The sequence below is a fragment of the Dendrobates tinctorius genome, unplaced genomic scaffold (genome assembly GCF_039654945.1).
Source record: "Dendrobates tinctorius isolate UK_male_01 unplaced genomic scaffold, ASM3965494v1 ptg000107l, whole genome shotgun sequence".
Lineage (NCBI taxonomy): Eukaryota > Metazoa > Chordata > Amphibia > Anura > Dendrobatidae > Dendrobates > Dendrobates tinctorius.
In genome coordinates this window covers 27,840,659-28,129,016 of record NW_027361775.1, presented here as the reverse complement: position 1 = coordinate 28,129,016, position 288,358 = coordinate 27,840,659, and the positions used below count along the sequence as shown (strand labels likewise).

The 288,358-nt window shown below is 45.6% G+C and overlaps 1 pseudogene; it reads right to left on the bottom strand.

Moving 5' to 3' along the window:
- Positions 1–55,309: 55,309 nt before the first annotated feature.
- Positions 55,310–253,378, bottom strand: LOC141100754 (uncharacterized; annotated as a pseudogene).
- Between the last annotated feature and the right edge of the window lie 34,980 nt (positions 253,379–288,358).

Genomic DNA, 288,358 nt, shown 5'->3' with positions numbered 1-288,358 from the left:
TGTGAAATGTTTTTTTAATTTCCTGTGGTTCTGAGTAAAATAGTTTTGTCCCATATTTGCCACAGTTCTGTTGCTTGGAAGATCAAAGGTCATAGGTGTTTCATCCATATTTCCAATATTTCCCAGGTCATAGTTATGGATCCTTCTTTGTTTTTTGATGAATGAATGGAATGACATCACTTTTTCATTAAGGTCTTTTGGCAACTTCTGTGAAATCTTTGCTCTTTGCCGCAAACATAGGCTAAACCTATCCATGAAGTGGGTACAACATCCTGCTGACGCAACAAAATTTTCAATGCCTGGTGCTTTCAATTTGTCATCTTTAGCCATTTGAAGGGCATGTAAGCGAATTCCAATCCGTATTACGCAGTAACCATTTTGACGATACTCCATAACCTATTTATGCAATTCAGTCTCTAGAGCCACATGTGAAATCTTTAAACCACGTTGAGCTTTCTTTTTCTTTTGGAATCTTTTCCAAGTCAGCTTTCATTTTCTGCCACTCCCTGACTTGTTTTTCCTTAACACAAAATTCCCTACTTGCAATACTGTTATTGCTTTCTTCTGCTCTTGACACAACCTGAACTTTGAAACCAGCTTCGTATGACCTGCATTTTTGTTTTGGTCCAGGATTAGAAGTATTTGGGCACATTTCGAACAGGATAAAAACACCTTTGTTAGATATTTTAGGAAAGTCATCAATTCTTTTGAAAAAGGCTCTCTCTATTACCTCTGCAGAGCCGTATCACTCATCTAGCCTCTTCCAGATCTCTTTAAGTCCTATTTGAGGGTGGTTTACATTAATGTCTCTGATCCTTACTGCGTGTTTTAGGCTACTTTCACACATCAGGTTTTCGGCGTCAGGCGCGATCCGGCGTCGTGCCGGAACGCCGGATCCGGCAAATGTTTCGTAAAACCGGATGTGACGGATCCGGTTTTCTGGCGGATCCGTCTTTTTCTGGACAGACAAAACCGGATCCGTCTCATCCGGTTCATCCGTTTTTCTATCCGTTTTTCGACGGATTACGCCGGATCCGGTTTTTAAAATTGACCCTTGTGGCCTTCCGAACGGGATTGGCTACTGGAAAACTATATATAGCATGTTCCTACAGCCCTTCTTTGACAGGTTGTAGAGGAGAAAGTGCAGGTTGGAGAGAACAGCAAGTTACTGGCGAAGATGGATGTTGTCATTGGAAATATTTTGAAGAATTTGGCGGATTTTACAGCGGAGGCAAATCGTTTGAGGTTGATTGTTCTGGAGAAGGAGAGAGCGAGACAGCAGCGCATCAGGCATCGTAGACGACGTTTGTGGATCCACCCCATCACAGCCAAGAGAATGACGCGTGGGGTCTATTCTACACTCTGCATGGACCTTCGACGAAACCCGGATAAATTTTTTGGATATGTTAGGATGAAAATGGAGAATTTTGATTACTTGGTGGAGCGCATTGCACACCTCATAAGAAAAGCGGACACCTATTGCCGCTTCTCTGTTTCACCCGCAGAGCGTCTAATGGTGACTTTAAGGTAAGCCACATTTATTGGATATGCCTCGCATCAGAGCACACTTTCACTGCAATCTTGTTGGTGGTAATTTGTATCTCCAAGTGTTATAGGTCAGTTTTGGTATGTAATGCTGTGATTTAAAACTAATTTATTGTTTTTTAATTCCCCACAGATTTCTTGCAACTGGAGAATCCCTTTCGTCACTGCATTTCCAGTACAGACTCGGGATTTCCACCATATCTGGAATTGTGAAGTACACATGCCGTGCACTGTGGGACTCCTTAGCTGAAGAGTTTTTACCAGAGCCCACAACAGAGAGGTGGATTGAAATTGCTGACAAGTTTCAACAGATATGTCAGTTTCCAAACTGCTTGGGCGCTGTGGACGGGAAACATATCCGCATTGTAAAGCCAGCTGGATCGGGATCGGAATATTTCAATTACAAGAAATATTTTTCAATTGTCCTCATGGCCATCGCTGACGCGGAATACAAATTTATTGCGGTTGATATTGGGGCCTATGGCCGCTCCAATGACTCTCAAGTTTTCAAACTGTCTGCCATGGGGCGTAAACTGTATGGAAACACCTTCCAGTTCCCACCACCTAGACCGCTGCCGCAACCATCTGGTCCACCTATGCCATTTGTCTGTGTAGGGGATGAAGCCTTCCAGCTGTCAGAACACCTTTTGAAACCGTACTCTAGCAGAGGATTGACAAGACCAAAACGCATTTTTAATTACCGCCTCACAAGAGCAAGAAGAATGGTTGAATGTACCTTTGGTATTCTGACAGCCAAATGGCGGGTCCTATTGACTGCGATCAACCTCAAGACAGAAACTGTGGACGAGGTGATCAAAGCGTGCGTGGTACTCCACAATTTTGTTATCTGCAAGGAACCCATTTCCATTGAGGACACCTCTGAAGAAACCACCTTGCAAGATTACCATGACATTACCACTAGAAGTTCTGTGACGGTTTCAGTAATGAGGGACAATTTTGCACTATACTTTATGTCACCTCAAGGCAGAGTACACTGGCAGGATGACAGAGTGTGAAAGATTTGTGCCCAACCAAACTTGTGTACCTTCTGTACCAACAGTATATACCTTTGCCAACCAAAGTTGGCTATCTTGTCATGGTCTCTATTTTTAGCTTTAGGCCACAGGTGTGTACCTGGTTGTGTTTTATGCAAAGTATTTCACCTTTTAACAAAAGTTGTGTACATTGTTAGGAAATCACCAACAATAAACACAACTTTTTAGGTGAAATACTTTGCTTCAAACACAACCAGGAACACAACTGTGGCAAAAAGCTAAAATTTACCCACAGTTATATACCTAGTTTTGAATACCATTTCACCTTTTAAATACCCTGTATTTAACCTTTTTCGCCGCAGAAAGAAATGACAGACAACCAGTGTAAAATAATTTAACTTTTATTGAAAAATGTTTTTTTTAGTAAACTTTTTTAAAATTTTAATAAACTTGTTTAATAAAACTTTGAAACTATAAAACTGAAACCATAAAACTGGTCATTTTTATTTAAATACACACATTATAATTCTGTGTAGTGTGTGGTGGAAATACTGCTGTAGGGGCTGCGGGACACTTCGACACTGGGAGTGTGGAGAGAGGACTGGGATCGTGGTGGGGAAGGAACAGTTAGAGGTGAAGGTGTGGAAAAAACTACAGAATGGGTGGACATGTGGGAAGCAGAAGAGGTGGTGGGCGGTGGAGTGGAGGGTTGGGCAGGGACTGTAGGAGCAGATGATGTTGATGGCAAGTTGTATGGGGAAGGAGTTTGGTACGGGGCAGGTTGCTGGAAGTGGGGAGATGTCTGGTACGGGGCAGGTTGCTGGAAGTGGGGAGATGTCTGGTACGGGGCAGGTTGCTGGAAGTGGGGAGATGTCTGGTACGGGGCAGGTTGCTGGAAGTGGGGAGATGTCTGGTACTGGGGAGGTTGCTGGTACTGGGGAGTTTGCAGGTACTGTGGAGGTTGCTGGTACTGGTGAGGTTGCTGGTGCTGGGGAGGTGGATGGTGCTGGGGAGGTGGATGGTGCTGGGGAGGTGGATGGTGCTGGGGAGGTGGATGGTGCTGGGGAGGTGGATGGTGCTGGGGAGGTGGATGGTGCTGGGGAGGTGGATGGTATGTAATAGGAGGGGGAGGATAGAAAGTGGCTGGAGGTGGATGGTATGTAATAGGAGGGGGAGGATGGAAAGTGGCTGGAGGGGGTGTAGATGTAATAGGAGGGGGAGGATGGAAAGTGGCTGGAGGGGGTGTAGATGTAATAGGAGGGGAGGATGGAAAGTGGCTGGAGGGGGTGCAGGTGGAGGAACTACTGTGGTGGGAGGAGGAGGTTGGGAGGTAACTTGCTGGAGAGCAGCGTGGCATGAATGCATTACATGCATCTGCTGGGTAGGAGAGAGCGTTTCCATGCGCTCCACAACAGACCTGAAAAAGGTGTGGTTTGGCGAAGATCTTGCTTCTGAATGCATGGTTTGCAGAAGTGTCTTCACCTCCAGAATGCTGGAGTTGATCTGCTGATAGCCTGCGGAGATTTGCTCTGACAAGACTTTTAGACAGTTCTGGAAAGATGCATTCAGATGCAAGAACTCTGGCGCATAAGTCTTTTCCTGACCCCTCTGCCAGTACCCGCAGGTGTACTAGAGGTGGCAGGGGCAGAAGGGTGGGGTAAAGGGAAAGCGATCTCCTCACCAGCAGCTTCATGTAATGTAGGCGGCCACGATGCTCCTGTGCTGGTGGATGGGACAGATGGGTCGAATGTGTGGGAAGGCTGGGAAGGTGCAGATGTACCGGGGCGGTCGAAGTGTCCCTCGGTGCCGGTCTCCTCAGGGATCGCCTCAGAAGGGTCCAATCGTGCCGGCTCCCGAGTGCTGCTCACCGTGCTGTGGAATAAAGAGAAAAAAAAACAATTAAAATACTGACATGGTATGGCCCTGGCTGAAAAAAAAATTTACATATAACATTTTTTTTCACATGTGGTGTGTAATATTTACCTTCTGGTGACCATTGTTTCCCGGAGGAACGACAGGGATTCTGCGTACTTGTACTTGCTCCTGCGTCCTCCAGATCCACTCGGGGCCCGCATCTCTTTATTGAACTCCTTCTTGAAACGATCTCTCACAGACCGCCACCGATTCACAATTCTGTTCCCTGAAACGAGAAAGGAGTGGTTAGTATACAACATCAGTGTTTCCCAAACTCCAGTCCTCATGGTCCCCAGGGGTCATGTTTTCAGGATTTCTATAGTAAATAGAAATCCTGAACACATGATCCGTGGGGACCACGAGGACTGGAGTTCGGGAAACACTGGTTTACATCAAGCAACCGGTACTGTATATACTTACGCTCTTTAATCTGGGCCCGAGCTTCGAGGTCCTCCCAGCGGCCAACAAGGAGCGAACATATTTCCTCCCAGAGTCGTCGGGTAACGATCAGGTCAGCGTGGCGGCGGTCAGCCATATTCCAGAGCGGCTCCCTTTCTCTGACGAGATCGATGAGGCGGTCCACATCAATCCCTCCATCCTCACCGTCAGAGTCGGGTGCACGCTGTGAAGGCTGTTAAAGAAAAAGACAAAAATAACATAATTAGCCTCCACAAAAGAAATGAAATAAAAAGTGCAAAAAAACAAAGCAAAAATATTTATACTTACACGCTGGTGACCGCCGCGTTGCTGTCGCCGACGACCCTGGGAGGCACTGCGAGGACCTCTTGGCCAAGCACCAGATTGGGAAGACTAGAGAAGAAAACAAAAAATGTTATGTCTTTGGATGTAGGCATTTGTTTGCTGTGTGTGGTCTGCAGAACATTGTTTTCTATGTGTTGTGTGTAGTGTGATGTTGTGTTTCTGCGTTTGATGCAAAAAACTTACCAATTGTGAGCCCACTCCAGGTGTCTGTCCACCCCTTCCTTCTTCTGGGAGCTCCTCTTCATCTTGTGATTCCTGTTTTGAAATAAAAGGCAATGAATAGACATATATTACAGAGAAGATGGATTTTGGAAATAAAAACTTACCGTCAAACGCTGACGATGCGAGGGAGGGCTCCCAGAAGATGATGTGCTGTCTTCCTGGTGGCCACACTCCATGCCTGTGGGTGGTGTTCCAGCTGCTGCCATTGCTGCTGCTGCTGCTGCATCTATTGGGCGGCTGTTGAATAAAGAGAAACAAAGGGCCAATGAATATCTTGATATTCAATAGCCCTAGTTTGGAGGAATGGGTTATTTGATAATTACCGTCTCTCATCTGCTGCTGGCCTCCCCTCCTCAGCATGTTCTATTTGCTGCTCCATTTGGGGTGGTGGTGGTGCGGATGGTGCTGCAGTGGTCTCCTGCCTTCTCCTGCGCCTGGTTGCTGTCTTGGGTGGCATGTTGGGTGTGGCTGTGGGTCCCACTGTCTTGCTTTTATATATGTCTTGTGGGCAGAGCTACGGAGCATGCTCAGACCAAAAAACCGGATCCGGCGCATTGCGGCGCTCATAGGCTTTCATTGTGTGAAAAAGCCGGACGCGCCGGATCCGGCGTGTCCGGCTTTTTCGCCGGAGACAAAAAACGTTACAGTCACCGTTTTTTCCAGACGCCGGATCGCGACACATTGCCGGATCCGGCGAAAACCGGATGAAACGCATGGCCATCCGGCGCGATCCGGCGCAAATGCAAGTCAATGGGGGGGAAACCGGATCCGGCATTGCATTTCGCCGGATCCGGTTTCTGTCAAAAGCGCCGGATCGCGCCTGACGGCGAAAACCTGATGTGTGAAAGAGGCCTAACTGACTCTTCTCCCAGGTATTTGACTAAAAGGTCTATCTCTATCAGAGTGTACTCAAAGGGCCATAGAGACAAAGCTGTGAGACTGTATGCTATCTTGGATGATCAAAGTAATTGATCCCTGGCTAGATCAACCTTCTTTGACCTATTCAACATTAAAGGACCAAGCACTCCTTACTCATTAAAGACGTGCAGGTACTGTGACAACAGCGGGCAAGAAAGCCACTGACTACCAAATTGAGTTCTTAGACGGACAATTCTGCCTGCCACTACCTACAATCATCGAGTGTAATCAGATTCCAGACAACAGGTCTGAAATCCCTACACCAGATGTGGCAATCCATCATACTCGCTTAAAACGCATAGCACAGCTCATACCAGAACTCGACCCTCAGGCACAGATAATACTGCTGTTGGGAAGAGATCCTGCAGGTTCATGAAGTGAGAAGTCATATCAATGGACTCAACAATGCTCCCTATGCCCAAAAGCTAGACCTAGGATGGGTCATAATAGGAAACGTATGCTTGGGACACATGCACGCCCCATCTTCTGTGACAAGCATGCTAACAAACACACTGGAGAAAGGACGCCCATCTCTGTTTCAACGAGTTCCATGTCAAGGAGCTGCCACACAGCTTCCAACTACCCAATCACTTAATAGACTTTACTCACGACAGCAATATGGTGTCAGGAAGCTATGAGGATCGGTTGCTGTGCACAGTCTTCCAGAAAACTAAGCAAGACAACCAGGTAGCAATGTTGGTAGAGGATAAGCTGTTGTTAGAGGTAATGGACAAAGGACTTGTAAAAGATGAGACCAACAGCTGGGTCGCACGTCTTCCCTTCAGAACCCACAGACCATGTCTACCAAACAACAGAGATCAGGCATTCAAACATTTCTTCTCTCTCAAACATAATCTGCAAAAGAAGCCAGAGATGAGAGATCACTTCTTCTCCTTCATGTCAAAGATATTTGAGAACTGCCATGCAGAACTAGCTCCCACTCTCAAAGACTCTGAAGAATGCTGGTTCTTACCCATGTTTGGAGTATACCACCCTAAGAAACCGGGCCAGATTAGAGTCACAGAGTCACAGAGTACCGCATGAGAGTGCACATCTTTGGCAATAGCCCTTCTCCTGCAGTCGCCATCTATGGACTCAAAAGGTCAGCTCAAGAAAGAGAATCAGAATGAGGATCAGATGTCAGACAATTTATAGAAAAAGACTTTTATGTTGATGACTGTCTGAAAGCCATGCCTTCAAATGAGACTGCCATCAGTCTTCTCAAGAGAGCCCAAGAGATGCTTGCTTGCTCTAACCTCAGGCTTCACAAAATAGCCTCAAACAGCCAAGAACTCATGAAAGCATTCCCTTCACAAGACTTGTGTAATGGTCTCAGAGACCTGGACCTGGGGTCAGACCCCACACCAATGCAACGCAGGCTCAGGCTTCTCTGGAATCTACAGTCAGACACTTTAACCTTTCTGGTCAGCCAGGAAGAAAAGCCTTTTCACACACAGAGGTGTCCTGTCTACCATCAACAGTCTGTATGATCCCTTGGGTTTTGCAGCTCCTGTTACTATACAAAGCAAAGCCATACTAAGAGACTTAACCAATAAGGTAAAAGTGGCTGGGACCCTAGGAGAAAGTGACCATGCTATTTTAGAATTTTGGATAACAAGAGGAGGAAGACCTGTGAAGACTCAGACGTTAAGGTTAGATTTCAGAAAGGCAGATTTTAAGGGATTCAGAAAGAGAATTGGAGGGATCCAATGGCTGGATATCCTTAAGGACAAAAATGTCCAGGAAGGATGGGAAATCTTGAAAAATGAAATTCTCAAAGCGCAATCGTTAACAATTCCGAAAAGAGGGAAGAATAGGAAGCGTTTAAGGAAACCAGGATGGATGAACACAGAACTTAAGCACATGCTAAAAAGGAAGAAAGAAATGTTTATAAAATGGAAAGAGGGAGGCATATCTAAAGAAGGATATAATGCTGTCTGCAGAAATTGCAGGGCACAAATCAGATTACTAAGCTGACAAAGAATTGAGGCTGGCAAGAGATGTCAAAAGCAATAATAAAGGATTTTGGGGATATGTCAAAAGTAAAAGAAAAGTCAAAGATGCTATAGGATTTTTACAGGATGAAAATGATGAAATGGTAAGACAGGATGTTGAGAAGGCCAAACTTTTAAATTCCTATTTTGCATCTGTTTTCTCTCAGAAAGGAAATGTAACATCAACGGTTCTTCACTGTCCTATTAAGGGAATAGAAGAATCCAGGATATCTATAAACAGAATTTAGTGAGGAAACACTTAGCTAACCTAAATTAATTCAAGTCTCCAGGTCCAGATGAATTACACCCCAGAGTTCTGAAGGAGATAGCAGAAGAAATTTTTGAACCCCTCTCCATAATCTTTGAAAATTCTTGGAGAACAGGAGAAGTCCCAGAAGACTGCAGAAGAGCAAATGTTGTTCCTATCATCAAAAAGGGGAAGAAGGTGGACCCAGATAACTATAGGCCGGTGAGTTTGACTTCTATACCAGCAAAAGATCTTTGAACAAATTATTAAACAACATGTATGTAAGTACCTGGACAAGAATTGATTAAACCAGGATGGATGAACACAGAACTTAAGCACATGCTAAAAAGGAAGAAATAAATGTTTATCAAATGGAAAGAGGGAGGCATATCTAAAGAAGAATATAATGCTGTCTGCAGAACCTGCAGGGCAAGAATCAAATTATCTAAAGCTGACAATGTATTGAGGCTTGCAAGAGACGTCAAAAGCAATAATAAAGGATTTTGGGGATATGTCAAAAGTAAAAGAAAAGTCAAAGATGCTATAGGATTTTTACAGGATGAAAATTATGATATGGTAAGACAGGATGTTGAGAAGGCTGAACTTTTAAATTCCTATTTTGCATCTGTTTTCTCTCAGAAAGGAAATGTAACATCAACTATTCTTCACTGTCCTATTAAGGGAATAGAAGAATCCAGGATATCTATAAACAGAAATATAGTGAGGAAACACTTAGCTACCCTAAATGAATTCAAGTCTCCATGTCCAGATGAATTACACCTCAGAGTATTGAAGGAGATAGCAGAAGAAATTTTTGAACTGCTCTCCATAATCTTAGAAAATTTGTGGAGAACAGGAGTCCCGGAAGACTGGAGAAGAGCAAATATTGTTCCTATCTTCAAAAAGGGGAAGAAGGTGGACCCAGGCAACTATAGGCCGGTGAGTCTGACTTCTATACCAGGAAAGATCTTTGAACAAATTATTAAACAACATGTATGTCAGTACCTGGATAAGAATGAAGTGATTAAACAGAGTCAGCATGGGTTTGTAACTAATAAGTCATGTCAGACTAACTTAATTTCCTTCTATGACAGAATCACTGATTGGGTGGATCAGGGAACTGCTGTAGATATAATAATAATAATAATAATAATAATAATAATAATAATAATTTTTATTTATATAGCGCCAACATATTCCGCAGCACTTTACAATTAAGCGGGGACATGTACAGACAATAAATTCAATACAAGTTAAGACAATTCAAACAGTGACATTAGGAGTGAGGTCCCTGCTCGCAAGCTTACAATCTACAAGGAAATGGGGGGACACAGTAGGTGAGAAATGCTTGTTAATTCAGGTCTGGCAATTATAATAGGGATTTTCATATAAAGCTGCATGATCCGGTCATCAGCCCGTGTGTTTAAGTGCAATAGACAAGTATCAAGTGCAGTTATCATGTGCATGAAGGGTGTGGAGACAGATGAATAGTAGGGTGCAGATTCAGAATAATATTTGGAAGGAGGGAACAGGGCAAAGTTAGCTTGCTGAGTAGTTGATGTGGTAGGCTTTTTTGAAGAGATGGGTTTTCAAAGCGCGCTTGAATAGGTCAGGGCTAGGTATCAGTCTGATCGTCTGGGGAAGTGCATTCCAGAGAGCTGGAGCAGCACGAGAGAAGTCTTGGAGACGGAGGTGCGAGGTTCGGATTACGGGGGATATTAGTCTTAGGTCATTTGTAGAACGGAGGGCACGTGTAGGGCGATAGACAGAGACGAGAGAGGAGATATAAGGCGGTGCAGAACAGTGGAGAGCTTTGTAGGTGAGAGAGATGAGTTTATACTGGACCCTGTAGCGAATAGGTAGCCAGTGTAATGACTGGCACAAGATGGAGGCATCGGTGAAGCGGCTGGACAGAAATATGACCCTGGCTGCCGCATTCAAGATGGATTGGAGAGGAGAAAGTTTGGTAAGAGGGAGACCGATCAGAAGAGAGTTGCAGTAGTCCAGACGAGAATGAATAAGAGCGACAGTAAGAGTCTTAGCAGTTTCAAAGGTGAGAAAAGGTCGGATTCTGGAGATGTTTTTAAGATGCAAGTGACAAGAGCGACTGAGTGATCGGATGTACGGAGTAAAGGAAAGTTCAGAGTCGAATATGACCCCAAGACAGCGGGCATGCTGCTTGGGAGTTATGGTTGAACCCTCCAGGGTTATTTCGATGTTAGGTAGAGTGAGGTTAGTAGAGGGGAGAAACACAAGAAGTTCAGTTTTAGAGAGATTTAGTTTCAGATAGAGGGAGGACATGATGCTAGAGACAGCAGACAGACAATCCTTGGTATTTTGAATTAGGGTAGGGGTGATGTCAGGGGAAGAAGTGTATAATTGGGTGTAATCAGAATAGAGATGATACTGGAACCCAAATCTGCTGATTGTTTGTCCAATAGGGGCAGTGTATAAAGAGAAGAGGAGGGGGCCTAGGACTGAGCCCTGCGGGACCCCGATAGTAAAGGGACGAGAAGAGGAAGAGGAGCCGGAAAAAGATACAGTGAAGGAGCGGTCAGAGAGGTAGGAGGAGAACCAGGAGAGGGCTGTGTCCTTGAGGCCTATAGAGCGGAGCATAGTGAGGAGGAGCTGGTGATCCACAGTGTCAAATGCGGCAGAGAGATCCAGGAGAATCAGCAGGGAGCAATGACCTTTCGATTTAGCTGTTATTAAATCATTAGAGACTTTAGTGAGGGCAGTTTCAGTAGAGTGTAAAGAGCGGAAACCAGATTGTAAGGGGTAGAGAAGAGAGTTATCCGAGAGATAGCGGATTAGACGGGAGTGGACCAGGCGTTCCAGGAGTTTAGAGATGAAGGGAAGGTTAGAGACAGGTCTGTAGTTAGCAGTGCAGTTCTGGTCCAGGGATGGCTTTTTAAGTAAAGGGGTTATGATGGCATGTTTAAATGAGGAGGGAAATATACCTGAAGAAAGAGAGAGGTTAAATATTTTAGTCAGGTGAGTGGTGACCACTGGTGAGAGAGACCGCAGGAGCTGTGAAGGAATAGGGTCACTGTTGCAGGTTGTAGGCCGAGCAGAAGCGAGGAGCTTGGAAACTTCTTCTTCTGAAACAGTTAGAACAATGAGGGTAATGTACTAATTAAAAATAATAAAAAAAAATGAAAATCCACAACCCCTCTAGAAATATGGATGGCAGACCATCCGGTAAAAGAACCCAATGCCAATGAGTATGGTGGAAGATGATACTGACAGAGTGCCAAGAAGAAATAATATACTGTATACAGCAACACGTGAGGATAGATAAAAACACCTTTATTAATATATAAATGGGTGTACACTTAAATAAAATAAAAAATAATAAAAAGGCATCCCAAATAAATGCGTAATATTGGATTATGATATCCTACAACATAGGGTAAAATGTATACCAGGGGACGAAGGAAGTTTTATTCCGAAACGCACGTCGGGGCGCGTTCACAGGCATCCCCAGGCATCATTCTCCGGCTCATTAGGTATTATTTTATTTTCCGCTCCCATTACTTCTTTCCCCTCTCACATTGTGTGACACTCTCGTAGTGTCTTTTTTTGTTCACTGCACTATTTTTTTTTATTGCACGGTTCATTTTACACATTATTTGCACAGCTGTTGTTGTTATTATTATTCTTTATTTATTATTTTTTGTATACTGTGTTTACACAATTTTTGGATATTCATTATTATATGGTGCACTGTATACACAATTCCTTTTGGGGGATTTATTAAGGTTCCATTAATATTTATTTTAATTTTCTTTTTTCATATTCCTTTCGAGCCTTGCCTTATGGGTATACATTTTACCCTATGTTGTAGGATATCATAATCCAATATTACGCATTTATTTGGGATGCCTTTTTATTATTTTTTATTTTATTTAAGTGTACACCCATTTATATATTAATAAAGGTGTTTTTATCTATCCTCACGTGTTGCTGTATACAGTATATTATGTCTTCTTGGCACTCTGTCAGTATCATCTTCCACCATACTCATTGGCATTGGGTTCTTCTGAAACAGGCTATATACTATATCTTGACTTCAGCAAAGCATTTGACAAAGTATTTCACACAATCCTTATTGAAAAAATGGCTAAGTATGGAATGGACAAGTCAACTGCTAGGTGGATTCATAACTAGCTTAGTGATCGGATCCAAAGAGTGGTCATAAATGGCTGCACATCCAGTTGTAAGAATGTCTCAAGTGGGGTACCACAGGACTCTGTCCTGGGCCCTGTATTGTTCAACATCTTTATCAATGATTTAGATGAAGGAATTGAGGGTAAACTGATTAAATTTGCTGATGACACAAAGCTAGGAGGGATAGCTAATACTAGAGAAGAGAGAGAGAGGATTCAAAAAGATATAACTAAACTGGAGCAGTGGGCAGGAACTAATAGAATGGTTTTTAACAGGGAAAAATGCAAAGTACTACATCTTGGCAATAAAAATGAAAAAATCATATACAAAATGGGAGGAATAGGGCTAAGCAACAGCATATGTGAAAAAGACTTGGGTATACTAATTGATCACAGACTGAATATGAATCAACAGTGTGATGCAGCAGCAAAAAAGGCAAATGCAATTCTAGGATGTATAAACAGAAGCATACAGTCTAGATCACGTGAAGCCATTATTTCCCTCTACTCCTCTTTAGGCAGACCTCATCTGGAATACTGTGTCCAGTTTTGGGCACCACATTTTAAAAACGACATCAACAAACTGGAGCAAGTTCAGAAAAGAGAGACCAGAATTGTGATCGGTCTGCAAACACTGTCTTATGAGGAAAGGTTGCAGGATTTGGGAATGTTTAGCTTGCAGAAGAGAAGACTGAGAAGAGACTTAATAGCTGTCTACAAATATCTCAAGGGCTGTCACATTGTAGAAGGATCATCTTTATTCTCATTTGCACAAGGAAAGACTAGAAGCAATGGGATGAAACTGAATGGGAGGAGACACATATTAGATATTAGAAAAAAACTTTTTGACAGTTAGAGTGATCAATGAGTGGAACAGGCTGCCACGAGAGGTGGTAAATTCTCCTTCAATAGAACTCTTCAAACAGAGGCTGGACAGACATCTGTCTGGGATGATTTAGCGAATCCTGCTTTGAGCAGGGGGTTGGACCAGATGGCCCAGGAGGTCCCTTCCAACTCTACGAGTCCATAATTCTATGAGACTTCTGACTGGGATGCACCTCTGTCACCTGATACGAGAACCCAGTTGGAAGCATGGAAGAACTCTTTAGCAGCTCTCTTCAACCTAAATGTGCCAAGGCCATACACCCCTGTGCCGTCTACAGAGATACAGAGCCAAAGACTGTATGTATTTGCAGATGTTTCTGTCAAAGCAACTGCTGCTGTTACCTATCTCAAAACTGTGGACTCCAAATGCCAGAGCCACATTAGATTCGTCATGGGGAAAGCCAAACTTTCTCCACAACCAGAGCACACCATACCAAGGTTAGAACTTTGTGCTGCAGTCTTAGCTGTCGAGTTAGCAGAGTTCATCACATCCGAGATGGATATCGACCTGACACAAGCCAAGTTCTCCTCAGACAGCAAAGTAGTCCTGGGATACATCCACAATGAAACCAGGCGATTCTACACTTATGTCAACAACAGAATGCTAAGAATTAGGAGATCATTTCATCCAAAACAGTGGCATTACATCCCCACGGACCAAAACCCTAGAGATCATGCAACTACAGCAGTTGACGCAAGTCGACTAGAGAGCACAGTATGGCTCTCAGGACCAGAACTATGGTACACTGAGGAATGTTGTCCAGACACCTTTGAACTTGTCAGAGAGGACTCAGGTGCTGAAATCCGCCATCAGATGTCTACACTTCATACAAAGACTCCAGTTACTCTTCTAACCCAGAAAACAGGACTATCCAGTGCCCCTCCAGGAGGATTCGACGCTAAGGACCTCTATAAGCGCCAATGGGGGCAGGTACAAAGTCTTGCCAATGCATTTTGGGACAGGTGGCGCAAACGACGCTTGTCTACCCTGCAGCCACGAACGAAGTGGCAATCTACCAGGCCTAATCTTTGGATTGGTGACCTCATCCTTGTTAAAGACTACCAAGCACATCGGAACCAATGGCCACTTGGACTAGTTACTGCTACACTTCCGGGTAAAGATGGCAATGTTCGCAAAGTTGAACTCAGGATGGCCAAAGGAGATGAACTTAAGACATTCTCCAGACCAGTGACTGAGCTGGTCCTATTGTTGCCTTCGGAGAATAAGAATGGTGACATCCGTTTGATGTCAGACGGGGAGTGTTCTGTCTCTGACACAATCAATGACTCTTAACTGCCTGTTCTGATAACATACAATGATTGCTGTATGTATATAATGCTCAGTTTACCACACGTTTTAATGTTTATTTTTTCCAGCTCCATCTAGTGGCCAAAAGTTATAACTGCATGATGTTATGCATTGTATTTCCTGTATTATTTCCCTCCAATTCCTAATGTATCCTGGGTAACTTTGCAAGGAATCATGGTCTATCCCAGCCCCCTTTCTCTCTTCAGTTGGCCATTTCTTTCATGTCTGCATATTGGAAGCACCGCATCGCTCTACTCCCCTTGTGTCAGCATCGGTGGTATGTATTCACCCTCTCTGTATATGATTTGTCTTATATTAGCTAGCTTAGTTACACCCCCCGCTCAGCTAGTAGTCCAGATTGTATGCTGTGTATATTGCATATTTCCATGAACCCAGTACTGATCCTATGTATCTGTTTCTGTTTGTAGTTTTACCACACACATCTATATACCTACGTTCAATAAACCACAGATTCAACTACAGTCTCCCTTATTGGACCCTTATTTTTTTCACACGTTCGAATATAAATACATCACATTGTAGAACTGAGCAAATCCGAACTCTGGTTTAGCATCTTGTTAAGTTATATGAATCCCGCTAATTTAGTGAGGACAGGACAGTTGCCTTCTCACCAAGCTGCTTGCGTATTGTCCTGTAGCCAATCCTAGCCTTGTTAAGGTCTACAATTTTGTCCTGGTAACCTTAGACAGCTCTTTGGTCTTAGCCATAGTGAACAGGTTGGAGTATGATTGAGTGTATGGACAGGTTTCTTTTATAAAGGTAACAAGCTCAAACAGATATCTGCAAGTTATACATTTATTTAATAAGTGCAGAGTATCAGGGCTTCTTAAAGAAAAACTAACTGGTCTGTGAGAACCAGAATTCTTGCTGGTTAGTAGGTGATCAAATACTTACTTCATGCAATAAAATGCAAGTTAATTATTTAAAAATCATACAATGTGATTTTCTAGATTTGTTTTAAGATTCTGTGTCTCACAGTTGAAGTGTAGCTATGATAAAAAATACAGACCTCTCCATTCTTTGTAGGTGGGAAAACTTTGAAAATCGGCAGTGTATCGAATACTTATTTTCCCCACTGTATCTGACAGCTTCCAGCAGCAAGCTGGAAGCTTTATTAGGGTGTGGTGCTTTCTAATTTGCTGGAGAAATTAGCTGATAACTTTAACTGGACAACACACACACCCACAATGTCAGACTGGAGGGCACTGCAGATCCCAGCCACTCTAACCATAGTGGCTGAACAAAGCCCGTCGGCCAGAGCTTCTGGTTCTGACATCTGCTTTATCACCAGCGCTGCCTGCAGAGCGAATATGGTGGCACCTGGCAAGAAAAGCTGAAGTCACAGGAACAGGTTCTGGGGGAAATGTGATAGTATTCTGGGGGCATCATATTGTGCCTCTGGGTGCACTGTGGGGGCTATAACAGTGGTACCATACTGTGTGGGTACTCTAATGCGCTTCAACAGGAGAAATATTTCTGTGATGGCACATATAAAGGACTGGGTGAGATAAGTGAAGTGGCCTAGCATAAAATATAAATTACCCCAGCATGGGTCCCTCTTCGCTAGAGTTGAGCGAAACGGGTCGAAAAATTTCAAAAGTCGCCGACTTTTGGCAAAGTCGGGTTTCATGAAACGAAACCCGACCCTAGGATGAGGTCGGCCACGAGGTCGGCGACTTACGCGCCAAAGTCGCGTTTCAAAAGTTTGTTTTGCGCTCTTTTTCAGCCAATCAGGATCCACGGACACTGTGGGCAACGTGATGACATAGGCACGGGTCACCACCATCTTTCAGAAGGGCATGCAAGTGATTGGCTTGCTTCGGTGGGCATCACAGGGGGTATAAAAGGGCGTGCACGCCGACCGCCATCTTTCTTCTGCCGATCTTAGTATAGGGAGAGGTTGCTGCTGATTCTGTAGGGAGAGCGTTAGGCAGGGAAGAAGACAAAAAAACTGCTTCTGCTGCTAGCGATTTGGCCTGCACAACACACCAGTCACTGTGTGTACAGTGCAAGGGGAGGCTATATAGTGGTGTATCAGTGGTGTTGGTTGTTGGGCTGCCTTCTAAGGCTTCCTGACATTCCAGCATTGCTGTTTACCCACTGCTCCGCAAACTGCTTTTTTAAAAGCAATCCCAATTTTTTTTTTTTGTCCTGCTGAGAAGACAAAAAAACTGCTTCTGCTGCTAGCAATTTGGCCTGCACAACACACCAGTCACTGTGTGTGCAGTGCAAGGGGAGGCTATATAGTGGTGTATCAGTGGTGTTGGTTGTTGGGCTGCCTTCTAAGGCTTCCTGACATTCCTGCATTGCTGTTTACCCACTGCTCCGCAAACTGCTTTTTTAAAAGCAATCCAATCTCCCTTATCCTCTAGTCACTTTTGTCACAGCTGTGCCATCGAGCCTGTCACATAGCGCTCAGATATCAGTGGGCCTCACACAATCCAAAAGTGTCCATCCAGTATCCAAAAGTGTGTGCAGAGATTCAAAATCTCCCTTATCCTCTAGTCACTTTGGTCACAGCTGTGCCATCGAGCCTGTCACATAGCGCTCAGATATCAGTGGGCCTCACACAATCCAAAAGTGTCCATCCAGTGTCCAAAAGTGTGTGCAGAGATTCAAAATCTCCCTTATCCTCTAGTCACTTTTGTCACAGCTGTGCCATCGAGCCTGTCACATAGCGCTCAGATATCAGTGGGCCTCACACAATCCAAAAGTGTCCATCCAGTGTCCAAAAGTGTGTGCAGAGATTCAAAATCTCCCTTATCCTCTAGTCACTTAGGTCACAGCTGTGCCATCGAGCCTGTCACATAGCGCTCAGATATCAGTGGGCCTCACACAATCCAAAAGTGTCCATCCAGTATCCAAAAGTGTGTGCAGAGATTCAAAATCTCCCTTATCCTCTAGTCACTTTTGTCACAACTGTGCCATCGAGCCTGTCACATAGCGCTCAGATATTCATTGGGCCTCACACAATCCAAAAGTGTCCAGTGTCCAAAAGTGTGTGCAGAGATCCAAAATCTCCCTTATCCTCTAGTCACTTTGGTCACAGCTGTGCCATCGAGCCTGTCACATAGCACTCAGATATCAGTGGGCCTCACACAATCCAAAAGTGTCCATCCAGTGTCCAAAAGTGTGTGCAGAAATTCAATATCTCCCTTATCCTCTAGTCACTTTGGTCACAGCTGTGCCATCGAGCCTGTCACATAGCGCTCAGATATCAGTGGGCCTCACACAATCCAAAAGTGTCCAGTGTCCAAAAGTGTGTGCAGAGATTCAAAATCTCCCTTATCCTCTAGTCACTTTTGTCACAGCTGTGCCATCAAGCCTGTCACATAGCGCTCAGATATTCATTGGGCCTCACACAATCCAAAAGTGTCCAGTGTCCAAAAGTGTGTGCAGAGATTCAAAATCTCCCTTATCCTCTAGTCACTTTGGTCACAGCTGTGCCATCGAGCCTGTCACATAGCGCTCAGATATCAGTGGGCCTCACACAATCCAAAAGTGTCCATCCAGTGTCCAAAAGTGTGTGCAGAGATTCAAAATCTCCCTTATCCTCTAGTCACTTTGGTCACAGCTGTGCCATCGAGCCTGTCACATAGCGCTCAGATATCAGTGGGCCTCACACAATCCAAAAGTGTCCATCCAGTGTCCAAAAGTGTGTGCAGAGATTCAATATCTCCGTTATCCTCTAGTCACCTTGATCACAGCTGTGCCATCGAGCCTGTCACATAGCACTCAGATATCAGTGGGCCTCACACAATCCAAAAGTGTCCATCCAGTGTCCAAAAGTGTGTGCAGAGATTCAAAATCTCTCTTATCCTCTAGTCACTTTTGTCACAGCTGTGCCATCGAGCCTGTCACATAGCGCTCAGATATCAGTGGGCCTCACACAATCCAAAAGTGTCCAGTGTCCACAAGTGTCTGCAGAAATTCAAAATCTCCCCTGTCCTATAGACACCTTGTACCTTGTTTTACATTACTATATAGTTTGTTGGATTTTGTCTACATTTCTACCAAAAATGAGGAAGGCTGGTGGAAGAGGCCGTGGAATTGGGCGGGGGTTGGCAGCTGGTAATGATGGTGTTGGTGGTGGATCTGATGGTAGTGGCAAGAGCAAAATAGGACCGAATGCAGGAGGTGCTGACCCTGCGTCATCGTCTGGCTACATAAGGCCTCGAACGCTTAGTTTTCTAGGAGTTGGCAAACCGCTTTTAAAGCCAGAGCATCAGGAAAAAGTTTTGTCTTACATTGCTGACTCAGCCTCCAGCTCTATCGCCTCCTCTTCTTCAGTTGTAAAAAGTAAAAGCACTGAGTCGTCATTGGAGGCTCATGTTCATGAACCACACCTTTCCTTGTGTCCTTCACCCCAACCAAGATTGAAGGATGACGCAGGCCATACTACTGATTACTCCATGGAGCTGTTTTCACATACCATGCCTGGATTATCAAGTCAAATGGTGAATTACCCAGGCCAAGATGAATCTGACATGGAGTGCACTGATGCACAGCCGCTGATGGATGATTCTGCTGGTACATTCACTCAGAGCACTACATTGTCCTCGCAGTGTACAGAGCCAGATTCTGACCCTGATGAGACTCAGGTGCCCCTTCCCGCACACTATACCACCATACACGGTGACACAGAGGAAGGTGCACATGACATAGAAGAGGAGGTGATGGATGACCCAGTTGTTGACCCAGATTGGCATCCATTGGGGGAAGAGGGTGCTGCTTCCAATAGCTCAGATGAGGAGCATCCACAGCAGACATCGACATCACAACAGCTGTTATCTGGCAGGCCCGGAGCACTCCAAAGACAGGTTCCAAACATCAAAAGAGTTGCTGGACAGCTTGTCCAGAGGGTCAAAAGATCACAGCGTGCTAGGCCGCAAAATGTCTGCCAAAGTAGGAAGAGTGCAGTGTGGCACTTTTTTGAACAAAATCCTCATGATCAGGCCAAGGTTATCTGTAAGAAGTGCGCAAAGACCTTTAGCCGAGGGAAAAATCTGAAAAATTTGAATACCAGTTGCATGCTTAGACATTTAACCAGCATGCACTTGCAAGCGTGGACACAACACCAAACCTCAAGTGCCACATGTGCAACTGATCACAACGAAGGTAGTCAGCAACGCTACATTGTTTCCCCCACTGTAAGCCCACCGGTTAGCACAGCAGCAAATGTTGAGGTGTCGTTGCAAGACCACAGCAGTCAGGGAATCCCACTGTTATATCAACGAAAGACTGATTCTAGGCCATCAGAAAGAACACCAACTCCATCACCATCATCAACCCTCTCTCAGTCCGCCCTGTCCACCGCTACTTCCACCATATGCAGCTCTCAAGTCCAGCTCACCCTCCCAGACACTATGAGTAGGTCAAGAAAGTACTCAGTCTCTCATCCGCGTACACTGGGTTTGAACGCCCACATTGCCAAACTAATCTCCTTTGAGATGATGCCCTTTCGGTTGGTGGAAAGCACAGCTTTCCGCGAACTCATGGCCTATGCAGTACCACCCAGTCACCACTTCTTCTCTCGCAAAGCCATCCCAGCCCTCCACCATCATGTGAAAGACCGTATTGTCCATGCACTCAAGCAGTCAGTGAGCGGAAAGGTGCACCTCACAACTGATGCATGGTCCAGTCGGCATGGCCAGGGCCGTTACGTGTCCATCACTGCGCACTGGGTTAATGTGGTGGATGCAGGGTCCACAGGGGACAGCGGTGGTGGGACAGTGCTGCCTAGCCCACGGTATAGGAAACAGTTGGCTGTAGGCGTTCGACCCTCCTCCTCCTCCTCCTCCTCCAGAAGCGAAAGCTCGTCCACAGAGCGCAGTCGTACGAGCACTCCATCTGCAGCTGCCACTGTTGCACACGATGTGTCCCCCTATCGAGCAGCTAGTGGAAAGCGTCAGCAGGCTGTGTTGCAGATGATGTGTTTGGGCGACAGACACACCGCCGAGGTGCTGGCCGAGTACTTGAAGCGACAAACTGAGTCATGGCTGGGCAGTGTACATCTTGAGGCAGGCAAGGTAGTTAGTGATAACGGCCGTAATTTTGTGGCAGCCATAGCCCTTTCAAAACTCAGCCACATACCTTGCTTGGCTCACACCTTGAACCTGGTGGTGCAGTGCTTCCTCAAAAATTATCCGGAGTTAACAGCCCTGCTCCAGAAGGTGCGAAGACTGTGCGCGCACATCCGCCGGTCGCCTGTACACTCCGTTCGTATGCAGAAGCTGCAGCGATTGCTCCACCTTCCCAACCACCGCCTCATTATCGACATTGCAACAAGGTGGAACTCCACCCTGCACATGGTGGAGCGGCTGTGCGAGCAGAGGCAGGCCATAATGCATTTGTGGGAGGATACACAGCCAGGCACTTTGAGAGCAGACATGGAGTTGACAGGTGTGCAGTGGTCGAAGCTGAAAGACCTTTGTAAAGTCCTTCAGTGTTTTGAGGAATGCACACGGCTGGTAAGCGCAGACGACGCCATCCTAAGCATGAGCATCCCACTTATGCGTCTGCTCATGCAAACTTTGACGCACCTTAAGGAGCAGGCGTCTGCAGCCAATGTTGATGAGGAGGAAGAGGAGGAGGGAATCCTTGATGACATTCAGCCATTGTCTGCTCAGGGACCTCTCCTGGACGAGGTGGAGGAAGAAGAGGAGGAGGAGGATGATGATGGGGATGATTACTTAGGGGAGGAGGATGCATCTCGTGGGGCAAGTGAAAATGTTGGCGTGGCAAGGTCTGGTACAGGGTTTGTGCGTGACTGGAGGGATGTGGATTTGCCAGAAAGTGCTCCTCCACCCAGCACTCGCAGTGCATCATTGACACCGGGAACATTGGCCCACATGTCAGATTATGCCTTGCGGATCCTAAAAAGGGACCCCCGCATTGCCAAAATGATGAACGATGACGACTACTGGTTGGCCAGCATCCTGGATCCACGCTATAAAGACAAATTACAAAACATCATGCCACAGGAGAACCTTGACCTAATATTGGCTAATAAACAAGCAACTCTGGTAAATCGGTTGCTTGAGGCATTCCCAGCACACAGCAGCGGTGATGGTTCTCACACGAGCCGTACGGGCCGGGGTCAGCTTGTCAGAGGTGTTCGTGGTGCACACAGCAGAAGTGGCGTTGGAGACAGGGGTTTCATGACAATGTTGTGGACTGATTTTTCAAATACCGCTCACACAACTGGTAATACTGCATCGATGGAAAGTGACAGGAGACAGCAGTTGTCAACTATGGTTACAAACTACTTTTCCTCCCATATCGATGTTCTCCCACACAGGTCATTCCCCTTTGACTATTGGGCCGCTAAACTGGACACCTGGCCTGAATTGGCCCAATATGCCTTACAGGAGCTCGCTTGCCCAGCTGCAAGTGTGCCATCGGAAAGAGTCTTCAGTGCAGCTGGATCAATCCTGACAGAAAAAAGGACCCGTCTGTCAACCCAAAATGTGGATAATCTAACCTTCATTAAAATGAACCACGCATGGGTTTCCAAGGATTTTGTCCCACCTTCCCCTGATGACACATAGGGTGACAGAAAAATGGCTTGCTTTGGTCCACCTCTTCCTGGTTCTTCACCTATTTCGCCTTTTGCATCAGCTGAATGTCCAACATCAACATATGCCACTTTCTAAAACTCCCTAACTGTGCTGCCTCCCCCCCCATGGCCGGGGTCACCACCTAGCGCACGACACCGTGCGAGTGCCGTTGCCCTGGACAGGTTGGTAGGCCGACTCTTGGGCGCGGGCACTGGCACAGGGTCCCTCATAGTGCAATCAAGTGTCTCTGACGGTGGTGGTGCACACCCGCCGTCAGACACACCGCTGTACTATGAGGGGCCCAGTGCCAGTACCGACGCCCACGAGTGGGCCCCCCTTGCTTGGGCAGGGCCCCAGCATTTGCAATCTTTACCTCTCCCTGCTCCTCCGCTGTGTAATCTGGGCCGTCAAATCCATACTGTGCCTGACACCGTCTGAGCCTGCCTCCTGAGACATATATTTTGAATGTGTACGCTATCCATACATGTTATCTGGGGATACGGTACCCTTTCTAACCTTTGTGCAATCACGTGCAATCAATACTGGGCCTAACACCGTCTGAGCCTGCCTCCTGAGACATATATTTTGAATGTGTACGCTATCCATACATGTTATCTGGGGATACGGTACCCTTTCTAACCTTTGTGCAATCACGTGCAATCAATACTGGGCCTAACACCGTCTGAGCCTGCCTCCTGAGACATATATTTTGAATGTGTACGCTATCCATACATGTTATCTGGGGATACGGTACCCTTTCTAACCTTTGTGCAATCACGTGCAATCCATACTGGGCCTAACACCGTCTGAGCCTGCCTCCTGAGACATATATTTTGAATGTGTACGCTATCCATACATGTTATCCGGGGATATGGTACCCTTTCTAACCTTTGTGCAATCACGTGCAATCCATACTTGGCCTAACACCGTCTGAGCCTGCCTCCTGAGACATATATTTTGAATGTGTACGCTATCCATACATGTTATCCGGGGATACGGTACCCTTTCTAACCTTTGTGCAATCACGTGCAATCCATACTGGGCCTAACACCGTCTGAGCCTGCCTCCTGAGACATATATTTTGAATGTGTACGCTATCCATACATGTTATCTGGGGATACGGTACCCTTTCTAACCTTTGTGCAATCACGTGCAATCCATACTGGGCCTAACACCGTCTGAGCCAGCCTCCTGAGACATATATTTTGAATGTGTACGCTATCCATACATGTTATCTGGGGATATGGTACCCTTTCTAACCTTTGTGCAATCACGTGCAATCCATACTGGGCCTAACACCGTCTGAGCCTGCCTCCTGAGACATATATTTTGAATGTGTACGCTATCCATACATGTTATCCGGGGATACGGTACCCTTTCTAACCTTTGTGCAATCACGTGCAATCCATACTGGGCCTAACACCGTCTGAGCCTGCCTCCTGAGACATATATTTTGAATGTGTACGCTATCCATACATGTTATCCGGGGATACGGTACCCTTTCTAACCTTTGTGCAATCACGTGCAATCCATACTGGGCCTAACACCGTCTGAGCCAGCCTCCTGAGACATATTTTGAATGTGTACACTATCCATACATGTTATCTGGGGATATGGTACCCTTTCTAACTTTTGTGCAATCACATGCAATCCATACTGGGCCTAACACCGTCTGAGCCTGCCTCCTGAGACATATATTTTGAATGTGTACGCTATCCATACATGTTATCCGGGGATACGGTACCCTTTCTAACCTTTGTGCAATCACGTGCAATCCATACTGGGCCTAACACCGTCTGAGCCTGCCTCCTGAGACATATATTTTGAATGTGTACGCTATCCATACATGTTATCTGGGGATACGGTACCCTTTCTAACCTTTGTGCAATCACGTGCAATCAATACTGGGCCTAACACCGTCTGAGCCTGCCTCCTGAGACATATATTTTGAATGTGTACGCTATCCATACATGTTATCTGGGGATACGGTACCCTTTCTAACCTTTGTGCAATCACGTGCAATCCATACTGGGCCTAACACCGTCTGAGCCTGCCTCCTGAGACATATATTTTGAATGTGTACGCTATCCATACATGTTATCCGGGGATACGGTACACTTTCTAACCTTTGTGCAATCACGTGCAATCCATACTGGGCCTAACACCGTCTGAGCCTGCCTCCTGAGACATATATTTTGAATGTGTACGCTATCCATACATGTTATCCGGGGATACGGTACCCTTTCTAACCTTTGTGCAATCACGTGCAATCCATACTGGGCCTAACACCGTCTGAGCCTGCCTCCTGAGACATATATTTTGAATGTGTACGCTATCCATACATGTTATCCGGGGATACGGTACCCTTTCTAACCTTTGTGCAATCACGTGCAATCCATACTGGGCCTAACACCGTCTGAGCCTGCCTCCTGAGACATATATTTTGAATGTGTACGCTATCCATACATGTTATCCGGGGATACGGTACACTTTCTAACCTTTGTGCAATCACGTGCAATCCATACTGGGCCTAACACCGTCTGAGCCTGCCTCCTGAGACATATATTTTGAATGTGTACGCTATCCATACATGTTATCTGGGGATACGGTACCCTTTCTAACCTTTGTGCAATCACGTGCAATCCATACTGGGCCTAACACCGACTGAGCCTGCCTCCTGAGACATATATTTTGAATGTGTACGCTATCCATACATGTTATCTGGGGATACGGTACCCTTTCTAACCTTTGTGCAATCACGTGCAATCCATACTGGGCCTAACACCGTCTGAGCCTGCCTCCTGAGACATATATTTTGAATGTGTACGCTATCCATACATGTTATCCGGGGATACGGTACCCTTTCTAACCTTTGTGCAATCACGTGCAATCCATACTGGGCCTAACACCGTCTGAGCCTGCCTCCTGAGACATATATTTTGAATGTGTACGCTATCCATACATGTTATCCGGGGATACGGTACCCTTTCTAACCTTTGTGCAATCACGTGCAATCCATACAGGGCCTAACACCGTCTGAGCCTGCCTCCTGAGACATATATTTTGAATGTGTACGCTATCCATACATGTTATCTGGGGATACGGTACCCTTTCTAACCTTTGTGCAATCACGTGCAATCCATACTGGGCCTAACACCGTCTGAGCCTGCCTCCTGAGACATATATTTTGAATGTGTACGCTATCCATACATGTTATCCGGGGATACGGTACCCTTTCTAACTTTTGTGCAATCGCGTGCAATCCATACTGGGCCTAACACCATCTGAGCCTGCCTCCTGAGACATATATTTTGAATGTGTACACTATCCATACATGTTATCTGGGGATACGGTACCCTTTCTAACCTTTGTGCAATCACGTGCAATCCATACTGGGCCTAACACCGTCTGAGCCTGCCTCCTGAGACATATATTTTGAATGTGTACGCTATCCATACATGTTATCTGGGGATACGGTACCCTTTCTAACCTTTGTGCAATCACGTGCAATCCATACTGGGCCTAACACCGTCTGAGCCTGCCTCCTGAGACATATATTTTGAATGTGTACGCTATCCATACATGTTATCCGGGGATACGGTACCCTTTCTAACCTTTGTGCAATCACGTGCAATCCATACTGGGCCTAACACCGTCTGAGCCTGCCTCCTGAGACATATATTTTGAATGTGTACGCTATCCATACATGTTATCCGGGGATACGGTACCCTTTCTAACCTTTGTGCAATCACGTGCAATCCATACTGGGCCTAACACCGTCTGAGCCTGCCTCCTGAGACATATATTTTGAATGTGTACGCTATCCATACATGTTATCCGGGGATACGGTACCCTTTCTAACCTTTGTGCAATCACGTGCAATCCATACTGGGCCTAACACCGTCTGAGCCTGCCTCCTGAGACATATATTTTGAATGTGTACGCTATCCATACATGTTATCTGGGTATACGGTACCCTTTCTAACCTTTGTGCAATCACGTGCAATCCATACTGGGCCTAACACCGTCTGAGCCTGCCTCCTGAGACATATATTTTGAATGTGTACGCTATCCATACATGTTATCTGGGGATACGGTACCATTTCTAACCTTTGTGCAATCACGTGCAATCCATACTGGGCCTAACACCGTCTGAGCCTGCCTCCTGAGACATATATTTTGAATGTGTACGCTATCCATACATGTTATCCGGGGATACGGTACCCTTTCTAACCTTTGTGCAATCACGTGCAATCCATACTGGGCCTAACACCGTCTGAGCCTGCCTCCTGAGACATATATTTTGAATGTGTACGCTATCCATACATGTTATCCGGGGATACGGTACCCTTTCTAACCTTTGTGCAATCATGTACAATCCATACTGGGCCTAACACCGTCTGAGCCTGCCTCCTGAGACATATATTTTGAATGTGTACGCTATCCATACATGTTATCTGGGGATACGGTACCCTTTCTAACCTTTGTGCAATCACGTGCAATCAATACTGGGCCTAACACCGTCTGAGCCTGCCTCCTGAGACATATATTTTGAATGTGTACGCTATCCATACATGTTATCTGGGGATACGGTACCCTTTCTAACCTTTGTGCAATCACGTGCAATCCATACTGGGCCTAACACCGTCTGAGCCTGCCTCCTGAGACATATATTTTGAATGTGTACGCTATCCATACATGTTATCCGGGGATATGGTACCCTTTCTAACCTTTGTGCAATCACGTGCAATCCATACTAGGCCTAACACCGTCTGAGCCTGCCTCCTGAGACATATATTTTGAATGTGTACGCTATCCATACATGTTATCCGGGGATACGGTACCCTTTCTAACCTTTGTGCAATCACGTGCAATCCATACTGGGCCTAACACCGTCTGAGCCTGCCTCCTGAGACATATATTTTGAATGTATACGCTATCCATACATGTTATCTGGGGATACGGTACCCTTTCTAACCTTTGTGCAATCACGTGCAATCCATACTGGGCCTAACACCGTCTGAGCCAGCCTCCTGAGACATATATTTTGAATGTGTACGCTATCCATACATGTTATCTGGGGATATGGTACCCTTTCTAACCTTTGTGCAATCACGTGCAATCCATACTGGGCCTAACACCGTCTGAGCCTGCCTCCTGAGACATATATTTTGAATGTGTACGCTATCCATACATGTTATCCGGGGATACGGTACCCTTTCTAACCTTTGTGCAATCACGTGCAATCCATACTGGGCCTAACACCGTCTGAGCCTGCCTCCTGAGACATATATTTTGAATGTGTACGCTATCCATACATGTTATCCGGGGATACGGTACCCTTTCTAACCTTTGTGCAATCACGTGCAATCCATACTGGGCCTAACACCGTCTGAGCCAGCCTCCTGAGACATATTTTGAATGTGTACACTATCCATACATGTTATCTGGGGATATGGTACCCTTTCTAACCTTTGTGCAATCACATGCAATCCATACTGGGCCTAACACCGTCTGAGCCTGCCTCCTGAGACATATATTTTGAATGTGTACGCTATCCATACATGTTATCCGGGGATACGGTACCCTTTCTAACCTTTGTGCAATCACGTGCAATCCATACTGGGCCTAACACCGTCTGAGCCTGCCTCCTGAGACATATATTTTGAATGTGTACGCTATCCATACATGTTATCTGGGGATACGGTACCCTTTCTAACCTTTGTGCAATCACGTGCAATCAATACTGGGCCTAACACCGTCTGAGCCTGCCTCCTGAGACATATATTTTGAATGTGTACGCTATCCATACATGTTATCTGGGGATACGGTACCCTTTCTAACCTTTGTGCAATCACGTGCAATCCATACTGGGCCTAACACCGTCTGAGCCTGCCTCCTGAGACATATATTTTGAATGTGTACGCTATCCATACATGTTATCCGGGGATATGGTACCCTTTCTAACCTTTGTGCAATCATGTGCAATCCATACTGGGCCTAACACCATCTGAGCCTGCCTCCTGAGACATATATTTTGAATGTGTACGCTATCCATACATGTTATCCGGGGATACGGTACCCTTTCTAACCTTTGTGCAATCACGTGCAATCCATACTGGGCCTAACACCGTCTGAGCCTGCCTCCTGAGACATATATTTTGAATGTGTACGCTATCCATACATGTTATCCGGGGATACGGTACCCTTTCTAACCTTTGTGCAATCACGTGCAATCCATACTGGGCCTAACACCATCTGAGCCTGCCTCCTGAGACATATATTTTGAATGTGTACGCTATCCATACATGTTATCCGGGGATACGGTACAGTTTCTAACCTTTGTGCAATCACGTGCAATCCATACTGGGCCTAACACCGTCTGAGCCTGCCTCCTGAGACATATATTTTGAATGTGTACGCTATCCATACATGTTATCTGGGGATACGGTACCCTTTCTAACCTTTGTGCAATCACGTGCAATCCATACTGGGCCTAACACCGTCTGAGCCTGCCTCCTGAGACATATATTTTGAATGTGTACGCTATCCATACATGTTATCCGGGGATACGGTACCCTTTCTAACCTTTGTGCAATCACGTGCAATCCATACTGGGCCTAACACCGTCTGAGCCTGCCTCCTGAGACATATATTTTGAATGTGTACGCTATCCATACATGTTATCCGGGGATACGGTACCCTTTCTAACCTTTGTGCAATCACGTGCAATCCATACTGGGCCTAACACCGTCTGAGCCTGCCTCCTGAGACATATATTTTGAATGTGTACGCTATCCATACATGTTATCTGGGGATACGGTACCCTTTCTAACCTTTGTGCAATCACGTGCAATCCATACTGGGCCTAACACCGTCTGAGCCTGCCTCCTGAGACATATATTTTGAATGTGTACGCTATCCATACATGTTATCCGGGGATACGGTACCCTTTCTAACCTTTGTGCAATCACGTGCAATCCATACTGGGCCTAACACCGTCTGAGCCTGCCTCCTGAGACATATATTTTGAATGTGTACGCTATCCATACATGTTATCTGGGGATACGGTACCCTTTCTAACCTTTGTGCAATCACGTGCAATCCATACTGGGCCTAACACCGTCTGAGCCTGCCTCCTGAGACATATATTTTGAATGTGTACGCTATCCATACATGTTATCTGGGGATACGGTACCATTTCTAACCTTTGTGCAATCACGTGCAATCCATACTGGGCCTAACACCGTCTGAGCCTGCCTCCTGAGACATATATTTTGAATGTGTACGCTATCCATACATGTTATCCGGGGATACGGTACCCTTTCTAACCTTTGTGCAATCACGTGCAATCCATACTGGGCCTAACACCGTCTGAGCCTGCCTCCTGAGACATATATTTTGAATGTGTACGCTATCCATACATGTTATCCGGGGATACGGTACCCTTTCTAACCTTTGTGCAATCATGTACAATCCATACTGGGCCTAACACCGTCTGAGCCTGCCTCCTGAGACATATATTTTGAATGTGTACGCTATCCATACATGTTATCTGGGGATACGGTACCCTTTCTAACCTTTGTGCAATCACGTGCAATCCATACTGGGCCTAACACCGTCTGAGCCTGCCTCCTGAGACATATATTTTGAATGTGTACGCTATCCATACATGTTATCTGGGGATACGGTACCCTTTCTAACCTTTGTGCAATCACGTGCAATCCATACTGGGCCTAACACCGTCTGAGAATGATAGATGGGGCCCACCATACACTGGAACATTCCAAAGGTGGACATCAGACACTGGAGCAGCATTTACAGGGCCCATTATACACTAGAGCATTAGAAATGGGGCCCATTATGTTTGGAGCATTATTTGGGCCCATAAGACAGTAGAGCTTCATCCATGGGGACCAACATATACTGTAGCATTATGTGGAGCTCATCATATACTGTTTCAAACATTATATGGGACCAATGATTCTGTATGGAGAAATAGATGGGCCTCGTCATGAGATGTAAAAAGTGAGGTATTTTTCATTGTACTATACCGCTATTTCTCTGCCGTATCGGAGCATGATGAGCTGTGGTATGTGTTAAAGGGGCGCTCTTTCGCCCAGGGCACATGAAAACCTGGAGCCAGCCCTCCCCCCCACAGTCTGTAGCCAAATAACCCCCATTTTTCAGTGCGTAACTTGTATTATGAAGTTAATTAAGGTTGACAAGCTTAAGTAAGAAGAATTGATGCTTTTGGCATTCAAATGGGCACTGTTGGTGTGTTTCCTGTCCTCATCTCACTGCCGACTTTTATTCCCCATTGACTTACATTGGGTTTCGTGTTTCGGGACGACCCCGACTTTTCCCTATAATCGGACGATCTTGCTCGACCCGACTTTTGGAAAAGTCGGGTTTCACAAAACGAAACGCGACCCTAAAAAACCAAAAGTCGCTCAACTCTACTCTTCGCATCTTTCAATGTTGGAAGGTATGGGATGTAAAGGTTGCAGACTACTGCTATGTATTGTAGTGAGAAATTTAGTTTAATGCCAATTCATTCATTACCATAGCAATAGAGGTAACTGCTCAAAAAGAGGTAAGTGCTGAATGTATTTCTTCCAGCACAGGCTTCTTTACAGATATTCTCCTTGTCCCTTGTGGTCCTCTTTAAGTCACTTACACTCTTTTATTAATTCTGAACCATGGGGTACAAGACTTATCTATGTGACAAGTGTCTCTGTCACATAAACTAAGAAATGAGAACACTGGCTGCAGACACATTACCAGAACCCAATAAAGTGTCTGATTTGCAATGTAATTAGCATTCTGTTTATGTTCCATTTAGGTTCTCAGCTGTTCATACATCGGGTTATACAGACCCACAAGGAGTAGAGAAAAACAACTGGCGCCCAAATGAATGACCTCATTGTCGCATGGAACTCAGTGCACAATTACACAGCTAACACTTATTATTTATACTCCCCAAAACCTTTAAAAAAATATTATTAAAATAGCATAAAATTATGTATTTATTTAGCCAAAAGACATGAACTATTAATCCACATTCTTTCCCTATCAAGCATAATTGGGTTTCAGAAGCTGTGTTTTGATCACTTTTCAATCGCTTTCAGAACTGTTGTAAATAGAAAAATGCCTGTTTCCTTCAATTCAGACTAATATTAACTCTTACATTTCGTACAGTTTAATGTTTCTGTACAGTATACGGTTTTACCATGCACTAAATTCAGTAGGATTATGTAATCAGTGCTAATGCAGATTTTGCAGCTGATGTTGCATAATGAGTGAAATATGTAATAATAATTAGCTTATGAAAAATCTACACTGTGCCCTCAAATCCTAGTGGAGTTTTTCATCATGTGTATGTGAGTTGTCAAATCTCATTCCCATACATTACACTGTAGTTTAATTGTAAACTACACAGGTTATCCCTTATGTCTGAGCATAGGTAAAAACATTAGAAATCACCTTAGTTCTGAGGCTGACAGTCATGTGGCCCCATATCTGGCACCTGAGGGACAAAGCAGATGTTAAGTGGCTACATGCTGCACAGGATTAAGGGTAGGCAGGGCCCTGGATAGTTTAGAGTGTATCCCAGCTCCCGAAATATCATGTGACATGTCACATAATATTTTTGGGAGGTCATGTGATAGGTTCATGTGATGAAAAAACAGGTGCTCTGGTGCATATTTGCAGACTCAAGGAGATATAGAAAGCAGCTTGATGAATATTTTCTCTAATGAACAGCTCTATAAATAAAAGTAGAGAACAATATGCAATAAGGGATGTCACTATAAATAATAATAGAAGATACTATATAATAAGGGATATGGTATACATAAGAAAATGCTCTCAGTGGGAAAAACAAGATAATCTTGTAGTTATGATTCATTTTAATGGCTAACAAAAATAAAGTAAATGACGTTACAAAGCAAGCTTTCAAGGCCTCTTCCTCATGTATGGGAAAAGAATTTCTCTTAAAAATATTATTCCCAAATTTCTGCAAATAGAGGCATTTTCACAAGAAATATTGTGAACCAGCATTATTATGGTAACATTCAATGTGAACATGCTGCTGATCACCTGATGAACAAGTAAAACGTTCATTCATAAGTTGAAATGATCTTTTGTGCAGTGCAAAAGATAATCATTCTTGGCAGTGCATCATAAACAGAACATAAATGAAGCGCAATAATGAGAAATGACACAGGGAAAAAGTATTGAACATAAGACAGAAAAGAGTGGCAAGAAGCTATGGTAAGTCATGACACCAGCTGAAATCAACCAGTAATTAGAAAGAAATCCTGCCACTTAATGAAAAATAATATCAGCAGGTTCAACTGACGGACTATAAAAAGGTATCTCATTAGCTAGGTGCCACACAAAAAACATCTCATGATGGGTAATACAACTGGGTGGTCTCAAGACCTTCATGACCTTATTGTTGCAAAACGTACAAATGGTATTGCTTACAGAAGAATTTCTAAACTGAAGATTCCAAGTTTCAGTGATCACTGTTGAGTCATAATCCAGAAGTGGTAAGAACATGATTTCATCAGAAACTGGCCATTACCAGGTGCTCCTCAAAAGATTTCAGACTGAAGAGTGAAAAGACTTATCAAAAGAGTTGTCCAAGAGCCAATTGTCAAACCTACATGACCTGTATGTACACTTGCCAAGCAAAACTCTATTGCTGAACAAAAAGCATGTCCAAGCGCGTTAACATTTTGCTCAACAACATGTTGACAATATTGAGAGAATTTCTAGAATTCGACCCTTTCTTACTTTCGACTCTGCAAAAACTCTTACTGTTTCTCTTATTCATTCTCGTCTGGACTATTGTAACTCTCTACTAATCGATCTCCCTCTTAAACTCTCCCCTCTCCAATCTGTCCTGAATGCTGCAGCTAGGATCATATTCCTCACCAATCATTATACCGATGCCTCTACCTTGTGCCAGTCCTTACACTGGATACTGTTGTGAGTTCATTTTCCCCTTCGTCACTGAGGTCTGGTGAACTCCCTATTCTGGTAAAGGAAGGTAATGAGCCTGATTATCAGGCACCTGAGACTAATGAGGATGACTGGCTGAGTGGAGTCACTGACTGGATATAAGGCTGCCGACGCCCTTCTGCCCTGCGGGTGAGTTCTCTGTGGACTTCTAGGATACCAGTCTGATTTCTGCTTCCCTAAAGCTAAGTTTTCTGCTTTGCCTGTTTGCATTTATGTTTTGTTTTTGTTTTCCTTGCTTTTCTGGATTCTGCCATTCCCTGCTGGGGTGAGCTGAATCTCCTTTTGCCTGTTGCTCTGTCTTCAGAATATTCCTGAGTACTGACATAGCTTTTTTGAAGCCTAGCGTCTTCAGGGCCTTTTTCACTGTCAGTCTGTTGGCTCTTATTTTCATAGGGTTTTTCACGGATTGCAGACAGCAGCCTTCCTGTCCTTTCGTATCTAGGTAGTTTGGGCCCCGTCTTTGCTCAGTCTATCTTTCTGTCTGTGTTAGTGTTTTCATCTTGCTTCACCGTCATTATATGTTGGGGGCTGCCTATTGCTTTGGGGTCTGCTCTGGGGCAGTTTAGATTTCCCCTTTCTTTCTGTAGGCCTATTTAATTCTCCGGCTGTGATCGAGGGGTCTAGGGCATCGTAGGAACCCCCACGGCTACTGTTAGTTGTTGTGATAGGATCAGGGGTCTGCAATCCGATAGCTGCCAACTGCTCTGGTTTTCTGGACTTAGCTAACATTTCTGTTTTTGCCTCCTACGGTGACTCAATCATAACAGAATCACCCGCCATACCGCAGATCCTAGGGTACTCAATAGCAGGAAAGAATTGTGTTAGAAAAAAAAAAAAAGTGTGTATATTCTTTCCTCTATATCTCTGAGGCCGTAGGGGGAATTTTTTTTTCTCTCAATGGAGATAAAGCAATTGTCTGATCGTGTGGAGCAGCTCGCTGCGGAAGTGCGGGGAATTTCCGCCTACCTTGCTCGTTCGCATGCTGTTGAACCAAAGATCCCTACACCTGATGTATTTTTTGGGGATCGATCTAAATTTTTGAGATTCAAAAATAATTGTAAATTATTTTTTTCCTTGAAGCCCAACTCGTCAGGGAGCTCCGCGCAGCAGGTTAAAATTGTCATCTCTTTGCTGCGTGGCGACCCCCAGGATTGGGCGTTTTCTTTGAAACCAGATGATCCTATTCTGACTAATGTGAACGCATTCTTTCAAGCTTTGGGGTTGTTGTATGATGAACCTAATGCTATTGATCAGGCTGAAAAGACCCTGTTGGCATTAAACCAGGGTCGAGATTCTGCAGAGTTGTACTGTCAAAAGTTCCAAAAGTGGGCGGTCCTTACTACCTGGAATGATAATGCCTTGGCTGCTCTCTTTCGGAAGGGTTTGTCAGAAGCCGTAAAAGATACTATGGTTGGATTTCCTGTTCCCTCTGGTCTGGACGATTCTATGTCATTAGCCATTCAGGTTGACCGGCGTTTACGTGAACGCAGGATTGCACGAGAGGTGTTGCCACCGGTTGAACAGACGTCTGAACCTATGCAATGTGATAGAGTTTTGTCTAAGGCGCAACGTCAGGAGTTCAGAAGGCGTAATAAGCTGTGTTTTTTCTGTGGAGATGCCTCGCATATTATTTCTGTTTGTCCTAAATGAGAGAAATGCTTTGCACACACGTTTTCTGTTGGTGGTGTTCAACCTAAGTTTCTTCTGGCAATTACTCTGATCTGCTCCCTGTCCACATTTTCCGCCAAGGCTTTTGTGGATTCGGGAGCAGCGCTAAACCTAATGGACTTGGATTTTGCTAAACGTTGTGGATTTCCGATGACACCTCTGCAGACGCCTATCCCTTTGAGGGGGATTGATGCTACTCCTTTGGCTAAAAATAAACCTCAGTTTTGGACCCAGGTGGTCATGCGGGTCACCCCAGACCATCAAGAAAATTGCAGATTTTTGGTGTTGCATGGTCTGCATGATGCCGTTGTTCTGGGGTTTCCCTGGTTGCAAATTCATAATCCAGTTTTGGATTGGAAGTCTGTGTCTGTGGTGAGTTGGGGTTGTCGGTGTGCCTTTAGTGAGGCTCCGGTTTTTTCCACCTCTCCTCAGTCGCATGATGTTCCGGACTATTTGGCGGACTTTTATGATGTATTTAGTGAGAATGAGTCTGCATCCTTGCCTCCTCATAGGAGTTATGACTGTGCAATTGAACTAAGCCCGGGGTGTAAATTTCCCAAGGGTCGGCTCTTCAATTTATCTGTACCCGAGCACGAGGCTATGCGGTCCTATATTAAGGAGGAGTTGGAGAAGGGTCATATTAGACCATCCTCTTCACCCTTAGGTGCCGGGTTTTTTTTGTGGCCAAAAAGGATGGTTCTTTAAGGCCTTGTATTGATTATCGTGCCCTCAGTAAAATTACTATTAAATATCAGTATCCGTTACCCCTGATTTCGGATCTATTCTCTAGAGTTAGAGGTGCTTGCTGGTTTACCAAGCTTGACCTCAGGGGGGCGTATAATCTTATCCGCATTAAGCAGGGGGATGAATGGAAGACGGCGTTTAATACTCCGGAGGGACATTTTGAGTACCTGGTGATGCCTTTTGGGCTCACTAATGCCCCTTCTGTCTTCCAGTGCTTCATGAACGATATTTTCCGAGACTTTGTCGATAAATTTTTGATTATCTATCTGGATGATATTTTGATCTTCTCCAAGGATTGGGATTCTCATGTGGAACATATTCGGACTGTGTTCCGGATCTTGAGGGAGAATTCCCTGTATGTCAAAGGATCGAAATGCCTTTTTGGAGTACAGAGGATTTCATTTTTGGGATTTATTTTGTCTCCGTCAACTATTGAAATGGACCCGGCCAAGGTACAGGCAATTTATGATTGGGTTCAGCCCACTTCTTTGAAGGCCCTCCAGAAGTTTTTGGGTTTTGCTAATTTTTATCGGAAATTTATAGCAAAATTTTCTAGTATTGCCAAGCCATTGACTGATCTGACTAAGAAGGGTGCTGATGTGTTGAATTGGTCTCCGGAGGCTGTTGCTTCCTTTCAGGAGCTGAAGCGAAGATTTACCTCCGCCCCGGTTTTGCGGCAACCTGATGTCTCACTCCCGTTCCAGGTAGAGGCGGATGCTTCTGAGATTGGTGCAGGAGCTGTTTTGTCCCAAAAGGATCCTGTAACATCTAAAATGAATCCCTGTGCTTTCTTTTCCCGAAAGTTCTCTCCATCTGAACGTAACTATGATGTGGGGAATAGGGAACTGTTGGCCATGAAATGGGCATTTGAGGAGTGGAGACATTGGTTGGAGGGAGCTAAACATCAAGTTGTGGTCCTCACTGACCACAAGAATTTGATTTAACTAGAGTCGGCTAAATGCTTGAACCCTAGACAGGCTAGGTGGGCCTTGTTTTTTACACGTTTTGATTTTGTGGTCTCTTTTCTTCCTGGAACTAAGAATGTCAAGGCAGACGCCCTCTCTAGGAGTTTCTTTGCTGATTCTCCTGTGGTGACCAAGCCTGCTACCATCTTAGGCGAAGGGGTAGTTCTTTCTGCCATCTCGCCCGATTTGAGACTTGCTCTGCAAGAATTCCAGGAGGACAAACCTGAGCGTTGTCTCAGTGGAAAGTTGTATGTTCCTGACCAGAGGAAGAAGAGAGTGATGTCTGAAGTTCATTGCTCTGCATTGGCTGGTCATCCAGGTATTTTTGGTACTAGAGATCTGGTGAGTCGCTCTTTTGGTGGCCCACCTTGTCTCATGATGTCAGGAATTTTGTGCAGTCCTGTGGGACTTGCTCCCGGTCTAAATCTTGTTCTCGCTCTAGTGGGTTGTTGATGCCTTTGCCGGTCCCCAGGAGGCCATGGACCCATATTTCAATGGATTTCATCTCTGATATGCCGGTCTCTCAAAGAATGACTGTTATTTGGGTGATTTGTGATAGGTTCTCTAAGATGGTTCATCTTGTACCACTCCCTAAGTTGCCATCTTCCTCTGAGTTGGTGCCCCTGTTTTTGCAACAGGTGGTTCGCTTGCACGGGATTCCTGAGAACATTGTATCTGACAGAGGAGTTCAGTTTGTGTCTAGATTTTGGAGGACTTTCTGTTCCAAGCTGGGAATTCAGTTGTCCTTCTCCTCTGCTTTTCACCCTCAGACCAATGGGCAGACAGAGAGAACAAACCAGACCTTGGAGTCGTATTTGAGATATTTTATTTCCGCTGATCAGGATGATTGGGTTTCATTTTTGCCCTTGGCCGAATTTGCTTTAAATAATAGAGCTAGTTCTGCCACTTTGATGTCACCTTTTTTTTGTAACTTTGGGTTTCATCCTCGATTTTCTTCAGGGCAGGTGGAGCCTTCTGCCTGACCAGGTGTTGACACTGTGGTGGAGAGAAAGCACCAGATCTGGGACCAAGTGGTGGATAAGTTATCTCTCTCCCAGGAAAAGGCCCAGCGGTTTTCCAATCGACATAGGACCATTGGTCCCCAGTTTAAGATTGGTGATATGGTGTGGTTATCATCAAAAAATATTGCTATGAAGGTGGCTTCTCCTAAGTTTAAGCCTAGATTTATTGGACCTTACAAGATTTTGGAGATTATTAATCCGGTCTCTTTTCGTTTGACTCTTCCTGTCACATTTAAAATCCATAATGTGTTCCATAAGTCCTTGTTGAAGAGGTTTGTTGAACCAGTTGTTCCTGGGGTGGCACCTCCAGACCCTGTATTGGTTGAAGGTAACATGGAATATGAGGTAGAGAAAATACTGGATTCCCGTCTGGCTAGACGGAGACTCCAGTATTTGGTTAAGTGGAAGGGTTATGGTCAGGAGGATAATTCCTGGGTCTCTGCCTCTGATATTCATGCCAAAAGATTGGTGCATGCCTTTCATCGGGCTCACCCTGATCGCTCTGGTGGCGTGGTTGAGGGTTCGGTGACCCCTCCTCAAGGGGGAGGTACTGTTGTGAGTTCATTTTCCCCTTCGTCACTGAGGTCTGGTGAACTCCCTATTCTGGTAAAGGAAGGTAATGAGCCTGATTATCAGGCACCTGAGACTAATGAGGATGACTGGCTGAGTGGAGTCACTGACTGGATATAAGGCTGCCGATGCCCTTCTGCCCTGCGGGTGAGTTCTCTGTGGACTTCTAGGACACCAGTCTGATTCCTGCTTCCCTAAAGCTAAGTTTTCTGCTTTGCCTGTTTGCATTTATGTTTTGTTTTTGTTTTCCTTGCTTTTCTGGATTCTGCCATTCCCTGCTGGGGTGAGCTGAATCTCCTTTTGCCTGTTGCTCTGTCTTCAGAATATTCCTGAGTACTGACATAGCTTTTTTGAAGCCTAGCGTCTTCAGGGCCTTTTTCACTGTCAGTCTGTTGGCTCTTATTTTCATAGGGTTTTTCACGGATTGCAGACAGCAGCCTTCCTGTCCTTTCCTATCTAGGTAGTTTGGGCCCCGTCTTTGCTCAGTCTATCTTTCTGTCTGTGTTAGTGTTTTCATCTTGCTTCACCATCATTATATGCTGCCTATTGCTTTGGGGTCTGCTCTGGGGCAGTTTAGATTTCCCCTTTCTTTCTGTAGGCCTATTTAATTCTCCGGCTGTGATCGAGGGGTCTAGGGCATCGTAGGAACCCCCCACGGCTACTGTTAGTTGTTGTGATAGGATCAGGGGTCTGCAATCCGATAGCTGCCAACTGCTCTGGTTTTCTGGACTTAGCTAGCATTTCTGTTTTTGCCTCCTACGGTGACTCAATCATAACAGGTTACCCATCCACTCCAGAATCCAGTACAAACTTATTACCCTCACCCACAAAGCACTCCATGGCTCAACACCACCCTACAGCTCCTCCATCGTCTCAGAATACCACCCTACCCGTGCCCTCCGTACAGCTAATGACCTGAGGTTAACATCCTCAATAATCAGAACCTCCCACTCCCCGTCTCCAAGACTTTTGACATTCTGCGCCAATTCTTTGGAATGCACTACCCAGGTTAATACGATTAATCTCCAATCCCCACAGTTTTAAGCGTGTCTTAAAAATGCATTTGTTCAGACTGGCCCATCGCCTCAACGCATTAACCTAAATATTCCTGTGTGGCTCATTCAAAATTTTTTACCATAGCCAGGCTCCTCACATCATGTTCTCACATGCTTTATGCATTTAATAGCCCTCTGTGTCTGTACTGTTACATATTTAGACTGTTAACTGGTTCATGCAGCCACAGGAACATCCGATTCTTACACTATAGCTGGTCCGAACAATAAAAGCAATTGTTACCATCCACCTTTTGTGTCTCCCATTTTTCCTTATAGATTGTAGGCTTGTGAGCAGGGCCCTCATTCCTCTTGGTATCTGCTTTGATCTATGTGTTTATTGGTATGCTGTAATGTCTATTGCCTGTAGAAGTCCCCTCTATAATGTAAAGTGCTGTGGAATATGTTGGCGCTATAGAAATAAAATTATTATTATTATTATTATTATTATTAAAGTTAGTTCCTTGCACCAGGAACATATTTCCTGCTTTGTTATGGACAATCTGCCTGCGGGACTGGTGTTGGGGTTCCCCTGGTTGCAATTACATAATCAATCCTGTGATCAATTGGGAATCTCGGGACATTGTTAAATGGGGTCCTGTTATGAATGAGTCACCGTAGGAGGCAAAAACAGAAATACAAGCTAAGTCCAGAAAACCAGAGAAGTTGGCAACTATCAGATTGCAGACCCCTGAACCTATCAACACAACTAGCAGTAGTCGTGGGGGGTTCCTACGATGCCCTAGACCCCTCGATCACAGCCGGAGAAATAAATAGGCCTAAAGAAAGAAAGGGGAAATATAAACTGCCCCAGAGCAGACCCCAAAGCAATAGGCAGCCCCCAACATATAATGACGGTGAAGCAAGATGAAAACACTAACACAGACAGAAAGATAGACTGAGCAAAGCCGGGGCCCAAAACTACCTAGATAGGAAAGGACAGGAAGGCTGCTGTCTGCAATCTGCCAAAACCCTATCAAAGACATAAGCCAACAAGCTGATATGAAAAAGACCCTGAAGCAGCTAGGCTTCAAAAACTAAATCAGCACTCAGGTATTTTCAGAAGACAGAGCTAAAGGAATTCAGCACACCCCAGCAGGGAATGGCAGAAATCCAGAAAAACAAAGCAAACTTAGCTTTAGAGGAGCAGGAATTCAGACTGGTCTCCAAGGATCCCACAGAGAAATCACCCGCAGGGCAGAAGGGCGTCGGCAGCCTTATATCCAGTCAGTAACTCCACTCAGCCAGTCATCATCATCAGCCTCAGGTGTTTGATAATCAGGCTCACTACCTTTCTTTACCAGAAGAGGGAGTTCCTCGGGCCTCAGTAGTGAAGGGGAAAATGAACTCACAACAGGGTCCCAATTGTTCTAAGAAATGTCTTGTCACGGTATCTGTGTCATCCGTCAATCTGGAGGGTATTCCGGAGTACCTGAAGGACTTTGAGGATGTGTTCTCCGAAAAGGAGGCTGAGGTTCTACCACCACACCGTCCATTCGATTGTGCTGTTGATCTTGTTCGAGATGCCAAATTGCCTAAAGCCCATCTGTACAATCTCTCCGCCCCGATTGGGCTGCTAAGAAGTATATCTCTGATAGCCTCCGTAAGGGCCACATTCGGCCACCTGTCTCTCCTGTGATGGTGGGGTTCTTTTTCGCAAAGAAAAAGGATTTTTTTTACGCCCATGCCTCGATTTTCGAGAACTTAATAAGATCACTATAAGAAACACTTATCCCCTTCCACTTATACGCGATTTGTACAATCAATTATCGGGGCCAAGTGGTTCGCTAAGTTGGACCTCAGGGGGGCATACAATCTCATCCGTATGCGGGAGGGGGATGAGTGGAAAACTGCATTTCTTACCTCTGAGGGTCTGTTTGAGAATTTGATTATGCCCTTTGGCCTGACTAATGTGTCAGCAATATTTCAGAATTTCATGAATCATGTTTTCTCAGATTTTATTGGGCGTTTCATGGTAATGTATTTGGATGACATTCTTATATATTCTTCTGACAGGCAGAGTCACATGGGTCACCTTAGTGCAGTTCTTCTGAGGCTTAGGGAGAACTCACTATTTGCTAAACCAGAGAAGTGGTCATTTTTTGCCCAGGAATTGTCCTTTTCTAGGGGTAATTTTGTCTGCTGAGGGGTTTTGTATGGACCCTAGGAAGGTACAGGCTATTTTGTATTCGGTGCAACCCAGAGATCTCAAAGGTCTTACTGGGTTTCGCCAATTATTATTGAAAATTCAGTAAGGGGTTTTCTCAGGTTGTCAAACCCCTCACGGATTTAACTCGTAAGGGGGCTGATCTAAAAAGCTGGTCAGCTCCAGCTATGACGGCATTTTCTTCTTTAAAAACTGTTTCATGACCGCCCCTGTACTGGCTCACCCTGATTTGTCTAAACCATTTACGTAGAGGTGTACGCCTTGGAGGTGGGAGTGGGAGCTGTGTTGTCCCAGGGGCCCACCATATTGACTAACTTAAGGCACTGTGCCTTCCTTTCGAGAAAATTTTCCTCTGCTGAGAGGATTTATGATGTGGGTAACCGGGAGCTATTGGCCACTACATTGACGTTTGAAGAATGGAGGCATTTTTTGGAGGGGGCTATCCATCGCATCACCGTCATTACGGATCACAAGAACTTGTTTTACATCGAGTCCGCCAAACGTTTCACTTTGTGACAGGCAAGGTGATCACTTTTTTTCCCTTGATTTCAGCTTTCTATTACTATTAGACCAGGGTCCAAGAATGTGAAAGCTGATGCTTTATCTCGTAGCCTGGATCCAGTTTCATCTCCTGAACCTCCTTCCTCCATACTTCAGCGCAGAGTGGTGGCTGTGGTGTTCTCTGCATTGCAACAAGAGATTTGTGAGGCCCAATCTCTTGCTCCTTCGTCTGTACCCGACAATAAGCTCTTTGTGCCCGTTCAGTATCGGTTAACGGTGTTTTGGGAGTTCCATGACTCAGTTTTGAGTGGTCATCCTGGAATCTCGGCCACATGTAAAGCCATTACTAGGCTGTTTTAGTGGCCTTCGTTGGCTTATGATGTCACTGGGTTTGTGTCTTCCTGTGAAACGTGTGCTCGCTCAAAATCCTCTCGTAACCGGCCGGCCGGGGAATTGGTGCCACTGCCAGACCGTAGACTCGTCTGTCTATGGATTTTTTCACTGATCTTCCCCCCTCTAATGGCAAAACCATGATCTGGGTAGTTATAGATAGGTTCAGTAAACAGGCGCACTTTTTACCTTTGGCGAGCCTCCCTAACGCTGAGACTCTATCTAAACTGTTCATTGAGCATGTGGTCCGATTACATGGTGTGCATGTCAGTGTGGTGTCTAATGGAGGGGTGGAATTTGTGTCAAAATTCTGCAGGGCCTTTTGTAGAAGGCAGGGTATCAGTCTGACCTTTTCATCGGCCTACCATCCCGAGACCAACGGTCAGACTGTAAGGACTAATCAGTCTTTGGAGCAGATATTGCGGTGTTTTGCTACCTCCAGACAGGATGATTGGTGCTCTGCGTTACCCATGGCGGAGTTTGCTTTCAATAATCATGTTAATCAGGCCACTGGTACTTCCCTGTTCTTCTGCAACTATGGGTTTCACCCTCACTTTAGTGAGTTTTCCCGGCTGGATTCGGGGTGTCCAGGGGCTGATTCAGCCTTTTTGCAGTTAGGGAGATCTGGAGGGAGGTTCAGAGAAACATTGGGGAGGCTCAGGGCAAGTATAAATTTTTTGCGGATAAACAATGTTCTGTGGGGCCAGCCTACCAGGTGGGGGGATAATGTATGGTTATCCTCCAAGAATATTAGATTGAGGATTCCTTCTGCTAAGTTGGGTCCCAAGTTTATTGGCTCTTATGAAATTTTAGAGGTGGTTAATCCTGTGGCCTTTCGCCTGCACTTCCCTCTGTCATTGTGGATCCCCAATGTATTCCATAAGGCGCTTCTGAAGCCATCAGTGCCCTCCTCAGGTGAGTCTCCCTCGCACCCACCATCTGTTGTGGTGGATGGTCAGACCGAGTATGAGGTGGAACGGGTGGTGGAGTCTCGTATGCTCCGCCCTTCACTTCAGTACTTGTTTCATTGGAAAAGTTACGGTCCTGAGGACTGGTCGAGGGTGCTGGCGCATTTGGTCCATGCGGATCGGTTGGTCAGGGCCATTCACGCTCTTTGTCCAGGGAAGCCTGGGGGTTCTGTGGCCCCCCATTGAGAGGCGGTACTGTCATGATCCAGTCCTGAGTTTGTTTTCTGCTGTCTTCTCTCTGGACTGGTCATGCATGGGTTAATCTCCTCTGCCTCGTTTTACAGCTGGTGGGGCTATTTCAGTCCTCTGCTGCCTGCGGGCCAGTGTCAGCTATAGTTCATGCTTCCTGGCTAGAACCTCTGACCTTATACTGGTGATCCTTCTGCCTCTGACTTCCCGAATTGTGCATGACTGGGCCTGATTTCTGGACTCTACCTCTTGTTTTCCATCTCTGATACCACGCTCTCTGACCGGTTTTGATTATGACTTGTACTCCGATTACGTCTTACGTCTCACGTTTTTGACATTACGTTCCAGGTAGGTTCTGACTTCGGCTTTTCTGACCACTCTTTTGTTATCTGTGACACCTGTACTGCTGCTCTGTGTTACTACTCTGTGTGTGTGCGACCTCTCTTCCTTCACCAGCACCCCATGGTGGAGGTTGTGCTATACTGAGCTGCAGCAGCACATTACAGTCCCGTGCCGGTTCATTATGTCTTGGACGCGGTGCCCAATTCAATGACTCTGCAGCCGCAGATGTTGTAGTTTGCCCGGGGAATCCAGATGTAGGGCCTGGCTGGGCAGTATCCTGGGCACTAGTGTTATGGAAATATATATGTATATGTATTTCATCTAGATCTCATTTGCCTGCTATAGGCTATATGCTATATACTCTTATATACTCATATGCACACAGATACATATTCACAGTTTGAACCTTGTAACTAGCTGGTGGAAATGACCTGCTACCCCCCCATGAGCCAGTCTGGAGAGCTGATGTTAACTCATGATAGCATTGTCTTGTGACATTTGTCCCAGACATACAGAAGAGGAAGTTAGGCCAGATGGTCCAAGCCGACGTTGGAGTCTTGCTGACATTGTAAGACAAGGGACAGTAGATCATATGATGTCTAAAGCTGGAGTCACACATAGCGACTTACCAGCGATCCCGACAACGATATCAACGTGTCAGGATCGCTGGTAAGTCGCTATGTGATAGCTGGTGAGCTGTCAAACAGATAGCTTCACCAGCGATTAGCACAGCAACGCCACGAGCGTGGCATCGCTGTGTTCGTTAGCGCTGATGCCATATTCATGTCAAAAATAGAATTAAAATAAAAAATATTGTTATTCTCACCTTCCGACGTCCCGGGCAGCATTCCCGCTTCTCTCCACGCTCCGGTCCCAGTAATCCTTTGCAAGAATTACCGTGATGACGTCCGTTCTCGTGGGATTGCGAAGTCTCGCAGTCATTCTTGCAAAGGATTACTTGGTGTACGGGAGCGTGGAGAGAGGCGGGAAGACTGCGCGGGATGCCAGAGGGTGAGAATAACAATATTTTTTATTTTTTTTATTTTTTACAGCTGATCGCTGGTCTCCCACCTGTCACACGCAGCGATGCGTGCTGGCCAGCGGGAGATCAGCAACAAAAAAAATCTCCAGAGGTTTCTTGCAGCGATCAGTGATACCGGCAGGGGGGCCGGTCACTGATCGCTGTCACACACAGCGATCTCGCTGGTGAGATTGCTGTTGTGTCACAAAAGTTGTGACTCAGCAGCGATCTCGCTAGCGAGATTGCTATGTGTGACGGGGCCCTAAGTCACCTCAGGTCGGACACCCATATATGTTCATGTATTTAAACTGACCAATTAGATAAGAAGTTCAGCCTTTATGTTAATGAGTAACCACTCCTTTCTGTACGAACTGATAAAAACCATGAATGTGAATAAGCTTCCAGAGTTCTGCTGGAAAGGATTGCTGCTAACTAGGCTTGGCGTCTTTCTTTCCTTGAGCGCTCAATAAGACTCTGTCTAATTAGGACAGGCCGCAGCACACACAGAGATATATATCTATATCAATCAAAAAACCATGGCAAGTGGCGCACCAGACGCGAGGCTGTGGACGAAGACGCACGGGGATCCTGCTGACCGGAGAGGACAGAGGTGCCGGCCAAGGCCTTGGCTCATGGGAACGGAGATTTGCGCAGCTCCATAAGTAAAGTAAGAAAGTCTCATTATCTTACCTGAATGTTCCCTGAGCCCTGTCCGGGTCAGCAACTCTAGCCGGTCAGTGTGGTCACCAAACCCAGGTAGTGTAAAAAAGTCCACGCTCTTATCCAAACCCTGGCATGAGCAAAGTGTCTGCTGTGGTCCTGTGTGTCTAGATCCAGGAGAGAGCTGGTGGAAACACGGTGACTGATTTGTGCTTGTGGTTGCTGGGAAACTGATAACAGGGGAGTTTGACTCGCTCAGATAGGTCCTCACAAATAAACCTGGACACAGGGGAAGGACAGGAGAAGCTGTGCCCAGGGACAGGTGGTGGGTCTTACAGAGTTATCACAAGGCGAATCTCCCATTAAGCTACTGTATCACAACAAACACACCCGTGCATAGGAAGGGACAGGAGTGCCCACGCCAGGCACGTGGTGGTGTTAGCTTGGGTTAGATATTGCCAGCCAAACCACTTGACAGTTTGCCACCAACACACCTGGTCACAGGGAAGGACAGGAGAAGCTGGCCCAGGTATCAGATGGTGGCAATTTTGTGGGATTTATCACATTCCTGTTACAGATGAGCCAGGCAGGACGTCCGATACAGCGTGGTAAACATTCTCGGGTCACCGAGCACAGTGCACCCAGTGTGGTTGGCAGTTATCGGCTACCAGCAGCTGTTTGACGTACGTGTCACAAAACAAGGGCTTTGATCTCTCCCCGGACGTCTATATGTGCATCAACCTGTTTTTTCACTGCTGATTTCCACAAAGATCTGAAGCAGAAAAAGTTTTTTCTTCTTTCTTGTACACTTCCTCTTTTTGCCTACAGGGTGTGCCCCTGATATATATATATTTTTCATATTGTCATATTTGTACTCTGCTTTTCCCTATTTTATGTTTTATCTTGCATTTTTTGGTAGAGATTTTTATTCTTGTTACTGTAGTGTGAGAATTTTCGGGAAAGTTAGTTTTTTTGAGCATATCACTGTTGTCTCAGTCTGCTTTTTGGTTTCCATTGTTCTCAGAGAATTTTACTGAGAGATGCAGGCATAGAAAGATGAAGAGGGTGCGTGTTCTGCATTCTGCACTAACACTTTTTATTGTTGGAGGTTGTACTGATTTTTGGATTTTTATTTTATTTTCTTTTTGGAGTGTTTTTCCAAGGTTTACCAACTTCTTGATTGTATTTTTTGTTTTCCTTTCTTTTTTCCTCTATTTTCCCTGAATTTATTTGGTTTTTAATTTTTCTGAGTGGTTCTTTTTAAAGTTTATATCCTTTTTGATTTTATCAACTTTTTGGGTTTTAGCGTTTTAAAATCTTTTTAGGGAAAAAAAAAAAGAGAATGAAAATAATTTTTTCCCTTTTTATCTCTCTTAGTTTTCTTCCACTTTTTGTGACATTTTATCAGCTTTTAGTTTTCACTTCTTTCTTTCAGTTTTTTGTTAAAAAGAGAATTTTTACCTGCTTTTGGTTATTCCTGTGTTCTCTTGTCAATTTTGATTTTTTCTTTTTTTGTTTCCACTACTTTTGAAGTTTTTTTACTAAATATTTTGGTTTGGTTTTTCCTTCCTTTTTAAGCAAGTTAAAAGGGGTTGCAAAGTTTTTTTTAAAGTTTTAATCACTTTTTTTCAGTTTTTAAAACAGACATAGTATGTGGTTTTGCAAGAACAGTTTTTCTTCAAAGCTGTAGCATGGCATAATGTATTGAAAAGAAAAAGGGAATCTGAATTGCCGTTTGCATTTCTTAAAGTGACAGTGGATTTTACAGCGTAGAAGGTGCTGAAAGTTAGTGTGACAAGGAAAAGGATTATTTTTTACGTGTACAAAAAGTGTTTTCAGCGGCATTCTAATCTGTGCCTTCTGAGAGGGACCACTGATCTAAGCATGCCTTCTGTGACAGCAGAAAAGGGGAAGCAGTCCACTCCCCCCATCTCCTCTCTCCCTACTCATCCCTCCTCCCACCTCTCTCCTCCCTCTATCTCCCCTATTCTCACTCCCACCTCCCCTCTCTCATCTATTTCTCCTCCTATACCTCATCCTCCCTCACCATCTCTCTCTCTCTCCCCCTCTATCTTCTTCACCTCTGCCTATCTCTCCCCCTTCTCTCCAATCTCTCCTCCCTCTCCACCTTCCTCACCAACACCCTTCTCTCATCCTCCCTCATCGCCCTTGTCTTCACTCTCTCCCCCTCTTTTGTCTCCTCCCCACTCTCCTCCACTATCTCTCACTTCTTCTCCTACTCCCAATCTCTCCTCCACCCTTCCCTGCTTCTCTCTCTCTTCTTCCCCCCCACCTCTCCGTTCAACAGCTGGCCCAGTGTGAGATTCAGACAATGAGGTGTCCCTATTTCCACAGGGCACCCTCTCTAAAGAGACAGCTATGACACCGGGAGAAGAAAGTGAATCACTCCCCACACACAACAACACAGGTGCCCTCCCGATACAACAGCTAGCAGAAGGGAGGTGTGGGCCATCAGAGACTGCACCTGCTAAGTCTGAGACTGAGGATCCTATGTGCCACACGGAGATACAGTCTCAGAGGGGGGGAGTGCTGCCCACACACAAGACAAACGCACAAGACACACACACAATGGCACGTTTCCTCCTCTGAGGAATATGAAGAGGGGATTATGCTGCAAAGTACTAGGGGAAACTCACAGACACCAAGAAGGCAGGGGCAGATAGAGCCAGAACTCTAACACTATGTATCCTTCACCCCAAGTCAGGTGTTCAGTATTCTAAGAACTCTGCCAGACCCAGATATGGACCCCATGCCATTTTACTGAAGAATGCAGCAGAGCCAGCAGACATATGCTGCAACATGGAGTGATCTCTGGCCCATAATGGAGATAAAAGCAGGTGAAACACTCTGGCCAATCATGAAGGAACACTTCAAGCTTCCATCAGAATTAGATGTGCATTCCTGGGAATCAGGATCAAAGCTAATTGAACAGCTCAGAGAGTGGGCCAAAGCCAGACAAGCACTCAGCCTGCATAACATGAGCCAAGCCGAGACAGTCTGTAGACGAGTTTCATGGCAGAGTGAGGCAAGTATTCCAAGTTTTAGGCTTCACTATTCATGATCAGATACACGGACAAATGTTACCACAGGCCTTTGTGCATGGACTAAGAGAACCAATCAAGAAACTACTGATAGTGGCCAGGCCTGATTACAGGACAATAGCAGTAGATGTCCTGCTCGCAGTAGCCAGAAGAATTGAGTCCCTCCCAGGAGTGCGGAGGACAGTCCCTCCTGTGGTGGCCACTGACGTGGAGGAGCAACCACCCTGCAGGGACAGGAGACCTGTCAGGTGTTTCAACTGTGGCAACTTTGGCCATTTCCGGAACCAGTGCACAGCACCCCGGCAACCCAGGTCATCCCGCAGAGGAATAGGCCAAGAAAGAAACACAGAAGACAATGAAGAATCCTGTCCATAGGACAGAGGCAAACCAGGTCCGCCAGACATCATGCCCCTGACATGTGAAACCCCACCAGTGGACCCAATACCTCAAATCACTGGGGGCTGTCATATCTTTCCTTGTGGACACTGGTGCCATCAGAAGTGAAAATCCCCGACCCCACCAGTCTATCAGAGCACTCGGTGTCTTGTATGGGGACTGAAGGTCAAGACAGACGTTCCCCAGCTTGCAAGCCCCTGAGCATGAGGACACTGCCAGGACACTCCATCCTGTTCCAATTTATGGTGGAGACCTGCCCACCACACCTGATGAGTGCAGACCTACTGCAGGAACTTAAGGTGACCAAAGTGTCCCATGAAAATGTGACCTTGACCTCTTCTCCACCCCAGGCCCAAGAAGAATCAATCATGCCCATGCTGGTGGCCCTACAAGAGCCTCACTCGAACAACCGGCGCAAGCCTACCCAAGGAGGTGCTGGACATTGCACCTGGAAGTCTAAGGTCCAAGGGAGACTTCAAGTTGTGCCAGTGCGAATGTCACTCCAAGTCTGGAACCCCGGACGCTCAGAGGGCCCAGCATCCGCTGCTCATCACCCAGAGCTAAACTGCCTCTGACCAACTGGAGGTCTAAGTGGAACTGCTGTTCAAGAAGCGGCCTAAGAATTTTGGTATGGGCCAGGAAAACTTTCAAACCAGAGGGACCATACCCGCTTCGTGAAATGGCTGCACTGCTTCCGGCTCCAGCGCCAAAGGATCATCTTGGACAAGATTCTGAAGGTGCTCCCTGAAGTTAATCCAGGCCCTGGACCAGAAGACAGCCACTCAGCCCCACAAACTAGTTAACAAAAGCTGACCTGAGATCAAGCTGGGTGAAAAGAACGACTGCTGACTGGTAAAGAAGATGCCCCAGCAAAAAGACCCCCTGCGAGAGCAAGAAAGCTCAGCTGGACATCATCTCTGATGAAGAGGACCCCAGTATAACGGCTTGCTTTCCTGCCGGCCCTGTGCCAGAAGATGGGAGTCACTCACGGCACTGTGAAGAGCAAGGCCAGATTGAGCTGCCTCACCCACGGGAATCATCATGCAGTCCCAGCTTTTCTCGATCAAGAGGAAGACTGTGAAAGGAGAATCAGACTGGGTTGAATGGTGCATAACCTGAGGGCTGTGAGCGAAGCAACCGTGTTTGAAACCCCAGTTGTGCCAGATCTGCACACTCTGCTGACAAACGTGCCAGCCACAGCAACGGTGCTCACGGCAATGGATCTGCCCGAAGCTCCCCTCAGTGTTCCCCCTCACCTGGACGACCAGTTCCTGAAAACGCACAAGGAAGGTGCAGAACAAATGGACAGTGATGCCCAAGAGGGCCCGGAACAGCCTTTCACAGCTCGCCAGAGCATTTTCCTCCATCCCCGTCAACTGGATTGCGGAGCATGCAGAAGTCATCGACATCGCTACCTGCACAGCGCTTTCCATGTCTCCTCTACTCTGCCTGGCGGAGCAGCAACGTAAGTTCTGCAAACACAGAGTCCAGTGGTGTCAAAAGCAAGTTCCTGAAGAAACCGTATCGCCCACTAGACGAAACACTTGACAGATGACCGGAGGACCGCAGAGGAGAAGATGGCTACCTTAACAGCTCTGAAGATGCAGGCCTTCCTTGGTCTAGTCTCGTACTGCAGGACTTGGATCCCTGGCGCTCCAGGCTTAATGCAGCCTATGTACAATTGCATCAATGCATAGCAGCCTTCGTCTTGTACAGGAAACTGAAAGACTTCATGGTCTCTGCGCCAGCTCTAGGCCTCACTGACTACGAGAAGCCATCCCGCCTTTGCCGAACAGAAAAGGAAGGACAAAGATGGAGAAGGTCATGCTACTGGCCAGTCCTAAAACAGACCTGCCGAGGAAAACCAGAGGCCTCTAGAATACCTCTCAGCCGGCCTGGATCCAGTTGCAAGGGGGGCCCTCCTGCATGAAAACAATATCTGCAGCACACACCCTCCTGACAAGGCGGCTCTCCGCCACTCTTCAGTGCTCTCAGCCGTTACCTGTCTCTACTCCCACTCCCAAGGGGGGATGCGTATACGGACCCTCAGATGAAAAATCTGCAAGATACCGTAGATGGCTCCAGTTTTGCAGATGATGAAGGAAGGTTCCACACAGGCTGTGCAGTGACCAGCAATCAAGACATCCTATGGTCCAGAAGTTTGTCAGCCAAGAGCCCAAGAAGCGGAACTGATAGAGCTGACGAAAGGCCTGCCAGATTGCGAAGAACAAAACTTCCAGGTACTCGCATGGCATGGCACCCGACTTCGGACCCATCAGGGCTGCAAGAGACTTCATCACAGCAAGCGGGTCGACCGTGAAGCACCATGGAGCCATCAGAGACCTGCTGGATGCTCTTCAACTACTAAAAGTGGTGGCAGTGTTGAAGGTCAAGGCGCACGGAAAACTGAACACAGTAGAGACACGGGGCATCAACATGGCAGACGTGGCAGTCAAAGAAACAGCCAGAGGAAGACAATATGGAAAATGGGAGAGGTCGTAGAGCCGGACGGCTACTACATGACGACTGAAGACGAGAAAACCTGGCAAACAGAAGTCAATGGGAAAACCGGTGAAGACGCCATCTCTGAATTTGACAAAAGTGCTGCCTCCTCCTCCACCAGCCAACGAGCTGAATCACTTCCAGGATGAAGACTCTGACGTGGATATGAATTCTGAGGCAGGAGAATGGTGCCCACCTTTACCAGAAAGGACGTATTTGATGGAGAAGATTCCAGAAGATTGACCTCCACCACCCTCTCGTGGGGAAGCTTCATCTCCAGCACAGTCCTACGGTCAGCAGTCCACGGCAATACTTATGCCGTCCCCCCGAGACGAGCTGCATGAGTCCGAAGGTATCCCAAGGCTACAACAGTTTGACCTTCCCCCTTATCCCCGGAGAATGCTGGCTGGATCTGTACCAATGCAAAGAGTCCCAAGTCCTCCTCTGACACAGTCTAACCCGAGTCTTCATACAGAGGGAGGGGAAATGCCGCGGCATGGACATAGACAAAACCTCAGCCAAAATCCCACAGTCAGCTCAGAGAATGTCAATTACCACAACCCAGTCACTAAACCTGACAAAATGACTTCCTGAAACCTGTACAAGAAGTAGCAGGATCAAACTCAGAAGGAGGAGAAGGAAAGCTGGATTCTAAAAGGCAAAAGCACTGGGCTCCAAGAAACCTGTCTACCTCAAAACGTATACCTCAAACGTCTACCTCAAGACAGACCCAGTCTACCTCAAAGCGTGTACCCTACGGTGGTCCAATGGGCTCATGGCCCCCGCACAGAATTTAAGACACAGATGAATGACCTGATTGGACTCAACTCACACCTTAACAGCCAAATTCCCAGCAGCTGTCTGGCCTCCGACAAATTCAACATCGGACAAGCGGGAAAGGTTCCCCCACAACATCTGGCCTGAAGACTTCCCAGTAAGGAACCGGTTGGCGAAGACTACTGCAAAGAAGCTACTCTCAAAAATAGTGTGCAGATATGGGGGTTCCAGAAGCAATAGCAAGTGATCAGTGACCCACATTCACAGCGAAATTGACACAAGAGATCTGATCAGCAGTAGGGTCAGACTTAGGCCTACACACACTTCCCACCATCCCACACCATAGACTAAGTGGGACACTTAAGAGCAGCATGCTAAAAAATTTGCCCAAGAGACAGACAAACCCTGGCATTAGACAATCCCATAGGCTCAGAAAAAGCTGTCACCAATATGAAACTTTATTTGGGTCAAAAACCCAGGTTAGGGGTATTCTTTACTTAGCAGTTGACTATGCAAAATGATACTTTGTCTGCATGTGTAATTGAATTTATCAAGAATCTTGCTAATGTCCATTCTCGAGTTTTTTCCTTCATTGCCAGGTCCAGATTCGGTGCCTGGTATGCACTCCCTGAAGTCAGGAGACTAAGTGTGGGTGGAAAAAGTCCGTAAGGAGAAGCACTCGATCCCAGATCCGATGGCCCTTCTCCAAGTGCTGACGCCACCAACCTGGAAGGAAAACCTCTACCTGGATCCACGCACCGCATTGCAGGAAAAAGCCCTCATACCAGAAGATACACCTGAGCTGGAATGATGCTGTGGATGACCTACCTGACTGAATAAATTACCTACCTGATAGAGAATACACATGCACTGACTGCATAGACTGCTAACTAAGAGACTTTGATTACATTGCACCAAACCCCCATTAGGGACAGACCTCTTGACCGCCCATTTGCGAAAAGTCTGTACAGAGGAGGATGTATGCGCTAGGCGTACGTCAGTCCACTGGCAGCATAAAAGAGTTGCAGCGCTTTAGGTCAGGAGCAGGATTTTAGGGCAAGTGATATCTAAGGGGGGATTGTTATGGAAATATATATGTATATGTATTTCATCTAGATCTCATTTGCCTGCTATAGGCTATATGCTATATACTCTTATATACTCATATGCACACAGATACATATTCACAGTTTGAACCTTGTAACTAGTTGGTGGAAATGACCTGCTACCCCCCATGAGCCAGTCTGGGGAGCTGATATTAACTCATGATAGCATTGTCTTGTGACATTTGTCCCAGACATACAGAAGAGGAAGTTAGGCCAGATGGTCCAAGCCGATACTGGATTCTTGCTGACATTGTAAGACAAGGGATAGTAGATCATATGATGTCTAAGTCACCTCAGGTCGGACACCCATATATGTTCATGTATTTAAACTGACCAATTAGATAAGAAGTTCAGCCTTTATGTTAATGAGTAACCACTCCTTTCTGTATGAACTGATAAAAACCATGAATGTGAATAAACTTCCAGAGTTCTGCTGGAAAGGATTGCTGCTAACTAGGCTTGGCGTCTTTCTTTCCTTGAGCGATCAATAAGACTCTGTCTAATTAGGACAGGCCGCAGCACACACAGAAATATATATCTATATCAATCAAAAATCCATGACACTAGGATCCGGATGAGCCCGCTCTAGGCCCGCATACAGCTCCAGGCCTCCTCATTTTGCAGTTTGATGGCCAAAGTGTAGTAGCCACGAGGGCCATCCTCACTGAAGAAGGTAACCCACTCTCCCTCACGCAGGGGCCAGCCAAATTTGACCGAGGCCTCATTGATGTAGACCTTGGTATTGGTCCCCATTTCATGGATAAAACCATAGCCGTGGCCCACCTTGGTGTAAACTCGCTGCCCACTGCTGTGGCGGTCTGCCATAGCATCTTCCCCTCGTTGGCGCAACTCCGCCCAGACCTCACGCTCCCGTTGCTTTTTGCATCTGACAACACTCTCGATCCAGGCGGCCTGACTAGGCAAAAGAAAAAGGGCCCTCTCCCAGCTGGTGGAAATAGGAGACAGCCAGGGACATCACAGTGGCAGAGAGAGACTGGGCCTCGGGTACACAGAGTTGGGGCATGGACTCTTCTTCCAAGATAGGGGGCCGAACAACAGCTCCTGCAACTGAGGTCTGGGGCAGCAACCATTCATCCAAGGTCAGGGGCTAGGGTGCACACTGCTCCAGTCATATTAGATGCACCCGACCCATGATTGCTGTATCCTTCTGCGGTGTGCTCCTCAGCTACTGCATCAGGATCCGGCTCATCTCTGACTTCCGGTCCGAGTTCCTCAAGGGCTGATTTCACCTCCGGTTTCCGCTGGATTAGCAACATTAACGGTGCAGGCCTCTTCTTCTGGTGTTGCTGGACAGGCTCATCTCTCCTCCCCGACTCCGGCAGTCGCCGGTCGGGTACTGACGGAAAATTCTGGGTCAGGTAAGTTTCTGCCTCTTTCACTCCTCTGCTCGCTCTTCCGGGCCACGGATTCTCCTCCTCTCACCACCTCCAATCTATGCGGCCAATACCTCGGCAGGGACAAAAGTAGCGGGACTCCATTGTCACCGGTCCCAGATTGCAAGAGGGTTCCGTACAGCCACTTCCACAAGTCACTTCCGCACCCACCCATTTCTGGGTTGGGTCAACTCCAACTACTCCACCCATTGAGCAGCATTCAAAAGTGGAGGGTGTGGTCCTCATTCCTTTAGCCACACCCACCATGGGCAGGTGAGCGATGATTGGCAGGCAGACTTTCGCACTCTTTCTAGGACATGCCCACGAAGGGCGGAGTCACAGTTGTCATTTTCTCTCATGACGCCACTCACCGCCATCTTTTTAACCGCCAACTTAGTCACTGAGGCGTTTTCAGTCCCACATAAAGGTTTAGTCATATCCAATAAAGTGGTCACTTTCTGAATTTCAGTCTCTACTCTCTTTGTGCCATCTCCGCATGACAGTATGGCAATCCACATCAAATCCTCCAGAGTTTGCGTAGCATCTGAGGCATATGTCACTTCTCTCACATCTCCAGTCTCATCTTTTCTTGTCACATCAGTTTCATCTTTTCTTGCCACATCAGTTTCATCTTTTCTTGTCACATCAGTGTCATCTTTTCCTGTCACATCAGTGTCATCTTCTACAGCACTTCCATGCTGCACGACTTCGGCATCCTGCCGACTACACCAAGTGTAAAGGTCAGTCAGAGCGGTAGTCGTGGCTGAGGTAAACGGCTCAGACACGCCCTGGTCTTACCTCATATAGACATGACAGGACTCTGTCAGCATATCTGCAGCTCCATTCTTCTCACCCTCTGGGCCTTCTCCAGGTGGCAATATATTTTTCTAGGCATTGTGGTACAAACGGAGACACAGTCCAGGTCAACTTTAACAATAGCAGCTTTACTCATTTTTGTACGCAGCACATCCACTTTCTTTACAGTGGTTACCTCAGGTTCCACAGTGCACAACTCTGTCACTTTCCCGACCTTCACACTGTCTTCTTCCAGAACATTCCTGGGACGTCCTGTCCTGTTCAGCATCACAGCATCCTCCCTGTCCAGCTTTACCTTTTTTGGGAGTTCCCCTGTCTATTTCTCCCCAGACAAAAGGGTGTCTGCCCATGTAGCAAGCTGCTTCAAAATGAGCAATCTGTGCTGCCATACCACTGCCAACTGTCTCACTACCATTTGTAGTGTAGTCATCTGAACTGCTACATTCTTGCGCTGCTGTGATCTATGCGGCTGTGTTCTGCAGTGTTGCCATCTGTGGCCCTCGGGCCTTGAACGGCTGGGCCTGTGTCTTTAACGTTACGGAGCTGACTGCCCTGTCAGGGCGCTCCTGCCCAATTGATTCAAATCTCAGCTGTTCCCTAGCTTAACAGCCTTTAGCACCTCCTACTTTAACTATTTTCAGACTGAGTATGCGCTCCACCCCCATCTAGTGGCCTAACTGGGGTACTACTCTTTCCCTACAACTATAACAGTAGTTATACATAGTATTTACATAAATATACATTACACTTTTATCCCTTAAGGTAATACACAGAATAGTGTAGCAGTACCTATGTGACATACACATAATGGTAATACACATGAACGTGTAGCATTACCAGTAAAATACGAGAAAGAGATAAAAGATAGAACAATAACATTTTCCATTCCCTTACACACACAAACACACGCACACAGGAAAACACTTGCACACAGGAAAACACTCACGCACGCTCACACTCATGCACGCTCACACTCATGCTCATACACACAGGAAAACAATGTATAAGGAAAATAAAGTATAATGAGCCCTCTAGCCTGGCAGACATGGTCCCCCCCAGCCAGCCAGCCTGGCATACATGCCCCCAGCCAACCAGTCAGGCATACATGCCCCCAGCCAGCCTGCCAGCCCAGCATACATAGCCCTATATCTATACACTGCATAGGGGGAAAAAAGCTTGTACTTACCTTCCCTCCTCTCCCAGGAAGTGCTGCATCCTGTTCAGGGCAGAGCACAGTGTGACAATCTCCCTGCTGTGCTATGAACAGGTCGGCATAGAGCTGTGATCGCAGCCTGAACTGGAATACTGATTACAGGCTGCGATCACCACTCTCTGCTGCAACAGTTACCCCGGACCCTCGCTTCCCGGAAGCTTCTCCCTGGCAGCTCCTGTCACTGCAATCACATGCACTGAGCAGTGTGTAGGATGAAGGGGAAAATAAAGGCCACAGCATATGCTGCAGGCTACAACAATATGGCCGCAATCTCCTACCACAGATGTGACCTAGACTGCCCAGGGGGACGTGCCCAGGTCACAGCTAAGATGCAGTAGGAGCGGCCTCAATGCAAGAGATGAGATCTGTGTCCAACTGCAGTCTCTTATGCCCATGGCTACCGTAAGTGAGGTGTGCAAGTGTCGTGCCCAGGCACTTACGCCCCCACTAGTGAAAATGGCAGCCTCCAGTGGTAAAAGTAAAAGTTTATAAATAAAAAACTATTAAAGTAGTTAATTTAATTTTGTATTAAAATTAATTGATTATATAATCAATAATTGTTAATACAAAAATTAAAATCACGGCACCTCCTTTTAATATGCATTTCTATTACTCCTTCAACCACTTAAAGGAAACTACCAAGCTAATGGCTTAGGTAATTATTTTGCTGCGTTAGGCCATCCAGTTTTTGTATTCAGTAAAAAATTACCCTGTTTGTCAATATAGTGGATCAGATTTTCATCAATGTTTTGTTACTTTAAAAAAAATAAAAATAAATAGATAAATACCAAGCTTCTGCTACTCAAATATACAGCACATGGATGAAATATTCATGGCATCTATAAAAGACTCAGATCAAATGGACATTTATCTATTTTACTTTTCTACTGAAACTCAGATTACAAAAAAATACAAATGTGAAAAGCCTCATAGGTAGAGATGAGTGGATTGAGCCGTGAAGAATCATGATTGAGCCTAATTTCTGGAAAAATGTAACACTCTGAAATTCGATTCATGATACGCTAAAAAATAAATATTTGCCAGACAGCATTGCCCACACTGTTGAAGCATCATTGAACAATCTAATGTTATTTTGCAAAGTCTAGCTAGTAGTGATGTGAGGCTACTCAAGATTTCCGAGTATGCTCGGGTGTCCTTCAAGTATTTTGGGCATGTTTGGAGATTATATTTCAGTCCCCAGAGCTGCAAGATTTGTGGCTGCTAGACAGCCTGAAAACATGCAGGGATTGCCTAACAAACAATCAATCCCTGCATTCACTACAATACCCAGAAAGGTTATCAAAATTAGGTCTATTTACTCTAGAAAAGAGAAGACTTAGGGGAGACTTAATATATATGTACAAGTATATCAGAGGGCAATACAGAGATCTCTCCAATGAACTGTTTGTACCAAGGACTGTGACAAGAACAAGGGGGCATTCTCTTCGTTTGGAGGAAAGACAATTTCTGCACCAGCATAGAAGAGGGTTCTTCACGGTAAGAGCAGTGAGGCTCTGGAATTCTCTTCCTGAGGAAGTGGTGATGGCCAACTCACTGAATGAATTTAAGAAAGGAATGGATGCTTTTCTTGTGAGTACCAGTATAGAAGGTTACGAATAACAGAATATTATTTGTAGATGGTTGACCCAGCTTAGGGGAAGGAATTTTTTTCCCTATGGAGAAAATTGGCTTTTACTCTTTGGGTTTTTGCCTTCCCCAGGATCAACAAAGCAGAACAGCTGCACTAAAAATAGGCTGAACTGGATGGACATAAGGTCTTCCTTCAGCCTTCAAAACTATGTTACTATGTATTCAGGCTGTCTAGCAACCGCAAATCATGCAGTTGCGGGGACTCAAAAATAATTTACCAGCACGCCCAAAATACTCGGAGGACACCCGAGCATGCTCGGAAATCTCAAGTTAGGCTGGTTTCACATTAGCGCATTTTACACGCAGAGCACGGCGCCGCTAAGCCCCGCCCTCTGCCCGCCACATCCGGTCATCGCCTCCTACTATCGCACACGGCTGCATGCGATCTGCGCACCCTATCGTTAGCATAGGGTGCGCAGACCATGCGCTGGCCGTGCGCTATTAGGATTTTGGCATGCGCTGTGCACTTTTGAAGTTGCGCTGAGTGCGCCAAAATGCAACATGGTGCGTTCAGCGCACACCGGCGCACCTTCAAAAGTGCGCAGCGCAAGTCAAAATCCTACTAGTGCATGGCCAGTGCACGGTCTGCGCACCCTATGCTAAAGATAGGGTGTGCAGATCGCATGCAGCCGTGTGCGATAGTAGGAGGCGAAGACCGGATGGGGCGGGCAGGGAGCGGGCAGGGCTTAGCGGCGCCATGCGCTGCATGTAAAATGCGCTAATGTGAAGCCAGCCTAACAAGCACACTCTCACATCACTACTAGTAAGCTTCTGCATAAAGCTCGGCAGCTTTAACAACACATCCCAGTTTATAAATTGGATTTACATACATTGTACAGTGGTGGTTAGTACACCACTGGGTCATTGGAGATCTGTGGTTCCAGGTGGAGTACAGTCAAACGCAGGACTGATAGTATGTATGATACAGTTGGATTCAATCTCCAAATTCACCAGGAAAGCAGAATAAACAGATCTTATTGAAACTAAATGTTTCTCTCCCTTTTCCATACCCTCTCTCTTTTCTGTCCAGTACTTTTCTGTCTTTCTCCTTTTTTGTTCATTACTAATATCCATGCCTACTCAGATGCTACAACTCAAACTTTTGGGAAAAATTTGATAAAGCCTGTAAACAAATGTTAAAAGGTTCAATCATTTCTATTCAAAGACTTTGGTACATTTTCTATCCAACAAAAATATGGATAGAACAAATGTAAAAAGCAGATGGCTGAATGAGACCTAAGGCTATGTGCACACGCTGCGGTTTTTGCTGCGGTGCCGCAGCAGAACTGCAGCAGTTCTGCAGACAGTGTACAGTAGCATGTTATCCTATGGGATTAACATTCTGCTCTGCACATGCTGAGGATTTTTAACTGCAGAAAAGCTGCGGTTTTGAATCCGCAGAAACAATTGACATGTCAATTATTTCTACGGATTCTGCTGCAGTTTGCCACCTATTCCATTGTCCAGGTGGCAAACTGCAGGGCAAAACCGCAGGTATTTTACCTGCGGTTTTACCTGCGGTTCTGCAGATAAAAATCCGCAGACCAATCCGCAGTGTGTGCACATAGCCTTAGGCTGCGGATTGGGGTGCAGATTTGGCCGCGCGGATTTTGTAAAATCCGCAGGTAAATCTGCAGGTCAAAAGACCTGCGGTTTTACCTGCGGATTGGCCTGCGGTTCTGCCCTGCGGTTTTTCATCTCCACAATGGAGGAGATGGCAAACCGCAGCGGAATCCGCAGAAAGAATTGACATGTCAATTCTTTCTGCGGTTTCAAAACCGCAGGAAAACCACGCGGAAAAATCGGCACCGTCTGCACTGCGGTTTTTTATTCCCATAGGGAATAATGGTACTGTACACCGCAGCAAAAACTGCTGTGGACCCGCAGCGGCCAAATCCGCTGCGGAACCGCAGCAGAATCTGCAGCGTGTGCACACACCCTTAGGCTGAGCACAGAAAAGTGTTTAAATTGCCATATTTACCACTAGGCATCAGAGGAAAGCAGGCTGCCTAATTCTGCACACCTTGATTAATAGTGCTTAGTCCACACCCGCCCTTATTACACAAATACACATCACCTGATCTGCTTCATCCAACAAGCATTCAAGTTTAAGGGTATGTGCACACTTTGCGGTTTCTGCTGCGTTTCCGCAGCGTTTTTGGCTCTGCAGAAACGAAGCAGATTCTGCTGCGTTGTACAGTACCTTTATTTCCTATGGAAATAAAAAAAAGCTGTGCACATGCTGCGTTTTTTTCCGCGCGGTTTTGCTGCGGTTTTCAAAACGCAGTATGTCAATTGTTTGGTGCAGAAACGCTGCAGTTTTACACCTCATCCATTATGAGGTGTAAAACCGCAGGGCAAAACAGCAGAAAAAATGCAGATAAACCTCAGAAAAACCGCAGCACTTTGTCCTGCGGATTTCCTGCAGTTTTCTCTACAAAATCTGCAGAGACAAAAAACTATGTGTGCACATACCCTAAATTTGTAAAACGTTCATAAAAATCATGTCATGGCCAAAATACGGTACTCACCTAATAATTGTGTATGCAGAGTAGTATATGCCATTACTACCTCTTGCACTATGGCACTACACAGTCTGACAACTCTACGTGCAAAGAATCCTTTCCTATTTTGATTCACCTATCCTACATATATAATCAATGTCCCCTAGTCCTTGAGTATAATTTCCTTGAAAAAGCTAAATCATGTGCTAGCTTTTTTTACACATGTATCACAATAAAAAATTATATTGTGATACCGTGTTAGCCAGAAGAATCTATGTAAAAATACTTTTATGCCCAAAAATTACAAAAGTATTCTCGGAGTGATACCTTTATTGGCTACTCAGAAAAACTATATTTGCAAGCTTTCCGAGCACAGAGGCTCCTTCTTCAGACTGGTTTACAAATGAATTACTGAGACAATTGCTCAACATTTAAGATGTTATGCAGGAAATATATGCATGGGGTGGATGGGGCCTTGCCTTCTAAAGATAAGCCATGAAAATCAAATTAGGGTTTTTGCTTCAAATGGAGAAGTCGTAGGAGTGATGGCTTAGGGTGCTTTCACATTGTGTTCAGTTATATGCTCGTTGGCCTTCTCAGGGCATACGACCGACACCCCCTGCGAAACGGGAATCCGATGTATGCGCTAATGTGGCCATAGACTATAATGGTGCGTGCATCATATTGGGGCATATACGCCTACTACAGGCGTACAATGAGAAGTAGTAGACTGCTGGTACTGTCGGCACATACATCCGAACCTTGTTTTGTAGGGTATTCAGACGTATGCCCTGACAGATCCACCGAGCGTGTAACTAAATGACAAAGTGAAAGCCCCCTTAGTGATCTGGAGTTAGACAGGTGGCGGTCAAAACTGTGTCCAAGTACTGAGTCATAAATCCAGGTGTTAAACTGAGTCTCATTCTTAGGGACTTGAACATTCTTATCAGATTGATTTCCCAGATTTTTATCTCTCTGTCTTTGTTAAAATGACCCTTCAGTTGTAATACTTTTAAAATCAGGCATACTGTGTCAAGGTCCAGAGAAATGTTTTCCCACGGGCGTGTCCAGTTCATTTCTGTGCGCCTGTGTAGATTCATCCTCGTTTGTAGTTTTCAATTAGTTTCCCCAATATGGCTGCCTCCAAGGCACCATGTATGTTTTATCATGTACACCACACTGAAGGATGTACATGAAAAGAGTTCCATCATCTTATAGTACTAATTCGTTCTAGGTACGTATGCACACTCATTGTTGGGGGGGTTAATGCGGTTCTCCCCGATTCGGTGGAACCGCTTGTTAAAATATCAGGAGCAGTAGCGTAGCTACCAGGGGGCAGAGGGGGTGGTGGCCCCGGGCCCCGAGGTGCCCACTGAGCTACGCTACTGTAACTGTATTGGCATAATCGATCTCCCTACTCTGCCGCCCAGCCACTATGGGCCCCTGTGAGGGCGGTGGGGGGCCCCGGTGTCAGCAGTGCGCCCCCACTCACAGCCAGCAATGTCATCCTGGGCTATTCTGTGACCTCCTGTGATGAGGTCACAGGAGAGGCGGAGTCAGGGGGGGTCACATGATTAGGGGCTTCAGCACAGGGCTCTGCTGTGCTGGTTGTCATGGTGTTGGATGAGGTGAAGTAAGTTTCTGTGTGGGGTCAGGAGGGGATTACAGGGTGGATGTAGCAGAGCTGTGTGTGCATGAGGTGTACAGAGCAGAGCCGTGTGTGTAGAAGGTGTACGGAGCAGAGATATGCATGTATGAGGTGTACAGAGGAGCGGAGCCGTGTGTGTATGGGGTGAGCGGACACATACAGCAGCAGCGGCTCAGCATTGGGGTATCAGGTGTAGTAATAGGGACACATGCAGCAGCAGTGGCTCAGTATTGGGGTATCAGGTGTAGTAATAGGGACACATACAGCAGCAGCGGCTCAGTATTGGGGTATTAGGTGCAGTAATAGGGACACATATGGCAGCAGCGGCTCAGTATTGGGGTATTAGGTGCAGTAATTGGTGACACATATGGCAGCAGTGGCTCAGCATTGGGGTATCAGGTGCAGTAATAGGGGCACATACGGCAGCAGTGGCTCAGTATTGGGGTATTAGGTGCAGTAATAGGGACACATATGGCAGCAGTGGCTCAGCATTGGGGTATCAGGTGCAGTAATAGGGACACATACGGCAGCTGCGGCTCAGCATTGAGGTATCAGGTGCAGTAATAGGGACACATACGGCAGCAGCGGCTCAGTATTGGGGTATAAGGTGCAGTAATATTGACACATACGGCAGCAGCGGCTCAGTATTGGGGTATCAGGTGCAGTAATAGGGACACATACAGCAGCAGCGGCTCAGCATTGGGGTACCAAGTACAGTAATAGGGACACATATGGCTGCAGCGGCTCAGTATTGGGGTATCAGGTGCAGTAATAGGGACACATACGGCTGCAGCGGCTCAGCATTGGGCTATCAGGTGCAGTAATAGAGACACATACGGCAGCAACGGCTCAGTATTGGGGTATCAGGTGCAGTAATAGGGATACATATGGCAGCAGCAGCTCAGTATTGGGGTATCAGGTGCAGTAATAGGGACACATACGGCAGCAGCGGCGCAGCATTGGGGTATAAGGTGCAGTAATATTGACACATACGGCAGCAGCGGCTCAGCACTGGGGCATCAGCAGGATGATGGGTTTGTGCAGGTTGGGGATACATGGTGATGGGGCTGGAATATGAGAAGTGAAACGTGTCGTTTTATTCTCTGTAGCCGAGTCCTGGCTGGAGGAGTTGTCATGTCGGTCTGGGCCAGATGGAAAAGATGTGAAAAGTGACCGATTCCATCAGAAAGAACCTCAGCGGTAAGACACCAACTATACCCGTGCACTAATCACATGTTTTGTAGGACTGGTATTTACCACTGACTATAATGCGGTAATATCCATGTTGGTCTTTATATAGGGATTATTTTCAGAAACAGCGCAGTCATCTCCTACATCCACTATTAGGGTGCATCACCGAGTTGTAATCACAGTTACCTAGTTAGGGGCCCACTCAGAAGTTTCGCCCCCCCTGAACCGAAACCCTAGCTACGCCTCTGATCAGGAGGATTCATGAACCGGAAAGAACCAGAGCTCCGATCTGGTACTAAAGCCAGTGCACCGTAATGCTGGGTATCCACACACTCATTCTTTGATCCTTTACTCTCTGCATAGAGAGGAGCAGAGCGCAGGCAGGGAATGCGGCCATGCAGAGAATTGTTGTGACATAAAGTGAGTCTCCAGTGTTAAGGCCCAGCCACATGTCATCGGACGGAGAAGTTGGGGATCTGTCACCTGGCTGAGGCTGGGAGAACAAAATTAAAAGGATGGGTCTCTGGGTGGTGTGGGTGGGAGGGAAGGAGACACTGGCTGTTTCCTCCTACCTGTTTTCTCGGGCTCTTCACCCTCTTATCCACTAGCATCAACACATGCAGGCTAAGCACTGAATGGTTGCCAAGTTATTTTCTATTGGCTGGCAGTTAATCTCCTAGGCTGTCTGCCAATCAGAAAAGGGCATGTTAGTATTTGAGGAGGGAGTAACCAATATAATAAGCCATATCGGATAGGTGGAAAGAGTGAAAAGGGGCAGCCTTACAATGTTAATATAAAGAGCTGGAAGACTTTTGGTTCTCTCAGTCATTTTACAGACTCTGAGGCTGTATATAGAAAGAAGGTGAGCAAGATGGTCCTTGTAAAAGTTACCTGTACGTGAGTGTCCCTAGCCTCACAATATAATCTAATATACCACCATGTAGAATATTACCATGCTTCTTGTTTAATCACTACTCTAGTGGGGAAGGGGGGGTTTCAACACTGGAGTGGTGCTTGTGCTTCTATTCTAAGGTTCCTGACCATAATTTCATACTCACCAGCCACCGTCTTCACCTTTATTGTGGCCCGGCTCCTGTTCAATCTTGTGTCAGCAACTCCTGACTGGCCTGAAGTCAGAAGATACGTCACAAGCACTCAATGCAAGATTATGAGAGCCAGAACGAGTCTCTCATAGAGCTGTATTGATAAGTGACCTCCTGATTGCTCAAGCAATTGAATGTGAAGATGGCAGCAGATAAGTATAATAGTAGGGGTAGGGACAGGGGTGGGATTCGGCTGGTCCTCTCTGGTTCAAGGGAACAGATTGTTGAAATTGCAGCCTCTTCCCCGAACTAGCAAGAACCGGCGCTCAGATTCAGCTCCTTGCCGGCAGTTTTCAACTGAATTGCATCCTTGAATGCACATTTATTTGAAATATATTGTAGTACAGAAAGCCACCAACTTTCTGCATTGGAATTGTTAACAGATGCCAGCTAATTAGAGGACGGTAGCTGATGTCAGTGCATCCCTGCCATGTGCTGGTCCATTTGTATATGAAGAAGGAAGAGGACGCTGCTGGACTGCATGGTAAGAGGAAACATTTTTTTATTAAAAAGCCGCAATATGGGAGGCAGACATATGGGGACCAGGATGGAGACAGACAAATGAGATCAGGATAGAGAAAGATTGAGAACAGGATGGAGAATGTGGGGTCAAGATGATGACATATGGGACCAGGATAGAGACATATGGGGCCAGGATGGAGAAATATGGGGCAAGATGGAGACTTAAAAGGCTAGGATGGATACATATGGGGCCATTATGGAAACATATGGGGCCAGGATGGAAGCGGATGGAGACATGTGGGTTCTAAGATAAAGGACATATTGGGACCAGGACGCGTGACATATGGCAGACATATGGGGATCAGTATGGAGGACATAGGGGCTTTGGATGGGGGAAATGATTACATAATGTGGACAGAGTGGGGGACATTATTAAATGATGAGGGACATTACAGGAAGGGGCCCAGGATTTAGGACATTACCAGAAGGGACCCGAGATGGAGGACTTTATTACAGAAAAGTGTCAATGTGTGACATAACTCTCTGGTTTAAGGGAATAAAAATGAAAAGTTTGAAGATTGCAAAATTTTACAATTTTTGCCAAATTTCCCATTTATTAACAAATAAACGCAAGTGACACTGGTCAGAATTGTAAAATTTGTTCTAGTTATGAAGGTGAAAACAGGCTTGGGGGTAAAGGGGTTAAGCCCTCCACCATGCCTCCCCAGAAAAATATTTGGCGGGATCACAGAAAAGCAAATCTCGCAACTTTGTTGCCCTTGCAAAATAATTTTGCTCTTACTGAAGACCCTTAGCGTTCCCACGCACTTAGATAGCTCTTTCATGGACCTCATACAATATGATGCCATCAGAAGTGCTGCCAAAAAGAGTTTGATACCCCCTCAGTAAATTCCTGCAAAGTACAATCCACACACACAGTGACCCAACAGTACCACCCCCCACAGCAACACCGGCATAGTGTAATGCCCCCATAGTGACCGCAACATAGTATGATGGCCCCCAACTGTGTCCCCCCTACACAGTTTGATGGCCCCTACAGTCCTTCACATACAGTAGGATAGCCCTGACACAGTCATACTTTAATACATCTGTTGTGCATGTCTTTCAGATTTGTCAATTACTTTATCCATTGAACATAACTGCAAAGGTGTCTGATCTCAGCCTGCATTAATACGCTTTAATCATATTCATATGGTTTCACACTTAGAGCATTTAACACTTAGATACTTTTAATCATTTGTTCAACTTTGAAAAAAAAATGGCAACAAATTCACTCCAAGATATTGGTTGTTTATGTGTAAGGAGGTGGCAGGGACCCTCACGTGCCTCCTCTTTCCTGAATGCTGTTTGCATGTTCACCTGCGGCACCTCACTGTTTATAAATGTTCATGTACTGTGATGTCATGTATTATAATGTGAATGTACTGTCTATAGGATTAGGGTTAGAATAGGAACTTAGATAGTATAGGACAATAGTGGGGTAGAATAGAGGGGGGCACATTAGTGATAGAGAACAGCATAGAATAGAATAAGAGATAAGCAGCACAGGGGTTAAGTTAATGGGAGGGGCATCACAGAGCAGGGAAGCATAATCAGGATGCTTTCTGATTAGAATCAGAAGTCTGAACATCCTGCCCAAGGGCAGGTCATGTGAGCAGTAGTGGAGCAGAGTATTGCAGGCTGTGGGGATAAAGCTGTTGCCACAGTAAGGGGCCCCAGGTGGAGAACAGTGTAGAAGGGCACTAGCTGGATAGCATCATCCCCCAAGCAGGATCCGGGGTCTAAGACCAGGATGGGAGCAGCTGAGATGGCATTCCCGACACCTTTCCTTATTGGAACCGGACAAGGGGCTGACAGGGGAGGTGGTGACAGGAGAGGCACAGATGGGACACGGTCTGTCCAAGGCACAGATGGAACACGTATTGTTCAAGGATGCAGATGGGACACGGATTGTCCAAGGATACAAGTGGGACACGGATTGTCCAGGGCTACAATAGCCTTATTAAATACTTCAACCCCACAAGGGGTATGGGTTTATACAAGAAGTTGAGACTGGGAACAGCTGGGTCCATTGATTTTAATGGTCCCCACCAAGAATAGGACTGAGTAACCTTCATTAAAGAACAAGGGCACAGAGGGCCATATTCGGTGGCTATGAGAGTGACCTCCAGTCTGGAGGAGAGATAAACGCGGGAGGCGTGTTGTTATGAGCGGCTGCCTGTGACAGTCGCAGCCTCTGCAGTCATCCAGGGAACAGAGGTGCCATTGATGGATATGATGGCTGCAGTCGTGCCACAGGAGCCAGAAGCTCTGGAAATGCTAAATTCTCCACTGGGGGATGAGTGGAGCAAAAGGAATAGCAGGGAGTCCTCCTCCAGCGGGTGTTCGGGCCTTACATTTACAGTGATCCAGGGTCAACATATGGCCCATTATGCTACTCAACGGCCCTGTATCAACTGAGGTAGTCCCATTGAGAGAGTTGTGCCAGTTGCACCAAAATGGGAGGCTGTTCCATGTTTCTGGAAGGGCAGGAAGCCTTGGACAGCACCAGGACTGAGTGCCAGTAGGAGACGAGTAAAGGACTGTTGTTTTTGTTTTCCCCCTTCCTCATCCAAGTATTTTTGCGCACGTTGTGCATCCCCTGCTGGATTACAGGACGGAAAACCTAACAGGGTTAATCACTATGGACTGGGTGTGGCTGCTTTAAGAACTGAACTGTTTTAACCCTGAACTGTACCTGTTTTAACCCTGAACTGTCCCCTGATAAAAGCAGCCCACTGGTGTTTTTATGGGCCCATGATCAATTAAAAGGAGGAAGAGTGAAGAACCTGTGCAGGAGAACCTGAGGAGTGAGCTGGGTCAGGACTGAATGGACTAAATGGACTGTTGTCAAGTTGGCCGCCGGGCCAGTGTGTTTGCTTTATCGGCCCCCTATGTCCAGATACCCGGAGTAGGGAGGGACCAGCACATGAACCTGAACTATTTTTGATAATATGGGTCCCTGGAGCCACGGGACCAGGGTCAGATGGACCTACACTGTAGGATCTTGAACTCTTTGTTCCGGGGCTCCAAAAATGTGGAGCCAAGGTCACGGTTGACCCTCCAGAGGCATTGAAATGAGACTGTATTGATGTTTTATATGTGCTGAGGAGTGTAAGGAGGATGCGAGGACCCTCACGTGCCTCCTCTTTCCTGGACGCTGTTCACACAATCACCTGTGGCACCTCACTGTTTATTAATGTTCATAGACTGTGGTGTCATGTATTATAATGTGAATGTACTGTCTATAGGATTAGTGTTAGAATAGGAACTTAGATAGTTTAGGACAATAGTGGGGTAGAATAGAGGAGGGCACATTAGTGATAGAGAATGTGGCGCCCCTGACGCTTCAGTCACCACAGAGGTACTGCACCTTCTCCTAAGGTAATATAATAGTTTCATGGAAAATAACCCCATTTACACAGATTTAAACAGTTACACAACTATGAATTACCATAGAAGATGGGTATATAATTGGACACAATAGGACTATCGCAAAAATTAATCAAATATATAAAGAAAAATAGGCGAAAAAAAGTCCAATACAAGAAATTTATACAAAAATACAAAGATAACTTTATTAGCATAAATCCAAGGTACAAGAAGCAGTGACATAAGAGTCAATATGACCATAAAAAGCACATGGGCAAAAATGGGGCACATGCAGGTATGTGACCACAGGGATAATAGTGATTACAACAATAAACAGTACAAAATTAGAGAATCCTACATCATCCCTTAGTAATATAAACAGCCAGTCATAATATATATTGAGGCCCATAGGTATCGTTACCCCCTGTGGTGGAACCTACCACCACACATACTATGCACTGAACATGTCAACATCCAGAGAAAAAATTGATAAAGGCCATCTGGCCGAAACGTGCGTTGGGGGGGTACAACCAGGTAGGACCTTTACTATCGACCAGTCTGAGGTAATATTATGTAGTTAAAATTTTTTCTCTGGATGTTGACATGTTCAGTGCATAGTATGTGTGGTGGTAGGTTCCACCACAGGGGGTAACGATACCTATGGGCCTCAATATATATTATGACTGGCTGTTTATATTACTAAGGGATGATGTAGGATTCTCTAATTTTGTACTGTTTATTGTTGTAATCACTATTATCCCTGTGGTCACATACCTGCATGTGCCCCATTTTTGCCCATGTGCTTTTTATGGTCATTTTGACTCTTATCTCACTGCTTCTTGTACCTTGGATTTATGCTAATAAAGTTATCTTTGTATTTTTGTATAAATTTCTTGTATTGGACTTTTTTTCGCCTATTTTTCTTTATATATTTGACCTTCTAAGGTGTAGTGCCCCACCATCTAGGAAAGGTGGGAACTCCTGACCACGCTCCACACCTGCTTTCCACACACAGGATAGTTCAGTGGGGCCACCTAACAGCTACAGGCTGGGGGTTACAAGTAAAGACTAGGAACATCTAGAGAGAGGCATTCCAGAGTAACTAAGTACTGGAGTGCTTCGCACCTAAAGGCGCATTTGAGGAGTCGTTCAGTGAAGGTACATATTGGCGGAGTGTGGAAGGGAGAGTCCTGTCCTGCCTGGAGGTTGGCTGGAGCCCTGACCTGGAGAACACAGTACGGAGGCAGGCAGTCGTGTGAACTGCAAACAGCGAGTAAAGCTTTGGAACAGCATGCTCTGGTGTCCTCCAGTTATTCCCGCATCGCTATACCTGGGTAACAACATCTACACCATCCTGTGCCTCTCCTCATCCATTGCACCTACACTGCCCTGGGACTACAGCTCCACCAGTGGGGAGCTATACCATCTCTGCTGCACCACACCATCAGTCCCAGAGGATCTGTACGCAGCGTTGGCTAACATCTCACTTGCCAAATACCATGGGTGGCGTCACGAACTATACCAATAAACTCTAACACCTTTAACACTACCGCCATTGATATTGGGCGCCCAGGGCCATGGACCGGGTCACCGCTGCTGTGACACATTCCCCTGACACCGGCCCGGTACCGAGTACCCCCACTGCCCTGGGGAGCCGTGGGGAGTCCCAAGAACAGAATAGAATAGGAGATAGGCAGCACAGGGGTTAAGTTAATGGGAGGGGCAGCACAGAGCAGAGAAGTATATTGAGGATACTTCCTGATTAGAATCAGAAGCCCGGGCAGCCTGCCCAAGGGCAGGTCATGTGAGCAGTAGTGGAGCAGAGTAATTGCAGGCCGTGGGGATAAAGCTGTTGTTGAAGTAAGGGGCCCCAGGTGGAAAACAGTGTTGAAGGGCACCACCTGGATAGGATCATCCCCAAGCAGGATTCGGGGACTAAGAACTGGGCGGGAGCAGCTGAGATGGCATTGCCGGCACCGTTCCCTATCAGAACCAGACAAGGGGCTGACAGGGGAGGTGGTGACAGGAGAAGCACAGGTGGGACACGGATTGTCCAAGGCACAGATGGAACACAGATCGTTCAAGGATGCAGATGAGACACAGATTGTCCAGGGATACAAGTGGGACACGGACTGTCCAAAGAGATAGTTGAGCTTGCCGGGAAGGGGAAGCTGATGGAGAAGATAGAGCGTGTCAGGATGGCAGGGACAGATATGAAGATGACTCTGTGCTTGCCGTGTGCTGCCTATGTGATCAAAGTATCGCTGCCCAGTAAAGTTGTGTTGGTTCGAAAAGACTTGTGACCTGAGAAGAACCTGGCAGTGACAGTGAGTACTCTGCTGCATACATCACACACATAAAAGAAAATACATTGTTTTTAATCTGTAGGGCGCCAGGGTGTGGGAACACTACAGCTCATTGCCATGACTACCACCCTGGCGGCCTTACATATGCTTATATAGACAATAGGAGAGGTTTGCTAGGCCTATTGCTCCACAATTCTTCCACAAATGGGACCAAAACCAGTGGAGCGCATGGCAAGGCCAAATGTATTTAAAACTTATATTATTTGTTTAAGAACAAAACAAGTATTTAAAAAAGCCAAATGGTATGCTCTGTTTTTCAGGGTAAAAAATATTAGTGTATTGTACCCCTAGCTATGAGTTGGCATAATAAAAAAAATGTATGTCTAGATTACCAAGTGAGTTGTGCTAAATTGATTATTCTTGATATGACATTTAGATATACAGTATTTTTGTATTTATTTAAGCCTGACTGCTTCAGTCTCTACATGGTTATTCCTCACCAGTTTATGTATATTTGCTATATTAATGTTTTTAAAACAATTTTATATATACACTGAGTTCCAAATTACTATGCAAATTGGATTTAAGTGTCATAAAGATGTAATTTTTTTGTTTTTCAAATAAACTCATAGATGGTATTGTGTATCAGGGCTCTTTGGATCACTGAAATCAATCTCAAATTCCTGTGATAATTAGTTTACCAGGTGAGCCCAATTAAAGGAAAACTACTTAAGAATGATGTTCCACATTATTAAGCAGGGCACAGGTTTCAAGGAATTTAGGAAAGAAAAAGGACCTCTCTGCTGCTGAAAAGCATCAAATAGTGCAATGCCTTGGTCAAGAGATGAAAACATTAGATATTTCCCAAAAATTTAAACGTGACCATCGTACTGTTAAGAGATTTGTGGTTGATTCTGAGCACAGACATGTTTGTGCTGATAAAGGCAGAATGAGGAAGGTTTCTGCCAGGCAAGTTCATCGGATTAAGAGAGCAGCTGCTAAAAAGCCATTACAAACCAGCAAACAGATATTTAAAGCTGCTGGTGCCTCTGGAGTCTCTCGAACCTCATGGTGTAGGATCCTTCAAAGGCTTGCTGTGGTGCATAAACCTACTATTCGGCCACCCCTAAAAAGTGTTCACAAGCAGAAATTGTAGCAGTGGGTCCAGACATACATGAAGACTATTTTTCATACAGTCTTGTTTACTGATGAGTGTCGAGCAACCCTGGATGGTCCAGATGGATGGTTGGTGGATGGCCACTACGTCCCAACAAGGCTGCGACTTCAGCAAGGAGGAAGAGGAGTCATGTTTTGGGCCGGAATCATGGGGAAACAGCTGGTAGGGCTCTTTAAGGTTCCTGAAGGTGTGAAAATGACCTCTGCAAAGTACTGTATATAGAGTTTCTGACTGACAGCTGTCTTCCATGGTATAAAAAGCAGAAATGTGCCTTCTGGAGCAAAATCCTCTTCATGCATGACAATGCACCATCTCATGCTGCAAAGAATACCTCTGAGTCAATGACTGCTTTAGGCAGAAAAGGAGATAAACTCATGGTGTGGCCACCATCTTCCCCTGACCTCAACCCTGTAGAGAACCTTTGGAGTATCATCAAGCAAAAGATCTATGAGAGAGGCAGTTCACATCAAAACAGCAACTCTGGGAGGCTATTCCAACTTCATGCAAAGAAATCCAAGCAGAAACTCTCCAAAAACTCCCAAGTTCAATGGATGCAAGAATTGTGAAGGTGATGTCACAGAAGAGTTCCTATGATAGCATGTAACTTGACCTCTTAGGATGTTTTGGAGTTAAATAGCTTTTTTGTTCAGTGAATGTGACCTCCTAATGCTGCAAAATCCACAAATGAACATTTTCAGTTCTTTAAAACAGATCAAATGTTTAGAAATTCTACTGTGCCTAATAATTTGGAACAGTGCAATTTGAGTTTTTATTCATTTTGGAGATTATACTGTTATCATTGGGAGGTTTCTTCAATAAAATTTGATGTATACTCTAACGGGTGATGACTTTTATTAGACTGACTGTCATTTGTACTGACTATTTAGGAAAATCATAGAAAAATATCATTTGCATAATAATTTGGAACACTGTAAATACAGGGTTGGACTGGCCCACTGGAGAACTGGAGGATTCTCCGGTGGGCCCAGGCACTGACACATGCTGGCATACAGGGCTGGCATATACCAGCTACCTAGGGCCCCCCGGCTGCTCCAGGGGCCCCCAACCAGTGGCATGTCGCTAATAGCGACACACCACGCAGGTGTTATGGGGCCCATGAGTCGGGGGGCCCTCCCTGTGCCAGCAGAGCAGCAGCGGGTGATAGGAGGCAGAATCCAGCTGCTGCAGCTAAAGCCTGTCCCCACTGCAAAAGAGAAATGAATATTCATTCTTCCCCACACCCCCATGGGCGTGGAGAGGAGTGTATATTCATTTCACTTAGCAGGCACAGGCAGTGTTTGCCACATTTATCAGAGCTGGCAGACCAGGGCCCCGCTCCCCCATGGACCCCCAACCCACACGGTCACTATGGGGCCCGTAAGTCAGGGGGGCCTGGCATCAGTGCCGCCCCCCAGTGTGTGCCGCATTTCAACAGTATTGGCATCATAGATGCCGATACTGATGAAAGCAATAATGGAGTAGAGGGCATCAGATGACGCTCCCTCCCCCATCATTCCCCTCTGCCTCCGACACGACAGGTGTGTAATAACGTCACTTCATCGCGTACTTGCTGTGTGTTGGGCAGACGGCAGTGCAGCTGCTGATACTGGAGCAGAGCCGGAATCAATGTGGGAATGAGGAGGAAAGGTAAGTATTGTGTTTGTTTTTTTATGTATATATATCAGTGAGCGAGTCCTGGTGGCCATAAGATTATAGGACTATGAGGCTGGATTATATTCTATGGGCGGTGGCTACATTATATTCCATGTGGGGCTGCATTATACTCTATGAGGGGGTCTACATTATATTCTGTGGGGGCGCGGCATTGCATTATATTCTGTGGGGGAGGAGGCTGCATTATACCCTATGAGGGGGGCTACATTATATACATCATACCCTATGAGGGAGCTGCATTATACCCTATGAGGTGCAACTGCATTATACCTTATATGGGGGGCTGTATTATACCCTAGGAGGGGGATGCAATATACCTTATGAAGGGGCTGCATTTAATTCTGTGGGGGGGTTGTATTATACCCAATGAGGGGGGCTGCATTATACCCTATGAGGTGGCTGCATTATACTCTATGAGGGGGCTGCATTATATTCTATGTTGGGGCTGTATTATACCTTATGAGGGTGTTGCATCATATTCTGTGGGGGGCTGCATTATACTATATGTAGGGGGTTGCATTATATTCTATTGGGGACTGCATTATACCTTATGAAGGGGTTGCATTATACTCTGAGAGGGCTACATTATATTCTGTGGGGGAACTGCATTATACCCTATGAGGGGTTTCATTATATTCTATGAGGGGCTGTATTATATTCTATGAGGGGGCTACGTTATATTCTATGAGGGGGCTACATAATATTCTATAGGGGGCTACATAATATTCTATAGGGGGCTGCATTAGAGTATATGAGGGCTGCATGATATTCTATGAGGGGGCTACCCCAACCCCTGCTACATAATTAAGACGTGTACTACCTTATATTATACCCTGATATTAGCATGTTTTACCACACAATTGGTGGTCTTGTGTTTATTTCTATGTAGCTACATAGTGGGCTCCAAGAATGATTTTCTCTGGCGAGTCCAAGATGCTCCAGTCCGACACTGTATAAGCAAATATGTTCTGTTTTATACTTGCACTTTAATACGTTTTCTAAAGGATAGTAATAGTTTTGTAAGATCCCACCTTTGAATCCGTATTTAATTATGAAATGTTAGATTGCCTTTTACAACATTGGTAAAACATCAGCTGTGAAACTCATAGTGCCTTAATTAAACTACTCTTATACTTCATGTACAAGAAGCTAATGTGTTTGCAAAGAGTGAGTGCAAGCATTTTGATGTCCCAGATAATTTATTTTAATTTATTTTCCTTCTTTATAGGATTATAATTAAACAACATGGACACGTTTAGATACTTTTTTTGTTTTAGCTTAAGATGAAGCTATCATCAGAAAATGTCCTACTGCTTTATTTGAGTTTTTGTGTTAAATGTTTTTTTGGTTTTTGTCAGTGTTTTATGTCCATATCACAATATGTACTAAAAATAAAAAAATCAAATCTTGTAGATTTCACACTGGTAATTTGAGGCTCTTTTTAGCCTTTAACTTCCTATTGTTTCAAGAAACAAAACATGTATATCAGATTCAGCAACAATAAGTGGAGTCTGACATAATATTTTCTATTGAAGTATCTAATAAGTGTATGCAAAGGTTATTGTAAAGGGAGGATGAGCAGGGTCATTTGTGACAGTGCCTATAGTGAATGGTGGATCCTGTATTATCAGCTGTGTATAGAGGTGTTACTAGCGATTGTGATGCTTCCTCTGCTGATAAGGAGCTTTACTGATAACTCTTCCCAAAAAGACAAGAAATATGAGCCTAAAAAGCCCAAATAGCTACTGTTTAAATTGCAAGAGTACAAATATTTTTTTTTTAACAAAGTTAGTGATATGAAAGAAATCCTGACCAAAAATATTATTTAAGAAAGAAAAAGTAAGGTTTTTGAATAACTAATTATTGGGCAACTATTAATGTGCAGAATTATTATTGAACTAAGATCTATTTGCAACAAAACTTTTGGTGGTTCAGTGATCTCGCCCCAATATCTTAGGAACTGCAAGAGTGATGCATCGATCTGTAAAACCTTTAACCATTTTTTACTTTTCAGAGCCAGTAAAACCTTATTTTTGCCAATTTTGGCTGAGGAAAACAAGCTGAGTTATAATTTTGCACACCGTGATAAAGGGTGGTGATATCCTTAAACCACATCCTCCCTCATTACACAAATACACATCACCTGATGTTCTTCATCCAATAAGCATTCAAGATCATACAACGTAGAGTTGAAAAATATGGCTAAGGATGACACGGTCAAAATACTCTCACTTGCCTAATTGTACACACAGTGTAGAGAAGCAAATCATCAGATTTCTCTCTGATGATCTGCTCTTCTAATCACCTGACCGCCGCAGCCAATCACAGGCTGCAGTGGTCCACTGACTTCATAATGGAACAGGCGTTGCTTCCAGAGCTAGCTTAGCTCTCTGAGCTGGATCTGAGGAAAAATGGAAAAGTGAGTATGACATCATTTTCTAATTTTTAAGTGCATCTGTGGTGCCCCTGAGGGTTCAGTCGCCACAGAGGTACTGCACCTCACCCAGAGGTGTGGTATCTCACGACCAGGTAAGATGGGGGCACCTGACCACACTCCACACCTGCATCCCACACACACTTTGAACAGCAGAACACCCTCTATGGCCCCTGCTTGGTTCATAAAGTGTTGGGAGGTGGTCGGAGCTTAGGAAAAGAGCGGGAGATTTGTAGTCAGTGAGTTCCCTCAGAGGGAGGGTAAGTGAAAGGGCGTGTCAGGAGGAGCTGCTGGACGGATAGATTTTGAAGGAAAGCTCCCTGAAGGAAAGATTGGTCCTTCTAGAGGCACTGTGAGCTGTGAGGCCTTCCCCGTAGGGCTCGTCCCACGCTGATAGCCGTCAGGTGGGGGAAGAATCCAGGTCGCCGAAGGGTCTCAGCCCCTAGCCTAGTGGAGTGTACATCATGACTTAACTAGCAAACTGACAGCTGTGGCTACTTTATGGGCCACAGCGAATTACCACAGTTATCTACGCCAGAAAGGCAGCCACATAGGATCAAAGAAACGCCTGAGTCACATCTGACAGGATCTGCGGCAGCTGGTCTGGGACACTGACTGTGAGATGCTGAAAGTAAGGAAAGTGGAAAGCAGCATTGTAGAGATGGCCTTGGAAGGTACATACTGACAGGGAGTGTTGGAAGGGTGTACTCATTTGCCTGGGAGTTGACTGGACCCCTTACCTAAAGAACACAGCACTGAGGCATCTGTACTGCAGAACAGAACTGTGAGTAAGGTCTTGGAAGTACATTCAACTGCGTCATGTTTCCTTCCTGCGTCATCAACCCGGTACTACTTCCATTTTCACTACACATTACATCACCGCCTCTAAAACTACTCTCAAGGGCCCTGGCACTACTGCTCTACCTTTGGAGAGCCATTTTCACCTCAGCTGTGTCATACCAACGGTCCCAGGGGAACGGCATTGCAGCGCTGGTCGCCTCTGGCCAGAGTACCACAGGTGGCGTCACGAATCACATATAAACTTTATTCTCATTTAATTACACACCAAATTTACATGACCGCCCGAAGCCACGGACCGGGTCACTGCCACTGTGACATTGAAATTAACGAGCCCGGTACCGAGTATCCCACGGCCCCTGGGGCGCGTCACATCCAGACCTTAAAAAGTATTTTATATATTGGACAACCCCTTTAACCCCTTAACGACCAGGGGTATTTTTGGTTTTACATTTTCATTTTTCCCTCCCCTTCTTTCCAGAGCCATAACTTTTTTATTTTTCCGTTTATATGGCCATGTGAGGGCTTATTTTTTGCGGGACGAGTTGTACTTTTAAATGACATCATTGGTTTTACCATATCGTGTACTCGAAAACGGGAAAAAAATTCCAAGTGCGGTGAAATTGCAAAAAAAGTGCAATCCCACACTTGTTTTTTGCTTGGCTTTTTTGTTAGGTTCACTAGATGCTAAATCTGACCCGCCATTATGATTCTCCAGGTCATTACGAGTTCATAGACACCAAACATGTCTATGTCCTCTTTTATCTAAGTGGTGATAAAAAATTCCAAAGTTTGCTAAAAAAAAAAAAAAAATGTGCGCAATTTTCCGAGACCCGTAGCGTCTCCATTTTTCATGATCTGGGGTCGGGTGAGGGCTTATTTTTTCCGTGCCGGACTGACGTTTTTAATGTAACCACGTTTGTGCAGATACGTTCTTTTGATCGCCCGTTATTGCATTTTAATGCAATGTCTTGGTGACCAAAAAAACGTAATTCTGGCGTTTTGAATTTTTTTCTCGCTACGCCGTTTAGCGATCGGGTTAATGCTTTTTTTTTATAGATCGGGCGATTCTGAACGCAGCGATACCTAATATGTGTATGTGGCATTTTTTTTTTACTGTTTTATTTTGATTGGGGCGAAAGGGGGGTGATTTGAACTTTTAGGTTTTTTTAATTTTTTTTATTTTTAAACATTTTTTTTTTTTTTACTTTTGGTATGCTTCAAAAGCCTCCATAGGAGGCTAGAAGCTTGCGCAACCCGATCGGCTCTGCTACATATGGGCGATGAGCAGATCGCCCATATGTAGCAGATTTACTGCTGTGCTTTCAGCGCCGACCACCGGGTGGCGCTGAAAGCCATATGGCTGGAACAACCATAGAGGTCTCATAGAGACCTCTGGTTGTCCAGGCAACATGACGCCGACCCCCGATCACGTGACGGGGGTCGGCGATTACGTCATTTCCGGCCCGGCGGCCGGAAATGCTATTTAAATGCCCGCTGTCAGCTTTGACAGCGACATTTAACTAGTTAATAGGCGCGGGCGGACGGCGATTCCGCTCGCGCCTGTTGCGGGCACATGTCAGCTGTTCATAACAGCTGACATGTCCCGGCTTTGATGCGGGCTCAGCGCCGGAGCCCTCATCAAAGCAGGTTAAATGTCTGATGACGGACTGTGTCCGTCATTGGACATTAAGGGGTTAATATCTCATTAACTCAATTGTGTCATTATAATTGTACTCTTTTTTCCTAAACTTGCAATGTGCACTGATACATACAGGCAGTGTCACGATTCCAACTATCACAGTGAGTGACAGTTCAGCTGTCTGATCTAGGATCGGGGTGTGCTGAGCTGTTAATATGGTGATGGACAGCTCATTTGTCCAATCAGAGGCTGGGGCATGCCAAGGCTTCCTCCATATGTCTGCTATTTGAGTGCTTACCTTGCTATTTCGCTGGCTCTATTTCTCCAATGAATGCCAATTGTAGCTTAGCTCAAACCGCGTGCTCTTGTTCTTTACTCTGTGTTCCTGTATTTGATCTTTATTGGTCGACCTTTGACCTTGCCTTTGACTGTTCGCTTGCTTTGCCCTTTTGTCTTGATCCACTGCCTTCGAGAAATTCTGACCACGGACTGTAACCACTATGCCTTTGCTTTACCTCTTTGTTTATGATGAAGCCTTTTGGTATTTGACCCAGGAACTCTCGACTACCCAGCACCATGCCTTGTCCGTGAGTAGTGATTGGCATCACAGGCAGTATGGTGGGTGGTACTATTGGCAAGGCAATCATGTTACACCCATGTTTTGTGCATGGACCAGGGACTGCCTGAGAATTGTTTCAAATATTTTTGTACTCGAAATGTCAGCTTTCCACCAGACCGTTCTGTTGCATACCCTTCTACATCAATGCACGGTGGCTCAGTTGTTAGCACTGCAGCGTTGGAATCCTGGGCTCAAATCCAACCAAGGACAACATCTGCAAGGAGTTTGTATGTTAATATGGGTTTATGTTAATATGGGTTTCCTCTGGGTTCTCCATTTTCCTCCAACATTCCAAAGACATACTCCTAGGTTATATACAATGGGTACAGAAATTATTCAGACCCTTTTAAATTTTTCACTCTTTGCTACTTTGCCAGATGTGTGCCTTGCCATAATTCTGTCTCTGAGCTCCTTGGGCAGATCCTTTTGACCTCATGATTCTCATTTGGACTGACATGCACTGTGAGCTGTGAGGTCTTATCTAGACAGGTGTGTGCCTTTACAAATCAAGTCTTATCAGTTTATTTAAACACAGCTGGACTCCAATGATGGAGTAGAACCATCTCAAGGAGGATCACAAAGAAATGGACTGCATGTGACTTAAATATGAGTGTCTGAGCAAAGGGTCTGAATACTTATGACCATGTGATATTTCAGTTATTCTTTTAATAAATTTGCAAAAGTTTCTACATTTCTGTTTTTTGTCAGTCAAGATGGGGTGCAGAGTGTACATTAATGAGAAAAAAATGAACTTTTTTGAATTTACCAAATGGCTGCAATGAAACAGAGTGAAAAATTTAAAGGGGTCTGAATACTTTCCGTACCCAGCGATCATAATGTATGTAAAGCGCTGCGGAATAAGATAGCGCTATTTAAGCAATAATTAATAATGCTCCCTTTTCCATTTATTGGCCTACTCATTCCATTAATTTTCTACATCCACAAAGTCAGAACCTTATCCTTCATCATCTGAGCCTTATATCCAGAATTTTTGTTGAGTAGCATCTAAAATTTTTTCAACAGCTTGTGGATGAGACTTGATGATAGAATTCTGTATACAAAATGCTTCTAATCTGCTTGCAGTACATTTTGCACCCATTTAATTGGGAAAATAAGTCAATGGTTTACAAGTGTGTTTTCATCCATGCATTTTTCAACATGTGGGCAAAACATTTTCAACATGTAATCATCATCGTTTGGCAATTAAAATGACATTGCTACTGCTGTAATTTTCCACCTAAAAAATACAAACTGAGATCTTTCAGAGTACCAGACCAATGCCCACGTGATCGTAACCTAACAGCTTGAACCACTGATTATTAAAATCTTGCACATGATTAAGAACTGGTGAGTAAAGCAGATAAAAGGCTTAAGACGACTCAGAGGGTACAGAGAGCCAAGAAAACGATGTTCGCGGTAAAATGATGATCAAAAAGAATTTTACCAAGGGGGATGATGTAAAGATTAATACCGAGTTACTAGGAAACAGCTAACTACAAATGATACTGAATGTAAGAACACTAACAAGATCAGAGACAAACTTCACACCTCTAATGATGAGCAGAATTAACCTTAATTTATCTACAAAACGACGCCCACATAACTTCACCCTTTCTACATAATGAGGAAGTTGTGCCCATCAGTAGCAACTTTGTGTGGGCAGAAAATTACCTTGCAATGTAGGCAGATGATGACATATAGAAAGATTGTGGCTCCTACGCTCTGCCACAGGGTCACTTTGCAGGATGGTGTTACAGTGGGCAATTTTTAATTGCAATCTAGTGCCAGCAGCTGAACCGCATGCAGAACAGTAAACAGGAAACATACAGAAAAAAATGAAAAAAAGCCAGAAATGCAATATTTTCGATTGCCATACTTCCCCAAAGAATTGTAGTAAAAAGTTATATTGTCTTATTTGCCCAATATGCACTTAACCATTTCATCCCACTGAATTTTTTTCTCCTGTTTTTTAGCACATTATATGGTAAACTTAATAGTGTTATTCAAATCTGTATTTCATCCAACAAAAAACAAGCCATATGGCCAAGTCAACAGAAAAGTAATGAAAAATCAAAAAGTTATGGCTCTTGAAAGAAGTAGAAGAAAAGAGAAAAATATGAAAACCCACTTGTAATGAAAAGGAAAGTTTTTAAGATACAACTTCCCAATCTTCTTTTGGCTTTCGAGTTTGTTGAGAATCCTTCAGTCCATACATCGCTCCTTTTTCTTTCTTTGGCCTATGCAATATGCATGACAGTAGAAAATTGCATGCATGGAATTTTATTTACTGCTGCTACCATCTCTTTATATGTGAATATTAGAGATGAGTGAATCCTTTAGCTTGTTAAAGATCACATTCAAGGGGGCGTAGTCGTATTTAATTTTTTACAACAGGGACAAAACAGTGTGTAGCGCCCTCGCCCTCACCTATGGCCTTGAGTCCGTTGCTTCGGCGCGGTGCCCGGCGGGGAAGCCGGTCTCCTGGGTCTTCCGTCCCATGTACCATACTGTCTGCTCCTCCTGCTGCTTCCGGGACCCTGCGCACGCCCTGCAAGTCTCTGGGCATGTCTCTGACGGTGCGCGTGTGCACTCCCGGTCTCTTAAAGAGGCAGCTCGCCATTTTCAAAATAGGTCTAAGCCAATGGCTGAGCATCTCGTGTTATTTCCTTATATTACCTTAGGGAGGTGCCTGAGCAACAAGTGCTTCCTGTTGCTAGTTCTCAGATTCCTGTACCTGCATGTCAGTGCCCTGCTACACCTTGCTAATACTGGTTTGTTTCCTCAGAGAGTTCTACGACTCTTCTCACGCTTTCCGAAACTACGCCAGCATCTCCCGCATCTCATGCCTGCAGCTGTCTGCTACCTGCTTCTGCAGCTCATCTCCTGCCGGTTTCTCCTTTACTTGCAGTACCAGCCTGCCCGCCAGATCGGTCGAGTCAGCTTTCATGTACCCGTGGTCTATCTGGAGGTAGCACCTTGCGTCTCCTGCACTTTCCATTCTGGTCCTGTTTGAGGGGTCTTACTATGGAGGTTTGGGACTCACTTAGTCACACCCCCTTCGGAGTGCTCCAGGCAGTGGTCCCGTTGTTCCACAAAAATTTCAATAAACGAATGCGCACTTCACCATCTGTATATACAGTAGATAAAATAAAAAGGAATAATGAATGAAACTTACAACGCCAGTCGAAAGGAGTCTACTTTACTGAAGACGAGCACTTTGATTTGGAACGTTCAGTGAAGGGGATTCATGCATACACGATGTGTATCTCTCTACAGGAACCAAGATGATAAATCGGCTTGACCTTTTATCATTTTTATCATCACCTGAGTTACACCCACACAACTCCACGATGATCTCAAGTGGGCCGAGTTGTGGGTTGTTCTCAGACCCTCATGATTTTATGAAATTCTCAACTTATGCGATAACTTCTCTCCAGATGATCGCAGAAGTTTGAGATCATCACCATATTTTTATTGGTATTTTACCGTTACCCAGAGACCAAACAGGTCATGGCTGTTGTCAGTTATTAGGCCACTATGAATTTTGGGCTTATAGGCTGGTATTACGGTTATTAAAAAACATGTATCTTCTTCCCTAATTAGCCCTGAAGCTGAAAATGTCTGTCCCATCACCATTGGATCTAAACAAACTCCAATATTCAGAATTTTTCAGAGACATACGTCTGGGCTGGCTATTGTAGCATTTTCTTTTCAGTAAACCACAGTGTCACTTGAATTCAAAATGCATTGCCTGGGGACACAGACTCTTCCACTTTACTTTTTAAGTGTAAACACAGGTACCCTATTGTTGTACAACCCTCTGAAAAAAGTTTTTCCTGCCTTAATTATTTTTCCAATCTAGAACTCTTTGTCCACACACAATAGACATCCTCGTTCAGTCACATGAGCACTGCCCGGGTCTTTCACTGCCTGCACATTACCTAAGATTGTCATTTCAAACTATAGCCAACTTCCTACTCCTTTTTGCCCTTTGTACTAGTCTGAGTCTAGGAGATTCAGACAGTCAACTATTTGCTTCTTCACTGGCTATCTGTATAAGAGGGAGGGGGGGTGAGTGCCCCTTTCACATGGGGCTCAGAGATTTTAATATTTTCTATGACAACCTTGCTGACCATAAGAACTTACATTTTTCATGTAAAAGTGAGTGAGAGAGGACCCTACTGACCATGAGGGCTTACACTCCCCTGATCATAAGAGCTTACATTTTATATGCACCAGAGAGAGAAGACCATGCTGGTCATAAGAGCTTACACTTTACAGAAGAGAGAGACTTACCTAGTGCTTCTCGAGATGGTAAATTACTCTGCAGTAAAACCGTGCTCCACCCGGAACTGCTGATCTGTGATGGACCAGGTACTGACACAACAGTACAAGGTATGATAATCTGTTAGATGTCATCATGGCAATGCAAAATAACAATAGCCACTTTCATAATGCTTCTGCAGTGTGGGAAAGGATGCTGGGCAAATTTTCTTGTATGCTAACCATAAATCGAATCTCAAAATGTTCGAATATGTGTGAAACTGCAACTTTCAGGAATTTCGATGTGAACTGGATCCTTCACTGATCCAGCTGCTCATCTCCAGTTAGTATGTGACATGACTGCAGTAGGAAAGCTATTTGAATACAATGCATAGAAGGGCAAACAAAAAATATATAATAATCTTGGGCAACCCTTTTAAAGAACCTCTCTGGAGTGGTGCTACCAATGTGATGCCACTGTGCTGGAGTGATGCAACTTATCTAAGTTCTCTGACCCTAGTATTATACTTACCAGCACCATCTTCAGCTGTTCCTGGCACCACTCTGGTCCCACATCACATCGCCATCTTGTGACCACAACTTCTTACTGTCCAGAAGTCAGGCTTAATAGTCAAAAGCCCTCATAGACCTACACTGAGCTGTGACTTTTGGATCAGCCAGCAAACACTCGAGTGATCTGGCTGGTCCCAACCTGCAGAAGACTGACCAGAGCGGCGCCGATAACAGATCAAAATGGCGACTGATAAGTATAAGTCTAGGGACAGGGAGATTAGATTAGCAGCATCACTTCAGTGCTGCAATAAAAATAACCGCTGAAATGATGCTTTAACTATGTCATAGACCTTAGATTCCATAGAGCTGCTGCTAAGCATTACAATAGTTTTGCAAACAAGACGATCACTATATCACTCTGTATGTCATTAGATTAATATAAATGTCACTGTATCACTCTGCATACCATAGCCCTTAAAATGTTATGATATTATTAGCCATTCTGAACTTCAATACATAATTTATATTCCGCACTTCTAATTGAAATTACATTGATGATTTATCAGTCTAAGCGCCATCATTTATATCGCTTATGTGTCTTCACATCACTTTGGAACATTAGAAGGCCACTAAGGGTAGGTCCACACAATGCACTTTTGAATCATTTTTTCCCTCACTGTTCTTTGACGAAAGAAAATATAGCCATTTACAGTACCAGGAAAGTGAATAAGATTTCTGAAATCTCACGCACATGCTGCTTATTTTTCCCTTGCAGATTTTAGCAGCATGTCAATTCTTTCAGTGTTTTTGCAGCACTTCTCACCCATTCAAATGATTTGGGACAAAAGCATAAAAAACACAAGCTAAAGCATGCCAAAATGCGCTTATTTTGCCTACCGCTTGTTCCTGAAAACACACCAGAATTTACAGAAGACTTTTCTGCTGCAAATAGTGAACATGTGCACTTACCCTAATATTGTTAAAGAGACACTGTCAGCAGGTGTCTGCTATGTATTTTTCGAACTATAAGACACAACGGACCATAACACACACCTCAAATTTAGAGGAGGAAAATAGGAAAAATAGAATTTTTTATGTGAAAATGGAGGTCAGTCTTAGGCCGGCGTCACACTAGAGAGGAATACGGACGAGTGAGAGGCGTAAAAACACATTCCACTCGGACCAATGTTTCTCTGTGGGGCAGCTCCCATCATCCGTAGATTTCTCGGCCGTATTTTACGGGCCGAGACAATCGCAGCATGCTGCAATTGTCATCGTATTACGGCCAAAATATGCCAATGCAAGTCTATGGGTGCACGAAAAATACGGATTACACACGGACCATACGTGTGACTTGCGAGAAATACGCAAGACTTCTCCAGGTGACAGGAAATGGGCCAATCCATTATCAGGAAGCTTAGACATGCTAATTAGCTCAAAAAGTGCTTCAGATATCTCAGAAGAACGCCTCCATGGAGTCCTGCAGCATGTCTACCCACATCAATGTGGAGATGCTTATCGTTTTGGTCCAGGAAAGGCCTGAACTTTGGGACCAAAGGGATACACATTACTCTGACCGGGCCAGAAAAGAGGTGGCATGGAGGCACATCTGTGGGCAGATGTTTCCTGACTTTGTGGCACGTCCACGTGAGGAACAGCAACAAATAAGTTAGCTAATTTATTAACAATCATCTTAAATGCTAGAATTTACAATTTTTCCCAGTAGACCCAAAAATCCTATTATGTGTATTTTGGGATCATTGTTTGTAATCGAGAATCTGTTTCTAAACTGACACAGAAACTGTTCACATTTCAGCAATGTACTAAGAAATTATTCTGTCACATTGCAGTTTAAGAGTTTAAGATGTGATGAGATGCAGGCACAGCATCCGTGACCAGTACTGGCGGGAACATCAGCAGCGGGCCAGGAGTGGGGCCGCAGCACCGACAAAGCGGAAGTATTTTTATTATGACTGCCTTGCTTTTTTAGTGTGGTGTCCCCAGGAGTATGGTCGCCACAATGGCATTGCCGTCCTCCAGGGAAGGTGATGTCATGCTTGGAAGCAAGGAAGGGTCTCTCAAACAGTTAATCATTTACATGCAACACATTCCCACTCCAGGCCTGCAGAGGGAGCTCTGAACCAGAATTGGGGGAGGAGTCCTCTCTGAGGGCCAGGAAGGGGAGTGAGTAGTTAGTGTGAGGAGGGCAACGTGTGTAGATGTGTGGAGAGAAGCTGGGGGTTGAGCTGAGGACAGAGAGCTCCCTCCTAGAGATAGCGCATGATCTGGAGCCTCGTTTCCACGGTTGTATGGATACTGAAGGTCCTGCAACAGAAACCAGAGGAATAGGAAGCTGTAAATGCTCTATTCCCACCTAAGACTCGGAGGCACAACAGCGACTGGTGAGCCAAGAGAGATAGAGGGCTACAGCTGTCTGCCATACGAGGTAGTTCTAAGAGAAGATAAGAAGGAGGAACGTCAGTGTAACACTGTACTGCATGTACCTCAAGCCAGCGCTAGGAAGGAGACTACACAACCCATCTGATAGAGAGATTCCTGAGTTGCTTCCAGGCTAGCCTGCTCCTGTGCCATCTGTAATCAGGACTCTGGACTGCGTTTGCCAAGTAAAGGTAAAGAAACTGCACCCTATTGTGTCCTTGCCTCCTTCCTGCAACATCCTCAGCACTGCTACATCTCTGTGCCAAACACTGCACCTTCTTCCTAACCCTTTATCTACACTGCCCTGGGACTGCAGCCCTGCCTGTGGAGGGCTACAACATCATAGCTGCATCAGTCCCAGAGGATCTGCATGCAGCGTCGGCTTAACACCTCCCTTGCCGAACACCACAGGTGGCGTCATGAATCATTCACTTAGGCTACTTTCACACTTGCGTTTTTTTGCGCTGCTCACCGTGCGCAGTGTAAGCGCACATAAAAAACGCATCATGCGTTTGAGTGCATTTTTTTGCGGTTTTAGGTGCGTTTTTTAAAAAAAAACGCATGTGTTTTTTGCGCATACGTGCGCATTGCCATGCACACGTATGCGCACCCATGAACTATACTGGGTGTTTGGCTGTAAAAAACGCAATTGCGTGCGCATGCGGTTTTTTGGGGCACGTCGGACGCACAAAAAATGCAACAGGATGCATTTTGTGCGCCTGAGCGCACACTACAAAAAAACGCATGCGCATACAAACGCGTACAAATGCATGTGTATGCACACCCATGTAAAAGATAGGGGGAAAACGCATGCGTTTTTTCGCGCTAAAAAACAGCGCAAAAAAACGCAAGTTTGAAACCAGCCTTATAAACTTTATTCCCAACTCAACCCCTTTTACATGAGCACCCAGGGCCATGGACCGGGTCACCGCTGCTGTGACATTTCCATTTGAGAGACCGGCCCGGTACCGAGTACCCCACAGCCCTGGGAGGGCGACACATTAGCTCCTATTATAGATCTCAGACCGTAAGTACATACATCACATCACATTGCACATATGATGTTTAGGATCAGATCTCCAACCTTTTTTATTTTATTGCATTTCATAACAGAACTCAGTCCAATCTCACAGAGAGGGAGACAGGGTCGGATTCTGAGGCCATTATAGATCCGGTGGGGTGAGGTGAAGAGGTGGCTGGCCCATCTTCTGAGCCTTCCAGCTGCAGACCCCCAAGCTCCACCTGCACCATCACCACTACCTGCAACAGTTGCTATACCAGGACCTGTCCCAGCAGCTGCACCAGCACCCGGCAGCCTTGAGGAACCAGGCAACAGCAGCATCCCTACTGTACATCTGGAGGACTCCCCCCAGCCTGCTACCATTTCCCGCCATGGGAGACGAAGGCGAGAGATCCCAGCCTCTGATACCCAGAGGCATGTTAACACGGGGGTGCTCCATTACCTGTCCAGTGCTGCTATGGATGAGGGGGAAGAGGCATATTCCCGCAGCCTGGCCCGGTACCTCCATCCCCTACCCTGTGAGGTGAGGCTACGTGTGTGAGGATCCATTCAGATCCTCATTGATGCATGCACACACCCAATACCCCATATGAGGTATTTGAGTTACTTGAGAGATGGCAGCTCTCACCTCTTAACCTTCTCTGCCTTACCCCCCACCCAGAGGTGCATGCTCAATTAGGATCTTAGGAACTTCCTGCAAATGTGCCTACACCTTAACTTGTCCCCCCCAAACCAACCTTGGCCACAACAGGCCCAAATGGCAGCCTATAACCCACCTGTCCAATATGGCCACTTGTACAGACTCAGTGTTGGAGGCTGTCCCCAACCTGGATTTGGACGACATGGCCATATTGGGGGGTATGATGCACGTGGCTACCATAATCCCCAGGAGTATAATCTCCATTATCCATTTGGCCACTTTGCCGCTCAGCAACCTGACCCGGGCCACGTCATACATCAGGGCCCAGATTATGCACCCCCACAGGGTGAAGGTCAAGCTGGTCACCCAAGCCAGCAACAAAGAGAGGCTGGTCTCCCGTCCTCACCTCCACCAACATACCAAGACTTGTAAATATTTTGTTATTTCTCTGTTTTTGCTTTAGCAAATGTATGTTGATTTTGTTATATTTGGTTTTACAAATATTGTGACAAAAAAATTTGGCCAAATTTTTCAGGCCCACTAAGCCATATGCCAGAAATATGGTTTTCAGTATCAAAAGTTACATTTTGGCTTTAGAAAAAGTTTAAAAATGCCAAGTTTGGATTCTAATTAATTCCTTAACGAGCCCAAAAAATTACATCTCTAAGCAACAGTAACTGAACACACAACACAAATTAACAGAAAAAAATATATTTTTATAGACAGACATATGAACATTACAACATAGATACAGCCTGATCTTGCCAGGTAGTAGCACCCTGAGGGGAAACAAAATAATGTGTGAACACTTCACGGACTTTGAGTCCTGAGAGCGGATGACGGAAAGGGATCACATGTGGGCTAGGCCTATCCACATTGTCCAACACACCTTCAGCAACATCAGATGATGAACAATCATGCATTCTAGTGAAGTTATGTAGGACCACACAAGCTTTGATTACCTCATTTACGTTCGCTTCACTCAGCTGAATGGCTGACTGGAGGACCCGCCATTTGTCAAAAAAATGCCAAAGGCGCACTCCACCAGTCGTTGGGCATGTGATAGACGCAATTTAGGACCACCGGCGCAAGATCAAGATCCTGCGCCGGTGGTCCAGGTTTCTTTGCGGATATGGCCTCATTACATGCCTGGTTAATTGAAAGGCCTAATCTCCCACTAGGACATAAGGCACAGAATCTTGATTTGAGCCTGGAAGCTGATGTGATGGTGGTAGGTCCAACTGGTTAGTGTGCAGCCGCTGACCCATAATGGAAGAATTGAAGACTCCAATTGTAGCCCCAATGTCTACAATTATAAACCTGTAGTAACTGTCAACCAGAGCCAACAAAACTCCAAAAAAATATTGTTTATAATTATAGAATTGGGACCCTGAGTTTGGCAGCTTACGCACATGGATGTGCTTCCCATCCAGGGCTCCAATATAATTGGGAAATTGGCAATGCTCCTCAAATCCCCTGGCAATCCGCAACCAGTCTGTCATCTTGGGCTCAGGCATGACCACTTGATGAAGTCTGGTCCAGATTTCTGATCATGTAGCCCGGACTATGCCAGATATGGTAGATCTCCCAATTGTATGAGTTGTACTCGCTCAGGTGCAATGGGATTCAATCAGGAGGCACGTTCCTTTTAAAGTTCATAGGGTTTATTGCGGCATAACCCATAAAGCAGCACATAACAAAAGAAATAGCCTTTAGCTCAGGCGAAAGAAAGCACAAATGTCCATTACTTCAGTCTCAGTCTTGGAGCCCCAGCACACACAGGAGGCTTATCCCTCCCCACATACAGCTCTCTGTTTCCGGAGTAGTCTACATTATAAAAGTATAGCAACACCCACGAACCCAGCAGCTGACTAGTCATGTGATTGTGACCTCACCACAGGTTCTTGCAAAACATTAGAAATATAATGATATCCATTAGGGCTTATGTGTACTAAAGAAACACTCTGGGCTTACATTACAGAGACAAGCCATCTCTGAGACACATACCTCTCATCGACTATATGACACTTAGCCACGCCACATACCTCCCTCCTCTGCCTAAAGCCGTGGGGCTTGGCACTTTCCCCTACTAGACAAAGGATTCTTAAGAGGGCATCGGCATTACCATGTAGCTTCCAGGCCCTATGTTCTACATGGAAGCTGAAGTCTTGCAGGGCTAAGAACCAGCGGGTGACCCTAGCATTCTAACCCTTTGTTTCCCTCATCCATCTGAGTGGGGCATGGTCGGATATTAATCTAAACTTATGTCCCACCAGATAGTACCGTAACGTATCCACTGCCCACTTTATGGCCAAACACTCCTTCTCTACGACTGAGTAATTCTTTTCGCATGAAGATAGCTTCCTACTCAGGTAGAGGACAGGATGCTCCTCCCCATGTATCTCCTGGGAGAGGACTGCAACTACCCCGACATCTGAGGCATCTGTCTGAAGGATGAACTCTTTTTTAAAGTCTGGGGCCACCAGAACGGGTTGCTTACATACAGCCCCTTTCATTTCTTGGAAGGCTGACTCTGCCTCTTTGTACCATCTGACCATTACGGATTTTGTCCCCTTAAGCAGATCAGTTAGAGGCGCAGCCATCATGGCGAAGCGAAGTTTGGGATGAACCTCCTGTAATATCCCACCATCCCCAGGAAGGCTCGAACCTGCTTTTTAGACAGAGGTCTCGGCCATGTTTGAATTGCCTCCACTTTATTGATTTGGGGTTTGATCTCGCCATGCCCCACTACATATCCCAGGTACTTGGCTTCTTCTTTACCCAAGGCACACTTCTTTGGCTTTATTGTAAACCCCGCCTCCCTTAGAGCATCAAACACTGCTTGGACCTTTTCCAGGTGAGTCTCCCAGTCCGGGGTAAAGATGACGATATCATCCAGGTACGTGGCAGCGTATAGCTTATGAGGCGCAAGGATTCTATCCATAGTCCTCTGGAAGGTCGCCGGAGCTCCCTGCAGGCCAACGACATCTGGACATACTGAAAGCACCCGTCTGGTGTAGAAAATGCAGTCATCTCCTTGGCCTCCCGTGCCATGGGGATCTGCCAATATCCCTTGGTCAAATCCAAGGTGGTTATGTACCTGGCAGGTCCAAGTCGATGAGCTCATCAATGCGTGGCATGGGATATGCATTGAACTTGGAGACCTCATTCAGCTTCCGGTAGTCATTGCAGAACCTCCATTCACCATCAGGTTTTGGAACCAAGGCAATCGGGCTCGACCAGCCGCTCTTGGATTCCTCAATGACCCCGAGCTTCAACATACGCTGCACCTCCTTGGAGATTACTTCTCGACGGGCCTCGGGAATTTGATAAGGCTTCATGTTCACCCGCACATGTGGCTCGGTCAGAACTTCATGCTCCACGACTTTCGTGCATCTCGGCACCTCTGAAAACAGGTCCCTGTTTTTCTGGAGTAACTCCCGGCACTGTAGTTTCTGGGCCTTCGATAGCATCTCCGCTATGGTAACCGCTCCAACCTCACCGTCTAGGTTGAACAGCCAGCACGGAGTTACCGCTGACTCTCTATCTTGCCACGGTTTGATGAGGTTGACATGGTAAACCTGGTATGGTTTCCGTCTTCCGGGTTGGTGAATTTTATAATTTACCTCACCAAGCTTCTCCACCACCTCATACAGCCCTTGCCACTTGGCCAAGAACTTACTCTTCACCGTCGGAATTAGCACGAGAACTCTTGCTGACCGGTTGAAGACCCTGGCCTGAGCCTCTCGTGCCTGGCGGAGATGTTCTTTAACAATGGGCATCACCTTCACAACCCTCTGCTGCATCAGTGCCACATGCTCAATGATGCTTCTGTGGGGCGTGACTTCGGCTTCCCAGGTTTCCTTGGCTATATCTGGAGACCTCACAGATGTCGGCCGTACAGACGCTCGAATAGGGAGAACCCCGTGGAGGCCTGGGGAACTTCATGGATAGAACACAGCAGATACGGTAAGAGACAATTCCAGTCTCTACCGTCTTTCGCTGTGGCTTTTCTTAGCATGCTCTTCAGTGTCTTGTTAAACATCTCAAGAAGGCCATCTGACTGAGGATGGTACACTGAAGTCCTCAATTGGGAGATTTGCAGAACCTTGCACAACTCCCTCATCACCTTGCTCATAAAAGGTGTCCCCTGGTCAGTCAGGATCTCCTTCGGCAAACCCATCCAGGAAAACACATGGACCAACTAGTAGGCTATAATTTTCGCGGAGGAATTTCTCAGGGGAATTGCCTCTGGATAGCGTGTGGCATAGTCCAGGATGACTAATATATACTGATGGCCCTGGGCTGATTTAACTAAGGGACCAACCAAGTCCATGGCAATTCTCTCAAATGACACCTCAATAATGGGCAATGGCACAAGGGGGTTCTGGAAATGAGATGTGGAGGCAGTTAACTGACATGCAGGGTAGGACCTGCAATAGTTTACTATTTCCTGGTGACACCCAGGCCAATAGAACCTCTGCACAACCCGTTCCTGTGTTTTTTCCACCCCCAGGTGTCCCACCAAGATGTGTGAATGGGCCATGTCCAACACTTTGCGTCTATAGTGGCCTGGTACTATTAACTGCTCTACCAACTCCTTCCTTATTTTCGTGACCTGGTATAACAACTCCCCACTCATCATAAAATAGGGATAACTTGTGTCCGCTCCCGGCTCTTGTGCAACCCCATTAATGACGGTGACATTGTTGAAGGCTTCCCTCAGCGTTGGGTCCCTATGTTGGGCTGTCCCAAAATTCTCACCGGCCACCCCCAACTCCGGAATGTCAGATACAGGGGACACTTCCTCCTCATCCCCCACAAGGACACAAAAAGGGAACCCATCTGCCTCTGGTGGTGGCGATACCTTATTAGGGTTCATTGGTTCCCTGCTCTTGCTAGCGATCTCAGAACCCTTACCCCACAGCTCCCAAAACAGACAGAAATCCCGGCCTATAATTATAGGATGCAACAAGTCCTGAATGATGCCAACTTCATGGGACTCGGTGCCATGCGCCGTTTCAATGTTCACCCTGGCCATAGGGTAGTCTTTTGCATCGCCATGTATGCACCGAACGCCAACCTTTTTACCCGGGAGTAGTTTGAGAGGAAAAGTGGCCCGTACAGGGGTCACCAAGCTCTCGGAGACTAGCAGCACCATTACTGCTCGACCGTTCACCTTCATGGGACACGCTTGTGACTCCTCGTTAGGTGGAGAGTTCACACTGCAGACTGGATATGCATAGTATGAATTACGGTGTCCCATGCTGCAGTCCATCTGCTCGGTGGTCTGGGGACAACGGGCAACTATATGTCCAGGCCTGTGGCACTTCCAGCAAATAATTTCACCCGTGGGGACCTTCGGCACCGCCGCCCCAGCCCCTTTCGACCTTGGATGCCCCACCCCTTTATGGGACACCGCCCCCTGCTGGAACCCCAATACGGAATGGGCTGTTTCCCCAAGGAGCCTTCAATCCCCTCGCATCTCTCGACCAGTCCGACCAGTTCATCGGCACTCTGGGGATCACCCTGGGCAACCCAAGTCTGTAAGGGTCTTGGCAGGGAATGCACAAACCGATCCATCACCACTCGCTCTACTATCTGTGCAGGAGTAGAAGACTCTGGCTGAGCTATTTTTGACCAGGTGCAACAGGTCAAACATTTTGAAGCGAGGCGGTTTGTCCCGGTGATAGGCCCAGCGGCCAAACGTGAGAGAATCTCGGCTTTTAGTTTGGGACACTCCTTGGCATCTTGCAACGTTAAGTCATAGTATTCCTTCTGGGGCTCCCCCGTCAGGTATGGGGCCAGTACCTCTGCCCACTGCTCTCGCTGACATTTTCCCCTCTCAGTCACCCTCTCAAACACTGTCAGGAACGCCTTAACATCATCCTCAGGGGTAATTTTCTGCAATGAGCGTCTTACCGCCTTCCAGACGTGGGTGTCATCAGCCAGACCTGGGGTTGGGGCTCTTGTCCTGCCCTGAATGGCAGTTGTCAGAAGCTCCATCTGCTGCTGTTGCTCCTGCTGGCTCTGCTGGATCTGCTGTAACAACAGTCTGTTGGTCTCCTGTTGCAGTGACTGTGACTGGACCAGGTATTTCAGCAGGTCCTCCATTTTTCCAGGCAATCCTTGCTGGCTTGCTGCAAACTTGACCCAGGACATTCAATAACAGTCTCACGGCTCTGCTGGGAACGCTGCCCGCATTCTCCACCAATTGTAGGGGCTGTACTCGCTCAGGTGCAATGGGAGTCAATCAGGAGGCACGTTCCATTTAAAGTTCATAGGGTTTATTGTGGCATAACCCATAAAGCAGCACATAACAAAAGAAATAGCCTTTAGCTCAGGCGAAAGAAAGCACAATTTCTATTACTTCAGGCTCAGTCCTGGAGCCCCAGCACACACAGGAGGCTTATCCCTCCCCACATACAGCTCTCTGTTTCAGGAGTAGTCTACATTATAAAGGTATAGCCACACCCACGAACCCAGCAGCTGACTAGTCATGTGATTGTGACCTCACCACATGTCCTTGCAAAACATTAGAAATATAATGATATCCATTAGGGCTTATGTGTACTAAAGAAACACTCTGGGCTTACATTACAGAGACAAGCTATCTCTGAGACTCATACCTCCCATCGACTATATGACCCTTAGCCACGCCACACAATCAAAAACTCTAGATGGAGTGCAGCATATGAAAGACCAGTTGTGAGGAACCTAAAATTAAACAAATGTTGAGAAATAAAACATTACAACATGCAAAACTTGTAAGAAATAACATATTGATCACCACAACAGTGTGTAACTAATAAGCAAGGCAAACACCACATATAGACAAGTCAAATGGCTATGTGAATTTAACATAAACAACATATTATTCTTACTTAGAGAAGAGATTTGGGATATATTAAGAAGATAATTCACTAAAAGGGTTCCTTGACAAAGATAATACCTTGTAAGACGCATCATCAACACACAGTATGTAGCTGAGGAATACATAACGTAAGGAGAAGGCGCTTCTCAGCAGAGATACATTGGCACATCCTGGTGTCCTGAAAGGTGATCCCTGGACGCACTGTCTCCAACAAAACATCAAAGGTGGCAATGCTCATACGACAATATAGGAAAAACTTGTTGGGATGTGTCCGAAGAGATGAATAAAGACGGTGAAAATGGCCTTTATTGAGGCGTTGCCTCAAATACGGATGCACCCACATTCGTCTCCTCCTCCTCGGATCCACAATCACTGGGTATGGCTGGCCAACGTGGCGGGACAAAACCCAGTTGTATGGAACACGGTCAGTTGGGGTGAACTGAAGTGTGTATGACATGTTGGCAACCAACCACCAATACAACAACGCAAGCATAGCACCAAAATGGCCAGATTGGAGGCTGCCACCTGTAGTAGAGGCAATAAATAGGGTTGCTGATGATGATTTAAATTATTTTCAGGCCTCAAGACCGTTAAATGTCCATTTTGCAAGGTTGCGAGAAAAAACGCTATACGGATGCCATACGGATTACATACAGATGCTTACATGCGCAAAATACACGGCCACACCTTGACAACGGATGACATAAGGATCACTGTTCAGGGAAAATTTCTGCGTATTATGACCGTAAAATACGGTCCATATTTTTATACTCCAGCCTTATAGTCCGAATTTAGCTTACCGGGAGGGAGTGGCAACTGTGGAGCTTGGTCACAGGAGGCAGGAGCAGGATCACCGCAGCAGCGGCAGGAGTGGGATGATGCTGTAGACCCTGGGCTGGGTGGAGGGGGTGTCCCAGCGGTGTTAGGCTGGAGCCATTGATCTCTTGGTGGTGGCTTCAGAAAAATGTCAGAGGTGCGAGGGAGGAGCGGAGTCTCTGCTTTAAGCCTTAGAATCATAGAATCGTAGAGTTGGAAGAGACCTCCTGGGCCATCTGGTCCAACCCCCTGCTCAAAGCAGGATTCGCTAAATCATCCCAGACAGATATCTGTCCAGCCTCTGTTTGAAGACTTCTATTGAAGGAAAACTCACCACCTCTCGTGGCAGCCTGTTCCACTCATTGATCACTCTGTCAAAAAGTTTTTTCTAATATCTAATCTGTGTCTCCTCCGATTCAGTTTCATCCCATTGCTTCTAGTCTTTCCTTGTGCAAATGAGAATAAAGATGATCCTTATACAATGTGACAGCCCTTGAGATATTTGTAGACAGCTATTAAGTCTCCTCTCAGTCTTCTCTTCTGCAAGCTAAACATTCCCAAATCCTGCAACCTTTCCTCATAAGACAAGGTTTGCAGACCGGTCACCATTCTGGTCGCTCTTTTCTGAACTTGCTCCAGTTTGTTGATGTCTTTTTTAAAATGTGGTGCCCAAAACTGGACACAGTATTCCAGATGAGGTCTGACCAAAGAGGAGTAGAGGTCAATAATACTTCACATGATCTAGACTTTATGCTTCTGTTAATACATCCTAGAATTGCATTTGCCTTTTTTGCTGCTGCATCACACTGTTGACTTATATTCAGTCTGTGATCTATTAGTATATCCAAGTCTTTTTCACATGTGCTGTTGCTAGCCCTATTCCTCCCATTCTGTATATGCCTTTTTCATTTTTATTGCCCAGATGTAGTACTTTGCATTTTTCCCTGTTAAAAAACATTCTGTTAGTTGCTGCCCACTGCTCAAGTTTATTTATATCTTTTTTTATTTATTTATATCTTTATTTTATTTATATCTTTTTCCTGAAGAAACAGAGGAATGGAGACATGTGACCCAGAGAAGCAGGAGGATCGGGAGGCAGTCAGCACCCATACTTCTCAGGAACCAGTACCAGGCTCTAACGCAGGAAAACGATGAAGAAATACATCAGGATAAGACTTTGCCCACAAACAGCAACCTTGTACGCCTTCAGAGTCCTCCTGGATGGAGAAAGAAAAATGTTGTGAAGAAGAAACGGAAAGTGGTGGTCATGGGGGATTCCCTGTTGAGAGGAACAGAGGCCGCTATCTGCAGACCGGATATAACTTCAAGAGAAATGTGCTGTCTTCCAGGTGCAAAAATTAAAGATGTGTCTGACAGGATATCAGGACTCTTCAGACCTACAGATGACTACCCATTCCTGCTACTACATGTGGGGACAAATGACACCACAAGAAACAACCTGGAAACCATCTGCAGAGACTTTGAAGACTTAGGCAAGAAAGTGAAAGAACTGGGAGCGCAGGTGGTCTTCTCTTCCATCCTCCCAGTGGATGGCCATGGAACAAGGAGGTGGAATAAGATTCTGCAGGTGAACAACTGGCTACGTCGATGGTGCCGTCAGCATCGATTTGGATTTCAGGATCACGGAGTGAATTACCTTTACGATGGACTACTTGCTAGAGATGGGGTGCACCTTACGAAGACTGGAAAACATGTACTGTATTTGGAAGTCGCCTTACTACACTTGTAAGGAGAGCTTTAAACTAGAACAACATGGGAAGGGAAGCAAAAGACCAGAAAAAGCCATACACCTGACAAATGCTATTGAGAACTCTGCTATTAGAAGTGGAAAGGAAGAACAAAGACAAAAGAATCTAATTAATAAAAATATTGGAGAAAGAGAAACCAATCACTAACTTAAATGTTTCTATACTAATGCACAAAGCATGGGCAATAAACAAGGAGAATTGGAACTACTAACACAGGAAAACAAATATGATGTCATTGGAATCACTGAAACTTGGTGGGACGATACACATGATTGGAATACAAGACTAGAAGTATACAACTTATTTGCAAGAAACAGACTTGATAAACGAGGAGGAGGTGTCGCATTGTATGTTAGAAACGCGTATATCTGCACAGAGATTGAAGCTTCAGAGACTGGGATTTCTGTGGAAACTGGGTAAGAATACAAGGGCAGAACAATGGAAAGGACACCATTGTAGGCATTTACTACAGGCCGCCTGTGCAAGCTGAAGATATGGATGAACTCTTTATGCATCAAATGGCCAAGTTCTCCAAAAAATATGACATAGTTGTCATGGGAGGTTTCAACTATCCAGACATTTGTTGGGAATCTCCATCAGGCAAAACTAACACGTCAAGGAAATTCTTATCCTCTCTTGCTGACAACTTTATCTTCCAAAAGGTAGGGGAGAAAACAAGGGGAACTGCTACCTTGGATCTAATCCTTATGAACAGGGAGGAAATGGTTGAGGAGGTAAAGGAGGAGGAAAACCTGTGAAGACTGAGACGTCAAGGTTAGATTTCAGAAAGGCAGATTTTAAGGGATTCAGAAAGAGAATTGGAGGGATCCAATGGCTGGATATCCTTAAAGACAAAAATGTACAGAAAGGATGGGAAATCTTGAAAAATGAAATTCTCAACACACAATTGTTAACAATTCCAAAAAGAGGGAAGAATAGGGAGCATTTAAGGAAGCTAGGATGGATGAACACAGAACTTAAGCACATGATAAAAAGGAAGAAAAAAGTGTTTATAAAATGGAAAGCGGGAGGCATATCTAAAGAAGAATATAATGCTGTCTGCAGAACCTGCAGGGCACAAATCAGATTATCTAAAGCTGACAATGAATTGAGGCTTGCAAGAGATGTCAAAAGCAATAATAAAGGATTTTGGGGATATGTCAAAAGAAAAGTCAAAGATGCTATAGGATTTTTACAGGATGAAAATGATGAAATGGTAAGACAGGATGTTGAGAAGGCTGAACTTTTAAATTCCTATTTTGCAACTGTTTTCTCTCAGAAAGGAAATGTAACACCAACTGTTCTTCACTGTCCTATTAAGGGAATAGAAGAATCCAGGATATCTATAAACAGAAAGATAGTGAGGAAACAGTTAGCTAACCTAAATGAATTTGAGTCTCCAGGTCCAGATGAATTACACCCCAGAGTACTGAAGGAGATAGCAGAAGAAATTTTTGAACCCCTCTCCATAATCTTTGAAAATTCTTGGAGAACAGGAGAAGTCCCAAAAGACTGGAGAAGAGCAAATTATGTTCCTATCTTCAAAAAGGGGAAGAAGGTAGGCTCAGGCAACTATAGGCCGGTGAGTCTGACTTCTATACCAGGAAAGATCTTTGAACAAATTATTAAACAACATGTATGTCATAAACAGAGTCAGCATGGGTTTGTAACTAATAAGTCATGTCAGACTAACTTAATTTCCTTCTATGACGGAATCACTGATTGGGTGAATCAAGGAAATGCTGTAGATATAGTATATCTTGACTTCAGCAAAGCATTTGACAAAGTATCTAATACAATCCTTATTGAAAAAATGACTAAGTATGGAATGGACAAGGCAACTGTTAGGTGGATTCATAACTGGCTTAGTGATCGGACCCAGAGAGTGGTCGTAAATGGCTGCACATCCAGTTGGAAGAATGTCTCAAGTGGGGTACCACAGGGCTCTGTCCTGGGCCCTGTATTGTTCAACATCTTTATTAACGATTTAGATGAAGGAACTGAGGGTAAACTGATTAAATTTGCTGATGACACAAAGCTAGGAGGGATAGCTAATACTAGAGAAGAGAGAGGGTTCAAAAAGATATAAATAAACTGGAGAAGTGGGCAGCAACTAACAGAATGGTTTTTAACAGGGAAAAATGCAAAGTACTACATCTGGGCAATAAAAATGAAAAAAGCATATACAGAATGGGAGGAATAGGCCTAAGCAACAGCACATGTGAAAAATACTTGGGTATACTAATAGATCACAGACTGAATATGAGTCAACAGTGTGATGCAGCAGCAAAAAAGGCAAATGCAATTCTAGGATGTATTAACAGAAGCCTACAGTCTAGATCACGTGAAGTCATTATTTCCCTCTACTCCTCTTTGGTCAGACCTCATCTGGAATATTGTGTCCAGTTTTGGGCACCACATTTTAAACAAGACATCAACAAACTGGAGCAAGTTCAGAAAAGAGCAACCAGAATGGTGACCGGTCTGCAAACCCTGTCTTATGAGGAAAGGTTGCAGGATTTGGGATTGTTTAGTTTGCAAAAGAGAAGACTGAGAGGAGATTTAATAGCTGTCTACAAATATCTAAAGGGCTGTCACATTGTAGAAGGATCAACTTTATTCTCATTTGCACAAGGAAAGACTAGAAGCAATGGGATGATACTGAATGGGAGGAGACACAGATTAGATATTAGAAAAAACTTTTTGACAGTTAGAGTGATCAGTGAGTGGAACAAGCTGCCACGAGAAGTGGTAAGTTCTCCTTCAATGGAAGTCTTCAAACAGAGGCTGGACAGACATCTGACTGGGATGATTTAGCGAATCCTGCTTTGAGCAGAGGGTTGGACCAGATGGCCCAGGAGGTCCATTCCAACTCTACGATTCTATGATTCTATGATTCTATGATTTTTGAATCTTCTCTCTCTCTTCTCTAGTATTAGCTATCCCTCCTAGCTTTGTGTCATCAGCAAATGTAATCAGTTTACCCTCAATTCCTTCATCTAAATCATTGATAAAGATGTTGAACAATACAGGGCCCAGGACAGAGCCCTGTGGTACCCCACTTGAGACATTCTTCCAACTGGATGTGCAGCCATTTACGACCACTCTCTGGGTCCGATCACTAAGCCAGTTATGAATCCACCTAACAGTTGTGTCACGCTCACCTCTCCGGTGCGTCCTCAGGCCTCTGCAGCCGCCGCTCGGACCGCTGCCACCACAGCGCGTCCTGACCTTGCTTCGGGCCCTGCTCCTGCCGCCGCTGCGCCGCCCGCCTCTGCTGCGTCCCCTGTTGCCATGATGCCAGCGGTCTCCGCTCTCCTCCCTGGCTCCACGCTGTCCAGGCACTTCTGGTCCTCTCGGCCCGCCTCCTCTGCCTCTCTCCAGGTACGCAGGCGCACGCCCCCCCTGTCCAGGCGTCCTATCCCTTGGATCCCAGACTCCGCCTCTCCCTAACCCGGAAGTCCTGCGTGCCCTATATCAGGCAGCCTCTCCCTAGGCTCCCTGCCTGATTATCAATTGTGCTTTGCGCTCTGATATCGGGTCCACGTCTCCTAGTGCTCTGTCTGTCTCTGTGCCTTGTACTCCTCCTGACTTCCCGTTAGTCTGCCTGTCACTTACCCTCTCGTGTTCCTTTCCAGGTCTGCTCCGTTCCTGTCCTCACCTACCTGTTCCAGCTTCCCTTCTGCTACATGTTCCAGCATCCCTCCTGGTGGTCACCTCCCTCCTCGCGGCAACAGCAGTCTCCCCTGTGGTCGTCTTCATTCCCACCGGTTCTCCAGTCCTCCCCCGGCTTACGTCATCCTCCGGTTGTCCCCGGGTATCAGCTTCCACGGCGATAGTCTCCCTTGGGTCTGCCCCTTACACTCCCTGTATAGGGGGTGGTCCACCTGGTCAGCTCGCCTAGGGGAGGTTCGTCGTCGCGGTCCTGAGGGTTCAGCTCCCGGAGGTTTCCAGCCTCACATCATAACAAGTTGCCTTGTCCATTCCATACTTAGTCATTTTTTCAATAAGGATTGTATGAGATACTTTGTCAAATGCTTTGCTGAAGTCAAGATATACTATATCTACAGCATTTCCTTGATCCACCCAATCAGTGATTCCGTCATAGAAGGAAATTAAGTTAGTCTGACATGACTTATTAGTTACAAACCCATGCTGACTCTGTTTAATCACTTCATTCTTATCCAGGTACTGACATACATGTTGTTTAATAATTTGTTCAAAGATCTTTCCTGGTATAGAAGTCAGACTCACCGGCCTATAGTTGCCTGGGTCCACCTTCTTCCCCTTTTTGAAGATAGGAACAATATTTGCTCTTCTCCAGTCTTCCGGGACTCCTGTTCTCCACGAATTTTCTAAGATTATGGAGAGCAGTTCAAAAATTTCTTCTGCTATCTCCTTCAATACTCTGAGGTGTAATTCATCTGGACATGGAGACTTGAATTCATTTAGGTTAGCTAAGTGTTTCCTCACTATATTTCTGTTTATAGATATCCTGGATTCTTCTATTCCCTTAATAGGACAGTGAAGAATAGTTGATGTTACATTTCCTTTCTGAGAGAAAACAGATGCAAAATAGGAATTTAAAAGTTCAGCCTTCTCAACATCCTGTCTTACCATATCATAATTTTCATCCTTTAAAAATCCTATAGCATCTTTGACTTTTCTTTTACTTTTGCCATATCCCCAAAATCCTTTATTATTGCTTTTGACGTCTCTTGCAAGCCTCAATACATTGTCAGCTTTAGATAATTTGATTCTTGCCCTGCAGGTTCTGCAGACAGCATTATATTCTTCTTTAGATATGCCTCCCTCTTTCCATTTGATAAACATTTATTTCTTCCTTTTTAGCATGTGCTTAAGTTCTGTGTTCATCCATCCTGGTTTCCTTAAATGCTTCCTATTCTTACCTCTTTTTGGAATCGTTAATAATTGTGCTTTGAGAATTTCATTTTTCAAGATTTCCCATCCTTCCTGGACATTTTTGTCCTTAAGGATATCCAGCCATTGGATCCCTCCAATTCCCTTTCCGAATCCCTTAAAATCTGCCTTTCTGAAATCTAACCTTGACATCTGAGTCTTCACAGGTCTTCCTCCTCTAGATATCCAAAATTCTAAAATAGCATGGTCGCTACCTCCAAGGGTCCCAGCCACTTTTACCTCCTCAACCATTTCCTCCCTGTTTATAAGGAAAGTTCCCCTTGTTTTCTCCCCTACCTTTTGGAAGATAAAGTTGTCAGCAAGAGAGGATAAGAATTTCCTTGACTTGTTAGCTTTGCCTGAGAGAGATTCCCAACAAATGTCTGGATAGTTGAAATCTCCCATGACAACTATGTAGTATTTTTTGGAGAACTTGGCCATATGATGCATAAAGAGTTCATCCATATCTTCAGCTTGCACAGGCGGCCTGTAGTAAATGCCTACAATGGTGTCCTTTCAATTGTTCTGTCCTTGTATTCTTACCCAAACAGTTTCCACAGAACTCCCAGTCTCTGAAGCTTCAATCTCTGTGCAGATATACACGTTTCTAACATACAATGCGACACCTCCTCGTTTATCAAGTCTGTTTCCTGCAAATAAGTTGTATCCTTCTAGCCTTGTATTCCAATCATGTGTATTGTCCCACCAAGTTTCTGTGATTCCAATGACATCATATTTCTTTTCCTGTGTTAGTAGTCCAATTCTCCTTGTTTGTTGCCCATGCTTTGTGCATTAGTATAGAAACATTTTAGTTTGTGATTGGTTTCTCTTTCTCCAATATTTTTATTATTTAGATTCTTTTGTCTTTGTTCTTCCTTTCCACTTCTAATAGCAGACTTCTCAATAGCATTTGTCAGGTGTATGGCTTTTTCTGGCCTTTTGCTTCCCTTCCCGCATTGTTCTAGTTTAAAGCTCTCCTTATAAGTGTAGCAAGGCGACTTCCAAATACATGTTTTCCAGTCTTCGTAAGGTGCACCCCATCTCTAGCAAGTAGTCCATCATATAGGTAATTCACTCCATGATCCAGAAATCCAAATCCTTGCTGACAGCACCATTGACGTAGCCAGTTGTTCACCTGCAGAATCTAATTCCACCTCCTTGTTCCATGGCCATCCACTGGGAGGATGGAAGAGTAGACCACCTGTGCTCCCAGTTCTTTCACTTTCTTATCTAAGTTTTCAAAGTCACTGCAGATGGTTTCCAGGTCGTTTCTTGCTGTGTCATTTGTCCCCAAATGTATTAGCAGGAATGGGTAGTCATCAGTAGGTCTGAAGAGTCCTGATATCTAGAGTTGAGCGAAACGGGTCGGTCAAATTAAAAAATAGCCGACTTTAGCTAAAGTCGGGTTTCGCCGATTCGAAACCCGACCATAGCGTGAGGTCGGCCATGAGGTCGCCGATAAGAGCGCCATAGTCGTGTTTCAAATAATGCTTCCAGCGCCTTTTCTCAGCCAATGAAGGTGGATGCACACTGTGGGCAACGCGATGACATGGGCAGCGGCCACCACCATCTTAGAGAAAGGCATTGAAGTGATTGGCTGGCTTTGTGTGGCATCACAGTGCCTATAAAAGGCCATGACCGCCAACTGCCATCTTACTTCTGCCAATCTTAGAATAGGGAGAGGTGCTGCTGCTGATTCTGAACAGGGAGAGCGTTAGGCAGGGAAGAAGAAAAAAAACTGCTTCTGCTGATAGCGCTTTTCACTGTACAGTTAGTGTGCAGTGAAAGGGGAGGATTTTTGTTGTGTGCAGCAGCGCTGGTGGTGATTAGGCTGCCTTTTAAGGCTACCTGCTAGCTGCATTGCTGTGTGCACACTACTGTTCAAACTGCTTTTTTCAAAGCACTCCAACTTTTATTATTTTGTCCTGGTGAGTTACTGAGCATTCATTTTTTCACACACCGTATAGCGGTGTACGCTCCTCACACATTAACGTGTACCGGCTGGTATCACGGACAAATAGAAGCTATCTGGGTGTGACTCTGGAAGAAAAAGCCGAGGAGTTTTTCCATTTTTCCTGACCTACACCTTAGAGTGCTGTCCACTTTTCAAACAGTTTCGTATATCTGCTGTTTGATGACGGTCAAAAATAGACAGAAACAGCGTGTGTCAGTCCCTATACAAATAGACAGAGATTGACAATTTTCCATACAGACACGGTATAGCGGTGTACGCTCCTCACACACTACCGTGTACCGGCTGGTATCACGGACAAATAGAAGCTATCTGTGTGTGACTCTGTAAAAAAAAGCCGAGGAGTTTTTCCGTTTTTCCAGACCTACACCTTAGAGTGCTGTCCGCTTTTCAAACAGTTTCGCATGTCTGCTGTTTGATAACGGTCAAAACTAGACAGAGACAGCGTGTGTCAGTCCCTATACAAATAGATGGAGATTGACAATTTTCCATACAGACACCATATAGAGCTGTCTGATTCTCAAACAGTATTGTATATCTGCCGTTCGCATTACAGTCACAACTATACAGAGTCAGCCTGTGTGTGTGACACTCCATAAATACAAATACGGAGATTGTTAGTTGCACAAAAAGCGTATACAGTTGTACACTTCTGATATAGTTCCGTATATCTGCTTGTTGGATTACAGTCCAATACATACTGTGAGAGCGTCTGTGACTAACAAAATATATATGTAGATTTAATTTTTTTAATACTCCTTACACAGCTGGACGCTCCTCATACAGTACCATCTCTCTGCTGGTATTTTTGGTACATTTTCCCAAACATGAGCAAGTATGGTGGAAGAGTCCGCGGACGTGGGCAGGGGGGCGCAGCTGGTATTGATGGTGGTGGTGTATCGGCTGGTTCTGGCAAAAGCACAATAGCAGCTAAGGCAGGAGGTGTTGAGCCTGCGTCATCGTCTGGCCCATGAAGGCCTGTAAGGTTGCCTTTTCTTGGAGTAGGAAAACCGATTTTAAAGCCAGAGCATCAGGAACAGGTTTTGGCATACATTGCTGAAACAGCCTCCAGCTCTATTGCCTACTCTTCTGAACGTTCAAAACCTGCAAGCACGGAGTCGTCAGTGCAGGGTTCTGGTCAGCAAAAACACCTTTCCTTGTGTCCTTCACCCCCACCAAAAGTTAAGGATGCGGCAGCCCACACTTCAGATTACTCTATGGAGATCTTCTCACATACCATGCCTGGGTTATCCAGTCAAATCCAGAATTCCCCCGTCCAAGATGAATCTGACATGGAGTGCACTGATGCATAGCCACAGCTAGATGATTCTGCTGGTACATCGACCCAGAGCACTACATTGCCCTCGCAGTCTATTGAGCCAGAATCTGACCCTGATGAAACTCAGGTGCCCCATCCCGCATACTATACCACCTTACACGGTGCCACAGAGGAAGGTAAAGAGGAAGGTGCAGATGACTTTGAAGAGGAGGTGATGGATGACCCAGTTCTTGACCCGGATTGGCATCCATTGGGGGAGGAGGGTGGCGCTGGCAATAGTTCAGATAAGGAGAAGGATCCGCAGCAGGCATTGACATCGCAGCAGCGGTTATCTGCCAGGCCCGTAGTTGTCCAAAAACGAGGAACAAAAGCTAAAAGATTTGCAGGACAGCTTGGCCAGACGGGCCACTTAGCACAGCGTGCAAGGCCAAAAAATGTATACCATAGTAGGAAGAGTGCAGTGTGGCACTTCTTTGTCCAAAATCCTACTGATGAGGTAAAGGTTACCTATAAGAAGTGCGGAAGGACCTTTAGCCGAGGTAAACAACTCAGAAATTTGAATACCAGTTGCATGCTTAGACATTTAATCAACATGTACTTGCAAGCGTGGACGGACTATAAAACCTCAGGTAGCACATGTGCACCTGCTCTGACTGAAGGTAGCAAGGAATGCTCCATTGCTTCCCCCCTGTAAGACCACTGCCACCGTTAAGCACACCACCAGCACTAAATGTGGAGGTGTCGTCGCAAGGCCAAAGCACTCAGGGAATCACAATGGTTTTGCAACACAACACTGAATCTAGGCCATCACCACCAATACCATCACCAACCCCCTCTCACTCCGTCCGGTCCACCACTACTTCCCTCATATGCAGCTCTCCAGTCCAGTTCACCCTACCAGACACTCTGAGTAGGACAAGAAAGTACTCATCCTCTCAGCCGTGTACACTTTGTTTGAATGCCTACATTGCCAAACTAATCCCATTAGAGATGATGCCCTACCGTTTGGTTGAAAGTGAAGCTTTCCGCGACCTCATGGCCTACGCTGTCCCACGCTATGACCTACCCAGTCGGCACTTCTTTTCTCAAAAAGCCATCCCTGCCCTCCACCGGCATGTGAAAGACCGCATTGTACATGCACTAAAACAGTCAGTGAGTGGAAAGGTGCACCTCACAACAGATGCATGGACCAGTAGGCATGGCCAAGGCCGTTAAGTGTCCATTACTGCGCACTGGGTTAATGTGGTGGATGCAGGCTCCACTGGGGACAGCAGCGGAGGAACAGTGCTGCCTAGTCCACGGTATAGGAAACAGTTGGCTGTAGGCTTTCGATCCTCCTCCTCCTCTATCAGCGAAAGCTCGGCCACAGAGTGCAGTCGCACGAGCACTCCAGTTACACCTGGCAGTGCTGCACACGAGGTGTCCCACTATCAAACAGCTAGTGGTAAGCGTCAGCAGGCTGTTTTAAAGACACACCGCGAAGGTACTGGCCGACTACTTGCAGCGACAAACTGAGTCATGGCTGGGCAGTCTACATCTTGAGGCAGGCAAGGTAGTCAGTGATAACGGCCGAAATTTTGTTGCAGCCATAGCCCGTGTTAATTCACACACATACCTTGTCTGGCTCACACTTTGAACCTGGTGGTGCAGTGCCTCCTTAATAATTATCCGGAGTTAACTTCCCTGCTCCATAAGGTGCAAAGACTGTGCTCGCACATCCATCGCTCAAACATCCACTCCACTCGTATGCAGAAGCTGCAGCGATTGCTCCACCTCCCCAAGCACTGCCTAATCATAGACGTTGCAAAAAGGTGGGACTCCACCCTGCACGTGGTTGAGAGGCTGTGCGAACAGAGGCAGGCTGTAATGCATTTGTAAGAGGATACATGGACAAGCAGTTTGAGGGAAGACATGGAATTGTCGGGTGTGCAGTGGTCAAAGCTGAAAGACCTCTGTAAAGTCCTTCAGTGTTTTGAGGAATGCACACGGCTGGTAAGCGCAGACGACGCCTGTTGTGAGCTCATTTTCTCGTTCACCTTTGATGTCCGATGAACTCCCTCTGCTGGTGAAAGGAGGTGGTGAAACGGATTTGGATGGGAGAAACCTGTCACCTGAACAGGTGGATTGCGATTGGACATCCGGAATCTCTGAGTGGATATAAGGCAGCCGACGCCCTGTAGGGTTGCTGGTGATTTCTCTGCTCTGAGCTCTGGCCTCCAGTTCAGTTCCTGTCTTCTAAAGCTAAGTTTTGCTCTGTTATTGTTCCATGAGATTTTGTCTGATTTGCTTAGTTTTGTGTTCTGCCAGCCCCGGCTGGGGCTCTGCTGAATTTCCATTTTTGTCCCTGATCGGTTAAATCTCTTTTGCTCTATCTTCAGGATATATCGGAGTGCTGATATGGGGATTTTGAAGTCTAGTGACTTCAGGGCTGTTTTTCCTATCAGACGTGTTGGGACATTTTTGGTAGGGTTTTTGCAGATTGCAGCCAGCATCTTTTCTGTCCTTTCCTATCTAGTTAGTTGGGCCCCATCGTTTGCTCTGACTGTCTTTCTGTCTGTGTTTGTGTTTTCATTTGTTTTCACCGACAATACATGTTGGGGGCTGTCTATTGCTTTGGGGTCTGCTCTGGGGCAGTTTAGATTTCCCCTTTCTTTCTTTAGGCTTATTTAGTTCTCTGGCTGTGAAGAGGCATCTAGGACCACCGTAGGAACGCTCCACGGCTACTGTTAGTTGCTGTGAATAGGGTCAGGGGTCTGCAATCCGCTAGCTACCAACCTCTCCGGTTTTCTGGACTTAGCTTGCATTTTTGTTTTTTCCTCCTGCGGTGACTCATTCATAACAGACGCCATCATAAGCATGAGCATTCCACTTATACGTCTGCTCATGCAAAGTTTGACGCACATTAAGGATCAGGCATCTGCAGCGGAGGAGGAGGGAAGCCTTGATGACAGTCAGCCATTGTCTGGTCAGGGAACTGTTCTGGGTGAGGTGGAGGAAGAAGATGAAGAGGAGGAGGATGAGGATGAGGGGGATGATTATTTTGAGCAGGAGGATGCTCCTCAGAGGGCAAGAGAAAATGTTGGTGTTCCAAGGTCAGGTACGGTGTTTGTGTGTGACTGTAGGGATGTGGATTTGCCAGAAAGTGCTCCTGCACCCACCACTGGCAGTGCATCATTGACACCTGGAACATTGGCCCACATGTGCAATTATGCCTTGCGGATCCTAAAAAGGGACACCCGCATTGCCAAAATAATGAGGAATGACGACTACTGGCTGGCCAGCATCCTCGATCCACGCTACAAAGGAAAATTACACATCATGCCACAGGAGAACATAGAGATAATATTGGCTAACAAACAAGCAACTCTGGTAAACCGTTTGTTTGAGACTTTCCCAGCACACAGCAGCAGTGCTGGTTCTCCCACGAGCCGTAGTGGGCATAATGGAAGTGGTGTTCGTATTGCACACAGCCGAAGTGGCGTTGGAGACAGAGGTTTAATGACCATGTTGTGGAATGATTTCTCAAGTACCGCTCACACGACTGCTAATACTGCATCGATTAAAAGTGACAGGAGACAGCAGTTGTCAACTATGGTTACAAACTACTTCTCCTCCTATATCAATGTTCTCCCTCACAGGTCATTCCCCTTTGAATATTGGGCCTCTAAACTGGACGCCTGGCCTGAATTGGCACAATATGCCTTACAGGAGCTCGCTTGTCCTGCTGCTAGTGTGTTATCTGAAAGAGTCTTCAGTGCTGCTGGATCAAACCTGACAGAAAAAAGGACCCGTCTGTCTACCCAAAATGTTGATGATCTAACCTTCATTAAAATGAACCATGCATGGTTTTCAAAGTATTTTGTCCCACCTTCCCCTGATGACACATAGGTTGCCAGAAAACTGCCTCACTTTTGTCCTCCTCTTCCTCGGACTTGCCCAATTCCGCCCTTTGCAGCAGCTGAATGTCCAGCCAACACATCGACATTTGCCATTTTTTAAACCTCCCTAAGTGGGCTGCCCACCCCCCCAATGGCTGGGGTCAACACCTGGCGCACCCGGGCAAGTGCCGTTGCTCTGAACAGGTGGATGGGCCCACAGATGGCCGATGGCACTGGCACAGGGCATCTCATAGTACAATACAGTGTCTCTAATGGTGGGGGGGCCACTCGCCGTCAGACACACCAGCGTACTATGAGGGGCCCTGTTCCAGTACCATCGACCACGAGTGTGCCCCCCCTGCTTGGTCATGGCCACAGCACTTGCAAGGTGCAATACTTACCTCTCCCTGCTCCACCGCTGTGTAGTCTGGGCAGTTAAATCCTTCACAGGGACAGCAACTAGAAATTTGTTTTATTGATCGATGATGGGTAAGATGTAGCTATGGCCTTTCCTGCTGGCCTCTACCTTCAGATGATCAATGGCTACCTTTCACAGTTGTAATAGTCACAGACGTGTGACATTCCTGCCACCATTTTTCACTGTCTCCTCTCATGCCAATCCAATAGAATCGCCTACAGTCTGTGGCTTCTGTCTTTTGCACTCCAAAATGACCTGACACATCATGATAGGCAGTGAGGACCATGTCTACATCTCTTCCTGTGATCACAGTTTGATGGAGATGAGTAACAGTGATGTGATCCACGCTACTGCGATGAGCAATCCTTTCTTCGCAAAGAACCGTTTTCGCTGTCTCCACAGACACAGTAATTGAGGGTCTGCATCGCCTCTACAACATGTACCGGGAGGTTCTCCCGCGATGAGTAATTCCCAAATTTCTGCTAACACTCGACTTTCCATCTGTACTTGTATCCATGTAGTTTCCAGTAGCGGAGAGTCTGGACTGGCTTACTGAGATTGAAATATATATGAAGATTTAAAAGTACCACAACACTGTATACTGTTGTACGCTTCGACTACCTTTCCCTTTTTCTACTTGTTAAATTCTGGTGTAATACATAGTGAGCCTGTGAGTGTCTGTGTCTGACTCCGGAAGTATAGACAGAAATTTATAATTACCCCTAGACTGGATATACCTGGTATGTGCTGATACAGTACCTTTGTTCAAAATTTTGTATTACGGTATCATCCATTGTGAGTGAGCTTGTGTGGTTTACGCCTTCTATATATACGGTGAATCGAAGATACCAATTTTTACCCTATACTCGATCGATACAGCTTGTGTCTTGTTATACAGTACCTTTGTTCGACATTTAGTATTACGGTCAAATCCATACTGGGTAAGCGTCTGAGACTGACTACGGGACTATGTATATGGAGATTTCAATTGTACCCTATAATATATATACTTGCCATCTTGTTATCCAGTACCTTTTTTACAACATTTTTTATTATGGTCAAACCCAGACTGAGTGAGCATCTGAGGGTGACTCTGGAAATATATACCGAGATTTCAAATTTGGACAACACTGTATACAGCTGTACGCTTGTGTTACATTACCCATTTACAGCTTTTCATATTCTTGTGTAATCCATACTGGGCCTGAGAGCATTTGTGTCTGCCTCCTGAAATGTATACGGAGAATCAGAATGTTTACACTATACTATATATACCTTGTATCTGGTGATACTGTACCCTTTTTCAACTTGTTATTTTATTGGGTAATCCATACTGAGCCTGTGAGAGTCTGTGTATGACTCATGAAATATATACGGAGATTTACTATTATCCCTAGACTGTATAGAGCTGTATGCTTCTGATACAGTACCATATATCTGCTGGTATTTTGGGTCAATTTTCTAAAACATGAGGAAGTATGGTGGAAGAGGACGCAGACGTGGGGTGCCACCTGGAACTGATGGTGGTGGTGGTGCATCTGCTGGTAGTGCCAAAAACACAATAGCAGCTAAGGCAGGAGATGTTGAGCCTGCGTCATGGTGTAGCTCTAGGCCTGTAAGGTTCCATTTTCTGGGAGTAGGTAGACTGCTTTTAAAGCCGGAGCATCAGGAACTGTTTTTGGCTTACATTGCTGAAACAGCCTCCAGCTCTATCGCCTCCTCTTCTGAAGTTTAAAAAAATGCAAGCACTGAGTCGTAAGTGCAGGCTTCTGATCAGGAGCAACCCCTTTCCTTGTGTCTTTCAACTACACCAAAAGTGAAGAATGCAGCAGCACACTCTTCAGATTACTCCATGTATCTCTTTTCACATACCATGCCTGGGTTAATTAAAAATGGGGCCCATCATATACTGGAGCATTCAAAATGGGGGACGTCTGACACTGGAGCATCATCCATGAGGCCCATCTTATATTGGAGCATGCTAAATGGGGCAGATCAGACACTGGAGCAGCATCTATGGGGCACATGATTCACTGGAGCATTAGAAATGGGGCCCATTATATAAGGAGCATTATTAGGGCCCATAAGACACTGGAGCATCATCCATGAGGCCCATCATATACTGGAGCATTCCAAATGGGGGACATCAGACACTGAAGCAGCATTTACGGGGCCCTTTATACACTGGAGCATTAGAAATGGGGCCCATTATATATGGAGCATTTTTAGGGCCCATAAGACACTTGAGCATCATCCATGAGGCCCATCATACACTGGAGCATTCCAGATTGGGGACATCAGACACTGGAGCAGCATTTACGGGGCCCATTATACACTGGAGCATTAGAAATGGAGCCCATTATATGTGGAGCATTATTTGGGCCCATAACACACTGGAGCATCGTCCATGGGGACCATCATATACTGTAGCATTATGTGGAGCTCATCATATACTGTATGGAACATTATATGTGGCCAATTATTCTGTATGGAGAAATATATGGGGCTTATTATTCTGTATGGCGCACAATGTGGTGGCCATAATACTGTATGGAGTAATATAATGTCCTTTTTTTGAGCTATTGTACAATTTAAAATAGATCAGTTATGTCATGTAAGCAGTGAAGTATTTGTCATTGTACTATACCTATATTTCTGTGCCGTATCGGAGCATCATGAGTTGTGGTATGTGTTAAAGGGGCGCACTGACAGTCTTTGGCCCAGGGCACACGAAAACCTGGAGCCAGCCCTACCTCCCCACAACTTTAGCCAAATAACCCCCAGTTTTCATTGCGTAACTATTATTGTGAAATAAATTAAGGTTGACAAGCTTCAGTAATAAGAATTGATTCTTTTGGCTTTGAAATGGGCACTGTAGGTGTGTTTACTGTCCTTCACTCCTTGCCGACTTTGCTTCCCCATTGACTTGCATTGGGTTTCGTGTTTCATTCGGCCTCCGACTTTTCCCTATAGTCGGCCGATTTCGTTCGGCCCGACTTTTGAGAAAGTCAGGTTTCATGAAACCCGACTCAACCATAAAAAAGGCAAAGTTGCTCATCTCTACTGATATCCTGTCAGACACATCTTTAATTTTTTTGCACCTGGAAGACAGCACATTTCTCTTGAAGTTATATCCGGTCTGCAGATAGCGGCCTCTGTTCCTCTCAACAGGGAATCCCCCATGACCACCACTCTCCGTTTCTTCTTCACAACATTTTTCTTTCTCCATCCAGGATGACTCTGAGGGCGTACAAGGTTGCTGTTTGTGGGCAAAGTCTTATCCTGATGTATTTCTTCATCGTTCTCCTGTGTAAGAGCCTGGTACTGGTTCCTGAGCAGTATGGGTGCAGACTGCCTCCCGATCCTCCTGCTTCTCTGGGTCACATGTTTCCATTCCTCTGTTTCTTCAGGTGCACTTCAAATTTCTTCTCTTTCTGTAACATGAAGAGATAATTCTGCTCTGTCTAAGAACTCTTCACCTTCCTTAATGATTTTCAATGTAGCTAACCTCTCTTCGAGATTTTGCAACTTTTCCTCCAACAGGGACACAAGCTTGCATTTGTGGCATGTGAAGTTTGGCTTTTCCACTGGTAAGTCTGTGAACATGTAGCAAGAAATGCAGCTCACCAAATGGCTCCTGGCCTGGGAATATGCAAATTATCTCCTCAGGACTCTTCCCCTGGTATACCAATTTCCTCTTTTCAGCTGCAACGGCCAAAATCCCGTGATTGTTGAGCTCGCGGACACTCTTCACTCATCCCAGAAGGCACTGGGAATATGCAAATGATCTCCTCAGGACTCTTCCCTTGGTATACCAATTTCCTCTTTTCAGCTGCAACGGCGAAAATCCAGTGATCGTTGAGCTCGTTGGAGACTCTTCACTTATCCCAGAAGGCACTGGGAATATGCAAATTATCTCCTCAGCACTTATCTTTGTATTCTGCCTTCCTGTGCTCCTTTAGCACAAGTCTTGTCTTATACTCCGTGCTTTGCCATATACCCAGCTCTGTGCTCTGGCATATGCTCCGCTTTTCCCTTGTACCCGGCCCTGTGCCTCAGCATACGTTCAGCTACCTGTCTGTACACTGCTCTATGTCTCTGACCCGGCTCTGGGCTCTAGCATATGCTCCGCTTCTCTTTCTTGTATCCGACTCTGTGCTTCTGCCTACGTTCTGCTCCTTGTCCTGTACTTTGCCTAGCCTTGCCTTGTTTCTCCGTGTGCCCTTTGCATGCACCTGGCCTTCCCTCGCCCACCTGTTTGTGCCTCAGCTGTGCCCGCCTTAGCAATGCCCGCCTGCTTGTGCCTCAGCCATGCTCATCGGCCAGTGACTTAGCTGTGTCCGCCTGTTGTGCCTCAGCCGTGCTCACCTCAGTCTTGCCCGCCTGTCTGAGCCTCAGCCTGACCAGCTAGCCAGTGCCCCAGCCATGCTCTGTGCTTCCTTGCACTCACGCTGTCCCTGCACTGTGCATTGCGTGCTCTCTTGGCACACGCAGGCCCTAGCCTGCTCCTTGGCATACCTCCCCATGCTTCTCTAAAAGCACGAGCAAGTCTTGCCATGAACCCTAATGTGCCTCTAGCATGCACAGGCACTAGCCTGTACCCTGGCATGCCCTCTAGCATGCACAGGCCTAGCTCTGTACCCTGGCGTGCCCTCTAGCACGCACAGGCCTAGCCTGTACCCTGGTGTGCCCTCTAGCACGCACAGGCCCTAGCCTGTACCCTGGCATGCCCTCTAGCATGCACAGGCCCTAGCCTGTACCCTGGCATGCCCTCTAGCACTCACAGGCCTAGCTCTGTACCCTGGCGTGCCCTCTAGCATGCACAGGCACTAGCCTGTACCCTGGCATGCCCTCTAGCATGCACAGGCCTAGCTCTGTACCCTGGCGTGCCCTCTAGCACGCACAGGCCTAGCCTGTACCCTGGTGTGCCCTCTAGCACGCACAGGCCCTAGCCTGTACCCTGGCATGCCCTCTAGCATGCACAGGCCCTAGCCTGTACCCTGGCATGCCCTCTAGCACTCACAGGCCTAGCTCTGTACCCTGGCGTGCCCTCTAGCACGCACAGGTCCTAGCCTGTACCCTGGCATGCCATCTAGCATGCACAGGCCCTAGCCTGTACCCTGGCGTGCCCTCTAGCACGCACAGGCCTAGCTCTGTACCCTGGCGTGCCCTTTACCATGCACAGGCCCTAGCCTGTACCTTGGCGTGCCCTCTAGCACGCACAGGCCTAGCTCTGTACCCCGGCATGCCCTCTAGCATGCGCAGACCTAGCCTGTACCCCGGCGTGCCCTCTAGCATGCACAAGCCCTAGCCCTGTACCCTGGCATGCCCTCTAGCATGCACAGGCCCTAGCCTGTACCCTGGCATGCCCTCTAGCACGCACAGGCCTAGCCCTGTACCTTGGGGTGCCCTCTAACATGCACAGGCCTAGCCTGTACCCTGGCGTGCCCTCTAGCATGCACAGGCACTAGCCTGTACCCTGGCATGCCCTCTAGCATGCACAGGCCTAGCTCTGTACCCTGGCGTGCCCTCTAGCACGCACAGGCCTAGCCTGTACCCTGGTGTGCCCTCTAGCACGCACAGGCCCTAGCCTGTACCCTGGCATGCCCTCTAGCATGCACAGGCCCTAGCCTGTACCCTGGCATGCCCTCTAGCACTCACAGGCCTAGCTCTGTACCCTGGCGTGCCCTCTAGCACGCACAGGCACTAGCCTGTACCCTGGCATGCCCTCTAGCATGCACAGGCCTAGCTCTGTACCCTGGCGTGCCCTCTAGCACGCACAGGCCTAGCCTGTACCCTGGTGTGCCCTCTAGCACGCACAGGCCCTAGCCTGTACCCTGGCATGCCCTCTAGCATGCACAGGCCCTAGCCTGTACCCTGGCATGCCCTCTAGCACTCACAGGCCTAGCTCTGTACCCTGGCGTGCCCTCTAGCACGCACAGGTCCTAGCCTGTACCCTGGCATGCCATCTAGCATGCACAGGCCCTAGCCTGTACCCTGGCGTGCCCTCTAGCACGCACAGGCCTAGCTCTGTACCCTGGCGTGCCCTTTACCATGCACAGGCCCTAGCCTGTACCTTGGCGTGCCCTCTAGCACGCACAGGCCTAGCTCTGTACCCCGGCATGCCCTCTAGCATGCGCAGACCTAGCCTGTACCCTGGCGTGCCCTCTAGCATGCACAAGCCCTAGCCCTGTACCCTGGCATGCCCTCTAGCATGCACAGGCCCTAGCCTGTACCCTGGCATGCCCTCTAGCACGCACAGGCCTAGCCCTGTACCTTGGGGTGCCCTCTAACATGCACAGGCCTAGCCTGTACCCTGGCGTGCCCTCTAGCATGTACAGGCCCTAGCCTGTACCCTGGTGTGCCCTCTAGCATGCACAGGCCCTAGTCGGTACCCTGGTGTGCCCTCTAGCATGCACAGGCCTAGCCCTGTACCCTGGGGTGCCCTCTAGCATGCACAGGCCCTAGCCTGTACCCTAGCATGCCCTCTAGCACGTACAGGCCCTAGCCTGTACCCTGGCGTGCCCTCTAAAATGCACAGACCCTGGCCTGTACCTTGGCGTGCCCTCTTGCACGCACAGGCCCTAGCCTGTACCCTGGCGTGCCCTCTAGCATGCACAGGCCCTAGCTTGTACCCTGGTGTGCCCTCTAGCATGCACAGGCCCTAGCCTGAACCCTGGCGTGCCTCCTAGTGCGCGCAGGCCCTTGCCCTAGCCTGAACCCTGGCATGTCCCTTAGCATGCACCCTGACTTGGACCCTGGTGTGCCCCCTAGCACACACCCTGCCTTGCACCCTTGTGTGCCCCCTAGCACACACCCTGCCTTGCACTCTGCCTTGGACCCTGGTGTGTCCCCTAGCACGCACCCTGCCTTGAACCTGGAACTCTGCCTTGGACCTTGGCATGTCTCCTAACACACACCATGTCTGGAACTCTGGCGTGCCTCCTTGCCTGAACCCTGACTTGCCTGCCGGATGTCCGGAGCCTGCCGATTGCTGCCAGAGGTCAGGAGCCTGATGACTGTGGCCTGATGTCCAGAGCTGATGTCCGCAGCCTTATGTCTGGACCCTGTCGATCGTTGCCAGATGTCCGGAGTACAATGCCATCTAGCCCTTCCCGGAACCCTGGTGTGCCACCTAGGACGTACAATGCCTTGGACCTTGGTGTGCCCTTGCATGCACTCTGCCATGTGTCATCGTGTCTTCGTAATTATGTCTTGCACCTGATGTTACCCTGAGATCACGCTTTAATGAACATACCCTGAGACCACGCTTTGTCTTGTTTTGTATCCTGCACACGTACCCTGTTGTCAGACACTCACACTTGTGTCCTCCTTGATCTGGCCGTCTGGTTCTAGCAGTCGTGGTGCCTCACCCCCTTGGTCTTGCCCCTGACACTTCCTGTATAGGAGGTGGTTCCTCACAAGATCAGCTCACCCTAGGTGGGTGGGTGCCACAAGCCAGAGAGTTCACTCTAAAAATCGACTCAGCTGAAGCTGACTCCGTCAAACCTTTCATGACGCTGGGCGGCCAGCCATTCATAGTAATGCCGCCCACAACCAAGAAGGGTGCGGCATTACTGTGATTGGCAACTGCTGGGCGGAAGAACCAAATACTGCGAAGCAAGTAGTGAAATACTCACTATGTACCCAGTACCGCAAGTATCGCATTACTCGCCGAGTACCGATTACCCACGAATATGCTCGCTCATCCCTAATTAAAATGAATGTGTCTCTGCACATGTCAGCAAGTTTTTACGGACACACGGTCCATGTGAAAAACAGGGAGACATGTCAGTGTTTGTGAGAGCGCGCAGTCCGCAAAAGTGCTGAACACGTGCACATGGAGAATAGTTCACATTGTCCTCCGTGTTCACGGCCGGCTGGTGCTGAACGTGGCTCGCATTCTTCTCTCCTGCTCTACTGGCAACAGCGAGCAGGAGAGAAGAATGAATGAAAACTCGACGTGGGGTCCCCCTCTGTTTGTGAACCAACCAGACGAAACTTACAGCTGGGGGCTGCATCCCTCAGCTGTCAGCTTCAGCAAGGTTGGTTCTCAAGAATAGAGGGGTCCCCACATTGTTTTTTTAATTAAGTAAATAAAAGGCGTGGGGTCCCCCCTATTTATGACAAGCAAACTGACTAAAGCTGACAGCTGGGGGATGCTATTTTCAGGCTAGTAAGGGGCCATTAATCTTGACCCCCCCAGCCTAAAAACAGCAGCCCCCAGCTGCCCAGAAAAGGCACATCTATTAGATGCGCTTATTCTGGAGCTTTGCCCGCTTCTTCCCACTTCCCTGTAGCGGTGGCAAGTGGAGTTAATAAGGGGTTAATGCTACCTTCCATTCATTCCCCAATAGTTTACAGTCAGAGCAGCTGTACTAGCAGTGCTCCGCCTATAAACTGATTAACCCCCCGAGATGGATTACGCAGTGGGACGTGACTGAGCGCTGGACAGGTAAAGTACAGTATACAGTATTGTTGACTTATTATTTTATACTTTTTTACAGGAGAACTATGGTGTCGTTTTAAATTTAGGAGTATAATAAAGCTTTAAACACTGTGTGTAGTGTATTCTTTCATTAAAAGACTTTGTTCTTATTGTGTGTGTTTATTTCCCCTTTACTTACTATAGGATTAATAATGGATAGGTGTCTTATTGACACCTCTCCATTACTAATCTGGGCTTAATGTCACCTTACAATAGAAAGGTGACATTAACCCCTTATGTCCCCACTTGCCACCACTACATGGCAAGTGGGAAGACCCTGACAAAGCTCCAGAATAGGCGCATCTAATAGATGCACCTTTTCTGGGCAGCTGGGGGCTGCTTTTTTAGGCTGGGGGGCCAAGATCAATGGCCCCTTACCAGCCTGAAAATAGCAGCCCACAGCTATTAGTTTTGCCGGGCTGGTTCACAAACATAGGGTGACCCCACATCAGGTTTTCATTCATTCTTTCTCTCCTGCTCGCTGTTGCTGGCCGAGCAGGAGAGAAGAATTACAGCTGCGTTCAGCACCAGCCTCCAGGGAACAGCTCTTACTGTAGCGCTTCTTCCCTGGCGGCCATCCATGTTGTCCTGATACTGCACACGTGCGGCACACGTGCACCACACAGATCTACAACATATCCACATGGACACGGATAGCTCCGGTACCGTTTTTTCCGGTACCAGAATTATCTGGACGTGTGAGACCGGCCTTAGACATAAAGGAGGGCCTCATACACATTCTGTTCATATTGTCATGTATTGGTACTCCTAGGCTCTTAAAGGCTATGCACATTTGAGGGTTATATACCAAGGAAATCTACTCCAGACCCTGGAATAATCTATGGGTGAGGATTTCATGTGGACTTGTATGTGTTTTTGGCAAGCTAAATAAAGATCTATTATTTAACAAAAAAAAGAGTTGTAGTGTCATTTCTTTGTCCAGCCACTTATTTTGCATACTCCATTGAACAATAATGTTTGCACACACAGATAGATAGATAGATAGATAGATAGATAGATACAGAGATAGGTCTATAGATAGATAGACAGATCTATAGATAGATCTATAGATATAGATCTATCTATCCATACATAAATCTATAAATAGATATATTTGTGGATATATCTATAGATATAAGAATAGATATATCTATAGATAGAGAGATATAACTATATATATATATATGTATGTATAAATAAATCTATGTCTATAGATAGATAGTTAGATAGATAATAACAAGGCCGATGTTTATTGATGAACAATATGCTCCATTTTGAAAAAAAGGGAAAAAAATGACGTGGGCTCCCCCCGCAATTTTCTGCACTAGAGAGGGAAAGCCGACGACTGGGGGCAGATATTCATAGCCTAAGAAGGGACCGAGGTTATTGGCCCCCCCCCGGCTACAAACATCTGCCCCCAGCTGCCCCAGAAATGGTGCATCAATGTGCCGAGCCGGGCAGCGCTTGTCCTTTTGTAATCCCTGATAGCAACGGCATTACAGTGACTCACAGGCAAACCTGCATGCTTATTGGCTCCATAAAAGGAACCAAAGATGCGGGGAGGGGATTCAAGTTTTACATCGAGGACCGCCCATTGCTCGCCGAGTAACGGACACATCCGAGCACCGTGATACTCGAGCGGTAACAGAGTATCACTGAGCACGTTTGTTCATCCCTAAATATTACCTGATATAAAGCCCAGTATGAAATAAATAAATAAATAGATAATATATAGCGCTAACATATTCCGCAGCACTTTACAGTTTGCACACATTATCATCACTATCCCTGATGGGGCTCACAATCTAAATTCTTTATCAGTATGTCTTTGGAATGTGGGAGGAAACCCACAAGGGGAGAACATACAAACTCCTTGCAGATGTTGTCCTTGGTGGGATTAGAACCCTGGACCCCAGTGCTGCAAGGCTGCAGTGCTATCTACTGAGAAATGATTAACCTATTATGACCTCTTTCTTGTTATCTTATTTTGCAACAAAGAAACCATAATTAGTAGAGATAACCAGCAGCTTTTATCATTTATCCTGCTTCAATAATTAGATCTACAAATTTAGCATTGTATCACTTAACAAATGAGATATTTACATGGAGAAAATTGTTCCCATGGTTTCAAATATCACTTCAAATACTGAATGTTTATTTCTGATGAGTCTTTCTCTAAAATGATGCATTGGATAACATTTTCCTGTATATGATCAGTTCAGCAAAGTCTTCCTGAAATTCACAGGGATCAAGACCTTACGTGAAGGGTTGTCTGTATTATTTAAGTGAGAAAATCTGTGATTTCCACGGCAATTATTTCAGGACAAAAAAGCCTAAAAGCCTTTGAAAGGTTCAAGAATCTACAAGTGTTGTACAGTTGTGGCCAAAAGTATTGACACCCCTGCAATTCTGTCAGATAATACTCCATTTCTTCCTGAAAATGATTGTAAACACAAATTCAAGTATTGGCACCCTCAGCCTAATACTTGGTTGCACAACCTTTAGCCAAAATAACTGCGACCAACCGCTTCTGGTAACCATCAATGAGTTTCTTACAATGCACTGCTGGAATTTTAGACCATTCGTCTTTGGCAAACTGATCCAGGTCCCTGATAGTTGAAGGGTGCCTTCTCCAAACTGCCATTTTTAGATCTCTCCACAGGTGTTCTATAGGATTCAGGCCTGGACTCAATACTGGCCACCTTAGAAGTCTCCAGTGCTTTCTCTCAAACCATTTTCTAGTGCTTTTTGAAGTGTGTTTTGGGTCATTGTCCTGCTGGAAGACCCATGACCTCTGAGGGAGACCAAGCTTTCTCACAATGGGCCCTACATTATGCTACAAAATTTGTTGGTAGTCTTCAGACTTCATAATGCCATGCACACGGTCAAACAGTCCAGTGCCAGAGGCAGCAAAGCAACCCCAAAACATCAGGGAACCTCTGCCATGTTTGACTGTAGGGACCGTGTTCTTTTCTTTGAATGCCTCTTTTTTTTTCCTGTAAACTCTCTGTTGATGCCTTTGCCCAAAAAGCTCTACTTTTGTCTTATCTGACCAGAGAACATTCTTCCAAAACATTTTAGGCTTTTTCAGGTAAGTTTTGGCAAACTCCAGCCTGGCTTTTTTATGTCTCGGGGTAAGAAGTGGGGTCTTCCTGGGTCTCCTACCATACAGTCCCTTTTCATTCAGACGCCGACGATTAGTACGGGTTGACACTGTTGTACCCTTGGACTGCAGGGCAGCTTGAACTTGTTTAGATGTTAGTCGAGGTTCTTTATCCAACATCCGCACAATCTTGCGTTGAAATCTCTTGTCAATTTTTCTTTTCCATCCACATCTAGGGAGGTTAGCCACAGTGCCATGGGCTTTAAACTTATTGATGACACTGCACACGGTAGACACAGGAACTTTCAGGTCTTTGGAGATGGACTTGTAGCCTTGAGATTGCTCATGCTTCCTCACAATTTGGTTTCTCAAGTCCTCAGACAGTTCTTTGGTCTTCTTTCTTTTCTCCATGCTCAATGTGGTACACACAAGGACACAGGACAGAGGTTGAGTCAACTTTAATCCATGTCAACTGGCTGCAAGTGTGATTTAGTTATTGCCAACACCTGTTAGGTGCCACAGGTAAGTTACAGGTGCTGTTAATTACACAAATTAGAGAAGCATAACATGATTTTTCGAACAGTGCCAATGCCAAGACAAATTAAATGAAGATAATAATACCAAAGAATGTCAATACTTTTGGCCACAACTGTATATAATATATCCTGCAAATCGACCCCCCCAAAAAAATCTGTAAGGCTATGTGCCCACATTGCAGAATTGAAGCAGATTTTTCCTCAGCAAATCCGCACCCCTTGCAAGGAAAAACGCATGAGGATTTTGACGCATTTTCATGCTTTTAGTTTCTAAGCATTTGTAAGTGTTTATGAGCACAAATAAAGTTGGGCCAAAAAAAAAAAGTTCCTATGAGGTCATTTCCTAGTCCAACCCCTCTACTCCATTTTTCCTTGTTGTATTCAGGATGCCACAAGTGCAGCCCCAGCGGCGTCTCAGCCAAGAAAATATGCAGATTTTGCATCAGGGGCCCCCAATTTTATGATCCCATTTTCCATGTACAGTACCTAAACTGCATGTGACAGCTGCCAAACATAAAACCCCGCTATAACTAGTAAATCAAACCCCCCTTTATCACCCCCTTAGTTAGGGAAAAATAACAAAATAAAAATAAGTATTTATTTCGATCTCCCCATTAGGGCTAGGGTTAGGGCTATGGCTAGGGTTTGGGTTAGGGGCGTCTATTTTAGTTTAGCCTTTGCTGGCCATTTTACTGGGGGACCCCCAAAAAAATGATGTGGGGTCCCCCTACAAATTGAAGCCAGCAAAGGCTAGCTGCTTTGCCTTTCCTAGCTACTATACAGGGAAACCCCCCAAAAAATAATCACATGGGGTCCCCCTATAAATTGTAGCCAGCAAAGGCTAAGCAGACAGCTGCGACCTGATATTAATAGCCTAAAGAGGGGCCATGGTTAATGGCCCCCCAGATTATAATATCAGCCCCCAGCCGCCCCAGATTGTTGCATATCTTGCGCTTAGCCCCGCTTTTCCACACTGCCATGGTGCGGTGGCAGCGGGTAAAGGCGGTGGGGCTCATGACGGTACCAGCCGCCATGAAGCCCAGGTTAGTAATGAGGGGCATCTATTTTTGACACCCCCATTACTAACCTACAAAGAGTTAAAAAAATGTATGTAATTATAATGTATGCATTTGTAATGAATTCGGGAGAGGACGAGCAAGTATAATAAATTTGGGTGTGCCCAATGAATTGAGGGAAAGAGCACAGAGTGTAAGGCTGTGTGCACACAGTACATTTTTTACTTGTTTTGCTGCGTTTTTCTGCAGAAATGGGCCAAAAACGCTATGGTAGCCTTATGCAAGCTAATTTAATGACAATCCTGAAGTGTTTTGCACATAATTAGTAAATTTCCTTTGAGTATTTGCAGTGCGTTTTTTTTTCTGCAACATGTCAATTCCTTGTGCATTTCTTTAGAGTTTTTCACCCATTGACTTTAATTGATTCAGTCAAATCAGCAGCAAAAACTCAGGTATAAAAATGGTTGCGGATTTGTTGAGTTTTTTTTGTGCTTTTACTGGCTTCCTATGGTGTTTCCCCTATAATCTGTGTGACAGCGTGAGAAACACCAGCTCGGAGGTTCTAATCGGCGGTAACGCTAAGGCTGGAGTCACACTAAACGATAAAAAAATCTGTCCGATTTTTACGTTCCGAAATCGCACCAAAGTTTCTTGACCAGTGATCCGTCTGTGATCCGATTTTTCAAGGTTGATCCGATTTTATTCGCATGTAAGCATCCGTTTGACATCCATCTGGCGATATTTTTTCTGAGCCTTACAAAATGGACAAATAACGGTTTTTAGGCCTGAAACTAATTTAAAAAATCATCCCGCCCTATATTTATGGGCTCTACAACAGGTGTGAGCCTGCTACCTTTGCCATACAGTCAGTGCTTGGATTTTGTTATCTCTGCTTTGCGCTAAACATGACAGACAGGCTGACTTTTAACATCACTGAGCGTGTTCTTTTCTATTGGTTTATATCCCGAAATTTTGGGGAGCAATACCCTGTGATTGTGGATCCGAGGAGGCGTAGACGAATGTGGGTCCATCCGTTTTTGGTACGCAGGATATCTAAAGGCCATTTCCATCATCTCTATACATCTCTGCGTAGCCATCCGGAGAAGTTCTTTCAATATTGTCGGATGAGCCTTGCTACATTTGATCTTTTGCTCGAGATTGTGCGCCCTGGTATCACGTTTCAGGACACGAGGATGTGCAAAGCTATTTCTGCAGAGGAGCGTCTACTCCTCACCTTACGGTATGTCTTAAAGCAATATGTTGATGATGTGTGAAGCAGCATATTTCCTTACCAGACCTTGAACCTTATTTATTATTGCCATTTTTTATCACATTTTTTCTAGCACATTTCCATATAAACATTATATGCTTGTGTATTACTGAACCAAGCCATGGCATGTAATTTAATGTTGATCATGCCTACTTTAGAATTCATAGACTTTAAATGTGATTTAAGCTTTATCTGTTGTTTGTTGGGCTGTGTACTCATGTTTTTTTTTTATATTTTAGCTTCCTTCAACTTGCCTTTCATATGCTGGTCTGCATTTAGAATTTTCAATTGGGAAATCAACAATCTCTGGCATTGTCCGGTCTACATGCTCCAAAATCTGGTCCAGACTCCATCATGTGGTAATGCCGGAGCCCAAAATGGCAGACTGGTTGCGTATCTCCCATGGATTTGAGGCCACGTGCCAGTTTCCACAATGTATTGGAGCCCTGGATAGGAAGCACATCCGTGTGCGTAAGCCGCCGAACTCAGGGTCCCAATTCTATAATTATAAGCAATATTTTTCTTTAGTATTGTTGGCTCTGGTCAACACTCACTACAGGTTTATAATTGTAGATATTGGGCCTATGGAAGAACTGGAGACTCCAGAGTCTTCAATTCTTCCATTATGGGTCGGCGGCTGCGTAATAATGAGCTTGACCTACCACCACCACGTCAGCTTCCAGACTCAAATCTGGAACCGGTGCCTTATGTTCTTGTTGCAGATGAGGTGTTTCAATTGACCAGACATGTCATGAGTAGTGTTGAGCATTCCAATACCGCAAGTATCGGGTATCGGCCGATATTCGCTGTATCGGAATTCCGATACTTAGTTCCAATACTTTTTTCATATCGAATACCGGAATCGGAAGTTCCCATAATGCTAGGTGCCCGCTCGATTTGATTCAGCCAATGGGGATCCTCAGAAGTGTGGGCACATCCTGTTAGGCATGTAGGCATGTTAACTACTGGCATGGCTGTGATTGGCTGCTGAAATGATGTCATGATGCACTATAAAAACCGCTGCAGCCGCCATTTCTGGTCACTCTGCTGTGAATTCATTTAGGGACAGGCTGCTGTTGAAGACTGTGAGGGACAGTTAGAAATAGCGATCATCAAAAATATCTATTGCTCTACCCAGGCTACATAATCCACCACTGTAGCATTTTTGTAGCCCAGCAGCGCTGTTTTAATAGCTGTCTGCAAGGGCTGTGTGAGTGCACACCCACGCTGTGTAGTGTGTCCTGCAGGCACGTCTGCTTGTAGGCCGCCCAGCGTGTGTCTCTGCCTTATACACATTTTTCTTTTATTGCTGCTTTTTTTTTCTCCTCTATAGTGTGCTTCCATACGTATCCATATACGTTGGTTGCAAACACTAAAGGAGTGGACAGCGGAGCCTTTCAGCAGCCTTTTAGTGCTATAGCCCATTTCTCTGCACTGTTTTTGGCTGTCTGATAGGTCTCTCTGTGTGTGAGTGCAGCTCACGTTGCAGTGTGTTCTACAGCCACCGCTAGCTGTAGTCCGCTCAGCGTGCGTCACTGCCTCATACATAGTCCTTTTTTTGCAGCTAATTTAGCCAGATTTTTGCTCCTATATTAGTGTGCTTCCAACCACATCCATTGTCATTGGTTGGTTGCAAACACTATATAGGATTAGATAGAGGAGCCTTTTTGCTGGCTTGTGCCCTTCAGGGCCAGCCAGACTAGTATCACCCTATTTTTTGGAGCCTCATCAATTGCATTGTAGGTTAGCTTCCTGCATTGTAATCGCTCCAAAAAGTTTGTGATACTATAGCTTTCAAACTTTGGTCACATCCTTTTCTTCCCCCCCCCCAAAAAAAAAAAGGAAATAAAGTTCACCAAACACTCCACTTTACAGTTGTCTAGGCCACATTAGATCATATTAAAGTGTAGTACACACACTCTTAGCCAAATTAGTGTTTCTTATACTGGTTAGCAGGTGTTCAGGAATAAGAACACTAAGCCACCCCTTTTTTACATTTCTGCCTATCTTTGTCAGTCTACCAAGATGAAGAAGGCAGGGAGTAAGGTACGTAGTCGTGGCCGTGGAGTTTCAGCAGGGAGAGGACGGGGGGATTCAGCAGGGAGAGGACGTGGGGATTCGGTGTCTGCTGCGGCCACCAGTGACCCGGCATCCCCCACTTTTACCAGGCAACAGTCCTTCATGCGCAGCTTTGTAGGACCTCGCCGTACCCCACTGCTGCGTGACGAACAAATTGAAGCCGTTGTCGGATGGATGGCAGCTAACGCATCCACTTCAATGACTTCCGCATCCTCCCAAGGCCAGAGCACTGAAGAGCAACCATCTGTCTCTTCACCACCTGCCAAATTGCCCAGGCAGTCTGAGAGCCCTGTAAGGGAGCCACCTCAATCTTTACTTCTGTTCTCAGAATCTGTTGGCTTGGAAAGAGGTGGCCAGCCAAGCAGCATTCTAGAGCGTGAAGAAGAGGGAGTATGCAGTGATGCGCAACTGCTTTGTCCCTCTGAATCTGAAGAGGCGGGTAGGCCAGTGCCTATTGTCAGCACACCTCAGTGCTCATCTGATGATGATGAGACTCAGTTGCCAATTTCTGGTGCGTACGGTGCTGGCGAGACGACCCAGGACCAGCCGGTGCTTGAAGAGGGGAGTGGAGATGATGAGGTCCTTGACCCATCATGGCGTCAACCACAGGAAGGTGGTGGGAGCAGCTCTGAGGAAGAGATTCCCCGAACGGCCAAAAGAGGAGGGAGAGGGCGGGGGCAGACTTGGTTGCCTGTAGCCTCCACTTTGGCACCCGTGAGGAGCAATCCTCTTCCAAAACACAAAACGGGCGTTCCCAGGACTTGCAGTGCGTGGTCTTTTTTTGACACAGTTGCAGATGACATTTGCTTTGTTAAATGCAAGCTGTGTCATCAGAAAGTGAAACGAGGGAAAAATGTGAGCAACCTCAATACCACAAATATGTGGAAACATGTGCGTACCAAGCACGAGGTGGAGTTACACAGACACACTGAAGATGTAGGCCAACCTTCAGCAGCACCTACCACCTCTTCAGCTCGTGTTGGGGCCTCTTCCTCCAGCTCACACACAGCTGGTTCGGCTTCCTCACTGGAACGCCATGGAAGAACCACTGCCACTGTTGTCCAGAGACCCAGTGAAATTCCACCCACTGAACCACGTTCGCAGTCATCAGACCACTCCCAGGCCACTCACCAGCAATCGGTAGCACAGGCATGGGAGAAAAAGCAGCCATACTCAGCAAACCATCCCCGAGCACTGGCTCTGAATGCCGGCATTGCCAAACTACTGGCCCTTGAGATGCTGTCATTCAGGCTGGTGGAGACTGACACCTTCCGGAACTTTATGTCATTGGCAGTTCCACAATACAATGTGCCCAGCCGCTTTTATTTCAGCAGGCAAGCCGTCCCTGCCCTGCAAAAGCATGTGGAGGGAAAAATTAAAAATGCGCTACTAAACGCCGTCAGTAGCAAGGTCCACCTGACCACCGATGCGTGGACCAGTAGCCATGGACAGGGACGATACCTTTCCCTCACTGCCCATTGAGTCAATGTTGTGGAGCCGGGTACAGATCTGGAGAGTGGCTCTGTACGTATTCTGCCAACTCCAAGGATTGCAGGAATGCAGTCTGTACATATTGAGTCCTCCTCCTACTCTAGTTCCTCGGAATCAGCACTGCATGAGCCTGTTAGGCCAGATATAAGCACAGGTGTGGCCAAACGTCAACAGGCCATCCTTAAATTAATTTCTTTGGGGAATCGGAGCCACACAGCACAGGAGCTCTGGAATGCCATCAAGCAGGAGAGCGATGTGTGGTTTGTGCCAGCGAATCTCCAGCCAGGTTTGGTAGTGAGTGACAATGGCCGAAATCTAGTGGCAGCTCTGGGCCTAGGCAACCTCACTCACATACCATGTCTGGCACACGTTCTCAATTTGGTCGTGCAGAGCTTTCTGAGGGACTATCCGGATCTTGATGCACTGCTGCACAAGGTTCGCCTAGAGTGTGCTCACTTGCGGTGTTCCAGCATGGCAAGATCGCGCATTGCATCTCTGCAACGCCGATTCCGCCTGCCAGAACATCGCATCATATGTGACCTCCCCACCAGGTGGAATTCAACGTTACATATGTTGGAGCGGTTGTGTGAGCAGCAGGCAGCAGTAATGGAGTACCAGCTGCATCAGGCGCAAACAAGTCGTACTGTGCGCCGGACACACTTCACCACCACTGAGTGGGCCACTATGAGGGACATCTGCCAAGTTTTGCGTGCCTTCGATGACTCCACAAAGGATGGCCAGTGCAGATGATGCCCTAATCAGCATGACTGTCCCCCTCATCTGTCTGCTTCAAAAAACCTTACAAGCACTAAGTGAGGAGGTTTTTGAAGAGGTCGAGGATGAGCAGTCAGAAATGCCATCTGCTTCTGGCAAGTCTGCGCAACGTGCTTCCACACAAAGGCCCAGGCAGGGGACACTTAGTGAGGAGGATGACGAGGAGTCAATGGAGGAGGAGGAACACATCTCTCCAGAGGAGGGAGGTACACAAGGCTCTAGTAGTCAGTGTGTACAGCGAGGGTGGGGTGATGCTGAGCAGGCAGAGATGCTGCCTCAAGCTGGGGACAGCGTTTCCGGTCCAGTTGGCAGTCTGCAGCACATGGTTGATTTCATGCTGCAGTGCTTGTTAAATGACCGCCGCATCGCCAACATTCTCCACACGGCTGATTATTGGGTGTACACCCTCCTAGATCCTCGCTACCTGGACAACTTACAAAGCCTCATACCACAGTTGAACCGGGAGCGAAAAATGCGGGAGTACCAAGAAACACTTGTGCAGGCCATCATGTTCTCCATTCCCCCCGCAAGTGTTGCTGGTAGTGCTTTTCAAAGCAGCCATGTGGGTAGAGGCAGTGGCGGAAGCTCTGCACAAAGAGGTAGCAGAGGCAGTGCCGCAGGACAAGGCAAGGCCAGTATGGCCCAAATGTGGAAAAGTTTTGTGGGACCGCCACAAACAGCTACACCATCACAGACAGCTCCAGTCAGCAGGAGGCAACGTTTCCGTCAGATGGTGACAGACTACTTGTCTTGCCCTGTTAGTGTTCTCCCAGACGGCTCTTCCCCATTCAAGTATAGGGTCTCTAAGATGGATACATGGCCAGAGCTTAGCCAGTATGCATTGGAGGTGCTGGCTTGCCCTGCTGCAAGTGTATTATCGGAACGTGTCTTTAGTACTGCAGGTGGTGTGGTAACAGACCGTCGCACGCGACTATCGGCCGATAATGTTGACCGGCTTACTTTTCTGAAAATGAACAAGGCCTGGATCTCACCTGAATTTGCCAGTCCTCTTCCAGAATAAATAATTGGCTGGCAACAGGATCCAGGTCTCCTGTTGTGTTCATGTTTCTATGACCTGAACTTTATTTCCTGGGCTACAGCAACGCCCGTTGTTGCTCAGAAGTGCTGTCCACACAGACAAAACACTCGCTCATGTGTATGTGGGGTTTGGTAACGTCAGCCGATCCCCTGCTGTGTGTATGGCAAAGTGTCCTGCTCCCTCCACAGTCAAACAACCTCAGATTTACACCTGGCTCCAAGTAGGCCTCGGCCTACTACCTGTTTTTCCCGGGGCTCCGACACCGCCAGTTGGTGCTCAGAAGTGCTGTCCGCACAGACAAATCACTCACTCATGTGTAAGTGGGGTTCGGTAACGTCAGCTGATCCCCTGCTGTGTGTACGGCAAACTCTTCTGCTGCCTACAACTTCTGACTACCTCTGATTTAATATGTTCTCTGATTTGCTCTCTGTCTCCACTCTGTTTTGAGTATTTCCTCCGGCCTACAACACCGCCTGTTTCTGCTCTCAAGTGCCGTCTGCACAATCCACACTTGTTCCTGTGTTACCTGGGTCCTGTAACATCTGCTCATCTCCAGAGGTGAGCACGCCAATGTCTCCTGCTTTGTCTACATTCCCACTACTTGTAGTGGAAATGTGGACAGAGCAGGAGACATTGCCTGACTCACCTCTAGGGAGAAGCTGCTGTTACAGAACCCCAGTGAAACAGGAACAAGTGTGGGTTGTGCAGACGGCATTTCAGAGCAGCAACTGGCGTGGTTGGAAGCCAGAGGAAATACTCGAAACAGAGTGAAGACAGAGGCCTAATTGGAGTATGTTGACAGTTATTAGTAGTCTAGAAACAATCGCAAACTGCCACCAAGTAGGCCTCGGCCTACTACCTGATTTTCCCTGGGCTCCGACACCGCCAGTTGGTGCTCAGAAGTGCTGTCCGCACAGACAAAACACTTGCTCATGTGTAAGTGGGGTTCGGTAACGTCAGCTGATCCCCTGCTGTGTGTATGGCAAAGTGTCCTGCTCCCTCCACAGTCAAACAACCTCAGATTTACACCTGGCTCCAAGTAGGCCTCGGCCTACTACCTGATTTTCCCTGGGCTCCGACACCGCCAGTTGGTGCTCAGAAGTGCTGTCCGCACAGACAAAACACTCGCTCATGTGTAAGTGGGGTTCGGTAACGTCAGCTGATCCCCTGCTGTGTGTATGGCAAACTCTCCTGCTGCCTCCAAATTCAAACAACGTCTTATCTTAAACTGCCTCCAAGTACGCCTCAGCCTACAAAATGACTATCCCTGAGCTCCAACATCATCAGTTGTTGTTCGGAAGTGCTGTCCACACAGAAAAAAACACTCGTTCATGTGAAAGTGGGGGTCAGTAACGTCAGCTGATCCCCTGCTGTGTGGAGGGCAAACTGCTGCTGCCTCCAAATTGTAACTATTTCAGATTTAAACATTCTCTGATTTGGCCTCTGTCTCCACTCTGTCTCTAGTATATCCCCTGACCTCCAACACCGCCAGTTCCTGCTCACAGTTGCCATCCACGCATTCCACACGTGTTCCTGTGTTACTGGGGTTCTGTAACGTCAGCAGATCCCCCAATGTGTGTTCGCCACTGTCTCCTGCGCTGTCCACCTTCCCACTGCAAGCGGTGGAAATGTGGACAGAGCAGGAGACAGTGGCAGACACACATCAGGGGCTCTGCCGACATTACAGAACCCCAGTAACCCAGGAACACGTGTGGATTGTGTAGTCGGCTGCTGTACGCATAAACTGGCAGTGTTGGTGGTCACGTGAAATCCTGGAAACAGAGTGGAGACAGATGCCTAATTGGAGCACGTTGACAGTCTGTTGTAGCCTACAAACAATCAAAAAATGCCACCAAGTAGGCTTCGGCCTGCACCATGATTGTCCCTGGGCTCCAACAACGCCAGTTGGTGCTCGGCAGTGTCTTTGGCACGGGTACTCCCTGTTGCCCAGCCTGGTTCCAGCACGCCAGCTGTTTCTGGGTAGTGTCAAGGTCACTATGCCACCAATCCGTTGTCCTGTCGTCTTGTGGCCGGGTTAGCCGACTCTACGGTGCCTGCAGTTTAGGTGACTCCTATGTGGACTGCGGGAACTGGCACTGAAGGCTGGATCCGTAGTGCCAATGGGACATGGACCCCCTGTAGGACTGTGGGTTTCGGTAACTGCGGCCGGCTTGCAGCCTGGCTACTTTGCTTTGAATGGGTACCTTCTGCTACCCACCCGGGTTCCAGCACTGTCTGCTGGTTCTCGCCAGTGCCTTTGGCCTAGGTGCCTCCATCTCGGTATCCGAAGTCCAGCACCGTCAGCTGTTCCTTGGTAGTGCTTTCTAGCACAGGTACCTCCTGCCTAGTAACCGTGGTCCAGCACCGTCAGCTGTTCCTCGGTAGTGCCATTGGCTCTTGTAGCTTTTGCTACCCATCTGGGTTCCAGCACCGTCAGCTGGTTCTCGGCAGTGTCTTTGGCATGGGTACTCCCTGTTGCCCAGCCTGTTTTCAGCACGCCTGCTGTTTCCGGGTAGTGTTAAGGTCACTATGCCACCAATCCGTTGTCCTGTCGTCTTGCGGCCGGGATAGCCGACTCTACGGTGCCTGCAGTTTAGGTGACTCCTATGTGGGCTGCAGGAACTGGCACTGAAGGCTGGATCCGTAGTGCCAATGGGACATGGACCCCCTGTAGGACTGTGGGTTTCGGTAACTGCGGCCGGCTTGCGGCCTGGCTACTTTGCTTTGAATGGGTACCTTCTGCTACCCACCCGGGTTCCAGCACTGTCTGCTGGTTCTCGCCAGAGCCTTTGGCCTAGGTGCCTCCATCTCGGTATCCGAAGGCCAGCACCGTCAGCTGTTCCTTGGTAGTGCTTTCTAGCACAGGTACCTCCTGCCTAGTAACTGTGGTCCAGCACCGTCAGCTGTTCCTCGGTAGTGCCATTGGCTCTTGTAGCTTTTGCTACCCATCTGGGTTCCAGCACCGTCAGCTGGTTCTCAGCAGTGTCTTTGGCACGGGTACTCCCTGTTGCCCAGCCTGTTTTTAGCACGCCTGCTGTTTCCGGGTAGTGTCAAGGTCACTATGCCACCAATCCGTTGTCCTGTCGTCTTGCGGCCGGGTTAGCCGACTCTACGGTGCCTGCAGTTTAGGTGACTCCTATGTGGGCTGCGGGAACTGGCACTGAAGGCTGGATCCTTAGTGCCAATGGGACATGGACCCCCTGTAGGACTGTGGGTTTCGGTAACTGCGGCCAGCTTGCGGCCTGGCTACTTTGCTTTGAATGGGTACCTTCTGCTACCCACCCGGGTTCCAGCACTGTCTGCTGGTTCTCGCCAGAGCCTTTGGCCTAGGTGCCTCCATCTCGGTATCCGAGGTCCAGCACCGTCAGCTGGTCCTTGGTAGTGCTTTTTAGCACAGGTACCTTCTGCTTAGTAACCGTGGTCCAGCACCGTCAGTTGGTCCTTGGTAGTGCCATTGGCTCTTGTTCCTTCTGCTACCCATCCGGATGCCAGCACTGTCTGCTGGTTCTCGCCACAGCCTTTGGCCTAGGTGCCTCCATCTCGGTATCCGAGGTCCAGCACTGTCAGCTGGTCCTTGGTAGTGCTTTTTAGCACAGGTACCTTCTGCTTAGTAACCGTGGTCCAGCACCGTCAGTTGGTCCTCGGTAGTGCCATTGGCTCTTGTTCCTTCTGCTACCCATCCGGGTGCCAGCACTGTCTGCTAGTTCTCGCCACAGCCTTTGGCCTAGGTGCCTCCATCTCGGTATCCGAGGTCCAGCACCGTCAGCTGGTCCTTGGTAGTGCTTTTTAGCACAGGTACCTTCTGCTTAGTAACTGTGGTCCAGCACCGTCAGTTGGTCCTCAGTAGTGCCATTGGCTCTTGTTCCTTCTGCTACCCATCCGGGTGCCAGCACTGTCTGCTGGTTCTCGCCAGTTTCTCAGCCTTCTTGTACCTTCTGCTACATTTCCAAGATCAAGCTTTTTGAAATTGTCTTTGGTAATCCTTATTGATCTCCATGACGACGACCCTGATGACGACGACCCTGAAGACCACACCAAAGAAGACCAGAAATATGACCCTAAATAATAAGACCAAGAGGACAAAGAACATGAAGACAACCACCAAGATACAGAACAAAAGACAGAAGAACAAGAAGCAGAAGAAGCAAAAGCAGAAGAACAGAAAGCAGAAGAACATTAAGCATAAGACTAAAAAGCAGCATAGAAGAAATCAAAATTATAAGCAGAAGAAGACTAAGCAGTAAATGGGGGTGAGTCCGTTCCTCCTCGTGGTGCCCCTGGAAAATGCCTGCTGCTGCAGGCCAAATCCTGTTGTAAATCTTTAGTGACAGGCAGAACGTAAGGTGTCTTATAACTTTTATAGATAAGTACTACAGGAATGCCTGTCACCATAAGAAAATGAAGACAAAGAAGAATAGGAAGAAGATGAAGAAATAGCATATTAAAATTAATAATAGCTGAATAAGAAGAATATGAAGAATGGAAAAAAAAATTAATGGGAAGAAAATGAATAAGGTGAAGAAAAAGTTGATGAAAAAAATGCTACTGCTGCGGATCATGAAGGAGAAAGTGTGGGAGAAGTACAAAAGAAGGTGAAGAGCATGGAAGTTGTGAAACATACATATCTGACAAAATATAAAAAAGGTTAACATAGTCAATATCTTTTTAACTCCGAACGTCTTGAAAAAAAAAATTGGAATTAATGCTATGCCATGTGATTTGAATAAACCACTATGCCTTTAATGTCTCCTCCACCTCCCACAATACATTCTACATGATTCTTATTTGTTTTCAATTATGTAGAATTAGCCAACAAGGAAATAAAGGGCTTTTTTAAATTCCGATACCGGAAGTCCCATTGACTTGAATGGGACTTCCGGTATCGGAATCGGCGATACCCGATATTTTTTTCATATCGGGCGATACCATCCGATACGATATTTTTGGTTATCAAACGGTATCGCTCAACACTAGTCATGAGGCCATATCCACGACGAACCCTTGACCGCTGGCGTCGAATATTTAACTTGCGCCTATCACGTGCTCGGCGACTGGTGTAGTGCGCCTTTGGTATTCTTTCGGCAAAATGGAGGGTCCTACAGTCCGCCATTCAGCTGAGTGAAGCAAATGTCAATGAAGTTATTAAAGCCTGTGTGGTCCTACATAACTTCACAAGAATTCATGACTGCCCCTCAAATGATGATGCTGAAGTTGAGTCTGCAAATGTGTCTAGGCCTAAGACACATGTAATCCTACCCCGTCGTCCAATTTCCGGATTCAAAGTACGTGATGTGTTCACTACTTATTTTCTAACATCTCAGGGTGCTACTCCCTGGCATGATGATGCCTTATCTATGTAGTGGTTTGGTTGTGTTGTGTTCTCATAGAGATTTTTTGCTTGGCCTTTTGTGTTTTTTTCAGACTAATTTTTAGTAGATCTATCTAACACATTACAGAACATGTACGAACAGGAACAGGCACACATTGTGAATGTTAACAAGTTTATTACTTGTTTTTTTTTTTGGGAATGCCGAAAGCAAATAACCATATTAATGCCAGCCATAGCAGCACATTAGTAGTTAGCATTCAGACACAAAAAAGAAACATCATGTATAAAACAGACAACCTCAAAAAAAGGCCAAAAGGAAAACCTACAAGTCATGGTAGGTTGGGGGTGGTGAAGGTGGGGGTCCTGTTTGGACATTTGCCCTTGGTTGCTGGGCCACATCTCTGTCCCCCTGTGCGCTGCCAGTTGGCTGTGCCATCTGTTGCATCCTGGCAGGATATATTTGGGGGTTTGGGTAGGAATAATTTTGAAATTGGTTGGGGTAGTCATGGTAGGGCTGCCCTAATTTCCCATATCCCCCAATATGGCCATGTCTAACATACCCATGTTGGGGCCACCCTCCAACATTGGGTACGTTAAAGTTGCCATATTGGGCATGTGCGCCCTGGCCCATATATTGGACCTGTGGAGCCACATTGGGGATGTGTGCAGGCTGGGGCGGAGATGTTGGCACCTGTGGCGGAGGAGGAGGAACAGGTTCCAAGGATGGTTGACTTGTCACATCAAGTCCAACGAGCCTATCAATTTGATTTTCATCTGACAGCTGCCACCTTTCCAGAAACTGAAACACAGTGCGGGGATTATTGGGTGGTGTGCTGGCATCCAAAATGATTTGGAGAGCCCCTCTGGTACGCAGCCTGTACCCACGGGGAATTGCCCTCAAGTACTGTGCCAGACTGCGCCCATAAGCTTCCTCCCCATCATCATGAGCAGCTGTGGACAAGTAGTCCAAGACACCTCGGTCAACCTGCATCCTTGTTCTCAAAGTTGCTCCTTCTCTCCAGCACCTGCCTCATCATGGTAGGGCAGAAGGCTGTGGAGAGGGATCCAGATGCATGGTGGGGCTGATACTGTTGCCCTGGTCATCATGCTGTGCTTCCTGGTCACCAGATTCTAGTGGTGGTGACCTTGGTGGTGGTGGTGTGGCTCTGGGAAGTCCTGCAGATGGGCCTGACCTGCAGCAACATCCGACTCTGGATCAATCACCACCTCAGAGTCGGAGCCCGTCTCCCTCTCTGTGAGGTTTGACTCGGTGCTACAATTAAAAAAAATATATATATTTAGAGTTTGCATAGCGAAAATACAAAGTACTACATTAAAACCCTGCACTTACGGTCTCAGATCCATCACTGGAACAATGAAATGTAGGCGGTCGAAGTAGAGGTATTTCCTCTTTGTTGTTCCGGCCACTCCACTACGGGCCCTCAGCTGTCTCTCCCTCCTATATGTGTCCCCACAGCTGCGCCAACGCCTTGTCACATCAGTCACTACAATGTGAAACAAAACACAGGATTTCCTAAGACCACACATATGGCTATGTTATCAACGGTTTACATATGCTTAGGCACACATTTTGAAACTTATATGAATTATATTTCTGATGGCTCGACACCAATACTACCAAAATAAGTAACAGGTTGAGGCCTACTACAAAGGACCTTCTAAACAACCGAGTTTCAAAGAAAATGTAGAAAAACCTGTGGTAATGATGCGAACATCTATTATATTTTGAGTCAAAAAACAAAAGATATATACTGGCTAAGATACGGACAAAAAAACCAAGGAGAGCACTGCACTTGGTGGCAGAACAATTAGCTAAGTATTTAAATTTTTAGGACCAAAAATCGTCATGGGGCCACCAGTCAGGGAGGTGTAATTTAGAAGTTGAAAATATGCACACATTAAATGGCGTAGGAATTTGGTACAGATATGTGAGCAATGACGCCACATCTTGTAACTTACATTGAGCATATTATGGGTTTTTGATTATGTGTACACATTATTTAACTTACTAATTTGCTCCTGCTCCTCTCGAGGTCTTGCCGCATAGCCACTGAACATCTGGGCACAGATTCTTCTCCACTCTGCCTCCTTGCGTGTCCGGTCAGCAGTGGGGATCTCTCTGGTCCCATAGTTCTGGCCTCTCCTGGATCAGAACTATCAGCATTTCCACATTGACTGGCGTGGACATGATGGAGGACTCCGTGGAGGCGTTCTTCCTGTTTTTTTTTATGCTGCAAGTGAAATTTGCATCCCAAAGCTTCCTTCCAATGCCTGATGCTATTTCCTGTTGACCAGGAGAAGTGTTGCGATTTAATCGCAAGTCACACGTGTGGTCCGTTTTGAATCTGATTTTTAATCGCACCCATAGACTTGCATTGCCGAATCCGATCCGAAAATCGCAGACAATCGCAGCATGCTGCGATTGTCTCGGTCCGAGGAACAGATCCGATAAAAAATCGGATGATGGGAGCTAAACCATAGAATAATATTGGGACGAAAGCAATGCAATTTTTTATTGCATTGCATTCGTCCAATTTATTCGCTAGTGTGACTCCGGCCTAACGCTACCTCTGGTAAGACCGTCGGCCAGAGCGCTGTAATGATGACCCACAGTGGTGACCCATGGAAAAAAGCTTAGCACAGGTCTGCAGGCATGAGCTGATGAGACTACTGCTCCCATAGGGCTACGTCTGCGGTCACTGATAACAGTGACAGCAGGTGCCACTGATTGGAGCATGTGCTCACAGTTAAAAAAAGAGAAAAAGTAAAATAATTATATACATATTCAAATAAAAAAAAAACATACTCACCTAACAAAACAAATCCCCGATATCCTCCTAGAAATACTGACCTGTCTGCCGTAGTCCACGTAATCCTGAGTGTCCCATGGCAATCCCATGTATAGAACAGTCACATCGGGAGATGTGACTGCTCTACCCGGCCTCCGACAATGCACTGACAGGAGGTATTCGCTCCTGCAGTTTATCACTGAGCTGCCATGAGAGAGTTCACTGGAGTTCATCAGCTGATCAGCTGTGGTGCTCTCACTTATGACAACGTTGCGTGAGAACTTTCTCACGGCAGCTCAGTGCTATAGACTGCGGGAGTGATTACCTCCTGTCAGTGTATCACCAGGCGTCTTTGACTGCTCTTAAAGTGATTAGGATCATCGTGGGACATTGTGGATTATCTTCTCTGCAGACAGGTGAGGAATATTGTGGCTTATTATTTTATTTTTGTTGCAGGAGATGTTGGCATCAGTGGGTTAGGCATTTGATGAGTATGATTTAATTAATATTCATTAAAGGAGTTTGTGTCATAATTTCAAATAAAGGATTTTCTTCTGGGTGTATTTTTTTATACAATATCACTATGGGCTTACTAATGGATAGGTGTCTTATAGACCCCTCTCGATTACTAACCTTTGGGCTTGATGTCACCAGACAATACAAAGGTGAAATCAACCCCACAAATATGAACCCCATTTGCCACTGCTACAGGGCATGTGGGAAGAGCGCGGCTAAGTGCCAGATTTGGTGCATCTTATAGATGCGAGTTTTCTGGGGTGGCTGAGAGCTGATATTTTTAGTCTGGGAGGGGGCCAATATCCATGGACCCTTCATTGGCAATTAATATTAGCCAGCAGCTGTCTCCCCAGCCTTTGCTGGTTAGATTTTATGGGGGACTCTATGTCAATTTTTTACTGGGGTCCCCCTGTGAACTAGCTAGTAAAGGCTAAACAAACAGCTGTGAGCTGATATTAATAGACTGGCAACCTTTAGGGCTATTGGCTTCTTCCCATAATATTAACATCAGCCAACAGCCATCGACGTTCCCTCTGCAGGTTATGAAAATTATGTGGGAACCCACACATTTTTTTATTTTTAAATTAATAGTTGCTGTTACAGCCTATGTACATTTAATCTGCTAACGCTCCTACATAGACTGGTGACAATGTGTGTGCAGGTTTGTGTGTGTTTGTGTTTACTTATTGGCTCAGTAATGAGGTCGTCAAGCTAATACCTTTTCACTACTAAACCTAGGGCTTGGTGTCAATGACAACTGCTGATACCAAGCCCTAATCTCATTACCCTGATGCCACTGCATCAGCATAAAAAAGGTGGTGTTGAAACAAGAAATTGCATCACAAAACTTTTTTTTTAAATATCTTTAATTAGCTCAAAAAGCCATCATTGCTGTACAAAAACGCATGCAAAAAATGCATACAAAAACGCACCAAACCCAGGAAAAATACGCAAGAGATGCAGAAACCTTGCAGAAATTTCTGCAAGCAAATACTCAACTTGCGCACAAAGCCTAATTAATAAATATTTTTATTGGGAGAGGAAAAGTGGCTAATTATAGTTAACAGGGGGCACAGTGCCGGCTTATCAATTTATATTTTGGGTAGTGAGTTGCACCATGGCTGGTTATACAGTATATTAATATTGTGCTGCATGTCTGTGTTCAGCGGCACAGTGTTGGGGATTTTTTATTCAGGAAACAAATGTGTACACATTACATGTAACCTTTTTACTTTCAGAGGAATGGTGATGAGTGTGGAAAACTCTGCAGTGACCACATCATGGCGCTTGAATGTCGACTAAAAGGTCTGACAAGTTGGAGAAGAAACAAAATGACTGTAATCAGATGAGCTGTCAGAAGTAAGTTACTGGCTGCAAATATTTACCCTTTATCTGCACTATAGAAAGATTTGTGCACACAGTTGACACGCGACACTAAACAATTGCTGATCGGTAAACCAGTATCATTTGGCGGCCATTTAATAGCTAGATTACACGAACAGACCGCAGAAAAGGATGCACACTGACCGATAGGCTGCCATGAGGATTATCAGCAGTGCGAGTCCTGTTTGCAGAGGATGATGCACCGCAGCGTTGGAAGAACATTTGTTCTGAGCAGAAGATCATCTCACACTATGAAAAGCATTTTGCTCATTCAATGGGGGTGATCGGCAGCCTTTATTTGAAGCAAAATGATGGGAGTGATACTATTGTTTTCAAATGAAGCTATCTCAGAGCTCGTGCAAATAACCAAATGATATTGGACAAATGCTATTCATGGTTTTCACGGATAGCACTTGTACTTATGATATTCTATGAGGCTGGGCACATGTCTGATTTTTTTCCTCTGACCAATTGGTCCAAAGTAAAAATTGGTGACATGTCTGATTTTGATCTGGGTGTTGCATCAAAATCAGCAATGCAAGCCTATGGCTCCACTGAAAAAAGTCAGACAGCACTACATTGACATCCAAATGCATGTGATTTTCGTGCACTGGCATAATGGAGAAGGACAAGAAACTTTTTTTTTCTTTTCATCTGCCAGAAAAAGTGTTGACACTTTGATCAAACCATGATCAAATGCTGAAAAGAGTCTGATATGAATATTCAGACCATTGTTCTCAAATGGAGAGAAAACAGTAATGTGCACCTATCCTTGTTATATAAAGTGTCGTCTCTTCGCATTTAGGATCTTCTCTTGGTATGTATAGTGCCGTCCCTTATTACATAGCATCCTCTATTGTTATGTTTAGTGCTGTGTATAGGGAAAAAATGGCTCTCTCTGTCTCCTTACATTTGCAGATATGCACCAGAGCACCTGTGTGTTTATCATGTGACCTGTCACATGCTCTCCCAAAAATATTATGCGACATGTCACATGATACATTGGGTAATGGGGTGCTCAAGCATTCTAAACTACCCAGGGAACTGGCTACCCTTAATACGCCCTTTGCTTATAGTATATGGCAAAACACCCTTTGGCCTCCTTAGTGTGGCTCTGGCTCAGTCATGGTTTGTGGAACCACTGAGCCTGGAGGGGCATGACTAAGCGAACACCTGACTGTTCACTACAGCCTCTGATGGTGAGGTTAGACTTGGCTCCTGATGAATGCTAGGTGCCATTCCAGGACAGACCAATGGACGCATAGCAGCTGAACCCAGAGGACAGACTGCAGAAAGCAGCTGGCAGAGATTGTATTAGAATGCAGCAGTGTTCGCACCAGAGTGCAGCAGACAGTGTTTGTATCAGATTGCAGCAGGCACAATTTGCACCAGAGTGCAGCAGGGACTGGTATGCAACCTTACACAACTTAGACTGCAAAACAGGAAGGTTGCTCAGGCACCTCCCCAGTGGAGAGGAAGCAATATATACATAATGCCTCTCAACCATTGGCTGGGGAGGAAAAAGCAGGTGCGTGCTCTGACATTTTAAGACTACGGGAGCAGGCGTGCCCTAAGGACACGGCTGGAAGTGCTGCGTGGGGAGCATGCAGAGCATGAGGAAGAGAGGAACCGACCACAGCGCGGGTGAGTGAAGCAGCACGCCGGAGACCCTGCCTGTCAGAGCAGGTATCCGGCATGGTGCTAACAGGCTATCACTATGCTCCAGGGATTGGAATATCAAGGAAGTCTTTCAAATTGTTCCATGCTTTTGTTCTTAATATGTTCAAGGGTTTCTATTTGTATTTCCAGAATAATGATAAGAAATATACATGTTCAAAGCCTATTCTAGATTACATACTGTACATTTCTCAGAAACCATAGAGACCATAGTAAGCTTTAAAATATACACGGTTGCTGGTCTTATTGAATCCAGCCTTGCATCCCATAGGAACATAAATCACTTCCATATGCAATTAAGCAAATGTAGGCAACTCTATAGGTACATAATTATGTACCTCTGTCTGTATGTTTCAAATTGTCCTTTTTCAATGTAAACAGTACGTGATGTGAATTTAGCCTACTAAATTTGCAATACTCTCTTCTTTACCTTTGGCTTTATGCTGGTGTTTACCTTCTTAATATTTCTCATGCACGGCTACAGTATTAGTTCAATGCTTTCTTATCAATTATTTCCTTGTCCTATTAATTTTTTCTGCACATTGAAAAAATTCAGTCTCTTAAAACCCATCACATCAAAAATGTCTGAATTCTTCTTTCTTCTGTATGTCACCTCTTTACCAATGATATATACACATTACTGTGAAAAAGTTTTGTATAGGTGTGGAAAAAATGCAGGAAAGTAAGAATTCTTTCAAAAATATACTCCGTAACAGAAAAACTGCAACACCAAAAAGGGAAAGCGATGGAGTTATGGAAACCACACGATTGATAGACACATTAATGATATGTAAATGATGAAAAACAAAACAAAATTTTCAAAACGTTGATTTTTTTCAATTTTGTGTAACAGCTCTATTCTCAGAAATACATATATTTACACACCTTAGCAGGTTATGAATGAGGTTATGAATAGTTGCCGGAGGAATATTCTGCAAGCTAAATGTGCAAGGGCATGCAAATCATCAAGATCCGCTGCTGGCAACTCCCTTTGCAATTGCTGACCAATAACGTCCCAGATGTGCTCAATGGGAGAAAGGTACACTGCATGCCATGGCACCACACCCTTCCATTATATAAACCTGTGATTGGCCTCTCTGCCAGCGAGCAATAGAATCTTCATTCTGTTCTTGGCTGCAGTGGAGAAGGTGTTTCTGGATTGTCATTCTTGTCGTCTTGAGATTGCTATATGTAGCTTGTTGTGAATACCTCTTCCCCTTTTTGGTGCCCCTTCCTGCTGATTTTCTGCCCCGTTACTGTGCACCCATATTTTCTTTGTATTATATCCTGTGTGCCTGTCGTTTGATTATGCCTTGGCTTGCCCCTTGTCTGTCCAACCTGTGTTAGCCCTTAAAACCCTGCCCTTTTCCTCAATGGAGGGAGGGTGAAAGATGCATATGATTTCATGTCAGCACAGATAGGTATGAGAATTTGGGCATCTCCAATTTCAGGAGTAACCCTGGGGTTATGGATAGACTAGAGCTTCCCTAGATTAGAGACAGTGTAGAGTCCTGCTTCGGCAGCATTCCTATTGTCACAGTGGGACAATATGGCTCGCCCCAACTTTTCTGATCCTAACATTAGTAAAGAACGAAAGTCCTTGGTGCTATTTGGATATAATTCGAGTATCTGGGTGCTTGGATGTGCTCAGCACTTGTCGAGCATTGATGCTTCCACGCTCGGCACACTGATGCCATTGCACAGTTCAGAGACAGTTCTGATTGGAGGGAGAGCGTAGTTGTCCAGGTCTGTGTGCACAGTTTTAGGAATCAGATTCTCTATTGGGGACACATTGGGGAACCGTCATACTAAAAGTACTTCTGAAGGCTATTCTTGTGTTTTGCTGTTTCTATGCAATGCATTCTGCATATAGCCTAGGGACAGCTGCTCGAGCAGGGAGAGTGACTGAATACAGCCTCTAGGCAGGGCTTAGGACTTTGCAGTTCGTTGCTAAATAATAGCTGAGGGATCGGCAGCAAAAAAACAGGCAGGAAGAGGCAGTTGTGTGACCAGAGTGAGAAGGTGGGCAACTGTTCTGCAGAGCACCGACACTCGTGAATTTCTCCGTCAAAGAGTTAGGTGCTCCCCAGTTCTTTAAATAATGTTCTGAGACAAAAAAATGGTTATTTGCAACCAGTGCCAGACCAAGATCAGCAGGGGCCTGACTACTAAGTGCCCAGCCACCACTAACATGATCAGGCACATGTCAGCTAAGCGCCCAATTGGGTGGGCTGAACGCCTGGGTCCACAATTCATGCCAGTGGGTGACACCACAGGTTCTTCCCCTGTACTCAGTGCTTGCCAATCCTCTGTCCATGACAGTGGTGCAGATGCCCAACTTCTTGAAACTGTTTTTGCACATTCTGAGGCACCATTATCAGGCACTTCCAATCCTTGTCCCAGAACAGCATTTAGCTGTGCCTACCCCATGCTTTATAATGAAAAAGTTCCCAGCCACACACCAACAGGACCAAACACTAAATGGGCACATTTCCAAGCTTCTTGCCATGGAAATATTGTCGTTTAGTCTTGTGGAGGATTTCTGCCGACTCATGGTGCAGCCGTCCAGCAGTACTCAGTCCCCAACTGCCACTAATTCTCCTGGTGTGGCATCATCACCTTGCACCATCATGTGTCCAGGAACATCACCTGTGCCCTTAACAATGCACTTATTGGGATTCTCCACTTAACAACTGACATGTGGACAAGCACTTGTGACCAGGGACTCTACATTTCCCTGATGGAACACTGGGTGGACATAGTGGAGGTCGGGGCCTATTCCCACCCTGGCATGGCACATGTGCTACCGATGCCGAGGATTGCTAGCATGCAGTCCCATGCTGAACAGACAGAGACCAACAAACACACCTTTGGCCTCTATCTGGTGAATGAAGCCTAGCAGAACATCACATTAAAAGTTGGGAGCCTTTCAAAACATAAACATTTGGCTAGATTCATGAACATATATTGCACCTGGACTAAGAGTAGGATAAAATTTCTAAACAGGCAAATATTGTTTACAGAGCATGACCAGTAACTCCAGTCATTTATTTCTAGAGTTAGCCATTTACAAATCTTAAATATAATACAACTTGGCAGTAAAAGAGAATCCATTACGAGTTGAGATGAATGTACAAAGTATACAAATACACTAAAATCCCCTATTGTTCCTATGAATATTTAATTTTCCTCTCAAGGAATAGAGCACTCAAAGTACCAAAGCTGTCAACCAGAACTTTGATGAAGAATGTAAATCACCATCTTTCTGTATCATGTTTTGCACATGTGTATATGAATATACGCAATGGCAAGATGAATTACAGGACATTTTAATTGTAAGTGTACAGAAACTTTTTCTGATTTTACAATTGGTGATATATTAGAGATAAATGATGAATCTTTATTCTGAAAAAATGACATTATCAAGCTGCAGGGTTTCGCAACATGATAAGACCATTGATTTGCATTCAGGTTTTTTGACTGAGATAAATGTGGAGCTCCAAACAAGTAGTTCTAAATATATTTTATTAGCTTTATACCATTTTAGAGACTGGTGGAGAAAATAATTGAAAAGGACAGGCAGTGGTACTGGTAATTTATTTGTTTCAAATTGTTTTTTGTTTTTCAGTTCAGTGTATTTTACTTACTTGTAAAGGAACCTACGTATTTTATTATTTTATCTCTACCTAATGTGCAGGTGTTGGTCAAGGGCAACCACTGCAGAATATGGAGAGTAAGGGTACCGTTACACTTAGCGATGCACCAGCGATCCCGACAACGATATGGATCGCTGGTGCATCGCTTAGTGGTCACTAGTGAGCTGCCACACAGCCAGATCTCACCAGCCACATAGCAGCGGTCGGGGGTCGCTACTTACCTGTCAGACGCGGCGATCCTGACGTCCTCCCGCCTGCGTCCACGCGTCGCTCGTCGGCGCCACAGGAAGCCCAGCAGGAAGCGCCCGACGAGAAATGGTCCAGGACATTCTCGCGCGATCAGCGATAATCAGCGGGGGAGCTGGTCGGAGGTAAGTATCAGACATAGCGATATCGCTAGCAATATCGCTGCTACGTCACAAAATCGGTGACGTTACAGCGATATTGCTAGCAATATCGCTGTCACGATCCAGGACGGGGTTTCGCTTTGGTCCATCCTGGTCTGACTGGGGGTTAATTGTTTCTGCCTCTCTCTGGCAGAGGGTGGCTATTTAATGCTCACTGGACCTGGGTCCGGTGTCAGTTATACTCCTGCCCTCGGCTGAGTTAAGTGACCTCTTGTATACGTGTGCCTTGTGCCTGATAACTTGTTGCTTGTTTGGTTGTGATCTGGTTCTGTCCCTGTTACGAGTTCAGCCTGACCCTCTTGTACCGCACCGTCCTCTCGTGTATGACCCTCTGCTTGTGACTCGACTGCTCTCTGCTCATCCCTTTTGTACCGCACCACCCTCTTGTGTATGACCTTTGGCTTCGTCTGACCTCCCATCTGCTTGTCCCTCCTGTACCTCGTTCGCCCGTATTGTGTATGGTCTCTGGTTTGCCCGACTCTGAGTGTTCTTCCATCTTAGCAAGCAGGATGCTAAGCCCCACCCCCTTGTGGTCACATGACCGTAGGTCCCATGCCTGCTTGCTAATACTTCAGCGTTCAGGTCCTGTGCGTCTGTACTTTCCAGCTGTTACTGTCCCCGGGACCCCTACAGCACTGGTGAGTCCCTGCTCAGCGAGGGCTGTACGCCGGCGCTGTCAGGATCCTGACATTATAACTGACCATTACCATTTTTTTTTCTCTGCTCCCATACACCTGTGTATGTGATGGATCTTATGCACACTCTTTCTGAGCAGGTTAAGCACCTAACTCTGATGTCACAGAAACTCCTTGAAGAACAACGAGTCCTGGCTCAGTCTCAGCAGCTGATCGCTTACACTGCAGGGGTTTTTTTCATCGGGGGCTCGGGATGTTACATTAATTTCCCCGGAGTCTCCGGTTAAGTTACCAGATACCTTTTCTGGAGATAAAAAGGAATTCAGAGTTTTCAAGGAGGGATGTAAGCTTTTTTTTTCTTTGAGACCACACTCGTCTGGGAGTGAAAGCCAGAGAGTGGGGGCCATTATATCTCTGTTAAGGGGGGCTCCACAGGCTTAGGCTTTCTCCCTTCCGACCACGGCCCCTGAGCGTGTGACTGTGGATGCATTTTTTGAGGCCCTGGGGCATATTTATGATGAGCCTGATCGGATACTTATGGCTGAGGACATGGTGATGTCCTCAGCCATACAGGGGAAACACTCAGCCGAGTGGTTTTGTTCAGAGTTAAGACGCTGGGCTGCTGAGGTCTGCTGGAATGATGCAGCCCTCCGTGGTTTGTTCCATAGAGGCCTGTCTGAACATCTGAAAGACTCCTTGGCTCTCCACCCTCTGCCCGATTCCCTGGAGGAGGCTATGACACAGGCCATCCGAACGGATCGCAGGCTACGGGCGAGGGGAGTGATGCAGATTGAGACACCGTTATTCTCCCAAGGAAGGGAAGCCAGTCCTACATTGGAGACCATCGACCTCAAAGAGAAAAAAAGAAGACAACGACTCGTGGGAAAATGCTGTTTTTTCTGTGGCAATTCTGGACATTGGAAAAAGGATTGCCCCTCCTGTCCTCTGACCAACAAGCGACTGAGCCCGGGTGATTGTCGTGGAGAACACCCAGGCTCTCAGGTACCCTTTTTTGCATTTTCAAAAATGTTGTTGCAAGTGGAACTTTGTTGTGGGAGTGTCTCCACATTCACTTCTGCCTTCGTGGATTGTGGATCATCATTAAACTTTATTGACTCTGACTTGGTATCCAGGTGTAAGTTAGGGACAGTTAGGTTGGAGACTCCTATTCACATTGTTGCCATTGACAAAACACCACTGGTTAAAAATGACGTTATGTTTCGTACAGAAGAGTTTCTCCTTAAAGTAAGTTCCTTGCACCAGGAACATATTTCATGTTTTGCTATGGACAACCTGCCTGCGGGACTGGTGTTGGGGTTCCCCTGGTTACAAGTGCATAATCCAGAGATTAATTGGGAATCTCGGGGCATTGTTAAATGGGGTCCCTATTGTTCTGAGAAATGTCTTGTTACTGTGTCTGTGTCGTCCGTGGGTCTGGAAGGTATTCCGGAGTGCCTGAAAGACTATACGGATGTTTTCTCCGAAAAAGAGGCAGAGGTTTTACCGCCACACCGCTCATTTGATTGTGCCATTGACCTGGTTCCAGGTGCTAAATTGCCCAAAGCCCGCTTGTATAACCTTTCAGGTCCAGAACGGGCTGCAATGAAGGAATATATTTCCGAGAGTCTCCGTAAGGGACACATTCGTCCTTCTGTTTCTCCGGTGGCTGCGGGGTTCCTTTTTGTAAAGAAAAAGACGGTGGTTTATGCCCATGCCTCGATTTTCATGAGTTAAATAAGATAACTGTGAGGAATATGTATCCCCTTCCACTTATTCCTGATTTATACAACCAATTGTCCGGAGCTAAGTGGTTTTTGAAACTAGATCTACGGGGAGCATATAACCTTATCAGAGTCCGGGACGGAGATGAGTGGAAAACTGCTTTTCTCACTACTGAAGGGTTGTTTGAAAATTTGGTCATGCCTTTCGGTCTGACCAATGCGCCAGCAGTCTTCCAAAATTTCATAAACTACATGTTCTCTGATTTTATTGGACGTTTTATGGTGGTATATTTGGATGACATACTGATCTACTCTCCTGATAAACAGGCTCACATTGGTCATGTTCGGGCAGTTCTCCAAAGGCTCCGGGAGAACTGTCTCTTTGCTAAACTTGAAAAATGTCTATTTTGTGATCAAGAACTGTCGTTTCTGGGGTTCATTGTGTCTGCAGAAGGGTATCGCATTGTTCCTAATAAGGTGCAGGCCATTGTCGAGTGGGTTCAACCTTGTGATTTGAAGGCTCTGCAGTAGAGATGATCGACTTTTGCTTTTTTAGGGTCGAGTTTCGTTTCATGAAACCCGACTTTTCCAAAAGTCGGGTCGAGCAAAATCGGCCGACTATAGGGAAAAGTCGGGGGTCCGACCGAAACACGAAACCCAATGTAAGTCATTGGGGAATTAAAGTCGGCAGTGAGAGGACAGGAAACACACCTACAGTGCCCATTTGAATGCCAAAAGCATCAATTCTTCTTACTTAAGCTTGTCAACCTTAATTAACTTCATAATACTAGTTACGCACTGAAAAATGGGGGTTATTTGGCTAAAGTTGTGGGGGGGTAGGGCTGGCTCCAGGTTTTCATGTGCCCTGGGCAAAAGAGCGCCCCTTTAACACATACCACAACTCATGATGCTCCGATACGGCAGAGAAATAGCGGTATAGTACAATGAAAAATACTTCACTTTTTACATCTCATGACGAGGCCCATCTATTTCTCCATACAGAATCATTGGTCCCATATAATGTTTGAAACAGGATATGATGAGCTCCAAATAACGCTACAGTATATGTTGGTCCCCATGGATGAAGCTCCACTGTCTTTTGGGCCCAAATAATGCTCCAAACATAATGGGCCCCATTTCTAATGCTCTAGTGTATAATGGGCCCTGTAAATGCTGCTCCAGTGTCTGATGTCCACCTTTGGAATGTTCCAGTGTATGGTGGGCCCCATCTATCATTCTCCAGAGTATAGTGCTCCCCAAAAATTGCTGTCCCAACATTGAAAACAATCAAATAAGTCTCCTCGCTAGGGAATCCCTGTACTAGTCTGGACTCCTCGTCGTCACCATCTTCCATCTCACTGCACAGTATTTCAACCTTGCAAGTGCTGTGATCCTGAGCAAGCAGGGGGGGCCCACTCGTTGGCGACGGCACTGGCACAGGGCCCCTGATAGTACGGTGGTGTGTCTGACGGCGGGTGGGCCGAACCTGCACTTTCATCTGCAGCTTCCTCTTTGTCACCGTGTAAGATGGAACTGTATATGGGAAGGGTAACCTGAGTTTCATCAGGGTCAGATTCAGGCCGTGTAGCGTGCGAGGGGAATGTAGTGGTCTGGGTCAATGTTCCAGCAGATTCATCAAGCAGTGGCTGGGCATCAGTGCACTTGTGTCGCCCCCAGGAGTACGGTCGCCACAGTGGCATTACCTTCCTCCTAGGGAGTGTGATGTCATGCTTGGGAGCAACGAAGAATCTCTCTAGCAGGTTAACTGATTGGGCGGCGTTATTCCCACGAGTCACGACCCTTCAAACAACGTTCATGAAGGCAAAGTGTTTGTTTTACGTGGGCAGTATGGTTGCAAAGCTGAACCTTAAAGGAATGTCCAGAAGGGCACCACCAGGAGTGGAGCCTACGGCGTAATTTGACTCAACATGGGCAACCTCAACCATCCAGCCACAAAAAAGATGCACACATTGCAAGCTTAATTCCGTTAACGAACAAGACTCCGTCATGCCCCGCGGTCCGAGTCCGGCTTACTAGAGGGACACGCGAGGCTCTGGCACTTGAGATTGGCCAATAACTGGTGTGTCATGCCCTTACATGTCCGTGGCTGCATGTGCGCTACACTGAAAAGGCCAGCGTTTGTCCCTTAGAGGTGCAGATAACCCGCTGAACAACGTTAGTGATGGGGATCTGGGATTACAATTATTACCCGCGAACTATGATTTCCCAGTAAGTGCAGGTGAACCGCAGTTCCGGAATTAGGCCTAACCATCATTCCTGAAAAAATGAAAAACTTACGTGTGCAAACCACAGGTGCTGTAGCTTGCGTAACAGCTCGCCAGCCGTTCTCAGGCCCAGTATGGATTACACGTGATTGCACAAAGGTGAGAAAGGGAACCATATCCCTGGATAACATAGAATCATAGAATCATAGAATAGTAGAGTTGGAAGGGACCTCCTGGGCCATCTGGTCCAACCCCCTGCTCAAAGCAGGATTCACTAAATCATCCCAATCAGATGTCTGTCCAGCCTCTGTTTGAAGACTTCCATTGAAGGAGAACTCACCACTTCTCGTGGCAGCTTGTTCCACTCATTGATCACTCTAACTGTCAAAAAGTTTTTTCTAATATCTAATCTGTGTCTCCTCCCATTCAGTTTCATCCCATTGCTTCTAGTCTTTTCTTGTGCAAATGAGAATAAAGTTGATCCTTCTACAATGTGACCGCCCTTTAGATATTTGTAGACAGCATGTATGGATAGCATAGTGTACACATTCAAAATATATGTCTATAGATCAGGAGGCAGGCTCAAACGGTGTCAGGCCCAGTATGGATTACACGTGATTGCACAAAGGTGAGAAAGGGTACCGTATCCCTGGATAACATGTATGGATAGCATAGTGTACACATTCAAAATATATGTCTATAGATCAGGAGGCAGGCTCAAACGGTGTCAGGCCCAGTATGGATTACACGTGATTGCACAAGGGTGAGAAAGGGTACCGTATCCCCGGATAACATGTATGGATAGCATAGTGTACACATTCAAAATATATGTCTATAGATCAGGAGGCAGGCTCAAACGGTGTCAGGCCCAGTATGGATTACACGTGATTGCACAAAGGTGAGAAAGGGAACCGTATCCCCGGATAACATGTATGGATAGCATAGTGTACACATTCAAAATATATGTCTATAGATCAGGAGGCAGGCTCAGACGGTGTCAGGCCCAGTATGGATTTGACGGCCTAGACTACACAGCGGAGGAGCAGGGAGAGGTAAAGATTGCAAATGCTGGGGCCCTGCCCAAGCAAGGAGGGCCCACTCGTGGGCGTCAATACTGGCACTGGGCCCCTCATAGTACGGCGGTGTGTCTGACGGCGGGTGTGCACCACCACCGTCAGAGACACTTGATTGCACTATGAGGGACCCTGTGCCAGTGCCCATGCCCAAGAGTCGGCCTACCCACCTGTCCAGGGCAACGGCACTCGCACGGTTTCGTGCGCTAGGTGGTGACCCCGGCCATGGGGGGGGGAGACAGCACAGTTAGGGAGTTTTAGAAAGTGGCATATGTTGATGTTGGACATTCAGCTGATGCAAAAGGCGAAATTGTTCAAGTCCCAGGAAGAGGAGGACCAAAGCAAGCCATTTTTCTGTCACCCTATGTGTCATCAGGGGAAGGTGGGACAAAATCCTTGGAAACCCATGCATGGTTCATTTTAATGAAGGTTAGATCATCCACATTTTGGGTTGACAGACGAGTCCTTTTTTCTGTCAGGATTGATCCAGCTGCCCTGAAGACTCTTTCCGATAGCACACTTGCAGCTGAGCAAGCGAGCTCCTGTAAGGCATATTGTGCCAATTCAGGCCAGGTGTCCAGTTTAGCGGCCCAATAGTCAAAGGGGAATGACCTGTGCGGGAGAACATCGATATGGGAGGAAAAGTAGTTTGTAACCATAGTTGACAACTGTTGTCTCCTGTCACTTTCCATCGTTGCAGTATTACCAGTTGTGTGAGCTGTACTTGAAAAATCAGTCCACAACATTGTCATGAAACCCCTGTCTCCAACGCCACTTCTGCTGTGTGCACCACGAACACCTCTGCCAAGCTGCCCTTGGCCCGTACGGCTCGTGTGAGAACCATCACCGCTGCTGTGTGCTGGGAATGCCTCAACCAACCGGTTTACCAGAGTTGATTGTTTATTAGCCAATATTAGGTCAAGGTTCTCGTGTGGCATGATGTTTTGTAATTTGCCTTTATAGCGTGGATCCAGGATGCTGGCCAACCAGTAGTCGTCATCGTTCATCATTTTGGCAATGCGGGGGTCCCTTTTTAGGATCTGCAAGGCATAATCTGACATGTGGGCCAATGTTCCCGGTGTCAATGATGCACTGCGAGTGCTGGTTGGAGGAGCACTTTCTGGCAAATCCACATCCCTCCAGTCACGCACAAACCCTGTACCAGACCTTGCCATGCCAACATTTTCACTTGCCCCACGAGATGCATCCTCCTCCCCTAAGTAGTCATCCCCATCATCATCCTCCTCCTCCTCTTCTTCCTCCACCTCGTCCAGGAGAGGTCCCTGAGCAGACAATGGCTGAATGTCATCAAGGATTCCCTCCTCCTCATCAACATTGGCTGCAGACGCCTGCTCCTTAAGGTGCGTCAAAGTTTGCATGAGCAGACGCATAAGTGGGATGCTCATGCTTAGGATGGCGTCGTCTGCGCTTACCAGCCGTGTGCATTCCTCAAAACACTGAAGGACTTTACAGAGGTCTTTCAGCTTCGACCACTGCACACCTGTCAACTCCATGTCTGCTCTCAAAGTACCTGGCCGTGTATCCTCCCACAAATGCATTATGGCCTGCCTCTGTTCGCACAGCCGCTCAACCATGTGCAGGGTGGAGTTCCACCTTCTTGCAATGTCGATAATGAGGCGGTGGTTGGGAAGGTGGAGCAATCGCTGCAGCTTCTGCATACGAATGGAGTGTACAGGTGACCGGCGAATGTGCGCGCACAGTCTTCGCTTCTTCTGGAGCAGGGCTGTTAACTCCGGATAATTGTTGAGGAAGCACTGCACCACCAGGTTCAAGGTGTGAGCCAAGCAAGGTATGTGGCTGAGTTTTGAAAGGGCTATGGCTGCCACAAAATTACGGCCGTTATCACTAACTACCTTGCCTGCCTCAAGATGTATACTGCCCAGCCATGACTCAGTTTGTCACTGAAAGTACTCGGCCAGCACCTCCGCGGTGTGTCTGTCGCCCAAACACATCATCTGCAACACAGCCTGCTGACGCTTTCCACTAGCTGCTCGACAGGGGGACACCTCATGTGCAACAGTGGCAGCTGCAGATGGAGTGCTCGTACGACTGCGCTCTGTGGACGAGCTTTTGCTTCTGGAGGAGGAGGAGGGTCGAACGCCTACAGCCAACTGTTTCCTATACTGTGGGCTAGGCAGCACTGTCCCACCACCGCTGTCCCCTGTGGAACCTGCATCCACCACATTAACCCAGTGCGCAGTGATGGACACATAACGGCCCTGGCCATGCCGACTGGACCATGCATCTGTTGTGAGGTGCACCTTTCCACTCACTGACTGCTTGAGTGCATGGACAATGCGGTCTTTCACATATGGTGGAGGGCTGGGATGGCTTTGCGAGAGAAGAAGTGGCAACTGGGTAGGTCATAGCATGGTACTGCATAGGCCATGAGTTCGCGGAAAGCTGCGCTTTCCACCAACCGATAGGGCATCATCTCTAACGAGATTAGTTTGGCAATGTGGGCGTTCAAACCCAGTGTACGCGGATGAGAGACTGAGTACTTTCTTGACCTACTCATAGTCTCTGGGAGGGTGAGCTGGACTTGAGAGCTGCATATGGTGTAACTAGCGGTGGACAGGGCGGACTGAGAGAGGGTTGATGATGGTGATGGAGTTGGTGTTCTTTCTGATGGCCTAGATTCAGTCTTTCGTTGATATAACAGTGGGATTCCCTGACTGCTTTGGCCTTGCAACGACACCTCAACATTTGCTGCTGTGCTAACCGGTGGGCTTACAGTGGGGGAAACAATGTAGCGTTGCTGACTACCTTCTTTGTGATCAGTTGCACATGTGGTACTTGAGGTTTGGTGTTGTGTCCACGCTTGCAAGTGCATGCTGGTTAAATGTCTAAGCATGCAACTGGTATTCAAATTTTTCAGATTTTGCCCTCGGCTAAAGGTCTTTGCGCACTTCTTACAGATAACCTTGGCCTGATCATGAGGATTTTGTTCAAAAAAGTGCCACACTGCACTCTTCCTACTTTGGAAGACATTTTGCGGCCTAGCACGCTGTGCTATTTTGACCGTCTGGACATGCTTTCCAGCAACTCTTTTGATTTTTGGAACCTGTCTTTGGAGTGCTCCAGGCCTGCCAGATAACAGCTGTTGCGATGTCGATGTCTGCTGTAGATGCTCCTCCTCCTCATCTGAGCTATTGGAAGCAGCACCCTCTTCCCCCAATGGATGCCAATCTGGGTCAACAACTGGGTCATCCATCACCTCCTCTTCAATGTCATGTGCACCTTCCTCTGTGTCACCGTGTATGGTGGTATAGTATGCGGGAAGGGGCACCTGAGTCTCATCAGGGTCAGAATCTGGCTCATTACACTGCAAGGACAATGTAGTGCTCTGACTGAATGTACCAGCAGAGTCATCTATCAGTGGCTGTGCATCAGTTCACTCCAGGTCAGATTCATCTTGGCCTGGGTAATTCACCATTTCACTTGATAACCCAGGCATGGTATGTGAAAACAGCTCCATGGAGTAATCAGTTGTATGGCCTGCGTCATCCTTCAATCTAGGTTGGGGTGAAGGACACAAGGAAAGGTGTGGTTCATGAACATGAGCCTCCAATGATGACTCAGTGCTTTTATTTCTTACAACTTCAGAAGAGGAGGCAATAGAGCAGGAGGCTGAGTCAGCAATGTAAGCCAAAACTTTTTCCTGATGCTCTGGCTTTAAAAGCGGTTTGCCAACTCCTAGAAAACTAAGCGTTCGAGGCCTTATGTAGCCAGACGATGACGCAGGCTCAACACCTCCTGCATTCGGTCCTATTTTGCTCTTGCCACTACCATCAGATCCACCACCAACACCATCATTACCAGCTGGCAACCCCCGCCCAATTCCACAGCCTCTTCCACCAGCCTTCCTCATTTTTGGTAAAAATGTACACAAAATCCCACAAACTATATAGTAATGTAAAACAAGGTACAAGGTGTATATAGGACAGGGGAGACGTCGAATTTCTGAACACACTTGTGGACACTGTTGGATTGTGTGAGGCACAGTTAATATCACACCGCTATGTCACAGGCTCAATGTCGCAGGTGTGAAAAATGTCACTATAGGACAGGGGAGATGTAGAATTTCTGAACACACTTGTGGACACTGTTGGATTGTGTGAGGCCCAGTGAATATCACACCGCTATGTCACAGGCAGAAATTGGCTAGTGTATGACAAACTACAAGATGTATATAGAATTGGGCAGAATAGGAATCTCCCTAGAGTGTAGGTCTGTAAAAACGGAACATGTCCTCGACTTATCCTTACAGAGTGACACACAGATAGCTTCACTGTGGCCGTGATAATAGCCGTTACACGGTACTGAGAGAGGAGCGTGCACGTACACCGCTGTCCGGTGTCCGTAAAATTGTCAAGCTCCGTGTTTTTTAAGTATGCGGACTGACACATGCTGTCTCTCTATAGTTTTGAATGTGATCAAACAGCAAATATACTTAACTGTTTGAAAAGCAGACAAAACTAGAAGGTGTAGGTCTGTAAGAACGGAACATGTCCTCGACTTATTCTTACAGAGTGACACACAGATAGCTTCGCTGTGGCCGTGATAACAGCCGTTACACGGTACTGAGAGAGGAGCATGCACCGCTGTATGGTGTGAAAAATGCACGCTCAGTACCTCACCAGGACAAAAAAAAAATTTGGATTGCTTTTAAAAAAGCAGTTTGCAGAGCAGTGGGAAAACAGCAATGCAGCTATCAAGAAGCCTTATAAGTGTCATGATCCCAAGTGCAGGTTTTTGAGCTGCACACCGGGGGTTAATGTCTGGAGCTCTGTGCAGGTTTTGACCTGCACACTTGGGGTTAATGATTGTGGCCTCTTTCTGGTTCTGGGAGAGATTCATAAACCCCTGGGTAGCTTCAATCCCTGCCAGTTATACTTTTGCCTTTTGGCCTAGTGTGTTGATCCCCTATGTGCCTGTTTGTTGCTATAGCTTGTTTATATGGTTCTGACCCGCCTCTGTTTCCCGTTGTGAGTTTGCCTGTTGATTTTGTACTACGTTATTATCTGTGTATGACTCATTGCCTGCGACCTGACTACTCTCTGCTCGTCCCTCTGGTACCTTGCAGCTATCTCTGTGTGTGACTCATTGGCTACGTCCTGACTATTCTCACTGTCTATGCCCCTTGGTAACTTTGTCTCGCAGTTACTCTGCTAGGAATTGTCTTGCAGCTCCTAGCTCTGTGGAGTTTAAGCCACACCTCTAGCAGTCACGTGCCTCAGGTCCTGCGGCTCTGAAGTACACATCTATTCGGTTGCTGCCCGATCCACAGGTAGCTTTGAGCACTGTTCGCTTTACTCAGGACACGCGCACTGGCTCAGTGAGCAAGTTCAGTGCGGTGTCTCTGACAATAATGCAGCCTAACAACCAACACAGCTGATCCAGCAAAATATAGCCTCCACTTGCACTGCACACACAGTGACTGGTGTGTTGTACAGGCAAAATCGCTAGCAGCAGAAGCAGTTTTTGGTGTCTTCTTCCCTGCCTAACGCTCTCCCTACAGAATCAGCAGCAGCAGCTCTCCCTATTCTGAGATCAGCATGAGTAACATGGCGGTCGGTGTGCACGCCCTTTTATACCCCCTGTGACGCCCCCCAAAGCAAGCCAATCACTTGCATGCCCTTCTCAAAGATGGTGGTGACCCCTGCCTATGTCATCACGTTGCCCACAGTGTCCGTGGATCCTGATTGACTGAAAAAGGGTGGAAAACAAACTTTTGAAATGCGACTTTGGCGCTAAAGTCGCCGAGCTCGTGGCCGACCTCACCCTAGGGTCGGGTTTTGTTTCATGAAACCCGACTTTGCCAAAAGTCGGCGACTTTTGAAATTTTTCGACCCGTTTCGCTCAACTCTACTCTGCAGCGTTTCCTAGGGTTCGTCAATTATTATCGTAAATTTATAAGGGGGTTCTTACAGGTGGTTAAACCCCTCACAGACATGACTCAAAAGGGGGCTGATATCAAGAATTGCTCAGCCGCTGCGGTAGCGGCGTTTCAGTTTTTGAAAAAATGTTTCAAGTCTGCCCCAGTTCTTATTCAACCGGACGCATCTGAACCATTTATTGTCGAGATAAACGCCTCAGAGGTGGGGGTGGGGACGGTATTGTCCCAGGGACCCGCCACTTTGACCAATTTGAGACCTTGCGCCTTTTTCTTGAAGAAATTCTCTCCTGCAGGGAGAAACTATGATGTGGGGAATCGAGAACTTCTGGCCGTAAAGTTGGCCTTTGAAGAATGGAGGCATTTTTTGGAGGGGGCTGTCCATCCTATAACCATAATTAAGGACCACAAAAACCTAGCTTACATTGAGTCAGCTAATAGGTTGACTCCCAGGCAGGCTAGATGGTCACTTTTTTTTTCCCAATTCAACTTCTCGATCACTTTTCGGCCAGGATCCAAAAATGTCAGAGCTGATGCCTTGTCACGCAGTCTAGATCTGGTGTCCCCCCCGGAACCTCCATCCTCCATTCTTCAGCCTGGGGTGGTGGTGGCAGGTGTTTCTAACATGTTAGAACGGGAGATTCGGGAAGCCCAGTCTCTTGGACGTCCGGCTAAGCCGGTGGATAAACTTTTCGTGCCAGCTCAGTTTCATCTCAAGGTCCTCCGAGAGTTCCATGTCTCAGTTCTGGGTGGACATCCAGGGATCTCGGCTACCCGGAAGGACATTGCTAGAGTATTCTGATGGTCTTCTTTAGCCTCTGATGTTGGGGAATATGTGTCTGCATGTGATGTTTGTGCCCGTGCGAATACCCCCCATAACCGGCCTGCCGGGGAATTGGTAGCACTGCCAATTCCTGAGAGACCATGGACCCATTTGTCCATGGATTTCATCACCAACCTTCCCCCCTCCAAGGGTAATACCGTCGTTTGGGTTGTGGTGGACAGGTTTAGTAAGCAGGCACATTTTGTACTTTTGGCAGCTCTACCTAATGCGTAAACATTGTCCACATTGTTTGCTGAGCATGTGGTGCGGTTGCATGGGGTACCCTTGAATGTGGTGTCAGAGAGGAGAGGAATTTGTTTCCAGATTTTGGAGGGCTTTTTGTAAGAGGTTGGGTATTGGTCTGTTCTTTTCATCCGCTTATCATCCAGAGTCTAATTGGCAGACCGAGCGGACCAATCAGTCTCTGGAGCAAATTCTGCGTTGCTTGACCTCAGCCCGACAGGATGATTGGTGTTCCGTGTTACCGTTGGCCGAGTTTGCATTTAACAACCGCATTAACCAATCTACGGGTACATCTCCCTTTTTCTGCAACTATGGGTTTCATTCACATTTTGGAGAATTTTCCCATTTGAATTCTGGGTGTCCTGGGGCGGATGAGACGATCCAGCGGTTGGGGGAGGTATGGCCGGAGGTCCAGAGTAACATTACTAAGGCTCAGGATAAATTTAAATTTTTTGCAGACCAAAAACCATCCGCGTGACCAATGTTTCAGGTTGGGGATAAGGTATGGTTATCCACCAAGAATATAAGGCTCAAGGTCCCCTCCGCGAAGCTTGGATCCAAGTTTATAGGTCCCTATGAAATTACCGAAGCAGTTAACCCGGTGGCTTTTCGGTTGCGTCTTCCGCCATCTCTGCGGATCCCAAATGTTTTCCATAGGGCCCTTTTGAAACCTGTGAGGTCCGGTGGGGAGGGACCATCAGCTTCCCCGCCACCGGTTTTGGTAGACGGGCAGTCCGAGTACGAGGTGGAACGAATTGTCGACTCCAGGTTGGTCCGTCGTGCCCTTCAATATCTGGTACATTGGAAAGGCTACGGTCCGGAGGAACGCTCGTGGGTTCCTGCTCGATCGGTTCATGTGGATCGGTTGGTCCGGGCCTTTCACGCCAAGTATCCTGAGAAACCTGGGGGTCCGGTGGCCCCCCATTGAGAGGGGGGTACTGTCATGATCCAGGACGGGGTTTCGCTTTGGCCCATCCTGGTAAGACAGGGGGTTAATTGTTTCTGCCTCTCTCTGGCAGAGGGCGGCTATTTAATGCTCACTGGACCTGGGTCTGGTGTCAGTTATACTCCTGCCCTCGGCTGAGTTAAGTGACCTCTTGTATACGTGTGCTTTGTGCCTGATAACTTGTTGCTTGCTTGGTTGTGATCTGGTTCTGTCCCTGTTACGAGTTCAGCCTGAACCTCTTGTACCGCACCGTCCTCTCGTGTATGACCCTCTGCTTGTGACTCGACTGCTCTCTGCTCATCCCTTTTGTACCGCACCGCCCTCTTGTGTATGACCTTTGGCTTCGTCTGACCTCCCATCTGCTTGTCCCTCCTGTACCTCGTTCGCCCGTATTGTGTATGGTCTCTGGTTTGCCCGACTCTGAGTGTTCTTCCATCTTAGCAAGCAGGATGCTAAGCCCCACCCCCTTGTGGTCACATGACCGTAGGTCCCATGCCTGCTTGCTAATACTTCAGCGCTCAGGTCCTGTGCGTCTGTACTTTCCAGCTGTTACTGTCCCCGGGACACATACAGCACTGGTGAGTCCCTGCTCAGCGAGGGCTGTACGTCGGCGCTGTCAGAATTCTGACAATCGCTATGTGTAACGGGGGCATAAGACTATAATAGCCACTCCACTATCCTTTATTCATATTAATTTCTGGAACCTCCAGGAAAACTTGCACACAGTTTTGCAGAGCTTTCTATAAGCATCACTAATGTTAGGTATTGAGTTGACTATATAATTGGGACTTTATTCAGTATTGCATTTGCACCTTTATTTTTCTCTAGTTATTGGTGTCTATTCCTGGGTTTCCTTTTGCGCCTCTTTTAATTTGCCCCTTTTTTAATTCCTTCATGATCTTGGATGTATCCATACATCCAGGTTGATAGATATTAGGATCGCTGTAATTGGCTGTTTAATTCTAGACAGCCAATCACAGCATTTTCAGCTATTCAGACAATGATATTGCCTGAAACTCTGATGTCCAGCCTATGATCAGTGCTGTAGCAACGACATCAACAGGGCCAACTCTGATTGGTGCCATCGCAGTTCGTGCTGCTGTTGAAGAAAGAATACGTTCACGATCCTTCTCTGATTCATTCCTGATCCCTGATATTTCCTAATCCACCTCCATCACCTTTTTCTCCCATTTATCTCTTTTTCCCCCTTTGAGGTTTTCACTTTTTAGCCACATCAGCGTTATCAGCGAAATATGGCGTCCGTTCTCTATTCCAGCCAATTTTGCGTTCGCAAAATCAAAAGTCCATTTCAAGCCCTGTCACACAACTATACAGTTGATTTCCCCCACATATAGGGTATCAGCGTGCTTAGGTGAAATTACATAACAAATTTTGGGGTCCATTTTAATAATAATAATAATAATAATAATAATAATAATAATAATAATAATAATCTTTATTTACATAGCGCCAACATATTCCACAGGGCTTTACAGTTTAACAGTTTCAAAACACAAGTCATAAGTAACAAAGTTAACAATACAATAATTAAAGCAAAATTAAACAACATTTTCTCTTGTTACCCCTGTTAAATTTGGGTCTAAAATAAATTTGTGAAAAAAGTTAAATGGGCATTTTTTCCTTCCATATTGCTTCAGTTCCTGTGAAGCACCTAAAGGGATAATAAGACTTCTTGAATGTGGCTTGAGTATGTTGAGGGGTGCAGTTTCTTTTGGAGTAACAGCTTCTTCCTGGCAGAGTGGCCTTTCAGTTCATGTTGATACTCAACTCATTTCACTGTGGATATTGACACAATCTTACCAGCTTCCGCCATCATCTTCAAAGGTCTTGTGTTTTTGTCCTTGGGTTGATATGCACATGTAGGTCCAAAGTACGTTCATCTCTAGGACACAGAACCCATCTCCTTCCTAAGCGGTATGATAGCTGGACATTCCCATCTTGTTTGCACTTGCGTATAATTGTTTCTACAGATGAACGAGGCACCTTCAGGTATCTTCAAATTGTACCCAAGTCCACAATTCTCTTCCTGATATCCTGGCTGATTTCTTGAGGCCTTCCCATGATGCTACTCAAAGAGGCAGTGTGTTTCAGGTGTGCATTGATATACATCCACAGGTGTGTCTCTAATTAACTCAGATGTTGCCCAAAAAAATGGAAGGTCCCAAATACATGACATCATCATATGGGCAATCCAGAATTGTTTAAAGGCATAGCAATCTTATTGTAAGTAAACTTTTGACTTTGCAGTAAATAATAAAAATGCCTTAAAACATTTTCTCTCTCTCTCATTATTCTGGCATTTGGTAAATATTAATAATTATGGTAATCCTAATTGATCTAAAACGGGAACGGTTTATTCTGATTCCATGTCAGATATTGAGAAAATAGACAAATATATGAGAGATAATATATATGTACCAAAAACACAAGCAAAATTGAAACATATACTTCAATATTGCACATTACATCTGCACCTCTTCAGCCTGAGGTCAATTGTACTATATTTCTTTCTAACATTCTAAAAAAAAAAACCTCAGTGTTTTCAACTTTGTGCTTTTATCAATCCAGTGTCTTGACTGACAGGAAGAAAAAGCTCTGTCAACTAGTGATTAAAACCAGAAAACCAGTTATGACATCATACAGAAAGCAGTTAGCATTTGACATAAATGCTTTCCATTGGAAGCCGTGGGAAGCATATAAAACATGCATTTGCATTTTCAGTCTACTCATCAACTGATTCTGTTTTCTTATTTTACCCTTTGGCTGATACCCTTTATACCGTCTGATAAGATTAAATCCAATCATAGAAAGATAGGGATACTTTTACAAATGGAAAGTTTTAGAAAAGAATTTCATTAATTTTTATGGGAATTGATCCTGTTTTGACAAAAATACACAGTGTTCAGACTTTAACAATATGAATTGAATGTAGCCCTAAATGGAGAATCAGTCATGTAACTACACTTCTATCGTTCTCCCCCCACTAGTTGGGCAGATTCACAAGCCCAAGGGTTTTTGCTACAATATGAAGAGTTTTATGGCTTTAAGGCATCTTTCACACATCATGATATTTCCGTGGTGGCAAACATACAGTGCCTTGCGAAAGTATTCGGTCCCCTGTAACTTTTCAACTTTTCCCACATATCATGCTTCACTTCAAACATAAAGATACCAAATGTAAATTTTTGGTGAAGAATCACAACAAAGTGGGACACAATTTTGAAGTTGAATGAAATATATTGGTTATTTTAAATTTTTGTGGAAATTCAAAAACTGAAAAGTGGGGCGTGTAATATTATTCGGCCCCTTTAACTTAATACTTTGTTGCGCCACCTTTTGCTGCGATTACAGCTGCAAGTCACTTGGGGTATGACTATCAGTTTTGTACATCGAGAGACTGAAATTCTTGCCCATTCTTCCTTGGCAAACAGCTCGAGCTCAGTGAGGTTGGATGGAGATCGTTTGTGAACAGCAGTTTTCAGCTCTTTCCACAGATACTCGATTGGATTCAGGTCTGGACTTTGACTTGGCCATTCTAACACCTGGATACATTTATTTGTGAACCATTCCATTGTAGATTTTGCTTTATGTTTGGGATCATTGTCTTGTTGGAAGAAAACTCTCCGGCCCAGTCTCAGGTCTTTTGCAGACTCCAACAGGTTTTCTTCAAGAATGGTCCTGTATTTGGCTCTATCCAACTTCCCAATAATTTTAACCATCTTCCCTGTCCCTGCTGAAGAAAAGCAGCCCCAAACCATGATGCAGCCACCACCATGTTTGACAGTGGGGATGGTGTGATCAGGGTGATGAGCTGTGTTGCCTTTGCGCCAGACATATCGTTTGGCATTGTTGCCAAAAAGTTCGATTTTGGCTTCATATGACCAGAGCACCTTCTTCCACATGTTTGGTGTGTCTCCCAGGTGGCTTGTTGCAAACTTTAAATGACACTTTTTATGGATATCTTTGAGAAATAGCTTTCTTCTTGCCACTCTTCCATAAAGGCCAGATTTGTGCAGTGTACAACTGATTGTTGTCCTATGGACAGACTGTCCCACCTCAGCTGTAGATCTCTGCAGTTCATCCAGAGTGATCATGGGCCTCTTGGCTGCATCTCTGATCAGTCTTCTCCTTGTTTGAGATGAAAGTTTAGAGGGACAGCCAGGTCTTGGTAGATTTGCAGTGGTATGATACTCCTTCCATTTCAATATGATTGTTTGCACAGTGCTCCTTGGGATGTTTAAAGTTTTGGAAATCATTTTGCATCCAAATCTGGCTTTAAACTTCTCCACAACAGTATCACGGACCTGCTTGTTGTGTCCCTTGGTCTTCATGATGCTCTCTCTGCTTCAGACAGAACCCTGAGACTATCACAGAGCAGGTGCATTTATACGGAGATTTGATTACACACAGGTGGATTATATTTATCATCAATAGTCATTTTGAACAACATTGGATCATTCAGAGATCCACAATGAACTTCTGGAGTGTGTTTGCTGCACTGAAAGTAAAGGGGCCGAATAATATTGCACGCCCACTTTTCAGTTTTTGAATTTCCACAAAAAATTTAAAATAACCAATAAATTTCTTTCAGCTTCACAATTGTGCTCCACTTGTTGTTGATTCTTCATCAAAAATTTACATTTGGTATCTATATGTTTGAAGTATGATACGTGGGAAAATGTTGAAAAGTTCCAGGGGGCCGAACACTTTCACAAGGCACTGTATGTCTGTGTGTCCGTGTACGTGTGTACCATCCATGTGCCGTCATTTTTTGTTTGGGTCCCCTCTTATTAAAGACCAGGGAAGGCTAAGCAGACAACTGTGAGCTGATATTAATAGGCTGGGAACCTTTATAGATATTGCCCCCTTAACAGAATAATAACACCAGCACACAGCTGTCTGGTTCCCTCTGCTGGGTAATAAAAATAAGAGGGACTCTGTGCCATTTTTTATTTTTTTTTAATTATTAGATAAATACAAGTACAGAAACACACACACGCAAAGCACTGATTATATATATCTCACAGACATATATCTATAACTGTGACATGTTTGTCATGGCTTCTGTGCATGTTGTTGCTACTGATGTTCCAAACAATTTTTTGAAATGTTGAGACTCCAAGTTGGGTCTCCATCTGGTGGGTTGCCTGTAGTAGAAGGTGTGTCAGAGGCCTATTATACCTTTTCTACTCTGTGGAAATTGCGGCAATATTACTGGTGTGTGACAATAATTTTTTGAAATGAGGAGAATTCAAGTTGGGTCCCCTGCATGTGTGTTGCCTGTAGCTCCCAGACAGGCAGGCCTGTATTTACTTTCATTCGACTACCTGTGTTACTTTCCTTACATTTTTCTACCAATAGTACTGTATTAAATTGATGTTTGTGCCACCTGAGTGTGGCCAAAAAAAAAATATGGAGGCATTTCATGAGATATCAGCACTCACAGCTAAGAAGGCTTACACCACTCCCTCAACCATCAAGTCCTCATTCAAACTTCAATTCAAAGCTGTATTTGCTGGCCCAGACCCTGATACGTCATGCATGGCCCATGGCTGACTGCTGCTATGCCATTTGCAAATTTCTATTGTGGGTCAACTGATGCCAGTTTTCATGGCGTCTGCCCCTAATTTAGCGATTTGGGAAGCTTTTTGTCACCGGTTTGGTTTGACCTCCCATTGAAATTAATGGGATTTGTGTAAGTTCAAACTGTTGGCGAACGTGTAAATGTTCAGTGAATCGAACTGAACTTTAAAAGATATGCTCATCATTGGATTGATACTCAAAATCAAAGTGTAAAATCAAATTACAGGTTGACACAACTTCATTGGAAATGCCTCAAGACAAGGAAATCATGTTCAGTAGTGTGTGTGGCCTCCACGTGCCTATACTGTATGACATCCCTACAACGCTTGGGCATGGTCCTGGTGAGGCGACAGATGTTCTCTTAAGGGATCTCCTCCTAGACCTGGTTTAAAGCATTAGTCAACTCCTGGACAGTATGTGGTGCAACGTGACATTGGTGGATGAAACGAGCCATGTGTCCCAGATGTGTTTGATTGGATATAGGCCTGGAGAACAAGCAGGCCAGTCCATAGCATCAATACCTTCATCATACAGGAACTGCTGACACACTTCAAGCACATGAGGCCTATCATTGTCATGAATCAGAAGGTACCCAGGGCCCAGTGCAACTGCGTATGGTCTCACAATGAGTCTGAGTATCTCATCTCGGGACCTAATAGCCGGACACTCACTTGTAGACTTTGGGCCTTCATACCACCCTCATGGAGTCTGTTTCTGACAGTTTGAGCAGACACATGGTTATTAGTGGCTTGCTGGAGGTCTTTGCATAACGGAAGAGGTGGCGGTCCTGCTGCTGGGTTGTTGCCCTCCTACGGCCCCCTACACACCTCCTGGTATAAACAGGAAAAGGTATCCAGCAACAGATCCATTGCTGAATAATTATTTAAAAACAAAAGTCTTTAATGTATAACATGGTTAAAATTATGAATATAAAATCATTAGCTTAGAAAAAAGGCAAGTAACCCGGGAAACTTATGACCTTAAGCGCTTCAAACCGACTGGTTCTTAACCCCTGTCCTGCATTGGGTGTACATTTACGCTGATGTTGGACTCCCTCCCTTGCTGTCAGCGCCACCCAGGGGTCGGTGCTCATTCCAACTGAGTAATTTAGCTACATATAAGCGATGTGATCATGATGACGTGGATGGTTTTTATGATATTTTTGATCAAAAACAGTATTACTAAGAACCCTCAGTTATTTAAATGCAGTTGCTTTTTACTTATTTAGTTGCAGCAGGGTTTTTTGCTGATTTTGTTTCTTGTAGGTTTTGTGTGCTTTATGGCCAATGTGAACATTCGTTTATATGCTGCATGTATACCAACTTAATCCAAGCTCAATTTTTGTTTTTTCCTTGTATTTTTGCATTTTGTGCAAGGCGGGGCGTGGCCTCCTTTTTCTGAGCTGGTAATTACATTTAAAGGTTTCCCCAGATTGGTGTCCATAGATTGGGACTTGGTCCTTCTGTCTGCCCTTATTCACACACTGAGGTCAATTCTGACACATGGTAAGATTTTTAATATTTGATAGTGTAGGTTCTGTCCCGATCAGGGGCACCTTGACGACAGTGGGATGGCTTTTATGCTATCTTTGATCAAAAACAGTATTACTAAAGAACCCTGAGTTATTTAACCCCTTTCTGCCATCACACGTACTATCCCGTCCATGTGACCTGGGCCTTAATTCCCATGGACGCGATAGTACTTCATGCCCTTTAACGCAACAGAAATCGTGGTTATCACATTAAAATTCTGATGCCATCTTACCTGTAGGGAGATAGTGTCGGCATCCCGAGGGCTGTCCCTGCCCACCCAGCCCTGCCCACCAGGGCCGCCATCAGGGCATGACTACCCTGACTGTCATATGGGGCCCGGGGGGCAGAGGGGGCCCGCATCTGCTCACCTGGCTGTAGTGGCAGGCTTCTGCCTCAAAGCTATGAATTAACACGTGGAATTATATAATTAACAAAAAAGTGTGAAACTGAAAATATGTCTTATATTCTAGGTCCTTCAGAGTAGCCACCTTTTGCTTTGATTACTGCTTTGCACACTCTTAGCATTCTCTTGATGAGCTTCAAGAGGTAGTCACCGGAAATGGTCTTCCAACAGTCTTGAAGGAGTTCCTAAATATGCTTATCACTTGTTGGCCCTTTTGCCTTCACTCTGCGGTCCAGCTCACCCCAAACCCTCTCGATTGGTTTCAGATCTGATGACTGTGGAGGCCAGGTCATCTGGTGTAGCACCCCATCACTCTCCTTCTTGGTCAAATAGCCCTTACACAGCCTGGAGGTGTGTTTGGGGTCATTGTCCTGTTGAAAAATAAATGATGGTCCAACTAAACGCAAACTGGATGGAATAGAATGCCACTGCAAGATGCTGTGGTAGCCATGCTGGTTCAGTATGCCTTCAATGTTGAATACATCCCCAACAGTGTCACCAACAAAGCACCCCCACACCATCACACCTCCTCCTCCATGCTTCACGGTGGGAACCAGGCATGTAGAGTCCATCCGTTCACCTTTTCTGCGTCGCACAAAGACACGGTGGTTGGAACCAAAGATCTCAAATTTGGACTCATCAGACCAAAGCACAGATTTCAACTGGTCTAATTTCCATTCCTTGTGTTCTTTAGCCCAAACAAGTCTCTTCTGCTTGTTGCCTGTCCTTAGCAGTGGTTTCCTAGCAGCTATTTTACCATGAAGGCCGCTGCACAAAGTCTCCTCTTAACAGTTGTTTTAGAGATGTGTCTGCTGCTGCTAGAACTCTGTGTGGCATTGACCTGGTCTCTAAGCTGAGCTGCTGTTAACCTGCGAATTCTGAGGCTGGTGACTTGGATGAACTTATCCTCCGCAGCAGAGGTGACTCTTGGTCTTCCTTTCCTGGGGCGGTCCTCATGTGAGCCAGTTTCTTTGAAGCGCTTGATGATTTTTGCCACTGCAATTGGGGACACTTTCAAAGTTTTCCCAATTTTTCAGACTGACTGACCTTTATTTCTTAAAGTAATGATGGCCACTCGTTTTTCTTTACTTAGAATTTGTATTATGGCAAGAAAAAAGCAGCTAAGAGTCTATTCAGTGGGACTATCAGCTGTGTATCCACAAGACTTCTGCACAACACAACTGATGGTCCCAACCCCATTTATAAGGCAAGAAATCCCACTTATTAAACCTGACAGGGCACACCTGTGAAGAGAAAACCATTTCCGGTGACTACATCTTTAAGCTCATCAAGAGAATGCCAAGAGTGTGCAAAGCAGTAATCAAAGCAAAAGGTGGCTACTTTGAAGAACCTAGAATATAAGACATATTTTCAGTTGTTTCACACTTTGTTAATTATATAATTCCACATGTGTTAATTCATAGTTTTGATACCTTCAGAGTGAATCTACAATTTTCATAGTCATGAAAATAAAGAAAACTCTTTGAATGAGAAGGTGTGTCCAAACTTTTGGTCTGTACTGTATACACTGACACTATACACTGTATACAGAGCTCCTGTGTATAATGTCACTGGGGATCACTGTATTACCTGTACACAGACACTGCATACTAAGTACAGATCTCCTGTGTATAATGGCATTTATGGTGCTAGTATTATGTTTTTTTATTAATGAACAGTATTGCAGTATTCAGTCACTGTGTTGGTAATATGGTGTCTGGTGATGGTGCGGTGGTGTTTGTCCCTTGTATGTGCTATTATTCGGTCACTGTGGTGGTAATATGTGGTCTGGTCATGGTGTGGCGGTATTTGTTTCTTGTATGTGATATAATTCGGTCACTGTGGTGGTAATATGTAGTCTGGTCATGGTGTGGCTGTATTTGTTCCTTGTATGTGGTATTAAAGGTCACCATGTGGTGGTAATATGGTGTCTAGTCATGGTGCAGTGGTATTTGTCCCTTTGGATGTGATATTATTGGTCATTTTAAAATTTGAAAGATATTTAAAAAATATACCTAAGTTGTATTGGATATTTTAACAAATGTTTAATAGGCTAGAGTAAAGTAGAGCTCAGCCAAAAGAGCCTACCTTGTCGTGGTGGCAGATTTAAAAAATCTTTTGGCCAAACAAGAGCTGCCGGCTACATGTGTGATCTGGTGATGGGAACTGTTAATGTGTGATTGGTGCGAAGTGGAGTTTTTCCAAGAGAGAGCGGTGGGACTGTGGACAGTTCGTGGGATGAAGTGCGCGGCTGGGGTGGAGCCTGGGCTGAGTCTCAAGGGTGCTCTGAAAATTTTGCCAGTATGGGGCCCCAAAATTCCTAGAGGCAGCCCTGCTGTCCACCTGGCCTCCCAATCGCTGTGATTGGCTGTTCAATTCTGAATAGTCAATTGCAGCCTTTCTCATTGGCTGAAAGAGTGAGGTCCCAGGCTAGGATCGAGTACTGATGTACTCGATCCTAGGCTAGTGCCTGGCAACGCTAGGCATCGGCCAAAACTGCTCACATTGGCGCGTTCGACGATCGCGCCAATCGCAGGGCACAGCAGCGGTGTTACTGTGCTGTGCCCTGCCGGTACCGGCATAAGATTGGTGCTATTACAGCATTGATCCTAGGCCAGTGCCTAGGACAGGCCTGCAGCTGCTGATTGGCGCGATCGATGTAATCGTCGATCGCGTCACTCACAGGGCACAGGTGCGGTGTGACCGAGCTGTGCCCTGCCAGTGATCTGACGGTGACCTGCCTAGGATTGGAGCTGTGAGCTCAGATCCTAGGCCAGTGCCTAGCAACACAGGCATCACCAGGGCCAGCTCTGATTGGTGGGATCAATGAAATCATCGATCCCACCAATGACAGGTCACAGCAGCAGCATGACCGCTCTGTGACCTGTCTGTCACTTGTCTCTGACCTGTGTGTGACTGATCTGCAGGTCCTCACACTAGCTGAGGATTCCTGCTGAGCAGTCTCACTGCCATATCTCCTCCTGTGCTGGGCTTGTGGTGCCACAGAATCCTCTGCACCATAATCTCTGCTGAAGACAAAAGACAGAAGAAGAGAGACTACAACCGTAAATGTTGATCCCTGATCCCTGTCCGATCTCTCTTCATCCATCCTAATCCCCCATCCCCACCTTTCCCCCTCTTTTCACCCCCCTCCACCCCCCCTTTGTGCACATTTAGAAGCCACTGAGTGTTGATTGATGACGCAGTTTACCGATCAACACTCCTGCTCACTTTTCTTTTTCACCCTCCTTTGCGCCACCTCCATGCACACATCCAGTAGGCGCCGAACTTTGATAAGTGGCGCAGCTCACTTATCAGAACACATGCCTGCTGTTTTACATTTTTGTTTTCACAGGCATTTTTTCTCTCTATTTGCTTTTTTCCTTTTAGCTTTTTCTTTTCAGATAAAAGTTTACACCAATCACTATCCCCCCAGACACACATACAGTTATAAATAAAGAACACACAAAGCACCATATTCACAAAAAAAGTCCCGCTCGTCACATTTGTCCCAACAGCGCTATTCACTGGAGGAGGCATATGCTTTCCATGCCTCTGACACTGATAGTGAGGGAGAGGATCCCACATTTCTTTACTTTTTGGATTCTTCATCCTCATCCTCATCTTCCTCCTCGGGTCCTGCAGAACCACCACGTAGACGCCCCAGGACAGAAGATGAGGAAGAGCCCACTGTTCCAGAAGCTGAACCAGCGCACCCCATTGCGGACCCCGTATGGACCTCGCCCCCCGAAAATTACGAGCCACTGATTCATAGTTTTGTGGAAGAATCAGGAATCAAGTTTGACACCACCGGCCTCACAAAAATAGACTTTTTCAAAGTCTTTTTCTCTGAGGATTTTGTTAACCTCATGGTGGGCCAAACTAATTTATATGCTCGCCAATTTTTGGCGCAAAACCATGGTTCATCCCATTCTAACTGGTCTCCTGTAGACCCAGTTGAAATGATGCATTTTTGGGGCCTGGTCTTTCACATGGGGATCCTGAAGAAGCCAGAACTTCGGCAATATTGAAGTGTGGATATTTTATACAACACTCCAGTGTTCCGAATGTTCATGGCCCAGATGCGTTTTGAGGCCATCCACAAATTCCTGCATTACACCGATAATGCACTGTGTCCCCCACGAAATGATCCCAACTTTGATCGTCTGTTCAAAGTTCGGCCGGTCATTGAACAAAAAGTTTGCTGAAGTGTTCATGCCCCAAAGGGACATCTGTGTGGATGAGGCCTTAGCTCATTTTAAGGGAATGCTCATATTCCGTCAATACCTGCCCAGCAAAAGAACCAGGTACGGAATCAAACTCAATAAACTGTGTGAGAGTACCTCAGGGTACACCAACAGGTTTAGAGTTTACTAAGGGAAGGACACCAGGATTGAACCCTCTAAGTGTCCCCCTTGTTCTGGGAGTGAGTGGGAAAATTGTGTGGGATTTGGTTCACCCACTGCTGGATAAAGGTTATCACCGCTACACTGATAAATTTTATACCAGCATCCCACTTTTCAAATCCCTCTGCGCGAGGTACTGCAGCCTGCGGTACTGTCTGCAAAAATCAGAGAGGTCTCCCAAAAAAGCTACTTGGGCAGAGGCACAGAAGGGGTGACAGCAGAGCCCAATGTTGCAACCACCTGCTGGTGGTCAAGTACAAGAGGGATGTCCTTCTCTTGACCACCATACACAGTGATGGCAGCGCCTTCTGCACTGTACAGGGTACCTCTACACAGGTCAGCAAACCGGACTGTGTACTGGGGTACAAACAAAAACATGATCAACTCCTCCAACCGTACAGTGCTTTGAGAAATGCCAAGGTGTGGTACAAAAAGCTGACCATGCACGTCATACAAATAGCAATGCTCAACGCTTTCCTGCTGTCATGATGTGCACGCGACACCGATACATCATACCTTCAGTTCCAGGAGGTAGTGGTTAAGGTCCTGATATTTGGAACTCAGGAAGGAGCGGGCCCCAGTACTTCCGGAACTGAAGGTGGTCGTATCGTACCAGGTCAGCAATGCGATTTTGCAGCGGTAAAATCCACAGCATGGGCACAGCAACTGCAGAATCCCATAGGATTGCATGGGATGTGCTTTGTTAGTGTTTTTTAAGCATTTCTGCTGTGGAAAAAAGTGGCAAAAACACTTAAAAAAACGCAACGTGGGCACACAGCCTGATACTGCTCATTTGCTGCTAACACAAACTTCTTTCTGTGCACGGCCATTGGATTCTACTTCAGTGAGCTGGATTTTTTTTTACGTCTCCTGGTACAGTATTTGCTCCTTGATGTGGTTACTCTTCTTGCCACAGTTTGCATTGATGTGCCATCCTGGATGAGCAGCGCGACCTGAGCAACTTTTGGGGGTTGTAGATACCACCTCATGCTACTGTACCTCTAGGGGTGAGAGCAATGACATAATGTAAAAGGGACCAAACCAACAGCCAAAAACAATGAGAATAGAGAAATAGTATGTGGTCATCACCTGCTGAAGCACTCCTTTATAGGGGTTGTCTTGCTAATTGCCTATCATTTCTACCTGTTGTCTGTTCCATTTTGCCCCATGCTGGTGTATATATGCCCCATCCTTGTATATATGTCCCTCAACCTGGTATATGTCCATTTTCCAGGGTCACATCTTGTAATATATATCCCCCAACCTGGTATATGTTCTCCATTCTACTGCTGTTCATTAAAGGGGTTGTCTACTACTTTAAATTAACCCCCCAATGTATCCCCCTGGGACCCCTAATGAATTTTGTAAATACCTTATGTTCCCTATACTGCCTGTGAGCGGCGCTATCGCTGACCGCCCACAAGCAGCACGGGACCCCGGACTGACGTCACGACAAGTGAGGCGTGACTCAGCGCTGGGTCCCCGCGGTGGCTGCTGGGTTGTGGGTGGGGTTACCCCCGCGTCACACCCAGCATCCACTGCACGCTTTCTCAATGAATGGGCGCGCGGTGGATGCTGGGTGTGACGCAGGGGGATAACCCCGCCCACAGCCTGGCAGCCAGCGCAGAATGAGGAAGAGGGACCCCCGGCTGTTGCCAGCACTTGACGGGACGTCAGCGGAAACAAGAGCCGGCTGCAGCCGGGGGTCACATGCTGCCTGTGAGCGGTCAGCTATAGAGCAGCTCACAGGCAGTATATACAACATGAGGTACTTACAAAATTCATTAGGGGCCCCAGGGGGATACATTGGAGGTTAATTTAAAGTAGTGGACAACCCCTTTAATGTATAGAAAAAAAAAAAAACCATTATATTCACCAGAGGTGAACATAGAAGTAATGGGGCAGCAGTATAATGAACTCCCCGTTGTTCTGCATATAGTAAAACGCACAGCCCATAGTCTTCTATGAGACGGTGATGGGAATCATATACAAAGGGCATTATGTTTCCCCCAGGATCTATGTGGAAACATACTGAACATAATGCACAGCACTTAGTACTTTATATAGTATTATGCACAGCCCAAAGTCCTCCATATAATTTAATACACAGCCCATAGTCCTCCATATAATATAATACACATCCCATAGTCCTTCATACAGTAGAATGCACAGCCCATAGTCCTCTATATTAGTATAATACACACATTGACCATAGTGCTCCATATAGCATAATACAAAGACCATAGTAATCCATGTAGTAATCTATGAAGTAGGATGGCCACCATGTACTCACGGATTTAACAAAAATAAATACTCACCTGCCATCTGCTCCCCAGCCGCATGGCGTCCTCTTCTCAAGACAGCAGCTGACTTCAGTATGCTGTCACGAATGTGGTTTGTGGAACCACTGTGCCACGGACCTGCGGACAGCCTGGAGGGGCATGACTGAGCGATCATCTGACTATGCACTAGAGCCTCTGATGGTGAGGTTAGACTTAGCTCCCGATGAACGCCAAGTACCACTCCAGGGCAGACCAACATTAGCGCAGCAGCTGGACCCGAAGAACAGACTGGATGAAGCAGCTGGCAGAGCTTGTATCAGAGTGCAGCAGACAGAGTTGGTATCAGAGACAGAGTTTTTGTCAGAGTGCAGCTAGTAGGATTTGCACTTAGAGTACTGCAGGCAGAATTCGTACTTAGAGTACAGCAGGCAAGATTTGTACTTGGAGTTCAACAGGCAGAATCTGCACTGGTATGTGACCTTACACAACATAGACAGAAACAGGAAGGATGCTCAGGCACGTCCCCAGTGGAGAGGAAGCAATATATACATGTCTCAAAACCATTGGCTGGGGAAGAAACATCAAGTGCAAATGCTGGCCCTTTAAGAGGGCGGGAACGCGTCCGTGTCTTTAAAACATGGCCAGAGACCTTGCAGAAAGTGCTGCTGGGAGCATACAGAGTATAAGGGGGAGAGGAACCAACTACAGTGCGGGTGAGTGAACTGACACGCCGGGAACATGTAACACATGCAAGCAATGGAAATACATGATATCACTGCAATGCGCCCCCAGTCATGTGCACGCCGACGTCAGCTGCTGGCATCTGATTGGCCAGCAGCTTGTGTTGCTGGGCACAAACCAGACTGGTCTGTGCACCACAATACACTTCAGCTGGATGTGCGTCCAAGGATAATTTGCATTATCTTTGCTATAAATATATCCTGATTATTTATTGTTTTAGTGTGAAGGGTTAATACTAAAATCAGAGCTTAAGTTTCACTTCTCCATTTCTCTGTAAGGTTTCGTTTCTTAATTTTTGTTGTTGTAAGATAAATTTTTCTAATTGGCATGGGCTGTCATGAAACCAGACTGTTCCCATCTGTATAAGATAAGGGAGGCGGGGGTGTAAAACTCTGAAGAATATGCCATTATACTACTTTCTACGCTATCTAGGTACGGACATATATGCAGTTTCCGGTTTTCTTGCAATATTATTGGCTTACAAAGTGAAATGATGCTATTGGTACTTGAGAACTTTGCATAATTAAGCAAAAGATTATAAAAGATGTGACTAAAATAAAGGGGCTTAGTGATCTGCCTCGATCCTCCCGTACAGAGACCCCCGTCTCCGTGTGGTCATTTGAGTTGCTAGCAACACTGGAATAATTTGGAAATCACTGGCTCAACCGTGAAGGGTTAATTTAGCCCTCCCTAAATAGCTACCTTGACAGTGGCGCCCAACGTGGAGCCCCCGAACAGGGACGCCTCTGCCCCCGGAGGACAACAAGCCAAAGGACCCTCGAAGCGGACACGGGTGCTGGAAAATTGGGACTGATCATCCCCCACGACCACGGTAAGTTCGCAGTTATACTGTTCAGACTGACCGTTGGTGTGGTTTTCCTGTGCTTGTTGCTGCAAAGAGGATCTGAGGTTTGTCCCCTGGTGGGGTGATTCATGGGTGGAATCATATAGAGGTGCAGTTCCGTTGGGGGCCCAGTGCTCGAACCGTACCCCATAAGGGACGGACACCCCGGATTGACCAGTGATTGTGACTCTTTATAGTCAAAATATCCTGAATTCCTGATCATTGTTAGTTATCAGGCGTGGTGATGTGATCGCGAAGACTGGGTAGGATACGTAACTCAGGTATATATAGATAGATATATATAACCAGAGGTGTCCGGAGGGATAGTCTGAGACGCCCTCCTCCTTTCACTGAGTACCGCGAATTTTGGGCTTCCCAGAGGGGGTTGACCCTGTGGAACAAACGGAGACGGCTGCTCCAGTATTGTGCACAATTTGTCAGGATATTTAGCTCTAAAGGAGAGAATTATGTTTCTGTGGAAGAAAAGTTTGGAATTGTGTGAAGGATCAGATACTGTTTGTCTTATGATTCAAAGACGAGGAAAGAAATTTGTCAAGAATGCAGGAAAAATATTTTCGATTCTGGGATTTCCTAAGGGCGGGACGTTGCAGCGTACGCTATGGGATGAAGGAGTTAAAAGATTGACTGATGATGGATTACTTGAAGGCGCTGAGGAATTCCGTGGCTTGGCACATGAATTGTATAATGAACGTTATGTGGAAATTGAACAGCAAGTGAGTTCTGATTGTTTCTGTTACTGCTATGTGGAAGAAGGAAAAATTGTCTATTATGACAGTGACTGGATGTATTGTGGTTCAAGCAAGTGACTTTGGTGTGAGAATGTGATTGATTAAAGAAGGAACTAAGATCCAGACTGTGTCAGGCAGTCGAATAGTTAAAAGTGATGATTTCAAACAAGAAGTTTCCCTGCTAGATGATAAGGTCCCTCCCCAGGAAATCAAATCTCCTCCCGACTGTAAGCTCTGTGCCCCTTAACCCTAAGGCACCGATGTATCCTGGACTACCGAAACTCAGTATGCTCCCACCCTATGATCCTGCCGGGTGGATCTGTGCTGTATGTGTAGTTACTGATCCTCAGTGGAGAGAGGTCTGTTATAATTGTGGCACAAGAAGACCGAGAGTTGCAGCCCCCACCTCTGCTAACGGCACCTATTATCCGCAGCCAGCCTCAATCCCCGTTCACCCGATCAAGAGGAAAAAAAAGTTTTCAGAAGACTTTAGCCCGCTCTGTTCAGAGAGAGAGGAAAAAAAGAGCAAGCTAGCAGCTGCAGCTGCTTCAGTACCCCCTCCCATCTTAGCCCACACCATATCCCCCTTCACCCCCACCGCAGCTGCGAGCACACAACCAGTCTCTTATCAGTATCATTGAGTATCATTGGAGCACACAGCAAACTCTGCCCCCCTCAGACTTCAGCTAGTGGGAACCCTGCTCCTCAGCCCCTCCCTGCTAATTCTCGTTACTGCTCAGTTCGTGATCTCTCTCATATGTCCTGTAAATTTACTAGGGGTAGATTAATTATCACAGTTCCGCTCCGGAATACAATTCCAAGATGATGGTCAGATGGTTTTTTTCATTATATAATCCCAATGTAACATAGTAACATAGTAACATAGTAACATAGTTATTAAGGGTGAAGGGAGACTTTAAGTCCATCTAGTTCAACCCATATCCTATCCTAACTTGCCCTAACATGTTGATCCAGAGGAAGGCAAAAAAAACCCATGTGGCAACAGTAAGCGTCACATTGGGGAAAAAAATTCCTTCCCGACTCTACATACGGCAATCAGACTAGCTCCCTGGATCAACGCAATATTAAGGTAACTAGTGTATATACCCTGTAATATTATACTTTCCAAGAAAGGCATCCAGTCCCTTCTTAAATTTTAGTAGGGAATCACTCATTACAACATCATATGGCAGAGAGTTCCATAGTCTCACTGCTCTTACAGTAAAGAATCCGCATCTGTGAGTATGCTTAAACCTTCTTTCCTCCAGACGTAGAGGATGCCCCCTTGTCCCCGTCACAGGTCTAAGAGTAAAATGATCATTAGAAAGGTCTTGGTATTGTCCCCGCATATATTTATACATTGTAATAAGATCACCCCTAAGTAGTGTTGAGCATTCCGATACCGCAAGTATCGGGTATCGGCCGATACTTGCTGTATCGGAATTCCGATACCGACTTCCGATATTTTTTCAATATCGGAATTCGGCATCGGAATCGGAAGTTCAGTTGATTGACGGCCTGACGTCATCATGATGCGCGGTGTGTGCGCATCATGATGCGCCGTCATTTCGGGCCTTCCGGGGGTCTCTGCCGGCCTGCCGGGGGGCTGTGCCGGCCTGCCGGGGGGCTGTGTGGACTGCCCGGGGTCTGTACCGGCCTGCCGGGGGGCTGTGCCGGCCTGCCGGTGGTCTGTGCACCCTGTGGGGGTCTGTACCGGCCTGCCGGGGGGCTGTGCCGGCCTGCCGGGGGGCTGTGCTGATGTCCGGGGGTCTGTGCAAGCATCGTCCGATGGGACTACAAGTCCCATCGGGCGATGCCTGCTACCATGACAGTGATTGACACATTAGCCAATGATGGGACAGTAGTAGTCCCATCATCCGGCTAATGTGTTAAATGTTAAAAAAAAAAAAAAAAAAAAAAAAAATACTACATACATACTACATGCATGCTACATACATACTACATGCATGCTACATACATACTACATGCATGCTACATACATACTACATGCATGCTACATATATACTACATACATACTACATACATACTGCATGCTACATACATACTACATACATACTACATGCATGCTACATACATACTACATATATACTACATACATGCTACATACATGCTACATACATACTGCATGCTACATACATACTACATACATACTACATGCATGCTACATACATACTACATATATACTACATACATACTACATACATGCTACATACATACTGCATGCTACATACATACTACATACATACTACATGCATGCTACATACATACTACATGCTACATACATACTACATATATACTACATACATACTACATACATGCTACATACATACTACATACATACTACATGCATGCTACATACATACTACATATATACTACATACATACTACATACTACATGCATGCTACATACATACTACATATATACTACATGCATGCTACATACATACTACATGCTACATACATACTACATATATACTACATACATACTACATACATGCTACATACATACTACATACATACTACATGCATGCTACATACATACTACATGCATGCTACATACATACTACATGCTACATACATACCACATATATACTACATACATACAATACATTCATACAATACATACATAGACATACAGTACATATAACATAGAGTAACATACTTACCAATACTTGTCACATTGTTCCCCGAAGCCATTGTCTTTTCCGGGATAAATATTAACATAACAAACCACAAAAATACTCACCCACGATCCGAAGCAGTCCACGAGTGTGTCCCACGACGATCTTGGGTAGAGAACTGCAGCATCAGATGATGCTGCCGTTCTCTACGGGCTGCAGGAATCCAATGACGGAAGGTAGGTATCCTTCCGCACTGTATTCCTCCGCCACTTAAAAAAAAAAGTCCCTAGTCTCACTTTATGCCATTGCTGTGTGGGAATTTCCCACACAGCAATGGCATAAAGTGAGACTAGGGACTTTTTTTTTTTAAGTGGCGGAGGAATACAGTGCGGAAGGATACCTACCTTCCGTCATTGGATTCCTGCAGCCCGTAGAGAACGGCAGCATCATCTGATGCTGCAGTTCTCTACCCAAGATCGTCGTGGGACACACTCGTGGACTGCTTCGGATCGTGGGTGAGTATTTTTGTGGTTTGTTATGTTAATATTTATCCCGGAAAAGACAATGGCTTCGGGGAACAATGTGACAAGTATTGGTAAGTATGTTACTCTATGTTATATGTACTGTATGTCTATGTATGTATTGTATGAATGTATTGTATGTATGTAGTATATATGTGGTATGTATGTAGCATGTAGTATGTATGTAGCATGCATGTAGTATGTATGTAGCATGCATGTAGTATATATGTAGTATGTATGTAGCATGTAGTATGTAGCATGCATGTAGTATATATGTAGTATGTATGTAGCATGTAGTATGTATGTAGCATGCATGTAGTATATATGTAGTATGTATGTAGCATGTAGTATGTATGTAGCATGCATGTAGTATATATGTAGTATGTATGTAGCATGTAGTATGTATGTAGCATGCATGTAGTATATATGTAGTATGTATGTAGCATGTAGTATGTATGTAGCATGCATGTAGTATATATGTAGTATGTATGTAGCATGTAGTATGTATGTAGCATGCATGTAGTATATATGTAGTATGTATGTAGTATGTATGTAGCATGCATGTAGCATGCAGTATGTATGTAGCATGCATGTAGTATATATGTAGTATGTAGTATGTATGTAGCATGCATGTAGTATATATGTGTTATGTATGTAGCATGTAGCATGCATGTAGTATGTATGTAGTATATATGTGGTATGTATGTAGCATGCAGTATGTATGTAGCATGCATGTAGTATATATGTAGTATGTATGTAGCATGTAGTATGTATGTTGCATGTAGTATATATGTAGTATGTATGTAGCATGTAGTATGTATGTAGCATGCATGTAGTATATATGTAGTATGTATGTAGCATGTAGTATGTATGTAGCATGCATGTAGTATATATGTAGTATGTATGTAGCATGTAGTATGTATGTAGCATGCATGTAGTATATATGTAGTATGTATGTAGCATGTAGTATGTATGTAGCATGCATGTAGTATATATGTAGTATGTATGTAGTATGTATGTAGCATGCATGTAGCATGCAGTATGTATGTAGCATGCATGTAGTATATATGTAGTATGTAGTATGTATGTAGCATGCATGTAGTATATATGTGTTATGTATGTAGCATGTAGCATGCATGTAGTATGTATGTAGTATATATGTGGTATGTATGTAGCATGCAGTATGTATGTAGCATGCATGTAGTATATATGTAGTATGTATGTTGCATGTAGTATTTATGTAGTATGAATGTAGCATGTATGTAGTATGTAGTATGAATGTAGCATGTATGTAGTATGCATGTTGTATGTATGTAGCATGTAATTTTTTTTTTTTTTTTTTTACATTTAACACATTAGCCGGATGATGGGACTACTACTGTCCCATCATTGGCTAATGTGTCAATCACTGTCATGGTAGCAGGCATCGCCCGATGGGACTTGTAGTCCCATCGGACGATGCCTGCACAGACCCCCGGAGCCTGCACAGACCACCGGCAGGCCGGCACAGCCCCCCAGCAGGCCGGCACAGCCCCCCGGCAGGCCGGCACAGCCCCCCGGAGCCTGCACAGCCCCCCGGCAGGCCGGCACAGCCCCCCGGCAGGCCGGCACAGCCCCCCGGAGCCTGCACAGACCACCGGCAGGCCGGCACAGACCACCGGAGCCTGCACAGACCCCCTGGCAGGCCGGCACAGCCCCCCGAAAGGCCCGTACAGACCCCAGAGAGGCTGTACAAGGGCAGGAAAGGGTTTTTCTTATTCCGATACCGGAAGTCCCATAGACTTGAATGGGACTTCCGGTATCGGAATCGGCGATACCGATACTTTTTTTAAAGATCGGCCGATACCATCCGATACGATACTTTGAAGTATCGGACGGTATCGCTCAACTCTACCCCTAAGCCTTCGATTCTCCAAACTAAATAACCCCAAGTGTAATAACCTGTCTTGGTATTGCAGACCCCCTAGTTCCCTAATAACCTTGGTCGCTCTTCTCTGCACCCGCTCCAGTTCAGCTATGTCTTTCTTATACACCGGAGACCAAAACTGTACACAATATTCTAAGTGTGGTCGCACTAGTGACTTATATAGAGGTAAAATTATGTTCTCCTCATGAGCATCTATGCCTCTTTTAATGCATCCCATTATTTTATTTGCCTTTGCAGCAGCTGCCTGACACTGGCCGCTAAATGTGAGTTTGTCGTCCACCCATATACCCAGGTCTTTTTCAGTGACAGTTTTGCCCAGTGTTTTACAATTAAGCACATAATTATACATCTTTTTCGTTCTACCCAAGTGCATGACCTTACATTTATCCCCATTAAAGCTCATTTGCCATTTATCAGCCCAAGCTTCTAGTTTACATAAATCCTCCTGTAATATAAAATTGTCCTCATCTGTATTGATTACCCTGCAGAGTTTAGTGTCATCTGCAAATATTGAAATTCTACTCTCTATGCCCCCTACAAGGTCATTAATAAATATGTTAAAAAGATGTAGATGAAGATAGTGAGGAAATCTGTATTTTGCATGCCCTTCCTACAGTTATGATGGCCCTGATAGGCTCAGATCCAACCCCAATATTGCCTGAGGATCAATGACTCACCCCATACCTCTCAGAGATACTATCTAAACTCTGGTGAAAAGGGTCAAATGATATAGGGAAAATGCCTGTAGAACCATTAAAAGTGTTTCTCAGACCTGGTGCCTAATCCTCATACTCTTTTGTCCCAGATACCCCAGGATGCTGCTTGGTTTACAGTTATTGATCTTACCAATGCCTTCTTTAGCATTCCGTTACACCCAGACTGCCAGTTTCTATTTGCATTCACTTAGCAGGGTCGACAGTTAACATGCACAGTTATGCCACAAGGGGCCCAAAACTGTTCCAACCAGTTTGAAAAAAAATGAGCAGGTGTCTTTGGCCATTGTTGCCATTGTTAGCCTCCTCAAGTATCTGGCAGCACTGAACTGTCGGGTTTCGGCCTCGAGACTTCAGTTCTGCCTTGGTCAAGTGATATTCTTGGGTCACTGTCTCCTTCAGGGTGCCAGACACCTCGCAGAGGAAAGAAAAAAAGCTGTCAGCTCCCTTCCTTTCCAAAAATGATGAAACTGAACTCCAGCGTTTTCCTGTGCACTTATTTTTGTCAGTGGATACCGGATGCATCCCGCATAATGCAACCCCTTTACAACGCCTTGAAAGACGGCATAATGAACTAGAAGGAAAGATGGCAGTGATGAGGATTACCTCCAATATGACTGTTCCCAACTTCTGACTGAAGAAACAGCTACTCCACCAAATGTCAGTGAGAATCCACTCCCAAATCCTGATCTGGTGTTATACACGGATGGTTCAAGATATGCTGATGAGTTTGGTAGATTCCACATGGGATATGCTGTTACCAGAGGACACTGTAGTGCACGCAGCTGCACTCCCACCCTCACAGTCAGCACAAGAAGCAGAACTCCAGGCTCTGTCTACTGCATGTACTTTGGCCAAGAACAGATGGGCTAATATATTCACGGACTCACGGTATGCGTTTGGTATTGCTCACGATTTTGGGGCTCTATGGGCCAATCGAGGGTTTATTACTACTGCCGGAACCCCAGTGAAAAATGCTGAAGCTGTTAAAACCCTCATGGGCTCGATCAAATTACCTACTCAGGTGGCTATTATCAAAGTTAAGGCGCACGGTCCAAGGACCAGACCACAGACTGTTGGCAACATACTTGCGGATATGCAAGCAAAAGCCGCCGCTCTCTTACCCGTTAAACCAACCATACCAACTATGGTGACCACACGCTCTCAGCATAAACAGTTATAAGAAGCACTAACCCTACAAGAACCTGATGATCTACAACAGACTGAAGTTTTCTGTCGGACCCCGCAAGACCGCTTAATGGCGATGCAGAGAATGTCTCCAAAGGAAGAGGTGAAGCAATGGAAGACTGATGGGGCACGAATGGATAATGGTCTCTGGAAAAAGGACCAACTTGTGTGTCTCCCTCAGCGGATGTACCCTGCTATTGCCATATGGGCACATGGACCTATATAACAAGGAAAAAATTAGGCCCTCGCACTGGTGCAAAAATTCTACTGGGCCCCGGTTCTCCAGTTGGCCGGAAGCATTCCCTGTTACCAACATGACTGCAAAAACTACAGCGAAGAAACTGGTGATGGAAGTTATATGCAGATATGGGATTCTAGAAGTTGTTGAAAGTGATCAAGGTCCAGCCTTTTCTTCTCATGTGTACTAAGAAGTTCTGACAATGCTTGGATCCACGGTAGCCCTCCATACTCCATACCACCGACAATCCAGTGGTGAAGTTGAGAGGCTGAATGGCACACTGAGGGGACAATTGACCAAAATGATGCAAGAGACTACGGCTCCATGGCCAGAGCTCCTACCCATTGTATTATACCACATTCGTACTACCCCTATTGCAAAGCATGGCCTGTCCCCATATGAGATATTGTTTGGTACTAGGCCCCCAGTTGCAAATTTCCAGCCCCAGCAGTTATCAGAAGAAACTGACTGTGCTGTTCAATATGTTATTCTGCTTAGTAAAAATCTTGCTAACACCTATGTTCTAGTTTCCTTTTCTTTTCCAGATTCAGCAGAAACCGACACCTGTCATAACCTGAAGCCTGGTGATTTGGTAGTCGTGAAATGGCATGTCAGGAAGCACGGACTAGAACCCTTGTATGACGGTCCCGATCAAGTTCTCCTCATCACCCAACAAGCCAATAGCAAATGAAAGGGACATAATGTTTTGGTTTTCCGCATTTTTCATATTATTATTGGTAGAAGTTAAAAGTTAAAGTTAGAAGATATTCAAAGACTCAGAGATCAATATGATAAAGACAATGATCGTAATAAGGACAGTTGGTGGTCAGACACTTTCTCCTTTCTCAATCCAGCCAATTGATTTAAGGGAATTGGGGGCTGGATAGCTGGGATCTTACAAAGCTTGCTACACATTGCTGCCTGTATCCTTGTTGTATATGTGATACTAAAACTTGTTCTTTGGTGTATTCCTGCATGTATTAGGAAATTCTACACTAAGCCAGCTAATGATGATACCAAAGGTGTCGTTGCCCCTGCTCTTCTCTGCACCGATCTCAAAAGGCTACTTGATGAAGATGTTGAAGCCAAGCACATGCCTACCTACAAAAGATCCCCACCACCATCATCAAAAATTGTTATTCGTGAACTGCATAATACAGGGGGATGGGTGCGCCGCGACAGCCATGACTGATAACATGGCATCAGTCATGTGAAGACCAGTACCCCTCAAGCTGTTAGCTTGGGATAGCACCTCTGATGCTGCATATGTGTTAAAAAAATTTATCTAGGGGGGAATGTGAAGGGTTAATACTAAAATCAGAGCTTAAGTTTCACTTCTCCATTTCTCTGTAAGGTTTCGTTTCTTAATTTTTGTTGTTGTAAGATAAATTTTTGTAATTGGCATGGGCTGTCATGAAACCAGACTGTTCCCATCTGTATAAGATAAGGGAGGCGGGGGTGTAAAACTCTGAAGAATATGCCATTATACTACTTTCTACGCTATCTAGGTACGGACATATATGCAGTTTCCGGTTTTCTTGCAATATTATTGGCTTACAAAGTGAAATGATGCTATTGGTACTTGAGAACCTTGCATAATTAAGGAAAAGATTATAAAAGATGTGACTAAAATAAAGGGGCTTAGTGATCTGCCTCGATCCTCCCGTACAGAGACCCCCGTCTCCGTGTGGTCATTTGAGTTGCTAGCAACACTGGAATAATTTGGAAATCACTGGCTCAACCGTGAAGGGTTATTTTAGCCCTCCCTAAATAGCTACCTTGACATTAGTAGCCCTTCTGCCATTTATATGTATTTTGCTCTTGATAATTGTATAATAATCTTGATTATTATATATATTCTTGTTTATCCCTCTTTCTGCCTTTCTATTATGTTATTACAGCGGGACTACAATAACACCATGTGGACAGTCGGAACAGCCATCAAACACAAAAACAAACAAGAAAACTGACCATAAAGTCCACTAAAATGATTCTTTATTATTGTAATTCAGGTTAACAAACAAAGGAACATACAATGCTGAATAAATTAGTGTATAATCTACAGCAAGAAGGGACGCAAGACCAGGAAAAGATAAATGCAAAGTAGTCTATGATATAGCTATTAATTATGCTGCAGAACAATATAATAGTATCATGTATTCACTCCAACTAAAGTGACATGTGCAAGTGCAAATAATTAAATGTATTGCCAATACTACTGAAAATATAATAGTACCTAGTGCTCATGAATAAATAAAGTGACATGAGCAAGTGCTCCTAGGAAAATACCCCAATTCTTATACTGCCACTCTAAATAGATAAAAAAAAAACTTCAGTACATGGATAGGGGGAGTGGTACTGATGAAAAATCAAAAAGTGATAGTACCAATACTCATAAGAGCAGCGTTTAAAAATGGTGAAGCAGACATATTATATATATATATATATATATATTTATATATATATACACACACACACACAGACACACATACATACATACAGTACATACATACGTGCAACAAAAGACCCATACAAGTGGAAAAAATATATACTAAAAGTGTCGGTAAACTCACTGGGTAGTATGACACGTCTGCTCCTGGATGGCGTCCACCCCAACATGCGTTTCAGCACGTAGCCTTCATCATTTTTTGATTTTTCATCACATAATGTGCTGCAATACCACTCCCCCTATCCATGTACTGAAGTTTTTTGTTTATCTATTGTAGGGATTTGCTCTGGTTGGCAGTGGAAGGGCCGCAGTTATGAGGCAACACACAGGCTTAGAGTCCAACTTCAGTGGTTTAATGACACTTTTAAACAGCAGGTTAGCAGAAAGTAAAGAAAACACACAAACATGCTCCAGCTTGGAGAGCCACTGGTCTCAGAGTCACCCTGGCACGGGACGGGCTTAACTAAGTGGCTGCCTGGTCAGCGGCGTCTGCCAGGTGCCATTCCCAGGGTTGTTTTGAATCTTGCTGTTAAAACTTTGCAGCACGGGTGGTCCAACAAAACAAGTTCAGGCTAACTCCAGCCAAGTTCCTCCTATCTTTCACACACACACCCACCATCTGCCAAACAACATCTCCATTACATAGACCATAACCCCACCCACAGGTGAGGTACACATCACATGGGCTGATCATGTGACAATCATTGCAGATCCTCCACTTTAGGGAAAATCCCGGCCAAACTTTATCCTGCTGGGAGAAATGTATCTCCCATCCAGCACTACACCCTTTGCTGTACCACACTATTTAGAGTGACAGTATTAGAATTGGGGTATTCTCCTAGGAGCACTTGCACGTGTCACTTTATTTATTCATGAACACAAGGTACTATTATATTTTCAGTAGTATTCGCAATATATTTAATTATTTCCACTTGCACATGTCACTTTAGTCAACGTGAATATATGGTACAATTTTTTGCTCTGCAGCATAAGTAATATCTATATTATAGACTACTTTATATTTACCTTTTCCTGATCTTGCGTCCCTTCTTGCTGTTGATTATACAATAATTTATTCAGCATTGTATGTTCCTTTGTTTTTTAACATGAATTATAATAATAAAAAATCATTCTAGTGGACTTTATGGTCGGTTTTCTTGTTTGTTCCTGATTATAGAGGCAGTTTTTTGTTTATTATTCACTATATTGGGGATTATAATTATAAGTGGAGAAATTTTGTAGGTTATGATGACTGTAGATATTGGTCTTTAAGGCCGGTTTCACACTAGCGCATTTTCAACGCGCGCACGGCCGGGGGTAGCTCCGCCCCCGATCCGGCTCTCTGCCCGGCGTGCCCGCCCCTTCCTTGTAGCGCCGCCTCCTAGCGGACAGCGGCGCCTGCGATCGGCGCACCCTATCTTTAGCATAGGGTGCGCCGATCGTGCGCAGGCCGTGCGCTAGTTGCGCTTTGACCTGCGCTGCGCACTTTTGACGGTGCGCCGTGCGCGCCAAAATCCGAAAAGTTTGATTTTGGCGCGCACGGCGCACCGTCAAAAGTGCGCAGCGCAGGTCAAAGCGCAACTAGCGCACGGCCTGCGCACGATCGGCGCACCCTATGCTAAAGATAGGGTGCGCCGATCGCAGGCGCCGCTGTCCGCTAGGAGGCGGCGCTACAAGGAAGGGGCGGGCACGCCGGGCAGAGAGCCGGATCGGGGGCGGAGCTACCCCCGGCCGTGCGCGCGTTGAAAATGCGCTAGTGTGAAACCGGCCTAAGACCTTATAAATAATAAATACTACTTAGGCATCCATTTACATTTAGTTACACATACACCAGTTGCCTATAATCAGGATAAATAGAATTCTATGAGCCCAAACTGTATGTCTGTGTGTCGCATATTATACATAAAGGCCGTCTTCGTCTTCGAGTTTCTTTGTATGAAGTGAATCAAAACATTTACAAAAAAAAATCCTAATATGTAGCTTTAAAATGTAAAGTCATTTTCTCATTCAAGACCTCAAGCAAATTGCTCTTCGCTTATCCCAAAGTCGCTGTAGCTTGTTACCCACACATCTCAAAGGAGGTATAAAAATCAAGGCGTTTTATAATTAGGAACATTGCTGATGGTTTGAATATAATTAAGGGTGAAAAATCTTCTTCTAAAGTTTTATTTTTATATTTTGACATGCTTTTAGAATCTTATTTATGTATTTCAGGCTCATTAGACCTATTTAATTTTGTTTAGAGGAAGAGAAAATCATTTTGCACTCACCACGGCTGTGACGAGAATTTCATTTTGATAGAAAAGGAACATAATAAAGTAGTTTTGTACTAACAAGCTGAACCAAATTTACCGAAGGCTATCACATTTCTGGTTTTCTGAATTACTATGTAAATGTATTAACATGTCACTCTGTAAATTGGCTGCGTCTACAAAATACTACTAAACTACAATTCTAATGATTTGCAGTAAATAACTGTGAACAGATCTTCGAAGGAACCTTGGCACAAATAGGAAAGATAAATGGTAACACATTTCTAGCTTTATCAACCCATTTTAAGAAACTAGACCAAGAATTTCAAAATGGATGTGCATTATAAAACGTTAAAAAAAAATGATTGCGTTGCTCATACAAAGGAGATTATTTTCTACAGTTCAGACCTTTCCCTTCTGTCCAATACATATGCCTATTATTTCTGAAATGTTCATCACTAAGCAACAGACACTATAAAATAGATAAATTTAGCTCCCATGAGGTCTTTCCTGCAATATTATTGTAACACTCTAAATTAGGGTAAGAAATAACAAGAAATTTCACGAAAAAAGTTTCAATGTTTAAACTTAACAATTTACCATGTTTTCATTTATACTTATATAACTATTAAAGCAGTTGATTGAGACTGCGATATTGATGCCCTATCCTAGCAACATGGTATCAAGACCCAGAGAAGCTGATTTCATTTTTGTTTTTTTTCTTGTTTTTTTTTTTATTTTAAATGAACACTACATACATGTTTCCATGGTTATCCAGTCATTCTCTTTTCAATCTGGCCCCAGCTTCTTGCTTATATACATTTAGTTGCTTAGCAAAAGGCAAAAGCTTTTGAAACATACGACTGCAAAATTAGACCTGAGCCAGAAAGCATAAAGCATTGGCTCAAATTTCTAGTACAAAATAAGGCAAAGATGCCCCAAATTTATTAACTGCGATAAGGCACTGTGTTAACTCTGAACCTAGGCAGTTTTAAATGTTGTGAGTTCATTTTCCCCTTCATTACTGAGGCCCGAGGAACTCCCTCTTCTGGTAAAGAAAGGTAGTGAGCCTGATTGTCAAACACCTGAGGCTGATGATTGTGACTGGCTGAGTGGAGTTACGGACTGGATATAATGCTGCCGACGCCCTTCTGCCCTGCGGGTGATTTCTCTGTGGGATCCTTGGAGACCAGTCTGAATTCCTGCTCCTCCAAAGCTAAGTTTGCTGCTCGGCCTTTTGCTTTTGTGCTTTGACTTTGTTTTTTGCTTTGTTTTTCTGGATTTCTGCCATTCCCTGCTGGGGTGTGCTGAATTCATTTAGCTCTGTCTTCTGAAAATACCTGAGTGCTGATTCAGTTTTTGAAGCCTAGCTGCTTCAGGGCCTTTTTCATATCAGCTGGTTGGCTTATGTCTTTGATAGGGTTTTGGCAGATTGCAGACAGCAGCCTTCCTGTCCTTTCCTATCTAGGTAGTTTTAGGGCCCCGTCTTTGCTCAGTCTATCTTTCTGTCTGTGTTAGTATTTTCATCTTGCTTCACCGTCATTATATGTTGGGGGCTGCCTATTGCTTTGGGGTCTGCTCTGGGGCAGTTTAGATTTCCCCTTTCTTTCTTTAGGCCTATGTATTTCTCCGGCTGTGATCGAGGGGTCTAGGGCATCGTAGGAACCCCCCACGGCTACTGCTAGTTGTGTTGATAGGTTCAGGGGTCTGCAATCTGATAGTTGCCAACTTCTCTGGTTTTCTGGACTTAGCTTGTATTTCTGCTTTTGCCTCCTACGGTGACTCATTCATAACAGAATCACCCGCAATACCGCAGATTCTAGGGTACTCAATAGCAGGAAAGAATTGTAAAAAAAAAAAAAAAAAAGTGTGTATATTTTTTCCTCTATATCTCTGAGACCGTAGGGGGGATTTTTTTTTTTTCTCTCTCAATGGAGATAAAGCAGTTGTCTGATCATGTGGAGCAGCTCGCGGCGGAAGTGCGGGAAATTTCCGCCTACCTTGCTCATTCACATGCTGCTGAACCAAAGATTCCTACACCTGATGTATTTTTTGGGGATCGGTCTAAATTTTTGAATTTCAAAAATAATTGTAAAATATTTTTTGCCTTGAAGCCTAACTCGTCAGGGAGCTCCGCGCAGCAGGTTAAAATTGTCATCTCTTTGCTGCGTGGCGATCCCCAGGATTGGGCGTTTTCTTTGAAACCAGATGATCCTATTCTGACTAATGTGAACGCATTCTTTCAAGCTTTGGGGTTGTTGTATGACGAACCTAATGCCATTGATCAGGCTGAAAAGACCCTGCTGGCATTGAGCCAGGGTCGTGATTCTGCAGAATTGTACTGTCAAAAATTCCAAAAGTGGGCAGTACTTACTACCTGGAATGATAATGCCTTGGCTGCTCTCTTTCGAAAGGGGTTGTCAGAAGCCGTAAAAGATACTATGGTGGGATTTCCTGTTCCCTCTGGTCTTGACGATTCTATGTCATTAGCCATTCAGGTTGATCGGCGTTTGCGCGAACGCAAAGCTGCACGAGAGGTGTTGCCACCTGTTGAACAAATGTCTGAACCTATGCAATGTGATAGAGTTTTTTCCAGAGAGCAGCGTCAGGAGTTCAGAAGGCGTAATAAGTTGTGTTTTTTCTGTGGAGATGCCTCGCATATTATTTCTGTCTGTCCCAAACGAGAGAAACGCTTTGCACACACATTTTCTGTTGGGGGTGTTCAACCTAAGTTTCTTCTGGCTATTACTCTGATCTGCTCCCTGTCCACATTTTCCGCCAAGGCGTTTGTGGATTCGGGAGCAGCCCTAAACCTAATGGACTTGGATTTTGCTAAACGTTGTGGATTTCCGATGACACCTCTGCAGACGCCTATCCCTTTGAGGGGAATTGATGCTACTCCTTTGGCTAAAAATAAACCCCAGTTTTGGACCCAGGTGGTAATGCGGGTCGCCCCAGACCATCAAGAAAATTGCAGATTTCTGGTGTTGCATAATCTGCATGATACTGTTGTTCTGGGGTTTCCCTGGTTACAGATTCATAATCCAGTTTTGGATTGGAAATCTGTGTCTGTGGTGAGTTGAGATTGTCGGTGTGTCTTTAGTGAGGCTCCGTTGTTTTCCACCTCTCCTCAGTCGCCTGATGTTCCTGATTATTTGGCGGACTTTTATGATGTATTTAGTGAGAATGAGTCTGCGTCTCTGCCTCCTCATAGGAGTTATGACTGTCCAATTGAACTGAGCCCGGGGTGTAAATTTCCCAAGGGTCGGCTCTTCAATTTATCTGTACCCGAGCACGAGGCTATGCGATCCTATTTTAAGGAGGCGTTGGAGAAGGGTCATATTAGACCATCCTCGTCACCCTTGGGTGCCGGTTTTTTTTTTGTAGCCAAAAAGGATGGATCATTAAGACCTTGCATTGATTATCGTGCCCTCAACAAAATTACTGTTAAATATCAGTATCCGTTACCCCTGATTTCTGATCTATTCTCCAGAGTTAAAGGTGCTTGCTGGTTTACCAAGCTTGACCTCAGGGGGGCGTATAATCTTATTCGCATTAAGCATGGGGATGAATGGAAGACGGCGTTTAATACTCCGGAGGGACATTTTGAGTACCTGGTGATGCCTTTTGGGCTCACTAATGCCCCTTCTGTCTTCCAGTGCTTCATGAACGATATTTTCCGAGATTTTGTCGATAAATTTTTGATTATCTATCTGGATGATATTTTGATCTTCTCCAAGGATTGGGATTCTCATGTGAAACATATTCGGACTGAGTTCCGGATCTTGAGGGAGAATTCCCTGTATGTCAAGGGATCTAAATGCCTTTTTGGAGTACAGAGGATTTCTTTTTTGGGATTTATTTTGTCCCCGTCAACTATTGAAATGGACCCGGCCAAGGTACAGGCCATTCACGATTGGGTTCAGCCCACTTCTTTGAAGGCCCTCCAGAAGTTTTTGGGTTTTGCTAATTTTTATCGGAAATTTATAGCAAAATTTTCTAGTATTGCCTAGCCATTGACTGATTTGACTAAAAAGGGTGCTGATGTGTTAAATTGGTCTCCGGAGGCTGTTTCTTCCTTTCAGGAGTTGAAGCGAAGATTCACCTCCGCCCCGGTTTTGCGGCAACCTGATGTCTCACTTCCATTCCAGGTAGAGGTGGATGCTTCTGAGATTGGTGCAGGAGCTGTTTTGTCCCAAAAAGGATCCTGTAACATCTAAAATGAATCCCTGTGCTTTCTTTTCCCGAAAGTTCTCTCCATCTGAACGTAACTATGATGTGGGGAATAGGGAACTTTTGGCCATGAAATGGGCATTTGAGGAGTGGAGACATTGGTTGGAGGGAGCTAAACATCAAGTTGTGGTCCTCACTGACCACAAGAATTTGATTTACCTAGAGTCGGCTAAGCGCTTGAACCCTAGACAGGCTAGGTGGGCCTTGTTTTTTACACGTTTTGATTTTGTGGTTTCTTTTCTTCCTGGAACAAAGAATGTCAAGGCAGACGCCCTCTCTAGGAGCTTCCTTGCTGATTCTCCTGTGGTGACCAAGCCTGCAACCATCTTAGGCGAAGGGGTCGTTCTTTCTGCCATCTCGCCCGATTTGAGACGTGCTCTGGAAGAGTCCCAGGAGGACAAACCTGAGCGTTGTCCCAGTGGAAAGTTGTATGTTCCTGACCAGTGGAAGAAGAGAGTGATGTCTGAAGTTCATTGCTCTGCTTTGGCTGGTCATCCAGGTATTTTTGGTACTAGAGATCTGGTGAGTCGGTTTTTTTGGTGGCCCTCCTTGTCTCGTGATGTCAGGAATTTTGTGCAGTCCTGTGGGACGTGCTCCCGGTCTAAATCGTGTTCTCGCTCTAGTGGGTTGTTGATGCCTTTGCCTGTCCCCAAGAGGCCATGGACCCATATTTCAATGGATTTCATCTCTGATATGCCTGTCTCTCAGAAGATGACTGTTATTTGGGTGATTTGTGATAGGTTCTCTAAGATGGTTCATCTTGTACCACTCCCTAAGTTGCCGTCTTCCTCTGAGTTGGTGCCCCTGTTTTTACAACAGGTGGTTCGTTTGCACGGGATTCCTGAGAACATTGTATCTGACAGAGGAGTGCAGTTTGTGTCTAGATTTTGGAGAACTTTCTGTTCCAGGCTGGGAATTCAGTTGTCCTTCTCCTCTGCTTTTCACCCTCAGACCAATGGGCAGACAGAGAGAACAAACCAGACCTTGGAGTCATATTTGAGATGTTTTATTTCTGCTGATCAGGATGATTGGGTCTCATTTTTGCCCTTGGCCGAATTTGCTTTGAATAATAGAGCTAGTTCTGCCACTTTGATGTCACCTTTTTTTTGTAACTTTGGGTTTCATCCTCGATTTTCTTCAGGGCAGGTGGAGCCCTCTGCCTGCCCAGGTGTTGACACTGTGGTGGAGAGAATGCACCAGATCTGGGACCAAGTGGTGGATAAGTTATCTCTCTCCCAGGAGAAGGCCCAGCGGTTTTCCAACCGACATAGGACCATTGGTCCCCAGTTTAAGGTTGGTGATATGGTGTGGTTATCATCAAAAAATATTGCTATGAAGGTGGCTTCTCCTAAGTTTAAGCCTAGATTTATTAGACCTTACAAGATTGTGGAGATTATTAATCCGGTCTCTTTTCGTTTGTCTCTTCCTGTCACATTTAAAATCCATAATGTGTTCCATAAATCTTTGTTGAAGAGGTTTGTTGAACCTGTTGTTCCGGGGGTGGCACCTCCAGACCCTGTATTGGTTGAAGGTAACATGGAGTATGAGGTAGAGAAAGTACTGGATTCCCGTCTGGCTAGACGGAGACTCCAGCATTTGGTTAAGTAGAAGGGTTATGGTCAGGAGGATAATTCCTGGGTCTCCGCCTCTGATATTCATGCCAAACGATTGGTGCGTGCCTTTCATTGGGCTCACCCTGATCGCCCTGGTGGCATAGTTGAGGGTTCGGTGACCCCTCCTCAAGGGGGAGGTACTGTTGTGAGTTCATTTTCCCCTTCATTACTGAGGCCCGAGGAACTCCCTCTTCTGGTAAAGAAAGGTAGTGAGCCTGATTGTCAAACACCTGAGGCTGATGATTGTGACTGGCTGAGTGGAGTTACGGACTGGATATAATGCTGCCGACGCCCTTCTGCCCTGCGGGTGATTTCTCTGTGGGATCCTTGGAGACCAGTCTGAATTCCTGCTCCTCCAAAGCTAAGTTTGCTGCTCGGCCTTTTGCTTTTGTGCTTTGACTTTGTTTTTTGCTTTGTTTTTCTGGATTTCTGCCATTCCCTGCTGGGGTGTGCTGAATTCATTTAGCTCTGTCTTCTGAAAATACCTGAGTGCTGATTCAGTTTTTGAAGCCTAGCTGCTTCAGGGCCTTTTTCATATCAGCTGGTTGGCTTATGTCTTTGATAGGGTTTTGGCTAAGCGCTTGAACCCTAGACAGGCTAGGTGGGCCTTGTTTTTTACACGTTTTGATTTTGTGGTTTCTTTTCTTCCTGGAACAAAGAATGTCAAGGCAGACGCCCTCTCTAGGAGCTTCCTTGCTGATTCTCCTGTGGTGACCAAGCCTGCAACCATCTTAGGCGAAGGGGTCGTTCTTTCTGCCATCTCGCCCGATTTGAGACGTGCTCTGGAAGAGTCCCAGGAGGACAAACCTGAGCATTGTCCCAGTGGAAAGTTGTATGTTCCTGACCAGTGGAAGAAGAGAGTGATGTCTGAAGTTCATTGCTCTGCTTTGGCTGGTCATCCAGGTATTTTTGGTACTAGAGATCTGGTGAGTCGGTTTTTTTGGTGGCCCTCCTTGTCTCGTGATGTCAGGAATTTTGTGCAGTCCTGTGGGACGTGCTCCCGGTCTAAATCGTGTTCTCGCTCTAGTGGGTTGTTGATGCCTTTGCCTGTCCCCAAGAGGCCATGGACCCATATTTCAATGGATTTCATCTCTGATATGCCTGTCTCTCAGAAGATGACTGTTATTTGGGTGATTTGTGATAGGTTCTCTAAGATGGTTCATCTTGTACCACTCCCTAAGTTGCCGTCTTCCTCTGAGTTGGTGCCCCTGTTTTTACAACAGGTGGTTCGTTTGCACGGGATTCCTGAGAACATTGTATCTGACAGAGGAGTGCAGTTTGTGTCTAGATTTTGGAGAACTTTCTGTTCCAGGCTGGGAATTCAGTTGTCCTTCTCCTCTGCTTTTCACCCTCAGACCAATGGGCAGACAGAGAGAACAAACCAGACCTTGGAGTCATATTTGAGATGTTTTATTTCTGCTGATCAGGATGATTGGGTCTCATTTTTGCCCTTGGCCGAATTTGCTTTGAATAATAGAGCTAGTTCTGCCACTTTGATGTCACCTTTTTTTTGTAACTTTGGGTTTCATCCTCGATTTTCTTCAGGGCAGGTGGAGCCCTCTGCCTGCCCAGGTGTTGACACTGTGGTGGAGAGAATGCACCAGATCTGGGACCAAGTGGTGGATAAGTTATCTCTCTCCCAGGAGAAGGCCCAGCGGTTTTCCAACCGACATAGGACCATTGGTCCCCAGTTTAAGGTTGGTGATATGGTGTGGTTATCATCAAAAAATATTGCTATGAAGGTGGCTTCTCCTAAGTTTAAGCCTAGATTTATTAGACCTTACAAGATTGTGGAGATTATTAATCCGGTCTCTTTTCGTTTGTCTCTTCCTGTCACATTTAAAATCCATAATGTGTTCCATAAATCTTTGTTGAAGAGGTTTGTTGAACCTGTTGTTCCGGGGGTGGCACCTCCAGACCCTGTATTGGTTGAAGGTAACATGGAGTATGAGGTAGAGAAAGTACTGGATTCCCGTCTGGCTAGACGGAGACTCCAGCATTTGGTTAAGTAGAAGGGTTATGGTCAGGAGGATAATTCCTGGGTCTCCGCCTCTGATATTCATGCCAAACGATTGGTGCGTGCCTTTCATTGGGCTCACCCTGATCGCCCTGGTGGCATAGTTGAGGGTTCGGTGACCCCTCCTCAAGGGGGAGGTACTGTTGTGAGTTCATTTTCCCCTTCATTACTGAGGCCCGAGGAACTCCCTCTTCTGGTAAAGAAAGGTAGTGAGCCTGATTGTCAAACACCTGAGGCTGATGATTGTGACTGGCTGAGTGGAGTTACGGACTGGATATAATGCTGCCGACGCCCTTCTGCCCTGCGGGTGATTTCTCTGTGGGATCCTTGGAGACCAGTCTGAATTCCTGCTCCTCCAAAGCTAAGTTTGCTGCTCGGCCTTTTGCTTTTGTGCTTTGACTTTGTTTTTTGCTTTGTTTTTCTGGATTTCTGCCATTCCCTGCTGGGGTGTGCTGAATTCATTTAGCTCTGTCTTCTGAAAATACCTGAGTGCTGATTCAGTTTTTGAAGCCTAGCTGCTTCAGGGCCTTTTTCATATCAGCTGGTTGGCTTATGTCTTTGATAGGGTTTTGGCAGATTGCAGACAGCAGCCTTCCTGTCCTTTCCTATCTAGGTAGTTTTGGGGCCCTGTCTTTGCTCAGTCTATCTTTCTGTCTGTGTTAGTATTTTCATCTTGCTTCACCGTCATTATATGTTGGGGGCTGCCTATTGCTTTGGGGTCTGCTCTGGGGCAGTTTAGATTTCCCCTTTCTTTCTTTAGGCCTATGTATTTCTCCGGCTGTGATCGAGGGGTCTAGGGCATCGTAGGAACCCCCCACGGCTACTGCTAGTTGTGTTGATAGGTTCAGGGGTCTGCAATCTGATAGTTGCCAACTTCTCTGGTTTTCTGGACTTAGCTTGTATTTCTGCTTTTGCCTCCTACGGTGACTCATTCATAACATTTAAAGTTTTAATAAATGTACCCCAAAAGGGAACATTTGCTTTGCTAAACACACCAGAATTCTGGTGCCACGTGCATCAAAACCTGTGTAACGGGTTCTTCACGAGGCTTTGTAAAGACCATAAAAATTAGCACTAAATAAAAAGGCCCATATCTCTGTCTGTATGGCGAATTTTAAAAATCAAAATAAATAAAAGCAATACGCTAGGAAGCTGCAGAAATATCATAAAAGGAACAACTGGCTACTTTTGACCTGGTGAGAGGGCCTCTTAAAATTCAGAAGCTGGAAACAAGTCCAGAGCCTGCACATGATTCTACAGGGTGGGCCATTTATATGGATACACCTAAATAAAATGGGAATGGTTGGTGATATCAACTTCCTGTTTGTGGCACATTAGTATATGAGAGGGGGAAATCTTTTCAAGATGGGTGGTGACCAAGGTGGCCATTTTGAAGTCGGCCATTTTGGATCCAACTATATTTTTTTAATGGCAAGAGGGTCATGTGACACATCAAACTTATTGAGGATTTCACAAGAAAAACAATGGTGTTCTTAGTTTTAACATAATTTTATTCTTTCATGAGTTATTTACAAGTTTATGACCAAATATAAAATGTGTTCAAAGTGCTACAGAAGAAATGCTAGTCTAAGGGGGTCAGATTCCTTGTAGGAATGCTCGGACCTGACACCCATAATGTGGTGGTGCCCTATCTTGCTGGAAAAACTCAGGGAACGTGCCATCTTCAGTGCATAAAGAGGGCAACACATCATCATGTAGAAATTTCACATATCCAGTGGCATTGAGGTTTCCATTGATGAAGAATGGCCCCACTATCATTGTACCCCATATACCACACCATCAATTATGGGTGTCAAGTCCGAGCATTCCTACATGAATGGTTTCCTGGAAAGTGGATTGGTCATCGTGGGCCAGTTGAATGGCCACCAAGGTCTCCCGATCTGACCCCCTTAGACTTTTAGCTTTGGGGTCATCTGAAGACAATAGTCTATGCTGATAATGCAAACAGTCAGTGGTGCTCAAGTATATATACGGACTCCAGCAGCATATGTAAAATACACCAGTCACCGTCGGTGTCAGAATAAAATCAAAAAAACTAAAAATATTACTATTGCGCTTGGAGCCACCGTAAAATGTATAAAATGGGAAAACAAATATATGAGCCAGTAATGAATAACCAAATTAGGACAAACAGTATAGTTAGCATGAAATCAATCATACAAATAAATTTGGATACTTGATATCTTATGCTAAATGTGGAGCGAACTTGTCTCCTATTGCAGTAGGGGTTAAACTCCCACACAAAAAAAAAATGAACTCAGTCTGGAATCAAGGTGCCCAGTAACAAATTGTCTATGCTGTGAAGATACGAGATGTGCAGCATCTGAAACAGCAGATACTGGAAGCCTGCGCTAGCATTTCTCCTGCGGTGTTGCTATCAGTGTGTCAAGAGTGGGAGAAGAGGGTTGCATTGACAATCCAACACAATGGGCAGCAATTTGAACACATTTTATTAGTGGTCATAAACTTGTAAATAATTCATGAAAGAATAAAGTTACGTTAAAACAAAGCACTCCATTGTTTTTCTTTCCATTGAAAAAAATAAAGTTGGATCCAAAATGGCCAACATGAAAATGGCCACCATGGTCACCACCCATCTTGAAATGTTTTCCCCCTCCCATATACTTATGTGCCACAAACAGGAAGTTGATATCACCACCCATTCCCATTTTATTTAGGTGTGTCAATATAAATGGCCCACCCTGTATTTTTATATACCTAACGAATTCATGAAGTTACTAGGTTAACGTCATGTAGATGCTTAGACCATAGTTATACAGCTCTGGGTAACACTGGGTTTTTGATGTGGAATGGGATTTGAATGGAATTTTACACTACCTTATTGATTTCCAGCAGATTGTGGGAACAGAGGGATTTTAAAGTCTGCGGCACGTTTTATCGATTGTAAATTTTGCAATGAATATTGGTTGTAGACTTGACATATTGAAATTTTGTTGAACTTTTTTGCTATGTTTAATCACAGCTGATGAGACTACAACCTATGATTTCACTCTCAATCTTCACAAGAGGTAGTGTTGATGTGCTGCTGCTGTTTTTTTGCAATTAGGTTATGGTACCAGGGGCGTATCTAGGGGGGGGCAGCCGGAGCAGTTGCCCCGGGCGCAGCCAGCAGGGGGGCGCAGTCGGGCCGCCTAATGCAGCGGTCCGCAGTGTCCCTCCCTGGCGGCTGCGTTCTGCCGCCCCCCCTGGCCTGAGAGTCGGCGGTTCTCTGTGTCAGCTCTCAAGCTGACAGCTGGCGCAGAGAAGGTGCGGGTGCCGGCTCCCAGGGAACAATTGTACTGGCGTCTGTATAGACGCCAGTACAATTGCAGCTCTGACCGCCGGGCCAGAGCGACGTCAGCAGCGTGATCAGTTCATGTGATCACGCTGCTGACGTCACTCCCCGGCGTCCGGAGTGAACGCTCAGCGCTGGTGGTAAGTGTGCTCCAATGTGGAGCTGAAGAAACCACCGAAGATGGGGGGTGTTAATGTGTGGCGATGGGGGGTTAATGAGTGGGGATGGGGGTTAATGAGTGGGGATGGGGATAATGTGGGGATGGGGTTAATGCGTGGGGGGGTTAATGAGTGGAGATAAGGTTAATGTGGGGATGGGGATTAATGTGTGTGGGGGGTTAATGAGTGGGGATGGGGTTACTGTGTGGGGGGGTTAAAGAGTGGGGATGGGGGTTACTGTGTGGGGGGGTTAAAGAGTGGGGATGGGGTTACTGTGTGGGGGAGTTAATAAGTGGGGATGGGGTTAATGTGTAGTGGGGGTTAATAAGTGGGGATGGGGTTACTGTGTGGGGGGTAAAGAGTGGGGATGGGGGTTACTGTGTGGGGGGTAAACAGTGGGGATGGGGGTTAATGTGTGTGGGGTTAATGAGTGGGGATGGGGGTTAATGTGTGGGGGGTTAATGAGTGGTGATGGGGGTTAATGTGTGGCAAGTTAATGAGTGGGGATGGGGGTTATTGAGTGGGGATGGAATTAATTTGTGGAGGGTTAATGAGTGGGGATGGAATTAATGTGTGGGGGGTTAATGAGTGGGGATGGGGGTTAATGTGTGGGGGATTTGGAGGGGGGGTACATAATGTGTTGGGGGATTTGGGAGTATGGACGGGGGGGTTAATGAGTGGGGATGGAATTAATGAGTGGGGATGGGGGTTATTGTTTAGGGGGGTTAATGAGTAGGGATGGGGATAATATGTGGGGGATTTGGAGTGGGGGGTACATAATGTCATAATGTGTGGGGGGATTTGGGAGTGGGGATGGGGGGTTATTTAATGTGTGTGAGAGATTTGGAGTGTGGATGGGGGGTATTTAATGTGTCTGAGGGATTTGGAGTGGGGATGGGGGGATTTAATGTGTGTGGGGAGATTTGAGGACTCAGAGTATGTATGAGGAAACAGTATGGGGGATGGGTGCAGACAGTATGGGGAGCGAACGGGTTAATGTATGTGGACACAGTATGGGGAGTCAGGGGTATGTGTGAGCAGACAGTATAGAGAGTGAGGGGGTAAATATATGAAGAGACAGTATGGTGAACAGAGGGATGTTAGATGAGACAGTATGAGGAGGGAGGGGAATAGTGTGAGGCGTCAGTATATTGCAGATATTATTATTCAGGAGCATTATAATGACACTTCTATCTTTAAGGACGTCGTGTGGCGATTTGCTGCAGAGGACCGGAGAAGATGGAAGTCTACAGAGATGGCTGTGGATGAGAAAACTCATCATGAGGTCTGGACAAGAAGAAGAAAAGGAGAATGACTCCAGAGACTTCATCTATAAGGTACCTGGATGGAAATGTTATTTGTGATACTGACTTATTCTCATGTTTTTATTTGTTAGGAGCATTACAGGGGTTTTCCAGGTTTGTACGGAGTCTGCAGTCATTCTATGTGAGTGCAGACTTCTGAATTCTCACAGTGCTCACTGCACACTGTCAGGATTCTCTCGTGCCGGTAATTTACATACATGCGGTCACATGCTGACTAGACATGTGTGGCCTCACTCAATGAAAATGAACGGAGCGAGGCCGGGCACGTCTAGTCGGAATCTGACCAGAAGTATACAAATCACATACATGTGCTGACATGACTGTACATCAGCAAGGGAGAATCCTAAATGTGTGCAGTGCATTAGTTATGAGAATTCAGAAGCCTGCAAAGTCAGGATTCAGCTCTGCAGGTTCCAGTAGTCATCACACGGACACTTCACTCATATGCGATTTTCATACTTGACAACGAGCTTCTCTTCCTGCTTTCAGTTTTTTACTGAACATTGAGAGCATTAGGGAGAGCAGCTCGTGGGTACATGGCTAAGTGTGCAAGTCGCATATGTACTTGGTGTGTGGGGGGGGGCGCCAAACCAAATTCTTGCCCTGGGTGCCAGGAAGCCTAGATACGCCTCTGTATGGTACATATGATATCTTATAGAAGTAAAACTCTCTTAACGATGCATTTGGTCCATACAGTTAGGTACATATTTTGTAAAAATATGTTTTTACATACACAGCAACAAAAGGGGTGCAAATATTTAAAAAATTTGAAATGTTGTGTACATTCAAATATGTTTAATTACATTATTTTCTAAATACAAATTTTCAGATGAAGCTAAGCATATATCATGGAATTATGCGCCAAAACGTACCATATGTTAGGATCCCTTTCACCAATGACTTCTGTTGTAATAACTTCAATGTCCACATTTCAACCTGTCAAATTGTGCCTTAAAAGAAAACTATGGAAACTTTAGCACTTACCAGTCAGACATAACAATCTCAGGAAAAGTGAATATTGATTATCTTGGACAAGCACCTGTTAATGGGTATGCTTCATTTGACAGCAATTGCTTTTATAGTGCTGCGTATACAGTGACGAAGAAGGCACAGATGGTAATATACAATCTGTTCCTTCTCTGTAAGGATTTTGGCTGCTCTGACAGCTGGATCCCAGCTTCTCATTTTCACAATCGTGTGTAGTTATCTTATGCAGTGAAATTTTATTATATCACTGGCTGCGTGGTAGGAGCGAGAACGCCCAGACATTTAAAGTCTATGATCAGTTCCGAAACAGTTAAAATGTATCATTAATTTTAATTTACAGCTCATAAATCAATAATCAATAGTACACATGAAAATATAAAACTTTGTAATGCATCTTCGCAAAAAAAATCTGCTTCGTTCACCTCCTGGACTGATCATTCATTCTCAAAATTCTTGATTCATGTGAAGACAGATTTTTACATTATTGGTATAGGAGATGACAGTTACTACTGATAAGATACTATGTAGAATAGGGGGGGTGGAGAAGGAGGGAGGCGCTCTGCCTCTGGCTCACCTCATCTCATCCCCCTACATAGAATCTTATCAAAACTAAAGAAATGAGCTGGAACACATATTGATATAAGTGCAATGTGTAGGTAAACATTTGTAAGGAGATGGACATATTGCCCTGTTATCCCTTGAAGACATCAGTGCTGTGTACAATGTAAAGTGTAATGTGTATAATGTCATGTGTTATTGTGAGGGTGATGTGTAATCTGAATTGTGTTTTGAAGCATTGTAGTGTTCTGCACTGTACTTTTACAAAGCTGAGTTCTGCTCAGCAACAGACAGTGAGTAGGGTAAGACATAGTTAAAGTGTTAGGACTAGCCCAGAGCTGTAGGACCTATGTAGCAGGATCAGAGAGGACTTCCTGATAATGACCAAGACAGAGCCTAGATTGTGGCTACAGCAGAAATTTGGTCTGAGTGCTCACTTCGGCCATATGCAGTGGGTGTTCTTTGCCTAGAGAGAAAGGAGATCGGTACAGAGATAGCATGATCCTGAGGAACAGATCAAGACAGAGAGAGAGAGAGATACAGGACAGTGCCAGCTCAAAGGACTGATCAGAGAACAGAGTGACCAAGTGAGATGGATCTCAAGAGCGTACGCCTAGCAGCAAGGCCCTGAGTAGCTTACAGCCCTTAAAGGTAATGGGCCAGGATGGCATAAAAGGTTAGATGAAGTGAATGTCCAGGGCGGGATTTCCCTAAGCGTCAGCGAGCTTGAAGCTGAGTCCGGCCATATCGGCAAACTCTCTCCTCTACGAATAGATCAGAAGCGGAACCGCGGGAATAAGAAATGATTTTCACGGACTGTACTGTGGTGTTAAGCTGTGTGGTGATAAAAGAAATAGGACCAGTGGAGGAATGAATGTTTGATGCTCTGTATTAATGAAGAAGTGTGCAAGAAGTTGCATACCAGCTATCTGGTGCTCATAGTTGCCATTCAATGGATGTTTAGTAAAGCTTTGTTTGTTAAGAATGTGTGGTCTCCTTTCACGAATTGGTTAACATCTGGTTCTGGCATACCAGCATCATCAGTTACATGTGGCCTGCACGAGCTTAGCACCCTCATAGTACAAGTCCACACATCTAGCCAGGACCCCTAGCTTCATGTAACTTGCCAGAGCACAACAGACGAGTACATTGTTCACGCTACCGCCCTACACTACGTTACACATTCAGACTGGCCATTTAACATATAGAACCTAGGATAAAAACAAAATGAGAAAATATAAGGCAGTAAGTAAATACATAGTGCATGCAAATAACATAGGATACTTAGCCTACACTATTTTGATGTAATGAGCGTAAAACCCAACCTACTGCGACAAGGTGTACCCAATCAAGCTGATCCCTAATCGTGTACGTATTTCACCTTGGTATGTGTCAGCAGACCTCACAACAGATGTGGCAAGAGCAAGACCCAGACCTGTCTGTTTTATACTTGCCCATGAAATGCTATATAGACAAGATGTACAGCCTGAAAGGGGGGAGCCACACCCCTGTATGTGCAAAAGTACAAGAAACTAAAGCAAATCAGAAACTAAAGCAAATTCAAAGGAATGAGCCAGACACACATTAGTATAAGTGCATTATGTAGCCATTTAACAAACAGAAACTATGATAAAAACAAAATGAACAAATACTGTGAGTTAAGTAAATAAATAAAAAATAATACATGCAAAAAAATAGGTTACTTAGTACACACTATTTTGCTTAAAAAAAAAAAACAGTAAAAGATACCCCACCGCGACAAGGTGTACCAAATCAAAATGGTTGTTAACTCTTTCAGCTCACCTTGCTATGTGTCAGCAGACCTCAAAATAGACGGGGGCAGAGCAGGACCTTGATCTGACTGTTTTGCAAACCCATAGAAAGCTATATAGACAAGATGCACAGCCCAAAAACGGAGAGCCGCGCCTCTATATGTACAAAAAACTAAAGCAAAACCAAAGAAATGAGCAAGAACATATGTTGGAATCGGTGCAATGTGTAGATGCATGTGTACTATTACTATTTATTTACTTAATTACTACAGAGTATTTGCTCATTTTGTTTTTATCCTAGGTTCGTTGTTAAATAGCCACAATGAAAATGTGCACCTACACATTGCACTTCTACTAACGTGTTCCGGCTCTTTCTTTGGTTTTGCTTTAGTTTTTTTGTACATTGTACATACAAAAGGTGAGGCACCCCCCTTTTGGGTGGTTCGTCTTGTCTATAAAGAGTCCCATGGGCACATACAAAAAATAGTCAGGTCTCAGTTCTGCTTTGCTCTGCGCGATCCGGCGTCGTGCCGGAACGCCGGATCCGGCAAATGTTTAGTAAAACCGGATGTGACGGATCCGGTTTTCTGACGGATCCGTCTTTTTCTTGACAGACAAAACCGGATCCGTCTCATCCGGTTCATCCGTTTTTCTATCCGTTTTTCGACGGATTACGCCGGATCTGGTTTTTAAAATTGACCCTTGTAGCCTTCCGAACGGGATTGGCTACTGGAAAACTATATATAGCATGTTCCTACAGCCCTTCTTTGACAGGTTGTAGAGGAGAAAGTGCAGGTTGGAGAGAAGAGCAAGTTACTGGCGAAGATGGATGTTGTCATTGGAAATATTTTGAAGAATTTGGCGGATTTTATAGCGGAGGCGAATCGTTTGAGGGTGATTGTTCTGGAGAAGGAGAGAGCGAGACAGCAGCGCATCAGGCATCGTAGACGACGTTTGTGGATCCACCCCATCACAGCCAAGAGAATGACGCGTGGGGTCTATTCTACACTCTGCATGGACCTTCGACGAAACCCGGATAAATTTTTTGGATGTTAGGATGAAAATGGAGAATTTTGATTACTTGGTGGAGCGCATTGCACACCTCATAAGAAAAGCGGACACCTATTGCCGCTTCTCTGTTTCACCCACAGAGCGTCTGATGGTGACTTTAAGGTAAGCCACATTTATTGGATGTGATTGCATCAGAGCACACTTTCACTGCAATCTTGTTGGTGGTAGTTTGTATCTCCAAGTGTTATAGCTCAGTTTTGGTATGTAAAGCTGTGATTTAAAACTAATTTATTGTTTTTTAATTCCCCACAGATTTCTTGCAACTGGAGAATCCCTTTCGTCACTGCATTTCTAGTACAGACTCGGGATTTCCACCATATCTGGAATAGTGAAGTACACATGCCGTGCACTGTGGGACTCCTTAGCTGAAGAGTTTTTACCAGAGCCCACAACAGAGAGGTGGATTGAAATTGCTGACAAGTTTCAACAGATATGTCAGTTTCCCAACTGCTTGGGCGCTGTGGACGGGAAACATATCCGCATTGTAAAGCCAGCTGGATCGGGATCGGAATATTTCAATTACAAGAAATATTTTTCAATTGTCCTCATGGCCATCGCTGACGCGGAATACAAATTTATTGCGGTTGATATTGGGGCCTATGGCCGCTCCAATGACTCTCAAGTTTTCAAACTGTCTGCCATGGGGCGTAAACTGTATGGAAACACCTTCCAGTTCCCACCACCTAGACTGCTGCCGCAAACATCTGGTCCACCTATGCCATTTGTCTGTGTAGGGGATGAAGCCTTCCAGCTGTCAGAACACCTTTTGAAACCGTACTCTAGCAGAGGATTGACAAGACCAAAACGCATTTTTAATTACCGCCTCACAAGAGCAAGAAGAATGGTTGAATGTACCTTTGGTATTCTGACAGCCAAATGGCGGGTCCTATTGACTGCGATCAACCTCAAGACAGAAACTGTGGACGAGGTGATCAAAGCGTGCGTGGTACTCCACAATTTTGTTATCTGCAAGGAACCCATTTCCATTGAGGACACCTCTGAAGAAACCACCTTGCAAGATTACCATGACATTACCACTAGAAGTTCTGTGACGGTTTCAGTAATGAGGGACAATTTTGCACTATACTTTATGTCACCTCAAGGCAGAGTACACTGGCAGGATGACAGAGTGTGAAAGATTTGTGCCCAACCAAACTTGTGTACCTTCTGTACCAACAGTATATACCTTTGCCAACCAAAGTTGGCTATCTTGTCATGGTCTCTATTTTTAGCTTTAGGCCACAGGTGTGTACCTGGTTGTGTTTTATGCAAAGTATTTCACCTTTTAACAAAAGTTGTGTACATTGTTATGAAATCACCAACAATAAACACAACTTTTTAGGTGAAATACTTTGCTTCAAACACAACCAGGAACACAACTGTGGCAAAAAGCTAAAATTTACCCACAGTTATATACCTAGTTTTGAATACCATTTCACCTTTTAAATACCCTGTATTTAACCTTTTTCGCCGCAGAAAGAAATGACAGACAACCAGTGTAAAATAATTTAACTTTTATTGAAAAATGTTTTTTTTAGTAAACTTTTTTAAAATTTTAATAAACTTGTTTAATAAAGCTTTGAAACCATAAAACTGGTCATTTTTATTTAAATACACACATTATAAATCTGTGTAGTGTGTGGTGGAAATACTGCTGTAGGGGCTGCGGGACACTTCGACACTGGGAGTGTGGAGAGAGGACTGGGATCGTGGTGGGGAAGGAACAGTTAGAGGTGAAGGTGTGGAAAAAACTACAGAATGGGTGGACATGTGGGAAGCAGAAGAGGTGGTGGGTGGTGGAGTGGAGGGTTGGGCAGGGACTGTAGGAGCAGATGATGTTGATGGCAAGTTGTATGGGGAAGGAGTTTGGTACGGGGCAGGTTGCTGGAAGTGGGGAGATGTCTGGTACGGGGCAGGTTGCTGGAAGTGGGGAGATGTCTGGTATGGGGCAGGTTGCTGGAAGTGGGGAGATGTCTGGTACTGGGGAGGTTGCTGGTACTGGGGAGGTTGCTGGTACTGGGGAGGTTGCTGGTACTGGGGAGGTTGCTGGTGCTGGGGAGGTGGATGGTGCTGGGGAGGTGGATGGTATGTAATAGGAGGGGGAGGATGGAAAGTGGCTGGAGGGGGTGTAGATGTAATAGGAGGGGGAGGATGGAAAGTGGCTGGAGGGGGTGTAGATGTAATAGGAGGGGGAGGATGGAAAGTGGCTGGAGGGGGTGCAGGTGGAGGAACTACTGTGGTGGGAGGAGGAGGTTGGGAGGTAACTTGCTGGAGAGCAGTGTGGCATGAATGCATTACATGCATCTGCTGGGCAGGAGAGAGCGTTTCCATGCGCTCCACAACAGACCTGAAAAAGGTGTGGTTTGGCGAAGATCTTGCTTCTGAATGCATGGTTTGCAGAAGTGTCTTCACCTCCAGAATGCTGGAGTTGATCTGCTGTGAGCCTGCGGAGATTTGCTCTGACAAGACTTTTAGACAGTTCTGGAAAGATGCATTCAGATGCAAGAACTCTGGAGCATAAGTCTTTTCCTGACCCCTCTGCCGCTGCCGCCCAGTACCTGCAGGTGTACTAGAGGTGGCAGGGGCAGAAGGGTGGGGTAAAGGGAAAGCGATCTCCTCACCAGCAGCTTCATGTAATGTAGGCGGCCACGATGCTCCTGTGCTGGTGGATGGGACAGATGGGTCGAATGTGTGGGAAGGCTGGGAAGGTGCAGATGTACCGGGCCGGTCGAAGTGTCCCTCGGTGCCGGTCTCCTCAGGGATCGCCTCAGAAGGGTCCAATCGTGCAGGCTCCCGAGTGCTGCTCACCGTGCTGTGGAATAAAGAGAAAAAAAAACAATTAAAATAGTGACATGGTATGGCCCTGGCTGAAAAAAAAAAGTTACATCTAAACATTTTTTTGTCACATGTGGTGTGTAATATTTACCTTCTGGTGAGCATTGTCTCCCGGAGGAACGACAGGGCTCGTGCGTACTTGTACTTGCTCCTGCGTCCTCCAGATCCACTCGGGGCCCGCATCTCTTTATTGAACTCCTTCTTGAAACGATCCCTAACAGACCGCCACCGCTTCACAATTCTCTCCCCTGAAACGAGAAAAGACAAAGTGGTTAGTATACAACATCAGTGTTTCCCAAACTCCAGTCCTCATGGTCCCCAGGGGTCATGTTTTCAGGATTTCCAAAGTAAATAGAAATCCTGAACACATGATCCATGGGGACCACGAGGACTGGAGTTCGAGAAACACTGGTTTAAATCAAGCAACCGGTACTGTATATACTTATGCTCTTTAATCTGGGCCCGAGCTTCGAGGTCCTCCCAGCGGTCCACAAGGAGCGAACAGATTTCCTCCCAGAGTCGTCGGGTAACGATCAGGTCAGCGTGGCGTCGGTCAGCCATATTCCAGAGCGGCTCCCTTTCTCTGACGAGATCGATGAGGCGGTCCACATCAATCCCTCCATCCTCACCGTCAGAGTCGGGAGCACGCTGTGAAGGCTGTTAAAGAAAAAGACAAAAATAACATAATTAGCCTCCACAAAAGAAATGAAATAAAAAGTGCAAAAAAAACAAAGCAAAAATATTTATACTTACACGCTGGTGACCTCCGCGTTGCTGTCGCCGACGACCCTGGGAGGCACTGCGAGGACCTCTTGGCCGAGCACCAGATTGGGAAGACTAGAGAAGAAAGCAAAAAATGTTATGTCTTTGGATGTAGGCATTTGTTTGCTGTGTGTGGTCTGCAGAACATTGTTTTCTATGTGTTGTGTGTAGTGTGATGTTGTGTTTCTGCGTTTGATGCAAAAAACTTACCAATTGTGAGCCCACTCCAAGTGTCTGTCCACCCCTTCCTTCTTCTTCTGGGAGCTCCTCTTCATCTTGTGATTCCTGTTTTGAAATAAAAGGCAATGAATACACATATATTACAGAGATGATGGATCCGGTTTTAGTCAAAAGCGCCGGATCGCGCCTGAAGCAGAAAACCTGATGTGTGAAAGAGGCCTTATCTAGTTTGATGTTTTTTGATACATAGCAAGTTTAACTAGACGCGTTAGAGACCTTCCTTATTTGGTACACCTTGTCGTAGTGTGATGGCTTTTATGCTCTTTTGATCAAAATAGTAGCCAACTCAATAGCCTTTTATATTTACATGTACTATTACTATTTATTTAAATACTGCAGGGAATTTGCTCATTTTGCTTTTAACCAAAGTTTTATCTAAAGTGCACAGTTAATACAGGTATTCAAAAATTAAAAAGAGATTTTTAACGCATTGAAGAGGGCGAAAAAAAAAAATATTTTAACCAAAGCACACACTTTAGTAGGTAAACAGTTGGGTTTCTAAAGAGAAACTAGTTTCAGCCACTGGATACGTGTTAAAACTTGATGCTTTATTTATAGAATTTTAAAAATAGAATTAAAAAAATGTGCATGGTGGTAGACATAGAAAGTGACGTGTTTCGAATGCTAACCAGCGTTTTATGTTAAAGCTAAGATTACCTTCCACCATGCAAATTTTTGTATTCTATTTTTAAAATTCTATAAGTAAACTGTCAAGTTTTAACACATATCCAGGAGCTGGAACTAGTTTCTCTTTACATTCCTCATTATTTCATGTTTGGCCTGATGTGGTTCTGTGCACATAGAACATTCCTGAAGCACTGGTGCGCTGGCTTTCCTTTTTTTATTTTTGATTTAAACAGCTGGGTTTACATTTCATAATTATAGAGATTTGTTTTAAATAAAATGCACCTGCATGTCTCAAAATTCAGGACTCACACTTTCAGTGACAAGCAACCTTTGAAATCAGAATTTGGATTTAGTTGCAAAATTAGCAATGAAGGATTTATCAGTGACTCACCTTGCTTGCAATGCGTAATAAAAGAAAAGAAGGGAGCTCTTAAGTTGCTGTTCTGCAGTATATCTTAGATATACTTTGAATCTTTGGATTAGTATTCACAGACTCCCATTTTAAAACTGTAAGGCTAGTTTCACACTAGCGTATTTTACATGCAGCACACGGCGCCACTAAGCCCCGTCCCCTGCCCGCTCCATGCCCGCCCTTCCGGTCATCTCCTCCTTCTATCGCACACGGCCGCATGCGATCTGCACACCCTATCTTTAGCATAGGGTGTGCAGACCGTGTGCTGGCCATGCGCTAGTAGGATTTTTGCGTGCGATGCGCACTTTTGAAGGTGCGCCGAGCGCGCCAAAATGCAACATGGTGCGTTCGGCGCACACCGGCGCACCTTCAAAAGTGCGCAGCGCATGCAAAAATCCTACTAGCGCACGGCCAGCGCACGGTCTGCGCACCCTATGCTAAAGATAGGGTGCGCAGATCGCATGCGGCCGTGTGCGATAGTGGGAGGAGATGACCGGACGGGGCGGGCATGGAGCGGGCAGGGGACGGGGCTTAGCGGCGCCGTGCGCTGCATGTAAAATACGCTAGTGTGAAACTAGCCTTACATCAGCACTAACATAGTACTCCATGCTGTGTGCCCTGAGCGCCTATCCTTACACAATATCAGCATAAAATGCTGTTCCTTGGCCAGACCCACCCCATCTTTTATAATTGCTGATAGGCCCCTCTGATTGGCTGGACTAGCCCATATTAAAAGTTTGTTGCATGGCATTATAGGGAATCCTGCATCACATCGCCTGATGCCACTGGCATGCTCACTGAGTCTTCAGTAGTGTCAAATAGTGCCAGTCATATTTTTTTTTGCCGATCCTCAAGGATCAGATCGTAGCGTATTCAACTTTTGCATGGAACAGTGAATTTTAGGAAATTCAACTTAAATTTGATCCTTTGCTGATTGAGCCACTCATCCCTAGTCTTTAGCACTGAGGTGTTTTACACATCTGCCTTGGGATCTGAGTGGCGCAGACCCCTCCAGAGGGCCTTAGCAGAAGCCAACCTCACCCCAGCTCGGATCCAATTGCGATCTGCCCCGCAGGCGACTCCGGGGGTCGCGGCCGCCACTGCTCACTACCATGTACCGGGACCGGAACCTCATCAGGGGGCGCCAGGTATGATTACCACTACAGACATGACCCTAGTCCTAGGAATGGAGCCAGCAACCAGGAATGGTTTAATTGCCCCTCGCCGGCAACCCCAGGCTACAGTATCACTAACTGAGGTCCCGATAGAACTGGAGGAACAAGCCACAGAGGTACCTCTGGCAATCGCTGATACTCCATCCCCACCGGCAGTCGACATCTCCGTTGCCCTGTCAATTACCCCGACCGGTCCTAATCTCACCCTTTGGGAAGCAGAGTATCTGTGATTAGCGAGCAATCAACAACAAGATGAGGACACCCAGAGCATCTCCCCTGGAAGCAGCCCAAGCAACCAGCTTCCAGAACCCCAGGAGGGGATAACTAGCCCTAATAACTAACTTTGTTACCTTGGAGGGTATTTGCACCCTTTGTTCTTGTTTTCTATTTTCATTTTTGATTATGATGTTTATTTGTTGATCCTGTTTTTGCCCAGTTTGATTGGCAGCGTTCTTCTATTACCTTTGAACTGTGGAGATCATGGACGCTAAGTGATCCAGAACTGCTAATGTAAATAGTTTGCACCTCTTTAGGTGCTCTCTCTTGGTTTTACATAGGAACCTCACCTTGGAAAAAGGACTACCTCGCTATAAGGACATTTCCAGACATGGTGGCCGGTCCAATGTCTACTCTTTGCACTTATTAATAATGCTTAGTATTTTTGAACAAGAAACTAGAAAGTGATAATGTGTAGTAACAGTATTAATGACAGATTTCATAGGGTTTAATTGAGAAAGAAATATAGAGAATGTTTTACAATATGTGAATAAAGAAGTGAGAATTGAATAAAAGTATGCAGGTGACGAACCAGGTGCTGACAGTTGTCACTCATTAAGGAAGTAGAAAGTGTAACAGATAACAGAAAAGAAATGTGTTGCTAGAAAATGTGTTCTGATAGTGAATCTGCTTCTATAGCACTTTAAATTAGGTAGCATAACTTTCAATATAGATAGACAGTTAAATTGTTTGCAACGTTCAAGAAACAGTGCCTCCCACATTGGGAAGTTTAGTATATGACATGTTTATTATGCAATATAAAAATGTTGTATGTTCCTGTATTGTCAACTATGCTTGCCTTGCAGCCCGCGGACGTGCTGTGTTTAACGAGGGAGTATGTGGCACCCCTGAGGCTCAGTCGCCACAGAGGTACTGCACCTCCTCCTGAGGTGTGGTACCCCACCATCCAGGTAAGGTGGGGACTCCTGACCACACTACAACACCTGCACCCCACACCACAAAGTAGTGTAGCAAAGCACCTTCGGCGGCTCCCTGCTTGGAGTATAGCAAAGCACCCATTGGTGGCTCCCTGCTTGGAACACGAAACGGGTTGGGAGGTGTGTGGAGTTAGATTAAATTACATGGAGCGGGAAGAGTTTAAGATGAGAGGTCAGTTGGTTAGGGAGTTGGAGAGAAGAAGATCCCTGGAGAGAGGGATAGATGGATGGAAGTGCTGCAGCAGATCCCAGTGACCTGGGTCTGCTGGCACGGGAAAAGAAGAGAGAGAGCAACATAGACTGAAAGCCTGATTCTTCATAGAAAGAAAGATTAGTACGGAACGTGAGGAGTAAAAGGGAACAGAGGAAGTGGGTTAGAAGAGAACCCTTCCTAGAAGTTCCAAGCGCAAGGCCGGGGCCCAGTCCCCGAGGTTGTATGGATACTAATGGTCCTGCAGCAGACACCGGAGGAATAGAAGTAGTGACCACTTTATTCCCACCCAAGACTTGGGGGCACAACAGCAAGTGAGTCGGGACTTAGCAAGAAGTCCCCGAAGCAGGCTACAGCTGTCTGATGTACAAGTAGAGTTCATAAGAACATAGGACAGGAAGAACTCCAGTGTAACTCAGTACTAGGAGTACTTCATATAAAAGGTGCTATAAGAGGAGACGTTCAGAAAGGCACATGTTGGAGGAGTGTTGGAAAGGAGTATTCCATCTTGCCTGGAGGTTGACTGAGTCCCTGACCCGGAGGACACGGCATGGAGGCAGGCACCTGTTTGCACAACAGACTGTGAGTAAAGCTTTGGAACTACATGCCCTGGTGTCCTCCACTTATTCCCTGCGCCATCCCGCCTAGCACAGCTGCCACCTCTGCGCCTGAAACTACACCATCTACGTGTCACTTCACCTACACTGCCCTGGGACTCCAGCCCTGCCTGTGGAGGGCTATAACATCACAGCTGCACCACACCATCTGTCCCAGAGGATCTGTCTGCAGCGTCGGCTTACATCTTCATTGCCGAACACCACAGGTGGCATCACGAATCACTGTATAAACTTTCATCACCATAAGCACACTGAAACAACCCCTTTTACAATGGGCGCCCAGGGCCACGGGCCGGGTTACAGCTGCCGTGACATCTCCCATTGGAGCTCATCGGGCCCGGTACCGAGTACCCCACAGCCCTGGGTGTGAGGGTGACCCATCTGCTTCCTTCCCTTTTCTGTGCTCTACAATGGGCTTTATACGCTGTCTAAGTGACATCATTTCACCAGGCATTTTAAGGTTTAATTGTATACAACCCTATATCTGCGTATCGCTACTGTACTGTGTTTAGCTGTCGTGTGTTTGAACTCTGCCAACATTCAGCTTCTTTTGTTGCTATTACCTCCTCAGACTACAGTGATTTCTGCAACTAGCACATTCAGTTCCTCAAGGCTAATTGGTTAACCCATCATTTGCCATAAGTTTCCCAAACTGATATTTAGAGACTGTTCATACTACGCTGCATTTATCTTTGCAGACGCTTATGATTTCTACAAACCCACTAACCTGTTATATAACCCATTTCTGCTATATGCCTCACAAACTGTTACGAGTCTATTCACATGACTTAATGCTTCTATTGCTATTAGTATCATGACTCTTCTCAGGATGTTACAAGCTGCTGTGAATTATATAACTTGCATCTGTTCAGGTTAGATCATTTGCTGTAAGCATCACAAACTGCTATCAAAGCCTTTCCATATTATGTTGCTACCTGCCTTGGACTTTGTTACCTGTATCTGTACACTGCTCAGACCTGCAGTTTTCCTCCGCATATGCCTTCCTGTTTCTGTGGCTTCTGGGGTGTGTCCCACCTCACTAGTTTGTCTGCCAATCCAGCATAGCTTCATGTCCAATCCCTTGATGTTCCATGCGTCTTCCAGCCTGCTGTACCAATACTCTAGATCCTTGAGTCTTCCGTGACTTTCGGCTTCGTGAATCTACTTTAGTAGTTGAATCTAACAAGAAGGAGCAAATGTTGGGAAATGTAGTTTAAATGTTATTTTCAGCCAGGTCCTTGAGGAACTAGGCCGTGGAAGAACCTATGTCGCATTGTGGAAATTCAGCCATAAGCTTCATGATTGGAAAATGATGGCATTCATTGATTTAGGCTCAAGTGAGGGCACAGTCAGACAGGTGTGCTGCATTACTCATGTGAAATTGTGAATAGTTGACAAGCTAGCCAGCTCCTGGGAGATGAGCACACGCTGACAAGTTAGATAGTATGCTGCCGTGATTTGGGCCAGGAGGTCTGAGATATTGCTACTAGTACACATGGGGCCCGTCAGTTCCACTTGCATCTGCTTGGATGTTAACCTGTAAGCGCAGAATATTGCATATAAAAGAAATAAAGCTACAATTGTAAATAACCCCGTATGACTATAAAGCGCAGTCTGTAAACATATCATTAGCCAGTTTTAAAACTATTTTGTATTTTATAATTACCAAAACATGGCGTGTGAAGTAATTATAATCAAAGAAAGCTTCTGTTGTTTGCATGTGAATCCCATATAATCGCAGCTTTTGTCTTCTCTCTCTCTGCCAATTGCATGCATTTATTTATACACAGTCAATTTATAGGCTCCTCTGCCTAGACTGCAGGGTAGTGCTGGCTTTCCAGAGGGGCCTGGAGACACATGATGGCCAAATAAGATTTTCCAGATGGTAAATGTCTGAGAATATTAGTTGTGTATGTAATAAAATCAAATACATATTAATTAGTAGCTTCATTTGTATGAAACACAGCCTTTTACATTCAACTATTAAATTTGCTCATATGTCTTTTCATTATTTGAAAGATATGTTTTTTTTGACTGCCAATGTAGAGGCTGCCAATCAATAAAGTGATCCTGCCATGAGAAGTTTACTGCCATAAGCCTAGCAATTTCAAGTTATACATTTCCCAAAAATAAAGAAGAAACGCCCTGAAACACAAATTTATTTAAAGAAAATCTGTTAGCAGGATTTCAAAGCCCAAACTTTTTATATATGCATGTAACTTAGTAGCAGCCCCAGCTTCTCCCATATGCTGGATAGCCTGCAGCCCTAGCTTATCCCATGTGCTGGATATCCCGCAACACCAGCTTCTCCCATGTGCTGGATAGCCTGAAGTCCCAGCTGTTCCCATGTGCTGGATAGCCTGCAGCCCCAGCTTCTTCCATGTGCTGGATAGCCTGAAGCCCCAGCTTCTCCCATGTGCTGGATAGTCTGCACCCCCAGTTTTTCCCATGTGCTGGATAGTCTGCAGCCCCAGGATCTCCCATGTGATGTGCTGAAGCACAGAAAGTGTAGAGTCAGTGGTACCATGAAACAAGTTATTATTTATTAACTACTAGCTGAAGAGCCCGGCGCTACCCGGGCAAAGTAACTAACTACGGTTAGTTATAACAAATTATAATGATATCTATATATATAAAGCTGAGTGTATAGCCCCGCCCGCTCTGCATAGCCACATTCACTATAATATCCCACATCATCACGTCAGCCAGAGCTACCGGACTACTACCCCTAATATCCCACATCATCCCGTCAGCCAGAGCCACTGGACTACTACCCCTAATATCCCACATCGTCCCATCAGCCAGAGCCACCGGACAACTACCACTAATATCCCACATCATCCCGCCAGCCAGAGCTACCCGACCACTACCCATAATATCCCACATCGTCCCATTTAAGAGAGCCTGGGGTCAGTACCAGAGCATTTGAACGCAATTGCCCTGACTTCCATACCAGGGATCCCTTTAAGAGAGACCTGGGGTCAGAATTAAATCGCTGGATGGATTTGCCCTGACTTCCATACCGGAGATCCCTTTAAGAAGGGCCTGGGGTCAGTACCAAAGCTCAGAGTGGATTTGCCCTAAATTTAATACCAATGATCCCTTTAAGAGACCCTGGGGTCAGAACCTCAGAGCTGAGTGGAACTGTCCTAACTACCATACCGAGGATCGCTTTAAGAGAGGCCTGGGGTCAAAACCAAAGCACTGGATGGATTTGCTCTGACTTCCATACCAATGATCCCTTTAAGAAGGAAGATGTGCCTACGGGATGGAGGATGTGTGATGGGTAAATGGGCATGGTAGGGGGATTAATTTCTGTCATGTGCTCTTTGCTCCTTTCAGGGGGGCAGGGCAGACAGTGGCTGAGAGGTTATGTTCCCAGGGATGCTAGATTTCTCCCACCATGTCAGTGTCTGCTGAGGTGTTGTCAAGTGGGAAAACTGTTGCTCAGAGCAACCAATCACTCAGCTTCTTTTAACCAGCTCTGGTGAAATGAGAGATGGTTTGTGATTGGTTGGTGATACACACACACATTCATTTTTAAATAGAGAGACTAGCTGAAAAGCTTGGCGCTGCACGGGCATAGTAACTATCTACGGTTAGTTATAACAAATTATAATGATTATATCTATATATTTAAAGCTGAGTGTATAGCCCCGCCCACTCCGCATAGCCCCATTCACTATAATATCCCACATCATCCCGTCAGCCAGAGCTACCAGACTACTACCCCTAATATCCCACATTGTCCCGTCAGCCAGAGCCACCGGACTACTACCCCTAATATCCCACATAATCCCGTCACAGCCGCCGGACTACTACCCCTAATATCCCCCTTCATCCCGTCAGCCAGAGCCACTTGACTACTACCTCTAATATTCCACATCATCCCGTAAGCCAGAGCCACCGGACTACTACCCCTAATATCCCGCATCATCCCGTCAGCCAGAGCCACCAGACTACTCCCCCTAATATCCCACATCATCCCGTCAGCCAGAGCCACCAGACTACTACCCCTAATATCCCACATCGTCCCGTCAGCCTGGGGTCAGAACCAGAGCGCTGAGTGGAACGGTCCTAACTTCTATACCGGGGATCCCTTTGAGAAGCCTGGTGTCAGAACCAGAGCGCTGAGTGGATTTGCCCTGACTTCCATACCAAAGATCCCTTTAATAGAAGCCTGGGTTGAGAATCAGAGCGCTGAGGGATTTACCCTAACTTCCATACCAGAGATCCCTTTAAGAGAGGCCTGGGGTCAGTACCAAAGCTCAGAGTGGATTTGTCCTCACTTCCATACTGTTGATCCCTTTAAGAGAACCTGGGATCAGAACCAGAGCGCTGAGTGTATTTGCCCTGACTTGCATACCAATGATCCCTTTAATAGAACCCTGGCATCAGAATCAAAGCGCTGAGGGATTTACCCTAACTTCCATGCAGGAGATCCCTTTAAGAGAGCATGGGGTCAGTACCAGCGCATTTGAAGGCAATTGCCCTGACTTCCATATCGGGGATCCCTTTAAGAGAGGCCTGGGATCAGAACCAAAGTGCTGGATGGATTTGCTCTGACTTCCATACCAAAGATCCCTTTAATAGAAGCCTGGGTTGAGAATCAGAGCGCTGAGGGATTTACCCTAACTTCCATACCAGAGATCCCTTTAAGAGAGGCCTGGGGTCAGTACCAAAGCGCAGAGTGGATTTGTCCTCACTTCCATACTGTTGATCCCTTTAAGAGAACCTGGGATCAGAACCAGAGCGCTGAGTGTATTTGCCCTGACTTGCATACCAATGATCCCTTTAATAGAACCCTGGCATCAGAATCAGAGCGCTGAGGGATTTACCCTAACTTCCATGCAGGAGATCCCTTTAAGAGAGCATGGGGTCAGTACCAGCGCATTTGAAGGCAATTGCCCTGACTTCCATATCGGGGATCCCTTTAAGAGAGGCCTGGGATCAGAACCAAAGTGCTGGATGGATTTGCTCTGACTTCCATACCAAAGATCCCTTTAATAGAAGCCTGGGGTGAGAATCAGAGCGCTGAGGGATTTACCCTAACTTCCATACCAGAGATCCCTTTAAGAGAGGCCTGGGGTCAGTACCAAAGCGCAGAGTGGATTTGTCCTCACTTCCATACTGTTGATCCCTTTAAGAGAACCTGGGATCAGAACCAGAGCGCTGAGTGTATTTGCCCTGACTTGCATACCAATGATCCCTTTAATAGAACCCTGGCATCAGAATCAGAGCGCTGAGGGATTTACCCTAACTTCCATGCAGGAGATCCCTTTAAGAGAGCATGGGGTCAGTACCAGCGCATTTGAAGGCAATTGCCCTGACTTCCATATCGGGGATCCCTTTAAGAGAGGCCTGGGATCAGAACCAAAGTGCTGGATGGATTTGCTCTGACTTCCATACTGGAGATCCCTTAAGAAAGGCCTGGGGTCAGTAACAATGCACATAGTGGATTTGCCCTCACTTCCATACCAATGATCCCTTTAAGACACCCTGGGGTCAGAACCACATAGCTGAGTGGAACAGTCCTAACTTCCATACCGATGATCCCTTTAAGAGAGGCCTGGGGTCAAAACCAAAGCACTGGATGGATTTGCTCTGACTTCCATACCAATGATCCCTTTAAGTGGAAAGATGTGCCTATAGGATAGAGGATGTGTGATGGGGATATGGGCATGGGAGGGTGGATTCATTTCTGTCATGAGTTCTCTGCTCCTTTCTGGGGGGGCAGACAATGGCTGGGAACTTATGTTCCCAGGGATGCTAGATTTCTCCCACCATGTCAGTGTCTGCTGAGGTGTTGTCAAGTGGGAAAACTTGCTCATAGCAACCAATCACCGCTCAGCTTCTTTTAGCCAGCTCTGGGGAAATGAGAGATGCTTAGTGATTAATTGCAAGGAAAACTGTTGCTCATAGCAACCAATCACAGCTCAGCTTCTCTTGAACAGCTCTGGTGAAATGAAAGATGCTTCGTGATTGGTTGGTGATACACAAACACATTCAGCTTTATATATAGAGATATACAGGTCACCAGGTAGAAATGCAATAACTGACAAATGGCAATTAGCAAATTACTGACAATACATTTCACCAGAGTTCTTATGATTTTTCTTTGCTCTAAGTGTCATCCTCTGTCTCTACCTCTGTCCTAAGAGCCCTAGCAACTGCCCTATAAAATAATAAACCTGGAGCTACTGCTCTCAGAAATGTAACACCAATAGGCTAATCGTCAACTAATATTCCCCTAATTTTCCTATACAGTTAACCGATACCTTTGTGTACTAGCAAACAGACATACAAATACAATCTGGATTAATAACTTCAACAATATAATACACCGTGCTATATTGAAAAGGATACACTATCCAGTGGGCTGTCAGAGTCCAAGGCTTTTACTTAGCTCTTCTATTTTTCAATGGTAGTTACGCTACAGGCCCTAAAAGGTGTTAACAATTGCACTCCTGATAGACCGCAAACTTTGAACTATAGGCCGCGAACAGTCCCCTTTTATCACCAACCTGTTTTTGCTGTGTGCTATTCCTAGAGCTCAGTTGAAGTCTCTTCCCTTTCTTTTAACAAGGCCTCCATGCCTGCTGCTTGCATGATCAGATGTTTTTATCCTTTTAACCCCTTCAGACCCCAAGCCTGTTTTCACCTTCATGACTAGGACAATTTTTACAATTCTGACCAGAGTCCCTTTATGAGGTTATAACTCTGGAACGCTTCAACAAATCCCACTGATTCTAAGAATTTTTTCCGTGACATATTGTACTTCATGAGTGGTAAAATTTCTTACGTATGACTTGCATTTATTTGTGAAAAAAAAAAGGAAATGTGGTGAAAATTTTGAAAATTTCAAACTTTTAAATTTTTACCCCTTAAATCGGAGAACAATGTCACAAAAAATAGTTCATACATAACATGTCTACTTTACGTCAGCAACATTTTTGAAACTATTTTTTTTTTTGTTAGGAAGTTATAAGGGTTAATAGTTGACCAGTGATTTCTCATTTTTTTTCAACAAAATTTGCAAAAGCATTTTTTTTTTAGGGGCCACAATACATTTGAAGTGACTTTCAGGAGTCTTTATGACAGAAAATACCCAAAAGTGACACTATTCTAAAAACTGCTCCCCTCAAGGTGCTCAGAACCATATTGAATAAGATTATTAACCCTTCGGGTGCTTCACAGGAATTCTTAAAATGTAGAAGGAAAAAATGAACATTTAACTTTTTTCACAAAAAATTTACTTTAGACCCAATTTTTACAAGAGTATCAGGAAAAAATAGACCCCCAAATTTGTTGTGAAATTTCTCCTGAGCATGCCAATACCACACATGTGGGGAAAACCTACTGTTTGGAAGGACTTGGAAGGGAAGGACTGCCATTTTACTTTTTGAAAGCAAAATTTGCTGGAATATTTACATGTTGTGTTTGGAGAGTTCCTGATGTGCCTAAGCAGTGGAAACCCCCCTAAAATGACAACATTTTGGAAACTAGACCCCTCAGGGAACTTATCTAGATGTGTGCTGAGCACCTTGAACCCCCAAGTCCTTCATAGAAGTTTATAAAGTATAACTGTGAAAATAAAAAAAATCTAATTTTTCCCACAAAAATGTTATCTTTGCCCCAAATTTAATTCCACAAGGGTAAGAGAAAATGGAACCCAAAACTCATTGTGTAACTCCTGAGTACGCAAATACCGCATATGTGGTCGAAAACTACTTTTGAGGCACAGTGCAAAGCTCAGAAGGGAATAAGCACCATATTGGAGTTCACATTTTGCTGGACTATTTTGAGGGTGCCATGTCACATTGGCAGAGCCCCTGAGGTGCGAGAACAGGAGATCCCTCCAGAAGAGACACCATTTTACAAACTATACCTCTCAATGGATTCATCTAGGGGTGCAGTGATCATAATGACACCACAGGTGGATCACAGGATTGTATACCATTGGACAGATGACTTGTTCTGGCCCCTAAAGCTTTTGTATTTTCTTGCTACGTCACAGCAGAACATGCCCCTGTGTATCTGGCTTCCCTCTTCCTCCTTGGTAACTTAACCTTTCTGTGGTACTTTTAGTTCTGATCTCTTTTGTCTCTGGCCATTAGATGGCAGCATCCATTCACACAAGTATCACTCTGCATTCCTATTGTATGAGTCACTCACTTCCTTACAGATGATAGGCTGCAGCCCCAGTGTCTCCCATGTGATATATAGGTTGCAGCCGCAGCATATCCCATAATATCTGCAGCCCTAGCACATCCTATATGATGGATAGTCTGCAGCCCCAGCATATCCCATGTAATGTACTGTATATGTTGCAGCTGCAAACATCACATGGAAGATGCTGGAGCTCTAGACTATTCATTATGGGATATGCTAGGGCTGCAGACTATCCATCTCATGGGAGAGCCTACTGCGGCCTATACATCACACAGGATACGCTGAGGCCGCCTCCTATATATCAAATGGGAGATGCTGGGGCTGCAGACCATACATCACAAGGGTAATGCTGTGGCTGCAGCCTATGCATCACATGTGAGATATTTTCAGCTGCAACATATACAGTACATCTCCCATGTGATGCGTAGGCTGCGGCCACAAACTTTCTGATGTGATGTAAGGTCTGCAGCTGCACCACCTCACATGTGATGTATAGTCTGCAGCCCCAGCGTCCCCCATGTGATGTTTAGGCTGTAGTTGTAGCATTACCCATGTGATATATAGACTACAACAGTAGCAACTCCCGTGTGAGGTATATTTTGCATCCCCAGTATCTCCCATGTGATGTATAGACTTTAGTCACAGCATTACCCATGTGATATATATGCTGCAGCTTGTCCATTGTGATGGATAGTCTGCAGCCCCCGAGTCTCCCATGTAATGTATAGTCTGCAGCTGCAGCTTCTCCCATGAGATTTAAAATATACAGCCACAGTGTCTTCTATGTGATGTAGAGGCCCCAGTGTATCCAGGATGGCACATCAATGCGAGCTGTAGCAAGAAGGCTTGCTGTGTCCGTCAGCATAGTGTCCAGAGGCTGGAGGCACTACCAAGAGACACCAGGAGACATGGAGGGGGCCGTAGGAGGGCAACAACCCACCAGCAGGACTACTACCTCAGCCTTTGTGCAAGGAGGAACAGAAGGAGCACTGCCAGAGCCCTGCAAAATGACCGTGCGGTCCTCCAAAGAAATGCCACCCCACACCATTACTGACCCACTGTCAAACCGTTTATGCTAAAGGATGTTGCAGGCAGCAGATCGCTCTCCACGGTGTCACCAGACTATCACATGTGCTCAGTGTGAACCTGCTTTCATCCGTGAAGAGCACAGGGAGCCAGTGGCAAATTTGCCAATCCTGGTGTTCTGTGGCAAATGCCAAGCGTCCTGCACGGTGTTGGACTGTGAGCACAATGCCCATCTGTGGACGTCGGGCACTCAGACCATCCTCATGGAGTCAGTTTCTAACCGTTTGTGCAGACACATGCACATTTGTGGCCTGCTGGAGGTCATTTTGCATGGCTCTGGCAGTGCTCTTCCTGTTCCTCCTTGCACAAAGGCTGAGGTAGTGGTCCTGCTGCTGGATGGTTGCCCTCCTATGGCCCCCTCTACGTCTCCTGGTGTACTGGCCTGTCTTCTGGTAGCGCCTCCAGCCTCTGGACACTACGCAGACAGACACAAAACTTCTTGCCACAGCTTGCATTGATGTGCCATCCTGGATGAGCTGCACTACCTGAGCCACTTGTGTGGGTTGTAAAGTCCGTCTCATGCTACCACGAGTGTGAAAGCACAACCAACAATCAAAAGTGACCAAAACATCAGCCAGAAAGCATTGGTACTGAGATGTGGTCTGTGGTCCCCACCTGCAGAACCACACCTTTATTGAGGGTGTCTTGAAAATTGCCAATAATTTCCATCTGTTGTCTATTCCATTTACACAACAGCATGTGAAATTGATTGTTAATCAGTGTTGCTTCCTAAGTGGACATTTTGATTTCACAGAAGTTTGATTTACTTGGAGTTATATTCTGTTGTTTAAGTGCTCCCTTTATTTTTTTGAGCAGTGTATATACAAAAGTCTTTGCATCTCCAATATGAGCAATACTACAGTCTTGGTGTCTCCAATGTAATGAAACAGGAAAGATGTATATCTTTGTACCGGGTTAGCCAGTAGATAGGAAAATTGAGAATTGAGAGTCCTCAGTGGTTGATACCTTATAATGGCTAACTGAAAAGATGGTAACACATTGCAAGCTTTCGAGACTACTCAGGTCTCTTCATCAGGCTAGACTAATACAAAATCTGAAGAGTTGCATATTTATGCACAACATGTAATGTATATTGCAGTCTCCACATTTTTAAAAAAGACATGAACAAACTGGAGCAAATTCAGAGCAGAGTGACCAGAATGGTGAACATTCTGCAATGTTCTATGGGGAACGGTTAGAGGATTTGGGAATGTTTAGCTTGAAAAAGAGAAAACTGAGAGGACACTTAATAGCTATCTACAAATATCTCAAGGGCTGTTACAATGTAGAGGGATCAGCTGTATTTTCATTTGTACAAGGAAAGACTAGAAGCAATAAGATGAAATTGAATGGGAGGAGACACAAATTAGATATTAGAAAAAACATTTTGACAGTGAAGGTGATCAATGAGTGGAACAGGCTGCCATGAAAGGTGGTGAGATCTCCTTCAATGGAAGTCTTCAAACAGAGGCTGGACAGACATCTGTCTGGGATCATTTAGTGAATCCTGCACTGAGCAAGGGGATAGACCAGATGACCCAGGAGGTCCCTTCCAACTTTATTATTCTATGATTCAAATGTGATATGTATACAGCAGTCTTCATGTCTCCTATGTTACTGTATGTGTATAATATTCTATAAAAAATTGTGCATTTAAAGACAATAGAAAAAGTAGTATGTAAAATTTCTTTATTTGTCAATTATTTATTAAGTAAGCAAAATATAATATTAAAAATAGCGAAAATAGCTGAAAAGGAGCACGTTTAGAATAGTAATATATCATAAGAGTTATAAAAATAAATTATATATTTAAATATCCAAGTGCATAACCCATCCAAATATATAGCCCTTAGTCCATTTATATAATTTCATACATAGCATTAAAATAATTATGACCGAAAAAATTATTAATTTAACATATATCAAAATTGTGTTACAAAATTTAATGATATATCAGTATAAATAAATGCGAAAAAATATCAAAATTAATATTAATAAATAAGGTGCTATAGTGCAAAAGGCTAATAAATCCTGTAATATGTACAACAGTGCCAAAACCTTTTTTAAAAACCTATACAAAGTGCTGCAGTGTAATATAAAGTGTTTGAAAAAATGCATATACTATTAACCATTAAATTCATAACACAAAAAAATGCTGTAGTGCAAAGGTACTGGTATTGTAGTGAAAAAAGAGCAATGAATCAAAAACACTTATACTAATATGCAAATATTAATAAACATTAAATTCATAACACAATAAAAAGTGCTGCAGTGCTAAAAGTACTGGTATAAAAATAAAGTGCTGCAGTGAAAAAAGTGCAGCAGTGCAATGAATCAGAGGCACTTATACTAATATGCAAATACTAATAACCATTAAATGATAACACAATAGAAAGTGCTGCAGTGCAAAGGTAATGGTATTAAAAATAGAAGAAGTGCTGCAGTGTAATATATTACAGGGGCATGATGGATGGCTTGGAGGCGGCGCCCAGACGCAAGACAGGGGCATGATGAATGGCTTGGAGGCAGTATCCAGACGCAAGACAGGGGCATGGTGGATGGCTTGGAGGCGGTGCCCAGACGCAAGACAGGGGCATGATGAATGGCTTGGAGGCAGCATCCAGACGCAAGACAGGGGCATGATGAATGGCTTGGAGGCGGCATCCAGACGCAAGACAGGGGCATGGTGGATGGCTTGGAGGCGGCGCCCAGACGCAAGACAGGGGCATGATGAATGGCTTGGAGGCGGCATCCAGACGCAAGACAGGGGCATGGTGGATGGCTTGGAGGCGGTATCCAGACGCAAGACAGGGGCATGGTGGATGGCTTGGAGGCAGCGCCCAGACGCAAGACAGGGGCATGATGGACGGATGGGAGGCAGCTGATATAGTGGGACACATCATACCTATGGGTTGCAATACAGGTATGGGGACCTAGTTATAAAAGTCAATATTTCGGCGTTACTAGAGATCAGAAACAGAAGAGCCACCTTCACAGAATGCAGCCTTAGTGCTGCCAAAGGTTGCTCTTTTACTTAAAAACGCCCTGGGGGGGTGACAGGTTCCCTTTAAGATTGATGCAAACCTGGAAAAGTATTTCTGAGTAGCAGCATCATCAATACCACCTAACATTCCTCGTCTCACCAAAGAGAAAGAGAAGCAGTTCCAGCCATCACATCATGGGTGAGTTAACAAAACGTTTAGCCAAATATATATATATACACACACAGTATATATATATATATATATTATATATACACACACACACACACACACACACAGTATATTATATATACACTCACTGGCCACTTTATTAGGTACACCTGTCCAACTGTGTGTTAAGACTTAATTTCTAATCAGCCAATCACATGGCGGCAACTCAGTGCATTTAGGCATGTAGACATGGTCAAGACAATCTCCTGCAGTTCAAACCGAGCATCAGTATGGGGAAGAAAGGTGATTTGAGTGCCTTTGAACGTGGCATGATTGTTGGTGCCAGAAGGGCTGGTCTGAGTATTTCAGAAACTGCTGATCTACTGGGATTTTCACGCACAACCATCTCTAGGGTTTACAGAGAATGGTCCGAAAAAGAAAAAAAATCCAGTGAGCGGCAGTTCTGTGGCCGGAAATGCCTTGTTGATGCCAGAGGTCAGAGGAGAATGGGCATACTGGTTCGAGCTGATAGAAAGGCAACAGTGACTCAAATTGCCACCCGTTACAACCAAGGTAGGCAGAAGAGCATCTCTGAACGCACAGTGCGTCGAACTTTGAGGCAGATGGGCTACAGCAGCAGAAGACCACACTGGGTACCACTCCTCTCAGCTAAGAACAGGAAACTGAGGCTACAATTTGCACAAGCTCATCGAAATTGGACAGTAGAAGATTGGAAAAACGTTGCCTGGTCTGATGAGTCTCGATTTCTGCTGCGACATTCGGATGGTAGGGTCAGAATTTGGCGTAAACAACATGAAAGCATGGATCCATCCAGCCTTGTATCAACGGTTCAGGCTGGTGGTGGTGGTGTCATGGTGTGGGGAATTTTTTCTTGGCACTCTTTGGGCCCCTTGGTACCAATTGAGCATCGTTGCAACGCCACAGCCTACCTGAGTATTGTTGCTGACCATGTCCATCCCTTTATGACCACAATGTACCCAACATCTGATGGCTACTTTCAGCAGGATAATGCGCCATGTCATAAAGCTCGAATCATCTCAGATTGGTTTCTTGAACATGACAATGAGTTCACTGTACTCAAATGGCCTCCTCAGTCACCAGATCTCAATCCAATAGAGCATCTTTGGGATGTGGTGGAACGGGAGATTCGCATCAGGGATGTGCAGCCGACAAATCTGCGCCAACTGTGTGATGCCATCATGTCAATATGGTCCAAAATCTCTGAGGAATGCTTCCAGCACCTTGTTGAATCTCTGCCACGAAGAATTGAGGCAGTTCTGAAGGCAAAAGGGGGTCCAACCCGTTACTAGCATGGTGTACCTAATAAAGTGGCCAGTGAGTGTATATATACATATATACACACACACAATATACACTCACTGGCCACTTTATTAGGTACACCTGTCCAACTGTGTGTTAAGACTTAATTTCTAATCAGCCAATCACATGGCGGCAACTCAGTGCATTTAGGCATGTAGACATGGTCAAGACAATCTCCTGCAGTTCAAACCGAGCATCAGTATGGGGAAGAAAGGTGATTTGAGTGCCTTTGAACGTGGCATGATTGTTGGTGCCAGAAGGGCTGGTCTGAGTATTTCAGAAACTGCTGATCTACTGGGATTTTCACGCACAACCATCTCTAGGGTTTACAGAGAATGGTCCGAAAAAGAAAAAAAATCCAGTGAGCGGCAGTTCTGTGGCCGGAAATGCCTTGTTGATGCCAGAGGTCAGAGGAGAATGGGCATACTGGTTCGAGCTGATAGAAAGGCAACAGTGACTCAAATTGCCACCCGTTACAACCAAGGTAGGCAGAAGAGCATCTCTGAACGCACAGTGCGTCGAACTTTGAGGCAGATGGGCTACAGCAGCAGAAGACCACACTGGGTACCACTCCTCTCAGCTAAGAACAGGAAACTGAGGCTACAATTTGCACAAGCTCATCGAAATTGGACAGTAGAAGATTGGAAAAACGTTGCCTGGTCTGATGAGTCTCGATTTCTGCTGCGACATTCGGATGGTAGGGTCAGAATTTGGCGTAAACAACATGAAAGCATGGATCCATCCTGCCTTGTATCAACGGTTCAGGCTGGTGGTGGTGGTGTCATGGTGTGGGGAATTTTTTCTTGGCACTCTTTGGGCCCCTTGGTACCAATTGAGCATCGTTGCAACGCCACAGCCTACCTGAGTATTGTTGCTGACCATGTCCATCCCTTTATGACCACAATGTACCCAACATCTGATGGCTACTTTCAGCAGGATAATGCGCCATGTCATAAAGCTCGAATCATCTCAGATTGGTTTCTTGAACATGACAATGAGTTCACTGTACTCAAATGGCCTCCTCAGTCACCAGATCTCAATCCAATAGAGCATCTTTGGGATGTGGTGGAACGGGAGATTCGCATCAGGGATGTGCAGCCGACAAATCTGCGCCAACTGTGTGATGCCATCATGTCAATATGGTCCAAAATCTCTGAGGAATGCTTCCAGCACCTTGTTGAATCTCTGCCACGAAGAATTGAGGCAGTTCTGAAGGCAAAAGGGGGTCCAACCCGTTACTAGCATGGTGTACCTAATAAAGTGGCCAGTGAGTGTATATATATATATATATATATATATACAGTCATGGCCAAAAGTATTGACACCCCTGCAATTCTGTCAGATAATACTCAGTTTCTTCCTGAAAATGATTGCAAACACAAATTCTTTGGTATTATTATCTTCATTTAATTTGTCTTAAATGAAAAAACACAAAAAGACTTGTCCTAAAGCCAAATTGGATATAATTCCACACCAAACATAAAAAAGAGGGTGGACAAAAGTATTGGCACTATGCGAAAAATCATGTGATGCTTCTCTAATTTGTGTAATTAACAGCACCTGTTACTTACCTGTGGCACCTAACAGGTGTTGGCAATAACTAAATCACACTTGCAGCCAGTTGACATGGATTAAAGTTGACTCAACCTCTGTCCTGTGTCCTTGTGTGTACCACATTGAGCATGGAGAAAAGAAAGAAGACCAAAGAACTGTCTGAGGACTTGAGAAACCAAATTGTGAGGAAGCATGAGCAATCTCAAGGCTACAAGTCCATCTCCAAAGACCTGAATGTTCCTGTGTCTACCGTGCGCAGTGTCATCAAGAAGTTTAAAGCCCATGGCACTGTGGCTAACCTCCCTAGATGTGGCCAGAAAAGAAAAATTGACAAGAGATTTCAATGCAAGATTGTGCGGATGTTGGATAAAGAACCTCCACTAACATCTAAACAAGTTCAAGCTGCCCTGCAGTCCGAGGGTACAACGGTGTCAACCCGTACTATCCGTCGGCATCTGAATGAAAAGGGACTGTATGGTAGGAGACCCAGGAAGACTCCACTTCTTACCCCGAGACATAAAAAAGCCAGGCTGGAGTTTGCCAAAACTTACCTGAAAAAGCCTAAAACATTTTGGAAGAATGTTCTCTGGTCAGATGAGACAAAAGTAGAGCTTTTAGGGCAAAAGCATAAACATAGAGTTTACAGGAGAAAAAAGAGGCATTCAAAGAAAAGTACACGGTCCCTACAGTCAAACATGGTGGAGGTTCCCTGATGTTTTGGGGTTGCTTTGCTGCCTCTGGCACTGGACTGCTTGACCGTGTGCATGGCATTATGAAGTCAGAAGACTACCAACAAATTTTGCAGCATAATGTAGGGCCCAGTGTGAGAAAGCTGGGTCTACCTCAGAGGTCATGGGTCTTCCAGCAGGACAATAACCCAAAACACACTTCAAAAAGCACTAGAAAATGGTTTGAGAGAAAGCACTGGAGACTTCTAAGGTGGCCAGCAATGAGTCCAGACCTGAATCCCATAGAACACCTGTGGAGAGATCTGAAAATGGCAGTTTGGAGAAGGCACCCTTCAAATATCAGGGACCTGGAGTCGTTTGCCAAAGAAGAATGGTCTAAAATTCCAGCAGAGCATTGTAAGAAACTCATTGATGATTACCGGAAGCGGTTGGTCGCACTTATTTTGGCTAAAGGTTGTGCAACCAAGTATTAGGCTGAGGGTGCCAATACTTTTGTCCGGCCCATTTTTGGAGTTTTGTGTGAAATGATCAATGTTTTGCTTTTTGCTTCATTCTCTTTTGTGTTTTTTCATTTAAGACAAATTAAATGAAGATAATAATACCAAAGAATTTGTGTTTGCAATCATTTTCAGGAAGAAACTGAATATTATCTGACAGAATTGCAGGGGTGTCAATACTTTTGGCCATGACTGTATATATATATATACATATATATATATATATCTTTATATTTCAAGTTGATAATTTTGTACACCCCGAATGAGATTATAAATATCAAATGGCCCTTGGCAGAAAAAAGGTTCCCCACCCCTGCTCTATCTCTATTCCTTTTACATAGCCGTGTTCTTGTGATTGGCCGACAACTTCCTTGCCTGAAGTCACATAGCATAGAGGTTGCCAGTCAATCAAGAAGAGGCAGCACTGGGCAGGGAACAGAGTGGAGTGAGAGAGGTTTCAGATATAAAAAGAGCTTTTCATCTTCATCCTCATTTGCTTATCAATTAAAATGCAGACTTCTCAGCCAGCAATGGAGGAGCGGACTGGTCATGGAAAGATAATGCTGACTTGTCTTTGAAAGGGCTACATGCAGATATCAATAGGTTGGGGAGTGATGTCCTGTTGACAGATTCTCTTTAAGCTCTATGATAAGTTGCCACCTCATAAATATTTAATAGTTCATTTTAAATTTGCAAACACACAAGTTGTAAAATGGACAGCATGCAGATCAAGGGATTGCTGGTAAAGCTGTGCACTCCCATGATCCATCAGGTGCGACATGTGGCTCAGACTAAACAATGTTAATTTCAATAGTGTTCAAGGTGTAGGTAAGCAGACGTATGTAAAAAATTGTGTATAGTTATTTGTAAGTCTGAGAATACTTATACAGCATAGAACCTGATCTTTAAATGGGAAATATCCAAAAACACAGATCTGATCTGTGTTAGCTGGCTGTAATGCCAATAAAATACATACCTTTGCTTTTTTCAATCTTTTATACCATTCCCCCTGAGTAATTGTTTTTCCAAGTTGTCATTAATTTTTCTATTTATTATTTTAGATATTATATCTGTGTCGGGGAACACTACTATTACAGTTATTATTACTACTCCTACAGGTATTGCCACCTACTTGTATGACTTGCACACTCCCGACTAAGTTATGCAGTGTTATGATTCATTTTTAATAATTGCACATTACTGCTTCATGACTAGTATCATATTCACTATTCAAAACTATATGAAAAAAAGATGACAACACTCAAGATATGACAAATGTAGTACACGTAACGTGCTGCTGCAGTGTAATACAGCGCAACCTCACCCAGGGGGTGATGGTGAGTGAAAGAGGCAGCACACACACATAGCGTAGTAACACAGAGCAACAGCACAGGTGTCACAGGTAATGAAAGAGTAGTCAGACTAGCAGAAGTACAAAGGGAGAAAGCAAGTGCGTAGTCAGGGACGAGCATGAAGTCAGGACCTACCAGGAAAGTGGTATCAGAAACATAAGACGTTGCCACGGTACAAGCCAGGGTCAAAACCTGTCAGAGAGCAAGGTATCAGAGACGGAAAACAAGAGGCGGAGTCCAGAGATCAGGCCAAGTCATACACAAGTCAGAAAGTCAGAGGCAGAAGGATTACCGGTATAGGGTCAGAGGTTCTAGCCAGGAAGCATGAACTATAGCTGACACTGGCCCGCAGGCTGAAGAGGACTGAAATAGCCCCACCAGCTCCAGAACGAGGCAGAGGGGATTAACCCCCACATGACCAGTCCAAAGAGAAAATAGCAGAAAACAAACTCTGGACTGGATCATGACAGTACATAGATTTATATTTATTTTGTGTTTTATATTAACGCCTTATCAAGGAATTTATTAAAAAAAAAATTACCTAAGCACTAACAGTCAGATAATTGCAACTTACCTGCCTGTTGTGTCTGATGTCGTTCTTCCCTAGAACAGAGCGGTCACAGACCCCTCCTGCCGGGGATTCAGAAGATCGTGCGGATGTCACATCTACAGAGCGGAGGCTTCTTTTGTGACGTCATTCTAATTGACAGCCGGATCCCCGCTGCCTAACTGGGGGAGCCAGCTGTCAATCAGAATAATGTCGGAAGTCCTGCCCCATCATGTCAGAAGAGGCAGCTGAATCCCCGGCACAAGCGGTGTGTGACCGCTCTGTAACCGGGAAGAATAGCGCCTTGCACAACAGGCAGATAATTTGCATTACGTTGTTTTTTCCTTTATATTTTTCATTTTTGTTTTGTGTTTTTAAACATCATTTTAAATTTATTATATGAGTCATTGTATACAATAGATATAAACTTTGATACATACAGTGGGGAAAAAAGTATTTAGTCAGTCAGCAATAGTGCAAGTTCCACCACTTAAAAAGATGAGAGGCGTCTGTAATTTACATCATAGGTAGACCTCAACTATGGGAGACAAACTGAGAAAAAAAAATCCAGAAAATCACATTGTCTTTTTTTTTTCATTTTATTTGCATATTATGGTGGAAAATAAGTATTTGGTCAGAAACAAGCAATCAAGATTTCTGGCTCTCACAGACCTGTAACTTCTTCTTTAAGAGTCTCCTCTTTCCTCCACTCATTACCTGTAGTAATGGCACCTGTTTAAACTTGTTATCAGTATAAAAAGACACCTGTGCACACCCTCAAACAGTCTGACTCCAAACTCCACTATGGTGAAGACCAAAGAGCTGTCAAAGGACACCAGAAACAAAATTGTAGCCCTGCACCAGGCTGGGAAGACTGAATCTGCAATAGCCAACCAGCTTGGAGTGAAGAAATCAACTGTGGGAGCAATAATTAGAAAATGGAAGACATACAAGACCACTGATAATCTCCCTCGATCTGGTGCTCCATGCAAAATCCCACCCCGTGGGGTCAGAATGATCACAAGAACGGTGAGCAAAAATCCCAGAACCACGCAGGGGGACCTAGTGAATGAACTGCAGAGAGCTGGGACCAATGTAACAAGGCCTACCATAAGTAACACACTACGCCACCATGGACTCAGATCCTGCAGTGCCAGACGTGTCCCACTGCTTAAGCCTGTACATGTCCGGGCCCGTCTGAAGTTTGCTAGAGAGCATTTGGATGATCCAGAGGAGTTTTGGGAGAATGTCCTATGGTCTGATGAAACCAAACTGGAACTGTTTGGTAGAAACACAACTTGTCGTGTTTGGAGGAAAAAGAATACTGAGTTGCATCCATCAAACACCATACCTACTGTAAAGCATGGTGGTGGAAACATCATGCTTTGGGGCTGTTTCTCTGCAAAGGGGCCAGGACGACTGATCCGGGTACATGAAAGAATGAATGGGGCCATGTATTGTGAGATTTTGAGTGCAAACCTCCTTCCATCAGCAAGGGCATTGAAGATGAAACGTGGCTGGGTCTTTCAACATGACAATGATCCAAAGCACACCGCCAGGGCAACGAAGGAGTGGCTTCGTAAGAAGCATTTCAAGGTCCTAGAGTGGCCTAGCCAGTCTCCAGATCTCAACCCTATAGAAAACCTTTGGAGGGAGTTGAAAGTCCGTGTTGCCAAGCGAAAAGCCAAAAACATCACTGCTCTAGAGGAGATCTGCATGGAGGAATGGGCCAACATACCAACAACAGTGTGTGGCAACCTTGTGAAGACTTACAGAAAACATTTGACCTCTGTCATTGCCAACAAAGGATATATCACAAAGTATTGAGATGAAATTTTGTTTCTGACCAAATACTTATTTTCCACCATAATATGCAAATAAAATGAAAAAAAAACAGACAATGTGATTTTCTGGATTTTTTTTTCTCAGTTTGTCTCCCATAGTTGAGGTCTACCTATGATGTAAATTACAGACGCCTCTCATCTTTTTAAGTGGTGGAACTTGCGCTATTGCTGACTGACTAAATAGTTTTTTTCCCCACTGTACCTGCTAAAATGCCAGGTAAAAGAATCATACCAAGAAGAATTATTTTAGAACTTTTTCCACCTTTACCATAATCCATAAAATTCAATTGAAAAATAAACTACATTCTTTTTGAATGAAAAATAAAGAACCAAAATAATGTAGTTGAATAAATATGCACATTCTTAGGCTAATACTTTGTTGATGTACCCTTTGAATTTATTACCTAATTTGGCATTTTTTTGAGTAGGAGGCTATCAGCATGGCATATATAGAATTGTCAATCTTTGCACTCTCTTACTTGCAATGGCACTTCAAATTTGTGAGATTGTGAGAGCATGCCCTATGTACAGCACTCTTCAGGTTAATACACAAATTTTCTATTGGTTTCAGGTCTGGCCTGTGCCTGTGCCATACCAAATCTCTTATGTTCTTCTTGCAAATACATTCTTTTTTGATTTTTAGCAAAGGCTAAATGTTTTCATGCAAAATTGACTGCTATTTTGGAACTGTTGAATAATTCTCTCCACCTTGATTACAGCTGAAAACCAGCTTCAGCTATACTTCACTGTGGGTATGGTGTTTGTAACAACTTCTGGAGTGAACCCCTTGGGCTATGATACCAACCCACCCTGGGTGAGCTGACCTAGTGAGGACCACCCTTATACAGGGATCGTCAAGGGCAGACCCAGGGGGATAAAATACCACGACTTCTGGTACCAGGTGGCTGTCTCGAAAGAGGCACAAGAGACCGTGTCTAGCAGGGTGAATACGGGGGCACACTGGGTACAGGAGGGCGCAGAACGTGTACTCGGGAGCACGCAGGGTACGAGAGAGTGCAGGGTGCGTACTGAGAAGCGCGCCTGGGTACAAGAGAGTGCAGAGCGCGTATTGGGAAGCACATCTGTGTACAAGATAGTTCAGAGCATGCACTGGAAAGCACGCCTGTGTACACGCAGGGACCTGAGTGCAGTGAGCGACCATGCTGGAACCTAGCTGGCCCTGCAGGGAAGCAAAATGATTATCAGGCGCCTCCCGTAGCAGGAAACAGCCTGATATACTAGTGGCTGCTGTAGGTCAGAAAAGACTTCTGGGTCAAGAGCTTCATTAGGAATAAGAGGCCAGAGACGGGCACGGCCTAAGCCTAGGACGGAGCACGAGCGAGTCACCGGGTCTAGAGACCGACCGTGAAACCGGAAGCGAGGACGCCAAGCGGCGCGCCCCTCGTCCAGAGACCTGCCAGGATGCCGAAGCGAGGTGAGTATGTCGAGGCGGCAGGGTGTAACAGTGTTCTTTTGACAATGTACAATGTTCACTTTGTGCAAACATAGCTTTTGAAAGCATGGCCAAAAAGTTCAACAAGTAGAAAATAGAGGCAGCACTCCTTTTTAGAAAGTTGAAAAAAATGTGGCTTTTATTTCAGACCCACATGGTTGGCAACATTTCGGCTCATGCAGAGCCTTTCTCAAGTAGTGAGTCTCTTACAATAGTGAACATATATAGCAGTGTTGCAATTGCTCCAAATTATTCCATAAATCGCATGTTTCCTGTTCAAATACAGTTTTTCAAAAATTCATTCAATACATAGTGATTATATAGTAATCCTCTTGATATAAAAGTACCCTGTGCATAAAGTGCATTATCATAACGTGTATATTACTTGTAATACAGATAATTGAATCATCATTACAACATTAGCGCAGCTGTGTAAATATAAAACTCACTCAGTCTGGGAGACAACAAAACAAATGGAGGACGCCACTTTAATCCTTCTCGGCTTGTGTTATTTTCTACTGCGCATGTTCTTTAGCCTCATGTCGTCTGCAAAAAGCTCCTCGGCCAATCAAATCCTCTATGTGTCATTTCATTGTAGCGCGCATGCGCACTCCACATTTTCAGACATTTCAGCGCCATGTTGGATGAGGTACACTTAACACTTCTCAGTATGTCGCTCATAATCATAATCCATCGCTTTTTTATCACTGCATCTGCATCCTCAGCAGCTACTTATTTTTTAGCGCTACAAAGTCTTTTTAGATCATTAAAATTCTTATGTCTGAGACATTTTCTTTTTTAAAACCCAAGGGGTTTAATGTATTATAATCATCCAGGTATGCCTGACGGTTCCTTATTCAGGTAACCTCCTGCAACCTTTAGGATTCCTCGGGTGACCACTTAGTCCTCCAAAACTGAGGTGTCTCAACCAAGGTCCATAAAGATGAATATACATATTTTAACCCCTATATTTAGGCCTATCCAAGACAATATTGGCCAAATATTGCTTTGCTATAATAAACAAAAAAAATACAAAAATAAAAAAATATAAAAAATATTCAGCGGCATTAATCCTCCATATACTCTTATGTCCCCCTCTGATAAGTGCACATTGTGTATCTAAAAAAAGAAGGATAAACAGATAATTTTCATTAATATACACACGTATATTCTATTATAAAATTATGCTTCACACACATTATTACAAAAAATTATTTTGACACTGTTTGGATTTAATAAGTTCTGAAATTATTCTTCCTGGTATTATTTTTCACATGACAAAAATTTGGCATTTTAAATGAAGTGTGTAGACTTTTTATATCCACTGTAAGTGCTTATGTCAAATATGTACCACAAGGCTCTGTTCTGGCCCCAGTGTTGTTCAACTAGAGGACAAAGAAAGGATTCAGAATAGGGATGGGCGAATCCTGAAATATTCGGAATCGCTAGGCTGTAACGATTCCGACTTGGAAACTCGCTATTCGTTGCAAGTCTAGCGAGTCCAATGTTAATGAATGGGGATGCGAGTTTTGCAGCGATTCCTGTGCTGGGGAGGAGGAGAATGGGGATGCGAGGAGAGAGAGAGAGAGAGAGAGAGAGAGAGAGAACGAACTCCTAGCTAGTTTTTTCACAGTTTAATACAAGCAATCCTAGTTTCTTAGCAATTTTGTGTCCAGCTAGGACACACAAAACTAGCTAGGAGTTCTCTCTCTCTCTCCCCTCCAGCACAGGAATCGCTGCAAAACTCGCATCCCCATTCTCCTCCTCTCCAGCACAGGAATCCCCCAGCACAGGAATCGCTGCAAAACAGAGAGAGAGAACTCCTAGCTAGTTTTTTCACAGTTTAATACAAGCAATCCTAGTTTCTTAGCGATTTTGTGTCCAGCTGCTGACACAAAATCGCTAAGAAACTCTGCAAAAACTAGGATTGCCATTCATTTGCATTGGACTCGTTACTGTGCGAGTAGTCCCCTACTACTCGCAGAGTAACGAGTCCTAACGAGTAGATTCGCCCATCCCTAATTCAGAAGGATCTAGATAAGCTTGAACAATGGGCAGCGACTAATAGAATGGTATTTAACAGGGAGAAATGCAAGATTCCACATCTGGCCAAGAAAAAACGAAAATTACATCTACAGAATCGCAGGAATAGAATTGAGCAACAGCACGCGTGCAGAAGACTTGGGTATACTAATAGATCACAGATGGCACATCCACAGAGTCAGTGTGATGAATCAGCAAAAAAGGCAAACACAGTTCTAGGATGTATTAAGAGAAGCATGGAGTCTAGATCATGTGAAGTAATTGTCCCCCTCTACTCCACCGTGGTCAGGCATTTTAAGAAAAGACATCGAAAAACTGGAGCAACTTCAGAGAAAATCTACCAGGATCATGAGTGGACTGCAAAGTATGTCCTATGAGGAACAATTAAAGGATCTGGGAATGTTTACCCTCTGTGAAGTTGGGCCCCAAATTTATTGGCCCATACAAGATTGTAGAGGTGATCAACCCTGTGGCATACAGCTTACCGTTGCCCACCTCCTTTAAAATCTCTAACGTCTTCCACAGGTCCCTATTAAAACCTGTGGGGACAGTTAGAGAAGATCTCTCATCTGTGGCTCCACCAGTGTTGGTAGAGGGTCAACTGGAGTACGAGGTAGGGCGCATTGTTCATTCGCGGTGGGTGCACCGGAGACCTTATCCATTGGAGGGGATATTCCGTTGAGGATCGGTCGTGGGTTCTGGCCAGTTTGGTGCACGCTGATCGACTGGTGCGGGCTTTTCATGCCAGGTACCCTGAGAAACCTGGGGGTCCAGTGGCCCCCCATTATGAGGGGGGTACTGTCATGGTTAGGACATGGTTAATGTCCTGTTCTCACAGGGTTAACTTTTGCCGGCCTCTCTTTGGATCTGGGAGGGGTATTTATACTCTCTCCAAACTAGCATTCTCTGTCAGTTATACTGCTGTTCTGGTGTGTCTGACCCCTGGTGTGCGTGTACTCTGCGTTGTTTGTTTGCTTCCTGTGTATGACCCGGTTTTTCTTTGTAAAGAAAAAAGATGGTGGGGTGCGACCGTGCCTCGACTTTCGAGAACTGAACAAAATTACTGTTAAGAGCACATACCCTCTCCCGTTGATTCCTGATCTATGCAATCAACTCACGGGGGCCAAATGGTTTTCTAAGCTCGATCTATGAGGGGCTTATAACCTTCGGGAGGGGGATGAATGGAGGGGGAGGGGGAGGGGGATGAGGGGGATGAATGGAAAACAGCATTCCTCACAACTGAGGGGCTGTTTGAAAACCTGGTTATGCCCTTTGGCCTCACTAACGCTCCTGCGGTTTTTCAGAACTTTATTAATGTTGTTTTTCCTGACTTGATTGGACGTTACATAGTCATTTACCTGGATGACATCTTGATTTACTCTGAGGACAGTCAGTCACACTTGCATCATCTGCGTACGGTGCTTATGAGACTCCGGGAGAACCATTTGTATGCTAAGCTGGAGAAGTGCTCATTTTTTATGCAAGAACTGTCTTTTCTGGGTTTAATTGTATCCGGGGAGGGATTCCGCATGGATCCAGAGAAGGTTCAGGCCATTACAGATTGGGTACAGCCTCATGACCTGAAGGGGTTGCAGTGATTTCTGGGCTTCGCTAATTATTATAGGAAGTTCATTAAAGTGTTCTCGCAGGTGGTAAAACCCTTGACGAACCTCACTCTTAAAGGGGCAGATGTGAAAAATAGGTCCGTGGCCGCAAAAAAAATTCCTTCCTGGCATTAAAGAAGTGTTTTACTACAGCCCCTGTGCTGGTACAACCCGATTTGTCAAGACCTTTTATCGTCGAGGTCGATGCTTCGGAGGCGGAGGTGGGGGCAGTATTTGTCACAGGGCCCCTCTACCCTGACTAACCTCAAACCCTGTGCCTTTTTCTCTAAAAAGTTCTGTTCGCCCAAGAGAAACTATGATGTCGGTAACAGGGAATTGTTAGCAGTTAAATTGGCCTTCGAAGAATGGAGGAATTTTTTGGAGGGGGCCGCTCATCCCATTACGGTCATCACTGATCATAAAAACCTATATCGAGTCTGCTAAGAGATTGACCCCCAGACAGGCTCGGTGGGCACTTTTTTTTCTCGATTTCATTTTACCATCATGTTCTGACCAGAGTCTAAAAATGTAAAGGCAGATGCCTTATCCCGAAGTTTTGATTCTGTGTCCCCTCCAGAACCTCCTTCCTCCATTCTTCAGCAGGGAGTGGTTGTAGCCGAAATCTCCTCTATGTTACAGAGAGAGATTCTGGAAGCACAAGTACAAGCTCCCAGGAATAAACCCCCAGGTAAATTGTTTGTACCCGAACAATTCCGTCCCACACTCCTTCAAGAATTTCATGACTCTGTGCCAAGGCTTGTATGGGATCCATGAGGATAACACACACCTTTTTTTTTTTCCTCTTCAGAGGAAAAAAAACTGAAACGGTCAGTTATAATGTCAGGAACACCGCACTGCACTTGCTCACTGAGCCAGTGCGCGTGTCCTGAGTACAAAGACTGTGCACAAAGATACCTGTGGAGCGGGCAGCAGTGGTGACAATGCATGCTCCAGGACCTGAAGCACGTGACTGCTGGGGGCGTGGCCTAAGCTCCACAGAGCTAGGAGCTGCAGGGAAACTCCTAGAAAGGTAACTACAGGACAATGTTACCAAGGGGCATAGACAAGTCGAGGTCAAAGCACGAGATAGCAATACAGTACCAAAGGATTAGACAGAATGGATAGTCAGGATGTAGCAATAGATCAGAAAACCAGAACGGGCATTAGACGGTACAATAGGGGTAAACTGTAACGGAGTAATGATAGCCCAGCCAGGAGGTCAGAACCAGAAAAGACAATGGTACCAAAACGAGAGACGGAGTACAGAGTGAAGGAACAAGCCGGGTCATACACGGGAAGCAAACAAACAACGCAGAGTACACGCACACCAGGGGTCAGACACACCAGAACAGCAGTATAACTGACAGAGAATGCTAGTTTGGAGTGAGTATAAATACCCCTCCCAGATCCAAAGAGAGGCCGGCAAAAGTTAACCCTGTGAGAACAGGACATTAACCATGTCCTAACCATGACACCAACCTAGCGTGTTTCTCATGGTGGTCCAATTAGAGGAGGTGTACGAAGCACATTTAAACTATAGCTGCACTGAAAAAATGAGGGGGAAGTCTGTATATGCAAGCATTAGCATAAAATTATTATTATTATTTATTTATATAGCACCATTGATTACATGGTGCTGCACATGAGAAGGAGTCACATACAAATTACAGATATCACTTACAGTAATCAAACTAACAATAACAGACTGATACAGAGGGGAGAGGACCCTGCCCTTGCGGGCTTACATTCTACAGGATGGTGGGGAAGGAGACAGTAGGTTGGGGGGTTGTGGCAGCTCCAGTCTTGTTGAGGCAGTAACTCCAGTAGTGGTGAGGAGGCAGCGGGGTCACTGCAAGCTGTAATCTTTCTTGAAGAGGTGGGTTTTCAGATTCCGTCTGAAGGATCTGAATGTGGTTGATAGTTAGACGTGTTGGGGCACAGAATTTCAGAGGATGGGGGATATTCGGGAGGAGTTTTAGAAGCAATTAGGTGGGGGAGAGAAGGCGGTTTTGGGAGGACTGGACTGGCTGTCTACTGTTATGTATTTTTTACAACAGAGTATTTTTGCATATTTGTCATACTGCGTTTTTTCTTTGTGTTTCAGTCTTTAGGTGGTGTGAACAGTCTCTTACTGACCTGTTTATTCTTGTGCATGTATTATGCTACTGGAGAAAGTCTATCAGGAGCAGGAGGATAAGTATGATAATAAGTTGTGTTACAGGGATAATCTCCCTCAGCAAACCCTCCCCCGTCCATCTCACCATGCTAGAAGAAATGCTGTGTACTGCTGTGCCTTTGTAGAGTCTTGATCTGTGCTGAACTGTGCTAACAAAAGAGACTGTTAGTCAATGTGCCTCTAGGAAGCAGCTTTACTGTTATAAAGGCTGTGCTTAAGAGACTTGAATTGTACTGAATGTGCTGTGACATTAAACTACACTGTTCATATTCATGAGGACTCTATTAGTTGTATATGTGTGAGCAAGTGGATCCATCTTGTGCCTGAGGAAGCTGCAGTACATGGTCACTCTGAGTAATGGTTCCCCCAGAGTTCCAAAGAATTCATGAGACCTGTTCCGCCCCTATCTGAACCTAGTGGCGTGCACGTAACAATGTATAGAATGGTACATACTAGTTTTTAATGCATGATGACATTAGAGTTTTGTACAATACTTTTATTTTATGTTAATGCTTGTATATACAGAATTCCCCCTCTTTTCTTTCAAAGCAGCTGTTTTTGTTATGAAACTTTTAGTGGACCCACTGGATTGTGGTGCCGACAAACCCTGGGCGAGCTGGTGAAACTGACCCCTATACAGGGACCGTTATGGTCAGGCCCATGAGTAAGGTATACCGCTATGGCTAGTACCAGAGGAACAGCTCAAGGACAACGTGAAGAATCAGGGTACTCACCGAGAACAAGACGGCGCAGAGCAGCCGCAGAGAGACACGAGGTCCTGGATGAGGCCGAGTTCACAGAGGGTGCTAGATTCCAGACAGAGCAGAGCATGCACTGGAAGACGTACAGGATCAGAGCAGAGCACGCACTGGCAGGAGTACAGGGACGGAGCAGAGCACGTACTGGAAGCGTACAGGGACACAGCGCAGCAGAGCATGCACTAGAAGTGTACAGGGACAGAGCAGAGCAGAGCATGCACTAGAAGCATACAGGGACAGAGCGGAGCAGAGCACACAGTGGAAGAGTACAAGGACCTGAGAAAGCACCTACTCAGGCAAGTGCAGAAAATAATCAGGTGCTGAGGAACAGCCGAAGCCATTTGATATACCTGACACCGGGCACCCGGCAAGATCAACTCTGGGTCAGGACTCTGGCAGAAGCCTAGTGCACCCAGCAAGCTCGCGGCTGAGGCCTAAAAGTGCGCATGCATGGACAGTGGGGAACCTGGGGAGACTGCAAGGCTGGGAGCATAGAGACAGCATGATGCGCACCGATCCCAGCAGCCAATTGGGAGATCATAGCGCGGGAGGCGCGGGTGGACATGGGGGTAATAGTACCCTCCCTTACGCTCCTCCTTTTTATGTCTGAACAGGAACCTCTTGAGAATACGGGGGTGCATGAATGATCTCTCGGGGCTCCCAAGATCTCTCCTCAGGACCAAAATCCTTCCAGTCAATCAAAAAGAAGGTTCTCCCTCTAACCCTTTTTGAGGCCAGTATATCTTTTACGTAAAAGACATCCCCTGTGTTAATGGATGGAGGAGAGTGACTGGATGTGGCATGAAAGCGATTGAGAACCACGGGTTTAAGGAGTGATGCATGGAAAGTGTTGGGAATACAAAGCAAGGCAGGCAACCTCAGTTTGTAGGTAACTTGCTTCAGGACTTCAAAAGGGCCGATGTAGCGGGGACCCAACTTGTAGGACGGAATCTTGAGACTGATATTCTTGGATGCAAGCCAAACCCTCACACGGAAGATACATAGGGAAATCCAAGCATCTCTTATCTGCGTTTCTCTTCATCCTGCAGGAAGTCCTCTCAAGCGGATCCTTAGTCTCCCTGCAGATTAGAGAAAACTCCTTTGACATGAAGTCAGCTGCTGGCACGACCGAGACAATGGAAACCGGAAGAGACTTGTTGGGTGTTGACCAAAAATGATGTAAAACGGAGACTTGGTAGAAGATTCGGTGGGATGATTGTTATATGCGAACTCTGCCCAGGGAAGAAGGCTGACCCAGTCGTCCTGATAGACATTAGTAAAGTGCCGAAGGTAAGACATCAGGACTTGGTTGACTCATTCTACTTGGCTGTTAGGCTGAGGACAGTTCCATAGTTACCTTCATTAGTCTGCAGAGAAGAAGCGAGAAATAAATTGTACACCTCTATCAGATACTATGTGTATAGGGAAACCATGAAACTTGAAAATGTGACTAAGGAAGATCTTTGACAACTCTGGAGCAGATGGTAACCCGGGTAGAGGAACAAAATGAGTCATTTTTTAAAAACGGTCCACAACCACCAAAATAACCATGCAATTCGAGGAACATGGCAGGTCAGTAATAAAATCCATCGCAATGTGTTGCCAGGGGGCCGAAGGTACTGGAAGGGGATGTAGGAGCCCGGAGGGAAGTTGCCTTGGAGTCTTGTTCTTGGCGCAGGAAGGGCAAGAGGCCATAAAATCCTCCACATCTTGACGGAGGGAAGGCCACCAGTAGTAGCGAGAGATGAGAGAAAGAGTCTTCCTGATTCCAGCATGGCCAGCCAATTTAGAGGCATGACCCCAGCGCAGTATCCTGAGCCTGTCGTTCACTGCCACGAACGTCTTACCCGGTGGTGGTGTGGTAACCCTGGAAATAATAATCAGGCACTGAGGAACAGCGAAAGCCGTCTGATATACCTGACACCGGGCGCCCGGCGAGATCACTTCCGGGTCAGGACTCTGGCAGAAGCCTAGTGCAGCCGACAAGCACGTAGCCGAGGCCTAAGAGTGCCCACGCATGGACAAAGGGGAACCTGGGGAGACTGCAAGGCTGAGAGCATAGAGACAGCACGGTGCTCCCCGATCCCAGCAGCCTGTCGGGAGGCGCAGGCAGACATGGCAGTAATAGTTTTAATGTGCTTCAATCACCTCCTTTAATTGGACCACTAGGTGAAACATGCTAGAGTGGTTATTTAAACCTTTTCAGTAACTTCAAGCTCAGGCCATGATTAAGATGCAAGTCGAAACGCGTTGGTTTTAATACTAAACCTGCGTTTTTGTGCTGACAGTGTGCTAATAGCATATTTAGTGGACCAAGTACTTGTACCTATTTTAAATGGCTCAATAAAATCTACATTTTATTTAAAATAGGTGCATAACCCATATTGCTGGATCAACACCCTCTCTTTTCTCCGTGTTACTTCTGCAGCTCCTGGGCCAAGGTCAGAGTGGGATCCTGGAGTTGGGCGATCGCAAATGTTCACTGGGATCTCCTGCCAATAGCTCTCGGGTAAACCTATCGAGTTTACACTCTGTCCCTAGTTCGGTGACCCCTATGGCAGGTATCCCTGATTTGGGATATCAGGGTTGTGCACCCGGACAGACCTTTAACTTTAGAGGGTACATTTTCCTCTCCCACAAGGACCAAAACAGGGGTAAGTGTTATGATTGGGCCACCGAGGAGGAAAGCATGACCAAGCTAAGACACAGAAAGCCAGAGAGGTTGGTATCTAAGCGGATTGCAGACCCCTGATCCTATCCACACAACTAGCAGTAGCCGTGGAGCGTACCTACGATGATCCTAGACGCCTTGACACAGCCGGAGACCTAAATAAGCCTAAAGCAAGAATAGGGAAATCTAAACTGCCCCAGAGCAGACCCCAAAGGAATAGATAGCCCCCAAACATATATTGTCGGTGAGACAAGATGAAAACACAAACGCTGGTAGGAAAATAGACTGAGCAAATGATGGGGCCCACACTAACTAGACAGGAAAGGAAAGACTCTGTCTGCAATCACGCAAAAAACCCTGCAAAAAATGCCCAACACGTCTGATAGAAAAATACTGAAGTCACTAGATGTCGCCCACTATATCAGCACTCTGGCATTTTCTGAAAGCAGAGCAAAAAGAGGCCAATCTAATAAGGGACAAAAATAAACTGGCACAAGCAGTAACATAAGGATGGAAATTCAGCATATCCCCAGCAGGAGCTGGCTGACCACACAAAACTGAAAGAGACAAAACCATATCAAATGTGAACAATAGCAAAAGAACACTTAGCTGAGCATGCAGGGACTGAGCTGGAAACTTAGACCTCAGGAGGCAGGAAAAAATCACCAGCAGGGATAGAGGGAGTCAGCTGTCTTAAATCCAGTCAGAAACTCCAGATATCCAGTCATCCTCCTCATTATCAGGTGGCAGGCCTCTGTTAATTAGATCAGCTCCATTACCTCCAGTAACCACCAGAGGGAGCCCAGGAAGAGAACTCGCGACCCCTCTGTCAATACAACCAGCTCCACTACCTTCACTAGTAACCAGAGGTAGGCCAGAAAGCAAGTTCACAACAGGTAAGTCTTTTCCCAATACAGTCCCCATAAGGAAGGGTTTTAACTACCCCCTCCAAATTTTTAACTACCCCAAACGGAGCAGAAAAGGTCACATTTACTGTCGAGTACTCCTGGAGATCACCATGTACTGTATGCACACAAACCTGACTTTCCCCTCAGTGGGTTCTAGGCCACAGATCAGTGACCCATGCATGAGTGTCACTGGGCTTCCAGAGTCCAAGAGGTCCTCTACCCAATGTCTGTTGATGCGCACCTGGCACAAATGTGGTTCACCCACAGGGGTGATGGCATCTGCGGTGTAAACGATCTAGGTCACGTGTCCTGGCCTCTGGTATAGCCAGCACTGGATAGCGGCAGCACCATAAGTCCTAAAGTCGCAAAATGTTTGTGCAACTCTACATTTCACAAAAATTTAGCTATTTAGAAAAGCTATTTGCCCCAATCAATTTCATGAATCAGGACTTATATGCTTACTGCCTCTTCAAAGGGGTTGCTAAAGAGTCTAAAGACTACAGATAAAGGTTTGCTTTTTCTCAAGAAACAGCGGCATTTGATGCTCTTTGAGGCCAATGTTATGGACCATAGGGTTAGAAAATTGTACATCAAAAAAATGTGTTTTTGGGGAAACTCTGTATTTCACCACTGGAGACCAGAGTCCTTAACGATAATTATGTGCTTACCTTAGTTTATAGCTTAGATCATGTTACATGTGCTGGAAAAGCTTCTCAATTGCATTGTTGAAATAATTTTTCCCACTCCAAAAACATATTACCAAAGAAAATTAAATTTTCATATCCAGTGGGGAAAAATATGGTGATGATTTTAAAAAGGTTATCTCATGAACATTTCCTTTCAACAGTAGAATAGGGTTCCCATGTCCCCTATTTAAATAAATGATTTTCACTCTATTTCTAGTCAATGGAATCAGTGGTCAACCATGTGTACCATGCAACCTAATAATATTTCCAAGTTTCTTACTTCCTACATTTCTCTTCAGAACAAGATCCATTCTTTTATCAGTTTCCCACACGCTTTTCATGCACTCAGTAGCATTTTGTATCTGTACATATAAAGATACTGGCTGATGACCCATTTGTGGAGCTTCACATGAATACCTTTATTTTTTCATATAAGATGGCTGGACCATACAATGAAAGCACTTTTATGTTTTGTGTAACCCTTATTTTCTGATAACTTCAAAAAACTTGGCACTCAGATAGAATTGTGAGAATGAAGTTCTTTTATTTTGCATTCATTCTTGTTAAACTTTTTCGGTCCTAATTGGGACCTTCATCACAACTAAACAAAGAGGAGGGGGTGATGTACAGGAAAAAAGTGGGGGGTTGTCAAATAATTATTCTAACAAATTCATTAACATGGTACATACTAGAACAAAATGGATTCATAATTGAAACACCTCTAATAAGTAACATGTCAAAGGTACATAAATAAAAGAAAATTGCCACTATTAAACAATAGAGAGAAAAATATTCAATCTGTGACCATCTGTGAAGAAAAAAAAATGAAAAAATGGGGAAACTAAAAAAAAACAAACTAAAAAGAACAGGAAAAAGTAAAGTAAAAAAGTATGGACAGTGCAAAGGTTACACGTGTTGTTATGGCACTGTTTTCTGATAGTATGTGGATTGAGCCCTCACTCCTCTTGTTTGAATTGTTGAGTTATGTTTAATTCTGTATTGTTTGATATTGTCTGTATATGTACATTTTAAAGTTGTGGAAAATATGTTGCTCCTGTAAAAATAAATATTATGTTTGCAAAAGTATTTCAACACCAGTTTGTTTCAGCAAAAATAGTTGCGTTCATGTTACACTGAATGCCAATAATAAACTAATGTTTTTTAGACCACACAAGATAAAAGATAGATAGATAGATAGATAGATAGATAGATAGATAGATAGATAAAACCATTGTTACCCTTTTGCTCGTCACTGTACTTCCTGAATACTCTGGCAGCTAGCATCTGCTTGATCTGGTTATAAAAGAGCAAACATGATGATGTCAGAGGTGTTTGCCAGGTTACTAAAGTAACCCAGCATGGACATGTACGAAGGGAGTTGGCCACAGGAGCATGAAGTAAGGCCAAGCTACCACTCCTGTAAGGTTCTTGCTGACTGATCTTGGTAACTCGGCTGAACACTTTCCAAGTTCCATCTAGGTGTTATGGGATGTTATCCTTCCCCATCAATATCATACTTCATAAGAAAATATCATGACCTTTGTTGTTACTTTGAACTCTGTCCTGTAACATTTAATAGTTCAAGAAGAAAAAGAGATCATGCATATTATGCGCACACCCGGAGTAATAAGGAAAAAAATGTACAAAATGTATTAGTAGACAAAAACCTATAAAAAAAGACAAGTCACATCACTAATGATGCACAAGAAAAAAAAAATTAATGCTTTAATGGGATTCCTATGTCGGTCTCTCTATAGCATTAAATAGGCTTATTGTGGCCCTTTGGGAGGGGGGTTCTTTTGCTATTGGGTTTTCTGGGGACGCCCAGATTAGAGTTCTTGCTATTTTCTTGTGCAATTATCTTACGTATATGGGGTGTTGTTTCAGTTATGTGTCTTTGTTATTTATATTTGATACTGTATTGCGACATACTATAGTGTTATTGGTAGTTGTTGAGCGATATTGGTAAATATCAGATCGGATTGGATCGGACCGATACCCCAAAATATCAGATATCGCCGATTTCGATACCGGAAACCAATGCAAGTCAATGGGACAGAAAAATCGGAATTAAAATAAACCCTTTCTTTCCTTGTAGGTTAATTCTACATGAAGGAAAACAACTAAGAATAATGTAGAATGTATTGGGGGTGGTGGAGGAGACATTAAAGGCATAGAGGTTTAGCCCAATCAAATGGAATAGCAGGAATTATTTTTTTTTTTTTAAGACGTTCGGAGTTACAAAGATATTGACTATGTTAAAGGGGTTGTGTAGCAATAGAGGGAGATGTTCAGAAAAGGCACATGTTGGTGCAGTGTTGGAACGGTGTGCTTCATCTAGCTTGGAGGTTGACTGAGCCCCTGACCCGGAGGACACGGCACGTATGCAGACACCTGTATGCACAACAGACTGAGTAAAGCTTTGGAACTACATGCCCTGGTGTCCTCCAGTTATTCCTAAACACACTCAGCACTGCTACATCTCTGTGCCTGGCAATGCACCATCTACGTCTCTTCACTACCTCTACATCTACACTGCCCTGGGACTACAGCCCTACCTGTGGAGGGCCACAACATCATTGCTGCACCACACCATCTGTCCCAGAGGATCTGTCTGCAGCGTCGGCTTAACATCTTCATTGCCGAACACCACAGGTGGCGTCACGAATCATTCGCTCATAAACTTTAATCATCATCCACACGTTCAACATTTCCCTTTTACAATGGACTCCCAGGGCCACGGACCGAGTCATAGCTACCATGACATCTCCCATTGAAACCAACTGCCCGATACCGAGTACCCCACCAGCCCTGACGGGCGATCCAACTTGGCAGAAATACATAACAGAGCAGGTTGTCCGGGCTTTTCACATAATCTCAGTGCATATCTAGGCTACAGAATGCTGACAATAAGTAATTTACCTTCTGTGGCTAGTCTGCACGGTTTCCAAGATATCATCTCTTGCTTCTAAGATAAACGTCCAGGGGGGGTGTTCTGGCATTGAAATGAGAACTTGTCGTTTCCTCCTCCCTCACTAGTTTCACTTTCCATAGATCACTGTTCAGCGTGTGTCTGGGGGAGGAGCAGCTGGGTGGTCTGCTCGCAGCCAATCACAGCCATGCCATTAGTTAACATGCCTACATGCCTAACAGGATGTGCCCACACTTCTTTGGATTCCTCATTGGCTGAATCAAATCAAACTGGCTCATAGCATTATGGGAACTTCCGATTCCGGTATTCGATATGCAAAAAGTATCGAAACTCAGTATCGGAATTCCGATACCGCGAATATCGGCCGATACCCGATATTTGCAGTATCGGAATGCTCAACACTAGTTATGGGACCATTAGTGATGTGCCTTATTTTTTAGATGTTTTTATTGTGGGTTTTTGTCTACTAAAACATTTTGTACATTTTTTCCTTATTACTCTGGGTATGCGCCTAATATGCATGGTCTTTTTTTCTTCTTGATTTATTGTTTGATTTATTGCTTGCCTCTATGCATCGTGTAGCACCCCTATACATTGAAGGTTTCAGTTACTCTCATGCCCGTTAGTGGTGTTCCCTGCTTCTCTTTATCTGTAACTTTTATTAGTAACATGTCAACTAATGATTTCTCAGTGGCAAACTACACTAACAATCCAGAAAAACAGGTTAAGCCATTTTAGGTCCCTGATATCTGTCCATGAAATGTCAATATGAAATAATCCAAAAGGTCATTAGGGTGCTTTTAGCTCAGCTAATAATGTGTGAGCAGATTTATATTGATTTTACCTCCTGAAACAATTTGAGTGCCATATGCTCAATGCCTAAACCATATCTTGGGACTCGCATGATGCATCGAACACCATAGTGGGCTTATTTTGAAATGATTGAGTGCCAAATTTTAGATGTAAAGCAACTATAATTAAACACTTATACAATCATACTGTGTGTGGGGGACAGTGGGGGCATCTTACTGTGTAAGAGGGAGATTTGGGGGAATGTACTCTGTGCATCTTATTGTGTGAGGGGCCATAGGAACATCATATAGTGAGAGAGGGAATGTACTGCAGTTGGGAACAGAATGGGCATCAAGCCGTGTTTCAGGGACTGTGGGGGAATTATACTGCGGTACATGGAGCTGTGTGGGCATCATGCTGTGTGAGGAGGAATGTACTATGAGGGTATCTTAATGTTTGGGGTCTGTGAGGGCGCCATGCTGTGTGGTGAAAAAGAATCTGTGGGGAATACAATATTATGTGTGGGGTATGTGGGGAGAATTCTTCACACACTGGATCTTCACACACAGTATTCATACTGTTTATAAGGGTATGTTTTCACGGTCAGGAAACGCTGAGGGTTTAACACTGCGTACAGCAGCAGCATCAAACCTCAAACCCGCAGCGTCCAGATGTTACAGCATAGAGGAGGGGATTTCATGAAATCCCATCTCCACTATGCGTTAAAAGACACAGGCGGCAGACCCACGTAAACGGACATGCGGCGCGTCTTTTCAGAACGCAGCATGTCTGTTTAGGATGTGGCGACGCTCCGTCGCCGCACCTTAAATTTCCTCATAGACAATCATTAGATGCGGTAAAACTGCATCTAATGATTAGTCACATGCGTAGTAACTGCGTAAATGCAGCTTACTATGCATGTCTACTCATTTAAATAAGGTTACCTGTCCCGCCACCTTTAAGTCCACATCCACTGCAGTTCTTGGTATAACTTAATCTCCGGTCACATACACAGTGTAGATGACCGCCAGAGATCTCCGGTGGTCATCTACAAGCTCTGCTATATCTGGATGACTGGCTTGCGGCGTTGTGGAAGGCATCCAGACGGGGCCAGGACGCGTCGGGTATCCATGGTTACCATGGGTACTGTGACGTGTTGTGGCTTCCGGGATAGTCGGAAGTGACGTCGCGGGACACAGATGTTAACCGCGCGTGCGCTAGTGATGGTGGCCGCGCGTCTCCATAGTTACTATGGATACTACAATGTGGCACAGCTTCCGATTTAACCTGGAAATGACATGACGTGATGCAGATGCTGACTGCACATGCGCTGGTCTTAATGGCAGCGCGCATTTCAAACAGTATGGACTGTATAAATTGCCCAATCGGCCATAACACCGGTCACACAGCCCCCCGAGGAAGCCCTTGTAGCGAAACGCGTCGGGGCACAGGCAGGACCATCCGACCACCCACATGGGTAAGAGACTTTTTATGGGGTCATTTTGATGTTGTTCATAACTTTGAGTGAGGGAACCTGGTGGGAATGGGTCGTTAGGAAGCCCAATAACTACAGTACATACGGCAATTATGTTCCCTTGCTTCTGGAGGTCGCATCATTGATGTTTTTGACATATAATTATATTAAATTTTGGTTTCATCTTTATATGCACCTGTTTCATATGCTAATCACCTCCTATATGAGCTTCTCTCAATGTGACTAAATAGTGTTGGATGGTCTGTACCTTGGTTCTACCACCTTATATATACTCTCATTTGTATGTCTATTCTTTTAATACACATGTTTGTATTGAAATATAAAAATAAAAATACTGTTTGCACGGAAAGAAACATTTGTCTTCGTGCTTAATATTAGATTTATATTGGCTGGGTGTTGTTGAACTCGGTTTGCTGTTGGCTTCCAATTATGTTTTGAGTTGCCCAATTTATGTATATTGACATATTTAATGATTAATCCTAGGTATGATAAGTCTAGTTAAAATTTATATCTGGATGATGTAGCAGTGCTGGACTCGTCGAGGGACACTTGTGATAATGGACTACGTCGGAACAGGCAGTATTAGTGTTGGTTTGTTATTTTATTTTTTTTTCAGGAGATAGATGGCTTTGCTTGGATTTAGGCGTATAATAAAAATATGGAAATCTGTGTCGTGTTTTATTTCATTAAAATACTTTTTTCTGGCTGTGTCTATTTTTTAACCCTTTAACTATAGGATTAATAATGGATAGGTGTCTTATTGACACCTCTCCATTATTAACCTGGCTTAATGTCACCTTACAATCAAAGGTGACATTAACCCCTTATTACCCCATATGCCACCACTGCATGGCAGTGGGAAGAGAGCTTAAGCACCGGAATTGGCGCATCTTGGAGATGCGCCATTTCTGGGGCGGCTCAGAGCTGGTGTTTGCAGCCGGGGCGGTCCAATATCCATGGACCCTCTCTAGGCTATGAATATCAGCCCACTGCTGTCTGCATAGCCTTTCTGGCTATAAATTATAGGGGGACCCCACAACATCTTTTTTTTTGGGGGGGCGCCCCTATTTTAATAACCACAAAGGCTAGCTGTGGGCTGATATTCATAGCCTGGGAACCTCCATGGGTATTATCCCCTTCCCAGGCTACAAACTTTGGCCCCGGCTGTCTGCTTTCCCTCTTTGGCACAGAAAATTGCGTGGGAGCCCACACCATTTTTTTAAAATTATTTATTTATTTAAAAAAAAGGAAAGGGCACTACATATTAGGCTGGGGTCAGACATGCGAGAAACTCGCATGAGTCTCGCATGTCAATACTCGGAACTGCCGCCGTCACTTGGACAGGAGCGTTCAGCTGCATGTATTTCTATGCAGTTGCATGCTCCTGTCCGAGTGTCAGCGGCAGTGCTGGGTATTGAGGTGCGAGACTCATGCGATTTTCTCGTAAAGTGTGACCCCAGCCTAACACAGATTTTTTTCTATCTATAGAAAGATCTATCAATAGATAGAGAGATCTATCTATAGATCTATCTATTGATAGATCATTGCGGCTATTCATTTTCACAAAACTCCCGAGAGGAAGCTGAGCATGGCTGATCCCAAATGCTAGCGCTTGTTTGTAAGTGATGCCCTTATGATGGTTATGATCCACTAGGCCCCCAATAATATAAGCTTTGGTTTCATCCAGGTCATGGAGCACTTTAGGAGAATCTGTGGTGAGATACACCAGGTCTTCAGGCTTCATCAGATCTTTGTAATGCTCACATTTAATATGGATATCCTGAACGGGATGACTCGCCCTGCGATTCTCTACATAACACCTTTGTAAAAGATTGTTTAACTTTTTCACATCCCTCAACGCCATTAAATCGTCCAAGCAGCAATCAATGACAAGCCACACATTACTGAGCAGGATCTCCCGACGCACTCTCTTGTGAATAGGGTCATCTACATTCTGTGGCCCTTGGGCCTGGCGCTCCAGCTTCCTCTTCTGCCTTTTCTCTTTTCATTTCTGCTTCCGGAGCTCTCGTTGGTCTTCCCATTGCTTTTGTTTGATCAGTTTCTTCATTTGCCTCTTGGACATGACATTGGGTCCTTTGTGGCCCTCCACACATTCTACATTAGTACTATCTGAGGAGAGACAAGCGCCATTTTTACTTCCATAAACTATAAGTGGATTGTACAGTGGATTTATTGCTCTCAGGGAGGAGAATTGATGACTCTGTGTCCATACTGATCTGGCGGGAAATGTTCCATGAAAGTCCTGTGCTTTCTACCGCTACACAGCGCTGCCGGCCGGTCCACAGCCGCGATCTCACAAAGTGCAGCCCGCTATCTATAATGCTGTATATCTGCCTCCAATCCAACCTGTAAGAGAAGAAAAATAACTTTTACTATAGTCACCTGCGGCGTGGGCCAGTCCGAGGAGTGTCGCAGGTCTTGGTCCGATGCCTCCCATCTTCTTGTGATGCCACCCTCCTGCTTGCTTCTTGTGGATGATGCATCCCTGAGTCATCCACACAGACTCCTTGGCACTGCGCTCCAGTACAGGCTTACTTCTTTGCCCTGTTGAGGTAGAGTGCTGCAGTGTGCAGGTGCTGGGGCTCTTTGACCTTTTGAAGCACCTGTGTAGTGCAGGACTTTCTCTGCCCTAGTCAGGGCAGAGAAGTACGCCTGAGAAGGAGCGCAGTGCTGAGGAGGCTGTGTGGATGATACAGGGATGTGTCATCCACACGAAGCAAGCAGGAGGGTGGCATTGCAAGAAGATGGGATGCCCTTGACCAAGACTTGCGACACTCCTCGGACCGGACTGCCCGCAGGCGAGTATAGTAAAAGTTATTTTTCTTCTCTTACAGATTGGGTTGGGGGCAGATATACAGCATTCTAAATGCTGTATATCAGCCCTGAAAGGTGGTGGCCGTAACTCGTATCGGGCAAACCTGGTGAAAGATTCCCTTTAATCAAATAACAGCTGCCGCCTCCCTGGACTTTCCATTGTTGACCATTGTTCCTCAATAACTGAAGAATAATGTGTGAAGAATTCGAAAAACAACTAAAAACTCATGAATGAAATTTTGACTCTTTTCACCATGTGGTAACTGCCTACCCACAGAATTAAACTTTAGATACTCATGGTGCTCCACTGTTTTTTTTAAGACAGGTGACCTACTTATAGGGCTCTATTCCATTTAAAAGGGATATGTAGGACCTGTCTGTTGTACTTGTTGCTGATACCAGTAGTCCCACCTGATACCAGTAGTCCCACCTTGTCAACAGGAAGAGATACTTTTGCTCTGTTGACAGTGAGTTGCTGAATCTCTGACAGGAGCAGTCAATGACCAGCACCAGGTACAACAGGTAGTTGCCTGTATTAGCAACTATTTACCTTTTTTTTTTTAAAGTTGCTGATATCCCTTTTAAAGGCTGATTGAGCACGAACACAGATTGAGCAGTCAAGCGAGAATTTACATTAGGAAAAAAATAATGATTCCTCATACCATGATCTGCCATTGCAGCTTGAAAACTCTCTGCAATGTGAATAGGCAGAAGGGTGCATAGCAAACCAATACCTAATCTTATTGTACTGTCACAAACCTGTAGTCCATGCAGCTTTTAAGCTTGATAAATGGTATCCAAACATATAAAAAGCTTACGTAGTCTAACAAGTTGATTTTTACTCAACAAAAATGCCACATGGTCCAGGTTAACTAATAACTTTTATATCAACATGTAAACTACTAGTATTGGTTATTAGTGAAGAGTGAGTATGCTCGTTACTTGAGTTTTCAGAGCATGCTAGGGTGTTCTCCGGATATTTTGGGCGTGCTTGGAGATTTAGTTTGTGTCACCGCAGCTGCATAATTTGCGGCTGCTAACCTGAATACATGTGGGAATTGCCTGTTTGTTAAGGAATCCCCACATGTATTCAGGCTGTCTAGCAGCCTCAAATCATGCAGCTGCGGCGACAAAAACTAGATCTCCAAGCATGCCCAAAATACTCGGCGAACACCCGAGCATGCTCGGAAATCTCGAGTAACGAGTAGAGTGAGCAACTTTGCCTTTTTTGGGGTCAAGTTGGTTTTCATGAAATCCGACTTTCGCAAAAGTCGGGTCGAAAGAAATCGGCCGACTATAGGGAAAAGTCGGAGGCCGACTGAAACACAAAACCCAATGCAAGTCAATGGGGAAGCAAAGTCGGCAGGGAGTGGAAGACAGTAAACACACCTACAGTGCCCATTTCAATGCCAAAAACATCAATTCTTATAACTGAAGCTTGTCAACCTTAATTTACTTCCTAATAATAGTTACGTATTGAAAACTGGGGGTTATTTGGCTAAAGTTGTGGGGGGGTTGGGGTGGCTCCAGGTTTTCGTGTGCCCTGGGCCAAAGAGTGTCAGTGCGCCCCTTTAACAAATACCACAACTCATGATGCTCCTATACGCCACAGAAATATAGGTATAGTACAATGACACATACTTCACTGCTTACATGACATGACTAGTGTTGAGCATTCCGATACCGCAAGTATCGGGTATCGGCCGATATTAGCTGTATCGGAATTCCGATACTTAGTTCCAATACTTTTTTCATATCGAATACCGGAATCGGAAGTTCCCATAATGCTAGGAGCCCGCTCGATTTGATTCAGCCAATGGGGATCCTCAGAAGTGTGGTCACATCCTGTTAGGCATGTAGGCATGTTAACTACTGGCATGGCTGTGATTGGCTGCTGAAATGATGTCATGATGCACTATAAAAAGCGCTGCATCCGCCATTTCTGGTCACTCTGCTGTGAATTCAGTTAGGGACAGGCTGCTGTTGAAGACTGTGAGGGACAGTTAGAAATAGCGATTCCACAAAACATATAGTGCTTAACCCAGGCTACATAAACCACCACTGTAGCTTGCTTTTCCCTAGCAGCGCTGTTTTCACAGCTGCCTGCAAGGGCTGTGTGAGTGCAGACCCACGCTGTGTAGTGTGTCCTGCAGGCACGTCTGCTTGTAGGCCGCCCAGCGTGTGTCTCTGCCTCATACACATTTTTCTTTTATTGCTGCTTTTTTTTTCTCCTGTATAGTGTGCTTCCATACGTATCCATATACGTTGGTTGCAAACACTAAAGGAGTGGACAGCGGAGCCTTTCAGCAGCCTTTCAGTGCTATAGCCCATTTCTCTGCACTGTTTTTGGCTGTCTGATAGGTCTCTCTGTGTGTGAGTGCAGCTCACGTTGCAGTGTGTTCTACAGCCACCGCTAGCTGTAGTCCGCTCAGCGTGCGTCACTTCCTCATACATAGTCCTTTTTTGCAGCTAATTTAGCCAGATTTTTGCTCCTATATTAGTGTGCTTCCAACCGCATCCATTGTCATTGGTTGGTTGCAAACACTATATAGGATTAGATAGAGGAGCCTTTTTGCTGGCTTGTGCCCTTCAGGGCCAGCCAGGCTAGTATCACCCTATTTTTTGGAGCCTCATCAATTGCATTGTAGGTTAGCTTCCTGCATTGTAATAGCTCCAAAAAGTTTGTGATACTATAGCTTTCAAACTTTGGTCACATCCTTTCCTTTCCCCCCCCCAAAAAAAAAGGAAATAAAGTTCACCAAACACTCCACTTTACAGTTGTCTAGGCCACATTAGATCATATTAAAGTGTAGTACACACACTCTTAGCCAAATTAGTGTTTCTTATACTGGTTAGCAGGTGTTCAGGAATAAGAACACTAAGCCACCTCTTTTTTACTTTTCTGCCTATCTTTATCCGTCTACCAAGATGAAGAAGTCAGGGAGTAAGGCACGTGGTCGTGGCCGTGGAGTTTCAGCAGGGAGAGGACGGGGGGATTCAGCAGGGAGAGGACGTGGGGATTCGGTGTCTGCTGCGGCCACCAGTGACCCGGCATCCCCCACTTTTACCAGGCAACAGTCCTTCATGCGCAGCTTTGTAGGACCTCGCCATACCCCACTGCTGCGTGACGAACAAATTGAAGCCGTTGTCGGATGGATGGCAGCTAACGCATCCACTTCAATGACTTCCGCATCCTCCCAAGGCCAGAGCACTGAAGAGCAACCATCTGTCTCTTCACCACCTGCCAAATTGCCCAGGCAGTCTGAGAACCCTGGACAGGAGCCATCTCAATCTTTACTTCTGTTCTCAGAATCTGTTGGCTTGGAAAGAGGTGGCCAGCCAAGCAGCATTCTAGAGCGTGAAGAAGAGGGAGTATGCAGTGATGCGCAACTGCTTTGTCCCTCTGAATCTGAAGAGGCGGGTGGGCCAGTGCCTATTGTCAGCACACCTCAGTGCTCATCTGATGATGATGAGACTCAGTTGCCAATTTCTGGTGCGTACGGTGCTGGCGAGACAACCCAGGACCAGCCGGTGCTTGAAGAGGGGAGTGGAGATGATGAGGTCCTTGACCCATCATGGCGTCAGCCACAGGAAGGTGGTGGGAGCAGCTCTGAGGAAGAGATTCCCCGAACGGCCAAAAGAGGAGGGAGAGGGCGGGGGCAGACTTGGTTGCCTGTAGCCTCCACTTTGGCACCCATGAGGAGCAATCCTCTTCCAAAACACAAAACAGGCGCTCCCAGGACTTGCAGTGCGTGGTCTTTTTTTGACACAGTTGCAGATGATATTTGCTTTGTCACATGCAAGCTGTGTCATCAGAAAGTGAAACGAGGGAAAAATGTGACCAACCTCAATACCACAAATATGTGGAAACATGTGCGTACCAAGCACGAGGTGGAGTTACACAGACACACTGAAGATGTAGGCCAACCTTCAGCAGCACCTACCACCTCTTCAGCTCGTGTTGGGGCCTCTTCCTCCAGCTCACACACAGCTGGTTCGGCTTCCTCACTGGAACGCCATGGAAGAACCACTGCCACTGTTGTCCAGAGACCCAGTGAAATTCCACCCACTGAACCACGTTCGCAGTCATCAGCACACTCCCAGGCCACTCACCAGCAATCGGTAGCACAGGCATGGGAGAAAAAGCGGCCAAACTCGGCAAACCATCCCCGAGCACTGGCTCTGAATGCCGGCATTGCCAAACTACTGGCCCTTGAGATGCTGTCATTCAGGCTGGTGGAGACTGACACCTTCCAGAACTTTATGTCATTGGCAGTTCCACAATACAATGTGCCCAGCCGCTTTTATTTCAGCAGGCAAGCTGTCCCTGCCCTGCAAAAGCATGTGGAGGGAAAAATTAAAAATGCGCTACGAAATGCCGTCAGTAGCAAGGTCCACCTGACCACCGATGCGTGGACCAGTAGCCATGGACAGGGACGATACCTTTCCCTCACTGCCCATTGGGTCAATGTTGTGGAGCCGGGTACAGATCTGGAGAGTGGCTCTGTACATATTCTGCCAACTCCAAGGATTGCAGGAATGCAGTCTGTACATATTGAGTCCTCCTCCTACTCTAGTTCCTCGGAATCAGCACTGCGTGAGCCTGTTAGGCCAGATATGAGCACAGGTGTGACCAAACGTCAACAGGCCATCCTTAAATTAATTTCTTTGGGGAATCGGAGCCACACAGCACAGGAGCTCTGGAATGCCATCAAGCAGGAGAGCGATGTGTGGTTTGTGCCAGCGAATCTCCAGCCAGGTTTGGTAGTGAGTGACAATGGCCGGAATCTAGTGGCAGCTCTGGGCCTAGGCAACCTCACTCACATACCATGTCTGGCACACGTGCTCAATTTGGTCGTGCAGAGCTTTCTGAGGGACTATCCGGATCTTGATGCACAAGGTTCGCCTAGAGTGTGCTCACTTGCGGCGTTCCAGCATGGCAAGATCGCGCATTGCATCTCTGCAACGCCGATTCCGCCTGCCAGAACATCGCATCATATGTGACCTCCCCACCAGGTGGAATTCAACGTTACATATGTTGGAGCGGTTGTGTGAGCAGCAGGCAGCAGTAATGGAGTACCAGCTGCATCAGGCGCAAACAAGTAGCACTGTGCGCCGGACACACTTCACCACCACTGAGTGGGCCACTATGAGGGACATCTGCCAAGTTTTGCATGCCTTCGATGACTCCACGCGGATGGCCAGTGCAGATGATGCACTAATCAGCATGACTGTCCCCCTCATCTGTCTGCTTCAAAAAACCTTACAAGCACTAAGTGAGGAGGTTTTTGAAGAGGTCGAGGATGAGCAGTCAGAAATGCCATCTGCTTCTGGCAAGTCTGCGCAACGTGCTTCCACACAAAGGCCCAGGCAGGGGACACTTAGTGAGGATGACGACGAGGAGTCAATGGAGGAGGAGGAACACATCTCTCCAGAGGAGGGAGGCACACAAGGCTCTAGTAGTCAGTGTGTACAGCGAGGGTGGGGTGATGCTGAGCAGGCAGAGATGCTGCCTCAAGCTGGGGACAGCGTTTCCGGTCCAGTTGGCAGTCTGCAGCACATGGTTGATTTCATGCTGCAGTGCTTGTTAAATGACTGCCGCATCACCAACATTCTCCACACGGCTGATTATTGGGTGTACACCCTCCTAGATCCTCGCTACCGGGACAACTTACAAAGCCTCATACCACAGTTGAACCGGGAGCGAAAAATGCGGGAGTACCAAGAAACACTTGTGCAGGCCATCATGTTCTCCATTCCCCCCACAAGTGTTGCTGGTAGTGCTTTTCAAAGCAGCCATGTGGGTAGAGGCAGTGGAGGAAGCTCTGCACAAAGAGGTAGCAGAGGCAGTGCCGCAGGACAAGGCAGGGCCAGTATGGCCCAAATGTGGAAAAGTTTTGTGGGACAGCCACAAACGGCTACACCATCACAGACGGCTCCAGTCAGCAGGAGGCAACGTTTCCGTCAGATGGTGACAGACTACTTGTCGTGCCCTGTTAGTGTTCTCCCAGACGGCTCTTCCCCGTTCAAGTATTGGGTCTCTAAGCTGGATACATGGCCAGAGCTTAGCCAGTATGCATTGGAGGTGCTGGCTTGCCCTGCTGCCAGTGTATTATCGGAAAGTGTCTTTAGTGCTGCAGGTGGTGTGGTAACAGACCGTCGCACGCGACTATCCGCCGATAATGTTGACCGGCTTACTTTTGTGAAAATGAACAAGGCCTGGATCTCACCTGAATTTGCCAGTCCTCTTCCAGAATAAATAATTGGCTGGCAACAGGATCCAGGTCTCCTGTTGTGTTCATGTTTCTATGACCTGAACTTTATTTTCTGGGCTACAGCAACGCCCGTTGTTGCTCAGAAGTGCTGTCCACACAGACAAAACAATCGCTCATGTGTAAGTGGGGTTCGGTAACGTCAGCTGATCCCCTGCTGTGTGTATGGCAAAGTGTCCTGCTCCCTCCACAGTCAAACAACCTCAGATTTACACATGGCTCCAAGTAGGCCTCGGCCTACTACCTGATTTTCCCTGGGCTCCAACACCGCCAGTTGGTGCTCAGAAGTGCTGTCCGCACAGACAAAACACTCGCTCATTTGTAAGTGGGGTTCGGTAACGTCAGCTGATCCCCTGCTGTGTGTACGGCAAACTCTCCTACTGCCTACAACTTCTGACTACCTCTGATTTAATATGTTCTCTGATTTGCCCTCTGTCTCCACTCTGTTTTGAGCATTTCCTCCGGCCTACAACACCGCCTGTTTCTGCTCTCAAGTGCCATCTGCACAATCCACACTTGTTCCTGTGGTACCTGGGTCCTGTAACATCTGCTCATCTCCAGAGTTGAGCACGGCAATGTCTCCTGCTTTGTCTACATTCCCACTACTTGTAGTGGAAATGTGGACAGAGCAGGAGACATTGCCTGACTCACCTCTAGGGAGAAGCTGCTGTTACAGAACCCCAGTAACACAGGAACAAGTGTGGGTTGTGCAGACGGCATTTCAGAGCAGCAACTGGCGTGGTTGGAAGCCAGAGGAAATACTCGAAACAGAGTGAAGACAGAGGCCTAATTGGAGTACGTTGACAGTTAGTAGAAGTCTAGAAACAATCGCAAACTGCCACCAAGTAGGCCTCGGCCTACTACCTGATTTTCCCTGGGCCCCGACACCGCCAGTTGGTGCTCAGAAGTGCTGTCCGCACAGACAAAACACTCGCTCATGTGTAAGTGGGGTTCGGTAACGTCAGCTGATCCCCTGCTGTGTGTATGGCAAAGTGTCCTGCTCCCTCCACAGTCAAACAAACTCAGCTTTACACCTGGCTCCTAGTAGGCCTCGGCCTGCACCATGATTGTCCCTGGGCTCCAACGCCAGTTGGTGCTCGGAAGTGCTGTCCACACAGAAAAACACACTTGTTCATGTGAAAGTGGGGTTCGGTAACGTCAGCTGATCCCCTGCTGTGTGGAGGGCAAACTGCTGCTGCCTCCAAATTGTAACTACTTCAGATTTAAACATTCTCTGATTTGGCCTCTATCTCCACTCTGTCTCTAGTATTTCCCCTGACCTCCAACACCGCCAGTTCCTGCTCACAGTTGCCGTCCACGCATTCCACACTTGTTCCTGTGTTACTGGGGTTCTGTAACGTGAGCTGATCCCCCAATGTGTGTCCGGCACTGTCTCCTGCGCTGTCCACCTTCCCAATGCAAGTGGTGGGAATGTGGACAGAGCAGGAGACATTGGCAGACACACATCAGGGGATCTGCTGACATTACAGAATCCCAGTAACACAGGAACACGTGTGGATTGGGCAGACGGCTGCTGTACGCATAAACTGGCGGTGTTGGTGGTCATGTGAAATCCTGGAAACAGAGTGGAGACAGATGCCTAATTGGAGCACGTTGACAGTCTGTTGTAGCCTACAAACAATCTAAAACTACCACCAAGTAGGCCTCGGCCTACACCATGATTGTCCCTGGGCTCCAACAACGCCAGTTGGTGCTCGGCAGTGTCTTTGGCACGGGGACTCCCTGTTGCCCAGCCTGGTTCCAGCACGCCTGCTATTTCCGGGTAGTGTCAAGGTCACTATGCCACCAATCCGTTGTCCTGTCGTCTTGCGGCCGGGTTAGCCGACTCTACGGTGCCTGCAGTTTAGGTAACTCCTATGTGGGCTACGGGAACTGGCACTGAAGGCTGGATCCGTAGTGCCAATGGGACATGGACCCCCTGTAGGACTGTGGGTTTCGGTAACTGCGGCAGGCTTGCGGCCTGGCTACTTGCTTTGAATGGGTACCTTCTGCTACCCACCCGGGTTCCAGCACTGTCTGCTGGTTCTCGCCAGAGCCTTTGGCCTAGGTGCCTCCATCTCGGTATCCGAAGTCCAGCACCGTCAGCTGGTCCTTGGTAGTGCTTTTTAGCACAGGTACCTTCTGCTTAGTAACCGTGGTCCAGCACCGTCAGTTGGTCCTCAGAAGTGCCATTGGCTCTTGTTCCTTCTGCTACCCATCCGGTTGCCAGCACTGTCTGCTGGTTCTTGCCACAGCCTTTGGCTTAGGTGCCTCCATCTCGGTATCCGAGGTCCAGCACCGTCAGCTGGTCCTTGGTAGTGCTTTTTAGCACAGGTACCTTCTGCTTAGTAACCGTGGTCCAGCACCGTCAGTTGGTCCTCGGTAGTGCCATTGGCTCTTGTTCCTTCTGCTACCCATCCGGGTGCCAGCACTGTCTGCTGGTTCTCGCCAGTTTCTCAGCCTTCTTGTACCTTCTGCTACATTTCCAAGATCAAGCTTTTTGAAATTGTCTTTGGTAATCCTTATTGATCTCCATGACGACGACCCTGATGACGACGACCCTGAAGATCACACCAAAGAAGACTAGAAATATGACCCTAAATAATAAGACCAAGAGGACAAAGAACATGAAGACAACCACCAAGATACAGAACAAAAGACAGAAGAAGCAAAAGCAGAAGAACAGAAAGCAGAAGAACATTAAGCATAAGACTGAAAATCAGCATAGAAGAAATCAAAATTATAAGCAGAAGAAGACTAAGCAGTAAATGGGGGCAAGTCCGTTCCTCTTCGTGGTGCCCCTGGAAAATGCCTGCTGCTGCAGGCCAAACTGAACGCAGACAAATCCTGTTGTAAATCTTTAGTGACAGGCAGAACGTAAGGTGTAATTGTCAGGAACACCGCACTGCACTTGCTCACTGAGCCAGGGCGCGTGTCCTGGGTACAAAGACTGTGCACAAAGATACCTGCGGAGCGAGCAGCAGTGGTGACAATGCATGGTCCAGGACCTGAATCACGTGACTGCTGGTGGCGTGGCCTAAGCTCCACAGAGCTAGGAGCTGAAGGGAAACTCCTAGAAGGGTAACTACAGGACAATGTTACCAAGGAGCATAGACAGAGACATACACCAGATCAAGCCGGGTCGAAGCATGAGATAGCAGGACAGTACCAAAGGGCTTAGACAGAAAGAATAGTCAGGACGTAGCAATAGATCAGAAAACCAGAACAGGTATTAGACGGTACAATAGAGGTAAACTGTAACGGAGTAACGATAGCCAAGCCAGGAGGTCAGAACCAGAAAAGACAATGGTACCAAAAATGAGAGACGGAGTACAGAGTGAAGGAACAAGCCGGGTCATACACGGGAAGCAAACAAACAATGCAGAGTACACGCACACCAGGGGTCTGACACACCAGAATAGCAGTATAACCTCGACGATAAAAGGTCTTGACAAATCGGGTTGTACCAACACAGGGGCTGTAGTAAAACACATCTTTAATGCCCGGAAGGAATTTTTTGCGGCCACAGACCAAATTTTTACATCTGCCCCTTTAAGAGTGAGGTCCGTCAAGGGTTTTACCACCTGCGAGAACCCTTTAATGAACTTTCTATAATAATTAGCGAAGCCCAGAAATCGCTGCAACCCCTTCAGGTCATGAGGCTGCACCCAATCTGTAATGGCCTGAACCTTCCCTGGATCCATGCGGAATCCCTCCCCGGATACAATTACACCCAGAAAAGACAGTTCTTGCATAAAAAATGAGCACTTCTCCAGCTTAGCATACAAATGGTTCTCCCGGAGTCTCATAAGCACCGTACGCAGATGATGCAAGTGTGACTGACTGTCCTCAGAGTAAATCAAGATGTCATCCAGGTAAATGACTACATAACGTCCAATCAAGTCAGAAAAAACAACATTAATAAAGTTCTGAAAAACCACAGGAGCATTAGTGAGGCCGAAGGGCATAACCAGGTTTTCAAACAGCCCCTCAGTTGTCAGGAACGCTGTTTTCCATTCGTCCCCCTCCCGGATCCTTATAAGGTTATAAGCCCCTCATAGATCGAGCTTAGAAAACCATTTGGCCCCCGTGAGTTGATTGCATAGATCAGGAATCAACGGGAGAGGGTACGTGTTCTTAACAGTAATTTTGTTCAGTTCTCGAAAGTCGAGGCACGGTCGCAACCCACCATCTTTTTTCTTTACAAAGAAAAACCCCGCTGCCACGGGTGAGACCGAGGGCTGAATATGCCCCTTGCGAAGGCTTTCTTTAATGTACTCTTTCATAGCTTGGCGCTCAGGCCCGGACAAATTAAACAAACGAGCCTTGGGTTATTTGGCTCCAGGTACTAAATCGATAGCACAATCATATGGTCTACGTGGTGGGAGCGCCTCGGCCTCGCTTTCGGAAAACACATCTTTAAGGTCTCTCAGGTACTCCGGAATACCCTCCAGACCGACAGATGACACAGATACAGATTTTATCGGATTGACAAAAGGAACCGGGTTACAACACAGACCATTATCATTACATCCCCAACGGGTGATCTCCCCCTTCACCCAATCAATAAGAGGATTGTGGCGTTGCAACCAGGGCATTCCCAATACCAGTCCTGCAGGCAGATTATTCATAACGAAACAACTTAAATTTTCCACATGAGTGAAACCCACTTTCATAGAAAAAACTTCAGACATAAAACAAATTCCATCCCGGGTAAGAGGGGATGAATCCACAGCCACAATTTTAACAGGGTCTTTTAACCCCTTCACTACCAAGGGTGGTTTGCACGTTAACTACCGGGCCAATTTTTACAATTCTGACCACTGTCCCTTTATGAGGTCATAACTCTGGAACGCTTCAACGGATCTAGGCGATTCTGACATTGTTTTCTCGTGACATATTGTACTTCACTTTAGTGATAAAATTTCTTCGCTATAACTTGCGTTTATTTATGAAAAAAACAGAAATATGGCGAAAATTTAGAATATTTTGCGATTTTCAAAATTTGAATTTTTATGACCTTAAACCAGAGAGTTACATGACAGAAAATAGTTAATAAATAACATTTCCCACATGTCTACTTTACATCAGCACAAGTTTGGAAACAAAATTTTTTTTTGTTAGGAAGTTATAAGGGTTAAAAGTTGACCAGCGATTTCTCATTTTTACAACAAAATTTACAAAACCATTTTTTTAGGGACCACCTCACATTTGAAGTCACTTTGAGGGGTCTATATGGCAGAAAATACCCAAAAGTGACACCATTCTAAAAACTGAACCCCTCAAGCTACTCAAAACTACATTCTAGAAGATTATTAACCATTCAAGTGCTTCACAGGAGCAGAAGAAACATGGAAGGAAAAAAATAACATTTAACTTTTTAGTCACAAAAATGATCTGTTAGCAACAATTTTTTAATTTTCCCAAGGGTAACAGGAGAAATTGGACCCCAAAAGTTGTTGTCCAATTTGTCCTGAGTACGCTGATACTCTATATGTGGGGGGGACCACTGTTTGGGCGCACGGCAGGGCTCGGAAGGGAAGCAGCGCCGCTTGACTTTTTCAACCTAAAATTGGCTGGAATTGAGATTGGACGCCATGTTGCGTTTGACGAGCCCCTAATGTGCCCAAACAGTGGAAACCCCCCACAAGTGACCCCATTTTGGAAACTAGACCCCCTAAGGAACTTATCTAGATGTGTGGTGAGCACCTTGAACCCTCTGGGGCTTCACAGGAGTTTATAACGCCCGGGCGTGAAAATAAAAAATCATATTTTTTCCACAAACATGATCGTTTAGTCCCCAATTTTTTATTTTTCCAAAGGTAGCAGGAGAAATTGGACCCCAAAAGTTGTTGTCCAATTTGTCCTGAGTACGCTGATACTCTATATGTGGGGGGGACCACTGTTTGGGCGCACGGCAGGGCTCGGAAGGGAAGCAGCGCCGCTTGACTTTTTCAACCTAAAATTGGCTGGAATTGAGATTGGACGCCATGTTGCGTTTGACGAGCCCCCAATGTGCCCAAACAGTGGAAACTCCCCACAAGTGACCCCATTTTGGAAACTAGACTCCCTAAGGAACTTATCTAGATATGTGGTGAGAACTTTGAACCCCCAAGTGTTTCACTAAAGTTTATACTGCCCAGGCGTGAAAATAATAAATCCTATTTTGTGCCCACAAAAATGATCGTTTAGTCCCCAATTTTTAATTTTCCCAAGCGTAACAGGAGAAATTGGACCCCAAAAGTTGTTTTCCAATTTGTCCTGAGTACGCTGGTGCCCCATATGTGGGGGAAAACTATTGTTTGGGCACACGTCGGTGCTCAGAAGGGAAGAAGTGACGCTTTGGAATGCAGACTTTGATGGAATGGTCTGCGGGCGTCATGTTCCGTTTGCAGAGCCCCTGATGTGGTTAAACAGTAGAAACCCCCCACAAGTGACCCCATTTTGGAAACTAGACCCCCTAAGGAACTTATCTAGATATGTGGTGAGAACTTTGAACCCCCAAGTGTTTCATTAAAGTTTATACTGCCCAGGCGTGAAAATAAAAAATCCTATTTTGTGCCCACAAAAATGATCGTTTAGTCCCCAATTTTCAATTTTCCCAAGCGCAACAGGAGAAATTGGACCCCAAAAGTTGTTGTCCAATTTGTCCTGAGTACGCTGGTACCCCATATGTGGGAAAAAACTGTTTAGGCACACGGCAGGGTCGGAAGGGAGTGACGTTTTGAAATGCAGACTTAGATGGAATGGTCTGTGGGCGTCATTTTCCATTTGCAGAGCCCCTAATGTGCCTAAACAGTAAAAAAAACCCACAAGTGACATTGATTTGGAAACTAGACCCCCAAGGAACTTATCTACATGTGCCCCAACTAATCTAATGTTTCCGGTAACGAAATTTAGTAGTGCATTGAGGTGTGGTACAATTTGAAGCAATCCTTCATACACAGGCCAGGTTTTTCGGGGCAGGTGTCGCATTGATAAATGGTGTCCTTGCGTATTCCGTTCTTGTAACACACTCGGCACCTTTTTTGCGATTTACCTCTTTTTCCAGTTTGCGGGACCTCCCCCGGGAAATGCTGACCTGGTACAATACGAGCACCTTCATTTCCGGAAGTTCTGGGGCCCGCTCCTTCCAGAGTGCCAAACATCAGGGCCTTAACCACTACCTCCTGAAACTGAAGGTACGACGTATCGCTGGGGCATGCACATTGTGACAATAGAAATGCGTTGAGCATTGCCAATTGGACGATGTGCACGACCAGCTTTTTGTACCACGCCTTGGCCTTTCTCAAAGCATTGTACGGTTGGAGGTATTGATCGGAGCGATCAACGCCCCCCATGTTTTTATTGTACCCCAGCACACATTCAGGTTTGCTGACCTGTGCCGAGGTACCCCGTACAGTGCTGAGGGCGCTGCCATCACCGTGTATGGTGGTCAAGAGAAAGACATCCCTCTTGTCCTTGTACTTGACCACCAGAAGGTGGTCGCTACATTGGGCCCTGCTCTCATCTTTTCAAGCATCTGCCCAAGTAGCGTCTTCGGGAGGCCTCTCTGATTTTTGCGGACAGTACCGCAAGCTGCGGTACCTCGCGCAAAGAGTGCTTTGTAGAGTGGGACACTGGTATAAAAGTTATCAGTGTAGAGGTGATAACCTTTATCCAGCAGTGGGTGCACCAAATCCCACACAATTTTCCCACTCACTCCCAGGTCAGGAGGACACTCAGGGGGTTCAATCCTGGTGTCCTTTCCTTCGTACACTCTAAACCTGTGGGTGTACCCTGAGGTACTCTCACACAGCTTATAGAGTTTGATTCCGTACCTGGCCCTCTTACTGGGCAGGTATTGACGGAATCCGAGCCTGCCCTTAAAATGGACCAAGGACTCGTCCACGCAGATGTTCCTTTGGAGCACGTACACTTCAGCAAACTTTTTGTTGAAGTGTTCGATGACCGGCCGAACTTTGAACAGACGGTCAAAGTTGGGGTCATCTCGTGCGAGACACTGTGCATTATCGTTATAATGCAGAAACTTGAGGATGGCCTGAAAACGCGCCTGGACCATGACCATTCGGAACACTGGAGTGTTGTATAAAATATCAACACTCCAATATTGCGAAATTTCAGGCTTCTTCAGGATACCCATGTGGAGGACCAGGCCCCAAAACTTCGTCATTTCAACTTCGTCCACAGGAGACCAGTTAGTGTAGGATGAAAGCGGGTTTTGCTCCAAAAATTGCCGAGCGTACAAATTAGTTTGCTCCACCATGTGGTTAACAAAATCCTCAGAGAAAAAGACTTTGAAAAAGTCAATTTCTGTGAGGCCGGTGGTGTCAAACTTGATTCCTGATTCTGCCACAAAATCAGGAATCAGTGGCTCGTAATTTTCGGGGGGCGAGGTCCACACAGGGTCTGCTGAATCAGCTGCGGGCATGGTGGGCGCTGCCTCATCTTCTGTCCTGGAGCGTCTGCGTGGCGGTTCCGCAGGACCCGAGGAGGAAGATGAGGAGGGGGAAGAGGAAGAAGAAGAGGATGAAGAATCCGAAAAATAAAGAAAAGTCGGATCGTCATCCTCGCTATCAGTGTCGGAGGCAAGTTAAGAATATGCCTCCTCCATTGAATAGCGCTGTTGGGAGGAACGTGATGGGCGGGACATTTTTTTTGTGTAAATATGGTGCTTGGGTGTACTTTATTTATAACTGTGTATGTGGTGGGGGGCTAGTGATTGGTGCACACTATCCTGTAAGAAAAAGCTAAAAGGAAATGTGGAAAAAAAAGTCTAAAACAGCAGGACCTAGATATGGTAAGTGAACGGCGTCACTTACCAAAATTTAGTGGCTGCTGGATGTGTGCACAGGGGTGGCTCAAAGGGGGGGGGAGGTGAAAAAGAAAAATGGAAAACAGCCGGCACGAACTTTTATAAGTGAATTGCGTCACTTATCAAAATACAGCGGCTGCTAAATGTGCACACGGAAACGGCACAAAGGGGGGGTAAAAAGAGGGGGCTGGGGGATTGGGGTGGATGAATAGAGATCGGACAGGGATCAACAGTTAGGGTTGTAGTTAGGTGGCACAAAAAGGGGAGAAAAAAATTTAAAACGGCAGGCAGGTGGCGCAAAAGTGGGGTGGAGGGGGTGGGGGATGGGGGGATTGGGGTGGATGAAGAGAGATTGGGCAGGGGTCAGTTAGGGTTGTTGTTAGGTGGCACAAGGGGGGGAGAAAAAAAATGAAAAACGGGATGTGTGTGCGAAGGAAAAAAAGCGAGCACGAGTGTTGATCGGTGAACTGCGTCACCGATCAACGCTCGGTGGCTGCGCACGGAGGTGGCGCAAAAGTGGGGTGGAGGGGGGAAAAAATAGGGGGAAGGGGGATGGGGGGATTGGGGTGGATGAAGAAAGATTGGGCAGGGGTCAGTTAGGGTTATAGTTAGGTGGCACAAGGGGGGGAGAAAAAAAATGAAAAACGGGATGTGTGTGCGGAGTAAAAAAAAGCGAGCACAAGTGTTGATCGGTGAACTGCGTCACCGATCAACGCTTGGCGGCTGCACACGGAGGCGGGCCAAAAGGGGGGGTGGAGGGGGTAAAAGGGGGGCGAGGGGGGTAAAAGGGGGGACGGGGGATGAAGATAGGTTGGGGGGTGAAGATAGATTGGGCAGGGGATCAGGGATCAATTAGCACTTACAGTTGTAGTTTTCTTTCTTCTTCTTTCTTCTGCAGGGATTGTGATGCTACAAGCTGTGGCACCACAATACCCAGCACAGGAGCTCTTGCTGCGTCCGACCTCTCTGCAGGAATCCTCAGCTAGAGTGAGGACCCCTGCAGACAGGTCAGACAGGTTAGAGGCAGGTCAGGGGGCAGGTCACAGAGCGGTCACATAGCTGCTGTGACCTGTCATTGGTGGGATCGAATGATTACATCGATCCCACCAATCCCTGATCTGCCTGGTGACCATGGTAACTGCCTAGGATCGGAGCTCACAGCTCCGATTCCTAGGCAGGTCATCAGCAGGGCACAGAGCGGTCACATGGTGACCGCAGCTGTGCCCTGTGGCTGGTGCGATCGCCGATCTAATCGATCGCGCCAACCACTTCCTGCAGGCCCTGCTGGGCCTGTCCTAGGCTCTGGCCTAGGATCGGTGCTATTACAGCACCGATCCGGGCCGGTACCGGCAGGGCACAGCGGCGATATTGCGCCGCTGTGCGCTGCGATTGGCGCGATCGATTAGATCGGCGATCGCGCCAATCTGGGGGCTTTTCTCCGGTGCCTGGCGTTGCCAGGCACCGGTCCTGGGATCGAGTACATCGGTACTCGATCCTAGCCTAGATTCCTGTTGTGTCAGCCAATCTGATTGGCTGAAACAAAGAGAATTGCTGTGATTGGTTGTTCTGAATTGAACAGCCAATCACAGCTCAGAGAGGGGTGGGCCAGGGCGGAGACTGCCCGGGATGCCGAGGCCATCTATCCTGAGGTAAGATGGCATCGGCATTTTAATGCGATCACCGCGACTTAAGTCGCGATGTCGCATTAAAGGGCATGACGTAATATTCCGTCCATGGTAATTAGGTCCATGGTCACATGGACGGAATATTATGTCAATTGTAGGTAAGGGGTTAACCTGACTGTCCCTATCTTATTAAGAGTCACAACTTTGGCATCAATCAGATTAATGGAGGAACCACAGTCAACAAAGGCGGTGGTCATAACAGGACCGCCAGCAATTTCCAATTCAACCTGGAGGACCATTTTTATACATGAGAAAAAATGTACCTGGGAGTCTGGACAACCTCCTCGATTGTTGCCCAGACTCAGTCGTTTCTCTGAAGAAGGGCAGGAGGGACAATTCCTTTTCCAATGTCCAGAGGCTCCACAGTAAAAACATAGTAGGTTGTCTCTGCGGTGCCTTCTCTCTTTCTCCTTAACCGGGACTGACCCAACGTTCATGGGCTCAGATACGGGTGAAGTGTCACACAATTTGGGGTACAAGGGAGACTCTTGTTGCATCATTCCTCTAGCACGGAGTCTCCAGTCCATACGGACCGCCTGCATCATGGCATCCTCCAGGGTATCAGGAGGCGGATGTAATGCCAGAGCGTCCTGCAGATGGTCAGAAAGGCCCCTGCGAAACAACCCCCTCAGGGCGGCGTCATTCCAGGATACTTCGGCGGTCCACCGTCTAAACTCTGAGCAGAACCATTCAGCAGAGTGCCTTCCCTGTGTCACACTCATCACCATATCCTCTGCCAGACGCACTCTATCAGGCTCGTCATAAATGTGCCCCAGAGCCTCAAAGAACAAATTCACAGACATACGTTCAGGAGCAGAGAAAGACAGAGAGAAAGCCCATGCTTGCGGAGCCCCCCGAAGTAGGGAAATAATGACCCCCACCCTCTGGAACTCATCCCCGGAGGAGCGGGGCCTTAGAGAAAAAAAAAAGCTTGCATCCTTCTCTGAAAGCCCTGAACTCCTTTTTATCCCCTGAGAAGGGATCGGGCAATTTGACTGGAGATTCGGGGGACGCTAATGACACATCCCTACCCCCAGAACTAGAAGCCCCTGCATCGACAGCCCCCTGCACAGTATCCACCAACTGTTGCTGGGTCTGGGCCATCGTGCGCTGTTCCACATTGAGTTTATGGAACATTTGGGTCAGGTGCTTGACCTGATCAGCTAAGGCTTGTATGGGATCCATGAGGATAACACACACTTTTTTTTTTTTTTTCTTCAGAGGAAAAAAAAACTGAAACGGTCAGTTATAATGTCAGGAACACCGCACTGCACTTACTCACTGAGCCAGGGCGCGTGTCCTGGGTACAAAGACTGTGCACAAAGATACCTGCGGAGCGAGCAGCAGTGGTGACAATGCATGCTCCAGGACCTGAATCACGTGACTGCTGGGGGCGTGGCCTAAGCTCCACAGAGCTAGGAGCTGCAGGGAAACTCCTAGAAGGGTAACTACAGGACAATGTTACCAAGGAGCATAGACAGAGACATACACCAGATCAAGCCGGGTCGAAGCACGAGATAGCAGGACAGTACCAAAGGGCTTAGACAGAAAGAATAGTCAGGACGTAGCAATAGATCAGAAAACTAGAACAGGTATTAGACGGTACAATATGGGGTAAATTGTAACGGAGTAACGATAGCCAAGCCAGGAGGTCAGAACCAGAAAAGACAATGGTACCAAAAACGAGAGACGGAGTACAGAGTGAAGGAACAAGCCGGGTCATACACGGGAAGCAAACAAACAATGCAGAGTACACGCACACCAGGGGTCAGACACACCAGAATAGCAGTATAACTGACAGAGAATGCCAGTATGGAGTGAGCATAAATACCCCTCCCAGATCCAAAGAGAGGCCGGCAATGTTAACCCTGTCAGAACAGGATATTAACCATGTCCTAACCATGACAGTAATCTTATAACTTTTATAGATAAGTACTACAGGAATGCCTGTCACCATAAGAAAATGAAGACAAAGAAGAATAGGAAGAAGATGAAGAAATAGCATATTAAAATTGATAATAGCTGAATAAGAAGAATATGAAGAATGGAAAAAAAAATTAATGGGAAGAAGATGAAGAAGAAGAAGATGAATAAGGTGAAGAAAAAGTTGATGAAAAAAATGCTACTGCTGCGGATCATGAAGGAGAAAGTGTGGGAGAAGTACAAAAGAACGTGAAGAGCATGGAAGTTGTGAAACATACATATCTGACAAAATATAAAAAAGTTAACATAGTCAATATCTTTTTAACTCCGAACGTACTGAAAAAAAAAAATTGGAATTAATGCTATGCCATGTGATTTGAATAAACCACTATGCTTTTAATGTCTCCTCCACCTCCCACAATACATTCTACATGATCCTTATTTGTTTTCAATTATGTAGAATTAGCCAACAAGGAAATAAAGGGCTTTTTTTAATTCCGATACCGGAAGTCCCATTGACTTGAATGGGACTTCCGGTATCGGAATCGGCGATACCCGATATTTTTTTCGTATCGGGCGATACCATCCGATACGATATTTTTGGGTATCGAACGGTATCGCTCAACACTAGACATGACTGATCTATTTTGAATTGTACAATAGCTCAAAAACAGGACAGTATATTATTACTCCATACAGTGTTATGGCCACCACATTGTGCGCCATACAGAATAATGAGCCCCATATATTTCTCCATACCAAATAATTAGTCACATATAATAATAATAATAATAATAATAATAATAATAAATTTTATTTTTATAGCGCCGACATATTCCGCAGCACTTTACATTTCAGAGGGGATTTGTACAGACAATAGACATTACAGCATAACAATAATCACATACAGTAGATTATAACAAATAACAAGAGGAGTGAGGGCCCTGCTCGCAAGCTTACAGTCTATGAGGAAAGAGGTAGACACGAAAGGTGGGTGGTAACAGTTTCTCTGATTGTATGGACCAGCCATAATGTTAAGTGTGTAACAGTACAGACACAGAGGGCTAATGGATGCATAAAGCATGTGGGAACATGATGCTGGGAACCTGGTTATGGTAAAACTTTTGGCTCTGCCACACAGGGATAGGTTAGGTTAATGTGTTGAGGCGATAGGCCAGTCTGAATAAATGCGTTTTCAGGACACGCTTAAAATTGTGGGGATTGGGGACTAATCGTATTGACCTGGGAAGTGCATTCCAAAGAATTGGCGCGGCACGTGTAAAGTCTTGTAGACGGGAGTGGGAGGTTCTGACTATTGAGGATACTAACCTCAGGTCATCAGCAGAACGGAGGGCGCGGGTAGGGTGGTATACTGAAACAAGGGAGGAGATGTAGGGTGGTGCTGAGCCATGGAGGGCTTTGTGGGTGAGGGTAATAAGTTTAGACTGAATTCTGGAGTGGATGGGTAGCCAGTGTAATGACTGGCACAAGGTAGAGGCATCGGTGTAACGATTGGTGAGGAATATGATCCTGGCTGCAGCATTCAAGACAGATTGGAGAGGGGAGAGTTTGGTAAGAGGGAGACCGATTAGAAGAGAGTTACAATAGTCGAGACGAGAATGAATAAGAGAAACAGTAAGAGTTTTTGCAGAGTCAAAAGTAAGAAAAGGTCGAATTCTAGAAATGTTTTTGAGGTGCAGATGACAAGAGCGAGCCAGTGATCGAATGTGGGGGGCAAAGGAAAGCTCGGAATCAAGTATGACCCCAAGACAGCGGGCATGTTGCTGGGGAGTAATAGTGGAACCACACACAGAAATAGCAATGTCGGGTATAGGTGCATTAGTAGCGGGAGGAAACACCAGGAGTTCAGTCTTTGACAGGTTCAGTTTCAGATATAGTGAGGACATGATATTAGACACAGCGTTTAGACAATCGCCAGTGTTTTCTAGAAAGGCTGGCGTGATGTCAGGAGAAGAAGCGTATAATTGGGTGTCATCAGCATAGAGATGGTACTGGAAACCAAATCTACTGATTGTTTGACCAATAGGGGCAGTGTACAAGGAGAAGAGGAGGGGGCCTAGAACCGATCCTTGAGGAACCTTGAGGATCCTTGAGGATCCTTGAGGAAGGATATAATGTTCCATACAGTATATGATGAGCTCCACATAATGCTGCATATATAATGGGCCCCATTTGTAATGCTCCAGTGTATAATGGGCCCCTTAGATGCTGCGCCAGTGTCTGATCTGCCCCATTTACAATGCTCCAGTACATGATGGGCCTCATGGATGATGCTCCAGTGTATCATGGGCCCTAATAATGCTCCATATATAATGGGCCCCATTTGTAATGCTCCAGTGTATAATGGACCCCTTAGATGCTACTCCAGTGTCTGATCTGCCCCATTTACAATGCTCCAGTGTTGTGAGTTCATTTTCCCCTTCACCATTGAGGTCTGATGAACTCCCTATTCTGGTGAAGGAAGGTAGTGAGGCTGATTACAAAGCACCTGAGCAGAATGATGATGACTGGGTGGCTGGGATTGCTGACTGGATATAAGGCAGCCGACGCCCTCCTGCCTTGCGGGTGTTTACTCTGAGAGATTCTTGGAGACCAGTCTGATTCCTGCTCCTCAAAAGCTAAGTTTTCTGCTCTACTTTTTGCATTTGTGTTTTGGTTTTGTTTTGCCTTGTTTTTCTGGATTTCTGCCTTTCCCTGCTGGGTGAGCTGAATTCCTTTTTGCTATGTCTTCAGATAATACCTGAGTACTGATATAGTCTTTTTGAAGCCTAGCGTCTTCAGGGTTTTTTTTCCCTATCAGTCTGTTGGCTCTTGTTTTTGAGAGGGTTTTGGCGGATTGCAGACAGCAGCTTTTCTATTCTGTCCTATTTAGTTAGCTTGGGCCCCATCATTTGCTTAGCCTATCTTTCTATCTGTGTGAGTGTTTTTTCATCTTGCTTCACCGTCATTATATGTTGGGGGCTGCCTATTGCTTTGGGGTCTGCTCTGGGGCAGTTTAGATTTCCCTTTCTGTCTTTAGGCTATGTAGTTCTCCTGCTGTGATCGAGGGGTCTAGGGCACCGTAGGAACCCCCCACGGCTACTGCTAGTTGTTGTTAGGTTCAGGGGTCTGCAATCCGATAGCTGCCAACTTCTCTGGTTTTCTGGACTTAGCTAGTATTTCTGTTTTCGCCTCCTACGGTGACTCATTCATAACAGAATCACCAGCCATACCGCAGATCCTAGGGTATTCAATAGCAGGCAAGAATTGTAGAAAAAAAAAAAAGTGTGTATATTCTTTCCTCTATATCTCTGAGGCCATAGGGGGAATTTTTTTTTCTCTCAATGGAGATAAAGCAATCGTCTGATCGTGTGGAGCAGCTCGCTGCGGAAGTGCGGGGAATTTCCGCCTACCTTGCTCATTCACATGCTGCTGAACCAAAGATCCCTACTCCTGATGTGTTTTTTGGGATCGGTTTAAATTTTTGAATTTCAAAAATAATTGTAAATTATTTTTTGCCTTGAAGCCTAACTTGTCAGGTAGCTCCGCGCAGCAGGTTAAAATTGTCATCTCTTTGCTGCGTGGCGATCCCCAGGATTGGGCGTTTTCTTTGAAACCAGATGATCCTATTCTGACTAATGTGAACGCATTTTTTCAAGCCTTGGGGTTGTTGTATGACGAACCCAATGCTATTGATCAGGCTGAAAAGACCCTGTTGGCATTGAGCCAGGGTCGAGATTCTGCAGAATTGTACTGTCAAAAATTCCGAAAGTGGGCGGTCCTTACTACGTGGAATGATAATGCCTTGGCAGCTCTCTTTCGGAAGGGTTTGTCAGAAGCCGTAAAAGATACTATGGTGGGATTTCCTGTTCCCTCTGGTCTTGACGATTCCATGTCATTAGCCATTCAGGTTGATTGGCGTTTACGTGAACGCAGAACTGCACGAGAGGTGTTGCCACCTGTTGAACAAGTGTCTGAACCTATGCAATGTGATAGAGTTTTGTCCAGGGAGTAACGTCAGGAGTTCAGAAGGCGTAATAAGCTGTGTTTTTTTTGTGGAGATGCCTCGCATATTATTTCTGTCTGTCCTAAACGAGAGAAAAGTTTTGCACACACGTTTTCTGTGGGTGGTGTTCAACCTAAGTTTCTTCTGGCAATTACTCTGATCTGCTCCCTGTCCACATTTTCCGCCAAGGCTTTTGTGGATTCGGGAGCAGCCCTGAATCTAAAGGACTTGGATTTTGCTAAACGTTGTGGATTTCCGATGACACCTCTGCGGATGCCTATCCCTTTGAGGGGTATTGATGCTACTCCTTTGGCGAAAAATAAACCTCAGTTTTGGACCCAGGTGATAATGCGGGTCGCCCCAGACCATCAAGAAAATTGCAGATTTTTGGTGTTGCATAATTTGCATGATACCATTGTTCTGGGGTTTCCCTGGTTGCAAATTCATAATCCAGTTTTGGATTGGAAATCTGTGTCTGTGGTGAGTTGGGGTTGTCGGTGTGCCCTTAGTGAGGCTCCGGTTTTTTCCACCTCTCCTCAGTCGCATGATGTTCTGACTATTTGGCGGACTTTTATGATGTATTTAGTGAGAATGAGTCTGCGTCTTTGCCTCCTCATAGGAGTTATGACTGTGCAATTGAACTGAGCCCGGGGTGTAAATTTCCTAAGGGTCGGCTCTTCAATTTATCTGTACCCGAGCACGAGGCTATGCGATCCTATATTAAGGCGGCATTGGAGAAGGTTCATATTAGACCATCCTCTTCACCCTTAGATGCCGTTTTTTTTTTCGTGGCCAAAAAGGATGGTTCATTAAGGCCTTGTATTGATTATCGTGCCCTCAACAAAATTACTATTAATTATCAGTATCCGTTACCCCTGATTTCAGATTTATTCTCCAGAGTTAAAGGTGCTTGCTGGTTTACCAAGCTTGACCTCAGGGGGGCGTATAATCTTATCCGCATTAAGCATGGGGATGAATGGAAGACGGCGTTTAATACTCCAGAGGCACATTTTGAGTACCTGGTGATGCCTTTTGGGCTCACTAATGCCCCTTCTGTCTTCCAGTGCTTCATGAACGACATTTTCCGAGACTTTGTGGATAAATTTTTGATTATCTATCTGGATGATATTTTGATCTTCTCCAAGGATTGGGATTCTCATGTGGAACATGTTCGGACTGTGTTCCGGATCTTGAGGTAGAATTCCCTGTATGTCAAAGGATCGAAATGCCTTTTTGGGGTACAGAGGATTTCATTTTTGGGATTTATTTTGTCTCCGTCAACTATTGAAATGGACCCGGCCAAGGTACAGGCCATTTATGATTGGGTTCAGCCCACTTCTTTGAAGGCCCTCCAGAAGTTTTTGGGTTTTGCTAATTTTTATCGGAAATTTATAGCAAAATTTTCTAGTATTGCCAAGCCATTGACTGATCTGACTAAAAAGGGTGCTGATGTGTTGAATTGGTCTCCGGAGGCTGTTTCTTCCTTTCAGGAGCTGAAGCGAAGATTCACTTCTGCCCCGGTTTTGCGGCAACCTGATGTCTCACTCCCGTTCCAGGTAGAGGTGGACGCTTCTGAGATTGGTGCAGGAGCTGTTTTGTCCCAAAAGGATCCTGTAACATCTAAAATGAATCCCTGTGCTTTCTTTTCCCGAAAGTTCTCTCCATCTGAACGTAACTATGATGAGGGAATCGGGAACTGTTAGCCATGAAGTGGGCATTTGAGGAGAGGAGACATTGGTTGGAGGGAGCTAAACATCAAGTCGTGGTCCTCACTGACCACAAGAATTTGATTTACCTGGAGTCGGCCAAACGCTTGAACCCTAGACAGGCTAGGTGGGCCTTGTTTTTTACACGTTTTGATTTTGTGGTCTCTTTTCTTCCTGGCACTAAGAATGTCAAGGCAGATGCCCTCTCTAGGAGCTTCTTTGCTGATTCTCCTGTGGTGACCAAGCCTGCCACCATCTTAGGCGAAGGGGTAGTTCTTTCTGCCATCTCGCCCGATTTGAGACGTGCTCTGGAAGAGTTCCAGGAGGACAAACCTGAGCGTTGTCCCAGTGGAAAGTTGTATGTTCCTGACCAGTGGAAGAAGAGCGTGATGTCTGAAGTTCATTGATCTGCATTGGCTGGTCATCCAGGTATTTTTGGTACTAGAGATCTGGTGAGTCGGTCTTTTTGGTGGCCCGCCTTGTCTCGTGATGTCAGGAATTTTGCGCAGTCCTGTGGGACTTGCTCCTGGTCTAAACCTTGTTCTCACTCTAGTTGGTTGTTGATGCCTTTGCCAGTCCCCAGGAGGCCATTGACCCATATTTCAATGGATTTCATCTCTGATATGCCTGTCTCTCAGAGAATGACTGTTATTTGGATGATTTGTGATAGGTTCTCTAAGATGGTTCATCTTGTACCACTCCCTAAGTTGCCATCTTCCTCTGAGTTGGTGCCCCTGCTTTTGCAACAGGTGGTTCGCTTGCACGGGATTCCTGAGAACATTGTATCTGACAGAGGAGTTCAATTTGTGTCTAGATTTTGGAGGACTTTCTGTTCCAAGCTGTGAATTCAGTTGTCCTTCTCTGCTTTTCACCCTCAGACCAATGGGCAGACGAAGAGAACAAACCAGACCTTGGAGTCGTATTTGAGATGTTTTATTTCCGCTGATCAGGATGACTGGGTTTCATTTTTGCCCTTGGCCGAATTTGCTTTAAATAATAGAGCTAGTTCTGCCACTTTGATGTCACCTTTTTTTTGTAACTTTGGGTTTCATCCTCGATTTTCTTCAGGGCAGGTGGAGCCTTCTGCCTGCCCAGGTGTTGACACTGTGGTGGAGAGAATGCACCAGATCTGGGACCAAGTGGTGGATAAGTTATCTCTCTCCCAGGAAAAGGCCCAGCGGTTTTCCAACCGACATACGACCATTGGTCCCCAGTTTAAGGTTGGTGATATGGTTTGGTTATCATGAAAAAATATCGCTATGAAGGTGGCTTCTCCTAAGTTTAAGCCTAGATTTATTGGACCTTACAAGATTTTGGAGATTATTAATCTGGTCTCTTTTCGTTTGGCTCTTCCTGTCACATTTAAAATTCATAATGTGTTTCATAAGTCCTTGTTGAAGAGGTTTGTTGAACCAGTTGTTCCTGGGGTGGCACCTCCGGACCCTGTATTAGTTGAAGGTAACATGAAATATGAGGTAGAGAAGATACTGGATTCCCGTCTGGCTAGACGGAGACTCCAGTATTTGGTTAAGTGGAAGGGTTATGGTCAGGAGGATAATTCCTGGGTCTCTGCCTCTGATATTCATGCCAAAAGATTGGTGCGTGCCTTTCATCGGGCTCACCCTGATCGCCCTGGTGGCGTGGATGAGGGTTCGGTGACCCCTCCTCCAGGGGGAGGTACTGTTGTGAGTTCATTTTCCCCTTCACCATTGAGGTCTGATGAACACCCTCTTCTGGTGAAGGAAGGTAGTGAGGCTGATTACAAAGCACCTGAGCAGAATGATGATGACTGGGTGACTGGGATTGCTGACTGGATATAAGGCAGCCGACGCCCTTCGGCCTTGCGGGTGTTTACTCTGAGGGATTCTTGGAGACCAGTCTGATTCCTGCTCCTCAAAAGCTAAGTTTTCTACTCTACTTTTTGCATTTGTGTTTTGGTTTTGTTTTTCCTTGTTTTTCTGGATTTCTGCCTTTCCCTGCTGGGTGAGCTGAATTCCTTTTTGCTATGTCTTCAGATAATACCTGAGTACTGATATAGTCTTTTTGAAGCCTAGCGTCTTCAGGGTTTTTTTCCCTATCAGTCTGTTGGCTCTTGTTTTTGAGAGGGTTTTGGTGGATTGCAGACAGCAGCTTTTCTATTCTGTCCTATTTAGTTAGCTTGGGCCCCATCATTTGCTCAGCCTATCTTTCTATCTGTGTGATGTTTTTTCATCTTGCTTCACCATCATTATATGTTGGGGGCTGCCTATTGCTTTGGGGTTTGCTCTGGGGCAGTTTAGATTTCCCTTTCTGTCTTTAGGCTATGTAGTTCTCCGGCTGTGATCGAGGGGTCTAGGGCACCATAGGAACCCCCCACGGCTACTGCTAGTTGTTGTTGTTAGGTTCAGGGGTCTGCAATCCGATAGCTGCCAACTTCTCTGGTTTTCAGGACTTAGCTAGTATTTCTGTTTTCGCCTCCTACGGTGACTCATTCATAACACTCCAGTACATGATGGGCCTCATGGATGATGCTCCAGTGTATCATGGGTCCTAATAATGTTCCATATATAATGGGCCCCATTTGTAATGCTCCAGTGTATAACGGGCCCCTTAGATGCTGCTCCAGTGTCTGATGTACCCCATTTATAATGCTCCAGTACATGATGGGCCTCATGGATGATGCTCCAGTGTATCATGGGCCCTAATAATTCTGCATATATAATGGGCCCCATTTGTAATGCTCCAGTGTATAATGGGCCCCTTAGATGCTGCTCCAGTGTCTGATCTGCCCCATTTACATTGCTCCAGTACATGATGGACCCTATTTTTAATTAACCCAGACATGGTATGTGAAAAGAGCTTCATGGAGTAATCTGAGGTGTGTGCTTCCACATCCTTCACTTTTGGTGTGGGTGAAGGACACAAGGAAAGGGGGTGCTCCTGACCAGAAGCCTGCAGTTACAGTACGACTCAGTGCTTGCATTTTTTACAACTTCAGAAGAGGAGGCGATAGAGCTGGAGGCTGTTTCAGCAATGTAAGCCACAAACAGTTCCTGATACTCCGGCCTTAAAAGCAGTCTACTTACTCCCAGAAAAGTGAGCCTTACAGGCCTTCCAGAGCTACACCATGATGCTGGCTCAACACCTCCTGCCTTAGCTGCTATTGTGTTTTTGGCACTACCAGCAGATACACCACCACCACCATCAGTACCAGGTGGCCCTCCACGCCCACATCCGCGTCCTCTTCCACCTTCCTTCCTCATGTTTTGGAAAATGGACCCAAAATACCAGCAGATATATGGTACTGTGTCAGAAGCGTACAGCTCTATACAGTCTATGGATAACAGTAAATCTCCGTATATATTTCCTGAGGCATACACAGATGCTCACAGGCTCAGTATGGATTGCCCAACAAAATAACAAGTTGAAAAAAGGTACAGTATCACCAGATACAAGGTATATATAGCATAGTGTAAACATTCTGATTCTCCGTATACATTTCAGGAGGCAGACACAAATGCTCTCAGGCCCAGTATGGATTGCACAAGAATATGAAAAGCTGTAGATGGGTTATGTAACACAAGCGTACAGCTGTATACAGTGTTGGGGTAATCTTAAAGTTCCAAATATATTGCCGGAGTAAAAGACAGACATTTACAGGCTCATTATGGATTACACCAGAATCTAAATAGCTAAAAAGGTTACTGTATCTGAAGCGTTCTGCTGTATACAGTGTTGGCCAAAGTGAAAATATTGGTATATATTTCCGTAGTCACCCTCAGACACTCACTCAGTTTGGTTTTGACCATAATAAAAAATGTTGTAAAAAAGGTCCTGGATAGCAAGATAGCAAGTATATATTTTTTAGGGTACAATTGAAATCTCCGTATATATAGTCCCGTAGTCACTCTCAGACGCTTACACAGTATGGATTTGACCGTAATCCTAAATGTCGAACAAAGGTACTGTATAACAAGATACAAGCTGTATCGAGTATAGTGTAAAAATTTGTTTCTACGATTCACCGTATATATAGAAGGCGTAACCCACATACGCTCACTCACTATGGATGATGTAGGGAAGGTGGACTGACAGACAAATCAGCCTGTAGTGAGAAGCAGAGGTGTAGCGCAGTGTAGGTGTGAAACCGCTAAGATAAAGAGAAAGGGTGCAGTGTTTTAGCTTGCCCATTGGAGGGCAGTGGAGAGTGTAGGAGTGGGACTGAATAACTGCCATTGGTCAGAGAAGCTGTTAGGTGATGGTGGCTACCAGAACTGGAAGTATAAAAGGCTGAGGGAAGGTTCTGGAAGAGTCAGTCAGCGAAGGGAGCACAGTAAAAAGGAAGTTCTGCTGAGGAAATAGAGACAGTGGAAAGGCTCTAGAGAGGACTGACAGTTGAGGCGGTCATGGGGGGGTGGCCCAGAGGATGGTAGCCGCAGACGAAGATGGCCTGGGGCTATCATACGGACGGAGTGATCAGACTGGTGCAGCGCTGTGGTGGTTGGGCCTAGGCCAGCCACAGAGGACGCCACGATTATAGTTACAAAGGAAGTGAAGGTACCGGGGCCTGTGTACAGATAAATGTGAAAGGGCTGTGGTGAATTGCTGTTGTCGACAGAAGGATGGGCTCTAAAAACGGACCTGTTCAATACAAATTCTGTCTCAGTGTCACGTGGATCCGTCCTGTGTGACACGACCCGCAGGTCGGTAACTAAAACAACAAGACATGGGGGAAGGGGAAACAGTTACAACGGTGGGCCCTGCAATAGGGAACGGGGATGTGGAGACCTCCTGCACTCCCCTGAGTCAGTGTCCCTAACACTCCTAACGTTCCCTATAAAGGCACCTCACCTGTCGCTGAGCCGGAACCTGTCACCCTAGCACATCCTACAGTTATCCCTTGCTAGGGAGCTGGGTGCTGCAGGCACTGGCCCCACCGCTGTACTAATACACACCAGGGAAAAATACAATCAGGGAAACACCACTTAGCTTTGCTCTGTTGCTATTGCTCCCAGCAACAGAGTTTACCACCACAATGCAGCTTTCCTCCAGAATAGCTGCTACTTCTACAAGCTTTATCAGAGCTGTAAGGAACTCTCTGTAGCTCCTTCCACACCAGGGCTCTGACTGTGCTGCAAGGAACTCTCTCTAGCTCCTTCCTCCACCAAGGATGGTTGGAAATGTCCAATATCACCAACAGTGATTGCAACCACCTTACACTCTTTTATAGGTAAGAGCCAGCAATCAAACCTGCTTCATTATCATGTGCAATAACACTAACCACCACCGAGGTAAACTAGAACAAAGACACCACTGTGTAATGATCCTAATGGCCACCGGGGGGCAAAACTATTTCTAAGCAACCAGCTCAAAGGGAAAAAAAAAGGTTACTAGTGCTTTTATCTGTCATGATCCATGCTGGATCATGACAGTACCCTCCCTTAATGAGGGGCCTCTGGACCCTCAAGACTGCTCCTCATCAGGGAACCACCTACAGAGGGGACGCCCAGATCCAGAGTTCACCCCTGCAACTACCTTCACGTCAGGTTGATGACAAACGAGCACCGCTGGTATTGGCAATGTATGTTCTGGAGGCACCACACATCTCTGAAGCGCTGACCTGGGGAATGAGTTGTGTATGTGTATGTTTGGGGGTAACTCGAGCTGGTAAGACTCCACAACACACTTCCACTAGATGTTTTTTGGTGGCCACCCATACATGCTCGTTCACACACAGGTCCGAACCTTAACGTTTATTGCCACACATTCGCTTGTCACAATTCGGTGAACTCTTTCTGGGATTGACAACAGAGGTGTCCCCCTGTGTCACCACACTCACACCCCTGCAATTCACCATGGGGTACACCACCCTCCAACCCCTTCCACCACGAGGTCTGCGCCTCCCAGGGTTGGCTAATGGCGAGGGTTGAGACTTGCCCCTACTCTCCTGCAGCACATCTGCTGCTCTCACTGGAGAGAAAGGGGTCGGTTGAAGAGAGATGGCAGAGACAGTAGTCCCTAGGCAGCAGCCCTCACACGACTGCCCCCAGCTGACCACTTCCCTCGCCCGCCAATCTATTACCGGGTTGTGTTTTTTCAGCCAAGGGAGGCCTAAAACGATAGGTACTGGCATTCCCTCCAAGACGTAGCATGACAAGGACTCCTCATGATGTCCTATACGTAGATGGATATTTTCTACGACTTAGGTCAAGCTCCCCTGGCTCAGTGGAACAGAGTTTACGGCCTGGATGCTTATAGGTAGGGCTAGCGTCCTACACCTTAGGCTATGAGTCTGGAAAAAGTGAGCATCCACCAGACTGGACTCATGCTCCGCTGTCCACAAGCACCGGTATCACCTCCGGTACCCCGCCAGCCAACACCTCTGCTGACATAGTACATTGGGAGGGCAAAATGGAGGAAATATACACTTCCTGGTCGCCTCCCTCCAAGCGACCAGGGGAATGCGGCTTCTCAGGTGGCACAGATAATTTGGCGCAGGTTGGGCAAACCTTCAGGACATGACCAGTCTGCCCACAGTAAAAACATGCCGACACCACTCCCCGAACCATAGGCAGCTCCGTACACAAACTAGCTCCTCCTACTTGCATAGGTTCATCTGGAGACTTGGCACGCACTGGGCAGGTTCTCATGAAATATCCTGGCTTCCCACAGGAAAAGCATACCCCCCCACCATGACGAGCCTCAGACACCCCCTTTTTTGTACCAACAACACCGAGCTGTCTGGGTTCTTCCGTCCGCACTGGTGGGTCCTCCTCCCTAGCGAGGACAACAGGGGGCACATTTTGTGTATGTCTCTCCCTAAGGCGTCTATCCACCCGAATGGCAAGGGACATGGCAGCCTCCAGCGACCTGGGGGAGGCGTACTGCACCAGAGTATCCTGCAACTTTGGAGACAGACCCTGCACAAATTGACTCCTAAGTGCAGGATCATTCCACTGAGTGTCAGTGGCCCACCTCCTAAACTCTGAGCAGTACTCCTCAGCAACCCGGGCTCCCTGTTTACACCTACGGAGTTGGGATTCCGCCAGGGCGACGCCATCAGGATCCCTATTACACTAGCACCAAAGCCGCAAAAAAATTGTCCACGGACTCTAATAATGGTGAATCATCTGGTAGGGAGAAGGCCCAGGATTGGGGATCCCCCTTAAGAAGGGACATAATGATTCCCACCCGTTGCTCTTCACTCCCTGATGAACGAGGGTGCAGCCTGAAATATAATTTGCAGGCTTGCTGAAATACCAAGAATTGATCTCTCCCTCCAGAAAACCTGTCAGGGAGGGATTTCTTGGGTTCTGGCTGAGCCTGTGCCTGAACCAAACCTTCAAAGCCCATCAACTCATTGCGCAGCCCCCTAATCGCATCAGTAAAGATCTGCAGCATTTGGGCAAAGTTCTGCATTGGGTCCATGGCTCAGCAGAAAGAAATGTTAGGGTTGGTGATAATGTCACGTGGACCCGTCCTGTGTGACACGACCAGCAGGTCGGTAACTAAAACAACAAGACACGGCACGTGTAACTGTCCTGTCTGACACGACTCGCAGGCCAGTAACTAAAACAACAAGACACGGGGGAAGGGGAAACCGTTACAATGGTGGGTCCTGCAATAGGGAACGGGGAAGTGGAGACCTCCTGCACTCCCCTGAGTCACTGTCCCTCGCACTCCTAACGTTCCCTATACAGGCTCCTCACCTGTCGCTGAGCCAGAACCTGTCACCCTAGCACACCCTACACCTATCCCTTGCTAGGGAGCTGGGTGGTGCAGGCACTGGACCCACCTGTTATGAATGAGTCACCAGAGGAGGAGAAAACAAAAATACAAGCTAAGTCCAGAAAACTGGAGAGGTTGGTAGCTATCGGATTGCAGACCCCTGATCCTATTCACCATAACTAACAGTAGCTGTGGGGGGTTCCTACGGTGCCCTAGACCCCTCGTCACAGCCGGAGAACTACATAAGCCTAAAGAAAGAAAGGGGAAATCTAAACTGCCCCAGAGCAGACCCCAAAGCAATAGACAGCCCCCAACATGTATTGTCGGTGAAAAACAGATGAAAACACAAACACAGACAGAAAGACAGGCTGAGCAAACGATGGGGCCCAACTAACTAGATAGGACAGGACAGAAAAGATGCTGGCTGCAATCCGCAAAAACCCTACAAAAATGTCCCAACCGTCTGATAGGAAAAAAGGCCCTGAAGTCGCTAGACTTCAAAATCACTATATCAGCACTCAGGTATATTCTGAAAACAGAGCAAAGAGATCAACTGATCAGAGACAAAAATGGAATTCAGCCAGTCCCAACCAGGACTGGCTGAATACAAACACTAAGGAAACCAGACAAAATCTCATGGAATAATAGCAGGGCAAACTTAGCTTTTAGTAGACAGGAACTAAAACTGGATGCCAGAGCTCAGAGCAGAAAGGATCACCAGCAAACCCTGCAGGGCGTCGGCTGCCTTATATCCACTCAGAAATTCCAGATGTCCAATCACACTCCGCCTGTTCAGATGACAGGTTCTTCCCATCCCAATCAATTTCACTACCTCTCTTCACCAGCAGAGGGAGTTCATCAGACATCAAAGGTGAAGGGGAAAATGAACTCACAACACCCACCGCTGTACTAATACACACCAGTGAAAAATACAAACAGGGAAACACCACTTAGCTTTGCTCTGTTACTATTGCTCCCAGCAACAGAGTCCACCACCAGAATTCAACTTTCCTCCAGAATAGCTGCTACTTCTACAAGCTTTGTCAGAGCTGCAAGGAACTCTCTGTAGCTCCTTCCTCCACCAAGGATGGTTGGAAATGCCCAATATCACCAACAGTGATTGCAACCACCTGACACTCTTTTACAGGTAAGAGCCAGCAATCACACCTGCTTCATTATCATGTGCAATAACGCTAACCACCACCGGGGCAAACTAGAACAGAGACACCACTGTGTAATGACCCTAATGGCCACCGGGGGCAAAACTATCTCCAAGCAACCAGCTCAAAGAGAAAAAAAGGTTACTAGTGCTTTTATCTGTCATGATCCAGCATGGATCATGACACTCAGTCTCGTGTTTGTCTGCGGCAAGAAGAGGGCCCCCCCCCACAGTTGGTTATCCTACAGATGATACCTTAATACAAATTTTTGAAACAAGGTACTGTATCAGCACATACCAGGTGTGTCCAGTCTAGGGTTAAATTTCCATCTATACTTCCAGAGTCAGACACAGACACTCACAGGCTCACTATGTATTACACCAGAATTAAAAAAGTAGAAAAAGGGAAAGGTATTCAGAGCGTACACCAGTATACAGTGTTGTGGTACTTTTAAATCTTCGTATATATTTCAATCTCAGTAAGCCAGTCCAGAATCTCCGCTACTGGAAACTAAATGGATACAAGAATAGACGCAAAGTCGAGGGTTAGCAGAAATTTTGGAATTACTCATCGTGGGAAAACCTCCCAGTAGATGTTGCAGAGGCCATGCAGACCCTCAATTACTGTGTTTGTGGAGAAAGTGAAAAAGGTTCTTTGTGAAGAAAGGATTACTTTATCGCAGTAGCGTGGATCACATCACCGTTGGAGAACAGGAGAAGTCCCAGAAGACTGGAGAAGAGCAAATGTTGTTCCTATCTTCAAAAAGGGGAAGAAGGTGGACCCAGGCAACTATAGGCCGGTGAGTCTGACTTCTATACCAGGAAAGATCTTTGAACAAATTATTAAACAACATGTATGTCAGTACCTGGATAAGAATGAGGTGATTAAACAGAGTCAGCATAGGTTTGTAACTAATAAGTCATGTCAGACTAACTTAATTTCCTTCTATGACGGAATCACTGATTGGGTGGATCAAGGAAATGCTGTATAGTATATCTTGACTTCAGCAAAGCATTTGACAAAGTATCTCATACAATCCTTATTGAAAAAATGACTAAGTATGGAATGGACAAGGCAACTGTTAGGTGGATTCATAACTGGCTTAGTGATCGGACCCAAAGAGTGGTCGTAAATGGCTGCACATCCAGTTGGAAGAAGGTCTCAAGTG